Below are 238,368 nucleotides of genomic sequence, written 5' to 3'. Positions count from 1 at the left end.
GTCCCAGGTGCCATCAGGTGTGACAGTGGCCATCCTGTGCAGCACCCCGTGGGCCTGCTACACACCTTAGCTCTTGCTCCACTTGCCACTGAGCGCAGGGAGATGCTGCCAGGCACAGCCTTGCACTGGGCAGGCTGGAAACCTTCCACCTGGAGTGATTTACTCTGCTGCCTTGCTTGTTATTTGCTTCCACATTTCCGTGCAACAGATAGACAATTGTTTTTACCTGTAGCACAAAAATGAATGTGAGTAGTTAAATTAGTGTAAGCTGGCACTATCCAGTGTAAGTGGCTAGAGATGTAACTTACAGACCGCTGCAATTTATAAATGGTATATACAGTAAATAAGCAAATAACTATATGCAGTGGGATTAGTGTAGGCTGGCAGTGATGAATTGTAAATAAAAACTGGAGAATGTTTTGTATGTGGAGCTTTATGATCATAACAAGATGGTATCATCGTATTCATGGGTAAGCAGCGGAGACATCTACTACTTTAAAGTCTTATGTATTTGTCATACAACCAGATTCATGTTGGCAAAACAGTACGAAAAGTCCCTTCTATGTTGATAAACAGTATCAGGAGGTTTGGGAAGTGGAAGTGACAGAAAAATATAAGCATTCAGTGCACATTCAAAACATCACAGAAACAAACAAAAGATCTGCTACAGTACTCAGTATGTGAACTACCATTCACTGGCTTCAGAAGGTAGCCACATTCACCTACTATTAGCATAAAAATTTCAAATGTCCTTTTAAACACAAATACTAGTTTTTAATCCTGAACTGAGGAGTGATTGTTTCTTCTGAAACAATTAGCAACAGAGCCTTAAATTGTGCTTTTAATAGAATCTGAAACTCGAGTCCCAAATAGCCCAAACCCTCGAGACTGCATTTATTGATTAGCACAAGCTGAAATCCTGGCACTCTGCAGAGGCAGCGCCTAGCAGGTTTTGAAGGATCCATGTTTTATTACATTCATACTTATCAAAGGGCGTATAAAACAATCTTTTAAATAGCTATCTCATATTGGCAATAATTTTGAAGTTCTTCAGTTAAATTATGAAAAAAAAAAGTCTTTGTTTTATAAAGGTCTTTGCATGAGTGACATGTCTGTAATGAGAGACAGCAGTATGAATCTTTGCAAGATTCTGAAGAAACTGGGGGGGTTGTGTCTTTTTTTCATCTGCTTCTTAGTGCTCAGGTAGAAACAATAAAGCATACCCTGATCTCGTCATATCCTTCCAAGTACTAGAGGCTGTTGGATTGTACGTCCTGCAGCAAACTCTGCAGTGAGTTTTATTACTTTGTTTAATTACTTCTTATTTTCTATAAATACAATCTTCATAACTTGTCCTTTTCTTCCTACTGAGGAAATAAGGGCTTTCTTGTAAAAAATAAAATAAAATAGAAGCCTAAAGGCTGCGTTGCCTGAGTAGCTACCTGAGAAATGTTTAATGGGAAGCAAAGCTATCTGTGGTCAGTATCTTGCTGCCCAGGTTTCTTGAACATGGTTTCCTCACAAATTTATTTCATCTTGTGAAGGAGAAATGGTTTCTGGCTGGCAGTAGATCCCAAGCCTCCATAATACAGGGGGAATGCCTTCCTTTCTACACAGGAAATCGGTCCACGGGGTCTGGCCTGAGTCTCATGTGCAATAACAAGGGTATGGATCTTGATCCCATCTCTGTAGCTTCAGTCAGAAGGTACACGACAGCAGAATGGAGATGGGCATGTCTCAGGTCATGTTTGTGGCTGCAGGGGAAGGAGATGAGAACCAACTTACCTGTCACGTTAGGTGCTTGTGCCATACCACTGAGCAGGTTTGGTGGGATGTCTACAGCATACTCTGTCACCTGATGGCTCAGTCTGATCAGGGATTACTGCTGTGGTGCTTGCTGAAGAAAAGGAACTTCTGTACTTACCATACCAGTTATCACATGAGGCATAACAGCTCTGAAAAAACATGACTCTGAAATGCTAACTATAGAAGTAACAGGGAGAGTGCTGATAGTCAGTGACATTTTGAATTACTTCTGTACAAAGCACCTAATGTTCTGCTGGAACCATATTTGCAGCTACATGCTGCTTTCTTCTGCTTGCACCAAAAAAAAAAGAACAGGGATTTTTCTAATGAGACTTGATTACTTACTGTTTCCCTGCAACTTGCTCGCTCTTTGGCCATGGGATTTATTAGCAGTGGCCTGTAGAAGACGCTACATTTGGTACCGCCACCATTTTTGCTTACATTAGATTTACATTTCATTTCCAGCTTCAGGATGAACTGTTAGCAAAATGTGAACAGCATAAAGGAGGTTAGATGAGAATGTACATCAGAGATCAAGAAATGAGTGTCCTGTACTGTAGCTGTTACTTTGTGCGGTCTTAGAAAAGGGGGAGACAAAGACGGCTTTACACTTTTTGTGTGCATTCCCCGTATTGGGCGATTCTAGATTCTAGCACAGTTCTGACCAGGAGGTGTTAACGAGCATGTTCTTGAGAAAAACCTTCTGTAGTTTTCTTCTGGGGGTCAGAAGGGGGATCATTTGGAAAGAGAATAAATTGAAAGGAGTTTCCCAATAACATTTTTTTCTGTATGTCTAAATAGCAAATCTTTCTATGTGAACAAGAACTGGTCAGTTATGGATTTTAAATACATTCTCTGTATAGGTTCGTCTTCGTATGGCTTGGGTTTCTAACTTTACAAACAGCAGCTGGCTTCCAGGGTATATACTAACACTAATAACAATCATTGTTAGCGACAGTGAATTGAAAGAGGATAAGAAATATGAGCTATTTTTAGAGGCAATAAGCCAGAGCTCTTCACTCTCAGAGAAAAGCCATTTTTAGGAGTAAGTGGCTGAGGTGGTAAAATTCATCACTGTGTCTGCTAGTCTATGGATGTCCTCAAAGCTTCCTGACTTTTTAGTTTATTATGTTTATTAAGCATTTAGGAGCTTTAAATTACAACCTTTGGTGTAGAAGAGTGCTTATTTTATAGAGATTCAGTGTTACTCGGTGTTCAGTTACTCAGTGTTCAGTATTCACCCTGCATGCCAGAAATCCTCTTCAAGAGAGAGAGAGAATGTCATGGCTAAAAACCCAACTATTTTACCGAAGAAAGGAATTACATCTGTAATTATAATTAAAAAGTAAAACGTTTTGGAATGCATGGAGGTAATTTCTCATTGCTTTATCAAAACTGTTGTGCACAAACTTTAATGCATTTTGAAAGAGTAGGCTCAAATATAATTAATTGAGTTTATCCTTAATTTAAAATATTTCTGAAAACTTAGTCAGAATGGCCAGGATTTTCAAACACATCCAAAAGCCCTAGGTGCCTAATCATGGGACATGTTTCTAATCCACAGAGGTGTTTTAAAATCCCACTCACTGGTCCTTGTTTTGTTTTTGTTTTGCATAGTTCACAAGTAGTTTGTAAACCTCTTCCTATATCACTTTTCTGCACGCACACCTCAGAAGTCATGGGCAATCAGGCTGCAATACTAATCTTGTTCACGGAGGTCACACACACATTACAAGTAGGTTGTTAAAGTCATTCAGACCACCTTGAGAATAAGGTACTATTTAAAAGGGAATATGAATAATACTGTCTAATCCAAAGTGCTGATAATTTTCTAGTCTGAGGCAAGGATTTCTTGAGCTTTTCATCTTTACAGTATTTGGTGTTATACAACAACTGAAATTTGGATGTAACTGTTGAGTACTAAATTAGGTACTTGGCACTTTGTCTTCTAGTACATGAACATAATTTCAGAACAGCTCATACTGAGAGAGAGGAAAAATAGGGCAGAGATGAACGAAATACCGCAACAATTTTTACTTAATAAGGTAATACTGAAAAACTTTCATAAAAACATATATTGTTGAAGAATGTTATCATACACTGAGTTACTGTATGTAACAAAATTTTACAAAACATGAGAATTTACATTTCTATATGTAAAAAAAAAAAAGATAAACCCCCTTCCCTTACAGACTCATAGCAAATTTTACTTCAGCAAATGATCCTTTCTAAAGAAAAGATCATTAAAACTCCTCATATTCTTCCCATGAGCCAGTGAGCAGGTTGAAAACCCAATGTACTATGAATTAAACTTCCAGTACTACAAACTGTAAGGAAACTTATCAGATGCACACAGATAAAAGGACAGGAATCTCAGGGAGCACAGTCAGAGGCAGCTCAAGTACATGTGTGCAACTCCACTTTTAGGGCATGGCAGGGGGAGAAAACATTTCTGTACTTGCATTAGGTAAGAAATTTAAAATTAGTCATTTCGGTTGTATACAAGCTGATTTCTTATACTGTAGCAAATATTGATGAGTACCTTATTGCTTCAATAGTATCTTTCTTGTAATGGTCATAAAGGTGTTTAAATCTACTTCATTTTTCAGCATTGAGAGCTAAAGTTTAGTTATTTCTTAGTATTTAACTGGTTTAGCTTCAGAGAGGCAGGAGTTGGGTGGACTCTTTCCCGCAGCCCGGTGCAGGGTGTGCAGCAGCTGACTCACAGCTATCACGACAGCCTGTCTATACCTACCCATCAAATCCGGCCAGTCGATCTGTGTGGTTTGTAGATCCTTTTACGGTGAGCTATTCAAGCTGCTCTGTTTGTTCTCAGACTCTACAGAAAAGGAACAGCTATTTGCAACATCATACGCTTGCATCTTTCAGCAAAACTGTGGTGGTTCTATTCCTTTTCAGGTTTTGCAAAATTGTGTTTTGAGCTGGAGGAGGAAGCAGAATTTGTACCTAATGAAATGGACATCTGGAGCTATGGCTTTTCAAGTTCTGCGCTTCTTTAGTGGACGTATTGCTTGCTAAGAGTTTGATACTATTACTGACTTTTATTGCTTACTTCTAGACAGGCTCGCATTTCAGGATTTTTGAAACGTTTGGTTTAACTGAATCAGAAGTCTATTTGGAATGTCAACGTATTTGAAACAATGCAATAAATGCAGAGCTGTGAGATTGTTTTGCGTAAGCATTTTGCAAGGACTGCTAGTTTCACATGATTTTATGAAATAATTGGTTTTCATTCATTCTTCTAAACTCTTTTTCATAACTGACTGTGGCTATCTTTCACACTTTATCCATAAGTAAAACATGTGTGTCCTCTAGTTATAATCAGCAACTGGAACCAGACTACTGTTTGCCTTTTTATCCTAAAAGCAAATATTTTGCTTATAATTTGCTGCCCTGTATTTATGAATGCCTGTATGATAAGAACCTGGAATAAAATAGGGGGAAAAAACCTATAGAAAGTTAGAATTCTCTAGGACTGCCGAGAAACATTTGAGTTTTCCATATCTTGACATTGCAGCAAATTGTCCTAATGAACCTTCCTGCTTAAAATTCATGAGCATACTAAGTGCGTGCAGTCAGAAGCAGCATGCTTTTAAACCTTCCCGAGGATAAACAGGCCCCATCTGTTTTCATTGGCTTCTGTGCCATCTAGGCCATCTATTACTCCTTCACAGAAACATGTCCTTATGCCTGTCAGTTGTTGTCACCAGTGCTAGTGCCAACTCTTCCCCTATAGCTTCCTCGACATCCTCACTAGCTCAAGTGAGGTCCTTTTCCGAACTCCAAACTTGCTGGCCTGTTTAGTACCTAGAGTTTATCACTTCAGTGTCATGCCGTAAGGGAAGTAAACAGCCTTCTCAACTTTGCCTTCAGCTAACAGTAGAAACTTTGTTACGCATTTCTCTGTTTTGGTTTCCTCCCTGCTCTGAACATGTTTTGGGTTTAGCTCAAAATTCTCTCACTGTGCCCATGCTGCCTGTCTACCCGTGCCTCTGTCACCTGGAAGATGGCACGTGTCTCTCCATCCTCCCACCTACAGGTAGGCTCTCTTCTGTGGCGGGTCATCTCAGGCCAGAGTTTGATAAGCCCTAACTTTATTTGCATCTGCCCCTCTCACCACTGCCTTTTCATGGTGCATTTTAATTTGTGCAGCTACACAGCGACCCAGGCTGCAGAACGGACTAAGATAAAAAACAGCTTCTTTCCCTCCCTGCAAAGTGGATTCAGCCAGCACGTCCACGGAAGGAAATATTCATCAAACTCTACCTCGAGTTAAAAAGTAAATCCCTCCTGTTAAGTCACACATGCCCTTCCTTCTGAGTACCTGCTCAGTCCTTTGGGCCTTTCCTGGTATGAATCCCTGACTTCACTAGTTCTCTCTTCAAACATTTTGCTGTTGTCCAACAAAGTTGACTAGCCAGGGTTTTCTAAGTTGCTGCTGTGCCATTCTTCAAGTGGCTTCCACTTGAGTGCAGCCAGCAAAGTTCAGGGGCCCTTCAATATTCCAGTTCTTGAATGTGTGTCAGCCTCTGGCAGCATGCAGCAGGTTACACATATGCTGTGATATTTAGTAATACAGAAATGTTTTGAGATCAATCAGAATTTGTAAGCTGTGCAGAGATTCCCCAGGCAGTTATGCATGACTTCTTCCTCCATTCTTTTTAATTTTCAACCCAATGTAAGAAATTAAACCATTTTTGATAGAATGGGAAGAAAAGCCTTTTCATAATTCTTGTTCCAGTCCTACTAAGCCTCATCAGTATAATTAGTGCTCTTGTATTTATCATTGAAGGTGACTACTCATGTATATGAAGTTGCTTGTTTCAGTAAATTATCTGCAGAATTAGGCATATTTTTTGCACTGGAGTGCAAATCTTGTAATTGGATCTGTATAGGTAGCCACTACCGACAAGAAGCCCTATTCATTTCAAACATTTCTGTGGCTCCGCTGGCAGGACTGTGGTCTGGCCTTCAGATCACCTATAAACCATGTAAGTATATGAGCAATATAAAAGATTTAAAATCAGATTTCGAATTACCAGCAGTCTTTTGGAATAGCACAATGAGCTTTTAGCCACATGAAAGATGAGTCAAACTAACAAACCTGTCTTTGGATATCTGTGTTCTGTAAAGCAGACATTAGAGGCCAGACCCAGGTTGCTCTTAACAAAGGCAGTTTACCTCCCAGAGCCAGAGTGTACGGGATACATCCCAGATCATAACTGAAAATGCACAGCACTTCTTTGCTTCTCACAGGGAGCAGGACACAGAGACGCAGTTTTAAACATTTGCAGCAGCTAATCAGCAGCAAAGCAAAACAGAAAGCAAACAAAACCCTAAAGTCTTTCTGTTGTTGTAGTTGGTGAATAAAACATTGTATTTGGGTTTAATCCAGATTATGCCTCAAAATTTTCACCCTTGAATACATTTCAAGTTTTTCTATTCTGCATATTCATTAATATCCTTATTTTTATCAGTGGCCACCATGCATTTTTTTCAATTACATTTTTAGGCTTCCCTGGCAGAGCATGCCTTCAAAAGTCATTAATAAACCACAGTAGCCTGAGTCCTGAGCCACTATACAATCTTTTAAAAATATAATCTGCATTTCTAATTTCAGGTTTAAATGCAAAAGGAAAGATTTTTCTCTTTGCTTTGCAAAAATCTCTTTAAGACTCTCCATCAAAAATAATAAAAAATAAATTTTCTAAAATGTGCAAAATGTTTACTGTTTGTTGCAGTAAAAGAATTGTACTTTTTTAATATGATCATATTCTCATTTTTATTTATTATTAGCAATAATAAATTTTATATATATGGTAGTTAGGTATAACAAGGTTACATCCAATCATAAGGAAACTAAACAACCTAATAAAAGCATATGATTATTTTTACATTATTAAATCAATAAATAAGCTCTGCTTATTGGTAAAGGAAACAGGTTGCATGCAATTATTTTCCAAACAATTATAATATAGGAATCATACTTCCTTTTTTTATTCTATTTACACATAACAAAACACAACATGCACTTGCCTGCCAACGAATTTCACATCTATTTTACTGGGGAGGGAAATCATTTCACAGTGGTTTTGAAAGCTTAGACCTCTGTAAGCCATTCCAGTGAAAATTCACTTTCTTTTTATTGGTCTAGAGGTTTTCAGTTGTTAAGAAAAAGCAGGAGGCTGCAAAAATGTTAGCACAGGAGGAAAGGGAAACAGCAGTTATGGTCACATTATTTAGGAACTGCATAATAAAATAAGCCTGATGTTGGCTCAACTTTCATTTTGGCACTTCTTAAAAATAGCTATAAATGACAGTACTGCAGAAGCATCATGTAGGTTTTGTTTGTTTGGGGTTTTTTTAAGGAAGAATAAAAAATAAGTAGCTTTACAGTAGGAAAGCTGCAGTGGTGGAACCTTGTGCACAGGAGAGAGGAAGGCGTGCTAATCAGCTTCATGTCGTACACTCAGATCCCTGCTAGAGCAGCAAAGTGATAATCCTTTCCAGTGCAGCACAGGAAGATATCACTTTCAATCTGGACCTCAATATGAGAAGTATAATGACAATTCAGAGCCTGGCACTGATAATTAGGAACCTAGAGGGACTGATTTATGAGGAAATGGCATTGATTAAAATTTGCATTTAGAGCACTTTCTCACAGAGGATCACAACTGCTGTATTAGTGTTAGACCAGCATTTTCAAAAGCAAGCATTAATGGGCTGCTGTACTCCCATGGCCTCCGGTAGTCAGCAGATTTTCTGAGCAGGTGTTTAACAAAGCCAAAGCCTGCTGAACACCCTTGTGCTAAATACTCCACGAGGAAGTGGTGGGGATATAGCTGAAGCAATAGACACATTACTTTTATTTGTGAAAACACTCAGACAGCCACTTCCCTTTGTTTCCAGCCAGGTGCCCCTAATTTAAACGGCTCAAAGGTATAAATAATGTGACAGCAGTGAAGGGTCATTAGGATTGTATAGACACTACTGGTAATTCAGCAAACTAGTACCTTGGAACCTCTAACAGAAAAACAAAACAAAACAAGCTCTCTGCCATTGCTTCCCCCCAAACCTCAGCCAAAAAAATTAAATAAACTTTGACTGAATATGAACGGCACAGCAATAGATGAAAGCACGCAGGAAGAAAGAAGTGGCTATTGAGAGGTTTGGGTGAAACCGGGGGGAATTGCAGTTCAAAGGGTAGTTGCATCAGCCACTGGCTGCAGAATCACATCAACCGCTAAAGGTACATGATGCAACTGAAAAGAAGAATATTGCGGAAAGGGGAGATGCAGGTATGTGATTAGATATAAGATACAGCCACACCCTCAACATGGGGAGTGAAAGCCACAGAGAACTTTCCATGATTTTACCAAAAACTATTGGGAAGACAAACTTAATCTACAAAAAGGATGAACTTCAGAGGGACCTGAAGAAGATCCGTAGACAGAGACGTGATTTGGGAGTCCTAATAGTGTCACTATAACACTGTGTACACTAATTAACCACCAGAACTTTAAAAAAAAAAAATAAAAGGGAAAAATAATTCGTTTAGGGAGCAGCCAGGCTTCTGACAGATTTATGCTGTTCATGTCATGCTCCCAAGGTTTCTCATACCCTTGCTCTCCTCCCCCCACCAATAAATACCTCCGGTTCCTCCCGGTGTTCCTACCCTTGTTATGCAGAAAGCTGTAGTAGAAATGTTAAGATTGGGGTGAGTGGAGAATGAATGAGAGTGCCTGGAACAAAGGGGAGGAGAGGACTTAAGGGCCCCCGTGTTGGTGGCACCTAGATTAGCAGGTCATCAGGATCCCAGCAGATCTGTGTGCAGCTTCTAAGCATACCCAAGTTAGGAGACAAAGGAGAGTGAGTAAATCCCGATGACTCATAGAGATGGGACAGGACCGAGAGGCTGGCGACTGGCAGCTCCTAAAGGGTGTATAAAAGGCATATCCAAAATCAGCACATGGAGCTCATTGAGAAGAGTGGAGAAACTGCAGGAAAACTCAGCATGCTAATCAGCTCAGCTGAGAGAAGCAAGGAGATACTCAGTATCTGCTACAAAAATAGAAAGGGATTATAGAGCTTTTACATTGTTTTCCACGGCTTATTCTGTGGAATAAGTAATTTGTATTAGTGGAAATGAAGACATTGCAAAGGATTATGAAGTAACCTTGGAGAAGTAGAGCTCAGCCTCAGCACACAAGTAGTTCTCTGCAGTGAGATGGGTCTTTACGCCTTGACATAGGACCAGGGGCAGCTGTAAATGACTAAGGCATAAGCGCATATATCAGAAGATCGAGCACATAAGAAGAATTTGTGCTGCTACTGCTGGTGAATATACACTGCTTTTATTTTGAAACAGATTCATATAGGTCATCGCTCCAGTGAAATACATACTTCAGTAATAATTTTCAAATCTCTCAGGTTCTCATCATTTAACCATTGTTAATTATTTAGCAATTATGCTGATGAAAGGTTAAAAATGATCGCAGAGGCATTTCTTCAGTCAGAGGAAGGAGAAATGGTTTAAAATTAAATCCTTGCAGTTGATGCTTAATGGTAATGACATGCTATTTTTATATTATTTGAAGTAACAGATGATTACTTAGAAACTTCGACATTGGAAAATGGACTAGAAAAGTATGGTGATCTAAATAACAGATAAGCATTCTCTGCTGTGAGATTAGTACATGGTAGAGGCTTTTACAGAATTACAGCTTTACAAATTAATATCTTGATGACCACTGAAAACCACAACGTGAGGTTTATATGTCAGGGTCCAAATGTAAAGTAGGCAGAGACTACAGATAGGAGTGTTAAGAGAAACTTTGCCTTTCTAAGAAAGAACAAGGTGTATTTTCACATATTACTATTACAGTAAGTCATGCATACTTAAATGACAAATAAAAGTAAGTTAAGCCAATAGTGGGTGTATCTTTTTACAATCATGCCTGAACTACCAGTAACTTATGTTAAGTTGCAAATTTTTTTCTCCTATTTTTTGAAGTTTAGCATAGTTTAAAGAACTTCACTACCACATCTGAATGTCCCATCAGCCATTGCAGACTGCAAAAATGAAAATGCAATCTATTTAATTTCTCCCACAAGCAATAGCTGGTATCCAGGGTAGACACAGGAGCCGATATTTCATGTTTTTTTCCCCTCTTTAAAGGAAAGTTGAAACAAATGAGCCGAGCCTTATGCCTCAAAATGAGTAACTCCAGAGCATTTCAGAGCAAGAGCAAGAAAGCATCTCAAAGCCGTCAGGGGTCCCTGTGAAGAATATCCTGCCAAGCACCCACACTTAGATTGAGGAAGGCATACTATGAGCACCTTTACCAATTGCATCCCTGACCCCACAGGGAGGGAGGGAGGAGGAATGCAGCCTGCTCACACAAATTGATCTCAGGTTGCCAATCACTTGGTGTCTTTCTGGTGCCTCATTCTAGACATTATAAAGTCTTCACTGAAAGACAAGCCACTCTTTTGACTATGGCAGAGGCATTTAACATAATGCTAGGTGCTGTAAACAACTGCAAGGCAATTGATGACCTTATATTTGTTAGAAATAGCTAGAGCACGTGGTCAAGCTGTAATAAGAAGAGAGGTATCAGCACATATAATTAAAATAAGAACAAATTTGAAGATTCAGTGATGCCCTGCAGTATATGGAAGTACATGGCAGCATATGGAACTTCTCACACTTTTCTGAGTATTTATTAGGGCTAAATATCCAAATGTTAACTGCAAAATATTTCAGGAAATACCATATTTATGAAGATGGGGGAATACAACCCTTCTGTCAGGCTTTTACTGACAGCAAAAAGGGCTGGGTTCAAACTTCAGGAGTTTCTAATAAACACCAGCTTAAATATATACCCTGAAACTTGGAAATATAAAACTGAGCTAATTATTCCCACTTGTAAATGACAGATGAACTCAAATATTAGAACAGTATTTCACTGAAGGGGGGAGGAGGAAGCGATAACAGGGAGACAGGGTAGTATATAATACATAACCACTCCTTTCCAGAAGTGCAAGTATATAATATATAGTCCTTCTGTTTCATCTCTTGTGCTGGGTCCTGTGGCTGTTTTTCTCATCCTATAGTAACACCTCAGTCTTGCAGGTTATGGCTGTCAGGTTGGGGGGATGTGTTGCCTACGCTGCTGAGGAGCAAGGCCTCCAGCTCCTGAAGCTCCACAGGTCCAAAGCTGATCATCGTTTGCTGTCTCTGCTGGTGCCTCCAGCCACTTGCCTCGGCTGCCGCATTGCTCCAAAGGGCCTTTGCAGCTCCAAGCTCGTGTGAGTAATCACTGCAGCTCTGCTAATGGCGCCTGCTCCTCAGTTCCCTCTGCTCTCCAGCAAAAGTGCCTGTAACACACAGGACTGCACAGGGGTCTTTGCTACTCAAAGGAGACTTATTAAATAGACTTCCTATCCTGTCTTGTCAGTCTACAACTTTTGCACCCCAAATCACATTTACGTGAGCTGATTTGCCCAGATGTACGCTCAGTATTGCAACTACACAATTTCACTCACATTAGGATATGTCTGCTTATTACAAAGAGAAATAGCTCAGCTATAACCCCAGCAGCAAACTGTGTCGCAGGGTCGACCCTTTGTTCCTCTCCTGCCGCCAGATGTCAACAGAGTCCTCCTCCTCTTCTGGCGGGAGTCCTCCTCAGCTCTTCCCTTCAGGCCACAGCCATCAGGACTGCATTTGTCTAAAATGAGATAAAATTGTAGCCGATCTTCCTGGTTCTTTCTTGAAACAGCAAAAGAGGAGCTAAAATAAATGGCTTGACTGAAAACTTATGTGAACATGAATTGTGGTGTAGATTAAGAAGTCAGTTTGGTCATAATAGTAGGCAAAACTTATCATTACATTTCATTTCTTATAATGGACACTTTCTGCTGCATTTATATGAACAGGGCCATTCCTTTTAAGCTGAATTGTGTGTGTGTATTGCTCTGTGATTTAGAACATCCAGGGCTTCAGGGCGTATATATCTGAACTGCACCATACCCTTCCTTTTCTGTTGTTTTTTTTTTTTTTCTTGCTGCACTGAGCAAACTGTGATCTGTCACTGGTTCCAAGGCAATTATACCATGTCTTCTCATTTCAAGAGGACAAGTATCTTAGACACTCCAAAGTTCCTCAGAGCTCTGACAGATATTTTTCAAGTTCTTCTCTGCTTCTTCTCACAGTGTTCATCAACTGTGAACACATCCGTCATTCTTACTGACATTCAAAAAACTGCCACCGATTTTCACTTTAAAAACCATTGCCACTTGTGGGTTTCTTTGATTTTTCGTGGCATGGTTTGTTTGGTTTTTTTGAGATATGACATCTCTAGAATGGGAACAATTACCCATTATCTGGGAGATGTTGTACATTCATAGTGGCTTGTAAGTGGCACTGTTCGTCTGGGATCATCTAAAGCACATACAGGTGCACGCAGCAGTTTCTAGTGAGGTTTTTACATTATTGAATTTATCTGTGTAAACCTGTGGTAGAAGTCATGTTCCAAACAACACAGCAGTACCTGCTGAGAGGCTTCAAGGGTGAGATAACATACCTAAAATGAACCCCACTTATAAAAGCATAGAAATGAATGAGCCCATAATTCAGGGAAAAATAACCCTGTTGAGTCAAGTCACTCCTTTTTTGGAGCTCTGTTATCTTAAACTTGGTATCCATGCGTCTCTGAAAGTCCCCAAGCCTCCCAGATTAGCACTGCTGGAAAGCAGGAGAGCCATCAAGGCAGTCAGTAACGAAGTCCTCTTCTGCACACCCTCATACTCCTCACAGCTAGGTTGGAGCAGATCTGAAAATATCCTCTCAGCCCCAAATTACTGTCTAAACACAAACTGCTAGTCAGCACTTTCAAAAAGATGCTATGTGCTGAGAGTGGCTTTTAATCTATTTCTTTCTCCCCGCACTCTATTCAAACAACATTTTCTACTTGTCTCATAACAGATAAAGCTTGGCAGTCTTCACAGTATAGAGTGGGGCTGAACTATTTCAAATGCCCACAGGACTTCAATTATTCTCCTTGCACTTCTGCAATGATTAATGCTTTTGAAAACAGAGTCACACTGGTATGGCTGGAGCAGGCGTGCACGTACCCATACGTCTGCAGACAGCTGTAACCGAAGGCAGGAGCAGAATCACCAATGCTCTGCTGACCGCAGTGCCCAATCAATAATCCGTGGCAAAAGCATCACAAGCTATCCAATATATCATGGGGTTTGACAGCTGGCAAGTGGTATTGCTAGCAGCGGGATGCCTCAACGCAAATCCGATTTTGGAGTATTTGGAGTATTTGGAGTTTTGTTTTTCAAAGCACCTACTCGGTATCCACACAGTAGAAATTTGAAAGAGAATTTGTTGGATGCAGTCATTTGTATTGCTCCATCTCCATAAAACTGTGTTTTTTCCCAAAAGGAGAAACTGTGGAAATGAAATGATCTCTAGTTGAAAATAAACATGAACATATATTTCAATGTCATTAAAAGGATTAAAAATATACATAAGATTTTTCTTACAGGCTACAAGGAGTAAAATCATATGTGCCAGAAGATTTGTTAAACTGTATCTGCTAAATAAAAGTATGAATTACAGAGATGTAGTTATTTTGTAAGGGTCCTTCAGACTCGTACACTTGTCACAAATCTGTGATTTAGTAGTAGCCAAAGACAGAAGGAAGAGAGAGAGAAATGCTTTTGGGGGCATCTAAAAGGTAGGTTTGCACCCTCAAACTGCATTTGAGGATCACAACATGGCAACACACCTGCTTGTAGGCAAAGCACTTTTCAGTTTGGTTACATGCAGCCTCGTCTTGCAAAGATCCACATCGCTGTGCATCAATGGCACATCAAGGCTTCATAGTTTGTAATAATATAGTTTCATCAGAAAGCCTAAGACAAATAGTATGAAACAATCACTGAGCACAGTGTTAGGTATTGCTTTTGTTCTTTCCATAATTCTAGTTGTTAGTTTGTTTTTATTTTCTCATTTTCACATTTTTCTCTTATTTTAGTCTTTTCCTCATACCATTCTCTATTTGTCCTCTGCATAACCATTCTGTCCCTCTGTGATCCTAACTTTTCCTCTGTTGCACAATCCTTCTTTCCTTCTCTCCTATTCCTCTTTCTTTCTACATCTTTTCTCAAATTTCCTATATTGTTTCCATATCTCTTCTTCCCTCACCCTATGTTTTTTATCCTTTGGTTTTTTTTCCTGCTTCCTAAGTCTATAGAGTTGTATGCCTACTTTGTGAGTCCCTTTAAAAATATACCCTTTGCGAGCTACCTTTCTGCATTGGCCTCACCTATATCTCATTGCTTAGATGGTAATTCATTGTTAGGTTGTAGAGAGGCCAAGCACACTGATAAGTTGAACTCACATATACAAACAAAGAAAACTCCAATTAGATTCTTTAGCTGTAACTGATAAATTAACACCACACTGATTAGGTTTTAAGGACAGACTCCTGATAAGCACAAGGAATCCTCCTGGACATCTCTTCTACCAGTTACCATTTGCTTGTAGTCTCCCTGCAGCACTCACAATTTTTTCTGGTAAGTGCATCATCTCTCTGAAACTACTGGCATTTCTACAAATACATTTGCTCATGGAATGACAGCCGCAAGCAATTCAGATAACACTCAATTAGCAGGAGACAGCAAATAATGTGCTTGTCAGACACCTCACAGTCCCACTCCCTTTCTCTGAATGTTCAGGCCAGGGAATATATTTTTTCTTCCTCTACTTTTCTGTGATTTGCATTTTCATTTGCTAAGTGTATTACAATGTCCTATTTATCTTGGACTGCAGCATCAAGATCTTTGTGCATCTTATTCCCTCCAGGAATTTCCCAGGCAAGTATTTCCCCACTGCACCTATTTGTTAAACAAAGACAAAAGATTTGTCTAATGCAAAGAAGTAGAGACTGTCCTCAGAGAAAGCCAAAATCCTTCTGAAGAATAATTAATTTTCTGGATACAATTCAACAGAATGCCATTGTGTGTGTGAACATGTGTTAGCAAGAAATAAAAGCTTCAAATAGTATAAGCTCTCTCCTAGCTGATTGGAATAGTCAGAAAAAAAACAGTTCAATGTATTTCAGAGTTCTCGTATACCTTTAGTTCAAGCCCTCACCCAGAATTTCTGGAACCACTAAATATATTCCCTGAGAGCCCTTAAAAATTGTTCCCCACTTCCAAGCACTGGATTCTTGGGGGTGGGAAGAGAGAGATTAACGTTAGTAGAGAAACACAGCTTCAACCTGAACACTGCCCCCAGCAACGTGTTTATGATGATACATAATATATTCCCTTAAGCTAGTGTTAGAAATAGTTCATTATTTCGATTCCTCACTCACTGGAAAGAGCGTGCAGCAGACATATATGCTTTTAGCCACCACTTCTCTGGCTGGTGCGTGGTTTCATTGTGTAGTACCATCGAAGAGGGCTTGCAGAGAGGCTTCAGCCTGTTGGGAACACTGCCTGACCCTGTCCTTCAATTCAGTCAACGGTGGCCATTTCAGCTCTGTTTAGCTCTGTGAAAAAGGAGGCCCTTGTAAAGCTAATCCAAAATTGCTGTCACTCTCTTCAGCTTCTGGAAGAACCTTCACTTTGTTTGGAGAGTCCTTCTGGAGGAGGACTCCAAACTGAACTCCACATTAAGTTCAGCTTCGCTAGCCAAACCAGTTTTTAATTTGCTTCCTGTTGTGACGGCTCAAGAGCATCAGTGGGGAAGTGCCAAGTTGAAAGTTGATGCAAATGAAGCTTTCTGAGGGCTGACTTTTCCCTGTGTGCCAATAACTAAGAGCAGAGAGTGCTTTATTCTCCGTCATTTTACCCCATCAGGAGTTCTGGGTAAATAGTTTATGCAGATGGGTTAGCTCTCTGCCCATTATTCTCCCTTTCACCGAGAGATGAGAGTCCTGAAGATTCGGGGCATGGGGCTTAAATGAGGTTTTATGAAATAATATTTTTCTATTTTAGAATAATACCCGTCAGAAGGAAAAACAAACAAACAAAATTACAGGAGTTAAGATTCCCACAGCTGCATTCAAGTATTTTTTAAAATCTCATTATCCCTCCAGACTTACCACAATGTTGACGATACTGTGCAGAGGTGCAAAGTTCGTCAGCTGAGTCACTCTGTTATCAGATGCTATGCGCTCTACGAAAACAAAAAAGTTTCTGTTGATTCAAGGTCAGGCAAGTTCCATCAGTACTTATCTCTTACTGACTAGTCCAGAAAGTGCCTCCAAGATTTAAGCTGGTCTACTACAGTTGCATTTGAGTGCATTCTCTTCAATTTCCTCAAACATACATACATGCTTACTTTCCTTCCTTTGCTTCAGCCTACCCATGAGGCATGAGCCTGCCCACCTTGGTCTGTATCACCACCTACGGTGTCAAGAAGCAGGATCAGCTGGGGCATACTGGGCTGACAAAACATACTCTCATCCCCACATTGGTTTGCACCTTTTAGTGGCATGCCTGTGAACAGTAGTCTCCACGTTTCTTTGGGGGAAAAAAAATGGTGATTCTGGTGATTCTGCTTAGTGTCTTTCTGTGCCATGTGATTTTTTTAGGTCCTTTCCACCCTAATTTTTTCAATCCAGTTTTGACTCTGTGGCTTCTTCCCTCAACATAAGGCATGAGCTTTTAGTTGCGAGTGTTTAAGCCCACTCATTCTAGGAATTTTCTACCAGGGCACTAAGTCTTTTTTCAGCTGTTACACTGCATACATTCTCTTTCCCACTTTACAAAAATACTGAGATTACTAGTTGCTTTGTCTAATCTTATCCTTTCCGACCCACTAACTCTGTAATCAAAGGTATTTGAGAAACAACTGAACGGAGTCCAGAAGCAGGGTATATTTGATTAGGGCTGGCACTATGCAAATGTAGCTGCACTCATTCCGGATCAGATCCAGACTGAGTCTTGTGGATTCACAGGCTCAGTTCAGCCTGGTGATGTTTGTCCTGTATTGTCTTGCACAATATGTAGACATACCCTCCCTGTTTAGGCAGTACTGCAACTATAGCTGTGCATAGTAGCCCTTTACTTGGACAGTAGCCTCTTCTCCCTGCTCCACTTTCAGAGTTGCTTTTCTCTCCTTGCCTCGATACGGTAGCCATCTTCATTTTTCTGTACGTTTAGAATTTGGACTGACTATTAGCTCTACATCTGGGAGCATTTCCTTCAGGCAACTCCTAGCCCAGGTTTCTGGTCTTTGCTCCCTTCCTGCCCAGGGCGAGTGCTGCATGGGGTGGGACAGTTGGTGCCTCTTCCAGATGCAGCTGCATAGCTCTTGCTGGGCTCCCTGACTGCCGCCTGGTTCTTACTCTACTGTCAGCAATAGGGGATGATTTTTCTTAGAAATATTCTTCGCTGAATTTATTAGAAATGTCGACTACCACTAGCTATTAGTCATGGCAGAAAGACGTACCTACACACTAATCTGAGCCATAGGAATTAATGGGAATATGATACCCCTGCTTAGCAGATTTATCATAATGGGAGCAATTTTAATCCCTCTTGAGCAAAACTGGATTTAAGCCAGTTTAACCAATACACAAAAGACTCTAGCTAATTAGCAGGTCTTTGTAGTATCCAGATCCCAATAAATATTAATGTGATGTCCTAAAGAATGAGCTTTATGTTTCTGAATCATACATTTATTAAGTCAAGATTTGACCTTTTTGGAGATTACACGGGCAAACTCCTTCACTCTCTGCAAACACAGGCAAAAATCAATCTCCTGAAAGCATACCCTAAAAGAATTCAAATGCCACATTCTACACTTAATGGACACATTTGATTAAACTGAATACAAAAAACAAAATAAATGGAACCCTCCTGACCTAGCTACAATAAATTAAATATTAACATAATATCCACATCTTTAAAATGCCATGTATTAGTTTTGAATAATGTCAACAATTACGACTCTTCTGTTCTTCTCACACTAAGAGGAGAGTCTATCTATATATAATTACTGCTGAAAATCTACGTTAAAATCCTGCTGCAGGTACAAAGTCAAACACACACAAATTAGTAAACGCTAAAATGAAATCTATCAGTAGACCGATCATTCACTGTCGCATACGCATTCTGCTATTTTCCTCCCAAATTAATGATCGATAGGGTTTTAACTCTTATACTTCATGCCCAACAGCAGAGTTCTTTACACAGAGAAGCAACTGAAAACAGACATAGCTGTTAGCCCTCACATGGACCAGTCAGTAAACAACTGCATGCCACCCTGTCTGCCAAGGGGTGATGTGAAATGGGCGAGATCTTGCTTGGTGTAAGGATTCCTGACTTCCAAGAGCCCAAGGGGGTCTGCAGTGCTCAGGGAAACGAATTCAGAAAGGACAACTGCGACACTCAAATAACATACACACTACCTGCAAGGAGCCGTGCAAATGAGTCGAGAGATTTCATTTTGCTGTGATAGCCACCCGCATTACGTTCCCATAAAAATTTGGCTAAAGCTCTGGAGCACTGTACTGACAAAAGCAAAGGGGGACTTGCCAGCCTCCATGGGCAGAAATATTAGATCTTGGCCAGTGATAAAACTCATGATCTACCTAGAAATGTTTACAGAAACTAATAAAAATCAGAGTCCATGATCTTGCAACTTCTGGCCTACCCTGTTTTAGCATGAGTATTCTGTGAAAACAGTCTCTCCCAACTCAGCTGCAGCCAGGTGTGACAAGACTGCCTGTATGTCATATCTGATGTGTGTATAAATCTCTGGGGAGAGATGGTCCTATAGTGGTTGATGCTACTAAAATAACCCATTCAAGAATAATCGACTCCTCCCAAAAACTTTCTACTATTGGCTGATGTAATGTGTACATGGCTGCAAACATTTGGGATAATAAAAAGCATCTTTTATCAGGCCACCGTTACTTTCAGTATCATGTTTATTTTACTTAAAGATTTTTCTTTTTAAAAAATAAAGACCACCATAGTAATCAGGTATGCCTATCGCACATCTGCAGCAATACTGCTACAGTTACTTAGCAACCAGTAAGATTTTTCTTTCCTGACAGAACTAAAAAAAAAAAAAAAAATCATGTAAAGGAAGAGAAAAATTGGAAGCAAATTGAGTTGAATAAAAAAACCCAAATACCATATCAACATTTAACATACATAATAACATGGGGATGTCTTTGCTGTGTGTACCAGCAACCATTGTACAGCTTTAAGTCAGCTTCTGCTATTAAAATCAAAGGTCAATTTAACTTAAATTTTCCTACCATTAAGATGTATTATCTACCATCTTATGACTATATCCTCTTCCCTGTTTCATGTTACAGGCAGAAAGAGGCAACAAAAGGAAAAATGTTATGTTGACTTAAGGTTTCTGGAGGTGAGTACCATCCCTTGCACTGAGAAAGGAAAGCAACCTCAGCCAGAAGAATTTACAGGGAGCAAAATTCTGCTCCCCGTATTCAGTAAGAATAACCACAAATGTTCATGAGCCTTCTGCAGAATCGGAAACTTGGCTGCTGCAGAAGAAAGCACAGAGGCATGTCTGTGCTCCCCATCCTAGCTGGCTAGTGGGTTTCATGCACACTGTTAAAAGCTGCTCAGAGGGACAGACGGACAGACACATCCCTCCCTTCTCCCTTGACTGGATCGCTCTCCTTCCTCACTGCTCCCTACCAGCTCAGGCAGGATTTAGAAGTTTCTTTGATTCCCTTTAAAAGGTGAAGATTTAAGGTACGTTCTGGCAGGGAGCAAACATAATGAAATTTCTATACATTGACCAATCAAATGTAACTTTTTGGCCCGACTTTTATGATTTAGGAAGGAATGAATCACATTCTGAAGGAAATTACAGACTTAATTACTAAAAGTAATGATGCTATGAATAAGCACTTAGATTCTCAGCAGGAGGTAATTACGTTTATGGTAGTTTGGAAAATTTAGCACTGTGGTTTTCTTTATAAGACAGCAGTGTTTCATGAGGATGTCATAATATATATTACCTTCCAAGGCAATGAGAGTCTTAAGTATAAAATACCAGAGACCAACATTAACTTCTGTACTTAATTTTATTTTTTATGTTACATTTCAGCAAAGGCACTGGCACTTACAATTTATTGAGCATTTTCTGTGGAATGAAGTGAATCAAAATGAAAAAAATAGTATTTTATTTCATGTTTTCCACTGAAATACTCTTTTTGCCAATAAAACCCACAAACTTACTGTGCTTTGTTTTCATATTTGTTTGCAGGTAAAAACATTTCAGGACAAAACATCCCTCAAAAACTTTCTATTAATATAATTTTTTTTCAAAATCTTGGAACAAAAATCCAAAGGGCTCTCCCACAGTGTTTGTTGTGGTGCAGGTCTGCCACCATCGTATTCTGCATTTCTATAAAACAAGTTTTTCCTGTCAAATGCAAGAGAGAAATAAAAGACTCTTTCTCGAGTATCAGAGAGAGAGAAAAGTAAAGTCAAAAAGTGGTTGTGAGCTGGGGTTTTGTTGATCTGAAATTTCAGTTAAGCATCAACCATTTTAAAGGGAAGCGTGTTCCCACAGAAAAGCCACGGTGGGTGGTGGCATCAGGAACACAATTGCTGTGCCTTGTTACCGAAGCCTGTTTCCCCCTAATTTCTTGTATTTGATATCCCTTTGCTTGTACAGCAAATGTTTTATTGTACAATTTTTGTGTGTGTGTGTGTGGTGTTTGAGGTTTCTCAAGAGGACCAATTCCCTTTTAAAACACAATAGACACAGTTATTGTTAGTGTGAGTAATGCTAGTTTCAGGACACCTGTAAAGACCATAGGCTTTGTGAAGGGCATGGGGGCATCATTAGAAGAGGATGAAGTATTGGAGCCGTGTCTTTGCCCTGACCGCTAAGTGAGGCAACTGATCTGAAGGACACTTATTCTACAGGGTATGATTTCTCCCTCTCTTGTTTCCAAGCATTCCAAAGTAGGGAAATATTTTATTTTGGCTGATGCTGAACGGTGTAAGAACTGGCCTCATCTCAGCTCTGTGCAACCAGTCTGACCTGCGTGTTCATTTGCACTTGGCAGAAGGAACCCTCTCCACTAAGAAGTACCCAGCAGCAGTGTCTGCTTGCTGCTCTTATCCCAGTCTGTCACTGCCAAAAGAGGCTCTCATTGCCTTTGAAATTTAAAAATGACAGATTCCTTCTTAGTTTGTCCTGGAGACCAGGGAATGCCATACAAAGTTTCAGTGAGGTGGAAAGTTCTGATTTACATTAAGCAGAGGAGTGGAACAGGACTGCAAAAGCTTAGATGAAGATATGAGCATTTTAAGAGGCTCAAATGAGGAGTATCAATTCATACCCATCTCTTTATTCAGTCTTTTGAACACTGCAAGAATTGTCACTGTGGCAGTGTAGGTCTGAAAGGCTGCCTGCATGTTCTCTATAGCAATGACAAACATGAAAGTATTACTGTCAGACTGAACAGGGCAGGTCGAGTCCTTCACAATAGGCACAGCAGCTGACAGATTGACCTTCAGTGATGATCTTAGTCCCATAAACCTCTAGCCACTTGAGAGACAGATCTTTGTTATGATTGCATCTTCATTCATATCACACATTTGCTATCCTTCCTACAAAATCATATGAAGGTTTTTTACAGCATTTCTATTTTCCCTGTTGTTACTCACAGCTGGATTAATGTTTTATATAAATCCTGGAAGGCCTGAAATTCAATTGGATGTAACTCCAAGAAAATAGAAATAGGCCTCCATTTATACAGGTAAATAAAGTACCAGCATCCTAGTGGGAACCAGGCGCTCTCCCTGGACTATTGAAGCACGGGGGATGGTTTGAGTTCCAGGCTGGTATTCTGCCAGTCATGTTTAAAGCCAAGACTACCCGCAGCTGCTTTTCCTCCCCCTCTTTAAAGAGAGAAGTTCATTATCTCTTCTTTGCATCTACATGCCTCACTCCAAACCTTTAATTAAGGGAAGGATACGATAGATTGTTAAACTTCCCTACTTTAGACTTGCCTCTTCCCCTTCAGTGATTCATCATGTTAGTGAGACTTGCTTATAAAGCACATAACTCAGAGAGAGCAGCTTTTCTGTGCAATTAGCTAAGCACACTGACCTCTGTCATCAGGAAGGGATGAAAATGACCTTTAAAATAGCGGGCCAGATTCATAGTTACTTATGGCCATGCTGAGGTGGCTATGGCACACTGCAGGGAATATGGGACAAAGTGTGAGTCCTCCTTTGCTGAACAGGGCAGGTGGAGAGACCATCTGTAGTAGCTTCTGCTTGGTAGGAAGCTCGTTGCCTGTGAACCTGGCAACCTCTGATGGTGCTCAAAACTGCAGGATGGCAAGAAAGCGGACTGAACAGTGAAACCTCTACTGACTTATTTGGGCCCCTCTGCAAAAAAGTCCCTGTGGGGCCCTCAGGAGGAAGACAGACCTTCAAGCCTATCACCTAGAAAAACATCTGTAGGCAAGTAGCAGCCAAAGCTAATTTCTAGACTGGCACCAAAACAGTCTCCCTCAGTCAAGCCAATCTGTTGTTGTGCTATTCACTTCTGAAGCCAAAAAAAGGCAAGATAAGCAAATGATATTACAGCCTGGTAAGTAAGTGTTAGTTACCAACTAAACATACAAAAATTCAGTACAGCTTTGCTACCCAGGAAGTATATATGTGATTTCAACTTCATTAAATCAAGAAAAGGGAAATAGCATGTGAATTATCACAATGAGTGATGTGTCCAAACAGCTTGACTTGGACCAAAACCCAGACAATAACTGAAGTGAGACTACTTCCCAAAGAACCAGCATAAGGACACGTAAGCAGTATTATCAGATGTCTTGTTTTATTTCTAACCAGCCCTGACTACACTTCAAGCCAGAAGAGTCTACAGGAACGGACTTTTCCTATGGCACAAAGGCTCAGGCAGGGGTCCATCCACAGAATGCTCATTTTAAGTTTTAGTTTGCAAAAATTCTTCAGGACAAGAATCACTTCTTCCTCTTTATATTGAGCTGACACCAAACCAGACAAGTCAATAAAGAAATAACAAGTCAATAAATTCCTGCTTTTTAACCCTCTGTTCAAATGATCTTTGTAGTAAACATTGTTGCTACTTCTGTGCATTTTCAGTCTGATCATGGTCAGAGTGAATAATACTCTCAAAGATGAAATGAAAGCACCAGAGTTATTTTTTTCTCCTCAGGCCTGAGTGATAACTTTCCTACTTTGCTGCAGCAGTGCCACGAGATAAAAAACACAAAAAGCAAACTGACAACATACCACTACTGTCTATGAAAGACACTACACTGATCAAACCATTATTCTGCCACAGGCGATGTGCCTGGGTGAAATGTTAGAGCTCTCATGTCAGTTCAATGCAAAGAGGCAAAACTTATTTAACTATTCATCAAATATGCATTATACAAATGGGGAAGGTCTACCTTGCTTAGTAAAGATCCATCTTTAGAGGTAATAATGTTCTTGATGGAAAACTATTCCGCTCTGGTACCTGTAAATGAAGGCTTCTACCTGTAAGTGAAGGGCCATTTGGAGAGGTGGCAAGGGAACAGCAGAGGTTCTAGTCTTCTTAAAATCAATTATTGAGATCAATCTGATTTTGAAGCCTAATCCCAGTCTTGAAAGGTGAAAGAGCCTCTTCAGAACTGAAAAATAAAGAAAATGGTAAATGCTAAAAATGGTTCACAGTTTCAGAGTGAGGAAGACACATCTTGGGACAAGTGAGTGAGGATTCAGGAGGGCATGACATTGGAGGTACAATTCTTTACTATTTTATATCTTATAACACACAATGCTAGAAAGCTTGGTAAGCGGGCTTTGTAAGCAAGTGAATGTAATGTGGTGGGTCAGACAAAAAATCTACCCAGGCTGAGGACCAGCAGGAGTGGTGTGTGTTAAAGTAACCTGAACAATTATGGAAAAAGACCAAGAGTGAATGACAACTAAGAGCAAGAGACACCAATTTCAGCTAAGGGAAAACGATGATAAGATTTGATTACTCCAGAAGCTGTAGGAAGGACACTTATCCCCAAAAGCTGGATGGGCAAAAGCAGACAAGTCTTTCTGTGGAAGAAAGATGCGGTCATGGTACAGTAGTTCCATGGAGTACCATTTCTATTATCTATTATCCTCTATTCTTTTGTCCAATTCATTTCCCTCCAGAAGCCCAAAAGTAGTTTCTTACATGAATTTATTTGTCACATGCCTAAGCTGTAGGCTTTCTGGGGCAAGATCATCTTTTCTGTGTGCAAGCAGTAACGAGCACAGTGGAGGCCTGATTGCTGACTAAGACCACTTGAAATACAAATACTAGTAAGAAATACTGGGGGGGAGATTGAGGAGTGATCTAGCCTAGCGTATAAAAGGTGATAATGGATGCTTGAGACTCACAGAAGTTTTGCTTTCCCAACACTGTACATTAAAAGCAAGAAAGCTTGTTAGGTTGGCATCTAAACTATTTTCAACCATTTTCTTACGTGGTTTGTGTTTAACTTAAGACACTACATTTCTCATCTGTTTAAAATTGGTTCACATCAGTAGATCTGAAGTAGCAGTCTTTTGACCTTGGAGGAAAGGCTGAAATGCTTTGTTAGAGGCACACAGAGCCATCTTCTTACCTGAAGGTATTTTACCTGCAATCGTTGCCCATGAAGAGGAGAGTTGCAGAGCTAGAGACTCATAAGGTTAGGTTCTGATGGCCAGATAGGAATATTTCTCTTCAAAGTTAAATTGCATGAAAAATATGCACCTGGGGTTTCAAAAAAGTGAAGTGTCAGGCAGAGGTTGTTTTTAATCGACTGTCAACTCCTCTTGCCTAGCACAACAACTTTCACTGTATATGTGACAGACACTGCGTTTTGCAAAGTGCTAGTGACTTTTGGAAACCCTGTGGTGTACAGCTGGGTGGGGATCGCTGCTGAACCCACCAGCATGTCTTCTTAGAAATATGTCAACTCCAGTAGCTACTCTTCTAGTGTCAGTTATTCTAAGCTTTGCTGTTGGTATTCAAGGGATGGTTAGTAAGTCCCCTGTGTTCAAGATAGCCTTTTTGGTCAATGCAAAAACTGTGTAACATAAATTTCTTTTCTTTGCAAGACTGACACTTACAAAGACTTCATGATTTAGTTCAGAACCATTCCATTTAGTGGACTGATGATTTAAGCCTTCCATAGCGGATGAATCATAAATGCTGAAACCTAGCTCAGTTGTAGTTTTACTGTTGTGATAGGCATCTGCACTGAACAATCTATAAATAAAAGAATCTGAGTGACTATACATCATAAATATTTATTTCCCAGTTTATGTTCCCCTATCCATCAGACAGACCTGGGACTGAGGCTGAAAAATGTATTTGTGACAAACCTTCTAGCAGCTGCAAAATGAGCAATGGGGACATGTTGGGGACTTTATTAATTTAGAGGTAGTGGGAAATTGGGACTGAGTTTCGTAAAACTGCGCCCCAGTGGCTTTCCTTACACATTCCACAACATGAGCTAGACAGCTGTTCTCATCTTCTCTGGAGACAAAATAAAGATGACTTTTGATATCAGTGTAACTTCTTTTTCAGTTAACAAGCTGTCCCTCTAAGTCAAGAGCTGCTCTCAGTGGTCACTGTCTGTAACCCCACATCAATTCTGTGCTACCAGGCATGTGGCAGGAAAAGGAACAGAAAGGCTGCAAGAGGTTGGTGGCCCTGCCAGACTGCTAGTCTGGGGAAAGCACTTCAGAGCTGTTAGTATTAACTCTGGTACTCTGAAGTCTTGAATTACTGGGATTTTCCAGGAAAAAGTGAATCCTTGATGGAAATGCATTGATTAACAGGAAGGCCACAAGCCCCCGTTGTTACGTGAGCACTTGATACCATATAATCTTTCATGCTGGAGCCTTCTGGGGAAAAAGCAGCAAATATTTCACTCGTTGCTCTCAGTTTCTACTTTTTGCTGCAGTGTATTTTTAACAGTATTAATTATTGTTTGGCACTTGTACTTGAAGTGCTCTCTATGAGTCAGGCTAAAAGTTAACACACACTAAATAATAATACAGAAGCAGCCAATTAGTAAAAATGCATCAAAGCACTGTGTAATGCAACCATACTAGCAGCTGAGATAGGACTTTTGATGTAATTACTGGGGCTAAGATGTCAAATGATTGAACAAACCAGCAAATCAATGTGCATATACAGACTATTAAAATCCAGAGTGGCAAGGGATTTTAAGGTGTCAGTCAACACATTACTCTGCAGTGAGTCATTTTTGGCAAAAGTTTGCTGAGAGGTTATGAAATCTCCTCTGTTGTAGGTTTTAAGAACAAAGCCTAGGCAGTCTGTGCCAATGCTTACTCACCCAAACCATGAGAATTTTTTCCTAACATCTAATTTAAATCTTCCTTCCTCAAATGTAAGCTCATTGCCTCTTCTGCTAGCCTCAGTCAACATGAAGAACAGGTTGTTTTATTCTTTTCTGCTGCAGCCTTTCACAAACTTGACATACAAGCAGATGTTGCATAGGGTCTGGTGAGGGCTGTACCCTTCCCTTACGCCATCAAATCACTGGTCTTATAGCTCCTGTAGTGAGCGGCAGCAGGTCTGAATGGGGGGCTGCACCACTTCCAGGGGTATAAATAGCTAGTTCAACCCCGAGAGCCAATGTATCTTTGCATATCCTATCTCTGCTATCTAAGCCAAGACAGGGGCTCTCATTTATCTCATAGAAGAGGGCACTAAAATCCAGGATTGCTGTCACTGAGTCTTGATAAGGTATTGACCTTATATATAACTTCTTTAAATTGGAAATACATACTTAATTCTCTCCTTATTTGTAAGCACAAATAACTAACTCTTGCTTTAGCTCAAGCTTGGACACAGACTTCACTTGCATATTGTGAGAATATTGATATTTTATTTCTTTTTCACCAATTTTTTCTTTGACCTATTTAAATCATATAATTAGAAAAAAACACATAAGCAGGACTGATATGTTATTCAACCTTGGGAAAAAATATAGATGAGACAAAAAAGCCCCAAACTGGGCTTTTAAAGTTTGGGATATTGTCCCAACAGTAGAAAAATTACTGAGAGGTTGTTGGAGGAGGGAAGTTTTTGAAAGTTTCCTGCTTGCTTTCTTTTCTAGCTTAGAGTCCTGAAACTGAAGTAGTTGCTAACCTCTAACTATGATATTACAAAGTGAAAATGAGGACATTCTGATAGGAAAATGGAGCTGTGTGTGTCATTGTGTGCAAATCATTAATACTGGTGCCTTCAGATAATTGACTAGTCATGAAATTTTCAGAGGCTTAAAACAAGGAGAAAACCAACTATTTAATTTCACTGCTTCTCTGCACAGTATAAGTCATTACATTTTTAAAATGAATGTTCAATTGACTGAGGAATCTCAAACTGGTAATTCAGTTGTGCCCTCAGCAGTAACTGTAGCAGGCTGAATGCAGCCCCAGTGCTTCCATTACGTGGCACACAGCGGTAGATGAGGAGGGTAATACGAACGGCAGGGTTACAACAGCCTCCTTTTCTGTGTACGTATCTCCCTATGTATACCATCTATTAGCAGATATCACATGGGAACTAGAAGCTAAACTGAAGCTCCTTAGGTGATTTCAGGGCTGTTTCCGTAAAGCAAACAAAAGATAGCACACAAACCTGCGACACAGAACAGCTAAAAAGCAAGGTGCTGAAAACCTTTAGAGTGAAAGAAATTGTTGTGTGAGGTAGAGTAGACATCTGGAGTATTTTGCAGGTCTGTAACAGTGGTGGCAGAGTTCTCTCAGGAACTCATCTGCAAGGTACAGGAGGAATATGTTTGAAGAATGAAACAAAACAAAAAGCATTAAACCCTTTCTTCAGTGAAAGGGCTTTCTCAGGGCTCGTACCTGAGAACAGAGATGCTGGTGTTTCACTTTAACAGCCTCACAGATCCAGCTGGGCAATAAAAGAAATAAATGGGTAACATCCTCAAACAGCCTACCCGCAGCTCACGGCAGCCACCTGCGGAGGCTTGTGGCTTCTTCCCCTGCCGCTGCAGCAGGTCCCAGCGGTGCTGGGCTGGGGAGCGCTGCCCTGGGCAGGCCTCCTTCCCCTTGCCTGCCGCAAGGTGTTTGAAAGCAAACCCCAAAACTTCTGCTCTGAAAAGAGATTTTTCCACATCAAATTCACTTGACGAACGTTTGTCTAGAACACTATATTTATTGCCCTGAAGCTTGTATTCCCGGTTATTTCACATGAACAATGGTGGAAGTCACTTGAATGGTATCCAAGGAGACAACTTTACTGAACTAAACTAATTAATCTTATCTTATTGCTGTTCACAGTTGCTTTTAAATAGACAGTAACTGATCCCGTAGAGCCCATTATAGCTCCTCTGTACGGTACATTTTAAAAAGATATGCAGTACGTTTATCAGAGCTGGTTTTGCTTCTTAAAATAATGTTGTTAAGCTTCTCCATTTCATTCATAACATTATTTTCCACTTCTTGCTGTCAGCCTCTAGTTCACATTATGCTCCCCCCGGATCTCATTTTTCTTTAGTTTCAATAACATTGCTATAGCCCATATGTGCCTTCTATTTCTGGCGCATTATTCCAATTTTGCCACTAGGTGTCATCAAAACGCGCACCAGCACCGCGGCTCTCCGCTTGCTGAAAAATTTGGGAATTCTGGGGGGGGGGGGGAAGAGAAATTCTCATTAGCTGCCAATACATTGACCCAGTAGTAAGGCGGCCACACTTCTGGTTTCCCCATGCCTTTCTCTGTTTAGCTAGACTTTTGCATTACAGCAAAAAGATGCAAACAGCGCGCTCCAAATATTTGCACTGCGGGTGGTTGACATCAGCTTACCTTTGGTTTCATTGAGTTATTCTAAAGTCTGCCTGGATTTACAGTGCTCATCAACACGCCTGGAAAAAGTCTGTCGCCTTGTGTCAGGCCTTCCTGGCTTTTCAACAAGCCATCGGAGCTCCCAATTACACGACACCTACAAGATGAAAAAAAAGCATGAATTGAAGAGGCATCAGATGGGTCATATTCATTTATTCCAGGGTTTCACTTAAAAAGCATTTAAACCACCCCCCCACCCCCACCCCCGGTAGACTGTGAAGCAATTTCTTTTTCAAAGCAAATGTAACTCTTCATCTTTGTCCTCCATCTCTCCCTCCCCAAATTTTTACTTTTAAAAAAAAAATGTTAAATGCTGTTTCTACCTATCACAGTCTAACTGCCCATTTCTGTATGCTGTCACTTGTCCAACTCTCCATTTCTACATTCGTTTACTGCATAGGGGATTTCTTTTTTTTAAATCATCTGGACCAGAAGCTTGAATAAATTACAGGCGTTCACCAGGGCTGTTAATCAGATCCCTGATACAAAACCATTATCTGTCAAGTGCAGAAATAAACCTGCCCTGAATTCGTATAGATGGCCAGGCACTGTAGGACTTGCTGTGCGCATGGGGGAAAAGTAAACCCAGCCAAAGGTGTGCCCAGGCCGTACAACCACCGGACGCCGGACACGGCCGGGCAGCGCCTGCGGGCAGCCCTGTGGGTTGCACCGTGCTGGCAGCGTCCTGCAGCCGGTCGCTGCCGGCTCTGCTGAGCCGGTTTCAGTTTGTCTGGCACCGGCCAGGTGATTCACAAGAGCCAAATGCAGGGAGAGATTCACCCCTTCATTTTCTTAAATATCATCTGTCAGCACATTACAGAGAGCACGTTGCAGTAAAAAAGGCCAGCGTCACCAAAGCTTCTAGTATCTTTCAGAAAAGCAAATCAGCTCCAATACACAAATGAATTACATATTTCCAAGTTTGTTATTTTGTTTCAGCTCACACGAGCCAAAACATTTTCATTGATTTATCATTCCTGCAAGGCCTAGTTTTTTGATTTTTTAAATGCTGGACTGGATGCTGCCCAACGCCTTTTAGCTCAGCTGGCTTCTGGCTGGGTCAGCGCGGGATCCTGCTTCCTTCTGGGATCCGAGGGAAACAACCCCGTGTCTTCATTTGCAGTTATTCTTATATGAGGCAGATAGCAGAGCCTCCTTCACTCAATTTCTTTAGGGGTAGAAAGAAAACTGGTTAAATGAGGACAAGGAGAATCTCAATCTAGAAACCCTCTACTTCTTTCTGAGCCCGTGATGCCCAGAATTGGTACAGAGGAGGGAAGTGTGCCAGGGAGGAAGAGTCCCGGCTCAGTTTCGAGTATGTACAGATGTTTGGGAAACTCTGACCTATGCCTTTGTCTCATGTGAGATGGCTACTTACATGAAACTCAGGATTCACAGGATTCCACAAACTGAATTTACTGTTAAATATAACGCCTAGATTTCACACAGGACAGGTTAATATTAATATCCCATCTATTTGACCTAGATTCAGTAGACTGCAAAGTGCCACGTTTAAATTTAACTTCTAAAGAAAAAATAATTAAATTGAAAAATCAATCACTGGGCAATTTCACATTCAGTTCATTTAAGGTCAGACTGTTGCTGTCTCAGAGAACGTAAGTTATACTAGTTTAAGTTTTCTTAATGGACCAAGTTCAGAAGTGATGTGAAATTAGGCACAATTACATACTGGCTAATGAGTCTAAATTGGCATATAGGATACATATTGAGAGGTATGTACCCATTTACATCCCCTTTGACTCACTTATTAGTTGGACCCAAGAAGACAAGGGGCAGGAATTGCCACCAGGCGTTCTGGATGGTTCAAAAGGTTGTGGCTGAAGTGGACAAGTACCTGCTTCCTTCCTGCACAGGCAGGCACTCAAGGCCAGGACTTGGCAGAGGGATCATAGGTTGCTTCCAAGGCTATTTCTGCTGCTGTGCAGGAGTTGCCGTGTTAGATGTGATCTGCTGTGGGTGACTGACCTTTGCAATCCATGAGGTACCATTTCAACCGTTCTGCACCTTTCTAGTATGCTGGCTCTAGGGAAAACCCTAATCCAGGGTGAAGCCCAGCGTGTTCAACTTGCTTCAATTTTTAGTGCTCTTCAATCATCAACTCTGAGTTATGTTTTGAATTTCTGTAGAAAATCTACAATAAGCCAGTTAGAGAGGTTCTTTGGTCTTACATCTAATCGGTTCTCCAGCTGGAGGTGCTTTGGGCTTCCATCCATTTTTTCAAACTGCAATAATTTCATTCAGCAGAATTTCGTAGTACTATGGAGTACAAAGATTTTCTAACTGCATCATGGTATATGCATATCTGTTGTTCAGTGTAGTTTAGTTCTAGATTAAGATATATAATTCCAGATTTAAGGATTTGCATCTTTGGTTTCGGGGCTTTTTTTCTTTTTAGTTTATGGGCTCTGACTAATTAAGTATAAAAGTAGTTGCCTGTAAAAAAGAATCACTAATATTTTTATTATAGCATGATAAATGTAGGTTAATTTTAAGTTTTTAATGTGTCTTTACAAGAAGCAAAATTTTGTTGTATACTATATTTTTAAAATGTGTTGTTAGGTTCTGTGGCAAACAATTTTATTGACTTGTAACAGTAAACTGAAGTAATCTAATTACTTTAGGAAAATAATTTGGAAAGTACTTTAGAAAAGTATCTTTTTCTTTTAATGATATACTTCTGATTAATTTGTGGTTTTAGGGAAGCAATGTTGGTACAGCTGGCTCTCCCAATAAAATCATTCTTTGAGGGTGAAGCATATGCAACATACTTTAAACAGGGCCTTGGCAGAGTCAGTTTTACAGACATGCAGAACTTCCGCAACTTAAAGCTGTAGTTCTAAAAAGAAAAAAGAAAGCTATTTGCAAGTTTAACTGCACTCATCTTAGAATAACAGCAGCTGGCCATAAGAAAATCCATCTATCTGCATTACTTCCTTTACTCTGAGATGCAGTGTAAATCAAATATCCCTAGTGCCGACTCGACTGATAGCCAAGAGAGTTACACTTTTATTCCTAAAGTTTTGCATTTCAAGGCAGCATGAATCAGAATCACAGATTGTTAGTCTTTATCTGCATATGAAGTCAGAATTTCTAATATAAAGATCCTTGTTTTTCTTTTCAACAGGCATGCCTATGGGAGGAGCACAGCTGGTGAGACAGCTGCAGTGGGGTTGACTTCACGGAGGTTCCTGCAAGGACTCTGCTCAACAGAGACTTACAGATTTTAGGGGTGCAGTTCTTTCCTGTTTCCTTTGTTCCTGGATTAGTGAAGAAAAGGAAATTCCTTAGATGAAAATCCTTTATGCAGAAGTTCTGTGACACTTCTGTCCACTGTATTTTTCCTTCAACATATGTTTCCTCCAAGCAAAGGAGGACAGAGGCGACGTCAGAACGCAGAACTGAGCAGTGTACCTCAGTCACTAGGCTCCTTGTCACAGCCAAGGCTGTATCTCCAAGTGCAGGCACTGTGCAGATAAATATAAGTCTGGGAGGAATCTTTGAAAATGCAATTAATTACAAATTCAAGTTCTAGCTAATTAAAAAGCTTGAAGAGTTCTTCTAACTTAGCTGTATCTTGAGAATATTAAAGATTATTTTCAGTACATTAAAATGCATTTTTAAAAAAAAAGGAAAACCAACAAGCATGATCAACGTGAAGTTCTCAGGCAACAGTAAATCATCTTTTTTTTTTTTTTCCTTTTCTTTCTTCTTTTTTTAAAAATCAATAGCAGACTGAACTATTTCTATTATAAACCTACATTCAGCTGTTCCAGGTGTGACAAGCTCTCCTGAGCTTTCCTTGGGGTCCGTTATTGTCCTCCTGGTATGAAGATTCTGTGGGAACTTCAGAAATACTTGGCATCAGCTCTCAATTCCTTTACAATGCCTACAGAGAGATTTCTTTGGAGGTACTTATTTAACCTCTATACTTTCAATCAGTGCCAAAAAGAAACGCATTTCTGCTGGGGAGTGGTGGTGTTAATTTTTTGGCTTCTTTATCCTTTAAAGAGACTCTGATCAGAGTCTGCTTATTCCAAGATTTAACTCCGAAAATACAGAGTTCCAATACAGCAGAAGCATTTTGTTTGTTTACTTGTTTTAATGCTGCTAGAAATAAGAAGATCCTTCCCAGCAAATAGGGGACCTGCCACCAGTAGTATATGCAGACCAAATATCATGCCTTCTTAACAGTACACAGAAATAAGAAAATGAGTCAGACTGGTCTACCGTTATGAGAAGTGTCAGATACAAATAACTTTCAAAATTGGATTTTTCTGTTTACAATACCTGTACATACTTCCTAGAGATCAGCTTATAAATGGCTCCAGGTCCTCTACCATGACAAGGCAGCCCTGTCCGTGGGTTGGCTGCAGAGTCACAAGCTGCAGGATAAGTGCCAGAGATCAGAGAAGCCAAGCATTCAAGATTTCCAGAAGTTACGGCCAGGGCACTCAGCTGGTTGAAGAGAATGGCGTCACCCCTTCCTCCTTGTCGTTCTAAGGCAAAGAAAACTGTGGTGTGATCTCCATTTTACTTTCTTAGCTCTTCGTTTTAATAATAGATAACGGCTGAGAGGCTAATTTCCCATCAGCACAGGGGCCTGGCAGCCTATTTCACAGACTGCTTTGATTCAGTCCTGGTAGAACTGCCCGTGTTTTCCCCTTTTCAAAGAATCACTAGCTGTTTTCAAGGTCCTGGTGTTTCTTTTCATCAGCAGGCAATATAAAAAACTCCCTTTGTCTCAACTGCATGTGAAAGAGACACTCACAGAATTGAAAATTTTCTTATTTTAAATGGAACTAGAAAGCAAGTGGGTGATCTGTTGAAATGCATCGTTGTGTGAACTGCTTGTTGAAAGCATGCAGCCAAGCTCTGAGAAAAGGTGGGAACAATCACTGCTATCAGTCTTCCAAATACCAAGCAAAAAAAGTTTGATGATTTTCATCTTCTCTATCTGTCATGGTGAGAAAAGACAATTCCTTTGACAATGTGATGAAATATATTTCTAAAACGGAAGAGGCTGACCGTAATTTTTTGATTCATATCTTCTTAAAAGAAACCTCATTTGCTATCTGGAGTCCATTTCTATTGACCTTATTCTCTGAAAACCTCTATGTGTATTTTGGAAGAATCAGATACTTTAAGATGTGATCAAGGCAGGAACAAATTTTCCACATGGGATGTTTTAAAGGATGTCTGGTCATGTCAATACAGTCTTGAGAGGATTGCTGTTAGTAAAGCAGATATCTGTATTTAAATTCTGTATTGTAACCACTTCAATGTTATTCCTATTTGATACATTGAAGAATATGAGCAGTTACCCCATTCAAACATTGTCATCGATCCACTTGGTATTTGTAATAGCAGTGGAAGACAGCATCCAAACAACATCATGTAATTTAAGCCTCATGAACAGGTTTCAAAACAGACTAAGAATATGAGGCAAAAAAAGCAAAGGTATTTCTTCTTTATACCCATACTAATACGTTGAGAAGCCAACATTTTGTCAGTGATCTCAAATTCTCTATCGCTGCCTCCTGAAGAACAACGTGCAATAGCATTTTGTGTTTCTTCCTTATGCTAAGGTCAAACACCACCAATGAATCAGGATGAGAGACTTCCTTTCTCTCTCATGCCAAGAAGAAAATTTCTTTTAGCGTTCACCAACATTTTTACTGAAATATTGGAAATATCTGACAAGTTGTATTAGTCTTAAAGTTCTACCTTCATTATCAATGTTCTACGTTATTACAGAAGTATGGAGTTGAATGTCTACTTTCGAGTAAACACATGCAATGAGCATATGAATAGAAAGAAATAACCATCACCATCCAAGTTTCTTCATTGCTTTCTGGTAACTCCTTGACTCGGAACATTTGCCAACTCTGGAGATGTTGACAGTAAATGTAAATGTGCCTTGTGGAAAATGAATAGAACTTCTGAACTTACTGCACATCAGAACTTTTTCAAGTCACAGAATCAAATATGGCAGTTAAAACTGTAGCCCTAGGAAAAAAAAAATGAAAAAAAATTTTAAGGGATTTAAACAGCAAATGTATTTTATAGGTGATCAAGCCACGGTGCACAGAAGGAGAGATGCCAGTAGAATGGGTTAGAGTGGCACTGAGTCCTCTCCTCAATGGCCCACTTCATAAGCTCTATCAAGCATCTAGTAAACAGCTTTTTAGTTTAAGTCTTTAGTTACATATTCTTTAAGTGACAACACAGAAGTACATTTCAAACCACAACTGAATTCTTGCTCACTCACAATGTAAAACAAAAACTGACAGTCTGAAAACACGCCTTTGTAAACATGTTTTCCTCCTTAAATGCCTGTGAGCGCATTGTAGCTCTTAGTAGCCCACACATCATCCGGTGCAGTGAGAGCTCCCTCTCCTCTTGCAGCCCACCTGGCCCATTTTCATCTTGCTGCCTCCTCTCTGTACCAGTGGAGCGTCACCCTGGCACATGGCAAGCAGTTGCTACAGGATGCAAATTTAAATATAAAATATCTCAAATTTCCATTAATTCTCTTTAAAAATAGATGTACATAATGACAGGCAACATATGTAAGGAGTTAAGTATTTTCAGGAAGAGGCTAAAGCTGTTTAATGCTTTTTTTCCCATGACGGGACTGCAGAGCAGGCCAGCTCCGATGATTTAGAAGGCATCAGAGTGTTCCCAGCATTCAGTCCCAGAGAGAGAACAGCAAGTCATAACTTCTAAAATTAACTTTTGCATTTGAAAATGTGGATGTAATTCTTATCACCCTCTACATTTGAACAGTTCTGGTGCCTTTGCTACCACTAATCAGTATCTCCTGCACTAAATCATTTACAGAGAGCAACCACTGAAGCTGATTTATGAGCCTGGTGCCAGGTCTGGCACCACAAAGGGCTCAGGTGGTAGAAAGTATCCGTGCTTGCAGGGTCCCCCCACCCCTTATGTATTCCAAAGATAGGTAGCAGAGAAGGGGGAGAATATAACTGGAGTCTGTTTAGCATCAGCAAGGAACTGGAGTCTGGGATTTATGGGCTGGTAGCTGTCACAGGTGAAAAGCATTCACTAATGAAGCCCAAACTGGTGTCAGATGGACGTTGTGTTCCTGTTCCCATCTCCCTTTTCTTGGGGGCTGAATAATTCATCAGCAAACACTCACCTGTGAAAGCCACAGGTAAATCTCATACTGGAAGGTTTTTCTACATGCACTCTGATTGCCTCTCCACTGGGGGAGGGAGGCAGGAAGCCGAGACGCAGGAAAAGCATCTCTGCCCCAGGGAAGGAGCGGGGCATAGACTCAAGGCACTCCGAAGGATTAACTTTTCAAGATATGGAAAGGGATTACTGTAGCCCTGGACTCAGGGGCAGATAGACAACAGGAGACAGATCTCTTGTCCCTCTGATGCACGCCAGATATTCAGCAGGAAAGGAAGTTAAAACCCAGCACACATTATAAGGCATGCTTGCGCCCTCCCATACTGTGGCTACACTGCGAACAGTGCTGTTCTGTTGGTGGGTGGACTGTGTTCAGAACAGAAGCACACCTCTATGTAATCCCATCAGGAGTTATACAGACAAGAAAAAGCAAGGATGGAGCCAATGTATTTGCTCTTATAGAAGCCAAAAGCCCACTACTTCCTTTGCCCTGTTTGGCAATGGGTAGGCTCACACTATTCGACCGTGAGAGCCTCAGAGCAGCTCCGGTGAAGTCAGGCAGTGAAGATCCATTTTTCATTCAGCCTGTGCAGGAAATGTTAGAGAACATTTTAAAATTCAAATTGCATGTGAAAACTTGATTTGGCACAGTTGAACATGAAAATTAGTTCTGAATGAAGCTACCACCTGCCTTCCTGAGGAGATAATATATCCCGAAAAGGAAGTGTTTGCAGGCATCACTGACCTCTAAGGCAAGCATCAGATCTGCCAGAAAATGTGCTTAGCACAGTCAAGGCTGACAGAGCTTACACAGATAAAATGAGAAGGGTCATGGTTATGTTGTCCCCTATTCTTAGGCTTTCTTATGTGCTAAAATGTGACATCACAAAATCTGCCAGTTTTACTCTCCCTCCAGGTGTTGTGGTGGTTGTTCTTTTTGGGGGGAGGGGTGGCAGGTGGGTTTTTGCTGCTATAAGTGAGCTTTAGGGAAGATATTGAAGGTGGACTGTTTGGTGACTTTATAGTTTAGGGAGCTGCTTTCAAGTTCAAGGGCAGAATGGAAAAATCTCACCAGCACTTGCTGGAAAATGAAGACAGACTTCACTCAGGAGATGGAGGAGGGAGCTGACATCTTGACAGGCTATGAGAACTGGTACTTAAGAGGCTGAGAGAGGGCCAGAGAAACAAGTGGCATGGTTTGATGTGGTCAAGAAAGAAGCTAGAGAGAGGATCAAAGAGTCAGCTGATATAATCAGAAGGCAAGGCAGGACAACGCTGCAATAGGTTCAGACGTGGGATGGCAAGAGCTTGGCTGGCAGAAATCGATCCTTGAACAGTGGGGAAAACCTCCCTCTTACAGCTGGAGGAGAGGAAGTGTCTAAATGGAAAAGTAACTTGGGTGGATGGCTCTGGGGAGAAGGCTTAACCAAAACCAACATCTTTTTATGAGTGAGAGACCTCCTGAAGGAAACACAAAATCCTGGGGAAACGAAATGGAAATTTCCCTTGCTGGACAAGAGCTGTGTGTGGGTCTGGAGTGCCAGAGAGGGTGCTCATTGCCTGAAGTATCTTGAAAGCTGTGGCTCAGATTTAGTACTCTGACAGCACCAACTGGCTGCTGCACGTGTTGGGCATTTAAATCTGCTGAAATTACATCGTATATCTAAAGTGTAAACCGCAGCCTTTGAAGAAGAAGCCTGTGTGCCACGGCTGCTCCTAGGAAAATAGCTCACAGTAGCTAACGCCTCCTAACGAATGTGTGCTTCAGCATGACTACAGTCAAATTCTTTCATGTAAGGCTGACCTAAACATGTCGGTCCCTTTCCTGATGCAACCTGCTTCACGGGGCTAGACGTGGCCATCCTGGCACTTGTGCTGCTTGCATTTCGTGGTTGCGAGTCTGGCTATGCCTGTTCCTCTCCTCATTCCATCTGATGAAGAAGGCATCCTTTTCCTGCAGGGTGCCTTAGGTCTTCTGTGCAAGAGGAAGCCGTCTGCTGTTTCTAAGTGGTTCCTGAACTAACAAAACCACTGCAGATGCCTACACCTACCCAGCCTCCTCTAAAGGGACTGACCTGATTCTGTCCCTTCACACAACACGTTAAAATGTTTTATGTTGATGGAGTATGTTTTACTACTGTTTTCTTCAGTTCCACCTAAGCCCTTAACATCCCTTTCTCTTTACATCTCATGGAATTGAGACAAATAGTGGAGGCACTCAAATACTTTTTAACAGTCAGTGAAAAATTGTTGCCAAGGTGTGAACTCCCCTTTTCAGTTTTGTTCCATTTTCATTTGGCTTGCACAATAAAATCACAATACTGTGCCTACCTTTGTTTCAGGGGGGAACAAGGAGTAATTTTTGTTTGTACGGTTGTATAGATCTGAATTTGTTTTCAGAGAGAAAAATTTTGTGTAGTGGATTTATGTCTGACAGCACATCTATGTTCTGTGGATTTTGCTGGCCAGTTCTCCAGACACAGAAATCTGTCTCCACCTTACCTAACCCTGCTTCTGAGGCAGCACATGCCCTTTTTTCAGTCAGCATCTTACCTGCATAAACCAGTGGATGTTCATCAGATTCAGGCAGCAGTAGCCTTACTGTCTGTTGCACAGAGTATTTTTTTCCGATTATAATCCACCCTCTTGCTGCTGCTTTACTGTATCGCCAACATTTCCCTTAAACAGTCCATAATACTTGTCTAAAAATTATGACCAATTTTTGTATTGATCTTTCCTTTTTAAGTCCGATAAGGTGCAGAAGAAATATGCAATTCAAAATCCAAACAGTCCATTGCTCCAAAATGCATGTACCCAGAGACAAATGCAGAATAAGCGTCAGCTGTACTCCTTGATGCACTACTAGAAGTTGCTTGGCTGTGAACACAGGATGTGAGCAAGACAGGCGAGAAGTTTTTCAGCCAATGGATTGGTTAAACAGTTTCAGATAATCTAAACAAGTAACTTTGTGAAAACGTATTTGTTTTAGCAAAACTCTCCAAGGCCTGAAACACATCACATTGCAATTACTGCAGTGTCTTTTTTCTGGCCTGAAAAATACCACCTCAGCCCCTCCAAAATCCAGTCGCAATACTGCAGTACAAATATTTCCCCTCCCTGTCACTTTGACTCTCTCACCTTTCTAGGTACATCCTCCTTTCAATTCCCCTTCTTCAGCCTATTACAGGTAAGATGCTTGTCTTCATTTTTCAGGCTTTCATACCAGGTGCCCACTGTGTTGTGATTGATCAGTCAGTATTTAGTGCTGCAAAGTTTCCTTCAGCTTCTAATTGCCCTGTAATACGATGATTACTTTTGGTTTTTCAGCAGAAGATCTTTTTATCTTTTAGAATTATTGACTCATCTAAGATGGCAGGTCTTCTGGAGGTCACCTAGTCCAGCCTCTGGCTCCAAGCATTCGAAGTTGGATCAGGTTGCTCATCTGGCTGCACGTAAGAGCTTCCCCAAGGGTGGATATTGCAATAACCTTCCTGGGCAACCTGCTCCAGGGCTTACCCACTTTTACTGTGAAACCTTTTTTTTCCTTATGTGCAGTCACAATGTTCTTTCCTGCAGCTTCTGGCTGTCTCCTCTCATCCTCTCGTGGGGCTTCTCTGAGAAACGTCCATCTCTCTTCCCTGTGACCACAGCTCGGACACTTGAGGACAGTGGCCAGAACTGCCACAGCCTTCTCCAGGCTCAACAAACCCATCTCACTTTCCTGAACACAACGTGCTCGTTTCTTAACCACCTTTGTGGCATTCTCCCAGACTTGCTCCAATTTGTCAAAACCCCCGTTGTATCGGAGGCCCCAGACTGGACACGTTACTCCAGGTGCAGCTTCAAAAGTGCCGAACAGAGGAGTTTTACCACGTCCCTTAACCTGCTGGCCATGGTTTTGCTAATGCAGCAGAGTATTCAGTTAAGCTCTGCTGCCACAAGGGCGCACTGCAGCCTTGTGTTCAATTTGTCCACCACAAAATGTGGGTGTCCCCCCGCCCGGGGCCTTTCCTGCAAAGCTGCTTTCTGGTGAGCGGGCCCGCTCTGCAGTATTGCACGGCGTGGCTCTTTCCCAGACGCAGGACTTGGCCTTTGTCTGAACCCCATGAGGTTCCTGTCAAACCACGTCTCCAGCTTGCTGAGGTCCCTCCGGACAGCAGCCTTACCCCCCAGCACACGGCCCGGAACAGCAGGCCCCCGTTTTTGGTATTAAAACCTGCACGCTTGCCAAGTGCTCTCCATCCCACTGTACAGGTCACTGGTGAGTATGTTACATGTTACTGACCCGAGGAACAGCACTCAACTGGCTGTCGCAGACTGCAAATGGCTGCCCAACGCTCGGAGCTTGTACAGCCACCTTATAGCCTCCCACCCCATCCATGCTGCCCCCGTTTGCCTGCTGGGATTCTACGAGAGACGGTGTCAAATGCCTTACTGAAGTCAACGTAAGGGCACCCACTGCTCCCCCTTGTCTGCACAGGCATCTCATCACAGAAAGCACTCAGGCTGGTCAGGCATGATTTTGCCTTTTGTAAACCCATGTTGGCCAATCCCAATCACTTACTTGTTTTCATGTGCCCGGATCCTCTTTCTCGCCATTTTTGAAGACAGGGATAAAACTGGCCTTTTTCCAGTCACTGGGGACCTCCCTCAACTGCAGCCTCTCAAAGGCAACAGGCTCGATTTGGCCTCCTCCACTTCTGGTGCTTGGCAGGAGCTGGCTCTTGGCATTCAGCATCTAGCACAGTACTCTATCAATACAAATAAATATGAATAGGAAACTAAACCAAATAGAAACATTTCTAAATCAATGCTACTTTAATCCAAAAACATTATCATATCTAAGAATTCTAGATACTCAAAAATATATATATAGTTTTTCCCGAAATGCTGGTCATTCCAATAAAAACTTGATGATGCTTAAGTTGTCACTTGAAACAAGAATGTTGAGAAAAAAACGATTAAAAAAAATATACTAGCCATAGTAAGAAAATCATCATGACCACTGTGACCAGAAGGTGACAGCTGTGGAGATTTACTGTCCAACCAAGCATGAATAAATAGTACAGTACCTCACTTATTCAAGGTGACATGTTCAAAAGATATACAGTGAGGCTCACTGGATTATTGCCAGATGCATAAGGTAGTGAAATACTTCCTGCAGAGCTTAAGACAACCATGTTCTCTTTTTTCCAGACAAATGCGACAAATTCTTTTACAAAACTTTTCTGAGCATAAAATTTATAGTCCAAGATCACAGAGTAAGGGAGTAAAATAAGGTAATTAATTTTTTAATTAAATAATCTCTTTCTTACAGGAAACATTTATTAGTTTATAGTAGATGGACTCTAATTCCCAGTGTAACATTATCATAGGAGTTCTAGTGGTGATACGAACAGGGCAATGTGTGTGCCAGCTTCTGTCTTCTTCCTTCTGCTATCTTACCAAAATCAGAGGGAAAGATTTTATTATCGTTTTGACCTGCAGAAATGAGAGGCACACGTACTAGTATCCTGCAGTGGACATAGAAGATCCTATTTCTATTATTTTTCTTAAAAGTATATATCTGTACAGACTGCTGGACCACGTCCTCTGTTTGATACCCTTTATGGAAATCTTTTGCAGTACAGGGACCATGATCCTGCCACATGTGCCAGCAGAAAGTTCCTGCTGATGTGTCTGTGTCCGGTCTGGGTCCTTTTTCTTCTGCTACAGAAAGATGGCAGTCCAGGTGACAATCCCTGACCAACACAGTGCCCCTTGTAACTTCTGACTTCTCGTACAGGAACAACCTGCAGCTCAGAGTGCAGTGAATGGACCTAGAGTAACAGACATATGAGAGGATGTGATCCTATTACTTTAACCTTATTACCTTCATGGTTTGCACATTCAATATATTTATTCAAAATGGTAAGTGCATTGCAAATATTATATTTCAGTACTAGTTCTTTGTTATAACAAATCCATTAATTTCATAGCCAGCTGTCTGTAATGCTATTACACCTCAGGAGAAAACATCCTAACATATCAAAACAGCAGCTGATAGCCTTTGTGCAAGTACGATACAAATTTTCCTTCTTATGTAGAGCTCGTTTCTAAAATGCAAGATCCCAGCAGGCATAATGACAGGGTTTGCCATTTATCATGTAATTATCATCTCAAATGCTCAGTCCTGCATGTCATGGACAAAACTTTGGTGGTAAGCAGAGTTACAGTACACAAAATATAAGTTAACACAGCAAAGAGTGCAAAGGGTGTTGAATATGAACCTGAACATGAGTCTTCCTTGGCTTACAATCATAGTCTTTTAGCTCCTTGTGTTTCACAGGTTAAGTAATTCCTCTCATTGCCAAATGACATGACACATTCTTTTCACTCTTAGTGACCTAAATATTTCTCCAGTGTAAGATGCTTTTTGAAATAACCAGCTGTCCAACAAATCTACACACCCCTGGCCAGTCGCCTCCTCAGTACAGGTTTTCTGTATTTTATATGGGAACATTTTCAATTGCAGAAACTTGTAATTGCTTTAAATTTCTCATCACCACCAGCAGGTTATAGAAAGCAGGTAAAATAGTGTTTTAATACATAGACAACTCTTGTTTCCTGAAGAACCAACTAAAACATACAGTTCTGTAAACCTATCTCATGTTGGACAGAAACAGGCTCCTCATGCAAGCAACTCGTCTGAAAGTACTGAGCAGTTAAACCTGACTCCCTACAAGCATGAGTTACAAAATCAGACACGCACAGATGCACATGGAAGAGTGCCTACCCATACTACCTTGTAATTCTCGCAGTCCACAGGATTAATACAACTGTACCTGCCTCCCCAGAGGATGCTCAAAGCCCGGACTCCCTTACCCACCCCCTTTGTAGGTGATTCTCCAGCGAATTATCCTCTCACAACACAGTCGGCTGCTCCACTGAATAGTGGAAATTGGGTAGATTACACTCGCAGAAAATGGTCTGTAATATGTTGCAACTATGAGGTATATGTTGGTCTGTTAATTCTCTATTATAAAGTTCCTGAAATTTTTATTCCTTGGCCTTTGTGGATTTGTAATGGCCCTGTTGGCTTTGCATTAACCCTAACAGCCTTACAGTTGAGTCTTTTTACTCTTGTACTCTTTACTTTTCACTTTATATTAACAAAGAAAAGATTTTTGCAGAACAGATCAAGCTTTCCAGCAGGGAAAAAGATCATTTCAAAGCTTCCCCGAACACCTGCCTTCAAAAGCCTGCTGCATCAAGCAGCTGCCTGCTTTGCCCATGCCTTAGAGCAAGTCCTGGCTCCAAAGTGACCTGCTTCCAAGTCTCAGGTATGCCCAGGTTGGTTTTAAAGTTAATCCTTAATCTCCATCAGAGATGGCATAACCATGTTGTAGCCTTTTGGTGGTGCAATAATAAAACCATAATCACCCACCTGGCTCTACTGCTGCTTCCTCTGAATCTCCGACGTAGTGAATGTTTACAGTCTTACTGCAAAAAAGCCCCAGTAAAGGCTGTAACAGGATGTAGCAAGGAAAAGACGTTAAAACACAAGGGAAGTAAACACAGGTTCTGTAATTATACTTTATTGCAACTCTAATGCTTTGTCTGCTCCTGAAGACTCCTTTAGCTAAATTTGTTTGTTCCAGGCTTTTTTTTCCTGTACCAATTAATAAACACAAGAAGCATGTATATTTTTCTTATTATTTTATTGAAAAGGTACATTTAAAAAAATACACAGACATTTTACTATTATGGATTGCAGATAAAGATGCTCTAAAAGTTAATTCTATATTTTTTTCCTTTCTTCCACCTGTTGTCCTCATTATCACATAATGACTTCAGTCAGAGTACTGCATATTGATATCACCTTTATAAAAGGGTTGGGGAGGTAAGAAGATAGGTGGGGCATTACTGCAATATATTCAGTAAACAGAGAATACAGTCAATTATAAATATTTTATGTTCTGTACATTATTGCATTAGGGAGCCACAACGTTATGCAGCATAGTTACAAAGGAAACTAGTTAGAAATGAAGAAAAAAGGATATTTGCATACAAATACATGGATCCATTGTCTTCTTGAACAATGCATGTGAGCTGTGGTAATGTGCAATCAAAAAGCTTTTTTTCTCTTTAAACATTGCTTAGCAACACCAGTGAGGAAACAACAAAAATAAGTTAAATGAAAGTAGCAAACAAGTAGTAATCTTAACTATATGTTATATGGCTTTCTATTTTTAAGTTCTCTAAGTGTGACACAAAAGAAATAATTAAAAGCTTCAGCGCTGCATTGCTTTCAAACATTTGCACAGAAACTAAAAATTTTAAAATCAGACATGTGATACATCTTTAGTACTACACAAGATACACCAGTACTGGGGCCTAGGACAGTACACAATCCCTGTCAACAAGAGCACACTGAAAAAAAAAGGACGCAATTCATTTTTGAGATGTTATCCACAATCAAGCATTTGGTTCATCTACCTTTTTTTCCACATTAGATTATACCCCATTGGTTTTCAGAGAAGTATTTACATAAGTGTGATTGAGGAAGACCCTAGTTTTCAAGTCTGTCAGGAAAATATTTTATGTTCCTTGATTCCAAGGTGCATCATACACATTGAGAGAAAAAAAAAAAAAAAAAAGACGCATGAATCTTTAATTGTGTAAATTTTATGAGCAATTAAGTTTTTAGTAAATCACTCTATATGGATTTTAAAAAGAGAGACAGAGAGAGACTGAGAGAGTTGTCTAGACTCCAAAATGCAGTACCGTGAATGATGAATTTTATGGTGTGGTTGGTTGAGGTGTCACACTGGATGGCATTTCAAAAGAGAAAGACATTTTAAAATCTTGACTCCTTTCCTGCTTTTCTTTTACCCTTTCTACTGGCCACAGTTATCTCTTTTTTACATCAATAAATTAGTATGGTGCAAAAAGTATGGAGGCAGGTGTTGCCCGGATGGGACCATGGCCTGGCCTGAGGAGAGCTGGTGGTATTGCCGGCGCCTGGAACAAGGAGGCAGAGGGACGGGGAGGAAGGGACAGAGCTGACGATACAGCTGCAGCCGCAGCAAGAGGAGATGAAAGGAAAGCAGGTGCCAGCGGCTTAATCATGTCCTTCTGGAATGCAAGTTTTGCCTGGAATAAAACACACAAAAAAGCAATGTAAATACAGTTCTCCCCACGCCCATTTTTACATGAGGGAAAAAATGAACCCTGACAAAGGGCACGCTGTGGTTTCTCACAGAAGCCTCATGTCAGCTGCTTAGAAATTTTACCCACATTGTCTTCTTACTCCCAAGGCAATTAAAACAACCAAATTGTGTATTTAAAGATACATAAATCTCTTGAGTGTAGGGGCAGTCACACTGACGTTTAGAAGGAAGCATAATTTGCAAGTGAACAACATGAATTTATGTAAATCATAACTGCGCAAGAAATATTAAAAAAACATGATTAAGACTTCAACGTCAAAAGTCAAATTTTCCACTTCCAAAAATGAGTTGTAGAAAAGTAGAGTGGTCAAGATGGGAAACTAGTACTAGTCTAATCAGCTTTTTACCTGCCAATGCAGAGCTGCTCCTTTCAAAATAGAAATATTTGTTAAGATCAATACCATAAAGAATTCTTTCTGAAAGAATTATTACTCAAGTTTATGATCTACAATCGTTGCTGGTGCTTGTGGTGAAAAAGCTAACCAAAAATACTACAGTGCAATACACTACGTCTCACTGAAAATGGTTTGCACCACAATCACACATTTGTGGGGGCAAAGATACTCACGTCCTTCCTTTATTAGTGGAGGTCTCTCCTTATGCAATAGATTATAAGATGATGTATTACACAAGTGAAGATTAGTGTGTGCAGAACCTATCGAATGGGGAGACTTAGAGAAAGCCTGCAGCATTTTCATTTGCCTCTATACAATTACAAAGACATATTAATATATTTCAGCTTTTAAAGACTTTTCACATGCTTACTCTTGCACACAGACATTTGCATCTCTCTCTTTCAAACCTATAAATCGTTTTTGTGCCATAGGTGGCATGCACTTTTCCCTAATGAATAAAATACAGGCTGAGTCATGAGCAAATAAACATACAATCTGTGCTGTGCTAGAGCCAGCCTGAACTCTGGCAGAACCAGCTCAGGGAATTCCTGGAAAGGCAGGTGGGTGTGAAAGGGGAAAAGCTGGGGGCACAAAGGCAGGAGAGGTGTTTTGATAGCCAGTGACAGACACAGCCCCAGCATGCAGACAGGCAATCAATTCTCCTAAACACCAGATAACTGTTTTGCACCAACATAATATATCCACACAGCACTCTGTTTTGTTGTATGCAGAGAATGAGCATCAGTATTTTTATATCTTAACATCTTATGTCCTTTTGCCTGACTGCATCTGTCATAACTGAGAGTTCTCTCGGGTGCCCAGAAATACAGAGTATATACATTGCAGCCTTCAAGGAGAAGCACACTAGCCCAGCAGAGCCAAAACCTTTCCACAGGGCACATGGTTCATTCCCCATTCCACTGATTATTCCCTTCTTCCTAGCAGTAAATAACACTCGCGGTGCTGTCTGCGTGCCTTTGACTGGGCAGACAGAATACATAACTATCTTCAAATCTGATCCCCGTGCAGACTCAGCCTTCAGGAGGAGAAACGCTGCGGAAGCGTCAGGTCTGTCATGTTCCTGTCTCTGTGTGGTGGGAGTCCCCAAGGTCACAAATTCACATAGACAGTGATGAGAAATAAACATACTTACTGCTAAAATACTTGGGCTGCGCTGCAGCTTGTTGTAAGGACTATATTTAGGTTTCATAGGCTTTCCTGCAACTCTGTCCTTATGCCTTCGGCTGGAAATGTGCTGAAATAAATATCCTCACATTTAATTAGCTGTTTAAACATTTCTCAGTTTTGAGTTTGAAATTGATTTATCAGCAGGATATGCCTAAACCCCTGTTTGTAAGATAAAGTTGCTCTCTTTAGAGAGAGCAAAGATGAGTTTTGCTAAATTAAACATAACAATTTGGAGCACATCAAATAGAGAATCAGAAACCAATCAAATACAGCAAATTCTGTGATCTGAGACAGGCTCTGCAAATTATTGATATTTTGGTTAGTATTTCCTTTCTCCACTTGAGGAGCTTTGAACCAGGCAGAGCTGTAATCACTAGGTCATAGGGATATTCAGAAGTAGGAGGTAAATTTCAGTCTCGCTGATGCTGTTCAGTTGTATAAATAATTCAATATTAGCTGAAGGAAGAATCAGTACCCAGGGATATGTCTACACCATGCAATTTAACACTATCTTAGAGATAACTGAAATAACAGGGAATGAGAGGACACATCCACACAGCATGGCACCATCCAGTTAGAGATTCCCGTTTGCGTATCAGAAACAACTTATTTGTATTGGCACAGCTCTGAACCCAGGGCTAATTGGCTCAGACAGAGCAGAGCTGCATGTTCATACAGCTATGCTGTTAATGATAATGTTGCTCTACACAATTCAGACATATCTACAGTATTACCCTCCTGCTGATTGTCTTAAACCAATGGATTCAAGTTACATTCTCCTTCTCACATAGTATTAAAAAGTATCCCAGCAGATTGAAACAGCACCAAAAAAGGAATTCAGGGAACCTCACCCCAGAGTTTCTTCCATTTGGGAGACCAAAGTTCAAATGTCTCTCTTGAGCCACAGCGAACTTTTAAACTAGATCTGCTATGTTATTCATTGATACTGACACCTTGTCCACCTTTGCTTTACGACTCTCAAGCCCATTTTTTCCCAGCTGAAACAATTAGGTGAACTTGACCTATGGTGAACTATTTAGAAATAGTTGTGGGATGACAGAAAAGAAATACTCAGTGCACTTTTTGCCAAAACATCTTCACACAGACCTACATCCCACCTACAATATTGCAATGCAACTAAAAACAACAAAGGAGCCCCAGATACACGCAAGCTACCTGTTTAAGCTGAATTTCTGAATTAACATGGACATCACAGATTTCACAATGAAACGTCTTGTTCTGCAGTCCTGAGCCTTTACTGCCGTTCTGCACCTTCAGCCGGGATCCAGGTCTAGGGTAAGACTTGATGGGACCAGCACCGTTCCGAGCCTCGACCATGGTCTTGTGCTTGGAGCCTAATGGGCAAGGAGACACAGGTGAGTTAATGATCAGCAACATACAACCATGTCCATTAGCCTTGGGACTTTTTGTAACACATTTATCTTCCAAGACAGAGTGGTTAAAGTCACCACAGATCGGGATTAATGACGACTCTGGTTTTGGTCAGTGTAGTTCCCACGTCCTCGATCTAAAGGGAAGCCAGACAATGGAAGAAGGGTTTGTACAGAAAGGGAACAACAGGCACGCTGGACCACTGCCTCTCTCTTTGGGGGCACTGTGTGGCTGTATGGCCAAGGTGTTTGTTGCTTATTCTTTGGCCAAAACCCATAGAGCTGGTGAATCACGAAAAAGGGCATTAGCCAAGAGTGGGAGAGGAACCACAGTGATCACTCAAAACCTGCCTAGGAACAGTAATACTTCAATAAGTATCCTCTGATTTGCAAGAAACGGCTGCTTTGGCCATTTCAAGAATGGATTACAGCTGTAAAACCAGCTTCAATGGTTTGTTAACAAGCTTTACATCACCAGCACATCACAGAGCAGCCAGAGCACATTAGGGATTGCTGCTTGTGGCCTTTTAAAGGGAGTATATCTAATCTGCAATAATCAAAAGATTGTAGGACATCTAGGAAATCTAAGGAGCCCACCCTAAAATTATCAAAAATATCAAATAAAAAAAATTACTATAAGTTGTACCAGCAAAAAACAAACACCAGAGATAGTGAGATGAAATATGAAAGAGATAGAGAACCAACATTTTAGAAACCTTAGCGTTACAGAAACCACTATGATCATACTATGATCCTCACTATGGAGGTATGATGGAATCTTATTAGGTAATATGAACTGTAGGGATTTTGTCAACTAAAAGCTTATAGAGTACATGAAGGACAGTTCAAAATAAATTCAGAGAGCGCTTCAATAAAATATCAAACACCACACATGAAATTGTCATTAACAGAAAGGTTTTTGTAACTTGCCATTGTAAGTTTTAACTAAAAGACTCTTCAGTGAAGTGTGGCTACCACAGTGTCAGAAAACCAGCTTGTTATACTGAATTTTAAAAATAATAACACACAACTGACTTGCACTGTGTGCATACTCACCTGTATTGTGGGCTTCTAGTTGTGACAGGGAATTCACAGCCACTTTGCATAATGAACAGTATAGTAGTTTTTTGGCTTTTTCCTCTTCTGACTCAGAAACTGTGTTAGGAGCTCCATTCGTGCTCTTGGAGGAGGAGGCAGGTGTTACAGGTGCCACTGCTGCCACTCCAGGTTTGGGAAGAAAAGGACCCACTTCTGTACTGGACTGCTGAGTTGCACTATTGGGTTTTGCTTTCCCTTTATCTTCTAAAAGAAGCAAAATACGTATGTTATAATAAGCTGCACACAAAAAAATCATACAGTAATAGTCCTGTGGTTTTAGTGAACCTAACACAACAGGGGCCTAATTCATCTCATTTTATACAGGACAGCAGCATCCTTGAAATCTTGTTGAAGTCCTACCATGAAATGTGTGTAATTTGACAAAAGGGGCGATTTTCCTGTTTTTAAGGTATACCAGTGAATACCAATGACTTCAACAAATTCATGCCAGCTGTTGTTGCTGTCATGCTGCAGGTTTGGCCAGTTGAAAGGAGCCCAAGAAAGCCCAAAGGCAGCCAGGGTTAAGGACTGGAGAGTACTCAGAAACATGCGAGCCTTTGCACTGGGAATTACAAAAATATTTCTGAAAAGCAATATATTTGCCTTTGGAACGGCTCAAGTTTCTCAAAGTCACTGGGAGGATGCTGAAAGGCTCCAGCACCATCTTGACATATGATATCCCTCATTTCAGTTGCAGCAGTTGATGAAGGTACCACACTACACACATGAACACAGCTGCTAATATTTTTAGGTTTTTCCAAGAGCAATTCCCCATATATATGGAGATCAGATGGCTCCGATGTGCATTCAGTGCATTCCTATATCACTTCACAAGCATGAGTCAATCATCTGTGCTCCTATGAGACAGGTAGGCAGGTAGTACTTCATTTTACAGATGGCAATCGCAAGGCGAGAGATTAAATGTCCCAACTGTGCCTAAAGAGGAACTTTGTGCCAGAGCCAGTATTCAAATGCTCCTTGCCTACGTGTTGTCTACAAGAGCTCATTGCATTTTAAGGTATTCAACTGCAGTCCTTGTGACCACAAGCCATACGAGCTGCTGGCAGTAAAACAAGATCACCTATAAAGAACATGGGATGGGAAAGGGACAGTACAGTGGTGCTGGTATGAGCAACCCTGACAAGATGGACATAAGAAATGATTGCGTAAGTGGCCTGCTGTCACTCTGAACAACAGGAATCAAATTTTATCATCTAAGCAAGTACAACATCTACATAACAGCAACCTCTTAAAAATTACTTACATTCCACTTGAAACCTATGGCATAGTTTTAAATAGTGTTGGACTGATTTGAAAAACTAGGTTCTATTCTGAGCACTTGGTTATTTTTAAATATGGGTCCTTGCACTTTATGTTTACAGCTACCAGACTCTGTCTTAACATCACTCTGTGTATCAAGCCAATGCTGTGCTACCAAGAATTCTGAAAACAGGATTGTACAACAAACACCTGGGAGTGCATATGAACTATGAACAGGCACCCTGAAACTAAACCCACAGCTGTTGGCATATTTCCCAGAACTGCATTGCAGTACATCAATTTTAGATTGTTAAAAACCAGGAGAAAGAAAATTCTAATAAAAGAATTATTATTTTTTAAAATAGCGATAAAAATACTTTCAAATTACACGATATGAACTGTATTAAACATTGAAAATGATCAAGTACAAAGACTACTATTAGGACCAACTTAATGATAAAACCAGATTCTGAAGGTATTTGGATTGATAAAGTATGACAAAAGAAAGTGATGTTAAATCATAGTTCATAGACTATTCAATTCTAATGTCTCTATAGTAATAAGTCACATCTGCAAAAATCTAGGACACATTATATGACTTGTGAGTCTTCATAAAATACACGGTTTTAATAAATAGCATTTTCTAACATTCTAAATTAAAGAGTTTTCAATATGGAAAGTTCTCAGAGGTGCTAACATCTACAAAGGAAACACGCTGAACTGCTGCTATTTGCGAATTCACATAACAGGAAAACAGACTTGTTGTTGTTGTTGTTGTTGTTCTATGCAATATTATGCCAGACTGCAAAAGGTGTAACACCAGGATATATGTGAACCTGAGTGCAATAAAGGAAGGTTCCTCAGTATTTTGCATTTCAGGCCTTAAAAGAATAATATAGCTGCAGAACTGCAAGCTGGATGTTAATATAGAGTCTACACTTCTAGTCGGGGGGGGTTTATGCTGTTTCCCATCTATTTTCTTTAATTGTGGCAGGTTGACCCTGGCTAGATGCCAGGTGCCCACCCAAGCCGCTCTATCACTCCCCCTCCTCAACTGGACAGGGGAGAAAAAAATAAAACGAAAGGCTCATGGGTCGAGATGAGGACAGGGAGATCACTCACTAATTACTGTCACAGGCAAAACAGACTCGACTTGGGGAAAAATTAGTTTAATTTATTACTAGTCAAATCAGAGCAGGATAATGAGAAATAAAATCAAATCTTAAAACACCTTCCCCCCACCCCTCCCTTCTTCCCAGGCTTAACTTTACTCCTGATTTTCTCTACCTCCTCCGCCCCGAGCGGCACAGGGGGACGGGGAATGGGGGTTTGGGTCAGTTCATCACACGTTGTTTCTGCCGCTCCTTCCTCCTCAGGGGGAGGACTCCTCACACTCTTTCCCTGCTCCAGCGTGGGGTCCCTCCCACAGGAGACAGTCCTTCACAAACTTCTCCAACGTGAGTCCTTCCCATGGGCTGCAGTTCTTCACGAACTGCTCCAGCATGGGTCCCATCCACGGGGTGCAGTCCTTCAGGAACAGACTGCTCCAGCATGGGTCCCCCGTGGGGTCACAAGTCCTGCCAGCAAACCTGCTTCAGTGTGGGCTCCTCTCTCCACGGGTCCACAGGTCCTGCCAGGAGCCTGCTCCAGCGCGGGCTTCCCATGGGGTCACAGCATCCTTCGAGCATCCACCTGCTCCGGCGTGGGGTCCTCCACGGGCTGCAGGTGGATATCTGCTCCACCGTGGACCTCCATGGGCTGCAGGGGGACAGCCTGCCTCACCATGGTCTTCACCACGGGCTGCAGGGGAATCTCTCTGCTCTGGTGCCTGGAGCACCTCCTCCCCCTCCTTCTTCACTGACCTTGGTGTCTGCAGAGTTGTTCCTCTCACATCTTCTCACTCTGCTCTCTCTGGCTGCAACTGCAAGTCCCCTGTAACTTCTTTTCCCTTTCTTAAATATGTTATCCCAGAGGCGCTACCACTGTTGCTGATGGGCTCGGCCTTGGCCAGCGGCGGGTCCGTCTTGGAATCCGCTGGCATTAACTTTATCGGACACAGGGGAAGCTTCTAGCAGCTTCTCACAGAAGCCACCCCTGTAGCCCCCCCCCGCTACCAAAACCTTGCCACGCAAACCCAATACATTAATGTAAGCATAAAGATTTGGTGCTTTTGAAACACTTCCTGGAGATAGAAATCATCTCCTCCTGTGAGAGAGCAAGCAGGAGGGGGCCAGCAGGAACGCCAGCTGATGCGTGCTGGGGGGCACCCCCGGCCTGAGAGGCTGCCTCGTGCAGCAAGTGCACCGTTCACACTCCTGCCTGCAGCCCCTGACCTTGCTGTTCAAACCATCTGCAACAAGAGGGAGCAGATTTTTATTTCTTTGTTTTGCCATCAAGCGTCTGTGGAGTAGAGATCCTGAGCAACAGAGTAAGATGCATTTTACACAGGCCACCAATTACCAGCACAGAGTGATGGTTTTCCATCACTGAACTTAACAGATGATTGAAAAATGACAGATTTCATTTCCCACTTCTCCTCACTTAGCCGGCCCCCAGCTGATGTAGTATGTCAATTTTTAAAATATCCCCTAGATTTACAGTGTTTTCACTATTCATAATACAAAGCAATTCTAGAGTATATAATGTGTAACAAGCTAACAAGAAAACTTCTAGAAAACTAGACAGAAGTCACCAGCATCCAGCTGGGCTCAATTCTGTCAGTATCGTGGCTTTTGGAAAGAACCTCAGTGCACATAATAATTCTATTATTTGGAAAGCTTCCTGACATGAATAAGCTCTTCATCCACGGGGATGTGTAAGGAGAGACGTATGCCCCTCTATGAATTAATGTTTCCTTCCACCATTCTAAATCCTTAATGCAGAACATCTTCAAAGATCATAATTGTAAGGTTATTATACAGTTTAACTCCCACAGAAAGTACATGGAGCTAAGTGCGTATTTGTCACTGCAGAGGGGCCAGAATTGGGGTTTCCTGGCTTCTAAAATCAGAAAATTGCACCTCTCCAAATGGGCTTTTGATAACAGCTTATTGTTTTCAATCCACAGAATTCAAAACACCAGTTTTATGTTTGAGAAAGAAATGCCAAGTATTCCTGCAAAGCACAGGAAATGCAAATCGCATGTATATACAAAGCACGAAGACGACTATTCTTTTATTTGTACTTATAGCACGGAGCTAACAAATAATACCTCCATGAAGAAATCAGAAATGTAACTGTTAATGCCTGCACGCATATACATACTTACAAACTGTAATCACTGTATAAAATATATGTGGATGGTTAGATGCAGCTGTAGGATTATAGTCCTCTTGCTATTTCTGACGGCAAGTATTACTGAGAATAGGCTCAAATTTCCTCTGACTTCCACCTGGGCCAAGCCCACGGAGCCCAACAGAGCCTGGCAGAGGCCAAACAAGTGCATGAGTGAGTCCATCCTGCCCAGGACCAGGGACACACCAGCTTCTGCTGCACAGCTCAGCAAAGCACAGCTGGAAGCAGGAGACCACGGTGGTATCAACCCCCTCCCAGAAAACTGTAGCTGTGATTTAACCTGAGTCAGGGTCAGGTTGAAATGCTCACATCGTAACTCACGTGCAAGAGGTTCATTTAAAATCTAACCCGTACTGTTGCACTGTATCCGACTACGTTCTTTTTCCACATAGAAAGGCCATATTTCATCTGTGTTAAATACCTGTCTTTAAATTAAGTCCCCCTTTTCCTCAAGACTCCAGAGAAGTAAATCAATGGTTCATTTCGAGTTCTTACTGAAGCCTGAATTTATTTTGAAATAGAGCCCAAGGAAAAAATAAAGCAAGCTAATGAAGTATTGCTTTGGGCTCAGTAATACCAATGCTCTTGTTGCCTACTTGCATTGTTTCAATTCTGCTTTGAAGTTGTTTTCACATATTTCTGGTTGTTTGCCTTATGTTTATGTCAGCACCATGTTAAAATTCAAGACTTATTTATCTAATTAGTACTGCCTCATTTCAGCTGTACATACCAAAGTCAGGACACAGCGCAGGATAACATCTGACAGGTTCAAATCTAACAGGTTCTAGCTTCCAGTGCAAGACCAGCTGAAATGATTTACCAACCTCTGCAGGTCACGTGATTCGCACTACAGTTGCTATGGCATAATCTATAGGACGTACCCGTTAGTGCTGAAATCCTAGTCCAGCTAAGTGAATGGGTTTTGCCCTAGCTCAAAAAGGGGCAAAAATATTACCATAAAACTTCTTCCCTCTGACACTCAATCTGCATCTCTCCTTTTCAGTTATTTTCTTTCCTGGTGAACAACTGAATGTGAATGCTCTGTCCAGTGATCAATGCAGTCCATGCAGAAAGCGAAAAGAATATATTTTTTTATCCCCCCTAACCATTTCATTAAGCAGTTTGGTTTATAAGGTACCTTTAAGAGAGTTCACTTGGTTTACTTTGTGATTTGTGTGAAGTGTTTACAATTTTATAACGTATATGTTTGCACATTATAAATTTGTATTTTAAAATGATCTCTTACCATACTAAAATGTGCCTATAGGTATTGCTCTCTACAGCTAGGAAATAACTTTTTGTCTTTTTGAGTAAGAGCGATGATTTTGGTGCATGTTAGGCAGAAGTTCTAATTTGGACTTCATGACAAAAATATACATGCTATTTTCAATAGAAAAGTAACTTAAAATTCAGATCCTTAATTCAGAATTGAGATTCTTAATAAAAATAAAAACAAGGAGATTTCTAAAACTCATGTATAAATCTAGAAATCCAAATGATAAAGGTTTTCTGTATCAATAATACTCATTGCTACTTACATCCCACAACATGCCTATCTGCACAGGTTTTATCACGGAAGATACACAAAACATAACTTTGCAATAAACTTCTGTTTCACAATTGCTTGTTCAACTAGCAATTGAAATTAAAAGATTATCCAAGGTAAAGATGATACATGTGACACACTTGCAGGAGCCCTTTCCAACATGTATGCTAAAAGCTTTTAGATAGGGAGTTCTGCTGTGATCCCAATAACCCTTACAAAACTGTCACATACATTTTCTGCCTGTATATAATAAATAAACAAACCTGCTCTTACTGTGACAGTAACAGAAGAAATAATATTTCGATTACTGAAAAGATATATTTTGTGTGTGTGTGCATGTGACAAAAAGTATAGCTTTACACCTGCCTGCCTCTCTTCTCCGCCAGAAGCTGGGACTCTTACCCACGACTTGTGCCGAAGGCTGAGCACATGGACAGACAAGGATCCCGGGACAGAGAACAGCCTCCCAGGGTGGTGCAGGCGGCGATGGACGCGGCTCCCCACTGGGAAGAGACCATGCCATGCTTATAACCACCCACTGCCAGGCTTCAGCTTCGCACCTTTCCTTGTGCCGGGTCCTTCACTGCATCCCCCAGCTGCAGGTACTGAACAGCAGCCATACACAAAGTACTTACAACATAAGGGCAGCACAGACACTGCAAAGTGGCCACCGCTGCTCTAGACAACTCTGCACCAAAGCTCTTTTGAAAGATTTGCTCATTTCCCGTCCTAGAAATGGATATTTGTTTTTATAATTCTTCCACCTGCTTGCACAACAGAACATATTGCCAGCTTAGAAAAGAGCATAATGGAAAAACTATTTTTGGCAGTCTAGATATTTATTATTCTCCTTTGTAAAGGTAAGAAAATAGTAAATACTTGTGATCCTTTTCTTCTTGAAAAATCTGAAGGAAAGAGCTATGCAATTTCCAATGCAATTCCCAGCCTAAACCAGCCACATTAGGAGAAACACAGCAACAAAGTAATTTACTGTATGACTCAATCACTGCATGGTTATCAAGGCTATGCAACCGGTTAGCAGAACAGATGCATGGTTAGGTACAAATCCTTTGGTGCGATCAGCCTTGTTTACGGTGGTATGTAAACAATACCACATCACTACTGCAAGAATGACTTTTTAAAACATGGACAGCTTGATGACCCTGAACACCTTCAATTAATTTCTGACTACGCCACTTCCTATGGTAACTAAAACCAAAAGTGATTTCTGAAAGGAAGGGTTTATGTTTTATTTATGGGTTACTAGAAATGTGGTGCAAAGACTGTCTTATGATAGCCTTGAGTTCACGTAAGTTGTGTTACAGGGAACTGGTATTAGTTTGAAGTGTCGATTTTGGAGAGTAATTGAGACTTTGAGGTAAAGCAAGCATATCTCCCAAACCAGCAGAGCTGTACTGAGTGAAACAGATTTTCAGGTTCTCCCTATAATTTCAACAGCTCCAAATATGCCTATGAATATGAGGCTGCATTAAACAACCTCTGAAGCATACAGTGATTACAGAATGGGAAGAGGAAATCAATCAGATTGTCATACTATTGTATAAATGCTCTTTTCCTGATCAACTGTGTAGCAAAGGTAAAATTGGCAGCCATATACAAATCCAAGAAATTTTGCTGAAAAGCTTATCACTGTAGCTAAATTGGCATCATTAAACACAAATTAAAAATGTGTTTATTCAAAAATAAAATTCTCAGTTAAAATTTGACATGTTAGATGCTTGGCACATCTGACATAAAACTAAAAAGTGATACTTATTTCCCACTACATTTTTTCTTCGTACACGTCTTTACAAAATATGACCACTTACAATGCTGAAGAGATGTGAGTTAGTTGATATTACTAAAATCTATCATTGACCTTGCTGTTCTAAGCTTTCTGCACACAGAACAATAAGGTGGTCCCCAGATGAAGTTATTTTCCATTTAAGAGCAGAGATCACAGCTGCAGACAGACAGGTATGAAATCACAAGAGACAGAACAACCGGTCACCAACACAGGCACCGGTGTGGCAGCCAAACTTCTCACAAGCTTTTTTCTGTTTTTCAAACCATCACAGAGAAGGAGAAATTTTCAGAGGTGAGAGTTACAGAATTAAGTTTGGCAGCTGTTTGCAGGGAGCTTTTCACAAACAGGACCACGAAAAGGGGGAAGCTGTTTGGGAAGCTGGTTTCAATGGCTGATGGGTGGTAAGTGCAAGTCAGCATCTTGAAAGTACATTACAAAAGACTTACAAAGGTATGGCGAGCTTTGAAAGTGAAGGACATGAAGAATTTAGAGAGAGAAAAATCAGTAGCTTTAGCTGTACCACAGAAATATTGTAACAACATTTGCAGCACTTAAAACAAAAACATGAAAATAGAGAGATCACAGTCAAAGAGGTTACAAGCCTGGCTGAAAGTAATTAAGGGAGATGTTAAGAAACCATGACAAAATAAAATCAAGGTGGGGAAAACGTATTTAGCCACACTGTACTTGAAGGACTGCCTAAACAAACCTTAGGATCTACCCTGGGACACAGGTCTGGGGCAGAGAGAGAGGACCCACAAGTCACCATATTGGAAACAATAGGTGCTGTACACCTCTTTGCCCTGAAATAAGATATGGAGGGAGAAGAAGATCAATGACTGAATTAATAGAAGGACAAGAGGGGCCTCCTTCAGTATAGCAGCAGAAAAGCCACTGAATGGAAAGGCAGACAAATAGCTCCAGTAAGAAAAGCAAGTTTCAAAACATTGTTCTTCACAGAGAGTCTTATCTTCTGCTGGCTCACACTGCTATAAAGGAATAAAGCATGCACTTACACAATTAATTATCCTTTTTATGAAGAAAAAGATGAACAGTATGAGTAAGATGTGCCATAAAGGTGATAGCAGGAAAGCGATTAAGTCACTAGTGGTCACAACCTTCACAGCATTTGTAAGCACTCTGTCCTGCATCTCAGCATCACTCAAAAAAACCAACAAAGAGCATTAGATTATTTCTTGACACTCATTAAGACAGAGTTAGCTAACTTTGATAAGGGATTTCAAAATCTTTTTTGTTTTATCTCCACATTTGCTGAATAATGAGACTCTAATGGCTGTCAGACGAAATACCTACTTTCTTACCAGTTGTGCAGTCTACTGAGAAATGAGGCTGAAAAACCCGTAGGGCTCTGTTCTAGAAAAATTCCACTGCAAACCTACATGCAAATCAGACAGCGCAGTGTATCTGTTAACCCTTTGATTACCTTCAGTTTTTGTAAAATGTCTTTTCTTGTACTTCAGGCCTGTCTGAAAAATGGCTAGGTTTTATATAATGAAACGTTACATGAAATAAATCTTTGACACATTCTAAAGAAAACCAATTTTGTTTCTATACAAAGATGAGAAACAAATGGAAGCTATAAATATAAAGCTTTTCATCTCAAACACAAATGTGCACTGAAATAAGCTACAACGTATTTTCTTGAGATACTGAGGCTACATCAGGAAATGTCTGGACGGCTCTGCAATATTGAGTGAACTCTGTAGCTAGACTGATTATTTGATTAACTGCATCGCTACTCTCTAACAGGCTGAGCCCAAGTGTCTTTTCCATTTCAGAAGTATTGCTTGTTTGGCTATGGTACAACAGTGATGTTGATACTTAATTTCTTAGATATTTTATTTCTGATTTACCATACCAAAGACTTCAGGGAATTTTCTTACAAAGGAATCTGTTGTTTTTTCAGAGTACAAAATTATTTGTAACTGATCAGATTAAAGATGTAATGTTACAAAGGTTGGGTTTCGAAATTTTGGATGGGTTTAATTTTTATGAAAGCAGACTGATGAGAATTAGAAAATATTCAGAAGCACATACAGTTCTGCAACTGTAAAATCTTGCCCTGCAAAATCTATTCTGTACCTGTTTGTACACCTTCCTGAACAGAGAGTGCCTGCTGCACCAGTTACTGGAGTGTCTGAGATGATCCCACTATATCACCTATGATTTTTAGTCAATTCCTTGCATAGTTGGGGATTTTGGGGGAATTGTTTTTGGTTGGTTGGCTGGTGTTTTAGATCTGTTTTACTGACCAAGATCAAGAAAAATCTGGATGAACTTACCAGGGGGAAAAGAAAAAAAAAAAAAAGAAAGGGCATTCACATTTCAAAAATCTCTTATTTAATATTTCAACACAATGCAATTTCTCTGTGCAAAAGCAAGAGGAGCAAGAAGAAGGGTTGATTCTGCACTGCTAGCCAAAATGCAGGAGTGTACATGCTATGTCTGGAGCAAACAAACTAACTTCTAACACTCGCTTGAAGCAACTTGTGTTGTGTCTCCATATCACCTGCTTGTCTTCAGTTCTGCTTTTTTACAGAATGCAGGTAATATCGGACTTCTCTTTTCCTCATTTGAAAAGAGATTAATACAATTTTTCCCACCCTTTTACAATTTTTAGACTGAATAGGGTGAACAGGTAACTATGGTAAATGCAGTGCACTAGTTCTGGAGGAAACCAGCTTGTCTACAAACACAAATACAGAGCAATTTCCTAGTGTCCATTGCTGATATCTAATTTCTCAGTGACACATCGCACCCCTGTTATAGTAGGTTGGGAAAACTTTCACTAGGAGTTTGTTTATAAAACTCAGCAAGATCAGTAGCAGTATGCTGCCAGCAGTTGAAAACAAGGTGGATCTAACCAGGGGAACATAACACCACACAGCTAGCAAGGGTGGACATTAATTTAATGAGTATCCATAAGGTGAGACTATCCAACAGCTTAGTCTTCCTGGGTCCTGTTGCTGTATGTCTAGGCAAATTTACTTTAAGTCTACCTTAACCTTTCATCTTTTCTGAGCTATGCCAGTCTGTATTGGCTGGAATAGAAAAATTTAAGAATTGGAAAATTATAATACAGTCTGGCCAAAATTTGAAATATATTATAAGTTCTGTTATTACAAAATGTGACTCTCATCTAGGTGAAAGTAAATGTTTTTGCTGGTTAAACTTATCTTTTTCTCACACCAGACATCTATTATTTTGTAAATATTTTATACTCCCATTACAGACTCTGCCACATTTATTTCAGAGGTCCTGGAATGCAAATTTTCTATAGTACTGCATTGTCTTTTTAACATTTTAATAACGTAGGAATGCTTAGAAAAATAACATTCGAAGATTACAACAAACATACTGTACTCTGCCCAGACATCCTTCACTTCTGCTTAAAAATGTCTTGGTTCATCTCCTCAACTACAAAAATAACATTGCCTCCTCCATCTATGAATCTGAAATATATTACTAGAAACACATTTCACTTGCTGTTTGTGGAAAAAAAAAAATCTTAAAATTCTACCCACAGCTGCTAAAGTGCTTTGGAACTCAATACAAAATTTATGGGTGTATAAATAAATGAATCAAGAAGGACTGACAATCTGCATGCAAGTACATTCTCGCAGGCCTGTGTCTGAACTACTTACTCGGTACTTGCCCAGGCAGAACTGCCATTGAAGTCAACTATGAAATACTCATCTTCATTTCAGTTAAATGACATCTATAATTGTGCATTCTCACTGACTTCTGTGGCAGGTTTTCCTGATGACTCTGAGTTTTCAGTCATGCCCTCAAGATTTGACAAATAAATTGCATTTCAAATATAGCTTGTCTAACAGACACCAAAATGTTTTCACTGTCCTTAAGTAATAAGGAAATAACATGTAACCTATCGTTTGTATATATAATTTTTATGCTATAGCATATGTAGCATACTTCTCATACCAAGTCAATAACGCAGCAGCTGTAGAATTAAGGCTGGAAGGATGATAAAGGAAGATTTTTCAAAAGACCTATTTAAATGTCTGATGTGCCAGTCATGGATATTTTTGCTTTTGTTTTTGATTCAGGATCTCTGAACAATTCTGTATCAAAACCAACTCATCAACTTCTTGGTCTCACAATTGCCTGCCATCCCCTAGCAACATGTATTTTTCCTTGTGTTCTTAATGCTGCTTGCATTTATGTTACAAAAACAAAGATGAGTAAAAATAACATTTACCAAAAAACCTCAAAATCAAGCCACGTTATTGATTGTGTGGAAGTTGCCACTAGACCAGCTTGTACTCTCAGAGGTCTTTTCCTTTACTTAAATAGTTGCTGAGAAATACAGAAAAAAGCCACGAACAAGACTGTTTTCCCCAATCGTAAGTACACGTTTTCCAGAAAAAAGGTTAAAAAATAGAACATTTATCTCATTTAGGGGCAAAACCAAAGCATCCTGAAGCAACAGCATTGGGCCTGACCCATTCTTTTACATTTGGAGACTAAATTCACTCAAAGGCTGAGAGAAAAGGAGGAAATTTAACTCAAATTTTACAGACTCGACACAACCTTTAACTTTGGCACAACTGGACACAGACAAAACTCCATTCAACTACCAATTGTATGAGTAATCACCAGCATTCTGTTATTTATTCTCTGATTATGTGAGAAAACTAAATGTCTGGCATCAAAAAAATAGCCTTACTTCTTGTGCAATATATTTCTTTAATAAGCTTTGTGAAAGTACTAGGTACGGATAAAGCGATTCCTCCCAAGCTTGTTAAAAAAACAACAAAACCAGCAGCTGTCTTTTTTGGGAGATTTCCATTCTAATGGATTTAAAGGGCTAATTTCAGTCCTACGTAAATAAAGAGAATTTCCACTGATCTGAATTTCTTAGTCATCTAAAAACAAACCTAGGGCTTTGGTCACGAATTAATTTTTTCTTAGGCAAATAATACTGTCATTCGTCATCAAAATAATAACCATCTTAAGGTGACAGAAGGGGATATTTTATTTCTCTCATTTGCAATTTTTACAAAATCTTATTATATAACCCTCACTTTTTAGGATAATTCTGGATCACCTTTCTTCCCAACAGAAAATTGCAAAGCAGATGAGTGACATTGGTATCTCAGTCTCAACTCTCTTTTTTGCCAGCTACTTCTTTTTTGTCCCACTTTCTCCCCTTCTCCATTTCCTTACATGAAGACTCAAGAACTCTTGCAATAGTATGTTGCAAAGACAATGATGAGTAAAGAATGATGTGATACATAATAGTTCTGGTAGTGCCACCTCTCTGGTATTATGTCCTCTATGGAAATACACATACATACGTACGCTAGTAATTTTTGTTATTTCATATTCATCTTATTATCATTCCATTATCATCATCATCCTATCCAAAAAAATCTTTGGATATTCAATAGGCATATCATTAGCAGAACAAACAAGAAAAATGTTTGCCTGATTTCACAATATAAAAGAGGTGCTGAAAGATTCAATGTATATAAATGGATTCTTTAAATGACCACATACACCTACAGTTGACTACAAACTAACGCCTTTATCTAACAGAAATATGCCTGTGCTTAGCAGGCACTATCTGAATACGCATAAACACAGATACGTGGTTATTTTATAGAGTATAACTTCAGCAGAATTCTTTATGTAAGCATAAATGTGAAGAACTCATGAGGCTCATCAGTAGCTTTTGATGGAGGCTAGACATAACGACAAGCATCTTTGAGGGGCATAAGACAGGACCTCTAAATATGGCTCATTGACATTGGGGGACAGCAAGCCAAACACATCCTTGTCGTGTTCCTCTCCTAGAGCCTATCTCTCTCTGCCCCACCCTCAAAATTCAACTTTGTCACAACATATTTTGAGGTCTAGAGGACTTGGGTACATTACACAGAATTAAAAGATTGAAGAATAAATGCCCTAGAAACACTCTAAACTTTGAGGTTCTTATAATGATATCTGTATGACAAATAACCTAGAATTCCCCAGAACTGATATACCACAGTTCAGCTGTGGAGGCTGCGTGTCTGTATCTCCTAGCTATTTCTGAAGGATTATCTAAGAAAAAGTTTATTGGAGCAATGTAAACAAGCCATTCCTTTAAAATGAGTGGAAAACAAGGTGATAAATGGAAATAAATGTTAAGGTGAAAAGGGATTTTTGTTAAGAGAAATGGTATCATTTTTAGGATTACTCTAAGTACGGAGATGCATATGGAGAAGTTTAGAATTTTAGCATTGGCAGAAAGATTTTTAAAACAAGCAATGAAAGCAACATGACTAAGGGAGTGTCCTGATGGTGGACTTGTAAAATATGAACTGAGCCCTCCCTTGGGACATTACACCTCATTGGTAGTGGATGAATAAACAGCACTGGTAATTAGGACACTGGAGAAATCCAACCCATCATAATCTTCCTGAGTAAACGTGATTCAACATGTTGCACTCTACTTTAGGAATAAAAGGAAAAAAACATTGTTTTGTTGTCAAAGCACCCACAGACAGCCCTTAATGAACTAAAACCCACAGACAAGACCTCAAGGTCAACTTTTCTAAGTCTGATAAAGCTTGGAGTTGCCAGTTCTGTCTAATGGGCCAGCTAATTACCATATGTCTACATGACATCAAGTTGCATTTATTAGGTCCATCAACATGTCTAGGCTGTTTTCAAAATGTAAGCTAGCCCATTCGGTGTCAGATACTGTACTGTACTCTAGCATGACAACATTCCTCAGAACAACCTCCAGCTGGTTTTAGTTATACAGCTGTAATGACTGGAATAACTCTTACAGGGCCCGCTTAGGATCGAGAAGCTGGCAAACAACTTTCCAGTCGCATCCCTTTCCTACCGTCCTTGCCATACGCAGATCAGCCTAGGACTGCTCATATGCTGGAATATCATCACCATGACCCTGTGAACTGCTTGTTGAGCTGCCTTGAGACACGGCTACAGAACAAAACAGTAATAAGAGGGGTCAGGATTTGAAACAGGGTCTAGCATTTGGCCTAGTTAGATGCGTAATGTTGCCTATTCCTGTACCAGCTGAACAAAAAAGAGTTTTCATAGAGCATCCAACAGGTTTATCTGTACCTACTAAGTCCCAAATAGCAGAGTTTTCTGCTCTTATTTGAACGAGGACTGAACTTGAAATGCCCATACCTATCATTTCACAAACAGCTCTCACTGGCACAAAGGAAATAGAGCATATACTGAATGGATCAAAGACAGAAAAAAAAAAAAGACCTTACTTTTATAATCTGAAACCTGGCTTTGACTCTTTTGAGTAGTTTAAAACAGTTGCATTTACTTCTTGATTTTTATATCAAAGCAAAATGCAAAGAAGGTGATACCACATCATCTGTCTGCTTCATTTTGAACTATTTATTTTGATTTGGAAGTATGATCAAAGAATTCCTCTTTGCTTGATAAGTAAACAGTGACATTTCAACCCAGTTATTATCATATGCATTCCTAAAGGACTCATCACCGTAAGCATCTAGACTATGCTAACCTGGGATCACAGACACCGTCTTCTATTGCATTCTCAGAGCTATATTTAAAACACACTCTAAATATTCTAAACTGTGTTATGTACTGGTTGCTACCCCTGCCCTTTTCTAAAGCAAGGCCATACATATATGACATACATATATGTATACTTCTGTGTGAAGCCATCCTGAAAATCCTGGGCTTCCACAGGGAGGGAAGGGAATCCTTGCTCCACATGAAAGAGCAGCTCCCAGTGCTGTTAACACTGCTGTTCTGTAACCATGTCTCAAAACAGCTACAAAAAAGCCTGCAGTGTCACAGTAGTGATTTTCTAGCATATGAAACTGTTCTATAGCCATTACTAGATTTTTCCTGGGTGGTTAGAGAAACTGTGTGGGAGACAGGTTATGAAAGGGTCCCCTATGGACACCTCCAATCTGCAAATACCCATCAGGACAAGCAGACATGACCCAACAAGAGGTAGGGGAACAACAACCTTATCACACATCATCTGTGGCGTTTTCTTCCTGTCTGCAGAAATAGTGAACAGGATAGGACAGTGGTACTTACAAGTACCAATAAACAAGTATTTTCTAAATGGTGAAGAGTTGTGCGCTTAGAAAACAAGATCACATAGTAGTCTAATCATGTTAGGATGCAAAACTTGTGCAATTCAACCCATCAATATCCACTTACCTGAGGTTGCAGCCAACTCAGCATTACGGTACTATGGCTTTATCATTACATGTTTGCTGATGATCAATTTACAAAAGTCATTTCTGAGTCATAATGTATGATTAACGTCAGCAGGGAAGACCACTCTCTCACAACTTTGGCATCGTCACGCTCAGACCGAGTTCCAGAGTCACCCCTTTCCATTTGGCTGAAGCCACTTTTGTCTGCAGGAGCCCACATTCTTCTGGAAACTCCCAAAAGACCTTAAAGATTAATTTAACTTTTGTAGCTCTACCAGCAGCCACACTTCTCAAGTCGAAAGGAACAGCTGTAGAGAGACCACTGCATCATAAGTTTTGAAAAATAAGGACTGGATGAATTTGGGTTTTGCCTTTGATAGATTCATGACAGAAGCTGAGCTAACAGTGAAATTACTTTTCCTGTTACTGCTACAATAGTGACTTCTGACAAATAAGTGTTTTGGATCTCATGCTATGTCTGACCCACAGAAGACATGGCTCTGTAGCAAACTTATTTGACATTTTAGTTCAATATATAGCAACTGTTCAGTCTGGAGAGCTCCAGATCATTCATCATTACGTCACTCAAAATGACAGCACATCAAAAAGGCTGCTAGTTGTGCCTGTTGTGTCCTTTTATTAGCAGACCTACATAAGAGAATAGTAAATTCAGTTTATCAGTTTACTATAATACTCCCTACCCATGCTGCACTAATTAATACCAGTGGAAGTACAGTGGATAACAAAGGAACACAAGAACTTAAAACCGTCTTCTCTGTTTAGCTTCTCATTCTCCTCTTCCATACTCAAGAAAAGGAGACCAGGAATGACTTATTTCTTGATGAACGTTTCTCAGGAACTTAGCAATTCTCCAAAGTACAATGGTTAAACAACAGCTCCACAAGCAGTGGAATTTAATTCCCTTCCATGATTCCATTTAGCCCCTACCTTGTGTCCTTCTAAGGCAATTTTTTCAGACCTACACCACACATACATACTCTCAAATTCCCCGTCCTGAAGGCAAACATAGTGCCTGGCCAGTCAGCAGGCCAAGCAAAACAGAGCTCACACAGCAGCATCTCTCAGGATGGACCATAAGTTAAGGCTTCTCTTCTACCCAGGTGCCAATTTTCATCAGATTTATAGGGGCTTCACTAAAACCTCTTCATCTCATGAATTTTTTTGTCACTAGGCAATACAGGCAAAGTTGTGAAGACAGGGCCAGAGAATAACAGAGATAAGGATAGATGATGTGACCGTAAGTCTTATTTCCTCTGGAAATCAGGATAAAAAAACAAGACCACAAACACACACATGAACTGAAACTCTTAGTATTAGAAATCTTCTAAGGAAAACTAAAATATACCTATACAGTTAATAGATAGCAATAATCCATTTCTCAGAGACTGAAAGCTGTGTTAAAATATTCAGAAAAAATGGTATCAGTTAATTTTCTCCAAGGCAAAAAAACTCCCACCACTGATTCCCAGAAGCAACATAGTGATTGCTCTAGCTGCAATAAACACTATGTCAAAGAGCTAAACGTATGTTAAAGAACAGATGAACAATAGCCTCCGTAAGGGAAAGCGTAGCTGAACAAAGTTATGGTTTGGTTTCAAGTCCATAGCCTGATAAAAACCCCAATCTCCAAGCCGTTCCCCACCTCTGCAACTAGCATTCCCTGTGTATATGGAGAATTTGCCACTTGAGGTTCAGGTTTTTGTCCTCTCAAATATCCCATCCGCAATCTCCTGTAGAGCAGTAACAGGCTCTGAGGAGCCTCCCCTCCACAGAGAATCCCACTGTTCTCCTAACAGGAAGAAAGTGTTTAACTAAATCACCACTGTGATTTATTTTTAATGTAGAAACACTTGCAGTGGTATAATCCAACAGACGCAGATGGTAATCTAATTTGTGAGGAGTAATTAACAGCATAAAACACCACACTGTCAAAACAGGGCAATATAAAAATATCAAGAGCAGGTTTCCCTTGTCATTGGTTAGATTATTTTATCAAAAACTGAATGTAGAGGTGTGAATGATTTTAGGTACATTGCACAGAGAAGAAGAAAATTAAGTCAGGGACAGATCTCATAGTCTGGCAAAGGAAACACGAGACAGATCCAGACTTATGGAAGAGATCACGGAGTTTGTGAAAGATGCTGAAACTTTTGTTATTTGGCCCTCAGCCTTTGGCATAGGTGGGGGAGGGCATCATACAATTACATAATCACAGAATGCATTATTACCATGCTAAATCCTCTAAAGTTTTAACTGATATCTTACTTCAGTAGTTGTCTGAGTTCTTACAGTGTACACCCGAAGCAGTAAGCTATTTTAATGAAAGCTATTTTTGATATTTCAGAGAGTAAAATATTTATCAAATATTTTAAATCTCTTTCCATTCAATACTCCACATCTTTCTTAGATCAATGGTAGTTTGCTACTTTTTATAGTAACATGACTTGTTTACCTGAAGATGCTACTTGGATTCATGTTCTCTCTCTCAAACATAAAATGTGATTTGCTAGGTGAATCAACACAAAATTTGGGACCCATTATCATTGCTAAGGACCCAGACAAAGACAGTTCTGGTGCTGCTGTGAAGAGAGCAGGATGACAAACAGCCACTGATATGGATTTTTTTCTTTTTGGTGTGTGTGTCAGAAAACTGTCTGTGTCATTCACCTTATGGCATCTGAGTCAAGCTCAGCTCCGGTCAAGAGGATAATAAATGGCTATCACGACAGAAGCAAATTTATCAGAAGCAGTCTATTAGACCAATAGTTGGGCAACCCACAGTAGGTGCTTTCTCCTGGATAACAAGTACAGTATTTCAGACTGCCAGCGAGTTCAGGAAATTCTCCTGTTTTATTCAGTAACACAACACTGACAGAGCAGAAAGACACTCAAGCAACTCCACTGCAATCAGTGTTACTGATCTTCCTCAGATTACTAATATGGGGGGAAAAAAAAAAGAAAAAAAACCCAAAAGTGATGTTGAAGTACTAATGAGCTGCGGAAGTCAGGAAATATCCATGCCATGAGGCTTCACTACATTTCTGTAGGTGTGTTTTCCTGTTTGAGCAATATCATCCTATTCAGAAAGGAAAAATTTCTTACAAAGGTTTCTTGTGCTTCAGCTAAATACATACATCTCAGACTTGCCCCTCCACCCACATCCATCCATTACTACTGTTGTAGGAACAACATCCATACTTTTTAAGAGTAAATTTCACAGGTTTAAAAAAAAAATAGACTTTAGCACTCAGGGACACCAGATGTTTGACAGACGTGAAAAAGCACTTTGATAATACCAAAACCAATCAATTCTGTACAAGAAAGCATAGTAAATAGTTTAGAAAACACAAGTCATGGATCACTGTCATGCAACCAGATTCTCTTGTACAAACACCAAAAAAGGAGAAAATAAAGAATGCATAGAACAAAAAGTTTTCATTGACCTGATTTGTCAGAGATGTTGGCTGTGACTGGCGTGGTGGAGCAGCTTGTGTTAGCCTTTGCGCTGTCCTTGGAAGAACCAACTTTGGGTTTATTTTTCGTTGCCTCTAGTGCTTTGACCTTCTTGGCATGTTTACTTCCTTTGTAGTGGGCCTCGGCCTGGCTCTACAAAGGAGAACAAATCAGGCTCACTTTTTTCTGTACTTGTATACAACATAATGGATGACAAAGCAGAAAAGTGACACTTTCAATAGTAGGCACCATATTATTCCACCTAGAAAATTTTAGTAGCTTTACAGTAACAGTTTTCCTAGATATACGTTCTTATATATTCAAACGAAAGGATTTTAATGAATGGTACATGTTTTCAGTAACTCGGAAAAAGAGGCTTCGAGATTACATAAAGCTCTATCACTCCTAATGTAATTCTTTGCTTCCATGGTGCTTAAAGATTTAAAGCACTACACAAATGTAAACACATCCAATTGAGAAAGATGCTACACAATTTTCATGTACTGTTCCCTAGTCTTTATTGCTTGTAGTTAGAAGCATGCTGTAACATGATTAAATGATCCATTTTTCCTTCTGTTTGATCTAGTACAAAAGTCAAAGTATCATTACACATCATTACACTAACAGCAACTGAAACAGGCATTAATGACATTATGACTTCACTATTAGATCAAGCAAGAAGGGTTAAAATGAAGAAACACCATTATCTATAAACTTCAGCAGACCCAAGTAAAACACAGAAAACTAAATACTTATCAGTCTTGTTTTATAAATTGCCTTTTAACAATTTTTTCCAAAGACTAAGAAAATAAGAACCTGAAGGACAGGAAGGAGAGGAGCTTATATTTATTATCTTCCCTTTTTTTTTTTTTTTTTTTGGCTAAAGTGCTTTATATATAACGTACTCTTCTTGGTCTGCCCAAACAGAACAGTAGAAATATACTGAGATGTAATATTTACTTGACCTTTGTCTTAAAACTATCTTCAGAAACTAGGTCAGTGTTTTTGAAGTTGCACAGCTAAAGCTAGACACATAAATAAATGTCTGTTTTTTCAGTGAGTCCCCATTATTGTTCCTGACTCTACATAACCAGCTGCCTTGACAAATCAGGCCACTTTGTTGGGTGCAAAACTAAGGAACTACATGCTTAATACACACTCCAAAGCGTGGAAATTTCAGCTAATGAATTTAAATGTTTTTCTTAACTTCTTAAGAAATTAATTTACCAAAAATGGGTAAGAAACATAATTTTATACAAACACAGTGTATTTTCATAACATTGTACTAGTCAGCAATAGCTTTGCATTATTAGTATTTCCAAACATAACTTTAAAAAATTATTTCAGACATACTACTAGGCGCCTCTATTGAAGGTTACATATTAACTAAAAAGTTAATATTGTAGTTTATTTCCAAGTGAAACACTCAGAGAAAGCATGCTTCATGTAACCAGATGACCACACCTTGGCACCTGGCATATAAAAACATCAGTGCAAGTAAACTTCTACTATGTTCATGCAAAAACACATTCTCTCTCTTCAATTGATTAGGACTATTTTATTTAGTTCACTGTGTTAAATGAAGCAAGCCATGAAACAAGTCACATGCTTTTTATAAAAAGCAACTATAACATCCAAGACGTTTGAATTCCATAAAGAGTGCTGCCATAATGAGGAAAATCCTTTTAATATCAGCAGAAAGAGGCATTACGATACAGTCACCTTGGGACAGCATGTAATAACAATTTTATCATACGGTAGAGTGTAAATGAAGAGTAGAAACAGCTGGACCAGACAAGAGAATAGACAGTGTGTTGGAGTCCTCACAAAAATTATATGCACCGTTAAAACTGATGGAGAACTGCCACTAAAATAGAGGAGTGAAGTTTGTAGCGCCGAAGCTTCTTAAGTGATTATACACCCTGCGTAACACAGTGTTTTCCACCTCGAAAGGATAGTGTATGTGACATGTTGTGGCTGAGTCTTTTCTTTATTAGGAGATTTCAATAAGCAAGCATTCAGTAAGAAAGGCTGCTAGATAAGTTTTACTTTGAATTCCTTTGAAATTGAGTTTTTTTAAAAAACTATTATAAAAACAGTAGAGTCTACTCATCAATTGCTATTAAACTATTTCTTGATTTTAAAACCTTTGAAATATTAACACGTGTACAAACACAATTTAAGGATTATAAAGGAACAACTAAACAGCTATACCACTACTACTATGTGCACTACTTAAAGGGACACTTGTCAACTTCTGGGTTGGACCTCTTCATTTCTGAATGTGGGTAGAGGAGCACAAATCTGTTTGCACCCTGTTATGTTGATGGGCCTTACGCAGGCACAGGAGTCTCACCCTGTCTCTCTCCACCCTTGCTGGGTTTTGTCCATTTCTCTTAAGCTTTGCTGTTGCTACACGATGCACTAGGAGTGTTTGCCACCAACAAAAATAAACTATTCACACGATACAGTGTACAAAAAGTGAAGCTAAAAATTGAGGTGTATATATACCCTTTCCATTCCAATACTTTTAACTTTAAATAATAGCAAGTATAAGATTTTCCACTCAAGCATTCTCAAGTTGATGATGTCCCTTTAAATATTTAAACTCTATGCTCTGCACATATATATGCTGTTGATAGGATCATATGCTGCCTGTAAGAGACATAAGTGCACTCAAGAGAAAGACTTAGTAAGTCAATTCCTTGATAATAAGCCTTTCTGCTGATATTTGCAATAATAATGCCTGCAATATCAGTAATAACCTACTACAGTCTTTGATTCCCTTCATTCAATCCCCATATAGTGTACATGAGACCTGTTGAGAACAAACAAGCGCAGGCAGAATGAAAATTACAATTTCCATAAACACAAGCAAAGCCTCATGGAAACGTGGTGAATGGACTCACTTTTGATTTAAATTTTTTAATTATTATAATCTTTTTATTATCAAATTCATAGTTGTACATTATAAGGCCAAAAGGTATTGCTATGACCACCTAAGCAGGGCTTCTGAAAACACCAGCCTTTTCCAAAACTGTTTGAACTAGTCCATATTCCTTTGGGGAAAAAAATTGTCCAGCTTTGATTTTAAAGTAGCTAGGGATGGTAAATCTACCTTTGGTAAATTGTTTCAGTGCTTCACTTTGTCAGTTAAGTACATACCATTTATTTCTACACTGAATTTGTCTAGTTTCAACTTCCAGTGGCTGGATTTTGTTCAACCTTTGTGTTTTAGGCTCTTTCAATTCATCTCTGTTCTGTGAGTAGAAACACAGATACTCTCTTCAAACATGAAGTCAGAGGACCGTTCCTTGAGGTACTGAAGCAACGCTTCCTAGCCACATAAGCACTATTTTCTAACCCTTTCAGATACACCTGAAGTTCAGAGTTTGCTTATTATCCACTGTGGGATAAATCATTTGATTCAGCTGCCTTTTGGTAACTGAAACGCAATATCAACACAGAACTGTGTTCTGTGTAACCATGGTACAAAAACCATTGGAGTTTTCTGGAGTCATAGTAAACGAAAGAAAAAAGGACAGCTGTGGGAATCTGAAATTGGAGTGCAAGTTCTGATTATTAGTGGTACCAATTATTCTGATTATTAATGTCCTGATCATTACTAACTCTAGTTTTATAGAAAATTTGCACAAGTCACATTAAAGGCAAACATATTTGCTCCAAGTCCCATTTAAAACTTGTTTCTGACACAAATACAGCAATACAGTACAGGTTACAAGCTTTGTAACATACATCATTGAAATACTAAACATATCTTTGAAATAAGTCATGACATAAAAAATTTCATTTTTAGTTAAGACAAGAAGCCAAACATTTACTTTCATTTGCTCTGATAATCCAAAGGAAGTTCTGTACATAAAACGTTTAAAAGTCACATGTATAAAAGAAAGATAATTTACCAGTTTTAATATAAAACCCCAACAAAATATAAAATGAAATTAAGAGTAAATATCTTAGGGATGCAATATTTTAAATGGATACTGAATGTACTTTTTGATCATCATTAACATTAACTAAACTAAGTACAACTAATTCATGCAAATTCTGTATCATCAAAACAATATTTGAGAAAATAAAAGAAGTTAGGAAAAGCCAAAATAAAGGTATATAACCTTAATGAATTTCTCTGTACTCATGTACTGTGATGCTTTTTAATTGCATAATAATTTTTTCCAGTGTATAGGGCTGCATTTACTGTAGGGATGAATCAATTCTATAGTAAAATAATTTATCTATGCCACAATTCAATATTATTGGAATATTTAATTTTTTATTTCAAAAAGATTAAGTTAAATTTATTGCTTATATAATCAAAATTAAATGTCACCATTGAACTGCTATTATTATAATTTTTAAATGAAATGCTTATGAGGTTAAGGAGGACACTTTTTGAAAAAGTGGAATAAGAAAATATTTCATATGAAAGAACTCCCTACATAAAAGGAAAATCTAATTTCCACTTGGTTCTAAAACTGACTGTGGCTTACTAGCTTGATATATACACATTGCAACATTTTAAAATGGAATCCCCCTACTTATTAGAAAGTATAGAAAGTCATCAAGTCCTGGCTAGTAAGATTTAATGAACAGGAAAAGCTTTAAGCTGCAATAAATGTGACATTACATACCAGAATGCAAAAAAACACCTTTGTACTAACAGGCCAAATCCCACAAAAGTGCTTATGCATTTGCCTGGCATTACCTTTTGATCAACAGGATGCATATTTTAAGACACTAAACATATGTCTAAATCTTTAGAAGATCATGGCTTAGTGAAAAGCTGTATTTTGAATTCAGTTGCAAATAATTAAGAATATCATTGACAGACAAATAAATATGCAATTTTCTCCCATCGTTTTTTAAATTTCTACACCTTAAAGTGGGGGGAGGATGCCCGTCCTCTCTTTAAGCAATCTAGATTTTTAGTTCCATTCACAGTCTTCAAGTGGTAATTAAAAATCCCCAACCAATTAAACCTTATGATTTTTTTTCTTTTAAGAAAGCCTTCTATGATATAAGGATTAATGACTTGGTTGTAAGAAAGGACAAGTTTTTCCTCTCTTAAAAATATATTTCATTGAGACACACAAATGATCCAAATGTTACATTTTATTTAAAATCTAAAGTTAATTGCTACTTTCAACTCCAAACTATTAAATTTGAAATCTAAGCATCAGGATGTTAAATTGTGAGACTACATACAATACGTTAGCCTTATATACTAGATTGCATCTAATAAAACATCAACAATGCAAATCTTCATCTTCTACATGTAAACATGCTTTCTAAAATAAATGTGAATATCATTAGCATATTATAGTGCTTAAAATAACCTCAGTAGCTTTACTTTGCATAAACTTAAATATGTATATGTATAGATATGTATATATAGAAAGATACAGATAACCAGGAAACATAAAGATCATACAGATTCATTGATAGTGGTATTACCTTTAAGAAAACTTTGAAATTCAGGTAAGACTGCAGTACAAAAGATTACAGAAAATTATCCCTGTCAGGAGCAATGACTGACAGTATATTTGAAATCAGCGCTATTCATTTTGACAGTTCACAAATGACTGAGTTTTAGAATCTATTTGGTGTGTGAATGATTAATTAACTGAATTTATTACTACATAAAGAGATGAAATATTAACCTATGAGATCCCTTCAATAACAACCTGATGCAAGGTTTGACTAAATCTAATGGTTCAGTGTGTGTGTGTGTGTGTGTGTGTGAGAGAGATTAAGATTTTTTTCAGGTTTCTTCAGGATCAGCTGAAGTAGCCCTTCAATAGGTCTTGATGGAAATAAGACCTTTGGACTGCCAACACTTAAGCTGAATGCTTCAATCTGCTACCACATTATCCGGTCTGACAATTAACATATAAAATGAAATATATGTAAAGCAGCATAACATTAGGAAGGAGAAATACAGAAATAAAGGGAGACTCTGAAGTATCCACGTGGGAAGTCTGGGTTCATGCCTTAAGCTCTGCAATACCAGGGGAGTGCCATAACTAAATGGAACTGAACATGGTGGCTCATAGCTCCTATTTCTTCTCCCTCACTACTGCATCTTTATAAAGCAGGAATTCTGCCCTGGACGGGAAGTCTCCTCAACAGCAATTTTATCTCAAATGCTGTATTCATTTGGTGTCAATACAATGGTAATCTCCAATGAAAAATATTTTGTTGAAAATATCACAAAAGCTTCTGCCAATAACAGTTCAACCACATAGACAATTTACAACTGGAAAACTTAACAGATATGTAATAAACCTGAAAACTTCTATTCTGCTCTGGAGTATCTACAAAGATAAATTCTTCCTGCATACCATAAAAAGTTTTACATAATTTTAAGCTAAAAAAAAAAAAATCTAACATGTCCTAAATATAGTCATAACATACACTGTAGAAGGACCACCTCTCAACACCTGTGTACCTGCCCACTTTTATACATCAAGCTGATTCCAATTTCAGGGGGCATATCTTTACTACAGAATTTCCTTATTTTATAATTATTTCAGAACACTTACAATATCCTCATAATATTCAGGTCTTCATCCTAAATTATTGTCCTGGTTTCGGGTGGGACAGAGTTAATTTTCTTCCTAGTAGCTGGTACAGTGCTGTGGTTTGGATTTAGTGTGAGAATAATGTTGATAACACACTGATATTTTAGTTGTTGTTAAGTAGCGCTTATCCGAAGTTAAGGATTTTTCAGTCTCCCATGCTCTGCCAGCAAGCAGGTGTGCAAGAAGCTGGGAGGGAGCACAGCCAGGGCAGCTGACCTGAACTAGCCAAAGGGATATTCCATACCACAGAACGTCATGCTTAGTATATAAACAGGGGGGAGTTGGCCAGGAGGGGCGGATCGCTGCTGGGGCATCGGTCAGCGGGTGGTGAACAACTGCATTGTGCATCACTTGTCTTTTCTTGGGTGTTATTTCTTTTTTTTGTTATGTTCCTTTTCATTACAATTATTATTATTATATTATTATTATTAGTTAGTAGTGTATTTTATTTTACTTCAGTTATTAAACTGTTCTTATCTCAACCCACAAGTTTTACTTCTTTTTCCTCCTCCTCCCCACCCCACTGGGAGGGGGGAGGGGGAAGCGGCTGCGTGGTGCTTAGCTGCTGGCTGGGGTTAAACCATGACATTCAATAGCTTGAATTACCCAAGCTTATTTTGAAATCAATGGAATTTGTGTCTGAAAGATATAAATAAGGCCTAAGTAGCACTGGAAGATAAGTAATAGTATTCTTGTAAAAGCATGGATCTAAGCAAGGCCATGACTTCCAGAATTCCTGATAACTACAGAATTCCATCATAACTACATAGTCTCAAGTACAAAAAAATTGATTGTTTTTGCAGGTAAAGCTCTTAGTGTGGAAGTAGCTAGGCTAACCATAATTGCATTACATTAGGCAGTAAGGACAAGTGGTTTAACGAAGCGTGTGCAGCATCCCTATGAGAGCTCTCCTGACATGGCTGCAACGGCAGTGGTCCTATTAGAGAAGGCATCTAACTGTGCAAGATTGGAGGAGCACAGAGGTATTTATATCCATAACATATTGTCATTTTAATTCACAGCAGGTCTTAAACTATACAGCTCCCTTTCTTAAAATAGTAAGAGGACTACCAAATGTTTGATCACATAGTTTACCTGTTAGAACCATATTGTAAGGGTATGCATATTTATGTGAGGAGTATTAAATTAAGAAGAATTTAGACTAGAATCATAACTTTAATAACAATTACATGAAGTGACAAATTAGGAAGTGGTGCTGAAAAATTTAGTTTTATCACATTTGATATTAATAATAGATATAATTGAAGAAATCTGCAAAACTGAAGTATTCATACATTTCTTATACCAAAGCCATGCATTATTTTTTCAATTCTGTTCTCAACAGATTTCTAAAACCTAATTGCTCCAAATACTAAGGTAGATTACTATTGAAAACGACATAGAAAAATCAGAGCTGTGAAGATCAGCCATGTCATAAGAAGTCAACTCATATTTTGAATATCTAACCAAACTTAGTTAAAAGCTCTGTTAAATAGCTGTTATTTGAACAGAACTTTCAGCACATTATAACCCTGTACCCTATAATCGTGCAATATTTCTGTCATGTTGGAGCTAACAACTTTCATCATTTTGTCAGTTCTGTCTACAAAACAGAAAATTACCTTCACAAGTTCCTGAGATTTATGCTTTTAATTACCTCCTATCCGCTTCACTACCCTCCATATCCAAAGAATCAATATAAATAATCTTATTTATAGGGAAAATGTAAAACATTTGACAAGAGACAACGGCAGTTCTGTAGATTTTTATTTGATGCTATTGATTATTTTGTGTGTTATCTTTTTGACAGCATGAGTGATTCATTCAAATTTGCCAAGTTAACATTTGGTAATACTTGCCTGAACTTCAAAAATTTGCCTTCTGGCTTTTTAAAAAGATGATCACTATCACTACATCATTTTTATTAACTATAAATGCATTCAACATAAGATGATGTTGTGGTTTAACCCCAGCCAGCAACTAAGCACCACGCAGCCGCTTGCTCACTCCTCCCAGTGAGATGGGGAGGAGAATCGGGGAAAAAATGTAAAACTTGTGGGCTGAGATAAGAACAGTAGAATAACTAAAATATTAAAAAAATCCAGTAATAATACAAATATAATAACAACAATAATAATAATTGTAATGAAAAGGAATATAACAAAAAGAGAGAAATTAGACCCAGGAGAAGACAAGTGATGCACAATGCAATTGCTCACCACCCACTGACTGATGCCCCAGCAGCGATCCGCCCCTCCTGGCCAACTCCCCTCAGTTTATATACTGGGCATGACGTTCTGTGGTACGGACTATCCCTTTGGCTAGTTCGGGTCAGCTGCCCCAACTATGCTCCCTCCCAGCTTCTTGCACACCTGCTTGCTGGCAGAGCATGGGGAACAGAAAAATCCTTAACTTCGGATAAGCGCTACTTAGCAACAACTAAAACATCAGAGTGTTATCAACATTATTCTCACACTAAATCCAAACCACAGCACTGTACCAGCTACTAGGAAGAAAATTAACTCTATCCCAGCCAAAACCAGGACAGATGACCTTCAGCATCTCTTAATGCCCAACTGTTACACCTGCTTTTTCTGATATGCCTTCAAGGTGGTTTTTCTTGATTTCCGAGTCTTCGCAGGTGACACCAAAAAGCAGTACTGCCTTACAGTTACTACTCACAGAGCAACACACTGTGCAAACACAAGTTTATTTCAATCAAATGATATCCTATCAACAAGATAGTACCTACCAGGACGTATCACAGCCAAAGACCTTTCTACAATGAACAGAAAGTGCAGAGAGGGAAGCAGATACTTCTTTTGGACATGATCAACAGATGACAAACTCTGTTTTCAAAAAAAACACCACCAAACAAAAAAAACGAACAAAAAACCCATGTGGAATGCTGGCTGGACTGCTGGCATAATATATTTGTGAGTTTGGAATACAGAGGAGGTCTAGCTGCTGAGGAAAGGGACTGGATTAGCACTGACATTATTGTATAGTGCCCAAGCTCCAAAAACTCTGTGGACTATCAATACAAATAAGGAGGGAGAAGAGCAGAGAGAAGTTACTTAACATAAGGTGATGATTCATAGATATGGAGAAAAAAGCAATTCTGCAGCAGCCAAACAGGCATCCTTGCAACTGCAACTCACTTTCCTCTTATGGCTGCAAGCTACAGTGTCAGATGCCATAACAGAATATAATAGACATCTCAGGGACAGTCTGGCCAAAGCTCCACAGCTGCTGGAGGGACTTATTGCCACACAGCAGCTGCAGGAGATGCTGCAGATTCATCTGGTGGCCAGAAGGAATGAGAAAGAACGAGCCAAGAGTAGGCAGAGAAGGAATCTATGTGGGATAAAAACCAGCCATTTTTCCCCTTGCTCTGTTGCTACTGGACCCTCTTACGGGTATCACAAGGATTCAGCAAACTCACTCAAGCTGCTTTTTGTTTCTGCTATAATGTCTGTAATATAAATAATTAATATCAACAAGCCAGACCTATGTAATTAATATGAAAACTTATTTAGCAAAGCTTATCTATAGTCCTCATAGATATACCATGGGTTTGGAAGGAATCCCAGAATTCTTAAAAGGAAAAAAAATATTTTTTTTCAAAGGCTAAGCTAGATCTTTCTCAGCATGTCTTGCTTCCTCTTGGTGGAACACAGTTATGTCCCTTGCTCTGGTGGCCTTTAAGCAAGCGTAAAATATGAGTCACTATCACAATCTGTTCCGTGAAGAGGATTCTTCCTCTTCTGCTGCATGGTCTCTGGTGGTAGTAAACATAACCGAGATATTTCTTATTTTTTCTGAGCTGGATTATAACACAAGACTGTAGCTTGAACTTTACTGACACACTAGTCATTGGTGCACTGGAACACATACTGTTTCATCATCATGTAGAAATTAAATGATAAAATGGTGTTAACAGATATTTTGATGCAAAGATGGAAACACCTGTGTTTATTCTAATATACTGGAGCAAATCCAACTGTAACTATTAATGGATGGTGTTGCCTTTTTTTTTTTTTTAAACAGTTTTCCAAAGAAAGTATGTTCCTCTGCATAACAGAACAAAGTTTAAGCAGGCTGGAAGAAGTATCTCATTGACTATTCTGACTAATCAATCTCATCAACTACCAATCCTCATAACACTATCCTTCCTAAATTGAGATTTCCTACTTAATTCAACAGCAGTTGACTCCTAGTATCTACCATCATTAAAAATTAGTTTAGGAAAAAGCCCTTTCTCTGTTCCCTCCTCACTTTTTTTGCCATTTCACTTCCTTTGAATTGTTGAGAGCTCTACTAACTTTCCAGTTTTCTGGTATCATAATCTTGAGGTCAATTAACTTTCTCCTATTTCTTTTAATGCTTTTTCTCCTCACTAAACCCTGCTTTCCCCCCCTTCAAAAACAAGAAAAAAAAAGAAGAAAAGAAAGGAAAAAGAATATAGAAGGCAAACCTAATGAGTGGGGATTCAGTTCTAGAAACAGGCATCCAATATAATTTGGGATGTCCTCAGGTGTCCTGCCTGACCTCCAACCGCAGGTCCTCTGTCAGATCTACCAGCCGGGTATGGATGTCCCAGATACCTCAGTTACTCAAACGACAAGACACTTAGGTTTAGGCACCCAATCCCACTCTAAGTACCGGCTAGAGCATCTTAACTAGATTATGTGAAAAACATTGTTGAAGCAACCTCAGTTATCACTGTTGTCAGGTCAATACTACTATTACAGATAAAATTCCCATTCAAGGACATCAAAGTTCAGGCTATTAAAACAACTTTAGTTTGGTGTTACTTCACAGAGATGGCATTTTATTTTTGTGTTTCTCAAGACTTTGGATCATCTCTTCTGTACTACAGTTTCTCCTGGAGTTGACAGAGCTTGGAAGGGGTGCTCAAACTGTTTGTGCCAGAATTTATTAGCAGAAAAACACAACTTCCAAATGGACCAAACTGCAGCTAATGAATTCTAGAAAAGGACAGCTAGAGTGTGATGGTAAATGTCTATGAGCATGAGTCAAAACCCATCATTTCTTTTTTGGAGAGGACAAACAGATCAGGCTAAAACTAGACCAAATTTGGTTTGCACGCAAATGTTTTCTTCATGTTGTACTTTTAAAAATTGTTTTAAAAGTACAGGATACTGGGATATCCTGAAGAATTCAGTTAGGAAACACTCTGTTCAAATTATAATATGGTAGAAGAAAAATAGCATCATCCTAGCGATTTTTAGTTTTCAAAATACAGAAGGCATCACTTCAACATTAGATATGTTTACTCCCACATTGGAGACAACCTATTTTAAAATTTCCTTCCATCCCTTGATATCAGACTTTCTCTTCCTGCAGCTAGCTGCAGATCCCTGCCTCTGAATCTGATGCCAGAACACCCTCACCAAAGCTAAACCTGCAGACACACCAGCAGAAGAAAACTGAAACCTTTGCAATTTTGTATTAATTTAGTGGGAGGTTTGACGACTATAAATTGTCTAGTCTGAATTTTTTGGTCTATTGATCCAGACCAGTGGGTATCCACAGTGTGAGGAAAAGATTGCAGGCAAGGAAAGCAATTTTCTTTTTCTCACAGATGAATATCCACTGGTCCGTATGTTACTCATGCAATAGATAAAGCACTGCTAAACTCAGGTCAGGATCTTCAAAACACCATGCAACTGAAATTCATTTAGGAAAACAAAATTAAGAAAACTACTTAATAGTTTACTTCTGTCATTTTTATTTCATTTGCTTGCATAATTTAGGTCAAAGAAAGTTCAAAGGAACAAAGCAACTACAAGAAGCATGTCAGCCTTGTAGAGCTAGAAGAAACTGCAAGTGTGAAGTGGCTGTACTACAAATCTCATTCTGCAATGTGCTATGCTCAAGGTTTTAATGCAGGTTATGACAGTGTGATGCCACCCAAAAGGCTCTCAATACATTCTTGCAATGTTACATGGTGGAACTGATTCACTGAAAGATTCAACAGTTACAAGTTTCACAAATATCTGCCTCCCTTTTCCCCAATCCGCAAACACAGGATGGATTGTAAAGACCATTCCAACCCCCAAGCATAATTTCACATTATAAAGGGACCAGAAAGAAAAATACAAGCAAAGAGTCCAGATTTTTATTTCTGTGAAGGAGCTTTTAACAAGCTAAGAAAGAACTATAAAGAGTCTGCAGTGCTTAGTTGAAAGGCCATTAGCATTACCTCAGTGAAAATATAACAATGCAGATTACGGCAGGGGTGGTGGTGAGAATAATATCTGAATAAAATAAGATCTCACTCAGGAAAAAAAAAAGGCAACACACTCAGATAAATAACTTTTAAGGTCAAAAGACTGAACCTGGAGGAAAGATTTAAAATCTTATGTAAGGTTCCCAGGAGAACCTGAATAATCCAATGAAAGGCTAGATAGCTTTTAAAATAGAAGTGCTATACTATCAAAACTCCTTCTCCAAATATTCCTGTTTGTGGTTATGAAATATTTGTGAAACTTAAATTTATATGTAAGTATTTTTTGCTATTAATAACACTACCAGAATCTCAGTGCATTCTAAAATCAAATTTCCACGTTGTTTGTGAATGTCCCGGTAAAGCAAACTGCTGTAGAAAGTAAGGAACTGCATTTTATCACTAACAGTGGCACAGTCATGATGCTTCATCTTTTCTTACAACCATCCATTACAAAAGGATGATGATATTTTCTAGTAACTAGAACTGAGCATATTGATCACATTTAGAAAGAAAGGAGCACGACACCATATGAATACATCCGCCCCAGAAGAAGAAACAAGGCTATAATCTGCCATGGTTTTGTGATGCCAGTACTGCAAGCAGAATACGATATGCACTTTTTGTTCTACTTTGTGAGTAAGTCTATATAGAAAAAATTGCGTGGTTGGCACATGTACAAAACTATATAATATTTCAGCTCTTTTTTTATTTTGAGCCACTAAGTTGTGATTCAATTCGTCTGCCTGAAATGCTGTTTGTCCACCTGCATGTCAGTGCCGACAAAGTGAGCGACTCCTCTAGGGACAGGACCCATCATCAGAGGGACCTTGACCTCAGGAGGAGAGTGAAGAGCAGGAACAGGCTGAGCTGCCTCCCTGGTGATGAAGTAAGGTCCAGCTCAGAAGCAAGATTCAGATCCATGGAGCCCAGGGAAATTTTTAAAAGCTTTATTGGTTCCTGGGTTTAATCACTAAAAGTAGGTATCTGGACCAAGTATCAAAGCAGAAAGATTTTTTTGACCTTAAATCTTAACCTTAAAGAGGAAAGACAAGTGAACTAAATGTTAAATAACGAGTTTTGAAATCAGTTAACTAAGTAGATATTGCCACTTCAAAGAAAGTTTAATAAGCTTGTCAAAAGATGACAGATTTAGAAATCAATTTGAAGGTAAGATAGCACTGCTTCAAAATCCTTACCAGCCTAGACAAGAAAGCCAAACTGGGAAACCACTTTACAAGATGCTTTTCAAAGTGGAATGGTAGAGGCAGAGAAAATCAGAGTAATAGGTATGGGTGCTTTATTGCGAATCCCTAGGAGCACCAAGTACTCGAAGGCTTTGAGGAGGTGTCTGCAAACTATTTCTTAGACTGAAATTATAACAGCAAAATATATAATATTAACACATCACTTAAGGATTTGTTCTTACACTTGAGATCAACAAAAAATCGGAGAATTTTGGGGTTTTTTTATTAGCTTAATGACATTAGTAAGTAGACTCCAAGAATAAATACATATTTTTAAAGTGCTGCAGGTCATAATTTTCTTAGACATAGTTTTCCTGAATTTCTTTAATTTTCAAGCTACTCAGGAAAAATTTTAATTGGATATATTTTTTAAACATATCAGTCAATGTACTCTTTTGTAATGCTTTTCTTTTTTAATTACACCTCAGGAAACAGTTTCCTTGAACTTTATCATACTCAAAAAGACAGCTAGAAGTAAATGTTCATATTTATTACAAATGAAAGTTACTGGAAGAGTGACTTTATCAAGAAATCAGAAGACAATATCAGCAAGAATGTAGGAACAGAAAAAAGATATTTCTTCTGGAAGAAGAGCAGGTATGACATGGAGAACTCACAGGGAAGCTTTTCTGTCTGCTCCCCCTCTTTTTTTTTTTTTTTAAACTATTTCTTTTTGCAGTACCTCTTGAAGGTTACTGGACTGTCAAATGGGATATCGTCAATGGATGTGGCACTGGATATCGTGCCAGACCCATTCAAGAAAATCAAAGAGCAATGTACCTCTATGGACTTCCACCTCTGAGTGGACAAAATATAGGCTGAGCAGAATGCAGGCAGAACTGGAATGATTGGGAAAAAGAGGTTTAGATTAATTACACCTAATGTACCAAAAAAAAAAAGAAAAAAAAAGGAATGAAAATAGCCAATACTCACATCAGAGTTAAAGCGAAGCTGGCAGACATTACAGGAAATGACTTGTTTCTTCTTTGGGGGAATGGACACTCCAAATGTATGGTTGATGACTGCTTTTTGCACAGGATCCATCTGGAGAACAAACAATAATTAATTTACAACTTTTCAGGGCAATTTACAGTACAGAAGAAAAATAAAAAATTACACTTTCTGCTGGAAGCTTTTTCTTTTCTTTACTTTTTTGAGATAAACAGTAGGAAATAAAATTTCAGCCCTCATAATAATTAGATTTAACACAGGTTAGGGAATTGGTAGCATGCCAGAGCTTATGAAGAAAAGGCAGGTCCATTGTTGCTGCCATCCCCAGGCTACTAAATAGTTCCTCCCCCAACCCTGCACATCCTCCATGCTGCAGGGCCCCACTATCATGTCTGAATTGCAAAGAGCCCCCTGAAAGCCTTCCCCTATCACCTGCTGATCCAACAGACACATTACGAGAAACCACTTTTACCCCCCAACAAAATCACTGTCACTTATCTCTCCTTGTTTTTCTGTTCAGCGATAGATATTAGCACTTATTTGGAAAATATTCTCTCCTGAAGACCTCTTTGTGAGAGGAGGTCCTTTGCAGGCTCCGTTAGAAACACCACTTGCTGGGAAAAAAGGTCGCAATCCCCAAACTTTTCCATGCAGAACTGATGAGTGACAGAGCCCATGGGAAGGCTGAAGTTCAGAGGAGCACCCAGGGAGTGTTTGCACCAGGAAAGGGTACTGAAGCTACCACACTTCAGAAAACATTTTAACACTGTGAAAAATGTGAGATAAGTGAAGCACTGAATATATTAATCCTAAATTGGACTGAACATTTTCAGGAACTGGGAAGCGATTACATCTTTGCTAAATACCAGGACTCCTGTTGGTCACCAGTTTAGAATATCCTGAAGATCACAGAGACCTCTCTTGTTAACACTGCAGGAGCTGAGGAATGGCACTGGATGTTAAGGACCCAGAGTTTCTAACTGTTACTGTGTCGAGGCCTCAATTAAGCATAATATTTCGTTTTTCCTGATGTGGCATGGATACAAAATTAATTTCCTGACTCAAAAAGATTCAAACATATTTTTCTAATTCAAATAAAACAGAATATCCGGTCTGATCTCACAGCTGATCCTGCTCTGAGCACGAGGTTGGACCAGATGACCTCTGAGGTCCCTTTCAACCTGGATTATCCTATAAGCATCTGTGCACGTGTGGTCCTCCATCCTTATTTAAGATGAGGAATGGATTTTGAAGAGGAGAGGGCAAAAAATGGCAGTCTACAAGAAAAGATAAGTGCTCATTTTCCAACCTTGCTTTTAAATCAGCTCAGGAGAAAATAGTTCAATCTGTTACAAAGTTATATTTTTGTGAAGCTTGCTTTGCAGTCACAGTGATGGGTTTTTTTCTTTACAGTACTATTTGAAGAAACCAAACCTGGCTGTTTAATCTTGGGTGGTACACATCACACATTTGATACTAAGCTGACTTACGAAAGGAAAAGAGAAAAGTTGCTGATTCATTAGTTAAAGAATTATAACAATAAATTAGCTACTTCCAGACTTTCTAAACCTGAGGATAAAGACTGTAATTTTCCCTTAGTACACATTTAAGCTTCCAGAGAAGCCTGCACTAATGAGGATTTTCTTCACATATATGCACACACACAAATACACAAATTCAAGAAAAACATATTGCATCGTATCTGCCTAAGAAGACATTCTCCGATAATCTATTACCTAACATTAAACACTTACTTAACAATTTTTTTGGACCACAGCTACATAGGTTTCTTGCTACATTCCTTTTAAACAAAATGCATGGTTTTGTGAATGTCATTGCTAACAAATTTTCTGGAGAGATGATATAATTTTTATCAGCTTTTGCCATTAAATACTGTATTTCATTGCCACAGGGGTACCATATTAAGACAATTATAAAAGTAAAAATCTCATCTAGAATGAACTACTGAATTATTAAATGACACAGTGTTGTTACAATGAATGTGATAAAGTCTAAAACAAACTAAAATACATATCCTTATTGCCTGTTTCCTCTGTTTCTAGAATATACTGACAGTTCAAAGTTTAAAAGTTTAAAATATAACTAAAAAAATTCTGTTTCTGACTTGTACCATTTATTGCATCACCCTGCGTAATATATCACAATTACACATGCAGATTAAAAGTTTTTTGAGCATCCATTTTATAATAGATATGCCAGTCAATATATATCATTACATTTATAATATATATTAAAAGATTGTTGTATCATTAGGGAATAGTTGTTGTTCTTTATTTTTTTCTTAAATGGAAGATATGTTTTGCTTTTCAACTTAACTACTAATTGTTAGATCAGGTAATCTAGAACAAAAGAGTAATGCTGAAAAGTACCTCAACCATTTGAAGTGTCTGAGATTGGTGAAAAGAAATAGCAAAAAAACCCCACTAGCGTCTGCAGTCCCGTTTAAAAAAATAAAAAGGGAAAAAGAAGCAGTGATCAACGATTCCTCTGTACATTCCAGATAACAATCCACAGCGCTAGCGTTAGGCAATGCAGTTCAAAACCATACAATGCAGACTATGCATAAAGTCCCAGTTTCAAACAGATGTAGCAGCACAAGGACAAGACCTACACAAATAATACAGCTCACGCTGCCTCCAGAAAGTACCACTCGGGATCCCCATGGGAACGGTTAATGATCCTTCCCAAACTGGAGCCCCACATGTAGTCTGCTCATGATTAGAATTCAAGAAGTACAACATTAACAATTAATAGGTTTTAAATATATCACAAACTGGGGTGGATTACAGCATGCTGGAAAAATAAAATAGTATCTCTCTGTTAGAAGATTAATGCTGCAGGGTAAACTGATCTCAGATCACTACACAAATTATCCTCTTCATTGCAGGGAAGGAGGGAGGGAGTAGGAAAGAGGGGGAGAGTAATTTGTTGAGGTATATATTAGGAAATGACGCAGCACACTTTGCCCAGTGGGGAGCACCAGTACTTAAAAAACAGTTCTAGAAAACAAAATAGTAACAGAAGCTAACAGCTACCACAAATGCAAATAAAAATCTGCACTACGCTGTTTATACTACAGGAGGAATTAATAAAGCAATTCACAGTGCTCTGTGTCCTGGTTTCGGCTGGGACAGAGTTAACTTTCTTTTTAGTAGCTGGTACAGTGCTGTGGTTTGGATTTAGTGTGAGAATAATGTTGATAACACTCTGATGTTTTAGTTGTTGCTAAGTAGCGCTTATCCTAAGTTAAGGACTTTTCAGTTTCCCATGCTCTGCCAGCAAGCAGGTGTGCAAGAAGCTGGGAGGGAGCACAGCCAGGACAGCTGACCCGAACTAGCCAAAGGGATATTCCATACCATAGAACGTCATGTTTAGTATATAAACTGAGGGGAGTTGGCCGGGAGGGGCGGATCGCTGCTGGGGCATCAGTCAGCGGGTGGTGAGCAACTGCACTGTGCATCACTTGTCTTCTCCTGGGTCTAATTTCTCTCTTTTTGTTATATTCCTTTTCATTACTATTATTATTATTATTATTACTACTATTATTATATTTTATTTTATCTCAATTATTAAACTGTTCTTATCTCAACCCACAAGTTTTACTTTTATTCGACTCTCCTCCCCATCCCACCGGGGTGGGGGTGGGGCAAGGAGTGAGCAAGCGGCTGCGTGGTGCTTAGTTGCTGGCTGGGGTTAAACCATGACACTCTGTTAGCCATAACTAATTTTAACAACCTTTTAGTCTTGTTTTCCTATTTCAATTGGTTTAATAAAAAGTTGAATTTAAAAATGTCTTTCCAACAAAGTTGAAGATACTATCTTTTTGCAAGGAGTCTCCTTAAAACCACCCAAACTATCGAAGTGAGCAAGGATTAACAGAATTCGGACAGGTTTCAGCAGTAATCTACTACTACTTCTTCTATTTCCCGATTTCAGAACATGCAAACATGAGAAATACTCTACAACTACTGAGACTGGCAACACTGACTTTCAAAGCACTTAAAAAATGCAAATGTAGCAACAGACAATCCAAAAGCACAGAAGAACTGCTGAGCTCTACTGAAGCTCCATCTAGCCTATCGTTTTATCTCCCAAAACAATCATATGTAGTTACCAAGAGAAGAACAGGAGCAGCAGAAACATACATTGTATTTCCCCCAACTATTTTCACAAGGTTCACATATTTTTCCACCAAAAATTTTCCAAAGCCAGGTGTTTTCTGTGTATTTGATAAATCCCAGTGACTTTCTCTTGCATAGTCACCCCTTGAACTGATGTCAAAAAGTTTGCAGTCTTTGCATTGAGTTCCAGTGCCTGCAATCTGCTGTGTCAAGAAACAATTCTTTTTGTTTAAACGTAGCTCCATGCAACTCAATTTTATAAGACCCATACAACATCCCAAGTTATCTCTGTGTTGCTCAGTCATTCTGTGCATGGAAACCACTCCATTCCTTTGAGCATCCTTGCTGCCCTTCTCAATTCTACCACAATTTAAGAAATTCAATCAAATATTTTGAAGACATGGACAGGAACCATACACAATACTCAGGGTGGTTCAGTACTGAACTCTGAGCTGATGTTTTCATGGAATCACTATTATAAACCTGAGATCTCACTCCCAAGTGTTAACAGCCAATTCATAGCACATTACTTTCTATGTGAAATTTTGTGAAGTTGTCCTTGCATGTGCATCAGTTTACATTTATCTAGATGGAACTTCATCAACCATTTATTGTCTGGCTTCTCAGTCTCATTAAGGTCTTTCACAATGTTTTGGTCTTCCTTTGTCCTCACTACCTTGGAGAACTTCACTGTTAGCAAACTTCCTCAGCTCACTTACCTTGGAAGTATCTTTTCGGCATGCCAGGATCCTGTTATGCCAATTTAGTTTTATTAAAAATCTTTGCCAAGCGGTTTTGTGAAAACCCTTTTGGTAATTCAAAATATGTCAATTAAAACATCCTTATTCACATGTTTCTTGACCCCCAGAAACAGGTGTGTAAAGAAAGATTTATCTTTAAAAAGGAATTACGTTGACATTTTATAGGCAGTTCACAGTATGAGGTGTCCTCTTATACTATTCTTATTGAGATTTCTATTAATTTGCCTGGCAAAAATATGCCACCTAAAAGCTTACATTCTCCATGGAATAGGTTTTAAAAACTTGCATCACATTTGCCACTTTTCAGTCCTCAGGTACAAAAGCAGTTTTATATGAGCTGTTACACATTATTGACAGTAATTCAACAATTTCATCCTTGAATTCTCTTATAAATCTTGCTACCAGAAACTCTTCCTGCCCTGCTGTATGTCCTGGTACCACAGATTCTTCTGGTGCCTTCTGGGAACCGAACCAGACTACTAAGAGACATCACAGCAGGCACAGGAAGGAGAAAAAAAATTGAGCAAGTGCATCAGGAAAACTCCTTCAGTGAAACTGAAGTTCTGGTTATTTTAAAAGATCTCTTTACACATCGCAGACAGTACAAACACCAATTTGTGAGCCTCAGAAATAAATTGCACTGATCCTGTCAAGAGGTAAGTTCCTACAAACAGAAAGGTTAGGTATCATTTCCAAGCCTTCTGTTTAAATGAGGTGACACTACATTGCAAGAAAAGTTGCTTTTTGTGATGTTGGAAATCCAGAATATTTGTATTAGTTTTTGCTCAGGTGCAATCTCCAGTTTAAAAGTTTGGATAAACCCAGATGCTTATCTGAGTTGAAGCTTTTGGTGCTTGCCTAGTATCCAGGGCTAAATTGCTGGTTACACATCTGAACTAGCGATAGTGCACTAATTTACATTTGCCATTTCTACCTAATGACCTAATTTCTAAGCTTTCATTCTCGTCCTGATCTGCTTAGCTACTCCCTTAATGTACTTACACATAGCATATTTGCATAGAGCATGAAATCTGGATCTCATTGAAATCAAACCCAACCACACTCAGGTTGCAACGAGTCCATGATTTTACGTTTTTTTTCTTTTTTAAATTCTGAGTAGATGTCTTTCCCCAAGTGCAGAAAGACATAAGCATCCACTAAGAAAGAATTCAGACCACAGAGACTAATATCTCCCTTCCCTTCCACATGGTTCACCAAATACAATAACAACATTGCACTCTGAAGGCAAATCTGTCTGAATGCAACTTCTCACTGTGTTTGTCTCTCCCCCTCTTGATCAATTTGGCAGCAAGCTACAGCTTCCCCAAGGAAAACAGTGGCTGTGATAGCTGTGATCTCCACACACTACTACTAGTCAGTGAAATCAGCCTGGAGGCATTTTAAAACATAACAAAAATCTTGCTGTAATTCACTTGCTAACATATCAGATACTACAGCTATCCATGAAGAGCTGTGAAATAACAGTGAGTACTTGAAAAATAAAAAAGGAAAAGACACACCTTTTGAGTTTACACTTCTACTTCATTTTCAGTACAAGACAACTAAAAGGGCACCCAGAGCTGGGAACAACCTTTTATGTCTTAAAAGAGGTGAAATAATAATAAATTCAGCTTCCTCATTTTCTTTTTAGAGATGAAGGTTCAGCTAATTTTATTTTCATAAATTCCATGTTATTTCTGTTAGCAGAGTTGCAGGGCTGGAGTCCTGGACTTGGGAGACTGATTTTCTGTCTCTGGCCACTAGCAGTTAGGCTTCCTTCCCTACTTTTTTATGTGCAGTCCTATGCCATAAGGCAGAGCCACTTAGTGTGCTACCCTTTTGCACGTTCCCCTTTTAAAGTACAGCTTGCATGGAAAAATGAAAAAGGGGATGCTTCTCTCTTTATGCTTGTATTCACAATCACACAGAATACTGAAAGCGATGTCTGCAGCAATTTACAGATTTGTTTTAGGCCAGAAGGAACCATTACGTCTGATTTCCTGAAAAATTCATGACACAATTTCATTCACTGGGGAGTTTCAGCCCTTCCTATTATGAAGTCCAAAAATTTGTGGTCAACCAGAGCCTAAATTTTGGGAAGAAACCTCAACAGCTTGATTTAAAAATTTCCAACGAAGTTAATTTACATCACTGGGGAAGCAATGCTTACCATGTCCATTATAAACCACTCAATCTAGTTGTGCTTCTCTATTAAAGGTCACTCTAATCTCAGATACCTTCTGAATGTGTAGGTACTCATACACTGCGATCAGATCAGCTCTTAACCTCCTCTTTGATAAACCAAAGAAGTTCCTTAAGCCTCTCACTATAAAAGCCTTGATTCATTTGGTAGGTTTTCTCTGACTCCTTTTCAGATTTTCAATATGCCATTCAAACATAGGTAGTAAAAGGTAGAACAATATGCTCAAACATACTTTCTCTTTACCTACTTAATTACATCTTTTTTTGTTTTAACAAGAAATGCATTAATCTTCTTGCCTCAGCATCGACTTGGGAAGCGCAGTCCTAAATCTTTACTGACATGCCCATTTATCCATCTTGTGTGCTAGCACAAATAATTTCACCATCACACGTCCTTCTCTATCTTAGGATGTGTTCTGACCCAGCCTGGGAGAAGGAGCTGGATGAAATAGCTCCAAGCTGGGAATCTTATGTTGAAGCAGAGACTGCTTTCAGTAGGGTTTTCACTTAGAAAGTCTAATTTGCAAGACTTTGTTGGACCAAGCTCAGGAGGCCAAGGATGAATCCCAGCCTTCTCAGCAGAATTTTGTTTCTCCTAAGCCAGTCCAAAATCATTGTTTAGACCAACATAAGCAAAAGGAAAAACATTCTATGCTGTCCAACTGAAATAAAATCAGGGATTTTCTAATCTTTTGCTCTTCTGTCCTCCTCTGTCTTTGCACTTCTCTGGCTTAAATCAAGAAACTCTGATATTGGGGGGGCGGGGGGGGGGGAAATCAGGTAAATAGCTCTAATCTCTCCCTACCCCTCTCTTCTCTCCATATAACGTGATACGATTAAGCACAGAGATCAAACAAGAATTGAGAAAACACCTTTTAATTCTATTTTACTATTATTTTTTCCGCACTGGGAGTATTTCCTCTGCCCTTCCTTCCCTTCATCCATGGATATATTTATTGCATGTTAAAAATAATTTCTGGTTTAGAAAATCATAATTAGGAGAGCCTTAGAAAGAGTGTTCTGAAAATTAAATATCACTGCTGTTTTAGAAATTGTCATGTAAAAGATTATTAAAATTTAATATTTGATTCCTGTAGAAAGACTTAACCCAAAGAAAGAAAGAATTGGTGAGACACCACAACAACAAAAAATTCTGAATCTGGTCTCAGTTTCTTATAAGGTTTATTCTCAAGTGGGGATATAAATACATAAAAGGATTGTGTTTGTAATGTGACACCAACAATAGATTTAACCCTTATGGTGGAAAAATGTCAAATTTTCTGCTCCAGACAAGATTGGAGATTTTTGTAGGTGAAATAAAGAAACAGAAAGCTGCTGAAAATCTTTTGGGATAAAAGAGAATTCCCACCCCCCCAAACAAATGGAGAATGAGGAAAAAAGCAAGTATCTGAGGTTTAATGCTTTTTTTTATACTAAACTGAACCAGCTTTAAGTAATCAGCAGTTTCTTCTTTAATCCATCCAGATTACTCCTCTACCATAGTACGAGACTTTGTATCTGTAAGATGGACTTTCAGGACCATAACAGACCAATCCTGAGAAAAAGAACAAAGTCAAGCACAAAGCCAATGGTTAAACTAATAACTCAAGGAATATGACAATTTCCCTTCCCTTTGTGGGTCTGCTGGCTCACAAGTTTAACTGTACATGAGTCACTTCACCTGAGCCTTATATTATTCATTTGTAAAATGGGGATAAAAATATTTGCAACATCACAAAAAGGCTGAAAAGTCCAATTAACTTGTTTACAACTCTTTAAAATCATCTGATGGAAGATGCCACATAACTGATATTTATTATTAAGGCTGCTGCTATTCAAAACACTCGGCTGTGTTCAGTTAAACAAAAAAACACTACCAAAACCATCTCGCCTCCAGATCCAGCAAAAAATAAAAACATACTACAGTTTGAGACTTGCTGAAAATCTAACCAATAACATACTCTGAGAGCAAAGCTATTGTTGTTACACTACCTATTACCATCTGACGGTAAAATAATATGAATAGGCAAAATAATATGAAAAATTACCTTTCGGTAGAATCCGGCCAAAAGACTCAAGCCTAGGAGTTTGTAGTCAGAAAAGCAGCTTAGATAACATGCGGGGTAAACAAGATTCCTGATTTTTGCTTTTATCTTTGAGATGGTCCTTAGATATAACCCTTTTCTTCTTAAGGGTCTGCTCTAAGTTTTGCTGACAGTTTTCTTGCTCCAAGCCTGCTCCAGAACACCAACACCACAAAGATGAACAGTATCCCATTATGTAGATTTGAATTTCCTCTACAGTTCTGAACTGTGCAAAGAGAGGTTAGGGACAAATTCACGGACTTGATTAATTCTGTGAGCAGGAGAGAATAAAGACACAAGCAGCCTAGTCTTCTGAAATGAATTAATATCATTACCTTTCACATACTATGAGAAGCAAATCAGGACTGAGAATTGCATAAGTATGCTAGCTGACAGCTGTCATCTACTCTCCATAGTAAGTAAGGAATAACAGGCTTTCATTTAAAAACTGATAATGATTTTTCTGGTTTGGGGGGGTTTTTTTGATCAGTACCACACACTACACAAACAGCCTTTAAAATGCTTTTGATTAAAAAGCGCTGTATTTAGATATGAATCTTTAAAGGAACGTTTCATTTCTAATTAAACCTGTCCTGAAACTTACTATAGTATCAAAGTCTGTTGGGTTGGATTTTTTTTTTTTTGGTTTGGTATTTTTTTTTTCTTTAAATCTAAGTAAATGAGACACAAAGCAAGGTAGAATTTTTTCCTGAGAATAACATGTATTAAAGACTAGCAACAAGGCAGAAAAGTACTTATTTAGGCTCACCAATTTAATGAAGAGTTGCTCTTTGAAGAGATTCCTGACAGGAATGAAGGAACCTGCATCTTTTTGTTAAAATACCACAAACTGTAAAAGCTGTCAAAGATTGATTGACAACTCCCTGCTTTTGGCAGCAATTTTTTTAAAATTTTTTTTCATATCTAACTCATTGTATCTTACCAGGTGTTTGCTTCAAGCTCAATCTTTTTTGAAAGTTTCAACTGAAATGGCTCAAATATTTTGTGGGAAAAATATACAACCTTAAATAAGCATTTTTCCAGGCCTCCAAAGGCTGAGAAGGATTCTTCCAAAAACTGCTACCACAGTTGAAAGAGGTCTCTGCTGGTTTGCATCAAAGCCATAGAAAGACAAGGAAGAATTCCTGGCTTGGTACAAAAAGCCTAAGGACACAAAGAAAAGGGACTACAGGAAACTGAAAAGAGGAAGACACGGAGGGTAAAGGGGCTCTGCAGCCAGGTACTGTGAGAAGAGAGAGTCAGAGGAGAAAGCAAAGACTAGCCACAGAGCAGAAGTCTGTGCTGCCAGAATTTGGGCTTCATTATGTGGTTCCTGAATCTCTGTTTTCCTCACCTGTATCTGGGAAAACACCTATTATTCTCTTTTATTCCCTTTATAAAAGGTAACAGGCTGATTCCTCATGTTGTAGTTTGGATGATTCTGGCTATGACTTGGAAAACATGAACTATTATATCCACAATAACTAAAAGTGAAATAGGAATGTTTTTAAGTACTTGACACAGGAATAGAAGGCAAATGTGAAGTGTCTTTTGTGCCTGCATGACTATAAAAAAGGGTATAAAATGTCTGTAAGAAAAAAATCTTGCCATTTCTTGATTTAAAAAACAACCAACAAAAAACCCCAAATACCCAGCTACCCCACAAAACACCTCTCCTTCTAAGTTAATTGCTTAGACTTCCTTTCTGTGCTGTTAATAAGTGTAAAGTATAGCTCTTACAAAACTTCACCTGCTCTCTGGAGCAGTGTGTTTCAGAGGGAGAGGAGCAGAGCAGATCACTTCCCTCCAGCACTTCACAAAAGGGAGAAGGGGAAATCAGAGCACATGGACAGGCTACTTAGGTAAAGAGGACCATAGATAATGGGTTGGCAACATCCAGTTGGCTGCATCTGTAATTTGCTCCTCCTGTATACAATCCTGAGCTCCAGAGCGTACTTTGGCACTGCAGCAGGGCGTTAAGTGGCTGAATTCAGACCCTGCTAAGGAAAGAGAAAGCTCCAGAGCTGCGGTGCCATGCCAAACGCAGAGGAGGCACTTGGCGCAGAGGGGCAAGTGAAGCCGGTGATGCGAGTGCCCTGCACTCTTATCTGCAGACCTCCATTTCTGCCTTGGCTGATTACTGAGCCCTTCAAATGAGAACTAGATCGGTAGCAAATAAAAATGAGGGACATAATTGAAAATGCAGAAGAGGAAAGAGCAAATTAGTCCCCCCCAGTAGTTGTCTTGGGGGTAGGCCAGGGATACTTAGTCCGGGCAGGGCTAATGCTGGAGAAGAGACAGAGATTTCTGACTAAGTTACTAGTCAGCTCCTCTTTCCCTTCCTGTAGCCCATTCCAGCTGGCTCACCTTCACTGGCAGATGTAAAATACTTCTGGTCCACTTCACAAGGGGACTGAGGGAACTCTGAAGGATCAGCATAAACCTACTTGAAGAGAAATAGACACTGAAGCAGTAACTAGGCCACATTAACCCGTGTGTCCTCTAAAATATGAAGGTATGAACCAGCATTTAGAAACCAATCATGGGCTAGTTAGATGGAAGATATTTCACTAATGTGAAAGCTACAAGAGATGTTATAATCTTTGATTACCCCTGAGGCCATAACACACTCCGAAGGAAGCATATGAATTGCTGATTATTTTCTATGATGATAGAATCTGCGAAGTTGCTGATACTGCTTTTGTGCAGACTGATGGGTCCCTGGCTGTACCACTTTGACTAAATTTGAATCACGCAGTGCTGCTCTCACTTCAGGACAAGGTAGAATGTGTTGGACTTTTGAGATTTTTTTTTTCTGGTGAGTATACATCCTTTATAGGGAGATGCAGACAGTGATCATTAAGTTTGCCTTGCAATATAAATCCTGGCTTTCAGCCACTTGCATGCATCATGATAACCTTCCATGATGTGATCACAAAACATCCTTTCTTCATTCAGTACACAAGATGGATGACACGAGACAAAGAATCAGGGAGGTGTAGAGAAAGAACGGTACAGAAGGTGAAGCTGTGTGGCGGAAGCCAGCAAATGTAAAATTCAAGATTACGTTATAATAAATGCACAGTGGGAACCACAGTAATCTTAACTTTGATTTCCACTGACTTTATGCGCTTGACTTTGAAGTCTCACAGAAACGTAATCAATATGCAAGATGTTACATGTTAAGGAATCATTAGAGTCATTTTAGCGTGCTAAAAAAGAGCTCTGCTTAAACAATATCTTTTTCTACAGCATCCGTTCCAAATTGGAGGTACCAGTTTGGGAAGTTCCTATAATGCTGTCTCCCATTCTGCTACAAACAAGAACATTTTAAGTAATACCAGCCGAGAATCTGATTCAAGTCATGTGTTTCAGACAGAGGGGTATGAGTAACTGAGCAAGAGCTTTTAGAACTTGATGCCAAGACAAATATGATGTCACCTTTGGATCCACTGCTGCAGCACTTCTGAGAGAGGGTTCGTCCTTCTGTGCAGCAACTCAGGTTCAGGCTGTGACAGTCTGATCATGTCTGTCCTGTTCTGACAAAACTATTTGCTGGTGCTGTGAAAAGACCAGGAGAGAAGAGAGCACCTATTCTGCAATACCCCTCTGCTTGGAATCCTTCATTCTGCCCTTAGAAGATCCCTTTCTGGCTGATCTGTTGAAACAAAAAGGCACCCTTACTGGGGAATAAAGGCATGTATCCAAGCAGTTAGTGCAATCATTCCCCCATTAATTTTTCCTGTATAATAAGCAAGTCCTAAGGAACAAAGACAAATTTAATTGGGGTGTGAATTGATAAGTACTATACATATGTCCACAGCATTTTTAGAACTATTAATGTTTTTAGGAGAAACAGAAGGGAGGCATTTTAAACTAAATCACACAATGCCATCAAGAAAATAAGATATACTTGGGGTAGGCATTTCTTTTAAAAAAAATCAGGGTCTGCTCAGTGCTTCATCTGAAAGTACCCCATGTAGAGAGAAGCAAGTGATCAGAACGCTTTCACAAGTGAAATGGGAACACTGATGTTTCATCTGGAGCATCACAGATGTTTTCAGAATTGAAAACTGTCAAAGTTAACTATATAAGACAGGGTTTACCCCAGATTTTAAATATATTTCCATAAATAAGAGAAGTTCTTTTGGAAACACTGTAGGGGGTGTTCCTTTAAACATGTTTGTAGTTAATACATTTTACCTTGTTTTTCCTGCCCTGGTAGTTACTGTATCAAGCACCTAAGCAGAAACTTCTTTTTTCAGGCCACTGAAATTAAGTTAGAAACCACCTCCTGCCAAGGTTTAGAAAAATGTTTCTGTATCTGACTGCCATTGAAAATGAACAGGTGGATCCAACGAAGTTTTCTCTTGAGACCACATTTCTTTTTGCCACCTTCAGTAAACACATGCAAGCATGAACAGCAGCCCTGGCAGCTGCTGCAGGGTCCCCTCAGTCCTACTGAAGGCAAAGAGATTGAGTGCTGCACACTAGAGGTTTCACTGTCTACAGTCCTTGACAAGTCCTCTTGTGAGTGAAGTGCATAGATTTCCTGATTGATCCATAAGGCAAATGATGGCGTTTTTGGGGGGAAGGGACAAAAAGCTCCTCTAACACTCTGTTCCTGCACAAGACGAAAAATTATCACACTTTGAATGATGCATATGTCCTGGTTTTGGCTGGGACAGAGTTAACTCTTTTCTTAGTAGCTGGTACAGTGCTGTGTTTTGGGTTTAGTGTGAGAATAATGTTGGTAACACAATGAGGTTTTAGTTGTTACTAAGTAGTGCTTATCTTAAGCCAAGGACTTTTCAGTTTCCCATGCTCTGCCAGCAAGCAGGTGTGCAAGAAGCTGGGAGGGAGCAGAGCCAGGGCAGCTGACCTGAACTAGCCAAAGGGGTATTCCATACCATGGAATGTCATGCCCAGTATATAAACAGGGGGGAGTTAGCCAGGAGGGGCAGATCATGGCTCTGGCATCGGTCAGTGGGTGGTGAGCAATTGCATTGTGCATCACTGGGTTTTTTCCCTTCCTCCTCCCCCCCCTTTTTTTTTTGTTATATTCCTTTTCATTACTATTATTATTATTATTTCATTATTATTATTGTTAATATTATATTTTACTTTAGTTATTAAGCTGTTCTTATCTCAACCCACGAGTTCTGCCTTCTTTCCCGATTCTCCTCCCCATCCCACCAGGAGCAGGGGGGGGCGGGACGGGGAGTGAGGGAGCAGCTGTGTGGTGCTTGGCTGCTGACTGGGGTTAAACCACGACAGTCCTTTATGGGTCAACTGGATTTAGCTTCTACTCACTCAAAATTATCTTCTGGAAAAAGGCTTTTTACAGACTTTTACATATTCCCCCCACCACTTTACTATGAAAAAGAAAAAAAAGATTATATATACACAAACATAGAAATCTACATTTGCAAAGATTGTGCTAAGTTAGAAGGAAACTAAGTGCATGACAGCTGGCGCTCACTGTGCCTGTCAGTAGATAAACATGAATGATTAAGTTTTCCAACGAGCTTTAAGGTCCATTGTAAAAGACTGTTAGGGAAAATCAATACCTGCAAGATAAATGGCAAAGTCTGTGAATTAGGAATAGAGTAGTACTGAACCAATGTTCCTCAAAAAAGAGAGTTTAAACATACGGTGTCTGTGGCGCATAGCAGCGTGATTTTATATAATTATCAAGAATTCCAAGGGAGGAAGTAGACACTGAGTTGACAATATTTGCCGATTACCCCAGGCCTCTTTTTTTTTAATAAAAACCATAGAAGTTTGGAGAGGAATGACAGGTGTGAAGGATAAACACTCTGGGAATCAGGCAAATGGAATGTAACCCAGATAAATGTAAGCTAGTGTACATAGGCAAAATCAGTCTAAATATCCAAATTAATCTGTCTCTAGAGGCTACTGCAACTCAGAAATTCAATAATACCACCAGTAAGCAAATAATGTTGGTCGACTCTACAACTACATCATCCCTAAAGAAAAGGTTCTCCGAGTCTTTATGTATCGTTCTGTGAGAAAGCTCACCTATAAAATCAGTGCCACTGGAAAGTAGACAAATGAATAACAAATAAAGTTCTTGAATTCATTAGAAAGAGGATGGAAAATGAATATGAATTGCACCATGCCTAGAAGATGAGAATGACACACTGCTTTCTTAAAATTGTATTGAGTTTTTCGTCCTGCACTTTAAACATACCTGGATTTTTTTCATCTTTTATCTCTTTGTACACATGCACATGCACGTACCTCCCCCAATCTATACACATGCATATCCCCACATCTCCCTCATAAACACACGATTTTCACACACACGTTTTGCAATGAATTAGTAATATTTGCTACTGTTTATAATATGCGTTGGGCTGCTGACATTTGAAAGAAGCTGGCTGATACGTTACCTCATAACTATCCCACAGCGCCGCGTGCTGTAGCACAAGGCCTGTCAGCAAGATGTATTTGCAAGTCATGAAGTAAAAAAATCCTCTTGCTGTTTTAACTTCAGACAGAAGATGAGTTTGCAAAAGGAAACACTTGGCAGTGGTTCAGCCGATCACTGTCTGGTGGTGGTGACGCTGCTTCCCTTTCCATTCCCTCCCCGCAATTACAGTGACAAGTGCAATGCTGTACAGTTCAGGCAATGGTCACGTACGAACAGATCGTACTCGCTGACTTGGCAGAAATGACCCAGAGCAGTTTCCTTCCTGTTGCTATTAGCTTACTATTTGCTGACTCGTTCCATGCTGAATTACCTCCACGCATGGAAACCTGAGTGGCAACATGCAAAATATTGGTTTTGGTGTACTAATACATTTAAGATAATAATTAAACAAATGATAAAGTGCAATAGCAAAAAAGCATTTTGATAACATTCAGAACCATTTTATGAGCTGTTAAAGAAGTGAGAACTACAGAAGACAGTATTTTTGTTATTGCTGCTCTGATAAACATGGAGAACTAAAGAAGCATTGAGCATTGTTTTGGCAATAATATTTTTTTTCCCAAAACCCAAGACACTTTACCATAAACTAAAAGTAGTAGGTTCACATTTTTCACATTGGCTGGCTGCGCAATTTTAGACTTTACTGTTATTATACAGAATTCACAAGATCCTCCAGTTGCTTCACTGGCTGTAACAGACTTAGCTTGATTCACGCCAGTGGAGGACCTAGGCCTTACCTGTCATACCTGTTTTTCCATTAGCTTTTGCTTTTTCCTTTTTTACAGCACATGGAAATGCACATGCCCAGGCAAATGCTCAAAATTATTCTATCGCTCATCAAATCTCTACCGTGGGGTTTTTTTTTCAGTGTGCAAACACCACCCCAACAGACCAAGTTAAAAAAGGATCGGCCCCGTTCACAGTGAGAAGGCTGAGTACCAGCCCGAGCCTTTTGCACAAGGGAACAGCAACCACCACAGCACAGACAAAAAGGGTTCTCTAGAATTGTGTCAGCAATGCACTGTTTTAAGGCAGCTTCAATACTGGATATTAGAACCGGCTTGGAAAGCATAGACTGAAACTAAATGCGGAAACACCTTTACTTACTGTGTTAAAATTTGGGAAGAATCCAACAGCAGAGCTGCTGTCCACAGGGAAGGACATAAAGGGTTTGATATCCAGGGAAGGCTGCATCATCAAGGTAGGTGTGCGCACAAGGGTGGGAAGTGTAGTAGTGCCTGCCAAGAGCAAACAAAACCAGGAATTCATAGTATTCTCCTTTCCACATCATACACAGTATAGCTGACACAACTGCTGAGAAAAAATAATACAGGGAGGTAATAAAGAGGTTCTGTAGGAGTTAATATCATTAAAAAAAAAACCTATTTCCACACACTACAGATGAGACAGAGCACTTCCCTATGGCCATGGATACTCAGATGCTGAAGAGGAGACATATGGTATATAAATCACACTGGCAGGTAGAATAAATCCTTTCTAAAGCTGAAAAATTCTTCTGTGCCAAAAAGGCCAGGATGGGCGCCCATGAAAGTCAGATGCTTTTGCAATTCATAGTTGCCTATTAGATCAGCTAGCACAGACAACACATGCAAGCTGAAAGCCAGAGGTTTGTTTCCAAATAGCGAGCTGTGTGCTTATTTTTTCCTCTTCTGACAGTAACTATCAGGTGCTGCACAAACACCATTTCACCTAACATTTAAAAAAATGCCTTCTCTTTTACAGTGCAAGGCAAATATTAGAAAACAGCCAACAATTAAATAATCAGCTAGCACATAAACGAACACAACTCTATACATGCAATGCAAACTAGCATTTTCTTAATTGGAGCCCAGATCTTTCTCTCCAAACAAGAGCTTTCCAGAAACCTACATGCTGAAATTCTTTCTGTATATACTTGAGAATCATTCCCCAGCAAGATCCCGAAGGAATGGGAAGGCACAGATGTCCAAATATTCATTTTTAACTAGCTATCTGCCCTATTCACACAATAGTGTGCCTAGTACACAGCTTCCAGCTATGCCTGTGGGAGTATTTTTTTTCCTGAAATCATACAAAATAGATTTCAAATAAAATTTCCCTTGTTGAAATAAAAAAATGAAAAAAAAAAAAATCTCAGTTTCTCCTTCCTGGGTTGAATAAATAATTCAACACTGACTGGAGCAGGCACTGGAACACAAGTGTCCCACACCTCTAAAGGAGGGTGAGTCACTCTCTGCCTCTCCTACCTCTGCCAGAATTTCTCCATAATTATCTCCTTCTCCCACTCACCAGTGGCCAGCACATCAGCCAGGAGCATAACAGTCCTCTTAGGAGTTTCTCTGGTCTCAAGCAGAGCTGACACAATACCTAAGCTTTTTCTCATAGAAGTCATCTGAGCTTTTTAAACACAGTCAGGAAGGGGGGTGGGGAGTAAACAAGCAATTTTCCCTCTCTTCTCCAATAAAATCAAATAATTTGCATCTACTTGCAAGATGCCAGGCAATCCATATGGGCTGTCTGAGTACCAGTCTTCCATTAAGGGATCTCCCTTTCTCCCTGTTAAGTACACGCAAAATTGAAGGCAGAGTAGAAATTTTCCTCCTTTTCATCTCATCATCCTACCTCCATGGACAGTTTCAAAGCCATCTTACGGTATCCAAGAGGAAAGCTGAGTTCAGAAGCCAGATGGGGTTGCATGGATTTTTTTGGACGACCAAACACTTATAACTAGCCCTGAGCTCAAATTTTGGAGATGATGGAGAGACAGTCATTTTGATCACAGCTGCAGCACAGTAAACATTATATTATGGTCTAGCAGATGAATAGGAGGCTATAATCTACTCTCTGTTTCTTCTATAGGAAAAGTGTGATGATTGCGCAAAGATGGGTCATGGACAACTATGGAGAGAGAACTGTTGAACACCATCCCAACTGAGCTGCACAACTTGAAAGGAAAAATGTGCTCAAGACACCTTCCCAGAATATTTTCTCCCTTCTCCTACCCCAATACTTTCATAAATGTAAGGTTTGTTTCTGCATAAGCCCATGAAACTCATTGACAGTTGTGCTTAATTAACTGTAAGTCAAAGCTTATTCAAGTGGAGTCACAAACGTCAAAAAGCTAAAGGCTAACATGCCTATAGTTTCTTCTTCATATCCATAATGAAAAAAATGCATCAATAGGAAAGCAGTATGTCAGAGGATTTATCCAAAAGAAAGTATCTTCAACTGCAAAAATGACGATTATTTCTACTCACTGGTTCTGAAACAGTAGATTTACATAATTTGGATTTCAGAGTTGTATTCAATTATCTAAAGTCCGTAAAGTGCCATCATCAATCTAACTCCTACAAGTTTCTCTTTGAAGTTCATAAGCAATTAAAGATCCATGAAGTTGAAAAAGACCTAGCCTCTCTTTACACATCCATACTTCAATGAAGCTATGGTTACATATTTTAAATAAATTTTACAGAAAAAAATATAACAGAATAGAGTTAAATTGTGACTGACATTTAAAATCAGAGTTAAGCTAGATTTCTGATGCTGTCTTTAATCAAGGTATAGAAAGCATTTGGCATAAAAGTTTTAAAAATTAAAAAACAATTAGCATCCTCTTTGCAGTCCTTGGCTGAGTACAGATCATTTCACGTGACAAAGACATTTGAAATCTGCCTGCAGTTTTGCAGTCCATGGTGTTTCTGCTGCCAGAGTAATATATGACCAGTAGATGAAAATACATTCGGAGTCTGTACAGAATAGAAAACATACACACCTACCAGACTGATTAGTGGAGGCATTAATAATAAGAAATTCGTTCACTTCTGTTTGCCAGTTTACTACTACAACTATTGCCAATCAAATACCAGTGACCCTGTCTGACTGAAGTTTGATTTTCAGAGCCACCTTTGAAAGCCTCTGGAAGAATGATCAGATAAAGACGACCTAAACTACAGGTAGAAGCACTTCATGACAAAATCATCAAATCAAACAGAACAGGGCACAGTTTTACACTGGCATTGCTCCCAAAGGTCAAACAGATTCTCACCACCACTCCACCAAATCTGTATGCAGACCTGAGCTAAGCAGGAATACTAGCACAAGAAAGATGTAGCTGACAAGCTTCATTATCTTCATAAATTTAACAGATGTTTACCATTTCATTAGCATTTTAATGATAAAGACAACTTACCATGTCAAACACAGATTGTTTTAAACTAGTAAATCTTTGGCATAAATATAACTGATCTTTCTTGTAAATTCATTTGCTCATTTCAGCTTCATAATTTTTAAACAGTATTTTACCTTTGTAACTTGAATTTTGACTGCCACAGCAGGAGTTACCTATGTACTGGAGATGCAAGCAGCAGATAGACTTTGCCAAAAGGCACTGATCCTTGCTGGTCCCTTTTACCCTTGTCTAAGAGGAGGAAAACAGGTTTTCATCTGAGCAGATGATCCGAAGTGTCTCATTTTATTAAAAGTTTTTCTTCCTCCTACACATATTTATCCAAAAAACAAGTCCCTGTCTAACAGGTGCTGTTCCTCTTTAGCCGCGTACATATGGCTTCACGCACACTGCAATGCACTGGGACATTGATGTTTTTGCAAAAGTTGTGAAAGGTTGTCATCTTTACCCAAATTTGATCTGTCTCTAACAAAAAAGGCACGTAATTAATAGATTAACCAGTGAAAGTGATATTTTGGGGGAGTAATTAGAAAGTCTTGTATGTGTCACTCCCATGGCAAGACGAGTCCCAGGGGCTAGGGAGACATGCTTTACCCAGGAGCCAGAAAGGGCACAGATGACACGGGGACTCGAGGAGTCTCTACCAACAACTCCCCACCCCCCCAGCCCTTTTGCAGCTTCACAGAAAAACTGCAGAAGCCAAGACCAGCAAGATCACAGTTTTGGCATAGGCAATCATAGTTAACTTTGGCCATGGTTAACAGTCACTGCTCATCTTTTTCAAGTAAGAGTGGGGTCAAGTTCAGTCAAATCTAAGCACACAATTTCTCCCTCTATACCTCCTGAAAATTATTTGTGAAAGTATTACTTCTATGATTTTCTCCCTAAGTGCTTTTCTTTATCACTGACAAACACAAAAAAAGGTGTAATGTTTGCACATTAATTTCTCTGATTTGGGTCAACATTAGACCATTACACGAAAAACCCATTCCGTCACAAAACTTACTCCTCTAAAACACATTTTGTGAACAATTTCAGCATACTTAAAGAAATGAATTACTTTCCAGACTTGAAAGCATGCTCTTCCAAAGTCTTCATTAAAGGCAACTATAGAGAAATCCAAAGCCATACTCAAGTCTCTCCCCTTTTTCTATTACCTGAAGATGTTACTACAATGTTTTAATCCTCCGATCCAAGGAAGCAGTCCACCACGCTCAGAACAAGAGCAGTGGAAGAATAACTGAAGTGCTATCAGGACTGAATAAAAGTATCCAGCTGACAAATTTCTGTGAACTGGACAATCTACATCCACCTCAGATTGCACGTGTTGCCTTTGTTTTAACTTGTGCCACGGACAGTATTTGGGAAAACTTCAAAGGGACCTCGTTATTCACATCCACCACTACACTGAGAGTTTTCAGTTTATGGACAGGCTGTGCTGGCTTTTTCATCCCTGATTTATCTGACCATTTTCAGCTATGAGGAACCTTTACTTTCTACAGCAATGTTGAGTCGTCTCATCTGGCCGGGGAACAGTAGCAATATAACTGATGGGACGGGTCAGTTCTGGGCTTTCTCCTCCCTTGACGTTTTTAGCGCAGTGTTTTTCATACACTGCTTAAGCCAACAGTACCCCTTTTCAAGGGTGGATGACAAGTTGTCCCTTTCGTTTTGCCCACATTGGCTGAATTCATTATGGACTGCAACCACACTATGCACAGCCACCCTGCCTTTAGACCTCACACTGTCATCTCCATTTACAGCGTTTTCCTTCAGAGCTCCAGAAGATGGAAGACCAGGCAGGACACATTTGAAACGGCTCCCTGGAAGGATCCTCAGATAATTCTGCATGTGTTCACCTATGAGCTTTTTCTGGGACCCTACAGTTTCAGTACAGTTTATTAATTTGTCAGTGGAAGTTTTGAACATTGTCAGAAATATTTACTTCAGGATGTGGCTCAAAAACCAGTTTTATAAACAGGTTAGAGCCAGAGGTAGTACCTAGACTTTCATATTGAATAAAAATCTCTTCAGCTCTATTGCCTATGCCTTGCAAAAAAACTAAAAAACCCAAAAAACCCACCACCACCAAAAAAACCCCCAACTTGCACAAGGCTTTCCTACACTTGCTTATGTGCAGCTTTATGGGAAGACTGGCACAGTGAAATTATGTTTATAAAAAACCCCACCTAACTACAGAAATGCACACCATAAAAAAATTAATAGCTTTCTTCCCTTATATCTGATGCCCCCATTGCATCATGCCCCAGATCTATCTGCTTTCATTACAGTTTTTTTTTTCCCCCCATAAATGACAGGTAAAAATCAATCAGTTGCAAGTCACTACATTTTGTAGTTTAGGTATTTATGAGACATTATGAGATCTTTCCCAATACTTAATATAAATATTAGTCTTTTTTCCTTCTCAGTATGATCCATTTACAGGATTCAGAAATTTTCTAATTTTGTTTCTTTAGTTATATACATGTGTATTAGAGAATTTCATGTGTTTCTGTTTATTGCTAAGATAAACTGCTAAAAACAAGTTAAGTGCAAGTAAAATAATTCTGAGTTTTTGAACAGCAGGTGTTGATATCAAAATGCTTAAGGAAAAAGCTATTCTAGAAGTATGCTATTAATAATACTCATGGAGGTGAACCTTAAGACATTCTCTCCTCTTAAATAAAAAGCGATGTGAATAAATACAGCCTTTTAGTAGATTTTTTTTTTCCAAGATTCACTCAGCAGAACAAACATTGCTTCCTTATAATATGGTATTATGATAAATGAGACTTACGATACCCATAGGGATTCCAGTCTATCAAAAGTAAAGTAGTCACGGAGAGATAAGACTATTACTTCAACAGATTTTCCCAAACGGCAAATTAACATGATCCTAAGAGATAACTCACTATCCAGGCAACTTATTTTTAAAAATGACTTGAAGCAGAAGCCCAGCATATGAGAGACATGGCACAGCCCCCAAGTGACAACCGGAAAAATGCTAAGAACTTCTCTGCCCCCAGGGCACCATACAAACTCACTCACTAATGAATGAGGTTGCAGCTCCTTTGGGAGTTGATATGATTACCATCAGAGCTACTGATACACATGCATCTTTTAAAACTTGGAGAGTGCACTGAATTCATACCTCTTAAACATTATTCAGATATCAATGGACCAGTCAGACCTTCCATCGACTTATTAATGAATTTAAAAAGCACAAACCATACACGCCCATCCTTGTTTGGCAACTAAAATGGGTAAATCCTCAAAAGATGTGGTTTTTTTCAGAAGCCACAAGGAAAGGCAGCAAGAACTGGTGTAGAGCTTACGGCTACTCAACAGCACTAAGCAAGAGCCACTCTGTGTAACACTTGTAAGACAAGTGATAAGAAAGCATGGGTCCAGGTCTAGCCTTCCATAGCAACATATGGATACAAAATGACGTGCCAAATATTTTGCATTCCATTCCAAGTTTATTTTTTCAGTAGATGTTTCTACTGAAAAATCTACTATAGATTTTATCTATAAAATAACTATAGATGTTTAACTATAGATGTTATCTATATGTTGTACAGTTTAAGCTCTTCATGCTCAAGAATGAATTATCTAAAAACCATATCAGATTATGAAAATAATTCTCTCCCTACAAATTAAAACATGATTTCCAGTATGCTTGAGCATGAAGTTAGTATTTCCATTATTATCCGTCTAGAAATAAATGTTCTATGAAGGCGTGCTAACAGAATTCCATATTCTCCTTTTGTATAAAATCAGATGCCGTGAAGTGAGGTATTTCTACATTTCAAACACATGTAGGATTCCACCAACTAGGTCAATACCAAAAATAAATTGAAATCTGGTGCTGTTGAAATGAATGGAAGCTCTGGCATTTAATCAATCCAAAAAGTCGACCATCACTTACTTACCTAATATTGATAATTATATATAGCTCATTTACAATCAGAAAAGAAGTATAGCTATATATTGCATGTATTTCACATAAGAATTCTAAAAATAAAAACATATACCTACTCGTACTTACAAGTAAGCAAATCTTCATTAGATCAGACCCTTCCTCATTGAAATATTAGGGGCTGACTTGGAACTACTTTAACTTCCATGAATTGTTAATATTCCTCTGCCTATCTAACTGTTTTCCATCTCCAATGTCTTATGATTGAAGGATGTTCATTTCAAAAAATAAAAATGTAGACTATAGATCATAAATACTATGCATATACTTGATATGAAGACAGTCATGGAAAATCTTATATTGAAAACCTCTATTGTAGTAATATTAATATTCAAAAGAACTATGTCAATATTTATTTCCTTAATCTCTACATTCAGTACATCAAAATCATGGAGAACAAATAGTAATGTTTACCTGGCAGGCAGGGGGGTGTAGAGGCATAACAACAGGAAACTGGAATTTCAGTATTTTAGAGACAAATACATCAAGAATCAAGAAAAATCTCATTCTCCTTGCAGTTGTACTGCACTTCTAACAGTTTGCAATAACAACAGGAATACCCGTAGGTTTTGTATAGAACATACCAGAACAGATGGAGTGGGAAGAAGTGGGAAGAGCAGTCCAATAATTAGAAGTGGAACAGATTATCTTGCATTTTCCTTAAATAACTGTGTTACAATTGCCTGATCATAACATTTGGAAGAGCCCTGTTCCTCCCTGGATTTGCAGGACGTGTGACTCACACTCCCGTCCTCTTTCTCCTTTAGCCGCCACCCTCGTGTTCTTGTGGCTGAGAAAGGACTTGCACATCTGCACAATGCACAGCCTAAATTTTAAAGTAATTGTGCTACACTGTTCCACGCATTTTTTTGCAGTATTTATATTCCCAAGTCAAGTGAACTCCAGAAGTACTATACTAGTATCAAAGCATGTTTGTTAGCACTGGCTCCTTGTCAAGTCTCAGCAATTAAATAAATTCCAGAATATCCTTCACTATATTTAGAAGAAACACGCTGGCTGCAGTAAAACTGCAATTTGCTATTATCTATAGGTAGGATGGAAATATTTGTCATTAGTTTCTTAAAAGAGCTAATTCTCTAGACTTCTAAAGCAACCAAGAAAATTTGTTTGACTGGAAAGCAGAGTGGCACATTATAGCTTAACACCATCAAGCTCCGTAATTTGGATTTTAGTCTAATCAAACAGTGACAACTATTAATAAATGCAATGCTCCTGCCCGCATTAAAATCAGCTGGAGCTTTGGGGTCTATCCCAGTTTCTTTTTCTCAGAATCTCATGGCTTGCTCAAGCCTCTCCCTCTGGTATACATAGCCTGAGCGAGCAGCTCTGCCCCCTCCTCTGTTCTTACCTGCTTCTAGGAAACACTGCTTTGGAGTTGTTTTCGCTTTGAAGTTTTCCAAGTATGACAGCAAAAACAGCTGCATCTTTTTCAGCTCTCTATTCTCTTGCCATCTGCACTAATGGAGATCTTTCTGCATTGCACTCCCTTCCCTCTTGGTTCAGGATTCTGATTCAACACAATGTTTCATTACAAACTGAAGCTTCCCTACTGAGGAACAGGAGAAAAAAAGCCCAATTTACATTACCTTAAAAGTTTCATAATTTCGGGGATGGGACTTGGTTGCAGTTAGCTTTTTAGAGAGTCTGTTATCACTTCACCTCTCATACAACCTGATGTTTCTCAAAATCCAACTCTTATCCTGAATTCTGTCACTACTGAGCTCATCATCTAACCCTCAGTGAGCCTCAACACAGACTTTCTTTCAGGAGGTCCTGAGTTGCTATCCACTAAAACCAAACAAGTCTATCACCAGGAACGCTGCTGGGTGACCATTTTGTTATTAGTCGGTCAAAACCATTATGCCTTAACTTTTACATTTGAGGGATTTATGTCTGCAGTTGCCTTCTTGCTCCTTATTCCACTTCAGTACTCCAACACATCAGCTCAGCAACACTGTGCACAAAGGTAATAGGGGTCTAGACCCACATGCATCCTCACAGATGTGTCTAATCACTTAACCACAGTAGACAATTTCCAACTCTCTTAAAAGTCATCATAGCTCAGAGAATTTCATGCCTTGTTTGCTTTTCCCACATATTACACAATCACCTCTAGAAAATACAGTTACCTAAGTTGCTTCTTGTTTTCTTTTCCTAAGTTCTTCTATTGGTATTACTCCCTAAATATCCTTCAGATAAAAGGTTGCAACAACAGCTAATTTAGGTTGTTGAAAGTGGTCTGTTGAAACTATCTGCAATGGAAACCAAGATCTCTACCAAATGAAATCCAGTTTTCCTTCCAATTAAAATTTTCAATTTTTCAGAAATTTCAAAAGAAGTTTGAACATCTAGTCCACCCCCTTTCTATCCCAAAGGTCACAATTTCAGTCACAATCTTCCCCTTAGTTGCTATCATTTCCATAGCTAAGTACATGCTTTTAGAAGAACCACTATCTTTCTGTTTAGAAATAAGAAACAACGAGGCAGGGAAGAAAGGCAGATTTAAAAACCTTGATAACATCGTCCATGTAGCCTACGTTCCACACTGAATTTAACTGCTCTGCCACGGCATAGGGCACGCTGCATACAAGCACCCATTCAAAAGAGGTCAAATGTGTAAAGGTAGTGGGCAGATTTACCACACATGCAGTTTAAGTCAAGTCCAAGTGATATTATCCTTTTTCTAAGACTGGTTTACTGAAGAAATTCCTAGATAGCTTAGAAGTAGTTTAAAGAAAAAAAGAACTATTTCATAATTTCCTAGTTAATACTACAGAAGGGAAAAGCTCCTCCTTCCCAAACTTCTCTAATTCTTCCTGGTGCTCTATCTGCTGCCCTTAACTAAAGCAACAATAACGTCTTCATAGGATTTCCCGGAAGATTTCAACTTTCTCCTAATCAGATGCCATACTACATCTCCTTCTTTTCAGAGCCCACACTCATAAAAGTCACAGCAAGGGACAAGTCAGAGCTCCATTTCTCGAGCTTTACAAGTTACCAGTGCAACCCTGTTGTACTGTACCTGGAAACACAAAAAGCACAGAGACCTCACCCCACTCAAGAAAGCAGGAGCCAGACTCAGCACTTCTCTTACCTAAAAATACAAATAAAGGTACTTTAACCTGCCTGCGAAAAGAGCACAAGAATTGCATTTTTGACCAAAGTTCTTTAGGCCATTTACAAATGGAAGACAGATACTACAAGTTCACCAGTGCCTTACAATATTCAGAAGCTGCAGAGGTTTTTGCTATGACCACAGAATGATGAATCATTTTAGCAAAGCAAAAGCATAATAAAACACGGACCATGTAGTCCCATAAAGGCTTCCCACTGTTAATCAGTGCCATGATGCTTACCTTAGTCCCTAAGGTTACTGTCCACCTCCTCTGCAGTATTTAAACATACACACAGCATAAGACTCAGAGATAAATAATCCTTTCATTTCAACATGGTGCTTTTGTGATGTTGGGCGCTATGAGACAGTGGGTAACCAGCAAGCCTGAACAAATCTGGGTTGTTGTAATTGTGTGCTTAGCTTTAATTACCCTTGAGGAGAGTGTTTGCAACTTGACTCCAGAGGGAGGGCAGCCTGCTATTGACGTCACCAGATCAAATATAACCTAAAAGACTGATAAACTGTATTTCAGTGGCATTTTCCTTGCTATTATTCTTAGAATTAAACTTAGAGGGGTTACTAGCTAGCTGGTTGCTACAGAGCTGCATTTTAAATAACTTCTGGAAAAAAAAAAAAAAAGAAATGGTGTCTGAATTTTTTAAAAAGTTCATAAAAGGGGACCTCGGAGCACAGGGTTACAGACAGTGTGGGGTCATGACATTCAGAAGATCAAAGTCGACAAATCCTGGCTCTCCTGAATTCAGGTGCACTGCTTTACTTATTCTCAAAGTCAGGATTGATGAATAAGTAAGAACTTGAAAATTTATAAAACTATAATACATGTTCTCTACCCTCTATTACACAAGGAGGAATGAAGGCAATAGATCTCAAATTAACAGATCCGTTAGCCCAGATCACCACGCTCGTGATCTTACTGAACATTAATTAAACACTGGTATCTGACTAGAAACCTTACTCTGCTTTTGGGTGCAGCAGTGCACCAGCCCTGCCAGGGCTAGACCATAAAGACTTTTGATGCTGTTACATTTTCAAAGACTGCATGACATGAACTTGGGCAACCCTACCCTCAGCTACGTTCAGAAAGAGAGACAAAAAAAAAAAAAAAAAAAGAGCAGTATATAAAAGATTGTTTCTGTTAAATTAAATTGAGATTGGACCAAAGAAGAATTTTTTTTAACAAAACATTCAAACTGACTTTTAACATGACTTCAGCTAGTATAAGCCTTTCAAAAAAAGTCACCTCTACTTTCCCAGAGACTAATTAATATCACTTTAATATGATTTATTTCATAAATTAAATCTAATTAAACAAACACTATATTGAAAATAAAGGGAAATAAACAGAAGGTGAGAGTCGATGTAAAAAAAATGTGAAAGCATTTTTATGAAACATGCCATGCAGCCTGCATCTACTTTCCATGAGCACACTGGAAGCACACTGGGCAGCCCCACCGCCCCTCCGTTCCCAACGCTCCCCTTGAGCCAGCACAGGGAGTCAGACCAGTTGGAAACAAACTGGCAACAAACCAACAAAAGAGAAATTTGCTTTCAACCAGACCAGTGACCTGGTCGAACTTAACTCACCGTCGTGAAACCAAGGTGGGGGTGGCTGAAAAGAAAACTTTTGTGAGCGCTGATGCTTCTTGTTCTCATCCAGACTAGCCTAAACTAGCCCTCATCTTTCTTGCAGTGTAGCAGACAAATTGCATGCCTGCCACACTATGTTTCTGGTTATATCTCTCAGGATGGTATCAGTCTTAGTTGATAACATGGCAGTGTTAAATCGCCTTCAGCTTGTGATACACAGCAATCCTTTCCTGCATTCACAGAGCAGTGATTCCTGCTTACGTCCTGCATTGGTTATTACTCAGCTCCTGTTTTCCTTCATATACTTTGGCATAATTAATTTGTCCCTTTCTTCAAAGGGAAGATAATCTATTAGTTCTTGAACTCAGTTTCTTCTTTCTTCTCTTTTAAAAATACTGTGACCCCATGAGCTCTCCTAGTGTCCTACATCTTCTCTTCACAAGTGGTAACAGCTCTGATATTTCCATCTGTGCACGTATCCTTGCATCATGTTTGTCAGAACCAGCGTTTTGAAGATTCTAGTTCATCAAGACACTCTGACCTCTTCTCACAGGTTTTTGTTATTTATATTGATGACTGTCATGTTAACACAATTGATCTTTCTAACGAAAAACAATGCAAAAATGGCACCATGCAACCCAAACTTCTTGGCTTCCTCTGACATTCACAGAATAACAATCCACCTTTTTCTTTGGTATTCTGTAAGTATTGTAAGTGCACTTACAGAAAGATTTCTTAAAGTTTGATGCTTATTTCAGTCTCATTTTATTTTCTAATTTTGTCCTACACATTCATGTTACTCTTTCTTCATCGTCCTTAGTAATTTCAACTACTTTCCATTTCCTACCTGTACATACAGTCCTTGTGCTTGACTCCATAAGGAGTTTATAGTTTAGTCAAATTATCCTTGCCACACTTCCTATTTTCCTCTGCCATGGGATAGTTTGCAGTTGTGTTATTAGGGTCTCTTTAACAGAACTTGCAAACCCTTAGAGTATGCTTGATAAAAGAAATATCCTGATAAGGGTATCTTAAAGAAAAGATCCACTCAGTCCTCTTTTCAAAATTACTGTCACTACTGGTTGTTTGGTGTACTACAAAGTAGTAGCATTTTTCTGCATAACTTAAAAATCAGGCAAGATGGCTATTCTGTTATTATTTCTATTAAGAAGCAACTCCCTCTCACTTCTAATAAATATCCTTTGCATGATCTTAAAAATAAGTGTAATATTTCACTCTGATTTTAAAAGCAACAGCCAATACTTAATATTTAGTATCCTAAATGCTAGTTTAAAGACGGATCTAAGCAGCATACAGGATTCAGCCTGCATCCTGGAACAGGCAGATGTATTTCCCTCACCCTTTCACCTTCTAAATCCCTGGTTATATACTACGGTAAATAATTGAACCTATCATTCTGAGAAGTAAGAACGAAGCACTGAACACTTCACATTTTTTTTCCTCTGTCCTGATTCCTGTTTTAAGAATGAGCTTAAATTCCCAATCACTGGGCTTTAAATTCATGTTTAAACATTTTTCTTAATTCCCTCAAGAGTACCACGCACATTTAACCTCACTTCATACTTAGCGATTGGTAAGACTGAAGTAAGAGGCTTTTCTGATTGAAAGGCAATACACGTTTTACAGAAAACATATGGTTTGAAATATGGCTTTATATCTCTAAACTTTTCAAAACTTAACAATGAGAGATGAAACTACATAATTCAAAGAAAGGGTGTTTTGGTTTTGTGAGGTGGGAAGAACTGGCAAAAGGCACCGAGGAGGGAAAACACTGCTATTACAAAGACATGGCTTCCTTCCCCCCGTGATGTTTCTAGTAGCTATGACACTCACTGCAACAGGCAGAGTAAAAACCCTGAAATGCAACACAGGTTATTGGAGAGAGAATTGTTCGTGTAAAATTTTGAAGTCACAGTTGAAGGCATTTTATAAGAGTATACTTTTAGACACAAAGAAATCTTTAAAAGACTGTATCTATAATATACCTCTGCTTTTCCCTTTTAATTGCATATATTTGCAAAACCAAGGGAAGCAAGACCACTTTTATAAACTTCAGGCCTGGAGGTACGATGTGTGATGTACAAAACTCCAGCAAATGGTCCAAACTTGGATCTGTTACCCTGGTGCAAATCTGTCGTCATTCCTTTTAAGTCCGCAGAGTCACAAGGATTAGCAGCAGTACAAGTGTGAAATCTGGCCGATTAACTTCAGCAGGAGCAGCTCTGTGTAGAAACAACACCTGCCGGGTCAGACACTACAGCTAGCATTTCTCAATGCAAAGCAATAGTAAGAGGAGGTACCATGGTATTTGTTAGCACAGTTTCATGTGTTCACTTTGATACTACATGAACAGAAACTGCTACATGGTCTTTGTTGACTAATAGTTCTTGAACTGCTGCACAGAGAAACCCAGTGAAGACATGAAATATATGAACATTGAATGGAAAGAGGCAAACAATTATGACATTACACAGATGGCAGCATTTGTAGTAGGAGGACCACAGCAAGCAAGTCATGCAGAATGACTTGCAGTCCAGGGAGAGGATCACAGCTTACCCGCTCCTCTATCTATTACCATGTATTCCGGACTATATATTGCAGCTCTCCCTCCATTTCTGTGCAAATGTCCTGAATCATAACATCTCCTTGTATAAATAGTTGCTACAGTAGCATACTAAATTTGGCAAGAGAAGTTTGCAAAGACAGGAATGAAAGACTGGCTCCTCAGTTAAGGTCAAGGCTTATACGTTCCTGTGGATACACCAGTCATGGTTTGACAGTTAAGTGTGCATTCTATAATGGGTTTAAAATATGCCATATATTTCTGCAATAGATACAGCCTTTCAGAGTGAAACCATACTCCAGAATATACTCACTGCTGTATAACCTAAGGACTCTAACTGAAGTCCCTAATTCAGGAGCTGAAGTTTCTTAAGCAGGTGATTAAGTAGGCAGCTCTGAACTTGCATTTTGCAGTTCAATCACCTACAAAAGGAGCCCACATTTTTAACATGGTCACCTACAACATAAGCAACCTCCCTCCACCTCCACTGGCAGTACCTACACCCTTGGAATTTCTGTGTCGTTTTTCCAGAATTTTCAAAACTGTTCCCTGGAAGTATTTGATATTAGAGTCTGGGTGAAACTTGTCCGTAACTATAGTATATGCCTGCCAGCACAGGAGAAGATCAGGCAACTGAACTTACCATTAACTTGCTTTTATACACTTTGATCAGGAAGATGCATGATGACCTCAGCTGCTTCCAAAGGAAAAAATTCCTCCGGTATTTAAAAAAGTGTAGTCAGAGTGGAGAATAGAACAGGAAGGAGAACAAGAAGTCCATTTGCCAGTAGCAGAATGTTTAAATTAAAGAGAAAAATATATGTAAACTATTCTAAATCCACCCCTTAAAGATGTGACATATTAAGTTTTGGCTTTTTTAATTTAAGGTCCATTTCACCACAAGTTTTGCAAAGACAGTTTTTATCTTACAACTTTCTGCCAACACAGAAATTCAGGCTTCTACAACTTTTTCCCAGGACACGAACTTCAAACGTCTTCTATTAAACACTTCTGAAAGTTACACAAAAAAATTAGTCATGCAAAATGAAATTTAATCCTCAGATGTCTTTTCTCTTACAGAAGAACAGAAATGTATGTCACATATTTTAAACGCTTTATGGAATGCACATTTGAATAGAGTACCATAACTGATACCTTAATTAAAAAAAAAAAAAAAAAAAAAGATAGGTGTGTCTTTAGACAACACTGTAGCCAGAATAGAAAATTAGCCATAAACATTTTCTTTTTCCCAGATTTAACAGCATTGTTTGCCACAATGAACTGCAGAAGAGCCATCATTCTACATGAAAAAAATAGAGGAAATATGTCTCCAACACAAACTGAAAAGTAGTCATTCTATGGCATGAGATCTCACCTGCAGCATAGTATTTAATTCTTGGTATCCATGATGAAGGATAGGAAAAATGAACTTAAGATGGGAATAAGAAGAAATCGTAAGAGCAGCTGGATTCCAATGTGGTAAGAATTAGAGAACTTCAACTAGTTTTGAGATTGTAAACCTCTGTGCCTTCAAGAACAGAGGTTTGGACAAGATAAGCCTTGCCCAGTATTTCTATTTCTGCATGTGCATATTCAAACAAAACAGTGGAGAAAATCTGTAAATCAATCTAAGACCATCTGGTCTTCATATGTTGGACTACGTATAGATTATATATTGATAAATCAATCCATCAGGCAGCAGTGCAGAGTCAAAATAAGACTTAGACAAAAGCTACAGAAAATAAAAATATCTGGACATTCTGTCTGAAAAGTTTATTAAAGATGACCTTGGTCATGCAGTGAGAAATATGAAAAAAGGTATAAATAGTAAAAAAGTTTTATTTGTTTCCAAATAATATTTGAGTTGCAAGAGCAAGGGAATTAAGGTGAAGGAGGAAAAAGCCCAGTTCCCTCTTCTGCATGAAACCATCATGCATGAAGCCTAATAACCTGGCCACAGCATGAGGGACAAAGCTCAAAGTATCAATGTAGCACTTACATGAAGCAAGGAGTTATCAGTCCCTGTTTGATAAAGCTTATTGTGTTGAGCAGCAGGTACCTTTTAACTTGAAAAGGATTTACAAATTGAAAAGAGACTGAGGCAAAGCAATATAAGCAGCAAGCTCTGGGAAGTCCAGAAAATACAAAAAGTTAAATATGGACACCCTAGGAACAATACACAACAGATGTAGAGGCAAGAGGGGGGACAGAGTATTTGAAAGACTTCTGAAGTAAAGAATTCTGAAAGGTTTGGAGAATAGAGAGAACTGAAATAAAAGGATATAACTGAGAAAAACAGGTCTGAACATCAGGGAAAACTTCTTGACACCAAGATTATTCTGAGTGATATTTAATGTTCACAGTGGCAGCCTTTCTGAGCTGAACCAGACTGTGGAAATAATCTCCCAAGAGAATTTGGGAATGTCAACCACACATGCATTTGTATCAAGACTGAATAAAACGGTGTTATATGTACAAGAGAAACAATTCCACATTGACGAGGAGAGGATTAGATGACCAGCAATGGGTACTATGATTGCAGTCGTTAAAGACAAATTGCAATAAGGTATTTATAGCCAGTGTCAAACTTTTCTTTTATGAAGTACAAACATGGCCTTGCTTGATTTCAAGGAGGCTATTTCTTTCAGAAATAGTTTTATCACAAGTTTTGGTCAAGAGATCAATAAAACAAATTTTAACAGAAGCAAACAAAAGCACAAACATATGCTACAAGCTAACATCAATGATGTCCCCAGTGCAGTGTATTTTATCATGTCCATTCTACAGCACAAAAGTGGGTCCTTCCTCCACAAACAGGGTTGTCAGAGGCTTAACATCATAACATGGAAATATATAGAAATATCTCTGTATTTCTTTGTATAGAAAAATAAAAAGCTTTAGCTTAATAAGAGACGAGAGCACTTATTTCTGTTTGAAATTTGCATTTTTATTTTCCTATGGTACTTGCATTTTTTTGCATTTGCAATGCAGAGAACAATATAAACACTAACAGAATCACTCTGATAGGAATTATGTACCTATTCCTGCGGACAAGTAAAGCAGAAAAACTTTTCACATTTACGCTTCTGTCAAATCTGGTTGTTGACAACTGAATATTTTAGTAGTTCTCAATACAGTAGCAGTTGCAAATTCTGGGGAAAAAAGGTTGCTAGGATTCCCTCTCACTCTGCAAGTGGAATTTTCCACTTTATATAAATACTATTTTTGTTAAAGCAACTTGTAGAGAGTCGTGCCACCACTGCACATGAAATGGAAAGTTCCACAGCTGTAATGAAACTGGGAACTTATGTTCATGGAACACTTTTATTTTCATATTAAGGACAAACATGCGTCACAGTCGAGAGCAGCGTTGCTTATCTTTGCAGTAAATACAAGATTTACAATTTTATTCCTAAATATATAATATCTGATTTTAAATGTTAATTTTCCATAATGCATTTCTAGCAAAGTTCATGATAAAACACCCCAAGCACAGTTGCTAGTTGCCACGTCCCTTACACCTACCATAACAATTTGCTTGCATGGGAAGCACCGTGAGCTGAATCAGTGAAAAACAGAAACAGCTTTCATTTAGGAACATTAGGATTTGTGCAAGTTGCAACAAAGCAAAATATCTATCAAAGAATTTATACGTACTTTTTCTAGAATGACAACACCTTTCAGCCATTATTACTAGATACATCAAAGCATTTTGATTAAAAGCTGATCACTGAATCATGGAAAGCAGGGCTAGACAATCTCAAGTCATCCAATCCATCTCCATGAAATAAAACAAGAATTCTACCTTAAATCTACAGTGTCAAACTCCACATTATTTGAAAATTGCTTCACTATAAATAGCACTCAGAACAGAGGGAAAAGAAGTAAAGGTAAGTGAAAAACTGGCAGGAGAAGAAAAAAAAAAAATGACTGCTACTGGCTCCATGGAATTCGGTGCATTTTCTGTGCACATGTGTAGCTTAAAAAAATCACATCTTTGAAACAGATCTTGGTGAACTGTAAAGAGGTATTCACTAGAAACTACAAAAATCCCTAATACGTCTCATATTTAAAAGAAGGGTCAGCAAGATTATGTGATGTTTGCAGAGTAAATAGCAAATACTGACAAGCGTCAAGATCTTGCTCGTAGTCTGGAACTTTAATTACTTGAGAGAAAATATAGAGGAAAATAATTAGATAGATTATAGTTGTTAATTATGCAGACTAATTGATGGAGTTACAACAACTACTTCGGCATTTCAAAGTTCATCCTTCAATAGCAACTAGATGTTGAGAGATCTGTTCTGTCTAATACCAGTGAGAACAATATAGACATATGGTCCCTCTTTCCCTGAAGGTCTTGAATCCCACTGCTCAAAGTTCTGCTTACACTGGAAAAGTTATAGTTACAAAAGTATAAATACATATTTGGCTTAGCAAAAAAAATTGTCATTGGTGATAAAGCAAAAAAGAATCGTATGCAACTTTCCGTTTTCAGAAGAGCTTATAGGGCTGGACTTAGGGGCAATAACAGCTTTGCTTGCAGGTTGAGCAACTTAGGGAATCGGTGAGATTCAACACACACAACACATCAGAAAGGAAATGCTCCCCAAAAGATTCAAGCAAAGGGAAAAAAAGGGATATAAAATTTCACTGTAAGACAAAGTACAGAATCGAGCCTGAAGGGATACTGACTTAAGCGGGCACTGCTCGGCTTGAGGCCAGCCTGGAGTTACCTGGTGGTCTCCAGTTCCTCCTATGACGACATACAGTCACATTTGACACTATTACATATGTAACTGTCCTTCTCAGGAGAGCAAACAGGTACAGAGAAGTCTCCACTACTTATGTTATAACCAGTCTGTGAAAAGGAGCCTGTCAGTCTCAAGTGCTGCTGTTATCCTGTCTCTCATGAGAATAAAATTTATTTTATTAAGTGACCTGGCAACTACTGTCCCACACTTCCATCGACCCATACCAATTAATCTCATCATGCACGTTTGCCCAAGTTTATTTCACTCTCATTTAGATTCCCACCGTTCTGTCTCTTTTCTTTTACCGCTTTATGGATAGTTGAATGTATCTGACAAATGAATGAGTAGGTGGCAGCTCTTTACCCTGATGTCCACCCTCCAAAGGTTAAAAGTAAAAATGACAGAAATCTTGACCTTTGTGAATTTCCTTGCAATGCCTTTCAGCTGACAGTCAAGCATAGAATCATAGAACGGTATGGGTCGGAAGGGACCTTAAAGATCATCTAGTTCCAACCCCCCTGCCATGGGCAGGCACACCTTCCACTATGTCCGAACAGTTTTCTTAGTTGCTTGCCCTGACATCACACCAATGAGCTGATGGCAGAATTGGTAAGAATATGCAAGATGACTTATTCTTCCCCATCTGACTGGTATCTCTCCTCAGCACCATGTGCCTACTGTTACTGGTAGCTCTCACAGCAAAGCAGGAGCCCCTGCTTCAAGCTCTCATCTCCACCCCATCCAGGGTGGCTTGCTGTCCTGAGAGGCTGCTCCTGTAGACCATTCCACTTTTCATCATTGCAGCTTAACATAAAATAAGTTCAAACACCAATCTGGAAGAGATGCCTTGTAGAAAGCCTGCATCAGTGCTCTACATCAGTGACTACAAAGACAACTTCCTGAAGTGGTCCATATTTTGAAGGGCACCTGTTTGTATAAGGTTTAAAAATATATAGGAGAAAATATCCAAGACAAAAATTTCATTAGTTCATTCAAGCTAATCCCAAACTTTTCACGAGAAAGTTACAGGGCTGTTAACAGCAAGTAATAAATAGTTTGTAACAGTGGTCTCCTTTGACACCTGCTGTTCCTATGTTAACCACAGCAGTGGCTGTATCACTCCCTTAAGCAGATCTGGTCTCAAACTGTACAGCAGAAGCAGCTGTAAGCAAACTAATGAATAATTGCTATAAGATCTCATCTTAAGTTTTAAGTTGTCACACAACAAGTTGGCATATGAACAGTTGAGGACTACGTAGGTCAGAGTTTCAGTTTAGTTAAGAGTTTTAAGAAAGTCTAATATAACTGGGAGCTTCAAAAAATGTGTTATTTTATTTGAATTACGTGTATGCTTTGGGTTTACCTATGGACTTTCAAAACCAAAAGACTGCTCAGAAAGCTTTTGTATCTGAGACAAATGAAAACAAATATGGAACTCAAGCTTTCAGCAAGAGTTGGATGTGTTTCATAGTGCAAACAGGCTAAATTATTTGAATAAAACAAATTAAAGAAAATACACTAATGTTGTCTTCATTTACGAGGACACAAACAGGTGTAACTGGAGTCATGAGTAACCGAGGACCACATGAGTATCTGTCCAGTTCTCTGAAGTCTAAAACAGACATCAGATGGTATCTCGTGCTGCTGTCAGTGAATGAAGCTGTTCTGTTTGCCTGCATTAAAAGAGGGTTTGTGTGACGCTGTCAAGTCAGACTCTGAAGAACAACTGGTTGCAATCTCCTTCTTCCATCTTTCTCATAGAGGAGAAAAGCCTTCTTTGATAACAGACAGTTCAAACAATCAGGAACCCTGGATTCAAGAAATGAGGTGACACCTTTACAAAATACGGAGCACTAATGTGATACATTAACTGGAGAAAGTAGCACTCAAATTCAGCTAATTTAAGATTCCAAAAGGTGTCTTGGTACATACTGCATTGACAGCATGCATACATACATATTAAGAGGCAGAATTCCCACAGTACTTCCAGCACCAACATTTCAAAGAGGTTTGTCAAATATCAGACACAAATTACTTAAAATAATATAGTTTTATTTTCATTAACTCATCTGTCAATATTTTTGTTTAAGAATGGATTTCCTCATTTAGTATGTCTCAACCACATAAAAACTACTTTAATTGCTATTCTCCCTGCTTTAACATCAAGCATCCTTTTTTGAAATCGTTCTACTCTCATAGCTGGTTTCTAGCACTAGTCTCAGCAGTGTTCAGTCTGATTTTCTCAAGGCTTTTTCCCCATGAATGATTTTCAATTTTACATGTCAGTAAAATATCCAAGCTCCTGGCACCATGGGGTTAAGATCAAAAACTGATGATAATTCCTCCCAACCCCCTTTTATTTTGTTATTTGTAAGAAAAGCATTGCCTTTTCTTTTTTAACATGCTTCCTTTTTCACATCAACACTGAAGCTAGATGAGAACTTTAACCTTTAACTTTTATCCCCTTTAGGAACTGACCCCACTTTTCTAAAGTGGCATTTGTTCTCTGTTCCATCAACAAACTGAGAAGAAAGCTTGAGCTTCTCTCCAAGTGGCATGTATTGTATATACAAGGAGCTCTTTGCTTTTCATGCAATTCATTCCATTAGAGAAGGTAAACCACAGTTTCCTGTTGAATTTTAAAACAGTACCTCATGTATAATTTATAAAAACTTCCAATTGCATCAACCTTACTTTTTCTGGTATGTTGTCTGCTTTAAAATGTCACATGCAATACTTCAGCCATAGGTGCAGTATCTATTACTGGCTGTAAGTGACCCTGCACTGGCATCCATTTTGTTGCTATCAACAATCACTTGAGCATTACAGACTTTTTTGGCTGACAACATCACCTACTGCTTTGTTGTTACGCTTAAAGTTGCCATGGAGACAAAAGAACAGCTGAATAGCAATTTTAATGCTTGAGAAATGCTTATTCTTTAGTAATAGGATGCTACTTGGAGGTATGGAGTCTCAGGGTTTAATGGAAGTTATTATAAATAGTAACGTTTGAATCAAAGCCTTGCTCAAAAAAAAGACAAAAGACAAAAAAAAGAGACTTGTGTTTCCTCCTGCCCACCCCAGTTCTACTGGTAATGAACAGAGGCAGAGGAGACTGTCTCCCTGCTGTGGCACAAAAGATCAGCACAGCAGAAGTTGCCTGCAGTCCCATATCCTGAAGGATACAACAGTCGCTGCACCAAGATGCTTACCTTATTTTCTCTCCATGTGCCTCTAGGTTGCAAATAACGTCAAAATGGGAAGGAATAAGGAAGTTCCATGCTTCATCTTCCTCACCAACTCAGGTAAAGTGCTGCTCCATCCACAGAAACACAACACAAACTAGGAAAAAAATCAAGGATCCTCCCTCGAATTTTCTCCTCTAGCCATACAGATCTGCTTTTTCTCTAGCACAACCCTTCCTACACAGAGTATGTGTAGAAGCTCAGACTAACAGCTGAATCCTACTGCTCTCTGCTCATAATCCATTAACTCACATTACAGCATAACTTGCAACTGATGGGAACTGAGGGCACTCAGCCCTGGGATACTTGGCACCTTTCAGATTCCAGTCCTAGATGTTTAATTCCTTCCATCTCACCACAGCTCCTGCTCCTGAGTGGACATAACACACGGGATCAAAATGAATATCACCCAAAGACTTTTCTATCTTAAATCCTGTTGTTGGTGAGTCAGACAATTTCTAAAGATCCTTATAAATAGCAGATTATCCCTGGTTTGGTACAGTGGATCAAAGACAAAATGCAATAAAGCAGAGTCTTGTCCCACAAAGCCAACCAGTAGGCAAAGCAAGCAGCTGTCAGGGACAGCTGAAGGAATATTTTCCTATACAAGAGCCTTCCCCTCACCCTCCACTTGACACTGCTGCTCTTCTCCCAACACCTCAATGGCAGCAAGAACACAAAACCTTTTCCCAGGGATTTCTGCCTGATCCTTCCCCAGCAGTAGGAGCAGCTTTAGCCCCTCAATTTCCTGCCCCATGAGCAGACCCTGACTTGCTTGTTCCCATGAGGTGCAGGATAATACAGTGAGTAGGAAATATTCTAGCAACACAGCAAGTGGTAGGGGATAATGCACAAGAGAAGGAGGAAGACTGAGATAAAGATGATTCTTCCTCCTCCTCACCAGACCTCTCTGCTGAAAGACTCCTGCACACCCTTTCCCAGTCACTGAATTGTCTCTGCCCTCCCTGCCTTTGCTCCCCACAGGTCTGACATCCCACTTGCGGCTCCTTTTACCTCTACAGAAGCCTCTTGCGAATCCACAGCTTTCAACAACCTGGCCCCCTGTGCCACAATGCATTTTGTTGGCACTTCAGAAAGAACACTTCACGCTGAGGATTATGATCTTTTACTCACATTGGACAAAATCTGCTTCTGCTAAGAAGCCTTGAATTGACTTTGGAGCTCACAGAAGCAAAAATATTAAATGTTAATATATGAAAGAACAGGCAGGCTGTGACAGCAGAGGTGTGAGAACATTCTATTGATAAGCTGAAATTAAACACACAGATTGATCTTAGTTTTACAAATTCTCTGATCTATAGCAAAGGTGCTTAAAGTGGAAATAAAATTCTGAAAGAACACTACTTTTTTGTTCTTTTGAGCAAATACTTTTCTATTACTTGAGGGAGAAGAGGAGAGACAATGATGAAAGAAGTTTTTATTACAGTTACTCAATTCAGCATCTCAGACAGCACTCACCTGCAATCCTAAGGTCTAAGGGACATAATGCAAACGATCACAACAACAAAGAGAAGGAGTGAAAACATAAGAGCAACTTCATCGAAAAGAGGGTAAGACAATATTTTAAATAAGCTCCTTGCCCACTCTCAGGAGTTTCATTATTTCAACCTCAGTTTTGCCTCAGCAGGTCCTGCTTTAGACTTGTCCAATCACAGAGAGACTGCACAGCTTAAGCAAGTCACCTGGGCAGATGCCCAGCAAGACAGGAACTCATTCCAAAAAGAGAGAGTGCTCTCCTCTTATGGCGTCTTATTCAGAGGCCTCAACAGCCTGTGACAGGGATGCCCGATAACAGCACACAACCCCCCCTTTGGAAGAGTATCCATCAGGGCCAGCGGAGAGCTGGGACTTGGGCATCACCCCACCAACACTGCAGCAGCTGTCAGATTCTGATGAGTCTGAGCCAACACGCTGGTCTCCGGCTACAGACAGAAAAACGCAGTCTGGCACATCACTTCTGACAGGTTGCCAAGCCCAATTCCACATCTCTCTAAAAGTGAGGGATGAAGGGAGACGACAAATCTGCTACCAAAATGATGAAGTTTCTGATCCTTGTGCCCCCACAGTCAAGCCTGAATGGAAGGGAAAGAAGTCCACGCACCATGACACTAGGTAAAACTCAAAGGGAAAAGGAAAACAGCTGAGTGGCAGCCTCAGCTCAGTCCCACTGGCATTTCTATCAAATATGTTTGGAATTGCTTCCACCCTGGGAGAGAACACCTTTTCTGAAACACAATTTAAAGAAATCTGTCATGGGGCAGGAAATAAAAGACTTCAATTTACAAGGTTATATGGAAAGACCATTTTATAGGGGGAAGACTTTTGGAAAAAGATTGTTCAATGAAAAAATTTCCAGATGGACCTCAAAAAGAAATAAAGCAAGAAACTGGTAACTTCAAGGTCAAATTGTATTTGAAGATTAACACATATTCAGAAATCATGAGGAATATGAAAGGGTATGCATTTAAAGCTTAATAGCTATTCAGACAAATTCCTTGTGAGAAACACTGTACTAGCATCTATGTGAAGTCTAGCTTAATTCATTTAAGGACACCTGAGAAAAACCCAGACATATAACTTCCTCAGACAAAGTAGGAGTCTTTCTTTCACCTGACAACTAGATTACAAAAAAGAAAATTAATGCCCTGAGATAATTATAGACAGTTGACTTGCAGTGGTAGAGGTTTGCCTAGGATTTCAACTCCTATATTTCTATTTTAAATATCTTAAATAAAGAAGCACGATATCTGGATAAACTGGGGGGTGAAGGAGTAGGGTACTCAGACTACTCAAGTGCAAACGAAGAAATGCATTTAAGAAGAGTAAATAGAGGTCAAACATACAAAGTTTTAGAAGGGATCCAGTCAAATTATGAAAATGAACAATGATGCAAAAACTGGCAAACACACCCATAGATCATCTAGCAACTTCTAGCAACAAACACAAAAAGCACAGACTTAACTGTTATCTTGCTATATTAGCTTAGTATTTCCTCACTGCACCTTAGTCAGTGAGATGAGGGATTCCTTGGTGTGAAGGCACAGATGCAGGAAGCCTTTCCCTTGAGGAGTTTGGCAGAGAGAAGCTGCATTGCTGCTCAGAGCAAGGAGCTTTGGGCAGAGCATGGCAAAGCTGTTACAGCCACCATGCAGTGTCCTTGCAATAGCTCAAATTAAGAAAACTTGGTGCCCTTCCAGTAAGTCCATCTTTCATCCTTTTGTTTCTTGTGGTGTGAACAATCGTACCAGATGCAATTTAATAGGAGTTTGTGTATTTTCTCAGAGGTCAGTATCAGGTACTTCATTATTTATGTTCGTGTTTTCTCAGGGAATTAATCCTTAGGGTATCAGGGTTTTAAAATTCTGATGAAAGGTCTTTAAATTCCCCCTGGATTTGTATTCATAATTAACAGTATTATATAATTTTAAAGTACTGAATGACCCACAATTGGATATAAAATACTGACTTTGTAGAAACTTTGTTATGCTTCTTAATATTTCTTACACTTTCCTTGCTCTAAGGGTCTAGGACTTCAGTCCCTGATGTTTGGATTTACAAGAAGCAATTCCTGTCTTTCACGTAGAAGTCTTTCCTTTGTTTAATTTTAAAAAGCAAAGATGGTGCCGAGATCCTCATTTTTGTTAGACTTGCATAACGACATCTCAAAGTACTTCTCAAACAGCTGTAACAGAAGGATTTCCCAAATCTTACAACGAGCCCTCCAACTATGAGCAAAATAAATCCCTATGTTTACGGACTCAGCACGTTAGATGTATCTGGATGAATCTTTCCTATTTAGACCAAGTATTAGAAAGTTTTATTGTTTGTTCTGTGGTTAGTTTTTCTGTAATCAGCTCACCCTCCCAGTCCACAAAAGCTGCTCATTTCTTTTAACTCAAAGAGCTACTCACATCCCAGTAATGTATCGTTGAAACATTAAGACTATTACCAGCTTCTTAAGTATCACTACAGTATAGTAAGTCTTTACTTTTAATTTAATTGGATTCCTGAAGAGGAAGAAAAAGGGTTATTTAGTTGGTTTTGTTTGCTTGTTTGTTTTACTATTATTAAGCTGTAACAGGATCCCATCCCTTTCATTATCTGATACTATTTCTCAATGGCCAAACTTGAACAGGGACTCAAAAAGTAAAATGATACTGTTCTTAATGTCCCGAGAGCAGACAGCTAAAACAGTACACTGATTCCATTTACAGCTGCTAGAGGTAAGTATTTGGCTTAAAGACCTTTCATGTACTCTAACAACTGTTTCAAAGCACCACATATGCGCAGAGTATGCCACTAAAAGTAACTCCAAGGTTACTGCACACAAAGGAACAGCAATAACCAAATGGCAGAATACCGAATGTCACCTTTGTGAACCTGGTGACCAGGACAGGAACCACAGACTAACTCCACTGCAGGGAAAGCACTGTTCAAAAGGTATGTATGAGTTGACTAGATATAGACAACTTTGAAATAAATATTTTAATGAGGTTATTAAGACCCTTAAACGCAACCACAGAACACCATTCCTACTGCTATTACTAGGACTAATTTAAAAGGAAATTAGTATCTGCACCCCTCACTGCAGCACAAATATTTGAGGCATAAATACTGTAAGCAAAGAATGTCCCTTAGTTTGATACACTGGGGCATAATTAGGAATGATGGGATGTAAGACATGAATGGTATTCCTAAGGCTTAATATTGGGAAAACCAATATCCAAAACAACCTATCCAATAAAGCTAAAGGAGAGCATTTCATGGGAAAGGTAGGAAAGCCAAATAGCTTAGGACTTCTAAGGAACGATCAGAAAATAATGAAATTATTGAGTGCAGCCTATTTTCACGTTTCAGTATCAGTTTCACTTGTGTTTCAATTGTATTTTTAATATTAAAACTTATAAAATGTATTTTAAACATGATAATTACCATAATTTTAAAATTTAAAGAGCACAGAGCCACAGAGTTATCATGTAGTCTCTAATATTGCTGATCTTAAAGTATACCCTTTACTACTGAAAAGTGAAAAGTATACACTCAGTGAAAAGCTGATTTTGTTCTATAGCTGGAATTCTACTTAATCACAAACAGCACATCATTCCCTGTGGACTCCTTTGCACTCAAGATGCAGAACCAAAACGAAAACGCCCCCCCTCTAAGATTTTACTTATCTTTCATTTAAATTGGACAAAGACCAGATTTTGTGGATTGCTGAGCCTATTTCTATTCTCACATATGCTCTTGTCCATTAGATTAATTCCACTAGCCTCAGAGGATTCACACGGGTAAAAAATAAAGACTGAGCAAGCCAGCCACAAGACACTTTGAGCTGAAGCTTACACCCCATGACAGACTGACCTGCAGTACATTAGGCAACTGATAGGCAGTCGAGATGCTGATCAGCCTTTTGTTTTAAAGCATGTCAGAAATACAATATACCACTTCAAAGGCCAACTCCTCATTCCACTGCAGTGAGTGGCAAAACTTCCAACAAAACCAGAATTACAAGCTAACAATTTAAGGATAAAGAACAACATTCACAGGGCACCTTGTAAAACCTGGTCACTCAGCTTTATAGCTCGGCACATACCATAAGCTATAAGAACACTGGGAAAGACAGATGGACGCCCTACTCCTTTACCTCCAAGTATTCCCTATATCTTTTACTAGCTGAACAGCTACCCTTTCAGTGCCATTAAAATCACACAAGCATAGAAATTACTTTTTCAGTTAAACCGTAGGATTGAATCTATCCTTATTCCTCAATCTTTTCAAAAGCTTTAAACACTTTGAATTACTCTCTTTTCATGTCTATAGTGCCCTTAGTTTCCTATAGTTCTAAGCAAGCCTGGCGTAAAGTCTCTCTTCCCACTATTAGTGATGTCCCAACTCTGATCTTGACTGTATCCTCTGTGGTTTGCTTTTTTTTTCGAGAAACCCCACTGCGTCCGTAATTCTCTACCACAATGCTCTCCCTACCTGTTCTGATGTCTCTTCCTCCCTTCTGTTTCAGACAGCACATTAAAAATAAAAAGGTTGCAAATACTTCACTCATACAATTTTCCTTCTCAGCCTCAGCCACTGACTCACACTTACCCATAACTTGATGTACATCTCCAAAATGGCCTCTCTTCCCAGGCACCCTAACTAACAAACCCTCTATTTACAGGGAAGCACTTTACCAAATTATCTGTAGTTCTAGGGATTTGGGACTAACTGAGAGAAAACAGGCTTTTGGATTAAACTAAATGAAGCTTCTTGGTTCTGCGAGACCATGGGAAAGGAGAGAGCCGGGAGTTAGGAAGAGATTTAGCTATGGACATTACCTTTCAGGACAGAAGTCATGAATTCCTATGAGTTTTTTTGTACTTACCAAAAATCTGAATAGCTATGCAATACATGTAGGGATGTTCAGACTAAGATCTTTGAACTATTGCTATTTCTTTAGGACTTGCAGCCTCCTTTTTATAAAGTGAGTAAGTTTTAAAAGTTCATAAGTGAATGTCCTGTAGTTAGATTAATATTCAGCCCTCAAAAGGGACAAAAAAATCGGCTTTCTAGTCAGCCATGATTTTTCTATGATTTACTCATACATGCAGTACTTCAGTTCTCCGTCAGAGATAACCTCACCCGTCCACAAGGCAGGGCTGCTTTCTTGTTCTGCTGTGCTACTACCTGTCATTTCAGGAAGCTGGCAGTAGCTTTTCAAAGAACTTTTCAGAACTATTTTTAGACCTATTATTGACATTTCTACCTAAGTTTCAGCTGTGCCACCACAATATGCTGACAGACATTAATACATGGTACCTCAAGTCACTAAAGAGCAGTTGTTAATATCAACAGACTTATTAATTTTTACACAGGAGGCAAAGCACATGAATCAACCTAAGAATAGCCCTGGAAGATATTGCCAAACACAATATCTAATCTAGATAATCCTCTTAAATTCAATCTTAAAAGAGAGAACAAAATTTGTTTTTAGTAGCATGGAACCTCCAAAATATTTTCAAACTCTTTAAAGGTGGAATTCTGGGAAAAACAATGCTTTAGATGCTTTAGCTACTTTTCTGGGATTAAGAATTAGCCATCTTTTCAGAATTCTTCTGATTTGGTATCTACCCTTAAGACATAGGCTACCAAAAAAAAAAAAATCAAGGAATGTAGAACAACACTACATCTTTATTTTAAAGTAATCACTGGATGTTGCTTTTTAAATATGTCACACTTTCTAAAGGAAAAGCTGGCCTATGGCTGACTTATTAGCCTCTTGACGTAACTATTTCATTCTGTCCTCTAAGTCTAGTTTCATGAAGGCCTCCTGATACACGTCAGCAAGAACTACTTTCCTAAGAACACTGTAGGACTGTATCCCTAAGTAATCTTAAATAACATAAAAGTAATTTAAGTCTCCAGAGTCTGCAATAGTTATAATTCTATTTTAACAATTATATATTATATACAAGGATATATTATATTTTGGTTTGTTTACTACAATGAACAAAACAAAATATTCTAAGTTGAACACAACTATAGTTTGGGGTTTTTTGGCGGCAGTGTTTTGTCTTGGGGTTTTACTTTTATTCTTAGCCTTTTCTCAATCAACCAAAACAGGCTATTCTATAGGCTTAGGACAGACACCATCCAAGTCATTAAGTAATATGGTGGTTTTGTGTAATATGGTAAAAAGTATGACTGCATGCTTTCCTGAGCAAGAACAAGAAATACAGGTAACAAGGAGAAAGATATGGTGAGATGAACTTGAGCATTCTTTTGCATCGAGCAAATGTCTTGACATTTAACAATGCATGTATTGTTGTAGAATGACAAAGAGGAAGAGTTCAAAAAGAAATTTTCTTTCCTCCATTCTGAAAGCTCGCTCTCTCTTCAGATTCCTCATAAAATCTAAAAAGAACAATCTGATTCTTTAGTCATCAACTTCAGTTTAGTACAAAGCACAGCATCACCAAGGACATACATTTTAGTTACTGTCTAAATATCTGCTAAAAACAGAGGAAAAAATTACTTCAGAATATAATCTAGCTACATATGAAAGTCTCTTTTTTTTATTCCAGTACCACACAAGCACACTCATACAAGCAGGATACTAAATAAGAAAGCAATACCAAATGGAGCTCTGCATAGACATGAAGACCTGAGTCAGCCAACAGGTGGGTTTTGAAAGTAACATACGGGAAGTACCTTGTAAATGCTGGTGAGATGCCTCATCGCTTGTGGACAACTGCACTTATCACTGTTATATCAATCATTACCTCTTCAAATAAAGGAATCTGCTTTATCTGGGAACACTGGACATTGGTTTGGATCTATGCCTGAAGGGTATATATAGAAGTTCTTTAGGGAGCCCTGCCCTTCGAAATGCGCAAGTCTGAGACACGTTTCTCTTTAGTAATGACTGTTAATGGAATACCTAATAAAACAGAGATTTCAATCACATAGACTAGAAAATTAAATTTGGTTTCATAGTATAAGCTGAACTTCACTATCTGGCTTGTATTACTACAATAGGCAACACATTTAGAATAACTAGGAGGTTTGCACGATACTTTTTATTGTAAGACCGCATTTTTCAGTAGCTTATAATTTGTCGGTCTATCAGTTGAAGTTTTCCTTGCCTAGTTTAAATTTTTATTATTGTTTTAAATTTCAAGTCACTTCTGAGAACAGCTATTATAAATAACTGGAGGGCATAGGCGTTTGAACAAAGAAAAACTGGTAGACATCACCCAGTTAGGATTACCTGATGCTGTCCATTGTGAAGGATTCTTAAAATTTCTGTGGAACTTCTCACATTTCTGTTGACTGTTGACATTTGGAAGAATCTCCTAAGCCTGTCCACCTAATCTTTGATCTATTGATGTACCTTCTGAAGTGTTAAAAATCATCAGTTCCTACCCTCACTTTTGCCCCAGAGAGATTTCAACAACCTTCCAAAAACTCTGACCAATCTCAGAAAGGACCATGCTACTTCTAAAGCTCATGACATACCCACAGCCTTCACACACTTGGTCCCCTCCAACCACTGGAGCAATGAAAAAGACCACCAGAGTAAGAGAGCAAAACATCCACTCTCAAAACTGAAATTTAGCACAGTGTCTCAATACTCCAGCTACCTCCTCTCCTTCCAATGGACAGGTCTCCTCCAGGGGTATGAGGACTGGTAGGCCTTTCTCTCAACCATTCTTTGGAGGTAGCACATGTGATTAGTAATCGTTCCTACCCGCAGAACTTGGGGAATAACATTTTTCAGAGTCCTTGCAAGAAGGATTTTGGAAACAAGAGGAACCAAGGCAGGTTTAGCTTCCTCTTACAAGTTCTTGGATTCAGCAACTTTTTGCTTGAATTGAAAACTGCCAACTTTTATTGTCAGATAATATTATTAGCCCTGTAGATCAGACAACAACAAGAAATAACAAGTATACTGTCCCCTGTCCCTTCTTGTCCCTTTCTGGTTGCACTGAGGTCTGTTGTGTTCTTGCTTCCCTTTGCCTATCTGCCCACAGTGAGGCAGAACTTCTCCCTAAAGGCACACAGGACAAACAGAAATAAACATCACAGCAAAGAATTACAGGAAGATATAAGTAAATCGTACATAAAGAAATGCCTTATCTAGGCCAAAGCAAGCTGTATCAGGATCAGATTTTTCCTCGACTAATCTTCTTTAGTCTCATGAAAACGCTAATGAAAGACCTGATCAAAATCCCAGAAACTAAAGCAGGAGAAAACTGTTCCAAATATAACATACTTCTAAACAATCCCTTGTTTTAATTGCACAACTCCGAATCTCGGCCAACAAGGTTCCGCAGAATTCAAGCCAAACCCATCCCCAACCGTACACATCTAACTAAAAAGAAAGTTGTTGTTCAGATAGATCCTACCTTCTTTTACCAGTTAAACCAAGTTTTGTAGGAGAGAGTACTGCTTGTCTCTGTGTTCATTACCCTATTGATTGTTGTGTAAATATTAGGCTTCCTGCTTGTGGAGAAACTACTGCAAAGTTTCTTTCAGTTCTGTTTGCACATTTCAAACTTGTGTGTGGTTTAGAACAAGGAAGTTTATGTAATGTTCCCGAGAAAGTGCAGTACATCATGGCTCATTTTAATTCAGGTATGAATACATGATACAGATGAATTCACAAAACAGTCTTTTCATCTGAAATTTAAGTAGTAACCCTTCTTCCCCTGAAGGTTTAAGCAGCTTTAAGTGACAAAATGATTATATTTTCCTGTTTCTTTAAAGCAGTACTGGATAGAAACAGCTTAGGATGAATCTTTCCTGAATTTATTCAAATACGAATACACCATCAACTCTAAGGATATCTGAATAAGTCATTCCAACAGATCTCAATGTTCTCCACAGCTATAGAATATAATGATTTTAAACTTTGCTCAAAGCATTTTAGTATTACAGCACATAAAAGCATCTTTTCCCCAAAGGCCAAATTTTCAAGTACTGAACAAACCCAAATATCTGTTTGCAAAACCAAGAAATCTGTACACGCATCTGTGATATTCACCTATCTAAACACAAACCTATGACGCAAATTTTATTTGCGCACTGCCCATTACCAGTGCCCATCACTGAAATTCTTGCTTACCTGTAAAGTCGGTTTCATCTTTCCTACAAAGAAAGCTTTTTAAATTACTATCATTAGGAAATATCATTGGGAAAGTGATGACGGAGTACTTCTGTACTACCCTTCGTTACCCAGACACCTCCCACAAGTTCAGAGTCCTGTTCAAACACCCCCTTTCCAAGACCCTTTCTGATGCCCATTGCTGCCTCTTGCCCCTATGACTCAGAGCTCTGTGCCTGCTTCCCCGAAAGCAAGGTCAGTGGTAGTCACTGCCACCAGCAAGGGCTGGACATTTTTCCTCATCTGGCAGCATTTGTGTTGGTCAGCTTTTGCCAAAATTCCTATCATCTTTGGTGCACAAGCTTCCCAGTTTTATTGGGTTTCCCCTCTCAACAGAATAACTCGCTCAGCTTAACAGAGCTGCACATTTCTGCATAAAGCAGTTTTGATGAGTTAAAACTGGGGTTTGTTGGTTGGTTGGGCTTGGTTTTTTTCTTTTTACACTTTCTGGATAGACAGAATTTTCTCTACTGTTTTCATCACATTGCAACTGTCCCCAAAGGCTCGACACCAATCTTGAGACCCTCGCTCCTTTCCCTCAGCTTGCAAGCCATTTTGCCAGGACAGTGTCAGCTTGGGCTTGCCATCCGCTGGCCAAGAGCGGCAGACAGACGACGCCTGGCCAGCACAGACTGCCCATTGCCTACACCTTGTCTCCCAGGAGTCAGGAACAGCCCAAGATTTTTGGGCTGTCTGCACTCCCCAGTAGCCGTTTGCTGTGGACAACGCACAGCAGCCTGGCCCATTCTGTGGGCTGTCAGACGAGCTACACTGGAAAACCAAAGATAAATGTGTATCTAGACATTACCATGATAATGGTAGCACATGGAAATTATGACTAGTGATGTTTAACTAAGCATCCTGAAGGCAGCATGGAAGGTGTGGACTGCTCCAAGTTCAGAGAGAATTAATACATTTCTAAATACAGAATGCTGAAATCACATAAGTGAGCAACAGGAACAACCAAATTGCCAGATTTCTCTCAGACTTCTCTGTTAAAACCTTCTACAACATGTATTTCTTTGCAACACAGCAAATTATTATCATGACTCTGTCTGAATACACAAAATGTCACATAGAAGCAAAGGTCTAGAAAAATCAGAGAGCATTTTCCTACCACAAAGAATTCAGCACCCAAACTGTAAAACTATGATCATCAAACAAAACATAAGCACAATGTCACAGACACATATATGGAGAGAAAGAGAACAAGGGATAAATGCTTATGAAATAGCTGTATTTACAGTACTGAAGCACCTACAAATACGCAACCTAATTTGCGGAAATCTGAACAATTTAACCAGACTGAGCTAAATACTGCACTAATCCTAAATTCTGCCTAATAAAAAAATCTCCCCAGGCCATTTTCATGCCTTTAGAAAGTTAAAACAAGGTGACAGTAACCAAAAATTATGGTCAATGGATACATATCATTTTTATTAAAAAAAGAGAGAGATAAAAGAAGTAGTTTTAAAAGCAGTGGAATCCTATGAAACAGAATTTGCCACAGCCCAAGGATGATCATACTTACACAAAGCAGAGGGTATTTTATAACATTGAATTCACAGCAAATGAGCATTCTATTAGTATTTATTTCAACATCTGAAAAAACTACCAATGACATTCCTCCAGACAAGGTTGCCTTGTATGAAAAAAAAAAAATTAAAAATGTTTTCTACGAGCTAATCGTCTAACTATAAACAGGACTTTGAGGATAGAAGGAGAGCATTTAAGTTTTCAACCTAACAAGGCATCCTAAGAGGAACTTTCTGAATGCATCGTGCACATTTTTAACATTGCAGCTAAGCAGTACAGTGTAATCTGCAATGTATTAACATTTCATAAGCTCAATAATTTGAAGTTGTTCTTTAAAATACACATGAAAGCATTCCCTATTTCAAATGCTATTACTATTTATGGTTATTGAAACTATTATATAACATAATATCAGTCAACAGGATTTAGCGGCAAAATGCTAAAAGGAAATTAAAGACATACAATAAACAAGCATTAAACTTTTACAGTGAACCATCAGTATGCTCACAAATAAGAAATGAATTTATTTTAATATTTAAGAAATACATTCTTCCGATGGGCTTACTAACAAGAATTTTCATTTATAGTCTTCCTTCAGAAAATGTCACGATTACCATCTGAACAGGGAAAAAAAAAGCTAAAGTTCAAATGCTGATTTTGGCATTTGTATTTCTCTGACGTAGTTTACCTAAAGATAAAAAGTATCTAAAAAACCAGATCACAGGCACCCACAGTGCTAATATTTCCTAATTCGACTACTCAGTTCCTAAACTACACCAAATGAGTACAGCTTTCACTAATGGATTGCTGTTAAAAATAAATCAGCAAAACAGTGCATGTATTTCTCCTTCCATACAGCTGGAGCAAGCATGCAGCATTCTATTATGCAGCTAGTTGAAAGACAGATTTCAGCCTCCACATGGAATTACTTACCCAGAAGCATGTTTCTCATCTACAGTTAGTTCAGCAGAATAGAAAGTTCTGCACAATAGATCTAGCAAAGGGAACGTTCTCACAAGCTCCTTTTTGACTTGGTGCAAGTTTTGAGCAGAGTTTGAACTCGAGCTGCTGAGAAATATGCCTTGCCCCATAAAGCTGCTGGGACACTTTACTTCACTCTCATTGGTGAATGATACTCCTTCAGACTATGTAGAAGTGATGCAGAGACAGGCGGTAGCTGGTGCCACCTTAATTTGAGGTAACAAAACCATAAAAAAAAAAAAAAAGTTGTCACTTCACTGAAGTTTTAAAGTTATATATTTTAATATATCTGTTCTGCAATTGGGTTTATCCTATCTTTGACCAAGCGAAAAACTCCCTACAGAACTACTGTACTACTTAGAGTAATACAGTAATACAGTGTATCAAGAAAAATCTAAATAGTAGGCTAAATTCAGGTTTGCAAAAGCGAATGCCCCATCTTTCCATAGCACTTGACTACATCACAGCTGAATTTGTCTCCTCCGATACAAAAGACTTTCTTTAAAGAAACACCAGCAGGGAGCTGGTTTGGGACTTTTTGTTTAGCTCAAAAGTCACTTACAAGACTAATTTGGACATGGAATAAAAACATTTAGAATGCTGCTGCTACCCTGGCAAGTACCTACTGTCCACTAAAATCCACCACAGACTGTTTTTGCACAATTAAAATTAACCTCTGCTATGAAGAGGAAAAAAACCCTCTTCCTATTATAAAAGCAAAAGCCATGTCATCTGAAAGCTAGGACTCAAATCATAAATTTCTAACCAAAAGAGGTGCCCATGCCCTGCATCCCCTTACTTTGGGATGTGCTGTGTCAGTACACCACAACTGGGGTCTGTGCAGAACTTCTGAATCTTCAAAACAATTTTTCCAAGAGCATCCCAGTAAGGATACTGGATAGAAAGAGTTTTATTAAAAAAAAAGGGGAAAAAAAGGGGGGGGGGGGGAAGGGGGGGGGAAAGGGGGGAAAGGGGGAAACAGAAAAAAAGGAAAAAAGGAAAGCAAGAAGAAGAAAAAAGGCAAAAGGCAAAAAGGAAAAAGGGAAAAAAAAGGGAAAAGGGAAAAGGGAAAAGGGAAAAGGGAAAAGGGAAAAGGGAAAAGGGAAAAGGGAAAAGGGAAAAGGGAAAAAGGGAAAAGGGAAAAGGAAAAAGGGAAAAGGAAAAGGAAAAAAAAAAAAAAAGAGAAAAGAAAAAGGAAAAAAAGAAAAAAGGAAAAAGAAAAGAAAAAAGAAAAGAAAAAAGAAAAGAGAGAGAAAAGAGAGAGAAAAAAGAGAGAAAAAAGAGAGAAAAAAGAGAGAAAAAAGAGAGAAAAAAGAGAGAGAAAAGAGAGAGAAGAGAGAGAAAGAGAGAGATAAGAGAGAGATAAGAGAGAGAAGAGAGAGAAGAGAGAGAAGAGAGAGAAGAGAGAGAAGAGAGAGAAGAGAAGAGAAAAGAAAGGAGAAAAAAGAGAAAAGAAAGGAGAAAAAAGAGAAAAAGAGAAAAAAGAGAAAAAAGAGAAAAAAGAGAAAAAGAGAAAAAAGAGAAAAAAGAGAAAAAAGAGGAAAGAGAGAAAAGAGAGAAAAGAGAGAAAAGAGAAAAAAGAGAAAAAAGAGAAAAAAGAAAAGGAAAAAAGAAGGAAAAAGGAAAAAAGAAGGAAAAAGGAAAAAAGAAGGAAAAAGGAAAAAAGAAGGAAAAAAGGAAAAAAGGAAAAAAGGAAAAAAGGAAAAAGGAAAAAGGAAAAAGGAAAAAGGAAAAAGGAAAAAGGAAAAAAGAAAAAATCCAAGAGCATTAGGGACAGATTTTTATTTGATGCAATTTGCAGTTAAAGTAACGTGAGATAATTCCTCATAGAGAAACTGAAGATTATGGAAGAAACCTTGTATATAACCCTTCTACTTCAGTGCTTTGCCTTAAATGTATAGAGTTAAGATTTACTTGATTTCCTTGTTTGTTTTTTACAAAAGTGAAGGGATGGGAGGAGGGGTAGAAGAGGACTTTGAAAAGCAAACTACTTGGAACAAACTTCCACATACCTAGAAATACTAGACAAAATTTTTGTGAACAGATTAATTTTGTACCCAGTCCTTAACAAAACATATTGTTCCAGTGATGACACACCTCTCTAGGGTGTGACTATTGGTTACTCAAAACAGCACATATGAAACTTTAGCTTAATCTTATTTTATTCTACAACCTCCTACTCCTCATTCTTTCTACTAAAAGGGGATTTACTTCGATAATTACCTGCCAACATGACTTGGCAGCAACTACATGATTTTATTACATGTCCTGAAATATTTGGTATTCTTGTTAAAAGTCCTTTCCTTTTTAAAAAAAAAAAAAAAAAAGTGGAAAAAATGAATCAGGTTTGACATAAAAAGGCAAATAAAAATGAAACCCAATTAAAAATAAACCTCTCTGATTTTTAAGCAAATCTTGTGATCTTGGAAGATGTGACTCATTTGGCAACACCAAACCTCTATGAAACTTTATGTGGGTTTTATATAGACTCAGATGACCTAGCAAGATGACCAGTCTTCCCAAGTAAATACTACATTCTCTCATGCTGACAATAATACTAATACTTGTTTTTTCTGTGATGTCTGAAGGATTTATTTTTTTTTAATTTCTCTGTCAACTGCAGAAGCGTCTCATACGTTCCATAAGCACACAGTATGTTTATGCATTATAGCAAGTCAAAATGGCAAGGACTATATCCCTCCCTGAACTGGCAGGTATGCTTCCCCCACTCCCTCCACTTGTTCAATGACTGTAATGTCTCTTTTTTTGGCAATGTTTGATAGTTCCTTGCTAAAGCCATTACAATGCACTAGCATGCTCAGGTTTAACCATGTAGCTAGCTCTACGCACTGTAGCTCCCTTCTATTTCCCCCTCCCTCTCAACAGCATACAACAGCCCATCTCAGAGAAGACCAGTCTTTGGTTGCAGAGCAAGGTCTTAGGACTCACTCATCACAGTTTTAACATTGTAGCCTGCCCTCTAGCTCACATCTAAAATGTGATCTCCAGGACACAAACACTCACAGCTTTAACTACAGATCTCTTTTCCCTTCCCTTTAAAACAACTATTAACTCCCATCTACTCTGCTAACGCCCACTGTCCCCTACTTTACTAACGCCCACTGGCCCAAGAATTCAGAGATCTCTTGATTCTTCTTTTGTCCAAGAAGGCCTCTTCAGAGATCCATAATCAGTGGTGTTACAGCACAGATGGACCCTCCACACTGCCTGATGGCCTCTTTGGCTATGAGGGCATGCAATACACTTGTGCAAGCACAACAGGTACAAGCACAATAGATGATGGGTGAGGAGGAAAGCAGGAGGACAGCACTTTCTTTTGGAGCACCAGTCTGAGGTGATCATGCAGCTATTGCTTTATAGATGGTGCTAAAGAGCTAAAGAAGCAACAAGGGTAAGGATAGGTGCTGGAAGAGAGAGAGAAGAAACAGTCGAATACAGAGGAGAAAGATGGGAAAAAAAGGGCTTAAACACAGTATAATATGTGAGAGAGGAGTATGGAATGAAAGGGCAAAATGTTATTATAAATAGTAGAAGGCAGAGAAGGAGAGATGAAAAGAAAGCAAAAACATTAAGGAGAAATGACAGTAAAACAGGCAAAGAACAACGGTAAATTAAATATGACAAAAACGAATGCATTTTTTTCCAGCTAGCTATCAGGTGCTGACCTTCCAGAAGACAAGGTGGTACAACATTCACTGCAAGTGTGGTACCTACTACCACAAATCTAATTAAGGGGAAGAGAGCGAGCACGAGAGCATACAAACTAGGACCTTAGAGCAACAAGAAAGGAAAGGCTCTTGAGGAGGTTGTCTGAGGGCAAGTGCACTCAGGTCTCATTCACGAGCAGCTCCTGTAGTCAAAGAATGAAAAGCTGACATACAGCTCAACTAGTAAGATGCTCAGGTGGTGTCTTTTTTTTTAAACCGAAGTTCATGCGTTAAAATTTTTTCCCCTGTATTTTCCTAGCATCTCTCTCTCTCATATGTGGAGGCTGGAGAACTGACATTTTGAGCATTTGTAATAGGTTACTTATCATCTCTGGCTAACAAGTTTTAATAAGAAAAGTCACCTAGAATCCATCAACATCTACAAAACCCATGGTGTTTAGACTTCCATTCTTTCTACATTCATTCTCTGTCCCCAGATTGCTTTGATACAGATAAGTTGCCCTAGTAGGCTGCAACGTAACATGTTTATATTTTGGCTGATGTTCAGAAACTTGGAGAATGGTACTGTGAGGATGTGATTGAAGAAAAATGGACAGTGTATGTAGATGTGCTGTATTTTCAGCTTGAGCATGGACCAAATCATCCTTCCAGAAGTAAAAAATTTAGCACTTTGGACTTCTGTAGAGATCAGTGTCAAACAGCAATAATAGGTTGTCCTGGTTTCAGCTAGGACAGAGTTAATTTTCTTCCTAGTAGCTGGTATAGTGCAGTGTTTTGGATTTAGTAGGAAAATAATGTTGATAACACACTGGTGTTCCTAGTTGTTCCTAAGTAGTGTTTATACTAAGTCAAGGATTTTTCAGCTTCTCGTGCCCAGCCAGCAAGAAGGCTGGAGGGGCACGAGAAGCTGGGAGGGGACACTGCCAGGACAGCTGACCCAAACTGGCCAAAGGGATATTCCATACCATATGACATCATGCCCAGTATATAAACTGGGGGAGTTGGCTGGGAGGGGCAGATTGCGGCTCGGGAACTAACTGGGCATCGGTCGGCGGGTGGTGAGCAACTGCATTGTGCATCACTTGCTTTGTATAGTCTGATTCTTTTAGTATTACTATTGTCATATTATTATTATTATTATTATCATTGTTTTTCATTCCTTTCTGTCCTATTAAACTGTCTTTATCTCAGCCCACAAGATTTTGTTTTTTTTTTTTTCCTAATTCTCTCCCCCATCCCACTGGGTGTGGGGGAGTGAGCAAGCGGCTGCGTGGTGCTTAGTTGCTGGCTGGGATTAAACCACGACATAGGTCAAACTCAGAAGAGGCTTCTCTGTGCAGCCATGCTTGGATCCTTTAGGTTTGGTCCTTTGTTTTTCATGCACCAACAACTCTTTAGGCTTGCTGTACCTGTTCTGGAGGTTATATCTTCAGTGCACCATATACTAGTCACATACAGAAGTGTTGCAGAAGTTTTTTGAAAAAGGGTAGTCTAGGAAAAATGGGCTATAGCTACTACATCTGGTAATAACATAAAAGTTAAGAAAAAGACAAAATTTAGTAGTTAAGGTTTGACCCTATTGTTATTGTACTACCCATCATGATTCTTAATCCTCAACTTTGTTCACCAAATATTTTCACATATATATTTTGAGCAGAAAAATGCTACTGCTAAGATCTCAGCTAAAATTAATATCATGAATATCTCAATGAATTTATAATGATACGTCGAATGTCACACTAATGAACTACAAGCACTCTCCAGAGACATGGACCTAAACCAATGACTAGTATGTGAAAGAAAGGATCTTTGTTCAATAAAAAACCACAACTATGCTACCTCTTGTAATAAAGGATTCGCACCAGTAATCCAAATCTTGCTAAGCATAGGGAGTGCCAAATCACCCATACTTTGCTTCTAAAATTCAAGGCAGGAATCAAAGCAAAGGCAAAGTAACTTTGTCAGGAGAATACTGAAGCCCTGTCAAACATGCTGGGGAATCTACTGGCCACACTTGAGTGGTATTTTAATCCAATGCATTTAATACAATCCTTAAGAATCATCTCAGTTTGAAGGAGGAAAACAAAAGTCAGAAGCAAGGTAGACTAACCTGACCCTACTGTACAGACACACAGGAACAGGCAGAAGACGTTGTCAAGCACATGTACAGGGAGTAAGTTAAACCCCTTTCTCACTAGATAAATTTCACAGGACACGACAACCTCCCAAGGCTTCTCAGAAATTTCTCAAACAAAAAAGTATTGAATCAAAGGAGTTCAATTATTCTTCGAGTCTTTTTCGCACATCAGGTTAATTACAGTGAGTTGTGGTACATGCACACACAGATTCAAAGCGGAGGCAAGCAACTGTATTCTTCCAAACTCTCAAATCATAACCCCCACCAAGACATATGCACATCCAGTCATATATGAATTACAGCTCTTCCTCTTCCTGTCATACAGAGCACTGGATCCAGCCCTCACTAGAAGTTTTGCTCTAGGAGGATTTAGAAAAGCAACATTTAATTCTGCCCCAGTTTATGGATAAAACATGTCTCTCAGAGTAAACACATGCTTGAAATGCATATGAAAGGACTATTAAAAACTACCAGCTCATGCTGTGTATCTTGTTACTTGTGCTTACATGAAATAAATTCTGCTTATTGCTACTTGTCTGTGTATCTACTTCACACAGATGCATCAAACTTGCACACATTCAGGTGTGTTTACACATTCCATTAAACTCAGCACTGTACTCTGTTGCATGCTAAACGAAATAATAAAACAGTATTCCTGTTCCAGTTTACAGTATTCAGAAAAAGAAAATATATCATTACATTCCAGCTCCTTAGATATTAATTTTGCCCTTTGGTATGACACTCTGTCATGAGAGGTGACCTGCAGTGCACCCTCAATTTGACATTTTACCTTCAACAACTCCTCCTAGGACACAGGTGAGATGACAAATATATTCCCCTATATGTTACCCTTTTATGGAGCACACAAGTGTTTCCATACTTAGCAACCAGGTGTCACGCTGTTTAAGACACGCACCTTTGTCATGGCAAGGGATGAGGCAGCCATAAGAACTTAGTGTCAATTTAATTCTCACCCCTGAACAGGGATCTTCATAGACAAATTCTTAAATCTTTCTCCAGCCTCAAGGACCGCAATGGGTCCAACAGGTCTGCAGCCCTCAAGACCCTAACACTGATGAGAATATCAAAGGCATGCCACTCCAGTTATAAATGCACAGTAAAATCTATTTTTGTTCCACTCATTAATCACTATTGTCCCAACTCACTTGCTACTTTGACCCATGAATTTGTCATTATAAGGTCTAGATGACAGCAAATGTTTTAGGAGCCATCCCAGTAAGTAATTACTTCACTGCAGTTGGAAAAAGAGAACAACAAACTTATTTTCTGCTTTGGATCTTGTGCTCCCAACACCGGAGAAGAGGATGTTTCCCATGCAGTATATCAGACCCCCTTAACCCTTCCTCTTTATCATAAGCACACAGATTCTGAAAGACTCATCGCCTTTCAGTTCTCAAACTCTGTTTGCATTGCATTTCCGTATAATCTTCAGAAAAATTTAGAATTGAAAAAATGGTAACTTGGAAATGGCAAAATTTTAACAGTCTATATACCGCTTCCCCACCTCTCGCTTCCAAAATTCAAATACGTATACATTCGTCATAATGTTCATGATAAAGAATTCCTAAATAATGTGAACAACAGGGAATCACACAGCTTAAGCAGCTGCAACTTAGTCTAAAAAATTCTATAAAACATCCCTTGATGATTTTTAATTATATGTATTACAGTAATGCTGAGAGGTGTCAAATGACATGAAGCTCCACGGTACTAAGAGCTCTACATACACAAGTTAAGAAAGAATTCCTGACCTAAGAGATTACAGTTCAAGTAAGCAATATCAAAAAAAGACACGTGACAAGTACATCAAGTTTTATGTATAATGAATTAAAGCATCTGTGACTTTCCCAAAGTCAAAAAGAATGTGATTATGCCCTGCTTCATAACAACAAATCTTCTCTACTGAGCATATTCAATTTTGATCATTTTCTTTAATTCAGACATCTTTACTAGAGCTGGCAAACAGTTATCCCATCACAACAGACAAATCCCAGTGACATTACTCCTAAAATATAAAAAGTTTTTTTAGAAAATGATGACACACCATTAAAAAAACACACAAACAAACAAACCCCACAAAGGTTTAACAGTCCAATGCCATTTGCAAAACACTTTGTCACTAAGGAAGAAGCAACACTCATGCTCCAGAGATTCCCAAATTGTGGTGCAAAGAATTGCATGGTCAGGCTGGGGAAGCCTTTGTGTTTGAACAAAAGCATAAGCACTTTCAGGGAGAAAGGGAAGAGGAAAAGGGAGCAGGGGACAGGGATTCGGGTTGCTGAAAGAACTTTCTACAGCTTGGGCAGGGGGAGCATATTGTGGCGTATGTTGATACCAGTAAGAGCTACGGTCTGATTTCTAAGGGAAGTATTTGACTTCACTATCATGAATATCTTGAAAGAAACTCTTTAACTATCTCGAAAGCCACCCCTTTGACACCAGAAATATGAAAATACAGTAAAGGCTGTGGGAGAGGAGCAATAAAGAGTTCCATGCAGATAATTTTTTTTTTTTAAATCAGCATGCTTCTCTCCATTGTTAAGGGATAACGGACCTTAGCAAACCAATCATCAATTCATATGACATAAATGGAAGCAGAGTAGGTCACAGTCACAGAAATGTTAGATTCATGATAAAAAATGAGAAAGACATTTGCACTGACATGAAAAAGTAAGTTTAAGACAGCCTTCTGAGCCATTATTTAGTTTGAAAATACATTCAAATCCTTCCAATGACTCTAAGAGTCTTAGGAATTTAAAAAAAAAAAAAAAAGAAAGAAAAACACATGTACTGTTTGCAAGGACTAATACGCCAAAAAGTTTGAACATAGGCAGGAAGTATCAAGACAGTTTTACTGAGAGAATGAAGCCATAAGAAAAAAACGACACATCCAGGTATATTGTAATACAGGCTGACAGCTCAAACTGCATTAATCCCCTGTTTTAAGGACCATCTCATAAAAATTATTCATTTGTCCTTTTCCCTCTCCTTGGAGCGTTTCAAAACAAAATTTTAAATTAGAAGCAGCAGCATAGCAAAGACAAGAACCATTTGATGAACCGATTTGTTTCATTTACATTTTTAAGGAGATAACGACACATTGATCAATTTAAAGTTCATATTTTTGGCAGGAGAGGTCTTTTTTGTAAATAATACTCAGAGCTGATGACAGCATTGAGCCACTGACTTGTTCAACTTTGTGCTAGTAATGGCCCCAAATTAGCTTCTGATGTTTGAGTGCTGGGTTATGAAAAGAGTACATCCTGATGCAAGAAGAAACAGAAAAAGAAATGAAACCATGTCAAGAAACACCATCCCTGACTCGCAGGCTCACTCATTAGGGGATCTTATTGGCAGACTTATCCGAGATATTAATATCTCTTTCTGTTCAGATTTTAGCTTCCCCCCCCCCCCCCCCCGCCCCGAATGGACATTCTCATTTAATGGCAGGGCACAAGAGGAAGTTTCTACAGATGAAAACACTTCTGATAAAATGCAGGGCTGGAAGGCCGTACAGTCTAGTCCTAACCCAGGTGTTTCAAGAGGACTCAACTATGACACAGTGCAACTCTCTTGGCATTTGTGTTAATCCAGAGTTGTAAAACAGGTGCTGAGGAAAGTTTCCTGCCTTCAGGGGCTGAGTTGCTTAACTGGCACAATCTGAGAAACACAATTTCTACCCATACGCTGTAAATGTGAAGTGAGATGTCTGTTCTTCTGTGGACTGTGTATTGGCTCCAGCCTTCTCCCACACAGCCTCTTTAAGTTGGAGAGGAACTGCATGTTTGCCAGACTCCCTTCCCTTCAAACCTTCCTCTCTGTTTGCCACTTTCTCTCAGTTTTCCTTTTTTTGGTTTTTCCATCTATCCTTTCCCTACTTAATTCACACTCCACTGTGCATAACCTGTGATGATACTGGCCTCTCTTCCTTTGTTTTTTCTTCTTGCACACCAAATCCTTTTCCTCTTTGGTGCTGCTTGAGTTAGCAGCTGCTTTTTTCCCTGGGTTTCCACAATATCTCATTCCAGTATTTCTGTATTTCTGCATTTCTGCAATACATCAGATCAATGGCACCCACTTCAGAGCCAGCTGGAAAGACAGCATACTCTTGCATCAGCATAGCTACATTGCAGATCACGGGAAGGGAGAAGCTGTAAGGAATGGAATCACCCAGCACATGAGAATTCATGTCAGGGTTATTTTGGACATGGAAGATGTGTGTGAGAAGATGACCAAGGGCTCTGCACTGCATGGGGAGATCGTTTCTGGGGTCAGGCAGCTGAATTCCAGTGTAGCAGGACACAGTCTGTTGTAATAAATTCCCTCTAAAGCAGATAGACATGTGTTACTCTACAAAGAGACCAGTCTCTCAGAGCATGGTGACAAGTAGTAGCTCGTTTTTATTTCAGCCTTAGGTGTGAAAGCCAATTAAACTGCTTAACTGACCCAAGACATGGAGTTAATTTTTCTTGGCAGCCAGCCTTCTCTTTCTACAAAGTCATTGAAATGTGTGCATGGGCTTTGCAGAGATGGCATCTGTACAGACACATCAGAACTAGAAGCAGATTTACACCTGTTAAAAACCATCCCAAAAGGTTTGCAGGTTCACAGATGCACACACTTGTCTGAATGTTTCTGAGACTCCGTAAGTATTCACATCTACTACAAATACAAGCATATGCTCCCAAAGCTGTGTATGAACAAGTGCAAGATATACAGAAGGTTGGCTGAAAACTTCCAGGCTTTGGATGGAAGAAGAAAAACAACCCTCCCCAACTCCAGAAACAGCGCTGCAGCAGTGGCTTCACTGTCAGACCTCCACCTATACTGTTTTAATAGAAAATTCCATCAGTTTGCTCTGCGGCTTCCAAAGCTAACATTTCTAAAAGCGTTACATGAATTGCGTAGGGTATGTTGCTGCAGCTCAAAAATCACAGTGACATCTCAGAACAATTCCTTCATCTTGAAATATTATCTCTGAATCATGTTATATTCAATAAGCTTTCCTCATAGAAGGTTATTTGCAATGTATACATGACATTGTCTCTTTCCAATCTTGTGATACTAATCTTGCAATTTTAACCTCTAAGCTTCTCACTTGATACCTTAGCTGCCTTTTATCACATGCATTTAGGTATGTTTTTCCTCCAGGGCATCTGAGATGTACCAGTTTTATCCCTTTGGGACAACTTGCTCACATAGGACATCCTTTCTTTTAACAGGGTACTCAGTCAGCTAATCCAAGTTCTCCGGAGACATTTAAAGCACTGATAGCATTAAGTAAGGTCATTCCAGACATCTGTTATGAATTTTGAAGCGACCTAATTTAATTAATCATAGATTGAAGTCATTTGGATTTGCTCAGTCAGAATGGCATGTATTTTCACTGATTCTCTTGAAACAAATTTGTGTGTTCTTCAACAGATTCATAGCACTGCAGTCTGCCACCTTTTTGGCAAAGTACCAACATATTGCAATGCATGACAGGATGCAGATTTATGCCCATAAAAACATAATTGAGTTTTTAATTGTCATACAGAAAACAGATAAGCATCACAACATCTTTTTTTTTTTTTAATACAACAGACATCCATATGCATTTTTTCCAATAAAAATCTCATTCAAATCAGGTTATTTCAATAGCGTTATTATCTAAATAAAAGTATCAGAAGTGTAAAGCCATTTGACTAATCTTTTCCTAATCTGGTGATCATTCCTGAGGGCTATTTCACTATTATCTGCCACTCAACCCAGTTTCCAAAAGCACCGAGCCTCTGAAACTACACAGAAGCCAAAAGAAACTGCAGACACTGTGTCCTTGGAAAACTGGGCCAGCTGTCTTTCTGGGACTTGCAATCCTTCAGCTTCACCTTGGTTTAAGTCGGAGGTACCCTTAAAAGTAATCACAACTCAAGCTCTCTTTAAATGAATGGTACTGAATCACAACAATGGCGATTACACCTGCTTATACAGTACTAATTTAAGCTGCCATGATAGGCCAGTTTCCTAATAAAAATATGGGCAAGACCTACTAACGGATGAGGCTTACATCTGTCCTACTTGTAAATGATACTACAAGACAGATTTTGTTGAGCAAGCCAGTTCGCTAGGGTAGCTTTATGCATTGCCACTCTATGAAACACAAATAATAAACATTCAGGAACAGAGGAACTAAAAACAGCTGAATGAGATAGACTCCGCAGTATAGCCACTACCTCCTTTAGCCACAGAGCATTTAGGCACCTAACAGCACTTAAATACAGTTTAATGGAAATTAGAGACAATTTATATTGTCTTTTAAACATATAAAGGTTTTTTGGACTCTTTCCTTGAAACAGTACTCTGGATAAATCAAAACTTCAGATGAAGTCTTGTCATCAGCTTGCTCTCTTTCCCAATGTACCAAGTTATTCCTAAATCACTCACTTTTCCCAGTTATTCCTGGCCTCTTGTGCTCAGGAAAAAAAGTGATGGAGATCACTCAATATTTTCCAGTTTACTAAAATCATAATAGTTGTGTTCTTAAATAGAAAGCTTAAAGTTTAGAGAAGCAAGTTTTAATTGACTAGCGCAGAGGACCACTTTCTGTGAATGAGTCAGTTTTTGAAGTCTGCTCATTTTGACAGCTGTAGAACTGTACCAAACACCTGGAAAAGATAAGTTACATCATAATGATTATCAATATATTTAAAATAACAATAAGCTAATTTCTATGTCTCCTCTAGCAACAAATGATATAATAAATTGATTATATGAATGATTAAATTATATAAATAATTCCCTTCCCTCCTTTTTTTTCTTTTTAAATATGGACAAATTCCCATATTGTTCTTACGAACCGCTCCAAAAAATCCTCGGGCCAGCATCAAGCATTTGATAGGATCACAGTGGAGAAAAACGCTTTTATGCCCACCCCCAGTCCTCCAAATGCAAATCAATTACTGCACTAAGCTTAAGATGCTAGCGAAAATGAGACTACAGGACCTGTTAAAAGCCCTACCGGGCAGCAGATGGAGCCAGCACCTACCTACAAACCTAACACAGTGACATGAAAGCCCTTTGTTCACTTGTCTTTACATTTTTCTTCAAGTCAGGCTAGTGAAGAAGTTAAGCATGCTTTAGCGTATGAATTTAGGATAGAACAGTAACCTGCCTCTTGCTTCCCCAAACCTTCTGACTGGTGTAGCGACTACCTGTAACTCAGCCCTGCTATTCTGTGATCTTCACTACTTTATGACAACTGCAGGTCACTACTTCGGTGGGTTTCTACTTACCTGGGATGTTCCCCTCAGGTGCTAGGCAGACATGATGAGCATCTAGAAATATGGCTGCACAGAGCAGCCTGCAAGGCTAGGCCACACTATTTCATTTTAAAGGCAAATGAATAATGGTGGACTGCATTTTTAATCTCATTTTCACTTCCTCCTGCAATATACAGAAATATCTGTGTTGTCTAAGAATGGATTAACTGGGTAGTTTGGGCTTGCTGTCTGCACTACAGTATTGCCAGTTAAAAGAAGTACCTTAACAAAGTGCCTTCACTTAATGAAGGGGCAGTGTGAGAAAGACGCTCGCCCACTCCCAACCTATCTGCAATTATTTAAGAAGCAGGGTATTATTTTACTATTTTTGTATTTTGCACATATTTCTAGGTCTCCCGTTGCTCTACTGAGCATGTCAGGTATCTTCTTTCATTTCACCGATTTCAAAGGAAAATTTAATAGATGCACAGTAGTTAAGCAGACTTAGTAGAAGATGAGCAGAAATGGTTGATCTTCAGATAACTTAGCTACAGATTTCCTCTTCTCAATTTCACATTCTTTAGATAAAAATAACATCTTTCTTAAGGATTTTCTTCAAAAGATTCACTCCTTAGAGAGAAACTTGAGAAAGAGTAAAACTGGCTTTGGTTTCTTATTTTAAAAACTGGACTTCTACAGAAAACAAAGAACACCACACATACAGGTAAATGAGTGCTTAATTTGGCATCTCAAATCATTAAAAATATGTTGTATACAAGAAAATAACCGCTTTAGAAAGAAGTATAGGTTTCAAGATGTTTATATACAAAGCAAAAAGAAATGTATAAAAGATAACTTGCAGAAAGGAAAAGCCTGTGTAATTAACTCAATGTCCTCAAATCCTACAAGCCAAGAACTTTGCATCCTTCAAAACCAGTGGGAAGAATACCGACCAATATCAGTCTTGTCCCAGAGCATATTCTCTCTTCAGTGGGTTAACCTGCACAGGGCAGCCATTCTCAAATACATCATGAGAAAGAGGTGGGTACCTCCTGAACCTAGAAAAGGACCCTTACAGAAAATTTTTGCCCTCTTCGGAAATAAATTGGATCTGCAGTCAAGCAATTGTCTTCCGTCAGTGTAAATAAACACGAAAGAATAGCAGCAACAGAACGGTGAAATATGAATATTTCCACATTAAGAAATCATCAAAACAATAATTCAGTATTTTATTCTTGGACATCTCTCAACCGAGTCACACAAGCACTCTTCTGTCTACCCCTCCCAAACAGTTCACGTTCATTTGTATCAGTCAGCATTGCTGGCCCCTGACAAGAGAAAAACTGACTAATGAGACAAGTGTTGCTTCTGCACCAGAGCCAGATTCGGATCTAGACTGAAACGAGACCCAAGGAAGAGCCAGAGCAGCTTTGTCTCAATCCTTCATATAACCTTTTATTTTCATATGGGAAGGCTGACCAGGAACACAGTTACATAAAGACTAGCACTGAAATACAACATCTTGCAACCTCATATCTACTTTTTGAGGAAGACAGATAACCTAGTTTTTCCTTACAGAGAAATGGACATCATCTATCAATAAGAACCCACATATAAAGAACAGAATAAAATAGAAACCATGTCTGACATTACTGGCTGTGAATCCAAACACAGAGAGACTGCAGAACAGCGTAACAAGCACTGGTCATTTCAACCACTTTTGAAATCTCAGTATGAAACAAAAATATGTTTAATCTTAATTAATTAAGATTAATCTTTAATCCTGGATCCACAGGGGCTTTATAAGCAGAGATAGAGATGTGATCATCCCACTCTACTCAGTGCTTGTCAGGCTGCACCAGGAGTACTGTGTACAGTTCTGGTCCCCACAAATCAAGAAAGATGCGGACAGACTGGAGAGGTCCAAAGAAGGGTCTTGAAGATGATCAAAGGGCTGGAGAACCTGCCCTATGAGGAAAGACTGAAGGAGTTGGGTCTTTTCTCCCTGGAAAAGAGAAGGCTTAGGGGGGACTTCATCACAGCATTTCAGTACTTAAAGGACAGCTACAAAGAGGATGGAGGCTCTCTATTCACAAGGAACCACATGGAGAAGACAAGGGGCAATGAGTACAAGTTACACTGGGAGAGGTTTCATCTTGATACAAGAAAAAAAAAATTTTTTTACAGTGAGATCAGTCATTCACTGGAACAACCTCCCCAGGGACATGGTGGAGTCTGCATTGCTGGAGGTTTTCAAGATGCGATCGGACAGGGTGCTAGATAATCTCACCTAGGCTCTCCTTCCCAGGAAAGGTTGGACCACATGGTCTTTTGAGGTCCCTTCCAACCTGGGCTGTTCTCTGATACCATGATTAACCAGTTATAAGGTTATAAAGGTGATAAAGGTTGTAAGTATACATATATATGCTGCTGATGCTAAAAGACTTATTAAAAAAAAAAAAGATGTAGTGAAAAAAAGTGTCACAAGAATGTTAAATTAACATAACACAATATTATCAAAGAGCTTATCTCTTGTTCACCCTTTTTCAAAACAGCCATTGAAACTCTGTGATGATTTCCATGATTCTGCTTGTACAGTGTTTCTTGCTTAAGCAAGTTCCAAGTCACAGCTACTATATATAGCACAGTCCATCGAAGATGAACAGTTTTATCTAGTAATAGATAGGAGATCTAAACATACAATTCTAGAGCATAAAAATAACATCAAGAAATCTCATGAAATCTATACTCATGAAATCAACCTATAAGGGGAAGTAGCCATCTATACTGCTAACAGCCATCTCCCAAAATCCCTGTAGACTATGTGAAATGATTAGGAGTCCATTCTTTGTACAGAACCCTGAGAGATGGAAAAACTATTGTTCTTATGACTAAATGATCACAACTCGAAATACTGTGACTTCAGATTTTCAAGATATAACTGGATCATTCTTGGAATTAAGAGGCTTTTTAAAGACCTCTATTGCTGCATGTATTGTCTGAAGCTCCAGTCTGAAAGTGACATAGGAAATCCACTTTTATATTCAAATAAAAAATATTACACACAATACCAGGGTTTGGAAAGGTGAATATGAAATGGCAATTTCATGTCTTCAGCTTCAGTTCCTGAAACATGAGGGGAAACACACACACACACACAAAAAACCCACTACAGTTTGTCAGGTTTTATTTTCTCTCTTATTATAATATTGACAAGAAAGTGCTTGTGGATTATAACTAGCTGCGCTAGCACCTAACATTGCATGCTCTGTGCTCCTCTTCCTCAGAGAAGGCATTTTTTGTAGCAGGTAAGAATAGCCAGTCAATACTGACCTGGAAATGGGCTAATTACCATTTCGCATAAGAGTAGTGTCTTATTATGAAATGTATTCATTAGTTTTACAAACAGAAAGGTCAAATCCCAAATTCTTTACTCATCTTGTATCTCCCATTTTTGTGTTGTCCATCCAGAAAAAACTTAATTCGCCAGAATAAAGCTACTATCAATTTTCAGTATTATACATTACTCTGCCACAAGTTCTTTCCTCTTCCCTACCTTACTCATGTGAACTTCATTATTGCAGTATTAGTTACTGTTTTTACTTAAATCATTTCCTCTGTTACATGTTAAGATAAAGCAACATCATAACAAGACAGACCATAATAAAATGGCAGCTGATTCTCCAAGACCTCTACAACTGGTTTTAACTCTTTTCTATGCAGATGAGAGCTAGCACTAGCACTTAAATGAAAAAAAGCATAAAAATAAGTTGTGCTAAATGGTACTAGTTCTGGAAATGAGAGACTAGCCCATTAATACAAGAATCTACCTTAAAATCTAGACATAGCCTGCTGCTCAGATATCTTCAAGAAATGAACCAAGCAAAGGTTGCTAAGACTGTCTTTCAAACATCTCTACTACAATAACATGTAAGAGGTCAAGTGTTTACTTGTCAACATTGTTAAAATGGAGCTTCACTACTGCTCATAATAGATGGAATTTTTATATAGAAGCCTCTACCTACTGTTACTAAGCTCACTTGAACTAAAATAAAAATAATTGTAAAAATACAAGCTTTTTTCCCCCTTTATACCTTCTATAAGTTTGCTGGTTTGTTTTTTTTTTAACTTTTATTCTTTGCCTGTACAAAACAGAGGACATGCTTAAGTGTGCTTAACCACCTTGCTGAAGAGGATACTAATGTGTAAGTTCCCAAGAGCAGACACATTTACATAATTTAAATCCATAACAAATAAAGCACAATGCTCAAACCTAATTTTAATTTTTTATAGAATTATATATTATTATGTAGTTTCTGGTTTTTTCCTCAACTTTTTAGTAAGAACAAAACACTTTGTGCTTTAACGTAATTTCCCCTCATCTCAATTGACTTGAGGAGCTTTCCATCAGGAAAGCAAAAAAAAAAAAAGGTAATTAAATATGGTAATTACAGCTCTGGTCCTTAGTGTTGGCTACAAGTTTGGGAATCAGAGCTGCTTTTGCTTAATAAAGTAGCTGCTGAATTAAACTCCTGCTCATCTAACATCAAATCTTTCAAAGGGATAAGGGTAAAATATTTAAGAAAGTTTTCCCATAATAGCCACTGGCAAAAATCTTAATTATGCTGAAACTATGAGATCTATTTTGTCTTATTTTTTCTTATCGTGAATCTTCATTCTGAAACAGATACAGTTGTTTGGAAAACTGCAATTACATTATCCCTTGGTGCCTCTTGATCTTATGCAGACTGCTCTGATAGTTAACATTTACGAGAGAGCAACAACCTCTTCATCTATAAAACGCCCAGCATCCAAGTTTTAACAACAACATTATGTATGAAGGTGAAGTTCCCTATGCCATGTGGGAACTGAAAATTCGGATGTATCTTAATATTAGCTACATGAAATGCTGCATACACGCTTTTATGTCTGGATTTACAGAAGCTGTGATAATTTAAAAACCTGTCACAAAAGATCATTCCCTCAGATGATTCTACAGCCCTTCTTTCCCAAAAGTAGAACTGCTTCCTCGCTAGATAAATGTATCCACAGATACACACAAACGTATTCTGCCTTAGAAGTCACACCATGAATGCCACAGTGAGAAACAGCCTGGCTTAGATCAATAAGATCCCACTCCTTTTTTTTCCCCCCCTCCTCCTCAAAAATGCAGCTTCATCAAGAATTTCTATTAGGTAAGAGTAAGTACGCCTATTGTAGTTCCAGATGACTTCCAGATCATTAAGAGAAATATGTAATTTCACACAGATGAACTATATTTCAGTCTTGTCTAGATTATATGAATACAAAGTTTTCATTGATTCTACATCCATGCAAATTTAAATACATATTAAAGATTTAGAGAACGAACAAAATCTTAAAGAGTCTGTTTTTCAGCTTTACATTGCTTTCCTTTCTCCTTGACTGGAGACAAACAGGACTGTCCTACAAACTCTTCAGTCGAGTTTAGAAACCATTAACTCAAACTACAAGGTCATCAAGATAAGAATAAAATCAATAGGATTGTCCTTCTAGGCTCTTTTCAGATATGGCTAATAAGTCTCTACAGCACATTCTTCTCCACACTGTTCCTTTTTATTCAAATATTTACCCTGGTTGCAATTTAACTTATGGTTTGCTTTGTAAGGTGTCAGTGTTCTGGTTTTGACTATAGCACCATTTCTTGCATCTGGTGGGACTGCACTGCTGTAAGGCCTTGCTCAGGATACACAACATCCCAATCAAGCCTGGGTAATGCACGGCTTGCTGGAGAGAATGGGAAAATAATGCTCAAATAATGGAAGACGCCATCTGGATATTATAGTTACGACCACCATTATAAGCCAGAATGAAAGTCTACATTAGGTTTGATGTTAATTCATTAAACACAAGTGCAGAAATTGGACTCTCTTGAAATGCAGCCAACGATGCCCTCTCCTGAACAAACCTACTGCACAGCCTGAAGGAGAGGCTGGACTCCAGACACCACCAAAACTTGCATGCATGAGCTAGTGGTGGGAGAGCTCTCCTCAGACAATGATGAGCACCAGCATAGCTTATGTATAGATGTTGAACAGTAACTTTTAAGGCCCTTTGCAAAGCAGTCTCTCTACCCTCCTTGCCAGTCCTTCCATTGATAATGTGAGCATCAACTCATTCATTTCTCACAAACAGATCACTCCTTATGCCACCCCTGACACTGGAGATTTCTGTCTAATGGTCACCCTGTTTGCCACCATAAACTTTTCAATGGATTATTTTAAAGAAACTGTCACCTCCTAGTAGCTAGGTAGATGGTTTGTAAGGGGATTAATATTTAAGCTATTTATACTGTAGAGTTTGTGAAAAAGCAACAGCGCTACTTATCTGGGCTATATAAACATCAGGTATTTTTTATTTTGGCCTATAACCATGTTCCTTCCCTCTGTGATCCCACACTTCCTGAGCCTGGTTTTAAAGTACCCTGTAAATCAGGAGATCAGTACTGTCTTGTGCCCTCTGTCACTGGGGAGCCTACCACAACACAACCCTGACCGCCAAAATGCAAAAAGGACACACAATATTTTTACCAGGATACTGAAGTTACTGCCATGAACATAAGATATCAAAAGTAAGAATTTGGGGAAAAAAGCGAGGAAAATTTAAGTCAGATGTACAAACTTTGCATTATTTAACTCAAAGTTGTTTTCTTTACTTTGAGGATTCCTTCCATCCTTTCAATAGCACATAACCTGTAATAATGGAGTGCCCGCTTAACTTAATCTTGTTTACTTAAGTGCTTGTAAAAGAATTCAGAAAATGTGCTACACAAAGTATACTAATAATCTTTGGAAATTCAAATGAAAATATAGCATAATGCAGATTAATAAATTCACATTTTATTTATATAGGAATGTATATAATGTGATAAAAGGAACATTCATGTTTTATCCAGGAAGAAACTGATTTTCAACAGCAACAACTGCAAGGGGAACAATCCCCCAAAACACATTTGGACACCACTGAAATAGTACAAAAAGATTATGTTTTCAAAATTTATTTTGTAAATAATTATGGAAGTAATTCAGCTATTTGTTCTGATTAAGAGAGATGTGCATCTATTACACATGCTGGCTGGGAAAAATGACAAACCTATGATTTCTGAAACTCTCAGAGTCTTAGAGTTATAAATACGGTAAATGAATGGAAATAGCCTATTAATATTTGTGACTCAAACACAGATGATAATTAAGTAGATTAGTACTATACAGAACCTTTTAGCTCCCCTTTGGTTAATCCGGATTAATGTGTTGTAGATTTTTTTAGGAATAAGAGCAAAGAAACTTTCTAAATGCTATGTAGTTCTAATCAGCTACATATTAACTGACTACATAAATCTTATAGAAGTAATGGTTAAATTTCAGTACCATAATCATAAAGCCTGCAAATGTTCATCAACTAAATGCAATTCCCCCCCAAAAACGTGCACCTAGTATTGTAAGGATTCAAAGCCTTACGAATGTTCTGGGTTCAAAGGAAGGGGAAAAAAGCTACTACTTTAAGAAATGTATACTTTTAATAAACATAAATGCTATTTATTGAGAAAAGAGGATGATTAGGAAATATTCTAGAAAGTGTGCAAATACAATTTCTCACATGGTATGTAGATTTTGGTGTATCTTTGCGTAGGTGCAATGACAAAAGAAGAATGCAGCAATGCTACGTACTTTGTTCACATCAATTCAGAGCAGACATAACACTTGTTATCTCAACATATAATGCAAACTTCAGCACTGAAGTTCCGTTCTTTCTGTTGAAATTATTCAATGCAATAAGATTGGATACAGCTAGGATAAATAAACCTTTAGGTTTATAAACCAATTAGTTAATTTCAAAACTTGTGTGTAACTAAAGAGAGAAAATATCGCCTGAATTTGAGTAGTACTGCCAATACATTTAGACACACTAATACAAGTCAAGGTTTATTAAGTATTAAAAATCCAAAATCTTCTACACTATTGTAGAAATTCAATCTACTACTTTAGCCTTTATTTATTTAAGCAACTTTGGTAAATGAAAATAGAATCTAGAAACGCATTAAGTCATTCTCCATCAACTGCGTAGAGCTTAATCATATCAATACCTCTTCACATAGTTATTGATGGCAGCACGTTTCAATAAAACTGCATGTCAGAGCCTTACTTAAAAACACGTAAGTAGTCTATCAAAGCAACAAACACATAAAAATGCTCACAAATCAAGAGAATTAGCTGACTGATGTGGGTGCTACAAGCTGAAGAAAGTTACACCAATTCCAAGCGGTCTCCAAGCATGACACATTGAACACACCAAGTTTTCCATATCTTACTGAGGATTTGCCAATAAAAGCTGGAGCATCGCACTTCGCTCATAGAACTTGCTTCAGTGTTTGACCTTGCTCTGATGTTCAACCCCAGCGGCACCTGGTACCAGTGGTGAAGCTCCAGAGTACACCACATTGCACTGGTTTTACTACCTTCAAGTCACTGAAGAGAAACCCATGCTTAATCACAAATCTTCAAAACAGTTACTTAAACACTTAAAATTAAGCTCTCAAGTGCTCTGTTGGATTGCAAACTCAATGCCTTGCCAGATTAAGGCCTTGCTGAAACCCAAATGCACGCCACTTTGTTTAACCATGAAGCTATTATGCATAGGATGAACTATCATACAAGTTTACCTTGAGTTTTCCTGGCCTTGCTAATTTTAATATCCATATTGCTGATATGAGTCTTCAAAAGGTTTTCAGTGAATACTTTTTTTACCCCAACAGTAACCTGAAGAACAGTTTTTAGAAAAAAACCAAATAAGTGCATTGCATGTTAACAGATGACTAGAGGCTCGTATCATTACACAAGAAACACAGGGGTTTTAAACACAGATTGTAAGCCAACATGCCTTGTGGTAACACATTTATCTGATAAGATTATCATATTAGTAGTTACTGTAGTCTATCATCACAAATGAATATAGCTATTGACTCAAAAATCAGGACGTAATTCAACCATAATGTATAATTTCACATTATACAGGTTTCTGCAATTTAATATTCATACATTAAGGCAGGTTAATGTTTTCCACGTGTTTGAAGACAGTCCAATCTGGCTAAAAGCAGAAGTTTCAAGCTCTTCAACTCAATTCTTTGTACGCTACCATCTTGAATGGGGAAATCAGGAACACATTTCTGGAGCAGAAACTGTTTCAAGAATCCTACTGGATAAAAGAAGTGAGCCACAGAAACCTTCCCAGAGGTGTGCTCAGTAGAAAGCAGCTTGGCAAGAGACAATTTTACAAACCTCTCAAATCTCAGAGGCTGAAATGCAGAATTCTAGATGTGGGACACGTGGATTTGCAACTCCACTTTAGAGCGACAGAATTTAGAAACTAATTAATGATGGCAGTCAGCATAATCTAACATTTGTTCTTGTGTAAAAGCTTAGCCGTGCACAGTACTTTAGTATGATAAACATGGAGCAATTCAGCTTGGGTTTCATGAAGTGGCAACTTGATCGCAGCGACGTTGGAACATTTTACCACAGATCTAATTTTGCAAGTGGTAATTCTCCTTTGATCAGTTGCTAAGTTGAGAAGATAACTGAGGGACAGTGAATATCTGGAGGCAACTATAAAAAATGTTGTATACGTTTGAAATACAAACAAGCTATGTAAACAGGAGCAGCTCATCTTTAATAAACTCAGAATGGCGGTACTCCCTATAAACAGACTAAGTACCAGCAATGCCACCACAGCATGCTAATCACGTGCGCACCCTTAAACAGCCATTGATGGGCTAAGCTTAATGACACACCAGAAAAAGCATTTGAGGAATAGACAGCAACACCTGCCATGGATGCAAATCAGCCTACCTAGCTTCTATTTTCCGCAATGTGGTGTTTAACTGCTACATTTGGAAAAGACAAAAGAAAAAATCAGTTTGTTTTTGTGAACGATGCAGAATGTTAAAATACCTATTCAAAACAAATAAACTAGACAGAAAGTTTGACTCACAGCAGTGGATAGTGATACAGGTTTTACGTAGCAGCATGGAAAAAACAGAGTTCTCATCTAGACACAGGTCATTTCACATAAGGACAGAAGCTCTGCAATCTCTCGCACCTGAATAGATGCAGACAAGCCTTTATCTAACCTACTAAACAAGGAAGGCAGTCACAGCCTTTACAAATGCAACTAAGGACCATCTTAGTTCTTCAGACTATAAAGGCACCATGAAAATGCTCAGCAATATCCACCCCCTCAGCTAAAGCCATCTTTGTTCACAAGGAATACTATCTGGAAGGAGTTTTCCTAATGTCATATATGAGTCTGAACCTCTTCCAAGATGCTGACAACCATAGCCAAGTCATCATTCTCAACTAACAAAAGTGGAAGTGACTTCAATGGTTGACGGGGGCCATAAAGGTTACTAGGCTGAAAGAATTAAAAAAAAAAAAAAAAAAAAATCAACTCAACTGCAATGCCACAAGCACAAGACAGACACACTCAAATTTGTTATACCTAAAGCCCCACCACACACACACTAAAATATATCATATACCTTTATGCATTTACTTCATAAAACCTTCCTTGCAGTTTCCTCCTGTACACAGGAAGAACTGCACACAAAAAATGCTCAAAACGTCTCAAAGAAATTCTAAGGGTATTCGGTATGACAGTGATAAGGAGTGTATAATATCATGAATAGAACATATTATAATTTTATGCACACTTGTTTAGCTTCAATAACAACTGAAAAGTAACTAGCAAACAATTCTTCTTGGTTGGCAGACAAATAAAATTGTAGTTTTATTTATGGTTACAACATACAATTGGGAAAAAAACCTGCTTATTTTGAGGTTACCCTAGAAAAGCATCATTATTTGAGTTAGTCAAAGACCCAAACTTTTGACTTTCAAAACACTTCCAGATGTTCCTCCAGAAAGATTTATTTTTTTGTAGTTTATGTTAATGTTACAAAAAGCTTGCCATATTTTTGAACAGCTGTAATTAAGATGCCACAATATTTTATGAAAGACATCCAGGTATTGCATATCTCTCAGTGACTTCAACTAGCATGTCTTTTCCACTCTTGCTAGATTCTGTAGTCCTGAATTCTGCATATTTCCAAGCATATTTCCTCTGCTTAGGCATAACAGGAAATAAAATGAAATGAGAACCAAATAATTTATGCTCTCACTACGAATACACACAACTCTAAATTAATTGAAATTCATTGAAATCATCTATCACTGCTTAGATGACTAGTATAGCATTTCGCTGCCCACCTCGGTTTTGTACTCTGGAATTATTTTCAGTTATTTTTTAATTCTACATGTGCATATACTACATACAAGCATATATATCCCTATAAAAGATTATAAATTGAAACATTGCTGATTTAATCCGTAAGACAAAAGACTAATAACCAAATCATTCTGAAAACTCAAATCATGCTTTGAACAATGGTTTTAATAATAGATTAGGTCATTTCTTTATCCTTGAAAGCCCAGTTATGAAGAAGTAGGCCTTGAATCAGTTCCACATGCCCATAAAACGGCATGCAGAACTTGATTTTTTTATTTTTCACTTCTGTAAATAGCGTACTCTGCTTATTTCGAATATCTCCTTGGGATATGTTCTTGCACTCAGGTATTTCTTTGAGTTACGTTCACGTACTTTAAGTGTTTTCACTTTCAGACATTGCTTAGGACTTACTTCCCTTTTCTGTTTTTTTCATTATTGAAATGTTTAAAAGCATTTCAGAAGTTTCCTGTGATACAATCTTTACCACCTCCTATAAAAATCACAGTTTTTCTTTATCCATGCCCTTTCTATACAACTTCAATCTCCTAACATTCGAAAGAACTGTGTTGTTCTTAGAACTGCTTAGATCTTATTTTCTTTTGGTGTATGAGATTTATTACCTGTGAAATATTTTATTGCCTTATTTACTGGCTTCAGTGTCCCATTCTGGGAAAGCAGGCAGATCAGCTACAGGCACCCCTAAAGACAACGATGTTAATGACTCCAACTCATGTTCCTACTTTTCCAGCCAATGGAAACGTGAGCCCTGTTCCTGCAAGCAGCATGTTTCCTGAAGCACTGCCCCAGCTCACTCCAAGTGCTCACTACCTGGAGTGAAGCCAGACATATACCCTGGCCTGTTTCACAAAACTGTAGAAGACTGAGAAGACAGTCACCTGCCAAAGAAAAAGAAGTCATTTATATTTTCCATAAGCAGGACTACTCAACATAAAACCAGGTGAGTCATGAGAATGCAAAAAAACCCTAAAGCTTATGCTCTCCAAGGAAGTGGCTTAAGACAAAGCTAGTTCTGTAACTGGAAAATAAAAATCAGAATCAGTATATTTCTGTAAAACCTTTAATTTAAGGATGTCCAAGTCATTTAAAGCCATTAATTCACTGAGCCTTTCAACGTGTCTTGTCTTTGTTCACATAGCACTGAAAAATGAATGTGCAAGCTTTTGCTCACAAATTTGACACACATAAAGCCAAGAAAATATATTTTTAAAAAATGAATGTTTTGGAAATGGTTCAGTTGCACACATCAGAAAACACCTTAACAAAGCTAAACTTCCTTCACCCAGCAATATGAAATTGGCCATTCAATTATCAAACAACTGAAAAGAGAATTCATGCAACAAATACCTATGACTAAGAAATTCAATTGCCCCCTTAAGCACAGAGAAATAGGTGCTAAACTTGAAGAAAAAAAGTCTGCTACTAGCTTCTTCCAATTACTGTGCCATCCCAGATGTACCATGTAGCCCTATCAGCAGTCATTCCAACTTCCTTGACATGGACCAAATGTTTAACACCATCCCAATATCTCCAGATCAAAAAATAGTTTAACAGCATTTGACAGATGAAAAGAATGAACAGGCAGTGTACAAGGACACTGATTATGGTGAGCAGCTTACAAAACTGCGTTAAAAAACTCCAAATTTATGCAATTGCATATTTATATTTCTACTGAAATATAACAGAAGTTTAAGATTCAGCAAGCATAAAATTTGGACACTCTGCATTTAACACTGAGGACCTGGAACTGGGTTGCTGAAAACCTGGGCGTGTGCAACACGCATCACACCCTGAGAGAGGGAGTTAGGAGGTCTCTGACCTCTTCCTATCTCATTCTTCATAGCCTGTTAGACTGTGTACTCGTTTTCTGAGGGCAGTTCATTGATTCATTCTTCCTTTCCAAAAGCAAATGCCCTCATGGCTGAGTTTTACTTGCAAGGCATGGAAAGAAACTAGCAACTTGTATAAGGAAAACCACCAAATCTTTATAGCTGTCTCATTAACATATCAGCTACATTGTGTTTAGCCCATTGAAAGGAAAAAAAGCAACTCTGCCCAAGCCAAAGACTGTCCTACAGGAACACACAAACTTAATACGCAGCAAAACAGATTAATCTTCAGGAAGCCGTTCTGCTCGTTCTTGTTCATACATTAGCCTTTTTTCTGCTATGATATAATGAAGTGTTGCCAAAACAAACATTCACTTTCCTGAGAAACATCAAGAAAATAATTTGACTTTAGCAGAGTGATTGTTTCTAAATCATTCTCTTCTTCCAATCTGCTCTACTGTCTTCATGCATTCAGTTTCAAAGCAGATTTTAAAATTTTGGGGATAAGTCTTTCCCATAATTCTGTACAAGTCTAGCATAATAAAAATGTGGATCTTAAGACATGCCTGCAATACAAATAATCATTCAGTTAATTACTATAACATAAAAGACAACAAGCTCTGAGCAAAACGCCTCTCATTTGTAAAGATGATCATGACTAGTCCTATGCCAAGACAAGGCTGAAGATTTGTTTTTAAAACAATAAAAAACCACAGCGTAATCTAAAATCTTGTTTAAAGTTTCTTTTTGCTACAAGGCTATATTGATCAACTACATGATTTTTTTCATCTTGAAATCAAGACATACAGTACCTATGTATGTAAGATTCCCTTATTGGACATTCATTGGCAGGCAGGTATTTTCATTATAATTCATTATATCAATTCTTTTTTTTTTTTTTTTTTTTTTAAAAAGGCATTTTATTAAGCCTCCATGCTCTACATCCTCTCTGGTTTTTATTACCATTTTCTTACCCTATGGTGAGGCTTACGAGAAGCAGTGTAGATTTGACAACCAGAAGCACAGGAATCTAGCAAGAAATTACTACGCAAATGTGTCTGGAAGAAGATAACACTAATAAATATTTGCTGATGGGCCTTTTGCTGCAGTAGGTGGCACATTTATAATGCTAACTTAACAGTAGTTTAAGCCAAAGATCAGAAGCCTCAGATGTACATGTGGCTGATGGATGACAAAAGAGAAAAAACACTTCTATGTGTTGTCATTTTAGAGGAACCGATCCAAGCTCACCACCTTAAATGAAAATATTTTCCTTCCAACTTCTCATATTCTATAAATGTTTTATTTACCAAAAAAGAAGTCTTTTTGTTCAGCAGTTACTAGCAACTTCCAAAACTACGTTTCAAAATACTCAGATACTCTGAGCTGAAACATAAAGCAGAATAAGCAACATCAGGTTTGTCATAACAAAAAAAAAAAAAAAAAGGCCTGAACAGTTATTTATTAAAAAAAAAAAACCCTTTATACATGTTAAACTTAAGTTAATTCTGCAGCTAAAGGAACTTAACTCACAGGAAAGCACACCACATTTTTACTTCACTGTAGAGAAAAATGAATTATAAACTCTGACACTAAAAGAAAAATATAAGAGAAGGGTAGAAAATACTACCATGCAACTACATGAAATTTCAATTTAGACTACGAGAGTCTAAGATGATGTTTCAGGAAAAAAAGTAACCAACATGGGGTAACTACTTAACGTCAGTAGGGGGAAGTAGAGGGAGGGCTTACACCACAGGAAAAAAAAAAGCAGGCAATTCAGGAGTGACCAACCTTCCCAGACATTCAATGATGTGCAGAACAGCAGAACTCTACTTCTGTTTCAGTTTGAGTGTTTCCACTTTACATACTGCTACAAAATAACTTCCTTTTTTAATTCAACCATGCTTTGATTTTCAGTTCTTAAAATACAAAATTGCAACATATTTTTGGATTTATTCACGGACAGCACTCTCAAAATCCTGAATACAGGTACACATATGGATCAGGGGTCATCCTGACACAGAAGTGAGAAGAGCTTAGATAAAGGTCAAGTTTGCAAGCGATACAGAAATTGCAGAAATAAATTTCAATCAATACTTGAATTCATAGAGCTTTTTCTCTCCCTCTTCTGTGGGAGAAAGTTTGGTATCAGGAAAAAAAAGCCATATTCTGACAGCACACTCTTTGGAGTTAGAAATCCTGAACACCAGCTTGCAAGGTATTAGAAAGATTAGTATTATGTATTACAGTCATAGGTTTAAGAGCCAGCCTGTTAACAGCGACATCTTGTCAAGACAGTTTTGTGCAACTAAACTGTAAGCATTTTACCGTAAGTAAAACAGAAAAGAATTAGTCATCCAAATAAATTAGTATGCTTACTCTGTGCTTCCACTCTTACCACAAACTACAGAAAGAAGTCTTTGTGGATGGATGGATGGAGGTGGGTGCTGGGGACATGCTCCAAAGGAGTTAAAGACATCCCAAGGATAACAGTCTGAATATAACACTGTATGATATTGTCTCTAAACAATCCCAATGAAGTGGGAAAAAGACAATGGCTAATGGGCATGCCTGTCAGGTACTAGTACTAGTGTACCAAAAAAGACTCAACAAAATTATTTACATGGTTAGATTACAGATATTCTTAGTTCAAAAACTTCAGGTAAAACTGTAAGAAAACATCTGTCAGGTAAATCATATATGCAGTATCTTTACAAGCTCGTTAGGAAATAGGCAGAAGATTCTGTATTCCCTGTTTTCTGTGTCTTCACTGAAGGTATGCTTTAGATAAATAAAGTCTTTGAAACTAATACCAAGAAAATTAGGTGAAACGATAAGCACACATCATATAAAGGAAATCAGACTAAAACTACACCACCCCAATCCCAACATTGTTATTAAGCTTCATGCATTTGCAAGAAAAAATGAACAATCAGTGAAATAACTTTGGGTGACAAAGGTCAACTGCATATCCTGGATGGTATCAAGAAGTGGACATAGAGCTGCTGCATAGGTGCCTTTCAGTATTTAACATACAGTTTTAGAAACGGAGGCCAACTTCTACAGAAGAGCAAAACAAGCAGTGTATACCATAAGCAAGGGATTTGACCTGGAAAACGACTGTCCTTTCACAAGTGCTCACTGAGAAAAGCTAGATCCCACCAGCTGAAAATTAACTGGAGAAGAGGAAAAGACAGCGAAAGTCCAGAAAAATCTTGAGAAGTATTGGTATCATGCTCCTAACTTGATGCTAAGAAAGAGAGCTTTATGAACTCGGTTCTGGCTGAGAGAGTATTTGTTACTGTTAAGAGTATGTCGTTCAGACTTTAAAAACCAGGACCCAACAGTCTGCTATTGTGGAGACGAAGCTGTCATTCTGATTCATCGGCGAGTCACTGAGACCACTGATGCGAACCATGTTATTAAAAGAAAAAATACATACTCTTTTCAGATGTTACACGATCTGTGTTTGTAATTGCACAGTTAATACAAACAGTGGTGGACTTTAAATCAAGCTTCCTTGCCATTTTAAAAGGATAATGTATCTAATAATAGGAGTTCTTTAATAGTAGGGAAGAAAAGGCATCTCCTGGCTCATAATTAGAAAATTCAAACTGGCAGTAAGATGCAGTACTTAACTGCAAAGGTACAGGGTTATTTAAACAATTCAACAGTGTAACAAGTAAATTCATCACATCCTGAAGTCCTTAAATTGAACTTGGATGTGTCTCTAAATAATGTGTTCTAGTTCAATTGCAGATTTATTGGACTTAACAGCAAGCACTGGCATGTTAGGGAAAGCAATTTCTTCTACTGAAGGAATTAATGCTTGAGATTATTTTGTCTGGTATTGTACAGGAGATAAGGCTCGGTGATTCCTTTGGTCCTCAGAGTCTGTGAGCCCCAGTGGATGCACTGATTCTGATTTTGCTTATACCAGAAGAGTCGGGCTAGACCATACATGGCATACAAATTTGTTGACTTCCAAATTTCTTGGTAACAAGTTCACTTTGATTAGTGTAACAAGAAGATTTTTCTCATTATTTTCAATTAATTGGTAGATGTCCCTTCAGACTTGACTTCACTCTGGCAGCTGATTGCTCCACAACAGTACAGTCATGTTCCACTAATGTTCAGCAACAAGATCAAAGAGAAAAAAGAAAAAGAAAAAAAAAGAAAGGAAAAAAGAAAAAGAAAAAAAAAAAAAGACCGTCTCTACAAGATTGTGGTTCCTCAAAGAGTCCTCCACTGCGTGTCTGCACTGTTACTGCTTGTTGCTCTAACTACTTAACACTCGAAACCTTGAATTTGCAATACAATATCTACTGACCCTAGAACTCTATTAAAGGTAGGCAATAAAGAACATGTTCATGCAATAGATGGCCTAGAAAATAATATAGTGAATAATGTGATTTCAATTTCAGGATAAGTAGCATATTTACAGTAGCACATCAGTTCCTTGCAGATTACCGCCACTCAACTACCTACTAAAAGCTGCTATTTTGACACATTTTAGGCTATATCATTTCTAGCTACATGTTTTTGACCACTCAAGACGGAATAAACATTGCCATTTTTTCACCCAGATTCCATGCCTGCTCCCTATCTTGTACATGGGCACCTCATCCAGTCTTTCTAAACTCCTAACGTTTTCCCAGCAGTATGCTTTTGCCACAGAGGGATCGCTGTTGAACAAACGAGGCACATCCTCTTTCAGAGGGGCTGGATCAGCTCCCTTCTGCGTAGCACACAGCTGTCAGTTCTGAGAATGATAACCCCTCATACAGGATGGATGAGATTCTGAGCCTGCTAATCGGCAGCCAGCAGAAAGAACACATTCCTGCTCTCCACTCCGTAGTTGTTCAATTAATGCATGACAATTTCTGTGATTAGGATTCTTATCTTAGTTATTTAAAGCAGTTAAAGTAACTTTGATGCACTGCATCAACCTTGCAACGGGAAGACTTGAAGCAGCCAGGGTAGTGTGCTCGCTACCTATCAAAGCAACCCCAGGTTTTCAAATGAAGAAAGCAGTACAAAGTAGAAATACTTTAAAAGTATAGATAGCTTTATTTGCCCAATTCATCCACTGACTTCAAGTCTGGATAATCATAAATATTTCTGAAGCAAAACTGTAAAGAGATGTAAAAATAACTGCATTTAGTCTAAGACAGAAAGTATGTGTCTGTCATTCCATCACCTCCCAAGAATTTAAGCAAAAATAGGCACATTATGATTGTAAACATGGCCTGTCTTTGCCAGGGTAGACATCCAGTGCAATAACGTGCAACAGACAGGACCATTATCCGCTAAAACCTGTTCTTTCCTTCTGCCATTGGAGTCTTGACATAAAATGCCATTGAAATCTATAACTTCAATTTCAAATAGGTCTTCAAATTTCAGTGATGCTTGGTACTCAGTAAATTAACAGCCCTTCAAATATGTTTCTTGTATATAAAAGACCACCACCCAAAGAAACCTATATCAACAATTAAAGAACTCAACAAAGCTTCTCTTCAAAAAAGGCTTCAGTAAAGGTGGCTGGAAGTTTTACTTGAAACAATGATAATAAAAATTAAATCATCTGACAAAAATATTATTTATAAAGCTATTTTTAAGCTTTTGAATTTTGTTTTATTTAATAACACGCTTATTATGCATAAAATGGACTTCTGATGATAAAAAGTTTGGTATATTAAGTCGTGTTTCTAAACATAGATAAAAAGGTGAAGCACACCATATTTATTCAAATACTAGGCTCTTGCTATACAAATATAAAGCAACACAAAATACTTAAAAAATTAAAATGTTTGTGCATTTCTTCAGAATTATTCTGAATTGTGCACTTCCTTAAAACAAATTTTCTTCACAAGAATGTTTCCTAGATTTAAAAAAAGTTTTAAATTAAAAACCCAAACAAAACCCCCAAAATACACCACAGAATTCACACTGTCTAGTCATTTGCCTCTTCAGCTGTGATCAACTTCACTTCCAGTTTACAAGCACAGTTGATGGGGGCAAAACCCTGAGATGCTTCACCATTCCCCACCTTCTGGGGCACAGTACTGCATTGCTGCACACCACGCATTAGCTTCACTTTCTGCAGGCAGGAAAATAAGAGAATTGATCAAACCAGCAGCCAGAAAGTGAAAAACAGAACAAAAAAATCAAAATCCAGTCTACTTCTCAAGTAGTATTTCTTTAGGCCTATCCCCCAAAATATCATGTGTTACTTTTCATCTTGATTTAATGCAATCTTTTTTAAGACGGAATTTTCAATGGCCAGAAGTTATATTTTCTTCTGCTCCAATTGAAACTCTTATTCATGAACCATACCCAACAACCTGTGAACACTTACACAAATGTTTAACCTTAGGTGCATGATTAATCATCACTAAAGTCTCAGATAAAGCGCACGTGAGGGTAGCTGGCCCTTGAAAAGTCTGGAACATCCTGGCTCCAGCCATGTTGCTGTTTCATTTCATGCATCAGGATGCAGCAATGCTTTCTGCTCTTACAAATTCCTTCTTCTTATTTTAATTTACTTCTTGAGTTAATTGGTACATCATACTTAAGCTCTAATCCAAATCTCTCCCTCGTCACCACCAAGCCCATTAAAATCTTTCCAACAAGTGAGCATGTGCATGAAAGACAGCAGGGGGAGAAGCCATGTGTTTAGGTTGCAGAGCACCTTCAGAGCATGGAAATCCCCAGCAGCTTTTATCCATTCTTGCAATAGCTCATTCTGTTTTGTCCCATTTCTCAGAAGACTCCAGTAAACTTGGGCTTGATCAATGAACAAATATCATGTTGTGAACAACATGATAGTTTGGGGTAAAAGCTGGTCAAACTATTTGACAAATGTTTACAAATCCAATATCTGTTTATAAATTAAAAATTACAATTATATAGCTGTACTAAGCAAATCAGATATGAAATTATGTCAAATATTTTTTTCATAATTACTTAATAGTTTGGATACATATTTCAAACTAATCTTTCTATAAGTTATACTTTTCTCATTTTTACCTTTGCTTCTTTGCTAGTGGGTATCCTGATATACTTATCGAGCAACAGGCTGTTTCTGCCTCTTGACTGAATAATTGTTAGTGAACAACATGAAACACTTCACGTACCAAACATTGTCTATTTGCAACAAAAATCTTCTAAAATTTGGGAATTCATAAAGTACTTAAGTAAATAGCTTTGTCATCCAGATACTCATGGGTGAGTATTTCCTTACAAAGCATAACTAGATTACAGACTTAATTCATTAGCTGCTGGTAAATTATTACTTTATTGATTCCGATTTTAAGCTTCATTGATTGTCCAGTTGAGAAACATTACCTACAGAAGGATACCAACGGCATAGATACCATGCAACAATAATAACTTCCAGAGCAGAAGTCTAGTATACAATTAAGAGAACAATGTCAACTTAATTTTTGTTTTTTCCAGCAAAGGTAATCTGAAGTAATCTCTAGAACAAAGTTGTTTGACTTGTTGGGGGGGGGGGAAGGAGATTTTTTCCTTGAAGGAGAAATACTTGTTAGAGAGGATAAATTATTAAAATAAGGAAGGATTTGCAAATGACAAACAAAATGAAGAATGGACAACAGTATTTTTACTTGTTTCTGCCAGATTTTTACTTGTTTCTGTCAATAGTTATTAACAAAAAATCTGGTACTACACCACTTTCATATAAGCGTTCTTTATAATCATGTCTACAAAAAAACCTGAGGATGTTTTCATGATGATTTAATCCCCAGCAAATAAACTTCTGGTGTTTCAGCTTTGGCTTTTCTGAAAGTCTGTGCCCTGCTCACCAGCCAAAGTGACTGAAAAGCTTAAATCTTATTTTCAGAAGTAACCTGGGTACACAGGTGGCAAGTGCTGTTTATGTTTCCTTAAAAAGAAATTGCTACAACGATTACTTAATAGAGGATAGATTTTTACCATTCAGAACCTTACTAGAGACATATCAGGCTTCAATGGTACCACTAACAAAGCTGGCCACCATACACTAATTGCAATTCCTAACAATAACCTTCAGTTCTTTCCAACTAGTCTGCTTTTTCTTGATGAAGTGATTGCTGTGACTCTTTATCCAGATGTGCCACTCTAAAGCCTAGAAATCTTCCTCACCTCTTTATTTTCTCCATGTTCCATTTAAGTGTTCAGCTGATAAAAAAAAGCCTCCTTTTCTGTTCACATTTAAATGCTCAGTCCCAGAACTATAGTTTCATTCTACCTATTATGAAACAAAACATTTCAGGATGTCATAGTTGCAAACACTCTAGGCTGAGCAAGAGGAGATTGCACATACGTGAAAATTTTGAATCCAGTTTGAGTAGAAAGACAGTCAATTTTAAGAACTTCCTTCACTGATTTCTTCCCTCCCCTTCCTCTCTCTGCTCCCCCTACTATGAAGTATCCTAAAGAAAATGGAGGCCCCTGGGTGGAAGTCACAAACTTCCAGGCGATATATTCCAACTCCTAATTATGTCATTACAGAACACTTGAAGAGAGCAAAAGGGAAACCAACACACTATAGACCTGCTCTCTCTGTCTCTTCTTCTAGCTCAGTAAAAGTATAAACATTACCCAAGTGAACAGCTAACAAAACAAACAAACAAAAAATCCAAAACAGAACATACCACAATGACCTCAGAAGTCCCTAGACCTGGAAACATCCTTTAATCACCTGAACACAAGTGATCTGAACACAGATCTCGTACACCATCCAGAGCAACCACATACACTAACAAGTGGTATCACCAAACACATCATACCACAAATTCTTGTCCAGTCAAAAGTCTGACACTTTCACAAGTTGCCTACCAGGAAAAGTTTTGCCCACTGAGCTTTCACAGTCATATCCTTTCCCTCAGGTAGCTCCTATAACACACTATATGAATTTGAAAATCTCAGTCCTTAAAGCAGCTGTATTTCTCTATTCACAGAGTATTAAAAAGACTTCCTCATCTCCTCCTGAGATCTGCACTGCTCAATCACAGACAAAAAACTTCTTCAGGGTAGGTCTTGGACCTACCCAAGGCTAAGGAATTTAGCCTTTCATCTGCCCTAACTGCTGGTGTCAATACAAAAGCACTCTCCTTACACCCGTACGGATCAGAAAATACCCTGCTTTCTTCACTTCCAAAAAAAAAAACCCCAAAAAACCAAAACAAAACTTACAGGAACAAAAAGCATATGTGAAATAGGGAAGTTACTCAGTTCATTTTACCTTCAAACACATGTTATGAGCACTGCTCAGAATCCAACAGAACAGAAAGCATATGAAAAAACACACAATTTCTTGGCTGAACATTCTGGGTGAGACCTCCAGAACATCTCTGGCTCTTTAGCCTACAGACAGGGAAAAACATATATAAATTCCAGCTTCAGCAGTAAGGCTTCAACAGGGCTGCCACAGTGAACTACAGTTCTCAGTTTACTCGGCTCCTCTGGCAGGAATCATCACTGACCTTCACTAAAAAAGGCAAATTCAAGATTTCCATGAAGAGCTTGGCTAGACTTGGGTCCCAAAGTCAAGTGATCAACATGGAATTGCTCACAACCCCATACCACTTCCCCAATCATTTTTTCCTTTTAGCTTACAGTATCCTCTTCTCCTTCAGAATCTCCTTGTAAGTAATCTTGCAGTACTGAAGCTGCTATCCCCCGAACGCTCTCAAACTGCAAAAGATCACCATACATTAACACTGATGTCTTCTAAAGGAGAAGAAATTAAAATTATGGTGCCATGTGATAATTGGCAATCTGATATAGAAATGGCTCTTGAAACAGTAGAGCTCCCTACCAGGAAGCGAAGTAGTTTTGTCCAGTGTAATGAGCACACCAGATCTTGCTTCTCACTTTACCTACCAATGTGAAACAGCAGGAAGGGAAATATACAGCAATAAAGACACTTGGAAGAGGATGCGAGATCTTTGAAGCTGAAAGCACCTTACAAACAACAATGTCTTGGAACAAAGAACTAGCCAGCTTGAAATGTGACAAGCTTGTATTCATAGCAATAAAAAGCATGGATGAAAAGAATTCCAAGAAGAATAAAAGGACAAGGAAAGGCATTTTAGCCCAAGCACTTAAAAAAACCAAAACAAGTTTTATATGTCATGGTAGTGACATGTCACACATTTTTTTCCAAATGTTCATAAGAATATTTTCTGCCTGGTAGCCTTTAAACACACACTGAAGAATTGCAAGCAAATTTATTCAAAGGTCCTAAAATGACAGCAATCTTTTTTTTTTTTTTTTTTAAAAACCAAGCTGTCAGTCTTCATCTATTTTGTGACTACATGATGATCCAAACAACAGGGCTTTGAGAAAGGAGCTTTGTTGGAATGATACTCTGCTGCACCTTCCAAGTGTCTTTGACAAAGAGCAGTAGTGTCCATAGCTTCTACTTCTCTTCCTCCTCCATGATGATGGAATAATAGAAAATTGGTACACCAGCTTAAGTTTACTTCCTAAGTAAGCTTCTGGAAGCTATAGCCTCCAGCTGCTTCTTTCCCAGGAAGGCATATCAGTAGCTGATCACGATCTCTCCTCAGCACTTAAGAGAAGAAACATTACCAGTTCTAGAGCCCACCACTTCTTCCGCACAAAATGCAATGTCAAATTTTGCCCCTTACAGACAGAACTGAGCAAAGAAGCAAATCTTGTATTATAAAAAAATGCTTATTGCAGGATCAAATCATAATTACGGAGACCTACATTAAAAGCAATGCAATTTAAAATTACCTAATATACAAGAGAGACTAATGTAAGCTGGACAAAGTAACCCAAGTGAAGCCTAACAGTGCACAATGTTAACCACCTTAATCTTTCACTACGGATAACTGCTAGTGAGGGAACAGTTAGCAATTTGGCAGAGTTAGAATGCCCACTTCCAAGAATGAAACACGGGTAAAAAAGCTGGCTCATCAATTTATGAATTATGTGTATTACAGGAGGTTTTACAAAGGTATTTACTAACAACTTATCTTGACTCCTACAGATTTCCAAAGAAAGAGCAAAGTTTGTAACGTGTTCTAAAGTTGCTTTCTAAAAAGCATCTCTCTGGAATGTTTAGGGTGCTTCATATATGTTTTTCAAGTGTATTTTGTCCTTGATCATTAAAAAAGCACACAGAGCAAATTAGCATCGAGGGATAGTAATTTTCTATGTCATGAAAAAAAGCTTATTGCAAAGCGATTATAAAACTCTGTATGAAGTGTAAGAAGGTGACAATGAGTTTAATAATTTTATGTCATGAATGACAAACGTACATTTACAAATGTTATCTGAAAGACTACAACAAAATAACTCCAAAATGCTATCAGAAATGTGAGTAGTTTAGGTCGTTGGGGAGAGTTTTCCTTTATTTGGGTCTCCCTAGGATCCCCACCACAAACTGCATTTTTGTTGTTGGGTTTTTTGGGGGGGTGGGGGGTGGTGGTGTTTTGGGTTTTGTTTGCTTTTATCTCCAAAGAACACCTTAGCAGAAGCTATCAGCTTTGACAGAACACCAAAATTCTGCCACTGAACCATAAATTGACCATTACCATAAAAAGAACTGCTAAATGAGAAACCATGTGCTCAGTATAAAACTAATTTCATGCTTTCAAAAGCACACAGTGGCTTCTAGCAAGATAGTGGCCCTGGGACTTGCAAAGACAGATTGGCTAATACAAATGGTGTGTGCTCCTGATGCAGTCTGCTTAGCCAAGCTTTACATGTACTGGCAGTAAATGGAAATTCTCGAATCTTCTGTCAAACAAATACACACTTATCTATAACTTTAGAGCTGAAAGCTATAAAACAGCTGCCTCATAAATATATTTAGCAGGAAAACACATGAGCTGTCCTAGTTCCTCATAAAAAAAACCCCACAGCAGTCTTTACATAGTAAGCATAGACATTTCTATAGCAAGCAAGAAAAACATTTTAATAAATATTTTTCAGCATCTTTCCTTCTTTTATTAAAAAAATTACTATCAGCAAATGCAAATATAATCATAGCAGGTCTCACCACAAACTAAACATATTAGCAGAACAGCAATGCTTAATAAGTAACTCAGTTGAACTAATTTTTTGTGTTCTGCTATAGGTGAAATCCTCAATAAAAAACTTTTTTTTTTTTAACACATAGGTACAAAGTCTATTTAGTTTATGATAATGCTTCTTTCAAGCTTAAAGATTTACTACTAGAACTTCACAGGCTACCTTTAGCACACTATCTGTTCCCTTAAATAAAACTTACTGCACTAAATCTCAAATTTAACTGGTTAGAGAGAAGCGACAGCAATTTTATACTGTTCTCAAAGCAAGTTGTCAGTGCAAATGAATTACTGGAAGCTATCCTGGGCATGACAGGTCATAACTTTTAATATTAACAATGACAGACATACGCAAGATGTCAAATCCAGCATACAATTTATTTCATTCTTTACTTTCTTAGTGTATCTGGAGAATCCGACAGCTCTTGTGTTTTACATATCATGATAACTATAATTTGAGATTTAACAAGCCAGAAAGCAAGCTCTGTTAAGAGGTATTTAGTCACATTGCTAATTAGCTTCTTTTTATAATAATAATACAGCATCACTGATATGTTAAAAAAACATTTAAAATGCATAGGAAGTCACCTACTGGAAAGATGCCCACTGCAAACAGCAAGCAAGGAAAAGGAGCTTGCCACATATTTAGAGTTACTTTTAATACTGAAATAAGAAGAGAAGAAAAATATGCATTACATGCCTTGCCATTTTTCTCATCCTTTCCACTGGAATAACTAAAATACAAGTGACATGCACACAGAAATAATGCCAAACACGTAAGCATCCACTCTTAGTATCATATCACAAAGCAATTCAGTGAAGTTTAATAATAAAAATCATGCTCACCTCTACTGGGAAGTCCACTCCACATTATGGCAATACTATTTAAGCAGCTTAAACAGCAACCAAGTTACATAAACAAAACTTCCAGTATGTGACCAATATGATCTACGGTGCTACAGAGACTTGGCTCCAGCCCTGATCATCTGTGTGACAGTACACTGTTATACCAGTGCAGCCTCAAACCTTCCCAGATGCCGGCTTATTGCATTGCTCATTGAAAATCCTTCACACGCTGGCAACATTTTAGGGAAGGACAAGCACACTGAGTCATTTGTAAAGAAAGCAAAGCAATTTCAGTTCTGTATCTTCATGCGTACTGAAACACAGAGCACTGTCAAAGTAGAAGTCTGAGGTGAATTTATGCTGAGAAACAGGCAACCCAAGCCTTCATTATCAATGCATGGAATCAGCTACAGTGATCAAATTCAAACAAGCCATTAAAAAGAAAGGATATGATTATGAAAGGCTCTACAGATTCAGCTCCAAACCACACAGAATGAAGAATCATCTATCTAGACTGTGTAAATGTTAAAAATAGCTCTGTCTTTTCTACAATGAACACGAGACAGAAGAGAATCACTAGCCTGTAATGTGATGAGGTTCGTTATTGGGAAAAAATCCAGCAATAAAAATTAATGATTCCTTACAGCTTTTCTAAATAAGATTAATTTACAATTATGCAAATGAACAAATAAGTACTTTTTAACCACATAACAAAGTCTACTATACATAAACAACTAGGATATCTATTAAAGAGAAGCATAAATATTTGGATGAAAAATTTAAAATACTGACCCAGCAAAGATTGTACAGTCCAGTAGATTATGTATTTGTACAAAAAAAAAAAAATCAACAACTAAAAGCATGACATTACATGACCAATGCCTTCGTCTTTCAAAAACAACAATAATTTTTAATTACTTACTATGAAAAATCTCCATGGCTCATTAAATTCATGCTCTTCCTATTCCCACACAGACTTCCCACTATGTAAATCTTTTTGTCTTTTCAGGTACTTCATACATTTTCTTTCCCCAAAAAAGTAAGACTGCATGTGTCGCTGTGCATACTTGCACCCACAGAGATACACAGTATAATAAGAATCAGATGTAATCACGACTAGGTTAAGTTTGCAAAGAAATAGCAAGACACAGAAGTTTTTATTATAATACCTGTACAGTTATCCAAATATACTAGTGTCACGAGACAACTATGAGAGAAATTTTGGCAGGATCTGATCCCAGATGAGGATACTTACAGTACAGAGAGAGTATCTGATTTACTTTTTCAAGATAAAAATAATAAACAAATCTGACTATTATTTTTTCAGTCATTTTAATACAGAAATCACTGTTGGAAATGCACACTGAATAAAAATGATGACCCTGCATTTATAGATCCCTTTTCATCTCAGCTGTCTACACCTGTAAACTGGATCACATCCTTCAAAGAGATGGTGAAGAAATCCTTGCAGCAACATGAACTCAACTGATTTCAGTAGCTCTCCAGGCCATTGCGCAGGCTGTTTAACTGACAAAGGAGACCCCTCCAACCTGAGCAGAAGTTGTGTCATCAGCACCCCTGCAGCCACGTTCAGCTTGAAATCATGGCTGGTGAGCAGCTGTATTTTTGGTCCTAGACTCTAGAATATCTGATTACCTGATGTCTTAAATGCTGGCTCTTTACCACCACATAACTGCCCCTGAAGAGAGGTTAAACTCTCCAAGAAGGAGTTTTGCAGAGAATTTTGATACGAGAATATATTTATGCAAACTAGTGGCAAAGAGTGCCAACTGTGGTAGCCAATTTTATTTTGCAACCCTTCCCCACTCCACCCAAAGCACCATCCCCCATAAACTGCTTTTTTGCATACTAGTCACATACTCTGTTTGTTTGCCTACAGATGTCATTCATGTGCTCCCCACCTCCAAGAGAATGAAGTAGAGGCTACAGATGAATAATTGGTCTAATAACCCACAACCTATAACCAACCAATCTCAATGAAACAATAATTTTCCATTTTTTTCTTGAAGACTACCAGTGAGTGCACATATCACCTACTTACTATTTTTATGAATTTTACCAGTACTTTCACAGTGCAGCTACTCAAATGCAGAACAAAGTATTATGGATACAGTTTGTAGTCATTAGCAAACAAGAAACCATCTTTAATGTCAGCTCTGTCCCTTGATATTAACTCTCATCATCAACATTTTGTAACAAGTATCAAGTGCGCCAAAACAATATAATAAATCCCCTTAATTTCAGAGGAGCTAATCATGACTGCTGTAAAAAAAATAGCAATCACTTATCATAAATACATTTCATATTGTAAGAAAAATGTTAACTTATGTAACATTACATATTTCTTAAGTTGTGGAAGATACTCAAGTGATGGAAAGAATGTGGAACCATTTACCAAATGCAATCTTGTTCAAAAGACCACTGAATAAGAAAATAAGTCAACATGCTGTGTAGTGAGAAGTGAAATACTAACAGTTTCTCAACAGCTCACTAAGTTGCATTACAGCAATGTAACTTTTTTTTAATTATTATATTGGAGAAAGGTAATAGTTCTGCTTTTTAGCAAAAGAGTCTAATCTTTTCCAAATAGAAAAACAGATTTTACCGAGTGGGACAGCAAAGCAGGGAGCAACCTCTCTTTAACACGGTGGGGGGCAGAGGGAGGAAGCCCCAAGGCGTCACTCCACTTCGTGCCCCCCATAGCAGCAGCTTTCTTCAAACTGCTTTCCAAAAGGTTGGGCTGTAGGCAGCAGACATGGAAGGCAGAACAAGCGCTGACCTTCTACAAGTCTAAAGAAGGCTTTGGCATAACACAAGAAAGAATAAGCTCACAGTGCTTTCTACTATCCTCCTCCTCTTCTCTATAGACTTACACACCGATTCTATAGCTATGCACGCACACATTTAGCAGGACTCGGCTCACAAACTTTTTCAAGGTACTTTTGGTTGCTGGTTAGCATTCCTCTGAGTACTTGGTACTTTAATTCATAAAGATCTTCTGTAATAAAAATCAGATTATCTTTGTTCTTTTTTTAGACAAATGAAAGACAAACATTGATAAGGAATTTGAGGACCTAGATCAAGAGGCTTAAACTAAGCAAAAATTCTGTTCTCCATTAAGTTGTCACAAAGCAATCTTAGATGGCAACTAAGCTACCTGTCAGAAAGCTAGTCTTGGCCCAGCTAAGGATTCAAACCTACATACAAAAGACCTCCATTTAGGATCAGAGTCTTCTGACAATTAAAAACCAAGGAAAAACTCCACTGAAATCAGAAACTGCATTGCAGTTTCATTCTGTTGTAACCAACCATTGTTTAATCCTGCACTGACCTAGTCACCTGGCAAGGTAATTTCTTTACAGTTTCATTTAAAAAAAAAAAGTCTTCCTCATATGCACCAGGCCAAAGGTGGGCATGTGGATTTAAGGCTATCTGGAATATTTTCAGAACGATTTCTCAATGTCTGCCAATAGTCAGTTTTACTTTTTGAGAGAAAAAAAAAGTCAAATGCTTAGAAAATTATTAATCTAAATTAGATGTTTAAGAAGGTCCTTTTCATTTGACATGGCTGAAGACAGTATTCACACTTCCTAACTCTAGACATTTAATTTGGAAAACTAATATGCAAGTTAGCTATATAGTCCATGGATCCTCTGAAGGATAATTTTGAGCACTTTAATTGTAAGCCTCCCTGCCTCCATTAACTTGAAAGGATGCCTAGACTTCCAACTTAACATGGCATCGCACAAGGAGGCAAAGCAGTTCTAATCTCTATTGCCAAAAGTGAAAAAAACCTGACTTCTCCATACTTTCTTGTTCTCCTCCCATGTCCAAGATTGCTGTTTTACCTTCTCCCTTGCACCAGGCCCTTTTTGTGACTTAAGTCATGACCACTACAGAAGTCTAGTCATTTATGTGTTTGTTTTGCTAGCTTAACAAATCTCTGGCTGTCATTGCTGTGAGCCAGATCACACAACTGCGTGTTGATAATCTCTCAGGAAATCACGCTGTGATTATTTCCTCAGTATCGCAGGGGAACACATTAACTTGCAGGACTGTTCCCTACAAAGAGTCACAGCATAGGGTCCCACAGCATTTCCAAAACTGTCCTGCAAGGTCAGAGATTTCAAGAGCAAAAACGCAGAGCTGCTACCAGAATACACTGCTAGACGACTGACATCCCAGTCTCACTTCCAGCCAAACCCACAGAAAGATCTTCAAACGGGCATTAATGAGTGCCATCCGGACGCTAAAGCACATCTGCTCTTTAAAACAGCCTAGGACCCAGGAAAAAGTGATTCTGTTTTGCCCGCTTCTAGAATTTGGGCACTTTCTGTAACAAAAATGAAACTACCCTACTCATTTCCTGGGATCTGTAAAATTTGGACTTCGATAGGTATTTCTAGTACACTCACTCTTAAAACTACACCAACCGTTCCCATGTTAGCATGGGGGCAAAGGAGAGAGAATCAGGAGATTCACCACGAGATACCACCCCAGGGAACAAGTAATGAGAATTCGTGGAGCAAAATCGGTGTCATCTCCAAAGGAGAACTGGGAGGAATATAACGAAGTCATCCACAAAACTGGCCACAGCATATATTAGCAAACAATTCGCTGTTATCCCTACAGATGACTTGCTTAATAAAAAAGGCTTAAGAAAACGATAGAGGCAGAACAAGCCAACAAAACCCACAGCCGTGGCTCATTTGCTCCATCGCCCGGGCTGCAGCACCATCTCGTGGAAGCCTTGCGATCCCGCAGTCACGCTGCCTTTCCTGCCTGCAAAACGCTGCCCCTCTCCTATCTTTATTTCCTAAACAATTAACTCATTAGCTATCTGTTAGCAGATAAGGAGGCAAGCAATCTTTAATTAGCCAAGTTCGTACCATACTCTCAAAACTGGTTCCTCCCCCTTTGAAGAGCAGATACTTTAGCCCTTGTTTTCAGGGTGGCAGGTGGGATTTCAGGTACCCCGAGAAGCTGTGACCTGACCCACCGCTATCACCGCTGCCGGCTCCAGCAAGACATGCTGCTGAAAAGCTTTTAACAGGCCCACTCCAAAATAATTTCCCCAAGGCTGCAAGAAACTACCCTTTCTTTTCCTGTGTATAGGAAATAACTGAAATAATCTCCAATTCAAGCTGCAGAAGCAAACACACACTTTCTTATTTTACTGAGACTTCATTTATTTTCTTCTGGCAGAAGACTGGCCGTACATCAGATATGCCTGGCACAAGGGCAGAGATCGCCCCTGGGAATGTATCGCTGACAAACTTCAGCCTGAGCTGCAGTAAGACAGGATGGGTATGACTGGTAATGAACAATTGCTAATATAAGCAATAGCGAATGCTCTAACATTGGATGCAATATACTTTTCCAGTAGAATACTGTTTTCTTCACATACATAATTTTTAACACCAATCCAAAGAAAATGAGGAGTTCAATGAGTGGATCAAATCACCAAAGCCTTCTGGTTTAGTCAATTAATTTCTTGATTTGGTCAATATAAAGAAAAGGAGCTGTTAAACTTTATTTTATATGCAATTTTACTTGCTGTGAAGTAACTGAAATTGCAGGTAGAGGTACAATAGCAAAATAGCTTCTAGATTTCAGTAATGGGGTGGGGGAGGCAAAATAAACAAGAGTCTATAGAAATAGAGTAGGCTTTTTAGAAAAATATGTTGCTAAATACCTTTTGAAATTCTATGACAATTGTACCCTTACTCTAAATATAAAAAAGTAACTTTAAAGTTATCTCTAAAAAGATATTTAGACTTTATATAAAACTCTCTCATCTATACATTGTGGAGTATTATTAAGACCTGGAATTCCACAGTTATCAAATCTTAGTAAACTCTTCAATAGTGGTACAACAAGGAGCATTACCTATTACTGAAAGTTACAAGCAACAAATTGAGGTTATAGTTGTAAAACACAGTGGAAGTCAACAATTAGAAGGATGCTTTATAACAACCTGGGGCCACCTTTCACAGAGAGGACCTCAGAAGAGGATGAATATGAAAATATGTTTCATGACTCCTTTGTGTTCATCTGCATTTGGTAGAAAGTCCACCAAGAGCCAAGGAGGCTGGAGGCAGTGATGGTGCACGGATCAGTTCTGTCACGCAGGATCACGACAGTTCTGGCAGGTCTGTAATCCTGGTTTCTGTACTGTCAACAAATATTTACAGTCATGTATATTTTACAGTCACCTTATTTTCCAACAGGAATATTATTAATTTCACATTCATCTTATGAAGACAGAGGAAAACTCCAACCAGAGATTAGCAGGAACCTTTGCAGAAAGCTTCCTGAGGTGTGCTGAACTGTTCGCTACCTCGTTCGTTAGAATGGCATGTAGTTATAACAATGAAGTATGAGAGGGGCTATTTGCTTCCTTCGCACATGGAATAAAGTCTGTTCACTGGTGAGGTGAGATGAATATAATTGTTCTCTTACCATCTGCACAATTAATTCTGCTTACAATGTTAACCAAAGAAATGGGAAAGGCAGACTCCCATTACAAGGGGTAATAACACTCCAGAGGACACGGATTAAAACTGAGCCTGGATAATGTCAATTTATAAGAAAATTAATTTCTACTTATTTTTGGAATCGTTCTTTGAAAACTACATTTCAGTAAATCTTGTTCTTCTACTGGCTCTTAAGCAGTATATTAAATTGTCTATGCAATAATAATAATAAACTGCCTATGCAAGGCATTTCTTTCTTTTAAATGCTATGAAACCAACATCCTTCAGCTATGAAAACAGAACACCTATTTCAACATGCACTGGATAGACCAGCATAACTAGTAAATAACTAGGATATAGTCGAATATAGAGATCAGTGAACAAAGCACAAAGAAACATGAATTTTAACTCCTAAGCTATCCAGTAATCCCAAAGCACGTGTTCCAGCAAACATAAAATATTCTCAGCATCAGAGCATAATATTCTCAGCATCAGAGCATTCTTTGAGCAACAGTGCCAGAGCATCAGCTGCAATTCCCAGGAATAACAGCAAAAACATCAGGTGCAGGGGTCCAGCTAACAAAAAGCAACAGAAAATATACAGTGCAAACATTTTAAATGTTTTCTATCAGCACAGAGAGGAATTTAAATTAAATTAGAATGTCTCGGATATTAAGCTATTTTAAGAATGCACACAATTAAGAAATTTAGGTGGTATTCAATAGGAGTTTAATCTTTTGGACCACAGGCCTTACTCAAGTGATACCCTTACACTACTTAGTTCTAAACCAAACAAAACAATACCACAGACTTAAAAAAAAGTCAAATTCAGTTAACAAGAATCAAAATCAGAAAAAAGCGCTAAACCCTTTAACGCAGTTTGACTGTTTCTATACAAAACAAAAAAAAACCCAAAGTAAATCCCCTCATGTAGCTAATAAAAAAAAATCTCTAATCAAATTAATAAAACTTTTTTCACGAAGATTTGAGATCTGTTACTTCATCAATACCAAGTGTTAATAAGCAGCAACTTTTGCTTCTTCTAGACAGTAATTCCTTAAACCTGCAGCATTTTATTTATCTCAGAACTAGAAAGGATGACTTGCTATACTTGCTTGAGATGTAAAGAATACTTTTTAAGATCAACTTTGGCCCTTTTGGATTCTACAGAATGTCAACCCCCCCGCCCAAATTTTCTTTAACAAAATAAATGAAAGGGAAGAAAGAAAGTATCTATTTCAACTATTAGTAAGAAAAGCATCCTTAAAGTGTTCTAACAAATTTTCTTCAATGCTGTTGGAACATCACAGAGAAAGGATAATCCTGCAGCAAAATCCTTAAACTACGAACATCAAAGCAAGAGACCATATGGCATACCAGCACCCCTTAAAAAAGGGAAGGGGAGTCACAACATCCTTACCCTTACAACCATACAAGATTGAATCATTTGTTCCATGTGTTCACTTTCTTATATGCGTAGAGAAGGAAATACTACATTTTTCTCAGAATAGCTATGAGGTGAGTCTAACACTGAAATTAAAAAAAAAAAAATAAAAAATCAACAAAATGCACATTATGAGCTTTGCACCTTTACATTATGCATGTTAAATGCATTTTGCCCAAGGATTTGGGACCTTTGTTTTGCCCAGTAAGTAAAAAGGTTTATTTCAAATTACTTCTCTCTTGGATGAGAGTAATTAAAACCCAGACCACTGAAAGCAGAAACAACGAAAGGGCCAGGCCTGTAAATTCCAGCTCTCCTCCTCCTCTTCCTACCACTACATCTCTTTTAAAAGTTTCTCCTGTACACATAGCATCCTTCCAGAACTTTGTTTTGGGAGCAAAAACAGATGACAAAATGCATGACTATTTGAAGCCACAACAGCTACTTTTAAATAGACCATCTCTCCACTACGCAAGGCCCAACACAGCCACTAATCATGCATTAATGCAATATTGCCTCAATACAAGTTGGCTTCACAGGAAAAGAAACACACCAGTAATTCTGAACATGGCAAAATATTATTAACTACCAGTATTAATCTATATTAAGTTTAAGGGTTATCTTGGGTGGGGAAGGTAGAGCTTAAAATCTTCCTTGGATTTCTTGACCAAAATCCAACATCTCGTACTAATCATGTACCTGTGCTTGTACTTGCAAACAAAGTGCCAGGAGCTGTACTAGTAGGGAGTTTTCCATTATTTAGCTGCTTCACTCTTTTCAGGTGAGACTTCCCATTGTAATGAACTTGAGCTTGTGCTGCAGAGTTCAGCTGTATATTGCACACTTCGCAGAAGGAAAACAGTATCTTCTTTTTTTCTTTGCTTAATTGATAGTCCTGTCTGTCATTCCTCAGTCCTTTTTCTTCAAAGCCCCGTAGAACAGCTGGTTGATTCATAATCCCATCTTCAAAGATGTGGTCAGGACTTAATGGACGCTTCATACCTACAAAGCAAACCGACAAAATTGTTACTAGAAGCCAACTAATAATGCTTACTAGTAAACCAGCATTTTCTTTTTTAAAATGCTATACAACATAAACCAAAGACCAGTTCCAACAAACAAGGTTCCAAATTGCAGAGGCATTGCTTAATAGAAAAATACACACATTTGTGACACACCGCAGAGCTCAGAAATAATAAGTTGGCCATATATCAGTCTGTGCACAACAACAACTCACAGCTCATTATTTTGTTCTGCAAGCTCTCTATTTTAAAGCAGGTTTATTATCGCATGTCTAGCAGAAGTTAAGATTACTTTCAAATATATTTCCTCCACCTCACTAAACGCTGGTTCCAGAGCTTTTCACTTTCCAGTGCCCATAGCAGCACCCACTGCCTCAAATGCAGTTATTCAACAAAAAGGATGCTGACAAGAGGTGTTACTGAAACACTAGAAGACAGCAGACTGTTCAAGTGAGACTAATGAATACTTTCCACTTCTATATACACCCAAATCTTCAGCCTTCATACAAGCATTAAGATGTTGTCTATAGTAGTCCATTAATACCTTCACAATTAAAACTATTACACAGAGAAATGCCAGCTAGAAGTTAGTCTTGTGGGAGCTACACAAATACACAGTAAATGACAGTCCCTGAACGACAATCCAAGAGCCTGAAATATGCACTTGTCCCTAGAGAATAAACACCTCACATGATAAATGAACCAAGCTGCACAAAAAACAGTTTTATATATTGGGGGGTGGGGGGTGTAGGTGTGTATTTTATTTAAGGTATGCTGCTAAACCAGTAGAGAAGGGGGGGGGCCTCTTTGTAAGGGGGAGAAGGGTCTAAGGTAACTCAAATAGAAAACATTTCTGTTTTCTTGGCTAAACAACTTAGTGCTGTTTACACTTTACTCTTTCCCCCCACGACCCAAATACCCTGGATCAGCCAAAGGCTGGTTCAGGGAGCTGTGCAGAAGAGCAGCTCTTTCCAGGCAAGACTGCACCTATATTCAGCTTTCAGAAGTAAAGAGGCTTCAAATGCAAAGTCCCTTTTTCAGCCCAGGAACCAGAGCAGCACAGATCTTCGTGTGCACCTACCACCCTGTTAGGCAGGAGGGATGATAGAAACCGCACCTCCACGCACACAAAATGAAACACAAGAACAGTCATAGCAATCCTCCCCAAAACAGTGTAGTATTCACAAGCAATACTAGAATACTCCTCTCGTTATTCAGACAAGTGTATCACCAGAAGAAAGTCTGTTTGGTTCTTTGGCTCAGGTATGTAAATGGAAACAACTTCAGAAATAGGTTATTTACAGAGTCATTTATATGGTAAGATGGAGTATTTCATCACATTCCTAACTCTAGCCCATGCTTAAAGTTTTAGTATTTGTACAGATTCCTCCTCAAGCATGATTCACCGATCAAGTATACTAAATAAAGTTCATAGTCATATTTGTTTCATATAACTGACAGTCCTGTCATCAAATAAACAAAAAACATAATCAATACATTCATTAAGATATACATCAAATCAAATATTAAAACAAAAAATAATTATTAAAAATAATTGTAGGGAACAGGTACCTAATTGCTTTTAAAAACAAAATACTAGTGATCCTGAAAACCTAGGCTAGACACTGTCACACTAAATCATTTAAGCTTAAGTATCATATTTCAAGGCAAGCAACCAAGATCCTCGACTCAGCTGAGCTTAGATGACATTTTCATCTGAAAATTTAATCTGCTTAGAGCTTTGGTATTTGTTACTTTTCAATGTATTTTTTAAACCATAAATAACCTCCCCTACTCCCTTTGTTTTCTCTATATTTTTACTTCAACAGCGCTGTTGTAGTTTTTGTTCCCTGAAGTAACAGGTTTTGAAATAAAAGTATTTTTATATTACATTGTTTTAGATGCTATAAACATATAAACATAATTATTTAACAATAAAATAGGTAACAGTTTAGAAATCCTGACTGGTCAGAAATCTTATCAGTTTGATTGCAGAAAGCAAATAACAATTCAAAATATAATTCAGTAATCATTTCAATAATCTATAAGATCTTAATGAAACTCAGTTGGTTTGGATACACTTAAAAGTGGCAGAGGCAAACATCTGCATTAGGAAGCTGTGTGGACCAGAAGGCAGACTGATGGAGCAGACAGCTGCTGCTGAGTACCTGTAACAGCACCAGAACCTTTCAAAGGGGGTTCATTGTGGAAAGCACCAGCCTGGTACTGCATTAGCCCATTATCACTGCAGCGTGAGACACATACACTCCTGGACTGCACGTTTTTGTTTACTTTCATCCAAAAGAACAAAACCTTTCAGTTGGTAAAGTCTGAGACTGCTGAAAAAGCAGGGTAAGTGGAGAAAATCAGAACACTTGCCTCAAAAGTGCACTCCTGACATGACCAAAATGTTTTTAATATGGACACACCCAGAAAGAACAACTGAGTGCAGCAAGGACTCAGACACTGCACCTACACCCTAAGGCATCCCAGCTGCAGTCTAGAAAGAAAATTAACCTCCAAAGAAAAAGAAATCACTGTCCAAGTTTCACTTTTGTTCTTACAAACAAAACAGTTTTAAAATCACTTTTACTGCACAGTACTGTCTTAGTTGCATTGACACAGGACAAATGAGTCCTTAAAGCAATCTCTTGCTACTAATTCAAGAATTAAAAACCACAAACTGAAATTTTAAAATAACCCTGATTGCCTAAAGCTCTGCATCTAAATTAAAAGGTGACCTGATTATAAGCAGCACTGACCTCCCAACAACTGATGGAAGCAGCAGATGCAAAGCACTGCTGAAAAAATACCTACATTAAGCATCTGAAACTTTGGCTTTAGCAGGGCTTGCAGCAGCATACTCTGACCGGTCTGACCCTGGAGAGGACCTGTACATGCAGCCAGAGACCAAACCACGCTAGCCCCCAGAAGTCTGCCTGTTCCTGCACAGAAATCTCAGCCCTCATCTTCCTGGGATTTGAGAGACCTGAGCATTTGGTATGGCAAACCATCTGTGTTTAGAAGGGACTGGACAAGGCTTTTCAAAGTGCTTAAGAAGAAAATGCTGGTGGCAGACACCCACTGAGATTTTACAGTATGCACATCCTTCACACAGTAATACAGCTTTTACTGTAACTGATCACTTATTGTGGTGTATGTATTTGTTCAAAAAAGAAAAAGGTTATTACATGAATTTTAAAGACAAATGGGACTTTTGTCTCCTTCCTTTCTTCTTTAAAGTTAGGGTTGGAAAAACACACCTTGAAAAATCTCTGCTGAAACGTCCTGGCTCTAGAATATACAGAACAAGTACAGTTCTGCATTGAGTCAGTGTTAAGAATCTCACCAGGAATGCAATTTACTTTGTAAGAGGTAACCTTTCTTTAGAAGGCTATCTGAAGGCTTTACACTTTTATGAAAGAAACTTGTACATATGCATTAAATCGTAATCTAGAAAAACCACAAACCAAAAAACTTGAGCATTCTTCCTATTCTCTACATTTCCTAGTCACTCAAATTTATGCAAGCATGAATCTGGCAAGTGTCGTCGTCTTTTTCCTTCAAAAAGAGCTTTTCACTGCAGACAGATTTTGAAGAGTTCTGGATGGTACTTATGATCTGACTTACCGGGAGTCAAATATGAAATGGGGCCATTTCATTCCTCAGGCTTACACATAGCTCAATAACATATCATGTAACAGAAGCAGCTACTTGAGACTACACTCAGTGAACTGAGAATAGAGACATTACATGATCATTATATTCTGCAAAATCAAAAAAATCATTTAGAGTAATAGTTATAGATGGGATTGTGAAGTATTTAGAAGTAGGTTTAAGACTAAAAAGAAGAATATGAGTTCATTAAAAGGGAGAAAGGATGGACATTTTCACATGGGGAAAACATAATAGATCAATCCTGCAAGCTCCCACTTTTGTATAACCTGGATACAGCACAGTATAAGCCAAGTCGCAGCAGCAGCTGATACGTAACAATATCCACAAATTAAAATGTCCCATACAAAAAGGACATGATTCTGTGAATAACACTGGAGCGACACACACATTACAAAGGTAGTGCTATATCACTGTAGCTGTATTTACTCAACGACTTAGAGGACTAGACCCAATTAAAAACTGAAAAGTGAGAATGTGAAAACAAGGGAAAAAAAAAAGCAGGAAACAAAGAGCATCCAAGTATGTTAGAAAACATCCAGCTGAAATGATTCAGAAAAATCTAAGTCCATAAAGGGATTATATGCCATATTCATCTTTCACAGGTATTTGACAGTCTGCTTCTTTCTCTTGCAAAAGTAAGTTCTGATTCAAACCAGATATACTCATTTTTACCCTGATCAAAATCATAAGAGGAAGCAATGCAAGTATAAGAGCTTTTCAAGTGTTTGACATAAGCTGTTACCAGACTAAACAAGTCATCCCCCCATCACGTTTCCTCCCCAGTACACAGAACTGATCTATCCAAATAGATTCTGCAAGCAATACTGGAGCAAGAATAAATTAGTGATTTATGACACCACATTAAAATTCTCAGGTGTCATGAGATACCCTGTTAGGATTTCTGAAACCACATCTTCTCAGCCTCTTGCAGCTGGCAAAGAAATCTAAGCATGGACATCCTTTGTACTTGAAGCTCAAGGCAATTAGCCTTTCAATTTAGCTAATTTACTTTTAAACAGACTTGTGCTTTCAGAGGAGCTACAAAGAAGTATTATATATAGTACACTGCTGTAGGTGAGAATGTGCAAATCTTTACTCAAAGGAAATAAGCTTTGGTTATCCTAATGAATTAGTGATGGTTACACGAAGCATTCTTTTCCTGAGTGCTGGTCTAAACTTTTGCAATGCCCATTCCTAATTAGTTGATACTTCAAAGAATCACTATGCTGGAAATGTAATTAGACTGCCGTCCCTCTGTGAATCTATGCCAGGTAAGCAAAATAGAAAACATATTTTAACAACTTACATATGGGCAAAGAGCATTTTCTCCTTTAGCCTTTGGAAATAGTCAAATGAGTTATGGAAGACACAGGAACAAATATAAAAATTAACTGGCTTTCTATATCGTTACATTTCCAAAAAGGTTCGTTCAGACAAAGGGGGGGGCTGGGGAGAGAGACCCAAGACTAAGCCTTGTGCTGTACACCTCTTAAGCACCTCCTATGGGGAAAAATTATCTATGCAGATGGACCAGTGAAGTCTGCATGCATGCCTTAAGAGCTGTGGTCTTGCACTGAAGCAAGTATGATTCCATAGTTCCTCATCTCTGCCATAAAACACTCACATGCACACACAAGGAAAAAAAAAAAAAAAAAAGAAAAAAGAGAAAACAACCAGCTTGAATACCTCCAGAGCATTATTTAAAAGAAACCCACTAGAGCTGCTTTTGGGAAGCCTTATGACCTTTCTTATATTTTTAGATAGTATTTCCCAAACATAGATAAACTATCAAGAGGCATATGGTTTGCACCATCTGGGCAACAAGTTCTATTGGGATACTGTGGTGAACAGCATATGCATAGTGCCTTGTGCGCAGTATCCTACAGTGTTAAAAAAGCACTAGAGACTATTTTGAAGCCAACCTTGAAAAATCCCCCATATGTTTAAGGGACCAGTTTTCTTTCAGAAGTGTTCCTTTTTCTATCAGTACAAATCAAATCAGAGAACTGCCATGTTTAATCTTCATCTTGTTCTGAAATTCCTCAAGGAGACATCATATTTGGCAATGTTTCCACCTGTCAAACTATTTATTACCCATCCATACACATCCGATCAACTCTTATTTCTTTCATCTCTGCTCACAAAGCACATAGTATGTTTTAATTCAAAGTTACAGTAAAAACTGGATAGTTCAGAAAAGTAAATATATTTTTATTCCTTGTGACAGATAAAGAATAATCAGTTAATCATGATACGCTGACCAAACCGGGTTAAGTAATTTTTTCGCCTGTATTTTGATGCTGGTTTATCAATGCAAAGAATAGGAAGTCAGCTTGCTATTCCTGTGCATGAAAAGTTTTGAATGGTGTAGTATGACAAATGGCTGACAGCCTCTTCACTAACACGTTTTAGAGCATTTAACATTTGAACGAGATTCTCTTTAAACTACAAAAACAGATGGTTGTTTCACAACACAAACATTAGCTGTTCAGTACAAGGTAATTCAGAAAACTGAAAACATTCAAGTAGCTAGTATTTTGCTTTGTTCTACCAGCCTTGAAATTGTCCATGTTAAGGAAACCTAAAATTAGACCTACTGTACTAGACTGTGAGCCTAGCTAAACTGGAGTAAATAAAATCACTCTGAACTGAGATTATCACAGACTGCAGTTGCATGTGCCCATGTTTGTAGCTAGCTCTAATTATAAGGTTGATCCTTTCCTCCTTAGCCCCTATACTTACAGATTTCTAGCATTCTTAACATTAACAAGAACAGATTTACACATCGACTTATTTGCCAGAGAGATATACCCTCACCTGACATAACATATCTGACTGCTGCCAAGAAGGTTAATCAAGTTTGGAGTCCAGACAGCTATATTGGATTATGCTTCAAGAGGAACAGACAGTTTTCCAGCATTATCGTAACATGATTTTGCTTGATGAACCATTTGACAAGTTGGTGCTTTCTACTCGGGAATCTGTCATTAAGCCATTACTTACCTTCAGTTAACTTGCACTCTACTTTAAGTACTCTTACCTAATTATAGAAGAACATTTAGATGCCCAGAGTGTCCAGTGCATGGTTGTATATGTCATCTTAGACTTTTGTCCTCCCCTACCACATGCGTAAGTCTATCAGAGAGAATAGACCTGCCAGGAAAATGGCTACTCAGCTCCCTCAGCTTTCTCCATCAACAAGCCTGTTGAATAAATCCATACAACATTCCTGATAACCACACTGCCACCCCTAGCATGTTGTCTGCAACACATTCAATCAGATACCACATAGTCCAGTCTTTGTGCTTCAGTGGCCTCATAAACAAAAAAGAGTCCACGACATACCAAACGTCACTGATTGTCAGTATTGGGTCATATTTACATCTTATTTCATCCAGGAACTCTAGTTTTCTATCAAAGACCTAAACCCCAAGTATTCTGTGTTTCTAAAACAACACCCAGGAAGGAGGAAAAAACCCACAAAAATATAGACAGACTTAAATGAGTTCTTTGTTGGACAAAGCCAGGATTAAAACATCTCGTGCCAAAATGACAAGCAGCCAGCAAAAAAATAGTAATAATTAAAAAAATAGGTGGGATGCTTTTAAAAGGTTAAATGCGAAAAGTACAAGTCATTTTAATAGCAACTCCTCAAAAAGTAGATCAAAATTTTAAAAAGCTTATTTTTTCCAAGTAGAAATGAACAGTGAGTTTTCTTAAGTGTATTCCCAATTTTGCCCATTTTCATAATCTGCTTCCCTGAGACTAGGGAACTGTCTTATCAATTACTAATTTAATAAAATAAATTGAATGATATTGTCTCTAAGATAATTTTCTAAGACTATTTCCTAGATCTCTAGACATCTACAAAGTTGCTAGACTGGGTTTTTGATTTGCATCTTTCAAAGTATTGTATCCAAGTATTCTTTTAAATCAAAGGACTCCTCCTGTATTCCTCCATAGAAAAAATATCTACACTGAATAACATAAAACATTAATTAGATGCGTCTCCACCAGATTTTACAACTCAGAAGAGCTGAAAACAAGCTTATAAAAGGAAAATGATGTAGAGGATATAGTTTAAACCTGCCCTTCAACAATAAAGGGACCACAAAAAATTAGGGTTTTTTTAAAGAACAAATTATTTCTATATGGTTTAGAATCATCTCTTAAAACATAAGATAACTTAATATCCACTGTAAAGCAAATGGCTTTTAACTAATTGGAGAACTGATAGAAGATGTAAGGTACTTCTAGTGAAGCATCTATTTTAATTACAGAAAAAAAGTTTTAGGCATGAACTTGCATGAATAAAGATCAAAACCCACTGACATAATGGGAGATTCCCACAGGGTATTTGTACCTGTCTGTTGCTTTATCTTGCTTGAGCATAATCACATTTGAGGAGTAAATAAAGCTTTGGTTTCAGGAAGCAAAATCATTTCATACCTTTCTTAAAAATATTGAGAATTCACCTGAGCATAAAAGGAAGCCATAATGGAAAGCCAGGCACAGTAGACAGCCGTCTTGTTCATATAGCCTAAGTCTGACAACGGTAGGAGCTGAATATAAGTTGTACCGGAAACCATTAATTCAGGATAAAGCCTGGTAATGCTGCAGAAGAGCTCTTGGACACAAGAGCAAGAACTTTGAGGACTGTGCAAAAATAATAGCTGGGCATGAACAAAGAACAAGCTACATTCAGAAATAGTGTGAGACTGAGACACATCAGCTTGCTTGACAGCACTAAGAATATGGAGAAAACCCTGCTCAAAACTGCAAGCATGATCAGTGGCAGTGAACGTCAATCCTAAAGTGCTCCTAAAAAGATGGTCCCAGATTAGTCATCCGTAAGAGACTGTCCATGTAAACTATTGATTCTCTTTTGGAACTGAAAAAATGTTGAAAGCCATGTTCCCTTATAGTACAAAGGTAAAGGGACATAAGATATGTTTTGTCTTATTAACTAATTAAGATTTATGATCAAGTTATAAGAGAATTATCCACCTGGTAGTGACAGACCATAAGAACAGGCAAGGAGATCACCTAGTTTGAAGTCACCTGCAGGAACAGATCAGGTTAAAGTTAGCATTGCCTTGAACGTAACCCTTCACTTCCTGTTTTGCTTGTTTAAAGAAACCACGGATAAGCATATTTTGTGCTGATACTGAACTCAGAGAGGTCTCTGGTGGAGCCGAAGATACGGCCACTCCCGAATTCCTCCTGCCCATACACTGACTTGGCGCAGACCTCTCCTAAACTCAAGCTGCCAGTCACCTCAGGCTTTAAGTGACTGCTCCCTGCAAAATCCATTCTGAATACCTATCTTATTCCACATTAAAATACACATTTCCATTCATAAAAAATGAGCCAGCCTTTTGCTGGTTTTGCTGACTTTTCACACCCTGATCCAGAAATAGCACATGCATGTGCTTCCATGCTGCAGATAATCCACCCTGCTCTCCCCTCAATTAAGAGCCTGTTAGAGTGAGTGCATTTGCTTATACAAATTTGACAAACACTCCTCATTTCTTTGCATTCCAGCCAGTGCAACCATACTATTGCATTAATCTAATTTGGGTTTTATAAACTTTTGGACATACCGCTAACCTTTACATTTTAATTTTAAGCTGAAAGGTAGTACTTGAATTAAGAATTCATGCAGGGTTTTGTTTGGTTTTCTTCCCTTTTATTATTCATTTGTATAAAATCAGTATACTATTTGCATATCATACTTAAGAAGCAAAAACACTTGAAGAGACTCAGATAGTATATTCCCCCTACCCCAAAACCTTCATACAAAAGAACCATTGGCAATTCCAACAGCACTAAACTGCATAAACATTTTAAGCCTCACACTCTTGTAAATATTCTGCACTAAGTATCCTGAAGGTACTGAGAAAAAGAAAAGTCAAGTTAGCTATTTGAATCACTAAAGTAGATGCCATTTTGTTAAACTGTTGCTTCATACCCATTTCAGCAGATACACAGACCAGCTAAGTGCGAATAAAACATAGTTTAACACAAACCAAAACAGATGTCTTAACTGCAATATAAAGCAAATTGCATGATAGATGCACAGATTTCTTCCTATCAAACATGTCTGTACTTGAGACAACCCAGAGCTTCCTATGGGTCCAGCTTTACTATCTAAAATACTCTACATAAAGAACCTGTCACATGAACGACAAGCGACCCTTCCAACCAAAACTGATCTAAGTAGTATTTCTCAAAGCACTTATGTCCGGAAGAGAGGCTTAGTGCGTAAAGCCAGGGACAGAGAGGATGAGGGAGGTGGCCTGTGGGTATCCTCATGGTTCACACTTCTGTCTGTGCATCCCCCACCTGGGAGAAGGGAAAATGGGAGTAGAGGAGGGCCGGAAGATATGCATTTCCACTCCTGCATCTGGAACAAAACTATGGGATGTTGTTTTGCAAGTCATTTTACACCTTTGTGTCCAAATCATCCCCTCCCTTCACCCATCAACTCAGACTACGCTGTCAAAACAAGGGCACATTTTATAGCATGCATTTGTGCTCATTATCAGCATCAGGTATGATCTGATATGAGGCATCTAAACATCATCTCTGACAGTACCTAAGAAACAGAAGAATTTTTTTAGCACAAAAGCACCAAGATTAAAGGTCTGCCAAAATAAGGGCCATTCAAGTTCACCATCAAAATGAACAAACTATGGAAGAATCACCTTACACCCACCCATATTACAGAGAAGGACCTGAGGCACACAATTCAGCTTTTGCTGATTACTGCATGAAGTAAGCTTCTCGCAGTGTTGACTGCATACCAACTGCCGCGCTAACAAGCGGTGTCTTCCTTCGGACATTTACAAACATCAGAATGCTTATTCATGACAGTCCCACATATCATCTGCCATCCCAGATGGTGACTGGTGGGATGCTGATTTTGTCCTAAGGCAGTTACCACCCACCAAGATAGTATATGCAGGGCTAAACAAAAAGCATGTGCCATCTGCTGTCAAGTTTATAAGACTTTTTGAGACATACTAGGTTAGTTTAAGTTTATTTTAGATCAGACAGGTCAGGCTATAGTTCTTTAAATGCCCAATAAAAGAAGGGTAAGTTGCACTGTTACAGCCATGCAGTAAATCAAGAACAAGTTACAATGTGCTGCTGGGCCCACCTCTAAGACCCTGAGAGCAGCAAAGGATTCTCACTGTGATCAGTGGCAAAAGGCACGTACAGCCCACAAGCTCCGAGGGAACCTGAGACCAAGAAGCAAGATGAAATTCTGCAGAACTTACAGATTTCTTTGGCCTGAAGAAATTTTAGAAATTTTGTTTCTTGCTGACACGATGGTTTTTCTGCCTCCTTGCCTTGCATCTCTCTACTGCTATCATTTTGACAGCTGTTCTCTGCCTTATGATTTCTTGCCCAGCCCCAGCTCTTTTCCTACCCCTGTATCTCTGTAGATTCTTATCCTCCTGCTCATGTGCTGTCATACTATATACACATAGAGGAAAAAGTAGTCAATTAAAAAGCAGAACTAGTGTGACATCTTCTGCCTGCCTCACAAACAACATAAACTTCCTCTTACTCACTTCATCTGTCATATCCATTTATAGATGGTTAACAGAGAATACAGCAATTTCCCCAATCTAGGGCCATTAAGCATTCAAACTACATAAAATAATTCTACACATTCTTCTTAAATCATCTAATTAAATCTCTTTTTGTACACTGATAAAGATCTAAAGCAAGCAGAGAAAATAGAAAAACACATCCACCAGTCCATTTTTCTGAACACTTCTAAATCACCAGGCACATGAAAACCTTTCACTGAGGCAGGGAATTAACCTTTGCACAAGTGTAAAGGTTACAACACTGTCTGCACAGACGAAAAAAAGTATTGCTTAAGCTCACTCCTTAAGAAGTGGAATTTCAAAACATGGCCAAATTGCCTTAAAATCACTAACATCAGAAAAACAGGAGAGAGAGCATGAAAGTCTGTACTGCACAGTAATGAGAGAGAGGGGTTGCAAAGGTCTCTGCGGGGGCCCAACACTGTAAGAGCCCCCGGTGCTACAGCCCACGCCAACGCGGCTGCATCAGCAGAGATCTTCCTGGAAGCCCGGCAGCAAATGCTGAAGGAAGACACCTCCAGCCAGCACGAGTGCATCACCTCCTCCAGCATTCATACCATGTGGGGCAGAGGCAGGGCAGAAGAACATAATACACCAATCTCCAAATGACAGCTTAGCTCTTAAGAAAAAGTAGGGGCCATCTAAAGAAAGAAAGAGAATCTGGAAAAGTACATGCAAAGAGAAGGATTTGTCATTCCTCTCCTCCAACACAAGCAACCAGAGACAATGAGGGGCACAAGGTAGAGTTTCTCCATGCTCCTTACCAAGTTTCCTTACTCTTCTTTAAATGACTGTTAGTACAACTGTCAGTCGCTTGAAATCATCCTAGACTGCTTCTTCTACTGCAGAGACCACAAATACCAATCTATGCATCCTACTGCAGCTTTCTGCAGAACACATAGCTTTATTACATGTCCATGTAATCATAAATGTAATTAAAACTCAATACCACAATAAACTTATTTAACACAAAAAGATCTGACAAATAAAATTATACAAGTCACAGTTAAGTCTTACACTGCCATCCTGCACAGAATACAATTCTGGCATCTCCTTAGGGATATAAACATTTTTCCACCTTTCATTTTACAACTATGAATCTGAAGTCTTCGCAGAAATTCATGCATACCGCTCCCATAAAAAGTAAAAACGTCATTTTGCAAAGGGATAAACTTCTGATGAAGGCAGTCACACTGAAAATTGGCCGTTAATCTCCTCTGAATAAATATAACCACCAGAAAGATGGAAGTATGAGCAGAATATATATTTTTTGCACTTGAAAATGCTGAGGTGCACAACAAGAAGCTTTTACTTTAGCATTTACAGCTGAAGTTATCCTTCAGAAGCCCATTTTACTCTCATGAGATATTTCTCTCCGGTCATTCACTTTTCAAAGCCCTTTGCAACTTTAAAATTGCAGTAAAGCTGACTTTTATAGCTTATTTCAGTAGATCTCTCTCCCTTGTGTGAGCTGTCACATTCCTTGGAGACATTTGGTGGTTTTTCAACTTCCTAAACATTTTATTAATTAATAAAAAAAAAATTCTTTTTGCAATGTGTAGACTGTTGACTTCATAATGCAACATCCTTGTGATAAACAATTCCTCTAATAGATCCCCTGATTAATGAAGACCTTGCTCTCTCACACTAGCTTACCTAGTTGACCTGTGCTCAAGTTATACTTTGCTGAATAGCTGATAACTGAACACAGTTTCTGCTAAAAGACAGTTTTAAACACACTTACTGCCTTAAAAGATCCAGTGGATTGACTATGCCTCCTGTGCTTGACATCACAAACATGACATTTTGAAACATCAAACATTTGGCAATGTTCACTTAAGAAAAACTAATTTATCAATCTGATGTCTCTTTTGCTTATGACACTCCACTCATCAGTTCAGGGCTGCTAGCTCTCAGAATTATATCTTGCAGTATTAGGCATTTTTCTTAAGCCTGGCTCGTGCAGTCATAAAAATCCCTAGGAACTCTAGCTTTTTAAATATCCCTCTAATCCTTGCAGAGATGACTGCAAATAAGAACCCTAAAGGCTCAAAAACTAGAAGGGAATTAAAGAGAAACCAATTTCAATTTTCTTCTAGGACCTGACAAGATTTTTGAATGTTCAGAGCTGACAATATTTCTGGCAGCTAGGCAGGAGCATTGATGTTCTCTCAACCATGCACTTGATCAAGTCCTGTACTGCTGCTATGCTTTATCACTGTAAGAAACACAAGACTTAAAAAAAAGACCTTCAAGTTCAGTCCTTGTGTACCTCAGCTAGGACAAAGCTCCGACAATCAGACCTGTATTTGGCCATACAAGGTTTTCCAGGGTGATCCCCAGCCACTTGTTCTGGGCCAATGCTGGCTGTTGGTTTAAAGTTTCTCTTTCCCTGGTGTGTGCAGTCCATAAATGCATCAGAAGGCAGGTGTTTCCTCTTCCCCCATGTTCCCACAACCTCCCCCTTCCCTTAGCCTTTATTTTCCAAGACTAAGGAAGTCTCCCCATAAAAAACCAGGATCTCCTTTTCCCTGACCAGAACACTTCTCTGCACCCATCTCAGTCTGAACTCATAACGAGCAGTAAGCAAACCAGTTCCCTGAACTCCAGATGGGGACTCAATCAGTTTTGCAATTGCAACGTTAATGCTTCCTTATCCCTAAAAAGCAGGAAGGTTAGGCATCACTAGTTCATTTAACAGAATACTTATAAACAATATACAAATCAATTTTTTTATTTGTTTAATCTGTTTCATTAGGTATAGCATTAAATAATTGGCAAGTATCAGTGAGAGTTCTCAGCTATTGTAATTCATTCAGCTTATGATAAATGGCCAATTCAATCAGTAACCCAAACCGTCAATTAAATGCCACTTTATTGTTTTTAAATATCTATCAGTCCTTAGGTAAGACATGAACAAAGAAAGCCCAGTTCAACTGTCAGCAGAAACAGACTGTCATCTGCCACAGGAAACCACGTGTGAAAGCAACTAGAGTTCAGAGATCCCACAAGATATCCTTGCAAAGGAATGGATATTAAGGGCTTAGTTTCCAGAAGACATTTCCAAATATATACAGCTGCAAATTTTCCAATTACATTTTCTACTTCCCCTTGGAAAATCCTGTTTTGTAGCCAAGGTTTCCTCTAGAAAATAATCAATTTAGTCAAAATGTTATTTTCAGAGATTGCAGTCATTAAATAGCATCATGAGCACCTGTTTCAGCACTGTCAAACAAACATTGCAAACGGAAAAATTGAAAACTTAAGAACTCTGTAATTTTACAGAAGCAACTTTCAAAGGGTTTTTTGTTTGTTTGTGTTTAACATTTAAAGACTTTCCCCAAATTTAGAGCAGGAATCAAAATTGACACTGAGAAGTTAAGTCAGGTAGCAGCTTTGGTTTCCAAACACTTTTAAACAACAAGGTCTTTAATTCAGAGACCCTTCATGAACTAGGCTGATACTGCGAAAGCCTCCTCAATCCTGCTCATGTTTTGAACTGAGGCATGGCTCGGGTGGCAGTTGTAGCTGAGCTATAGATGATCAATAAGTATTTTTCAGGAAATGGGGCTGTATCCTAATGCCCACTCTCCCCCTTTGATATATGAAAAATCTCTTCTAAAAATAAGCAAAAAACCCAAAACAAAACAAAACATAGGCAATAGGGAGAAAGAAGCATCTTAAGGGCTAACTCAGAAGCTATAGCAGAACCTTCAGCCACAATACAACAATATCCTGGTATTGATCAACCTGGAGCTCTTGACCTCTACAGACATTCAAGGTTCACATTGGATCATGACAAATTCTCAGGAGAAAGTCATGGGACAGTCACCATTTTCATTTTATTGAGTTTCTCATTGCATACTTGTGGCCCAGCCTTACATTCCTCACACTGCAAAAATTCCCAAAGGTAACTGGAGCATACAAAGAAGGGGAGCAATCTCATGTCCACCTCTGGGTTTGCCCAGCTTCATAAACTCCAATGACCAAAAAATTCACACAGCTAATCACCTATAGATTAACCACATTCAAAATGTCAAAAGCTGTAAGACACGTTTAGTCTGTCAACACAAGAAACAAAATTTAACAGGTTACTCTATCCTATCTCCTATCCTGTCCTAACTTTGGGCAGATCAAAGTTCTTGCACAACTCCTTGAGCAAGCGTGACACATGACACCATTATATTCCATTGCTACTGCTGGGCCAAGCATATACACACACACACAAAACATATATGGGCACCTCGTCAGATTCTCTTGCTTTACCCTTTCCATGAAGTTGTAGTACAACAGAGACATCCTGTTACCCAAATGCACAAACCAATACTCAAATAGTTTTAACTCTCAAGATAGCACCTGCAGTATAGTTACCATTTATTGGAAGTCTGTTTTATCCAGCTTCTCAGTGAGAAAATTCTTGCATTTCAATAACTAAGCAGTATCTATTACATTTATAAGAAAACAATTAAAATAAGAGACTTCACAGGCTCCAAAACCAAGTAGAGGTGGGTCACAAGTTTTTTGTCATGATTTTCTAAAGGCATTTCAGACTGCTCTAACATAACTGCATTCAAGGTCTCCTTTCAACATGCACTGAACAATGTCCTCCCATTTCTGCAAAGGTGTTCACCAATAACTTCTGTACCAGGTAAAGTTTTCCTAACTGCATTTTAAATTATACTATAAATCCAAAGGACAAGATCCATACCTACTTACACTTGCTATAGTATTAGGTGTGTCTACATCAAAAGGACAAAACACGACTTAGGTACTAATGACTCCATTTTTGCTCTCAAAACAAATCTGTAGGTACAGTACACAGGCTGATCTAATGCCTGCTCCTGCCATGAGGGCATATCTTATCTAGATTATCTGAATAAATTCTGAATAACAATAGAGGAATGGTTTAATCATGCACATTTTCTAGATACAAAGACAGATAAAACAGTATCATTTTAAAGGACCTTAACTCTTTTTCCTGTGTCTGACTACTTGGACTGTAAACAATAATTTAGGATCACTTCATCTGTTCTCTTGCTGACCTTCCCAAACCAAATAGACAGATGGACCAGGGAACCACAAAGTTAAATTACTTTCCTTCTGCAGTCATTCATCTGATTCCTTTAATGAACATGCATATTTCAGGGTAAGCACAAATTTTGGGGGGAAAATTTAAGAGAGAACCTAAAACTTGGCAAAGTTCTTATTGCCACAACAACCAAAAAAAAATAGTGTAGCCCCAACACTGAGGTCATCAATAAATACAGCCTGCCTAAATTTTTCATTTCACATCCCAAACAATGTTACATTGTACTCCTAAACAGCTGCCACTTCTCACTCTCAGGATATCATAAATTCATTGTTACGTGATGCAATTCCCATTTTTTAAAATACATATAGACTCTCCGAAATAAAGCACAGTACACAAATTCACATAATTTATTATCAGTGATAAGCATTTACTTGCCATTCTTAGGCATTAACATCAGTAAGCATTCTGGAAACAAGTTCATATGGAATACCAGTTACTCAGTTTGCCTTTTTTTTGTTTTAAATACTTAACTAGACTTCATACTCTGTTGATAAAAGACATGAACAAGGAAGAACTTCAGCTAATTTTCTTAAACCAAATCACACTAACAATTTACCCTAGCATACTGCAGAACACTGAAATAAAGACACTGCAATTTCTCCAATGTGCATAAAAATCATAGTGAACTCATTTACTGAAAGTAGAATAGAAATCTAATCAAAGAAAGCTGTATGGAATAGCTATATTCTATATAGGAATAATGAATTATATTTCAAATTAATTCTTGTGCAAGAAGTAGTTGGGAACAAATAAATCTGTGTCCTAAAACTCTGTCGGAGAGTGAACTCATTTGGGAACTACAGCTGTTGCCCTTTAGAGATTTGGATTAAAATCCATCATTATCTTTCAGTTAATACTCTTTCATCGACCAATCAGCAGTCATATGGTGTTTACCAACCCTGGTCACTTAACCCACTTGAATGGCCTTTGTGCTATAATTTGTACTTCAATACAATCAGATTACTTCTAATCTAAATGATTTGTGTCCCCTGTGGGACCGATAAACACTAATCCCAAGGTTCCTAAAACATAGCAAGCCTAAACAGTGCCAGTACGGCATCCACTGTTTGCCATTTTAACAGATTATTTCATTCAAGTTGGGAAATATTTGATCATACTGACCCTGCCTTTTAGATACTCATTCCAAATTTCTTATATAGACAAAGAAGAAAGATTTGTCAGCAAACACCACCACTCAGATATACAAAATCAGCAGCAAATAATCAATATACTAATACTTAGATACTACTTTTTGGTCAAATTATTTCACAGGAAAAAATATTTGTTCTTTAAAAGTAGACTAAACAAGGAGGAACATTTTAAAACTCCTTGTTCAGCAAGGAGTTACACATGGTAATGGCCCACGGTCCCCAGTTCTCAATTTAAAAAGTCCACCTCTTCAGAACGGTTTTTAAAGGATTCAGCAGTTAAAAGTGTCCTCAATCATTCCTGTTCTTCAGTTAATCTTGGGTGACACTTGGAAGAAATTGCACTATAGTGCGAGTCTAACATCTAATTACATTTAACAATAATACGCTTAGGCTCTGATCTCACAAATGCTTCTGCACAGGTGGATTAGTGAGCATGCGACAATCTCCCTAGAAAAGGAGGGACCCACAGATGCAAATATATTTGCATGATTGGAGCCAGGTACGTCAATGTATCTGTACCTTGAAAAATTCTGGCGTTGGGAACAAGAACAATTGAATAGTTCAGTAATAACCTCATGGTGACAGCAAGTATGCAAACACCTTCGTACATAAAGATTTATCAGTGTTACCCTATTATATTCACATATTCACCAACATATATATTTCTTACCTAGAAAAATTTATAACTACAATTCCAACTCCCTACAAAACATATCACCTTGTAAAATATAACTGATCATATCCCAAGTTAAGCCAGGATGAGCCTACTCAGAATTGGATAAAACATTCCCAAAGAAAAATTTAAGATGCTGGATGATCTTAATAGCATCTGTAGCTATTCACTTACACAAATCTAAACATGTTTACTTACAATACCTCAGCACAGGTGCTTATATTTCATATTAACTAAACTCCTTCCTAGTTGATGACCTAAACTAGAAAGAGAAAGTCCATTTTCTTATGGTATCCTCATTCACATGCAGAGCCACTCTCAGTAGGTGACCTCAGTCTACCTCATAGCGATGAGCGAGCTAACACACACACAGAGAATCAAGAACCACCACCATAGCCAAAATTCTGTTTTACAGCTGAGACACAAGCCTGACACATAAACCTTTAAAAAGCCTCCATCCAGATTTGAGAGGAGTGAGGCAGATCATCCTATACAGCAGCACATAGGGCATGAGGGGGATTGCACTATGAAATTTGCCATTCTGGCAGCGAGTACTTCCAGGATTATTCAGTGAATGGCACATATACTCCTTACCCTACTCTGGAAATGGCTCTTTTGATGTTCCTTGTACTTTGAGCAAGATCCCTATTACATATTACAAAACAGCCTCCTTGAAAGGTCTAGCAGAAATTACAGCCTGTTTGAGATTTCCCAGAAGTTGCAACAATCTCAGAAGTGCTGGGAAAGCTTCTATAGTTCACTTCCGGAATTACAAACTAACACATCACCAAATACACAGTTTAAGAGGACTGATCTACCTTTCCAAGAGCAGTACCCTTTGCTTTTCACTAATTTCTCAAGCTCTGCCACAACCTCAGAAGGTTGCATAGTTCCTTGAACACTGTATTTCTGTTATCTTAACTGCAATCATGAAGTAAGTACAACCTGCAATTCTAAAATGGCAAGTCACAGTTTCTCTTCTACTGACATGGAAAAGAACAATGAGAGTCCAATGCCCAGAAGCCAAAGACACAAATACAACAATGACCCGCACAGCCCACTTGCACAATTAGACCCACTGCCACTGCTTGGATGACACCTGGAAGAGGGGGAGTGCTGTTATGTTTTTCCCAGATACCTAAAAATTCCTGGACCAACTGTCCCAAAGACTGCTGGTTCCAGAAGAGATTGTAAGGTCCACAAACACTGAACAAATATTAATGAATATGAGAAAGTGATCAGAAATTTGAAGGAAGAACTTGTAAATCCTACAAATCCTTAAATACTTAATTAATGAATAAACACCTGGCAATACCAAAACATTACCCTCTGTGAACCCCAAAATATATGTCAGAAACTGTATCTCCCATCATGGGAGTAGGTAACAGTCTTCACTTACAAACACAGTAGTTCATGTATACAGTATCATATAAACTGCAAAGGTACCACACAGTTCTTTGAAGATTAATAGCAGTAAGTCCAAACTTCACAAGAGGGGAAAAAAAGAAAAAAAAAAAAAAAGGATGGACCTACAGGTCTCTCAGGACAGACCACAACTCTCAGATGCGAGCCAGCAAAGGCTCTAGCCTTTGTGGCTCCATAGAGATAGGACTACAGACTAAATAAGGAATGGACACTTCCTGGAATATGTAGGAAATGCCTATAGATCACAACAGATTCAGAATTAAATATGTGTGGGTTTGTGTCCCACACAGACGCTAGAAACAGGTATACCTGTAATGTTACAGCACTCTTGGCAGAACGTGGGAATTCTTAACTTAAACTATGCAGCTGCACAGCAAAATAAAAAGGACCTCTCATTCCACTCCTGTATTTCAGATGGCTCCCCCCAGCGATTACTGAAAGCAGCTGCCCCAAATAGAAACCAAATGATTTCTGGAGATCAAAACAAGGCTGAAGTCAGTTCATTTCTGTGATATCCCTGATTTTTTTCCCCTCCCCACTCCAGAAGACACACTTAGACCACTTAAACTATTAAGAATCCAGAATTAACTAATTTGAGTTTACAGTATTGTAGTTAAGAATATCAGAACCACCATATCAAAGATGTTGTAAAGACAAATATTCTGAAACTAACAGAAACATAACTAGAGAAACTTCAGGTGTAAGAGTAATACAGCAAATAATTACCTCTTTCTTCAAAAAAGTTACTTAAGTAGTCAAAGTAGCCATTTGAAAAAATCCTGCCCAAAACTCCTTAGCTAACAAAAACAATTGGCTTTCTAAGGATTTTACACCCTGTTACTGGAGTTAAATCACACTGGAATACTATTTCTCTAGTATCAAGAAAAAGTTAGAGCTAGATTCCGAATATGTGAAACAGCTGCATTAAACTAAATTTGAGCAAGAAAGAGTACATCTGCATTTCTACTCTTACCTGCTATTTTTATGCTTTATGGAAGAGCCACATTCCCTCCTCGCTCCAATGATTTGTGTATGTGACAAGGAAGCAAACAACCATAAGTCACAGCAACACAGACTTTTACATCTTTGCCATAATAAATGAGAAGATGCTTACGGCTACTTTCTTCTCCTCCAGCACACCAGTCACCTAGCTAGGGGTAACCATTAAACAACTAGAGGTGTGAACCCATTCTAGCTTTCCACTTCATTAAGTCATGTATCATTTTTACATAGGAGTCATGGAGCTATAAATCATGTGAGACAGAATGAGAGCTAATTAAAGGGTCAGCTAGGCATATAACTTTGCATTGTTGCATATCAGAGCTCTAAAATTGGCCGTATTTTGTATAAAATATTGTCAAATATTAAAAGACATTTCAAGCAGATAGGTATTTTCTTCTAAGAGGTGGGCATTACTATCTGAAAGACATCAATATTTAATTTCCTAGCATAGAAGCCCCATGAAACCCTGAGTCAGCCTTTTTTTCTTTTTTAATAACAGACTTAACTCTGCCTTGCACACATGTGTTGCAGTGCAGTCTTGTATACAGTCTTTGAACTTAGTCAATTTTTTTTTCCCCAATTAGAGCAAACTCCTATGCTTCTGAAGACACAAATTCACAACCCAAGAAACCTCTACATGCACTAAGGCAAAGCATTAATCAAATGCACCTAAATGTAGCAGTTAAACTTTAGTGTGAGCATTTCAGGCTATTTACAGGATTCCTTTGCCAATAAGGTATGACTCACTTGAGAAAAACAATCTATTTCCTGATACCAGATTTCTCAGTCGATGCAATTATGTGGTAAAAGATCTTCCTTGAAGGGTTAGAGGTAAATCTGATGCAGACATGTTAACTGAAATATGTATCTCTCTCTCACAACCCAAGAGGGCTTTTAAGTATGCATAATATTACTGTGACACCTAGAGCACCCGTTAGTAGGTGAGAAACCCATTATACCAAGGCCATACAAAAATACAGTATGAGGATGATCCTCTAACTCCAAGAGCTTTTTCTCTAAAGGATTTTTATAGAGATATGGATATATATTTTATTTTTATTCCTTCTTCACCTTCTTTTTAGTGACCTAATAATTGTAGCTACTAAAGCAATTCATCAAATGCAAGAGAATTAATCTCAGAGTAATTATTAACTATATACATTTTAAAAGATACATATTCATCAGTCTCAATAATGTGTAACTGCAAGAAATAGTCAAGTGCTTATATGGTAGTCTTACACTCCATTTTTGTAACTTTGGTTTCCCACCAAATACCTTAAAACAAGGAATAACAAATGTTTTTCCACTCTGAATGTATACACAGGTTTGACAACTAAGCTTTAAAAATAAAGAGCATTATTCTTTTATTCTACTGAAGGCAAAAAAAGAAGTATGTGAAATTTTTCAAAAATACTTTTATTTCAGGCTTGACTGACTGGAAAAGGGGCTCAAAACCATTTTTATTAAAAATGGGGCAGCATCCATGTGAAGATTCACATTTTACTTGGGTATCCCAAGTATCCCAGAGAGTCGCTGGCCACTCTTGCAATTTGTAGAGCCAGGCTGCAATCAGGAAGGGGGGACGTGGATCAGATACACAACTAGGTCAAATACTAAGTTCACCAAGCCAATGCGGGGATCAAGAAATTAGAAAAGCCAAGAAATACAACTACTGAAGGAAAGGCCAAAGACCAAGGCATTAAGCTGCCTGAGGGGACAACAAAGATGCAGGTGTGGAAGATGATCAGGAGTGGCAGAGACAAGATGCAGGGGCCAGGCAGGGCTGCCTGCAGTCAGCCCACAAAGCCACAGCTCACTCTCTTGCAGCCTTCAAACCTGAAGGATCCCAAGCAATCTTGAGGAAGTTTTTAATCTTCACGCTATCCTACTAACTCTAAGAAGCGTTTGGCAGTACTCTGATAAATGAATTAAGTTCTGCCTATGGCTTTTTGGAAAAACATAAAATACAAATCCTAGTAACAAGCATTCTAGAGAGATTCTGACAATGCTTAAAAAAACCACTAATGCCCATCTTTGAAAACTAGCCCATTCAGAAATGTAAGCTGAAATGATCCTTTTAAACAACATAAAATACTTGTGTGGCCCAAAGCCAGCTACTTCAACCTTATAAGTAATTTTAAAATATATCTCTTTTTTGCAACAAGTCATTGACATGAAAGGAGTTTGAGGGTTCTCATAAGATGGAAGAAGCAGCATGACAGTAGCAACATAACTATAAATGACAGGAACAGATTCAAAAATATATATATAGTCAAAAATACATAATCAGAAACATTCAAAACTTTGATGCAGTGTCACACAAAATGCGATCGCCAGCTCTGTAAAAACAAGAGCCACTCCATACAAAACATCATGTTAATATTACAAACACATTTATACGGTAGTAGTGTACAAAAGCAAATCTGCCAAGACACCCACACTCAGCATGAAACGTGCTGTTGACTCCTAACTCCCCATGACAGTTCCCATAGTTATCATAACCACATGGTAGAATAACCTTCTGATCAACTGCGTACAGCACATGAGGCAGGAAGCGGCCACGGTGCTGCATGTAGAGATTACAAACCCCACACGCTCCTGTTGGCCACAGACTCCTTGCAGCCCTTCTGTGTCATGTCATCTGGGGTTTAATGCCAGCATGTGCTTTTTTTTTTTAAACATTTGCCAAATCAGGTTAGTATAAATCTTCTCCTCTGAACAAGAAGGAAGTTTTCCTATCCTTGCTCAAGATCTAGATGTCCACTTTACAGATGGAGAAGAAAATTCAAATCCTTTCTTACAAAACTATGGTACAGAAACTTGATCAATATTCTAATTTACAGTTAAGAAAGCAAGGTGAAAAGTTTCTGAGAGCTACAAATAACATGTAAGAGAGGTCCCTGGGGTTCCTTCAAGGGCAGAAGTTTTTCCAGCTCTTTTAAACTGCAACAACAAACCGCTACCAAGTTATATGCAGAAATATTGGCTAATGTAAATTCACTGAAAGTTAAAAACAATCATTACAGCATTCCTGTTTTGTCTACCTCTCACTTTCTCCTCCCCATCCTATTTGAGTTGCATGATAAATTGTAATTATGAAGAGGACAATTGAGACTCATCAAAGTTACAGAGTTAACATATGGCATTGCAACATAGTTGACAATATAACCAAATTATGAAGTTGACAATATAATCAAATTTTGACATTAGTTCTGTCAACATTTGTTATTACTGATCATCAGTGCAACTTTCTTTGATGCTTGCTGAAGTTTGTAAAGCTCCATTGTCTGGTTTCTTAAGCTATTTTTGTAGCATTCTTGAGTTGGTGAGACTAACCCACATGCCGAGGAAAGACAGCAGAATTTGACTTGAAATGTTTTCTCAAACATGTTTGAAAGAGGAAGAAAATGCCAGTGTAGGCGGCTCTTGTCTAGCCTTTCAGGAATACTACTTGCTACAGAGCATGTCACTTGCCTGCAGTACAGAAGGGGTCCCAAGTACAGTAGATTTAGTCTTACTCAAACCTAGATCAGTAAAGCTACAGCAGTCTCAGATACTCCTAAGAGAAGAGTGATTTCCATCTTCAAAATTTATTTTATACATTTGCAGACAACATAGATTAATTTTGAGCAGTTTAATACTATATAGAATAAGGCAATAGCACCAAACATCTCTACCCATGCGTTAGAGTACTTCATATTTTTCATATTACCTATGGGACTAGGAGTGTCATAATGCCATTTTGGCTGCCCAAAACTGTCTAATAAGGTTCTGCTGCTTCTGATGTCACCTGTCTAAAAGAATGTGCTGAAGTTCTCCAGACTGGGATCTGACAATATCTGAGCAAATACCAGTGAAACTCAGACAAAGCACGTCAAGCCTCTAATGCTGCTCCACATAGTAGTACAAAGTTCATTTCTTCAATCATTCAAGCTCCAGAAGCCAGGGTCTGGATCTAAACATTTGAAGAGCACTGATGAACAGTTCAAGATTTACCATGACTCCTTAGCACAGAATTTACGGATCGTAGAGCTTGCTTTTTTTAAGGAAAAAAGCAAGCTAATAGGCTCTTTAAATTGCAAGATCGTGTTTTCCCTCTCCTCACAGACTGGAGATGAATCAAGACAATGAACATAAGTCATAAGAACAGCTACCTCTTGAAAAAAACTACCTCATTTGCTGGAGAAGTTGGAAGAAAAGCAGGAGACCGCAAGAGAAAAGGATTCTCTCAAGGTTAAGGCACTTGAATGCTGAAGCGCAGAATCTATCTGTAGCCTGGGCTCTACCACAGAGCTGCTCATAATGCTAGGCAAGTTGCTTAAATCAATCCTTCCACAATCACTAATTGCACATGCCTTTTCTGGGAGCCTAACTTGATAACTGTGAGCTCTAGTTCATAGAAGTCCTGAATGTTCATGCTGCCATTCAAGGCAACAGAAGCTCTGCTGTGAACACGCACTACATCATTCCCAGTATTGACGTACCAGTCCCCACGACTCAAACTGAGCATCTAACATCGCTGAAGACCTCTCTCTGTGCTGAAGCTCCCCCCATGTCGGGAGAAGGCCACTCATTTATGTCATGGAAGTGTTGCAAAGATTGATTTTTTTTTTTTTTTTTTTTTTACTGTTCGTGAAGCACACAGCTACTATAGGCTGAGCACCAGTGAAAAGCCCACGTTCTCAGAATAATGTTTGAGTGACAAGCCATGCACCAAGAAATCCAGGAAGAGTCGTTTGTCAGCAAGCAAGCATTACCTATCCTGTGCACAAAGCCTGATGAGAGTCCCACAGAAAAAAACAAAAATGACTTGTGATTATACACACCAACAGGCTCAGTTAAGGTTGTATAGATAACACTTTCTGGCATTTCCTAATTTTCAAATAGTTAACTTTGCAACTTTTAAGTTGTCTTAATGCTGTTTGATGTCTATAATATGGGTATTCTTGTTTCTCTGATTAACAAGGGACCAAACATGGTATTGACTATGCACAGGCCCCATGATCTACCAAATATGCAGCTGTCTGGCATAGACTGTGCCTGCATTGCAGATAACCGACTGCAGAAACAGACAAAGGCAGAATCTTTTTGCATAAAGCTTTGACGCTGATTTATAAGGGCTTTTCTTAATTAGTAGCATGTATTAAATAATCTCATTTTAAAAGAAAGATGAAGTGCATCTAGGCACTTACATGCATTTGCAATTCCAAGTCAAAGATCCACCATCCAATTATTAGCAGGTGGCCAAATGAAGAAAGATTATGCAATTTTTTTTTTTTTTTGGTCATATGCAGTCATGCAAAGATAGAGACTAGGTACTCCTCTGCTAGCTTGTATTAGCATTTCTATTATAAAATCCCATTAGGAGGTTCCTATACCTTCTTTGGAAGTCTTGCTGCACAAGGCAGAGTAAGAACTTTGAGAGTGTTTACTTAATATCTTACCCAAACTCATCTTCTCTGGGATATGTCTTGATAATGAGTCTCTATGCTCAAATTTTTTTTTCCCTGGCTTAGGAAAACAAGCTCATTTTTAAAGCTCAAAATTATGATAGATACAAATAAACACCGTAAAGTGTAAACCAAGTTACATAAAAACCACATTATACTTTTTTCCTGTCTTCCTATTTTGAAGCATACTGTACTAATGCTGTCTGTCACATCACTGATCCTTAAACTAATTAATCTTTGAAATTGTATCAAATTGTAATAGGACTAAAGAGACCTGATAGTCTACTGTATTTAAATGGGATGTACTGAGAAGTGTCAAATTAAAACTCAACAGCATGAGCTGTTAAACAAAATCTCCTACCATATGTTTAACTTTCTGGTACCTACGTAAGTATATACAGAGAGAACAACATGGCCTACAGCCATAACCACTTATGCTATAAACTCATTAGATCTTACAAGTTTAGTAATGCTGAGTAGTGTTAAAGATTCAGTAGGTGGCATCCTCTGCTGGGAATCAGCACTACACCAGCCACCATTAAGTAAATCGATTATGAACCACTAGGCATGAGAAGACACTGGTTGTAGAATGGCAGTATTTTGGCTGCCATGATGCACCAAAAGCCTCACAAACCATAAAAATACCACAGCACATAAAAAACAAAAGAAAAAGTATGTTTTAATGTCACAATATAATTCAAGCTTCACCTCAGTTAATTTTACTTTGGTCTCCTGACCTTAACCCTACCATTTCAGTCAAGTACAGAATTGTTCTTCAGTGCCTGTGGTAAGCAGTTACATAGTCTGCCTTTATACACAAGACTTACCTTAGTCTTATAAAGATCACCTTCCCTGCCACACAGATGCAAGTAATGGGGTGAACATCATCATATTATCATGGAGTGGACTGGCTTTGAACTTTGTGGTTTGTTTGCAAGAGGAGACTTTGTGAGACATCTCTCAGTATGATTCAGTGAGCTGTAGGAGACAAGATTACCCTACTTCCCATGCAGAATGAATGACTTAGTTGCAGGTGTGCCCCAAGCCCTCCGTACTTTCAGCACTGGCATGTCTGCACCGAACAGTTTGCCAATAGAAAGCCAAGAGTAATGAAACGCTGTCCAGTATATGCCAGAATCATAGCATTTTACCAGTATCACAATCCATCATCCTGTCACACAGCAAAATCACCAGGAAAAGGTCTAGAAAATTGTGAACCAAGATGCATAATTATGCAGATCCTGCATTCTGCCACAGAAGAAAGTGCATTTCACCTATTTGTAAACTGAAACCTATTTATGCAGTCTGTGCGTTCAAGGCAGACTCACGACATTTTAAAACCTATGAAACACTTAAACAGAGAAGACTATGTAATTGAAAAGAATTTAGGTATATAAAGTGAGGTGAAAAGGACTTTAGGTATCTAAAGCTTCTACTTGTACTCATGTTTAGCTAAACCCCCCCTTAAATTCCTTATTATAAATGTTTAACACCAAAAAAAGTTGTTGTCAATAAACAAAGTGCTATCGGATAATTTCACTGAGGAAGGAAGTATTAGCAATGTTTTCATAACAGCCTAACTTGCTCATATCCAAATAATCATCAATAATGTAAACAGCACAGTTCTAACGTGCCTAGATGTGTATTAGCACCACCTGTCATTACAAGATCCATCTGGCAGTTCAACAGCAGCAAATTGGTAAGGTACCAATATTGATAAGCGAAGGACTGGAACTGCACTGATATAGTTAGATTGGTTTACAAGGCTTCTATTTTTACAAGCCTTGGCAGCTCAGGTTCTCTAATGAATTTTTAACATGTCAATTAATATGTTTATAGAAAGCAATGTCAGCTTTAGCTAATACATAAGAAAAATCACAGTTGCATGCAAAATGTGCAACATACGTGTTAAGATTCTATGCTTTACATTTGAGAAATTCAAGAGTTATTGCAGATGATCTGATGAGAACACTCATCTAGAAAGGAAACACAATAAAATTGCAAAAGTTAATGGGCATGATTCATCACTCTTGGAAATACTAGCTCAACTTCATGAAATGTGATGTATTGCAGGGCATAAGAAAAAAAGGCTTTCTTTTTGGCAAACAGAGCAAGAGCCTGACCTCCTGTCGTTAAAAGCCACATTATACCAAAACAAATTACCAAGTATTTCGTTATTTTTACCAACATACTATTGATGCCATAAATTAAGCAATGCTTACTTAATAATATATGCTTCCACTGAATGTAATGGTATTAGAATACTGGCTACTGTTTTGCAGCACTTTCTCCAACGACATAGAATGACGTCAAATGACTGCACTGTGCAGATATGATTTTTGTTGTAATTCCCCAGTTTGCTCTGTGCATTATGTGAAATCAGAAAACAGATTAATTTTATGAAAAAGATTTTTAAAAATCCTTAGGACACAAATTTTCAAAATGTTTTAGAAGTTTTGTTTTAAAAACATTGCCATTTGTTAAATAATGAAAACCATAAACTTCCTATAGTAAGATTATGCATACTCTATGAAGCTGCAGTAAAAAGAGAAATTTTACCTTTGAAAAGAACCTGCATATTTTGCACTTGTGGGCAAAATAATAATAAAAATTAGCCCTTCAACCAACATTTGAACTGCATCTGTGAAGTTAGGCAAGCAGAGCATCTGGTGAATATCCACCAACCTACGCAGCTAGAGGGATATTACGGTCACACAGGAGAGTGAAGTTCCTGTAATTCCTTCAACTCTCTGTGTATTCATCAGCTTGAGGATAAAAGATGCAAGTGCAGTCTATGGATTTGGATAAACTTCCCCTTTGTTAACTGGGATATTATGGCATTTAACATCTGCCTCTACCTTCCCTGCATCAGAGGTAATACAGGATCACATCAGATAAGATATTCACGCTTGTATCTTGATGGGTGACATATATTAAAGTACTACAATTTACTGAATGAAATACAAAAGTTACAGGACTAAAATATTGATCTGCTACAAGTTGACATTCAAGGAATTTCAATGGTTTTAAAGCACATAACAAATTGATAGCAGAATTTCAGAAAGCAAGCTATGCAGACTGCAAAGTCATCTTTTCTTCCCATTAACTACAGATGACCTAAGCTTTGCAGTGTATTTTAGTACACTAGAGAGAACCTTGCACTCCAGTTCCGTACTCTGTTACATCCCAGCACAGCCTGACGAATGTTTCAGGATTTGAGACTACCACAGCTGTACCATATGGTCATTTTAAAAATAACGCTAATGCCTTATTTCATAAATTCTCAAACTCTTAGAGCAAATACTCCAAAACCACATTCCCTTGTGATAACCTGAAGAGCAAAGACTGCAACGACGGTTAAGCATCTGTTATGTTTTATGCAGCAATGCTCATTGCTGTTTGAAATCCTAGGACTTGTAGAGCTAATTAACTAACAAGCCTACACTCCCCCCAAAAGATTATCTTCCACAAGGCTTTTTCCTGCTTTTACACCACCTTATCCCTGAGCAACTGTACTCAAGTAGGAAGATACCCTCTCAATTAAAACTTAGCTGAAGAAATCCAAAAGAGGGGAAAAAAGATGCAGACAGCTGAGAACAGCTGGTTAAGAGACACTGATGCTGGTGTGAATACATGCATCCCTGGTGCGAGAGTGCGCAGTGCAGACAGAGCGCAGGGGCAACGGACAGCTCCCACTAGTGCGGAAAGAGGCAAGATGGCACAATCTCTTGATACCAGCTAGTTTTTGTTAATACTTTTAAGCGCAACCAAGCATCCATTATATTATTCATTGGGGAAAAAGCACAGGAACTTGGTAACTCAGTGAAGGTATCATGTAAGAGGATCGTTTCCTTTCTAATTTCTTACTACCTTATGGATTATTTAATTAAACAACAGAAAAAGAAGTTAGTAACGTGATCAATTTCACAACTCCCAGTTTCTCTTCGGCCTTCAGGGTTCACACAATCACATCAATCCCTGCTCACTGGAAAAGGTGTGAGGTACAGAAAACCCATCTGGTGAGACCAAACACCAGAAGAAAGTTTGCGGCCATGGAAGAACACCTTAGCAACCAAAAAGAAGAAGAAAAACCTCGTCCCTCCCTCTAAGCAGTCTACTGATCTGGTGAGTTGGAAGGAATAGCAAGATTACTTATTTGGGAAAGGAGAAGCAGCATAACTCATTCAAACCTGTCTAGTGTCAGCTCTGGACTGTGCAGAGAGACACCTTTTTCTCCTTTTCAGAACTGAAGTAACAGGGCAGGGGGTGGCTGCATCCACTGGCGAGCACAACGCTGCCGTGAGAGGCAGAAGCTTCGAAGAGCACATCCTCCCTGCATTCACCAGCCTGGGTGTCTCACCAGTGTCCTTCCATTACCTCTCATTCTGGACCTCCAGTAGCAATGCTTCATCTACATGTATTGCAATCACACAGACGCATCCCCATCAACTTAAGGTTTTTACACTACCATTTCATATTACATTTCATTCAGATAAGAAAACATATAGGTTCTTGACAGTAATAGAGGACTTGTTTTGCACCTCGTTTTTACACTTTGTGAAAGGCATCACTGAAATAGCAACAAAGAGGATGGGAAATAAAACTATCATCTCCCTCCTCCTATAAGTAGTAGTAAGCTGCAGTTAAATGTTCACTTTGAAGATTTATTTAAACTTTTGAGTGCTCACAGTGCCACACTTCTCTAACTTTTCCATTTACAGACTTTTCCTTTCAAGCTTAACAATAAAGACCTAGTGTCCAAAAGATTTAAAAGCCATGAATAGAGTTCCCTAGTTTAGGAGTCAAAAATCAACAGAAAACAAACATAAGCATTCACACATGCATGAATATTCTGACGATTCCTCTGAAACAAGGAAATTTCGTGCCTGTGCCCACAGAAAACCCAACCTTGCACCTACCTCTCCTTTACATGCTTTGAAACATAGTGTCACCAGGACTTCAAAGTTTAACATTTTAAGCATGCCACTACCGTCCACGGGCTTGCGATGAAGAAGCTTGTGAAGCCAAGTACTTACACTTATCACGGGTAATTAGCTCATCAAGGATGACTCCTTCATGTAGGTTAATTCCTCCTTTACTGAAGAAATTTACCTTTCCCAAAGTCGTCGTGATTTATAAAACAAGAAAACCGAGCTATGCTCACGCAAATATTTTTTTAAAAAGTCACTCGGTATGCAAGGAAAACAGAGCTCCGTCTAAGCCTTGAAGCCCAGGAAAAGAAGCCTCATACCTTTCCGAGGTAAGAAAAATTGTTACGCAAATCTCATGCACTGCTGAAGACCCTGACCTATTTAGAGGCGCGCCTTATCTTTTCTGGAAACAAACGTAGCTGCGAGAGACGCCGATAAGCCCCCTCCGCCCGGGCAGGCGGGAACCCCGGACAAACCCGCACCGCCGCCACCCGCTACCTGCGGCTCCGCTCCCCGCCGCTCGCCCCGCTCCGCGCCGGCAAAGTTTGCCCGGCGGCGCGGAGCGGGCGGGCGGGCTTGACCGGGGGCTCCGGCTCTGGCCGCGCCCCGTGGCCGGGCTGGGCATTCCCGGCGCGCAGAACGCTCGCCCCAACTCCTCCTCGCCCTCCGCCGCGCCGTGACATTGAGCAAGGTCCCCGCCGGCACCTGCCGAGCCTCGGGGCACCGCCCGCCCCTTACCTCAGCTGCCGGCGAGAGGGAAGGAGGGAGGCAGCGCGGCGCCGCCGGGCGCGGCAGCCCCGCTCCGGCCGGACCGAGGCGAGCGCGTCCCAACTCCGCCGGACCCCGGCGGCTCGCCCGCTGCCGCCGTCCCGGCGCATGCGTCCGCCCGGCCCCGGCGGCCCTCGCCGCCGCCGCCCCGCCTCAGCGGGCTCAGGTAGGGCGCGCGCGGGCCGGGGGGTCGCCCGCGGGGGCGGAGCCTGCGCGCTCGCGCTGGGGGCGGGGAGGCCGTTGGTACCTGTGGCCGCGAGGCCGTTGGCACCTATGGCCGCGTCTCTTCCCCGGCGGAGGGGAAGGGCTCGGGCTCTCCCCGCGGCTGCGGTGAGGGGCGACCTGTGACAGCGCCGCGGGCTGAGGGCCGGGCTCACCGCGGGCGGCCCCGGCTCGGTCCCCGCCGCCGGCCGGCAGCTGGGGCACAGCGTCTGGGTGGCTCCGCTGAGGGCTGAACCGCCCGAAGTTGTGAGCGCTGGCCCCCGGGTCGCCCGGTCCGTCGCCGGGCTGCTGCCGCAGCGCCCGCCCTGCCGCTGAGGGGCCAGCCCGGGGCGACGGGGAGGCACGGTCGCCACCCCGGCCTCGCCGGGCAGCGGGGCCCCGGGAGTCTGTCAGCGAGGGGGAACGAAACCGGCTGCTGTTGGAAGTAGCCTCCTCCAGCACAGCGTGTTTATTTCCCTTGGGCAAACGCAGAGGCGGCCGATCGCAGTTACCTCAGTATTCTCCGATTCCTCCGGGACTTCTCGTGCCAGAAGCACCACAGCCGTGTCCCAGAAGCAACAGCTTTCAAACAAAAACCCAGCTGAAACACTGCGCCTCCTGCTTTTCTTGCCCTCCTTCAGTTTCTGGTCGTCAGGTCTTTGTTTCTCTTTGTTTCCTAAATTTAAACAAACCGCTAGTGAGACTCCCAAACCTTTGGCATTGTCAGCCCACCTGTGAGTGGTGCAAAACAATAAGCAGTACTAGTAAGTTCTGTTTTGTAAACTGTACAAAAAGGTATCTTAAATATAATCATTACACTAGAAAACATCAGTTTTTGTAAGTCTACTTAGTAGAAAAATAATATCATAAATGACAGAAACATCAATACAAACTTAAGTATAAATATTTTTATAGTATCAGCTTTTATAATTCAAATATCCCTCCTGTAGAATATGATGCAAACGGGGGAAACCCCGCAGTACTTCATTTGTTGTTCCTGTGCAGAAATGAAAACAAGAACATTTAACATTGGAGAAAACCTTGCTGTATTTCAATTTCAGCTTTTGGAGAAGTGCAGTGCTACTTAACACCATTAAGAATTGCATCATACCTTGTTTACAATTTTATGTTCAATAAGTTCTTTTATAATTCAGGACAGGAAATTTTCAGAGTTTGAATTAATCATCCCGTGAAAACATGAATATAGCCCTTCTTCTGGTGCTTTACCTACCACAGACTTCTTGCTCAGGAGAAATCCAAACTCTAAAGCATCACAAAGTGTTTTTGAAAGATTTGCTGATGTCTCCTACAGAGAGAAAGAGAAGCTGAAAACTGGACACATTTCTTTTTTCCCAGAAATTCTGAGTTTGTCTGAACCTGTAGTGGCAGAATAGATGACACAGTAGGAAGAATCCACTACTGAAACTGGGAACATTGGACCAATGGTAGAGGAATTGCGAGTGTACACAACCCCTTCAGTAACTCAGCTCACAAAAAAAAAAAAAGACACAGGCTGGCAGGATTTGGGGTCAATCAGACACCAAATTGATTATCTTGAAAAGGAACATCCATGTATGATCACACATTAGCAATATCCAACATTTTCCTATTTTATTATCTTTTGTCTATCTTTTAGCCCTTTTCAAGACAAACTTGCTGTAATCTAGAACAACAGTCTCCAAAATATGTTCAGAAATCTCAAAATATCTATCAGGACTGGAAAAAAAATCAGCAATTTTCTCTTCATATCCAACTGTTAAGTCCTATTGTAAAGAACTAAGAATATTACGTTCACACAATATTATTTTTCTATGTAAGCAGCTGTTGTAGTTGCCATAGAGATGTTATTCAATCTCAAATTGAAAGGTGGTCTACAATGACCATGCACCATATTTGCTGTTAAGATGAAAATGTTTCAGAACCCCTGTGAATACTATAACATTCTTCAGAGCAAATGCATTTCTGTTCAGTCGGCTCATGAATTACTTTTTACAAAAAAAATGGTATTTCAGTGAATGCTAACCATCAACCTCCTACAGAGAGATGTAATGGCAGATAGATAATTGTATATGGTTTTGAACACTTTATATGAAAGTATATCTTGGATCTGTCTTTGAAAGAACTGTTCTCATCAGAAACAGCAACATTTAACCCATAATTGTAAACATCTTTATAAAGCATTTCAGTTAAGTCTTCCACTGTGCAACCCACCATTCTTGACTCCAGCTCCCTATCAAATGCTGTGCTTTAGAAGATGGTATAGGTGGGAAAGGTGGAGAATTTTAAATGCCCTGTGATCTGTATTATCAAAGTGTCACATTTCATCTCTGTCAAACACTGAAAGCACGCTAGAAGTTATGAAATTACAGAATTGTTCTACAATTAGTATTTCTTAGGAGCTGAAGAATATCAAAACAGCTGTAAAAGTGGTGTGAGCAACAGGAAGACCATTTAACCCAGGAGAGCTTATAAGGAGATAACTGGTCTGTAAACTCGGAGGAACCTCACGGAAAGGAGAGGCTGCTACTTGCTGCATTTCCACTGAAAAGCTACATAAACCAACTTATAAAAACAGGTAGAGGTGGGATCCTATCCTGAGTAAAGCAAGAATATGTAGAATAGAAAGAAGACATGCTAAGTGTGAATTAGAATTGCGTTTTATCATTTCAGTTTATTCAGAGCTCTAAATTTGGCTCTACCAAAATAAACTTAGATGGTTTTGGTTTTTTAAAACATCTGTCATTGAGAATAGATTTAGTGTGACGCTAGTTTGTCACTGAAAGGAGTAGATCCATGCAGAATGGTGCGTGCAAGCAAACCTCTTAGGGATGCCCGCAACCCAAAATCAGTTAGGGAAATCCCAAGAGCTGGGAGGTATTTCCTGCCAAAGGGAATGGTAATATTAAAGCTGGATGACATTTTGTGTCAGATTATGAGGAGAGGTCACCACTGGGAGGCTTCAAGCAACCCTCACAGACGTAATTCACCCTGTAAGAGACATAGTGCAAGAAATCTAAGTAACTTTTTCCTCCAGAAAACAAGGCAACTGCTGAGTTCTCCACACTAATCCATTTTATATATATATGAAAAGCCTACTGCTTATTTTGAGGAAGTCTTCCTTTACTTGACTGTTGTACTTTTTATGAGAACTATGGCTCAATAATTTTTTATTATCATCCATTTCAAAAATAAGCTGCCTCTAAGCACTACAGGGCATTTGAAGTAAGAATATAGGCTTTTTTTTTTTTTTTTTGATGGTCTATGCAAAATATGAAATTAGTGTCCTAATGCTCCAAATGTTGATTTGCCTTTTTGGTGATCCCATAAGGCCAATAATGCAAGGAACAACAAGAAGTAGTACTTCCAAGGCATGTTACACAAGTCTCCCTCTGTGGAAATAAACCCAAGTGTTTCCAATACTCCTTTTCAACTGGCTTCTCCAGTAACCTATTCAATGTTAGCCTTGGTGAGAAATGTTTCAGTAAAAAAGACTTCAGAAATGGGGAGACCAGATGTAGAAACAGAGACTACAGGTAGAGTTAGTTCAGTATTTCCCCTCCATTAAGTACCAATTCTTATAATGGGAGATGTTTCTAAGTGATTACCTCAACATGTCTTCTTTCCCAGGGTAATTGGCCCAGACTCTTTAAACTCATATTCTCTTGATTTTAACTGACTGTGGGCAGCCTTCTCTGTTTGCTTTGCACTCTACCCGTTCAAAGACAGTAATAGCCTTGTCACCATGTAAATGAGAAGAAAAAACTTGAGACGTGTTTGCTTTTTTTTTCCTGAAGATTTCCACTCATTTCTTTGGTCTTCAAAATTAGTGTCTGATAACAGAGTTCTAATAAAACACAGCTAAAAATCTAACCACTTACTTTCATGCATGGAGAAAAGTATGGTGAAGAAAGTGCCTCTGATGACTGAAGTATGATCTTCCATGCCCAAACCCATGTCCCTGTCCCTAATCAAGCAGATTTTCCTGGTATTTTCTCACAACATTGCTTCAAAAGACTTTGTAAGAGTTTTTCCCACTGGCATGCAGTTCCTTGTTTGTTGCCTGTTTGGGTTTTTTTTCCAGTAAAGAAGTTCTTTAGAGTTGTTTCTGGATCAAGTATTCTTTTTTAAGACTTTTGAAACTTCATTGATTTCCTTACTCAATTTAAAATTCACAGCTGTATGCATGTCTTGAGTTTCGGTTCTTCTAAGGGAATCTGACATTTTATAACCAGATATCTTATATGCCTGTACATTTTCTAGCTTCCCTGTTACTGCCTCTGGGGAAACAATCCCAGATTTAATAGATCTCCATCTGCCTCCTCTGTAAAAACAGACAAAGCAACTACTTAACCACCCTGCTACTTGCTAACCAATCTATCTTTATTTTTTTTAAGTAGGGCAATGATTTATTTTGTTGGGTTTTTTTACCTTGCATCTATATTTGATGGAGTCCTTGTTACTGGAGATGCTTTTTGCAATTTGCTGTTAACTCTTTCCTGCTCTTTTTTATTTTTCTCCACAGATTTCCAATTTTCTGGTGTTTTTAAAATGTGTTTAAGTGTCCCACTTGTTGTCTTAACTGCTCAGAGATACCCCTTTTTTAAACTTGTGTCTGCTAGCTCTAGCTAGAATGCTCAGTATCTGATGAGTTCAGCTTGGGGAGGGTGCCTGCAAATTATCTGCATTATTCAAAATTATTTGATAAGTTGTTTATATGAATATACTTTATGAACTATCACCTGCCAACCATTGAAGCTCACATAACTATGCTATTTGTACTGTGTGACAGGTCAGTTAATTCCCACGATAGTGTTTCTATTTCCTGATTGCATGTTGAGTAAAATTATGTGGATTTAGATTGTAAGCTGTTTGGCACAAGGAATTGTCTTTATTACCTGTCTACGTCATGCTCAGAAAACCACATCTATGAGCTGTGATTAGGGTTGTATGTGCACATTCAATATAAATAATAAATAACAAACAGAATAACCAGATAGTCATATGAATGCTTCTTCACAAATCTGCTGTCATTTGTATACTCACAATTCTTTTCAAAATTACTAGTGAACAAATGTTTGTGTTTTATACTAAGTAAAAACAATATTAAAAGTTGCAAATCAGCAATAAATATTTTGTTTTAATGAAATACTTGCATCTGTACTTCACTACCTTCCCAGCTATTTCAAATGTTTTTATCTTTTTGCAGGATGTTCTTCCTTTGAGAAACTGAAGCAGAAAAAAGTGATCTCAAGAAAAACATATGACATCTTTCCAAGCACTTGAAAAGCAGCTAAACCCTTCCTTTCAGTCACAATCTGTTCTAAGAATGAGAGCTCACTGGTACATATTAAGACTATTCAGTGTTATCCTGTCCCCTGAGAATATTAGCTTCACAGATAACACGGAGGCCTGTTCCTCTGCATAACTGATTTACTGTGAATGCTGGGAACACTAGAGATTTTGTAATTTAGAGGATAAATAATTCCAACAACAGACAAGGAAAATCTTTGCAAAAGAGAATCAGATTTTTAAAATTCTAATTCAGTTCAAGGAATAAGATAATTCCTAGACAGGGAAGAACAATTGGGTAAAGAAAGTACATTAGTAATATGGGACTTAAAAAGTTGAAAGCTGACAGAGGGAACATCTGAAAACCTCCTGGTAAAGTACCCAGGTAGGCTAGCCAGATGGCATACTATTTGTTTTCACTACTTCATTTAACATAGAAACAAACTGTTCTTCAGCTGAAAAACAAAACCAACTAGAATATTTCTTTCCCTCAGTGTTCCTAAACCAGTGTCCATTAAAAGTCACCAGGGGTTTCCAGATAAGAACTATGCAGTTTCTCTTCTAAAGTACAGGTGAAAGATCAGAGTCACCTCCTGAGTTCCCATCTGTTTTTAAAAATACTACTACCTGCACAGCACAGGAGATGAGGAACTGTGAGAAGGGTAGTATAAGGACTTTGAGCTAATGCATTTGTTCTTTGGTGTCACTGAGTCAAAAACAAGGATGACGTATCATGTATGCTTATATGTTGGAAATTTTTCTGTTAATATAAAAATAGTGCAACAAACTATGATTCCAAGAAAATCTGCATTGAAAAGATCATTCTTTGGCTAAGGGACAGTCTCTTCTCTAAGAGATCTGCCACTTCAAGGACAGACAACAAGCCAAGCATATGCAGCATAACTTTGCCACTTTTCCCCTGATGGAAAACTATGAAATACAAAATCCAATGTAAATGCTAGTGGTTTAGATCACACGGGAAACTAGTCATCTTCTATCTTGGGCTGTGAATTGAAAAACGTACCAAGGATAAGAGTAATCTTTTACTCTTTACATAGCCAAAGCTTACCTTGGAAAAGTTAGCGTGGGGTAAAGAAGGGTGGTGGTGAAAGACAGACTCTTTTCTTTAGAACAGCCTCAGGACCTTCTCTGAACAATGAGAAGAAAAGAAAGGATTATGAAAATGCATTGCGATCCTTGATTGCAGGTACTTGAATTAACGCTATTCAGTATGAAATCTCAATGCATCATCCAGAATTATAAAATAAATAGTAGTCTTTCTGATTAATCCCCAGGGAGAATTACTCTTGTGACAACAAGAATAGGATTTGGCTTTAATTGCAGCTCTGTCTGTATCTTAAACAAGACTACCAGTGCAAATTTGGCAACACAGGTGATATTACTTAGCTACTTAACTGAATGGCTGTAGCATGCCATAAAATTCTATGTCTGGGTGTAGACACATCTGTTAGGTGCTTTATGCTGGTATTGCAGCATATTCCAGTATAGGAAGGCTATGCAAGTACATTACTATACCAGGATATATGTATACACATCAGCTCTACTGACACAAAAAGTTTGCACTAGCATTACCTGTGTTATTGGACACTGTGTGCCATACTATTATTTCTGAAAATTTATAAGTATTTGACTACTGGTTTGTTGGTTTGTTTTTTCCCCCCACGAACAAACAAACTGCATATCAGGACACCTCTCTCATACGGAAACTTTTCCTTTTCCATACTAAAACTTCTTTTTTTTTTTCCCTTTTCTTTTTCTGTGAAAAGATAACTGTTTCAACAAAATACAGGACAAAACCCAAACCTAACTTAAATAGTTACATCCATACAAAATCTGAACAGAGACCAGGTCTAAGAATATTTAAAGGACAAGCTGCAGCTGTGCTTGTTTAATTTCAGCAGAAGTGTGAGAAATTGCATCGATAGGGTGGATCTCTCTTAGACACACTGGATGAGTCATATGAATCAGTCTACAGGGCACAGTAATTGGACACCTGCAAGAGCATGCTTGTGCCATAAGAACAGCACAGAGAGAGAAACAAAAGGTGACCAAGATTTAGATTATTCTGATTTCCTACTTTCATAGGTTTTTTATGCCTGCATACATATATTTATTTGAGTTCCAGAAAGTTACTTCTGCTTAACCAGTAGGAGGGATGGATATATTATGTGGACATACCGTTTTTAAAACGCACAAGGATTTCACGCATAGTGTTGAGACTAGATTATACTATTGGTTAAAGAGTAATATTGCGATTACTGAATTTTAGTTGGCAAATAATGCAGTAAAATAAGTTTGGGAAACTTAAGATGTGTTCCTCATTTTAAAGATTCATTTTAATATGCAGCCTTGTAATTACATTGTATATTTTAAAAAACCCAGCACAATGTATAATTAAATAGCTGCTTATTAAACATACAACCCCACAGCCTTACAAAATTATACCCCTACAATTACTGTATTTGCCACTAAGTCCCACAACAATTTTTAAATAATTAATCTTTCCTTAGATTGTATGGGTCCTGTACATTAAGATTTTAGGAGGAGATTAATTCTGATAGAATAGAAATTATATCAACACTTCAATTCTACATCTCATTTTCTCAGGGTTTATAGTTGTTTTTTTCCCAGCACATTTTCATTCATTCATTTACTTGCTCATTCTGTAGAAAAAAGACAGCGATACAGCTTAATTATATACTAAACAGATCAAAAGCTGCCTCCATATGATTACACAGTTCCAAAAAAGAACAGTCACCAAAATAGTATCCACCAAACCAAACTACATCTGATGTAACCACAGAGAAGCAAATCAAGCCTCATGTGCAAGGTAAAATCTGCACTACTGAAATCTACCTTCTCTCTAAGAGGAGGCATAGCGTGTACAAAAAAAGCGTAGCTTCAGCACTGTCAAAAGAAAAAACAGAATGGGAAGCTCTCAGATCTCAGAAGCGAATTGCTTAGGCTACAATTGCAAAAAAAAGCCATACCTAGTCTTGTACTGGTGGATTTCTTACCACACCGAGCTCCTCAGATAGCAACGATGTTGTTGGAGCAGAGGGAAGGTGGTCTTTGTGAAACCCCTCCCATCACTGTGCCAGTTACGGGGCTGAGCCACCCTTGTGGTCAGGGCTCTCTGCAGGGCACGCAGGCCTGAGGCACTGGTTTTTCACATGTGCCAGGCACCATGCTTCCTCAGAACTAGTAAAAAAAATATCATGATGTTTCTATTCCATGAAGCCTCCGTTGGCTGTAGAACAAGTCGCCCTCCTGGGTGTTGTGAGTGTCAGCGGCAGGCTGTAAGGAAATACAGCAGCAGTCCCAGGGATAACGATAAGGCACAGGGATCTCCGGGGGCTTTTCAGGGTCTATTATAGTTTTTGGAGAATGTGCAGATTTTGCTACCAGATTTACTGGCTGTGCCAGAAAGGGGAAACAAATTCCCCCTGAGCTCCTACCATGACCGTTTGATGGAAGCTCCAAGGGGAACACCAATGAATATTCTGCTTTCCACGTGGATAAGAGAATGCTTCAGTGTGCAGATACGCATTTATCTACAAAACAACAAATGCAGTTTATATATTAGGGAGGTTTTATCAAATTTGGTCCACCCTGTAATTATGCTGAGAAATAAACTGAATGGAATTTGAATGACTTAAGGTAAATGAGCTATTTCCTACAGGAAATATCCTACAGGATATTTTACCAAATGATTCATGTGCACTCGCTCTTTCCCTCTTCCCTCTCACTTCATTGTAAAGGTGAAACGAATGATTAAGTTGATCAGGACATCAGCTGTTGTGGCTGCAGCAGCGTTCAGCAGAAATGAAAAACAACCTTCCTTCCACTAAACAATCCAGACATATTAAAACAGTAGGATTTTTTTTTTTTTTTTTTACATTTGCACAATATGGGCAAATAGGAAAGAATCAAGCAAGACACTGGGTAGTCTCATTTTCTTATAACAAGAAATCCCTATTGGAAACAACCATAGAAACGAATGAATTAATTCTGGGATCAGACTGAGAGGAAGACAAAGTGATGCTCTGCTCAGATCTACACCTACACAAAGTCCCTATCTCTCACAATTTTTAGCTCATTAGGGACAACTTTTCATATTTCTTTTCCCAGTAGGCACAGGAAATCGGCTCTTTTGAAAATATGTGACAGTCTGGCACCTGCATGGCACAGACAGGCTGTTGTGTCTCAGCAAAGGAAACGATAAATGACATGACTGTCTCTACTGCCAGCCATCATCCCACAAAACTGTACAACCTCCACCAATTCCCTTTGGAGCTTAAAATCTTCACAACAGCAAATGTAGTGGGGAGACAGTCTCCCCCTAAGAGCCTGCATTTGTTCTTTCTTCACAATAGAATGAGGAATACTAAATGGGCAAGAAAAAAATGTATTTTCTCAAGAGCTCTTTGCAGCTGCAGCTTGGTCGCTGCCTGTCGGCAGCCCTTGTTGCGCGGGCTGGCAGGCCAGCATCGGCCCTTCTGGCCAAAGGTCAGAGTCATACCTTGCTCTCAGCTGATTAAAGCACGCGGATTTTCTGTGTGACCCTTGCACCAGGTGGTCCCTTCTGATAGAATAGTATAGGTCTTTAACAAAAAATCCCCACCCCACCCAGAATTTTGCTATGACAAAAAATATTTCAATCATTTTTTCTCTGCCCTATCTGCTTCTACAAGTAAAACTGGTATCAACTGGGGGATCTCCTTCCCTCTCCTCTTGAGGCTGTGTTTTGGGTGGTGGTGGTGGATACCTCTCTCTTGGGATTATGAACCTGTGTTTACTGGTTTCTACCCAAAATACAACAATCACATCTGAAAGTCCCGTATGCAGTATTTTATTGTTTCATGTTGTAAACTACAGCCCTGTTTAAGATCAATCATTAAGATTAGGACCTAGAAATAATATAAACCAGGATGAGAGAACTTGCTTACAACCCTGTATGGAGAAGAGAGCAAGGAATCTGCAGAACAGACTGGGAAGACACAGCCAGCCCTGGCTGTCCAGCTCTGAGCTTCTCCGGCACAGACTGTGTGCATGAAAAGCATGTGTGTAACCTAAACAGGGCACGTTGTATGCAAAGTTGTCTACAATAAGGGAGTTTATAGCCCAGGAGATTGTTTCCTGTTCCTGTATGAGCTTGTATCAGTCACCCCAGGGGTTCCTGCATGCTCTCCTCAGGGCTGCATCAGGTAGGATCCGAGGAGGACCCAGTGCCGCAGCCCAGTGCTGGGCTCCAGCACCAGGCTGTTTCTGGGACATCACCCTCCCTCCCAGCAGTCTGCTTCCCTCGGCTGCCAGCCAGTCCCCTCATCCTGCCATCGGTTCAGCTGGCTGGAGGGCACGGAGGAGGGCCCAGTCCGGCACTTAACAATAAAGGAAGGCAGAGAGCAAGCAAAGGAGATGTGGCAGTGCTGTCCTTGGCCTTGCACTCAAGCCTTTTTGCATGTGACATTCGTCCTGTGCTGCGTGCCAGGGTGCTGCTTTTCTGCATCTGGGGTAACACATGGCCTGACAGCGGATTAATAAATCCAAAGGGACTAATGCTGCGTTCACACTTCCTCCTGCTTTTGGCACCTGCTGTAGCAAGTCAGGGACACAGCAGCACTGTAATGTCTACTTGTGATTGAACTAAGCAGTTCAAGGATTAAGATGGTTTTCAGTAAGTAAAATATTTTATTTCACTGCTTTTTTTGGTCCTTGGCATGAAACAAATTAAACTCTAGCTGTTCCTGAAGTGGTTTCAAACGAAGCTGCTCAACCACCTGGAGCCACAAGGGAGAGGATTTTTCACACCCAGTCTCTTTATCTTATTCATTTAAATACCTTTCCCTTTAAATACCTTTTTAAATGTATTTGAACTTAAAGTCCTTGAATTATCCCCTTGGAAAGATTTTCATCTTTTCTTCAACCATTTAATCCTTTAATTCAAGTTGTCAGTTGTATAAATTGTATCAAAGGTCTTTAGGGGAATTATTGACGTCATTTTCAGTTACAAGATAAATATTCAGTAAAAATTAAAAGTATTAACTTAAATGTAATTAAAATTATAGGAACCACTAAAAGATATAGGAGGGGACCTACTTGGAATAATCTCATTCATCTGGACTTTCAAAAAGCCTTTACCAAGTCCTGCACAAGAGGCTATTAAAGAAGCCAACCAGTTGTGAAGTAAGAGATCAGGGATTTGAAACATGGTGCTAGAATATAAAACATACAAAGACATGGTCAATATTCTGTATGGCGATAGGTTAACAGTGAAACAGTCCCCAAACCATTGTGTAGTACTGCTAGCTATCATTCAGCTTACTTGGAACAAAAGTGATAGGAGACTAAAGAACTTGAATTAGTTGAAAGGACAACACAATGACAGCTGAAAGTCACTGTTGGCAAGAACATGGTAATGGACATGTTGTGAATCTTGTGAATTATTCATACAAGGTTGGTGTACCAATTGTGGAAGAAAGACCAGAGCATCACTGTGGACAGCTCAATCCCCTGATCACCATTCAGTGGCTGTCAAGAAGCAAACATACAGACTGTTCCAAAGCATAAGGAAAAGCGAAAAAAATAATATGGAAAATACAATGTCATTTTGAAAATTAGTGGTATGGTCCCATCAACTGGGATGCTGTGTTTGATGGCCCCAGAGTACGGCGTAGAATCACAGAGGACAGAGCGAGAGAGAAAGGAGAGGGAATAAAAATGATTATAGGCTGTGAAGGCTTTCCTTCTGAAGTAAAACTCTGAAGAAGTGTTTACAGAAAAGATGAACAGAAAAGCACTTAGCCCTGGACATTGGCAATAATGAATATTACATGGAAGAGAAAATGAGCGCTTCTTACCCTATCTCATAACAGGAGAGACATTCAATGAAAATGAAAACAACATATTTAAAACAGATTACAGCTTTTTTCTTTTAATGTTGTAGATAATTCCATAATAATAGTCTGCAAGATTTGTGGCATCTTCTTCTGGAACACTGACTGATAAGGAACTAAATATTTCACATGTAATTCAGAACAATCAGGTGGGAGTAGAAAGCTTATTAAGAAAATAAAAGAGGCCTTCTGGAGGTACGAGGTTCCCCCTCCCCCTTTAATTTCTTTTTGTAAAAAGAGACTATAATGGTCTTCACAGAAAAAGGAGAGACTGGAGCTATTAGGAAGAAGGAAGAAGATGAAGTTAAAGCCAACACTAGGGTTAAAGTGCAAATTAAACCTGTCATTCAAAATGAGAATTTCACAGACTGATGACAACTGCCATGCAACTAACCTTGAAACTCACTCTCCCTCGACTGGAGTAGGATACACAGATCATTAAAACAATTGGTCTTCACGCTATATTTTCTTTATAAACTACAGTGAAACTGCAATTATGGAAATAAAGCCTTCCTATAAATACTGTGAAACAGAGAAAGTTTTTGATTATATATGCACCCAAAATGAGACAGACCTCGAGTCTTGGGTAGAAACCCTGTGCACTAAATCCAGTCGTTGCTCCTTACCACATTGGTAATCACAGTCACACAGACCACAGGATGCGCCACCCATCTTCCCTGGCATACTCAGGCAGAGCCTCATCTTGACGTACTTACTGTTCTGGTTAAGCTTCAACTGCAATTACTCCTGGAAAGGAAAGTATAATTGCATGTATATAAAACATCAGAATGTGACACCAAAATATACACTAACAATGCTGGTATCTGTAATCCCACCTTTTGAAGTGCCTGTCATTAGGTACTATAAAAAAAAAAATACACATTTTTCCACTTTGGTGGCATTATATTACACCATATATCACCACAGAACCTCAGTTAATGTACCACATACCATTTGTTTTTCCAGTCAGATTTCACAACATCAAGACTATGAATATTTTGTACTGTTAACAGGGTATAGAGGAAAAATAATGTTTGGGAGCTATTCAGATAGTACGGTGATAAAGCTCATTACACGGAGTATAAATAGCGAAAATTTATTCCAATGAACTATATTAATTCACACATACAACTAATCTTAAGCTCTCACGTAAAAAGAGAATGAAAATAAAAGACTGTATGCAAGTGTGTGTGTTTATACGTATGTGGAAAACTGAAATACACTTCTCCAATATGTCTGTGCCTCTGTAAATAGAGAACTAAAAATGAAATGGGAGGAAAGAATTACTTTGCAAACTGAAACAAACAAACCAACTCTGCGTGCATAGGGATGAATTTAGCCTGAGGTTCCACGAGGAGCATGGAGGCTGCGTCCTTCCCTGCCATAGGCATAGCAAGGAACCTGTCCTCACAGTTTCTCCTCACAGCCATAGTCACATACTCAGCATGAGCGGAGGAAATGATGGGCTGTGGAGCACTTGTGGATGACATCTCAAAGAATTCCCATTTCAAACAGGTACAGTGATCAAAAGAGGCTGAGGTACCATCTCTCTTCTACAAAGAGGTATAACAAGGTTTTTTTTTTCTCTGCAGAGAAGAGAGGACAGGAAGGAACAGAGCTGCAAAGGGACATTCCCCCTCCCCCCCCCCCCCCCCAATGCATATTTCAGTTTCTCATTTCAATCACTGATCAAGTCAGTCACTCTGCTTCAGTTTTTTCTTAAGCACTTTTGTGTCCCACCTCTGGTGACTCATAACAAAGCGTACAGCACAAGAAGAAGGGGGACCTGTGTATCTAATCAAAGAACGAGAGCCTACGGATCAGACATCCAACCTCAAGGCCTGAACAAAGGAAGCATATTCATTAAAAGTGAGTGTCCCATTCCAGGTGGTCATCACTTAAGAATTCCTTCCTCATGGGAAGCCACAAAGGCTGTCTGCACCCCTAGCATACTATGATGTATCAACTTTTCCATTGGCTATTTCAACCCCCAAATTAACACAACTTTCTGTCCACCATAAATGTCCGCTGACACTGAAGTCTGTTAACACAGGTTAACAGACAGAGGAGACCCAGAGAAGGCCACATGAAACCTATCAATTACTTAAGCCCATTTCTCAAGGTGTATATATACACACCAGATTTGGAGCATGTGATGCCATTTTTAAAAGGGAACAGAAAGAGGTGACCATATCTTCCTTTTTGAGGGACACATGGGAGACGGGAAGGGGAAGACAGTTTGAGAGAGATCTGTTGTCGTGCATTTCCTTGAAGCAGCATGTTTAACACTCCCAGCAGTAAGGGGTGGTGGTAAGAGAGGGAGGACAGCATTCTCACTAAGACTGAAACAGCAAAATAAAGGGCTGCTGCCAGCCACCTAACTGGGACCACTCATGAATTGGTGGAATCTTTCTCCCTTCAGTGCCACTGGCCTACATTATTTTTCCAGGGGAATTTTCAAGTTGACTATTTTGGCACTTCTCATTGTGTCTCTGGTTTACCAAACGAAAAATTGGGACACTTCACAACTTCACATAAGACATTCACCTATGACTGAGAATCAGGAAGAAGATGAAGGAGGAAAGGAGGAAAGTATTTGCAAAAGCTAACCTTGGTGTAATGAAACTATTCCCTCCGGGCTCTCTTTATAGCCAAGAGAGGCTCTTTCAGTTCATTGTATGCTGCAGAGGTTTTCTTCGCTTATGACCTGTAAAGCAACCCCGGTAGGTTAGACTCACAGTGTTCAAGCCAGCCATTGTGAAAACCCTCAGTGCACATGAACAGCTGACCAGACCTACCGCTTACCTTGCTCGAAACATTATTAGAGCAATGCTCACCAAAATGGACATCAACACATGCCCAGCTCTGAACTTGTGTGATGAGGGATGACAGGGAGGAGTCAGTAAGATGCATCTCTCTCCCAATAGCCTTGCCCAGGTATAGGTGATGGATAAACTGGCTGAGCAGTGCACAGCTCTCTCCATGAGCCTCTGCCGGAGCCCTTATGGCCAAAAGACTCTGGTTGATTACGTAGTCTGCCAGTAAGAAGATACCAACTCTTAGTATTCCCCACAGGCACACAGAGGCCTATGGGATCCAACTCTATGCTACATGTTGACCCATCTTTACTTTTTCTGCTGTTACTAGTAGTAGCACCGCAGCTCCTCTGAAGGCATATATTGGCGTACACAAGACCCTTCAACCACCTCTTTATCTAAATTCAGAAACCTGTAAAACTCCACCAATGCTTCTTCCTAGCAAAGGTGGTGCAAAATAAAGGCAATCAGAAAGAAATATTTACAAATACAAGACTGATCAACCTTATCAAACTTGCAATTGTCCTGTAACTCACCATTCCGAGGTAAGGAGAAGGCAAGAAGCATGCTGCACACTTGTTCTTTATTGTAGGTGTGCGCACACACTGTTCCTTCAGCCAAGTTATCCTTTAAAGATCTTTTTTTTTTTGATGCATTATGCAAGTGATACATAGTAAATTTTTTATGTGTATTTTTGGCATTATACTTTTCTAAATGGCTAACACTGCATGTGATAAAGAACAAAGTTCAGAAGTGCTAGGAGAAAAAAAGGAAAAACTGTAACTAGAGCAGGAGAAAATGAGGAAAAGCCTAATGAGAGTAAGAACACTGAGCAACACAAATACAGGCAATGCAGGAGCAGCACCTGTAACTGACCAGATGAATGCCCTTTTAAATCAATGGGCATCTCTCCAATTAGCTTAAGTATTACTCCAGGGCAAAAAAGGATGCTGAAAATTCCAGTCTTTATGGGATGGAGTGGGCTTATCCATGGGGACTTGAAAATACAAGGAATCTTCTTCAAGTTAAACCAAATTTTAGGTAAGGTAGTAACAAAGGAATTTTTACACAGCTTTTTATTACACAAAAAGCCCAGAATCTGAAATTTCACCAGAGATTTCACAGCTGTGACTGAGGCATAAAGTACCTCCAAAAGCAATAGGTAAGCAACTGAAAAAAAGCCAAGGGACCAGCAATTTTAGAGAGAACACACATTTCAGTTAAGTAATTAAGGAGCAATACCAGTCAACAAGCTAAAACCAATCAGCACTGCACCTACACACCTCTGTCAGCGGCTCCCCCCCGGGAGAACAGCTTTGACCTCACCTCCTCACCTGCCGTCAGCACCCTGACACTGAAGACAAATTCTCTTGTGTCTTGGAGCTTTGCATCCTCTTCCATGCCCTTGCTGTTTCCCCCACCACCTTCTTTTAAGAAAGTGTTGCAGCTTATTTTCTCCCTCTGGAAAAATTTTGGTCCCCACCTTATTTTACAGAACAATGGAAAAAAGATAACTCAAAATGGACATAGCTTAAACAAGTCAAAATGTGACAGTTAATTTTCTTAATGGACTTACCTGTTTTATGGGTTAACAAACCATTTTCCCAACAACACTAAGGTTTTAAGTTGCACCCCCTCCCTTTTTTTTTTTAAAGTTAGAAGAAAATGCTTGATGATAGTCATGAGTAGACGAGAAAAGAAAATGCCTAACTAGTCTCAGCCAAATTATAGACTTGCTTGAGGAAAACCTATAAAAAGCAGAATATCTCTGAAGTGACCTCAAGGTTTTCCAGCATATGAAGTAATATTTTGCTCATGCCACTTTTAGCCTACTAATACATGTTTTATGTAGAGTTTTAATTACAATACCCCTTTTTTCTGCATTTTCACTTTACCATTTCTTAAAAAAAATTTGACAAATAAAAAAAGCTTTAAAAAAAAATACTAACTTATCTAATTGAAAATAAATTGAAGGATAAGTTTCCCTGCTCTCTGAATGTTACTAGAGTAACTGGAGTCAATTCTCTCTGCTAAAATAAGAATAGACTCTTGATTTTTTAGATTCTCCAAGAAAATTAGCCTTATGCTTTCCTCAACAGTGAAAGATTATTCAAAATAGTTTAAGAATGGTGAATGAAGATGAGCTAGTGTCTCCTTTCATATTCATAAAACTGTACAGATTTAATGACAGGGAGGCACGTAAATTGCTACTGGAGCTTGAAGTGTCCACCCTAGTTCATATATTTTTTTGGTGGCTGACATGCTAAGCTATTTTAGAGTATATCCTGCATTCAAAAGTTAAGAAGGAGTTATGTTACTGGGGCCTTAAGTAAATTAGAGAACACCATGCTTCTATGTTAAAATACCATCTAAATCTGATTAGTACTACTAGTAATTTTCAGAATTGAATTTGATTTTCAATATGTACATGCTCTGTTTGTAAAATTCATTTAACATGAACAACAATGAAAAACATTTTTTAGTCAGGTTCCCATTCCCATGCAGAACTGTGGAGATGAACTATCTAGTTTGAAGACTGCAATGTTGCTTAAATAGCAACTAACTGCTTTAGAAAGCATAATCTGTTAATGACAATTTTAAAGTATTTTTAACAAAGAGAGGGGATAATTTTGGCCCAAAATTTATCTAACTGCTTTCATACTATGAGGTCATATTTTGATGATTTATGTAACAAGATGGCCTAAACAGTGGTAGTCTTTTTTTTTTCCCCCCCAAAAAAAACATTCTTCAGACTTGAGTATATGAATAATCAAGCTTCATAGACCTTGCTCCAAATAAAATTATAGTTACAGAACAGAATTACAGTTCTTACAAATACCACAAACACTTCACTCAAGATTTATTGGTGAATTCACTGGGTGAGTCAGCAGCTCATCTCTGTAACACCGAATGCCATCACCACGAGGAAATTCAGAAACTCGACCAGGGAGTCCTTACAAAAGGGATGCAGTCTTACTGTATCTATGGTCTTGGATATTACAACCCCTTTTGAAAGGTAAATTTTAAGCATACAAAATCAGAACAGGTCATCACAAGCTCCTTCCCAAACATCTTTTTGGTTCATAGCAGCTCAGACCTGGCTGAGTCTGAAAGGTTCCTGTAGCAGCTGTCCCCCTCGACAGGCAAAAGCAGTTAGTACATACAGCACTGCGTAACAGTAACTCATACCTGAACGCTGACCAGCATGAGGGACTGTGGGAGCCAACCCAAGAAGCTGACGACAGTTCTATGTTCAAACACACCACGAAGACCAAGGCCCAGATGCCCAACACCACATTGCTACGAACACCCCCACTCATAACGTGCTTTTAAGTCCCATGGTATAGGTTGCTAGTTACAGGGCCAACAAACAGCACCTTTCTCTGACAGCATTTTCATTCGGCTGAGTCAAGAGCACTTGTGATTGAAACTTGCAGTTCAGTAAGACCAAAGCAGCTTAGTATTTATTTTATGTGAGAGGCAGCCAAGCCATTACCTGAACACGGCCCGGAGGTACCTACGTTAGGTGATTTCTGATAGCGGAGGTCTATTAAACAAAGTCATAACCAGACCCAATTGCAGAAAGCTAAGGCTAGGCTGTTTCAATCGTGCTTTTAAGTAACAAGGATTAACAACTGAGCAATATAGTGAAGAATGTCACAGAACCTCCACTTCTTGAAGTCTTCAGTCAAAACTGCCATTCACAACACAACCTAGAGCTCCAGTATTAATTCTAGACTTAGAGGCATGAGTCACTTCATTACCGTGCATGGTCTACAATTAGCTGTTACTGCCAAGGAAAGAAAGCCCAGGATCACTGTGGATCACTCAGCTCTACAGCAATTTAGAGGATGGACTGAAAGCAAACCAACCCCCAAAACTCTTATGCCCCTGTGCAACTGCTGGAATACCCTCATTTTGAATACTACGTAGTATTTTGACTTCTTTTCCCTTATAAAGAATATAGTTAAATAAATAAATAAAGGGCAGGGGGACTGATCAGGGCTATAGAGCAGTCCCACACAAGGAGAGATTACAGGTGAATTTTAACTTCCAGAAAAGAAATGGCAAAGAATATACAGGTTTAGGTCTATAAAATCACACACAAGATGGCAAGCAGGAAACTACACACCATTATTCAGAAAACACATCAGAAAGTAGCAAATGAAAGTGATCAGGCAGAAGCTATAGAAGAAACTTTTACACATACTGTACAGTAAAATACTGGAACTCCTGGCACAGGATGCTGCAGAATCCCCCCAAAACGAGTGAAAGAATTGGGCCACTTAATGGGCAAGGCCTTATTCAGAGATGCACATGGTGCCTTAAGTCCTTAAGCAGCAGTCTGCTAAAAACTGGGAACGCACTCGGTATTACTGACCACTGTCTCTCTGGGCTGGAGACACTTTTGGCCTGCCATAGTGCAGCCATTCTTCTGAGCACGTGTCTGTTAACATGCACACATCGGAACTACTGCTCATTGTATTACTGCTTCTAGCTAACATTAACCTGCTCATATTAGTAATGGTAAAAATAACAGCTATTTTTAATAGGTCATTCTATTAAATATCTATTCATATTTCTGGAAATGAAAAAAAAAAAACCACAAATCACCAAGAAGTTGTAAAAGCAGCTAAGGCTCCAGCTCAAGTCCTCATCTCACCCACTCCCTTTTTTCACCAAAGGGCACAATATTTTTATCAGCTGGTATGAAATAACGTAAAGAATTGGAGATGTTTAAGCTGGCATTTCCTGATCAGCATGTGAGATCAAACGCTTTATTTTTTAATAAATGTTTTATGTTTTCACATTTACTGTTTGAATGTGTTTCCATTTATTAAAGATGTAATTAACAAGCTTTTTAACTTGAACAGAATCTCTCAAAAGTTATGGTTAATAAAATTTATGGTATTAAACCTAGTAAGGGAAGTATTACTCTAGGTGATTTAAGTAAGTTTGTACAATTAAACCATTATGAAGTACAGATAATTTTCGATAATGTTTGCAGAGAGCTATCAAAGAAGCATAACAATTATTAGCAGAATTCTTCTTAGAAAGCATTCTTTCAAATTAAGTTTTCCTGGAATTAACACACACTGTCAAAATGCACAAATCATTTTGAAAATGGGAAGTGCGTTGGACAAAAACCCACCAGTTTAAACAACATATACCTCATGATGCCACTAAAGCATTTTCAGCTGTGTGGTATAACAAGAAAGAAATCTTATTTTTTCTCTGCAATATGAATTTATTTTCCATGCAAATGTTTTTGACTGAAAATGTTTTATTACATGAAAGCTTGCAGAAATAAATTCTGTTAAATACAGAAAAAATTTAAAAATGCAACATTTTTCTTAGAAAAATGTTGTGACAAGATTTAGGCAAAACTGATCTATTTCCTTAGGAATCGTTCTATTTTCTGTTATAAAACAGCTCAAATATATTTTCTATGCTTTATACAAGATGAAATATGATTTACACATGAAATGTGTAAGTTCTCATATGCCCAGCAATTGTGTTCATTTCACAAAGTAGAAAAAAAAAAGTAGTCTTATGGCATCAACAATTGCATAATACACAACCTGTCTTTCCTACTGACCATGTCCATGCTATTTCCTATTTCATACCGAAAGACTTTCAAAATTTTCCTTCATTACTAATGAGATTTAGATTCTTAACCAGCTGATTTTGATTCATTACTCATACAATGAATGTTGAGCTAGTTCCTTCGAATGACTCCAGGTAGAACAATTTATAATATAAACTGCTGCAGCAACTGCATTCTTTTTATTTTAAACTTTGCTTCCAATAAACTTGAGCACTTCAAGCCATGTAGTTCAAAACGTCAAAAAAGATTTGAAACACCTCTTATTCTGATTTCTTTTTTTTTTTTCCTCATGATGTTCCTTAAACACTTCCTTTGTAGGGCTAGAGTTGAAGTCTATTACTTTAAAATCAAATTCATAGTTAAAAAAACAACCAACTTTTTTTGCCCTATCTCTAAGATCACAAGTGTAACTA

At 38.7% G+C, this 238,368-nt stretch overlaps 1 protein-coding gene across 1 annotated transcript; it reads right to left on the bottom strand.

Annotated features, from left to right (window-relative positions):
- Positions 1-45,604: 45,604 nt before the first annotated feature.
- On the bottom strand, positions 45,605-217,145 carry ZNF385B (zinc finger protein 385B). Its single transcript, XM_050900160.1, has 9 exons — positions 217,095-217,145; positions 185,010-185,312; positions 101,622-101,752; positions 84,851-84,961; positions 69,806-69,968; positions 50,180-50,425; positions 48,909-49,087; positions 47,698-47,799; positions 45,605-46,072 (listed from the first exon to the last, which is right to left on the bottom strand). Exons 2-9 carry the CDS (start codon positions 185,308-185,310, stop codon positions 45,854-45,856), a joined length of 1,452 nt encoding a protein of 483 aa, XP_050756117.1. The 5' UTR covers positions 185,311-185,312; positions 217,095-217,145; the 3' UTR covers positions 45,605-45,853.
- Between the last annotated feature and the right edge of the window lie 21,223 nt (positions 217,146-238,368).

This window comes from Gymnogyps californianus, chromosome 7 (genome assembly GCF_018139145.2).
Source record: "Gymnogyps californianus isolate 813 chromosome 7, ASM1813914v2, whole genome shotgun sequence".
Lineage (NCBI taxonomy): Eukaryota > Metazoa > Chordata > Aves > Accipitriformes > Cathartidae > Gymnogyps > Gymnogyps californianus.
This window is presented reverse-complemented; position numbering and strand designations above follow the sequence as displayed.

Coding starts and splice junctions, on each gene's coding strand:
- ZNF385B (XM_050900160.1), bottom strand. CDS start 185,310: ATGAAGCGTCCATTAAGTCCTGACCACATCTTTGAAGATGGGATTATG. Junction 84,962..101,621: donor TCTTCCCAAATTTTAACACA/GTAAGTAAAGGT, acceptor TTTGTTCTCCAG/ATGGATCCTGTGCAAAAAGC. Junction 47,800..48,908: donor CAGAAATTCAGCTTAAACAG/GTAGCTTGCGTG, acceptor TATTTATTTCAG/CACATTTCCAGCCGAAGGCA.